The sequence below is a fragment of the Eublepharis macularius genome, chromosome 12, assembly GCF_028583425.1.
Source record: "Eublepharis macularius isolate TG4126 chromosome 12, MPM_Emac_v1.0, whole genome shotgun sequence".
NCBI classification, from domain to species: Eukaryota; Metazoa; Chordata; class Lepidosauria; order Squamata; family Eublepharidae; genus Eublepharis; species Eublepharis macularius.
Genome location: NC_072801.1, coordinates 25,600,001 through 25,838,938, shown reverse-complemented (window position 1 = coordinate 25,838,938; position 238,938 = coordinate 25,600,001). Strand labels below are relative to the sequence as shown.

Here is a 238,938-nt window from a genome sequence, read left to right as displayed (position 1 = left end):
ATCAAGATGCTTGTTTCCAAAAGCTTTGCTTCATCAGGGGTCAATAGACCTTGCCACCGTGCATCTGTAATGAGATTTTGGTACTAATGCCAATTGTGCCTCTCTCTTGTAGAATCTTACATTCTAAAAGTGCTCACTGAAACTGATGCTTAACTCTGTCCTGTAGGAGGGTATTTATTGCCATATGGAAGTAACTATAGGAAGTTTAATCCTGACAAATTAGAGGAGGTGCTGGTCAAGCAGAGGTTGTGAGGCTCCCAGTTTTTGACGGAGGCAAATTTATCACTGTTAGAATCATTTGAGGAGCTTGGAAGTCATGTTGGAGAAGCCAGTCGACAAAGTAGCCAAGAGTAGATTTTTGTACTTGGAGTTCATAATTAAAATATTTGGGCTTAGTTAATTCAGTCATGCTGATCTATGCCACAGTAACATCAAGACTAGATTACTGTAACACGCTGTACATAGAGCTACCCTTGAAGATGATGTGGGAAATTCAGCTGGTGCAAAGTGCTGCAGGACAGCTGCTGGATCGACCCAGTAAAAATAGGTGTATGTTGTGAATATTGCAGTGGCTACAAATCTGTTTCCAAGCACAATACAAAGAGTTGGATCTTACCACTAAAGCTTTTCCTGGCCTGGGGCTTTCATATTTGCAAGAGTGCCTATCCCTGTATACTTTCCAATGACAGTTATTCTCTGCTGGTCAAGGATTACTACTGGTTCTGACCTGCAAGAAAATGCAAATCTTGGGTGTCAAGATATGGACATGTAAAAAGGGGTCATGTTGGTATTGTGGAGCGGCAGACCTGATAATGTAAGGAAGGCCCCTGTCATTGATAATTTTCTGGTGCCACTGCATGGCTGAATTATTTAAAATATAACTAGACTAGCAACAAAGCCTATTGTGGGGGAAAAATACAACGGGCTCTAGAAGGAGCAGGGCGGGCGGGCAGGCAAAGCATTGCCCCCTCTTGTTGCCAAGTAGACCCCCTCTCCTGCTTTAAGGCCTGCCATGAACTGTGTTAAAGTTTCCTGCATTGCTGTTTCACTGCTGCTACACAAAGACTGCTTTGCACGTGTGTGCTCTAATGCACATGTCAGTTTCCTGCCTGCGTGTCAATTACCTTGCTGCTGCAATAGACTGTGTAGTTTACTGACTCCATGTTTGGTTAACTGCACAAAGGACTCTCTTCCTGGGCAGCCCTGCCCAGACCTGTATCTGGACTTCCCAGTGTGTGTTTGGACTGTGTTACAAGTGTGCCCCGTGCCTGCATTGCCATCTGCCACGGACCGTGCCTGTTCCCTGCTTTGGACTGTGTTTTAAGTGCTGTTTCCCCCTGCCTCCATGGAAGCCTGCCTCATATGGGCCCAAGCCGCTGCTAGCAGCCGGGCGCCAGCCGGGGAAACCTCCAGCGAGCCTGGCTAGGCGCTCCCTGGTCAGTTCCCGCCTGGAGCCTCCCGCGAGCCGGTCGCTGAGCTTGCCCTCGCTACCGGGCAGCCTGCTATCCAGCCCCAGCTATGCCCAGCCGGCATCCATGTTCCCAGACAGCCAGAAGGCCCAGGGAAGAAGACTGCTTTGAGAAGCCATTTCGGCGAAGCGGGCACACCACGTCCGCAGCGAGAGTACCTCGCCCCGCTCTGCATATCTTAGGAGCCGCCCAGGAGAAGGAACTAAGTGCCGACCATCCCAAGCACTTAGAGAATGCATCTCAAAGAAACCTCCGCATTCCAGAGCCGATGACATCAGGACAAGCCCTGTCCGCTGGAACATCCTTTCAGCCCACTTGGATTTCCCCCTCCCTCTTTTGTCCCCTCTTCCTGAGGTGTCACTTATCACAATCAGATTACCAAAGTGGCCCATCCAAGCCATTTAGTAACCCATTAGACCCTTTGTTTTAATCTGTGAGAACCACCAAGTACAGCACCTGCCCCAGGGTACGTTTGGGGGTATTTAAGTTGGTCTCCCAGACCACTCGGTGCTTAGGCCATTCCCATCCAGAACCCCTCGCTGTCTGTGGCTTAGGCCATTCCTATCCCGACTTCCTTGCTGTCCGTCTGTGGTTCCAGTGCTGGCATTGGGCCACCCTCGCTGCTGTGTCTCTGCTTCGCTCCAGGATAAGTGAGTATTCCCCCTATCATCGTTGGGAACCAGCTAATGCGAACGTCTCTGTATTTCCTACTCTGTATTTCTTAGATCTTGTATGTTCTCTTGTATGCTTGTGCAAGTTTAGGCTTACGCCACACTAAATACACGTGTTTGGAACTTATTTGTAGTCTGCCTCTTTGTCACTAGAGTGTCTGGGATCGGGACCTCCGTATACATAGGTTATGATCCGCGCTTAATTTTAAGTTACAGACTGCTACAGCTAATTCCCCATTATAATAAAGAGCAGTTCTGGTAACAGTTTACTGGTAGAGAATATGCGGGCATAACCCAGTTCGTGTGAATGCACGTGAGTCGACACGCGTGTCTTCAGCGAACTGACTTAGAGGAAAATTTTCCAGACCTCAGTGTAAGGACCGCAATTTAGCTTAGGGAATTAAAAGTGTGAGTGTGTGTGGCTCTAGCGAGCATTTCTATCTTGTGGGTTGGCTTTTCCCCATTTCCTCCTTCAGCCAGCTTTGGACTACTTGCCTTTTGTGGTGCACCGCGAGGCCCTCCAGCCGTTATAACCGGTGTACTGTGGGTGAGGACCTCTGAACTGGTGAAGTTCCTGGCCACCTTCCGGGCCGCCTAAACGCGTCTATGTGGGTGGGATCCCAGAAGTAGGCTATAGATATATTTATACATCCTGAAGCAGCACATATAAAACTCTTTTCCGCCCTCCCCCGTCTCTCCTAAGTCCGTCCAAACCCCGTTCCTGCCAGCACTTAGGCTTCAATCCCCGCTCCGGAGGAAACGTGAAGGGATCGATAGTCCGTTAGTTTAGTTTAGCTTTGGGAATCTAAAGCCAGGTTCCTGAAGACCCGCGGCAGCCGGCCGCACTGTGCTTAAGAGTTTTAAGTTAGACTCTTGGGCGCCTTTTGCTTGGGAGTTTGAAGGCAGACTCTTGGGCGCACCTCGCTTGAGAGTTAGTAGGACTCTTGGGCACATTTTTGCTTGGGAGTTGTTTGAACTCGTGAGCGCACCTTGCTTGAGAGTACCGTAGTTTTACTCCTGGGCACTTTTGCTTGGGGACTTGCAGAGGCAGTCCTTGAGCGCTTTCAGTCTTTTGGTCTTGGCTTGGAGACAGTTTAACCGTTTGTTTCTGAGCACGAGGCCTGGGGACACTTTTGAGTACAGTTCTTGGGCAGAGAGCTTGAGAGCATTTGCAGCTTCTGAGCAGAGGCTTGGGAGCATTTCTGGTTGCCTGAGCAGAGGCTTAGGAGACCCCTTAGTAGCAGTTCCTGAGCAGAGGCTTGGGGACACTTTTTGGTTTTCCGAGTATAGGCTTGGGAGACCCCTGAGCTTTGGCTTCTAGGCAGAGGCTTGGAAGCATTGAGCGTTTTGTTCTTGGGCTTAGAGAGCTTGAGAGCACCTTCTGAGCCAGTAAACTTTTCCTGGTCCCGTGGCTTGTAGGCAAGCTTGAAACGGGAATAGGAATTTTTCCTTCTCCCCCGGTGGAGAAGAACCGAGTGTAGGACCCTTAGAATACCCTGTGAACCTAAAAGTAGGACCTTAAAACCCCCTGGTAAAAACCCTTGAGGACCTGAGGGAAGGATAAACCTCCCAAAAGGAACATAGAGAGGAAGAAGTTGTTAAAACCCCTGAGCAGCTTTAATCGCCCCACCCCTGGTGTCGCTGATCCACTCTTTAACCTCCCCCGAGATCAGCCCTAAACGAAAAGGAAAAATGTACCGGGCAGCCCCCACCGTGCCCCGCCTGGAGAAGTGGCTAGTCAAGAAGGGAGATTGCCCTTGGGAAGCCGGTTCCTTCAAGGGACCCGACCCACTCCAGATAGTTAGAAGCACCTTCCAGGATTTTTGTGAGAAGGAGAAACCTAGGTCCAGTAAGAAAGATAGATACGGAGCTTGGGCACTTTTCACCGCCCTACAGGACAGTGTGTCCCTAATTAATAAGCTACAGGCAGCTCAAAAAGAACAGGAACAGGAGATAGAAAAGCTAAGGAAAGAAAAGAAGGAACACGAGGAAAAGGCAGCCGAGTGGCGTTCAGAACGTGTTAACTTCATGCTGGAGAAGCAGGGACTTACCACTGCCCTCCAAGACGCCCAGCACAAGGCTGAAGTAGTCACCGCTCGTGCCGATATGGCTGAGCACGCAGTAATTGAAGGCCAGGAGAAAATTGCCAAATTAACCCATGCTGCCCAGTTCATGGCAGAGCAGAAAGTTGCAAAGATAGCCGCAGCAGACCACTCCGCTTGTAAGAGGGAGCTAGAGGCCCTAAAGCAGCACCTGGGAATGCAGCAGGCCGTAATTTCCGCCGTGCATCCCGCAGCCCTCTTGGCCCTCCCCGAAGGTAGTACCGACAGCTGGCCATCCCCTCCGTCTCAGCCCGAGGAAGCCCCACAGCCCCTCCATCCGATAGCTACCAAGGAGATCGTTTCCACAGACGAGGATGGCAGAAAGACAGACCGGATAGTTAAAGAGACCCGTAATTGGAGGCCCGATGAACTCCAAGCCATAGCGGACCGCATGGGACCCCTGAACCGGGACTCAGCTATACAATGGTTCGCCCACGTGACCATGTCCCAGCCCTCCGCCAGTGGCTCCGATGTAGCTCAGCTGGCGCGCCACTGCGCCAGCCCCGAAATAGTCACCTCCCTTAACGCATATATTTCTAACCGGAGACTAGCCACTCGCAGTCAGTATGGTGCCATGAAGGAATTGTGCGCCTTCCTCTGGCCTACCAAGAGCTTGAAAGCCTTATACATAGCAGAGTCTCAAAAACCCGGAGAGGACCCAGAGGCATATTTGGCCAGAAAGCAGCTCCTAGCCGAACTAGCAGACGAGGTAGATTTAGACTTGAGCGACATGCCTGACTTCGATGACTTAGAATTTAGGAGAGCAGTCATAGATGGGCTCAACAGCACCACTCGCCTGGCCCTGGCAGGAGTCGAACCCGGGAGCATTACATGGGGAGACCTGGAAGCTCGCATCAGGAGCATTGCTGGCCTGTTGCGGGAAACCGGCGCCATCCGCCATGTGAAATCCCCGGCCTCCCATAGGAAAGAGAGTGAGCCCATCAACACAGTCATGTATGCCAACCATGGTCCCCACTCCCAATATCGGCCCCAAGGGCATAGCTCGTACTCGGAGCCTAGAGGTGGCATCTTGCGTGGGAGAAGCGGTAGCTTCACTCGGGGCCGCAGCCAAAGGGACTCTCATCCAGGAGTAACCTTTGCGCCCACCCCCAGTCGCTACCCTTCCTCCCCACAGGGACCCTCTGAGCCCTGGAGACCTGCGCTGCCCTCAGCGCCCCCGTCCCCTCGGGCACCTCACCCCTACAATCACCAGGTCTACCCTCCCCCAAGTCAGGCTGACCCCTGGAGACCGCAGCCAAAGGACCATGAGGAGCCCTCTGACCTAGGCGGCCCGCCGCCAGCCAGGGACTCACTCCGCTGGGAACTCTGGAAGCGGCTCAAGGATCATGGGGCAGACATGGAGCTCTTCCACCAGCAGCCCACTTCAGTTCTTCTCTCTGCCCTTCTAGACATCTTTGGGAAAGGCCCTCCCCAACATACACAGCCAGTGGCTACAGTAAGAGAAGAGCCGCCACCAGCTGGGAACCCCTTTTTCCAATAGGGATGCCCGGGGGTCACACATTATTCTCCCCACTTAACTGCCCATGGAAGAAAACCAAAGGTTGAGGCTAGCCTTCGACCTCCGGGAACTAAAAATAGCTTGGAACTTAAAAGAGAGAAAGAAAGATTCCAAAGGGTGATTCGAATCCAGAACCCAGCACCAACTTTGCCAGACACCTCTGAAAGAAATCTGGCAGAGCTGCAAAATAAAATTCAGGAGCTCATAAGTGTAAACAGGGAGCAGAACTTAAAAATAAATGATCTTAATAAAGAGAATGAGGAATTAAAAGAAAAATTAAAAGCCTGCACAATAGAGAAAGAGCAGCTCCACAATAAATTCCTTAACATACAGACTTTGCTGGAGGACCAGAATAATGAAACTGCCACTTTAAAAACCCTGATGCAAAATCTCCTAGAATCCCAGAGACTCACTGAGGCCAGATTAAAGACTTTAGAGGAACAATCAGTGATTGAATCAGCTCCAGCCCCCACCCAAGGCAGTGAAATGAGTAGTCAGTCACCTTTGCCTCCAATTTCTGCCTCAGCCCCCATGCCCAAGAAGCCAGAATTCACTCTAGCCTCTGAGCATGTGCAGAGTTTAAAAGTAATTCCCCAAGAAATTGTCTTGGCTCCCATAGACTGCCCCCAGCCAAGCTATACACAGCCCACCGTGACTGTGCCCTCTTCCAATGACCCTGAAAACCAAACAGACGAGAGTAAAAATGCAATTCCTTTAAAAGATTTAAATTGCTTTGAGAATCCAGTGCTTGCAACTACGCACCAAATAGCTTTCTCTCAGCCTTCCCTGACTAACACCCCTGAAGAAAACCTTATGTTGTGCCTGTGTGGTTTAGTAGTGCTTGAGCTAATTCAGAGACATTTGTGTATCTGTTTCCACGTTTTAAAAGGCTCAAGCCCAAAACTTAATGAGAAGGTAGAGCCTCCAGCAGTAAGTGCAGTCAGGAATGTAATAAGGCAAGTGAGCAGACTCCAGAAAGACTCCCAGTTGCTAGCAGCATCTAAAACAGACTGTTTCCACTCAGCGCTACACCCCCACCCCTCACTGAAATGGAAAAACTGGCCAGACCAGGATTCTGACCTCCTCCCAGTTCGTCCTTTTGTCCTCTCCCAGGCTGAAGTAAGCCCAAATAAATGTAATCACTGGTTCCCTGTCAGAATTTGGAAGGGATTGGAACCAGGAGTGGAAAAGCCACCTTAAGGAGACTTGAGTTCAAGTCCCCGCAGCCCCCGTCCCTTTTCGTTGTGCTGTCTTAACCTTATGGGTGTGTGAACCTGAAGCCCAATTCCCTTTTGAAATTAGATGTAAAAAGCCAACTTGGCTTCATATAATCATTTAGTGTTTTTGTTATTTCTTGTCAGTCCTATTCTTTAACTTCATTAGGCGGGCCCCACAGTTGGGACCCTTGGGGGGAACATGGCAACCAAAGCCAAATAGGACCACCACCGAAAGTGATTCTTAATTGGATTTTAAGCCGCGTGTTCGGAAAAAAATTGCACAGGCAAAAGAGATTTGCTGTGTGTGAAGGTGTTTGGAGAGGCTTTAGCCCAGAAGTGAATGCAGTCTTCCAACGGTGAAACCACCAAATAAGGTGATTTCTTTGTTTGAAAACATTTCACAGCCGTGCTGGTGAAGATCCCGCATCTACGTAGATTCGGGGTCTCACCTGCCAGACCCACGCTTTCGCATGATGGTCGGCTTTGGCTTTGAGGGCCGTGCCTCCCCTGAAGGGAACCCCCGTCAAGCCCGTCAACCCCCTCTTTTACTAATGCTCATACTCGTCATGGTGAGTTGCTGTACGGCGCCACCACTTAGTACGCTTTAGTGCAAAGGTAAAAGACCCGCCAGTATTTTGTAAATATGTACCCTCTGGAATATGTTATTGAGGTGCGTTCGCTACGCACAAGGGGCAGCGTGCCACATTTACATAGCCGGGATCCCCCGCGCCAAGATGACCCCCGAACAACCCAGACCCAGTGGCGCCGGCAGATCTCGGCCGCCTCCGCCGCTTTTCGATAAACGCTGCCGAGCACCTTCGGCTGCACTCGGCCCTTTCCGCCAGTAGTCGCCAACCCCGCCTAATGTTATCTTTTCCCTTGCCCGTCCCGTATAAGGGAAAAGAAGGGGGGGAGAGATATTGAAGTTATAATGAAGCCCTGCCAGGCACCCTAAGTAAGGGCAACCTAAAAGTACCCCAGACCCGTATGCTTCTTGCTCCGTGTGTTTTTCTTTTTGCTCAGTGCATTTTTCTTTTGCTCAGTATATTTTTCTTTTTGCCCGGTGTACCTTTTTTTAAACCAGAAAATGGGGCCTCCCGAGGGAGTCCCTCCAAAAATTGCTAGTCCTGCAAACATATGACGAAAGCCCATTTTTAGGAAGTTAAGCGAAGGTCCCCGTTTGCAGCAACCCTTATAGTTGCTGGATACCGCTCTCTAGTTTTTTCCTTTTAAAGCGGCAAGGCCAGGCCGAGCCGGACCGATAGCTCTCAGCCCGCAAAATAAAAGTAGCCCGCCGCCAAGCAAGGGGCACCTGAAGGCCACATAGTCTAGGCACCCAGGGACCCCTGGGGCAAGTTTGCATAATCCCGCCTAACGTACAGCCGACCCTTGCTCGACGCAAAGACGTCCCCCCTGAAATATACATGCTTTAGAAAGAAGCCCCCGCACAGGAGTTCCCCAGAGCAACAAGCTGGAAGGCTCGCTTAGTGCCCCTGGGACTCCTCGTTCGAACCCCGCCTAATAGACAGTGCTGGCAGAAAAACACCCTCCCTTCCCCCCCCCCCCGCTTCACTTCATTTATTTTGCTGCAACAAACTCAGGGAACCTGTACTTATATCCGCAGGTCTCCCCAGGATATTTTCATTACAGAAAAGAAAAGAAGGCCAGGAGATGAGGCACCTGGCTACTCTGTGTTTGCTCGTGCTGGCAGGCACCCTAATAGAGTGACCCCCTTCCAAATTAATGCCCTACCCCCACTGGAGATGTATCAATACACTGGCAGGAAATGAAATGATGGTCTGCAAAGTTGTGCAGCAGATTAATATGACCACCCCTACGGATCGCACAAACTTCCGCAGTTGCGAAGAGCAGTGGATCCGGCCCCCAGAGCTTGTTATTTTATGTGTGGGAGTCAAAACTATGTCCCAGGAGCTAGTATGCTATTCACCTACTGACACAGTGTCACCACTTGCTCCAATTCCATGTATGTTTCTTCCCCGTATCAGGCCAGCCCCCACCGCAGTCCCGGTGGTAGACAGATATACCACCCCTGCCAACTTCGAAACCTCGCCATTTGTCACTGAGGCTTTCGGACCATACTGTGAAGTTATCCTAGTGTCGGCCGCAGTATGGAAGGCAGGAGACCCCTTTAGAATGACCATCCTACTAGGCACTACTGCCACTGAATCGGCAGCAGTCACTATCACGCCCCCTTCAGGCGCAGTTCTCTCCTTTGATATAGAGCGCTGGGAGAACCTGACCTGGATTGTAAAGGAGGAAGACCTAGCCAAACACGGCCCACCCGATTGGATACTGGTTCAACAGACGCCCGAATGCCAAACCAAGCCCCTAGTAGAGAAATTTCACCGGCTCGGGCTGCTCTTTGTAAACTTGACTCACGAACCAGGCAATTATTCCCTGCTGATCCGGACCCAGGAGACCCACACCATCCAAATTGACCCTTTGATTGCTAGCAATGAACAATTGAGCCAAGGCGGCACGCATATAGTGGGCTCCCATGTTTTGAAAACTGACATTCGAGAGAGAGTTCTAGTCTGCCCGCAAATGTCTTTAAAAGAGATCCGCATAGACTTAGCTGAGCTAAATATAACCCAGAGGCTGCCGCAGTGCGCTCCCTATCTGGAGGCCGGTAGCAAGGGTTGGAATGCATGGCTACAACTGTGGATCGATCCCTCTCCCTCTCTCTCGCGTGCCAGACGAAGCATCGCCGACTGGACTGCTCCTGCAGCCGGAGGCTTAGCAATCATGGATTCGGTCAACATTGAGACTCTCGCTAATAAGTTTGCCCATGTCACGACTAGCATCTCCGACTTAGGTAAACCGGTGGTGCAGTCCCTAAATTCCATTTCAAATGGGCAACACGAGATCAGCTCCATTTTAGTTAACTGGGAGAGTCAAATTGAAAGAGATTTTTCTCTGCTGCTCAAAGGAACACAGTCTTTTGAACGCAACATGTCAATAGCCATGGCATGTATGCAAGCCCAACAATTAAACCAGGCTGTGGCCATGGGGCTAATTCGGCAAGCCACGGACGGGCACTTGCCCCTGGAAATTAAAAGATTGATTATGCCCAAATTGTCACCCATTGAACTGGAGCTTGAATCCTGGTGGTCTCTTGTAAATTCCTCATTCTCACCGACCACCCAGGAGCTTAAATTATTTTTATTAACGGCCAGTGCGCACGAGTCATTCCACGTGTATCCAGTCGTGCCTCTGGGACTCCAAGTCAGCGACACCGAAGTCCTCTACGCCAGACACCCCGACCATTGGGCCCGCTTCACCCCGACCGGATGGCAGCTCGTCAGCCTCCAAGGGTGCCAGCATCGAGACCAGACCGGCTTCATTTGCCAAGACCAAGCCTTTGCACCGCATCATCCCTGTGTAGCCCCGCAAGTCGACGCCCTCAACGAGTGCTCTTTTGAGGTCGTCCAGGAAAACAGCTCTGCTGTTGTCTACCTTGGGAAAGGATGTGCCTGCGTGCGAACGGCCTGCGACTTTGTGATCCTGAACTCGTTCCAGCTTAAGCCCGTGATCCCGGGAGTCAACCGCTGCTTCTGCAACCTGTCTTCAGTGGCAGCCTGCGACTTCACCTACACGGTACCGGTCTGGACCCAAGAAGAGATCCTGGTGGCGCCCTCCATCTATCGTTATGTGAAGCCAGTCTCCCTCGGCATCGGTCTGGAACTAATACACGAGCTCCTGACCCACCCGCAGCTCCACCGCACCCTCCAGAGCATCCAGAGGGACGGGGATACTACTGCTTTGGTTGTGTCCCACAACGGAAGGGAGATCCTGGACCTGGTCCAACGAATCAAGACCACCGGTGAGCACTCGTGGTGGGAAACCCTCTTTGGCTGGAGCCCCACTGCCACTGGAATTTACAATTTGGCTTTGCACCCGATCGTCGTCATTTTGGCCTTTCAAGCTTTGTTGTGTGCCTCACTGCTTTATTTGGGCTGTTGGAGCCGCCGACAGCTCCAGCAACTCCAACTGTCCTACCGTTTGGATCATTACAATCCCGACCTCCTCTTGCCTTAATGGTTGTTCTTGGCGCCCCGTTTTTAGCCCTTGTTTATTTTGTTGCTTGTGTGATTATGAACTATGCTTGTGCCTTTATGTGTACGGATCCTGAGCCAGCCCCATGGACGCTTTGCTGCTGGACACCGCTCCGAGGCCCTCTTGTGGACTAGGGGGGGACCTGTTTCTCTGCCTCCCAGCCAACGGCCCACCTACGAACGCCTGCCAGCGGAACTACCTCCATGAGGACTAGAACCTGTGTGCCTGAAGCCCTTCTTGCCGCCAGCCGACCCTGCTCTGCGGATTGACGCAGACAGCAAGGGGGGGGGTGGAAGTGTGTTTTGGAACACATGGACTAAGCTTACTTGTTCTTGTAAATATGCAACCCAGTCTAGCAGACTGAGCCGTCTGTGATCTGTGCCACCCTGTTGTTTTAAGTCTCTATGAATTTCTTGCTATTGCTTTCATGGATTTCCCCCTATGAATTTAGCCCCGAATTAACCCCTCACTCTATCTATTGCAAGTGCGCCCATGATGTTCCCATGAACTGGGATCTTTTAATCACCCCCTATCAACTTTTGCTCCTATGAATTTTCTTTTAAGCTCTATGAATTGCCTTTTAACCTGACTCCCTCCGCCGAAGTGATTTTAGCCTATTTATCATCTTATGAATTTGGTTTTAACCGAGGCCCCTCCTGAATGGTCTCTTTTAAAGGTTATTTTATTCCTGATTTTAAACTCTATGAATTTGGTTTTAATCTGACTGTATGAGTTGGTCTTTTAATTGCGAAATTTATTTTTCTGCCCCCATGAGCCCTTCCGCCGCTTACCCTCATGAATTGTTTCTCCGCACTTGCTTTTATTGCTGCTCTTATCTATGAATTGGTTTCAACTTCCTGGTTTATTGCTTTTATCATATATATATGTATTTATGATTTTAACCATTTATGAATTGCTCTACCCTCTATGAATTGATCTATGCCTGACTTGCACTTTCTTATATGAATTATTCCCTCACCTATGAGCTTTGTTTTAACTTCCTATGAAATAGCCTGCTTTTATTCTTACATTCATGAATTGTATCCATGAATTGCCTTTGCTTTTAATCCTATGCCTATGAATTAATCCATGTATATGAATTGCTCCTGGTTTTTAGTGCTTTTTAATCCACCATGAATTACGTATGAATTACCTCCATCCATGAATTGATCAATGTACACGAATATGAATTATTGCTATTTATATGCATGAATTGCTCATTGCTGCCTATGAATTGCTGTTTATGTTGACTGTAGCACTTAGCACACCCCCTGGTGTGAACCCAGAGACCTGCAGCCCATTGGCTGATCTAAATTGCACTTATTCGGTTAGGTGGTTCTCCAAACTAAATTTTTGAGTGACGCCTCCCACTCCTTCCCTTCCCACTCCTTCTTCGCTCGAAGCTCGACCGCCGGACATTGCCGACCACCCCGCCTTTGAAGTCAAGTCCGGAGACCCACGCGCCTGACGTCACGTGGTCTCCGAGGGGGGGAATTGTTGCCAAGTAGACCCCCTCTCCTGCTTTAAGGCCTGCCATGAACTGTGTTAAAGTTTCCTGCATTGCTGTTTCACTGCTGCTACACAAAGACTGCTTTGCACGTGTGTGCTCTAATGCACATGTCAGATTCCTGCCTGCATGTCAATTACCTTGCTGCTGCAATAGACTGTGTAGTTTACTGACTCCATGTTTGGTTAACCGCACAAAGGACTCTCTTCCTGGGCAGCCCTGCCCAGACCTGTATCTGGACTTCCCAGTGTGTGTTTGGACTGTGTTACAAGTGTGCCCCATGCCTGCATTGCCATCTGCCACGGACCGTGCCTGTTCCCTGCTTTGGACTGTGTTTTAAGTGCTGTTTCCCCCTGCCTCCATGGAAGCCTGCCTCATATGGGCCCAAGCCGCTGCTAGCAGCCGGGCGCCAGCCGGGGAAACCTCCAGCGAGCCTGGCTAGGCGCTCCCTGGTCAGTTCCCGCCTGGAGCCTCCCGCGAGCCGGTCGCCGAGCTTGCCCTCGCTACCGGGCAGCCTGCTATTCAGCCCCAGCTATGCCCAGCCGGCATCCATGTTCCCAGACAGCCAGAAGGCCCAGGGAAGAAGACTGCTTTGAGAAGCCATTTCGGCGAAGCGGGCACACCACGTCCGCAGCGAGAGTACCTCGCCCCGCTCTGCATATCTTAGGAGCCGCCCAGGAGAAGGAACTAAGTGCCGACCATCCCAAGCACTTAGAGAATGCATCTCAAAGAAACCTCCGCATTCCAGAGCCGATGACATCAGGACAAGCCCTGTCCGCTGGAACATCCTTTCAGCCCACTTGGATTTCCCCCTCCCTCTTTTGTCCCCTCTTCCTGAGGTGTCACTTATCACAATCAGATTACCAAAGTGGCCCATCCAAGCCATTCAGTAACCCATTAGACCCTTTGTTTTAATCTGTGAGAACCACCAAGTACAGCACCTGCCCCAGGGTACGTTTGGGGGTATTTAAGCTGGTCTCCCAGACCACTCGGTGCTTAGGCCATTCCCATCCAGAACCCCTCGCTGTCTGTGGCTTAGGCCATTCCTATCCCGACTTCCTTGCTGTCCGTCTGTGGTTCCAGTGCTGGCATTGGGCCACCCTCGCTGCTGTGTCTCTGCTTCGCTCCAGGATAAGTGAGTATTCCCCCTATCATCGTTGGGAACCAGCTAATGCGAACGTCTCTGTATTTCCTACTCTGTATTTCTTAGATCTTGTATGTTCTCTTGTATGCTTGTGCAAGTTTAGGCTTACGCCACACTAAATACACGTGTTTGGAACTTATTTGTAGTCTGCCTCTTTGTCACTAGAGTGTCTGGGATCGGGACCTCCGTATACATAGGTTATGATCCGCGCTTAATTTTAAGTTACAGACTGCTACAGCTAATTCCCCATTATAATAAAGAGCAGTTCTGGTAACACTCTGCTGCACCCCGATCTGGTCTGGGAGTGGTTAGGGCGGCCGGGCCTGTCATTCCCCCTCCCCAGTGCCCCGATCTGGGCCAGGGAAGGGCAGCAGAACCAGCTGATCACGTTGAGGAAGGGCTGGGAGACAAGCCCATCCCTCCTGCTGCCTCCTCACCCAAATCAGGCTGCGGAGGACTTGACAGGCAGGTGGGCCATCCCCTCCACTAGCCGATCCCAGGCCTGATTCTGGCCGCTTTGGAGCCCAGGAACGCTACTGGGGGGCGGAGAGCACTGGAGCACTCCTGCACCCCATAATCACCTGATTTGGCCCCAATTTGGGCTGCTGCAGAGCCCGGGCGCACTGCTGGATGGTGGCAAAAAGGGCCCTGGAGTGCTCCTGCACCCAGCAGCTGCCTGATTCGGCCCCCATTCAGGCTGAATCAGGCAGCTGTGGAGGCTAGGAAAGCTCCCAGGAGTGCTCCTGCACTTGGCAGTGGGTTGAATTGGGCCAGCTTTGGACTGAAATAATCCCACTGTAGTGTGCAGGAGTGTGCTGTGCCATCGGGGAGTGTGCCCCCAGCAAGTGCATCCCCCACCTCTCATCAACCTGGCATCTGAGAGGATGGAGGCTAGGTCTACCTGCCCTGCAAATCTATGCCAGGTAGACTTGCTATGGCAGCCAGGTCTGGCAGCCAGGTCTACCCACCTTGCAAAACTATGGGTGGTAGATCTGGTCTCCAAGAGGATGGAGGCCAGGCCTACCCACATTGCAAATCTCTGGCAAGTAGACCTGGCTTCTGTGGGTCTGGAGGCCAAGTCTACTCATCTTGCAAAGCCATGGTGAGTAGACTTGATCTCTGGAGGCTAAGTCTACCTGCCTTGCAAAGCTATAGGTAGTAGACCTGGGCTCCAAGACAAGGGACTGGTCTACCCACCCTGCAAGTCCATGGCAGGTAGGCCTGGGCCCCACAGGTCTAGAGGCCAGGTCTACTCACCTTGCAAAACTGTAGGCCATAGACCTGGCCTCTGAGGGGACAGATGCCAGGACTACCCACTATGCCCCCTCTGCCACAAATCAAGGCTGGGGGGGGGGCAAGGCTTGGGAAGGGGAAGCACAGGCAAGCTGTACTGCCCCCTGCGCACCCCCCTCTGCAAATGGAGGCTTGGGGAAGACTTGGGGACAGGAAGTGCAGCCAAGACATGCTGCCCCCCCTGCACTTCCCCCCACCACAAATGGAGGCTTGGGGGGAAGTCTTGGGGAGAGAAAGTGCAGCCAAGCTGCACTCCCCCTCCTCCCCACCAGCAGAGCAAGGCTTTGGGGGCAGAGCACACACCAGCCAGGGATGCCCCATGCCAGCCTGGCCCAATTGGGGCTGGGGAGGGTGGAGCCGACCTGCAGGCCCTTCTGAGGCAGCAGAGGCTTGCTGGGACTGCGTCTGCGCCAGGATAAACCTGTGAATCTTCTCGAACACGCTTAGAGGTTTATATAGTAAGATTAATATTGTAGTCTGCATTGTAACCCAACTTTAGGAGAAAGGTAAAATAGAAAAGTTTTAAATGAATCAAGTTTTTTTCCCAGGTTGCTTACTATTTGGCTAAACCAATCCATGCCTCAGTAACCTTGAGGTTAGATTACTGTAACTCAGCCTACTTGGGGCTGCCCTTGAAGGCTATCTGGAAACTATAATGTGGCAACCCATTTGTTATTAGAGGTTAGGTGGTAGTACCATGTTACTTGTATTCTTAGGTCCCTTCACTGGCTGCTGATTAATTCCCAGGTTAAATTCAAAGTGCTAGTGCTTACATTTGATTCCAGCAAGGTCTAGTATCTGTGCCTTCCTTTGTCTAGGGCACATTTTGCAATGGCCCAGGTTCGAGATTTTTCAGCTGCTGTCCCATGCTTGAGGAACTGCCTCCTGGAAGAGACCCAGAGGGCTTCTAATCACGTGGATTTCTGTGGCAGTTGTAAAACAGAATTCTTCCAAAGAGCTTTTTGGGTCATTCTGTGTATGGGCAAAGGAAAATTTCTATTTGGGAATAAGGTATTTTTAGATTGGTGTGTTTTAATATATTTTATCTGTATCATGTCAATGTTTAATTATTGTTAACATTTGCTCACAGTTATATTCTATTTTATGTTGTTGTCAGCTGTCTTAGGTCCTGAGCTGTTCAAGAGAAAATCAGGAACATACAACTTTTAAGTAAATAAATAAAATGGTTTCAAACCATACCATGATTCAGTATTTGAAATGGCCAAATACTTTTCCTTCCAAGACAGTAACATTGGGCATCTAAGGTTGCCAGCTCCAGGTTGGGAAATTCCTGGAGATTTGGAGGTGATGCTAGGAGAGAGAAAAGTTTGGGGAGGGAAGGGATTTGGCAGGATATATTGCAACAGAAGCCTCCATTCTTAGCAGCCAGTTTCTCCAGGGGAACTGATTTCTGTAGTCTGGAGATTTCTAATTCCAGGTCTCATCTGGAGTTTCGCAGCACCAATTTGTCACCCAAGGATCAGGAAAAATATGAGAACTTCTGGATTGCTCTGCTGTCCATTTATTGGGCCTATGGACTGTATAATCTTTCCTGCATTACAGGTTTAATCATCATATAGACATATTTTCTCCTCCTTTCCCCCCAAATAGCTGGCTGGTCATCTAATTTAAATCAAATTGTTGACAGCGGGATTAATATACAACACATTTTTCAAATTATCTTACAAGATACAGCTCACACTTCTCAGATTCTAACACAACACTACTGTGCTGCAATGGTTATAGTCTCAGACTAGAACCTGGGAGACCCAGGTTTGAATTCCCACTCTGCCGTGGGATATGAAGCCTCCGGAACTTCAAGAAAGGGGAGGGAGAAAATGCATTGCAATGGAAAAGGTTTTAAAAAAACTGTACAGCATGCAATACTGTACATCAAAACTCGAAGCAAATAATCTTGCTGGGCATCTCATCACCATTCAGGAACCTGTTAAGATGTATCACAGGGGTCCCCTACCTTTTTGAGCCTGCGGGCACCTTTGGAATTCCGTCACAGTGTGGTAGGCACAGCCACAAAACGACTGCTACAAAATGGCTGCTGCAGTTGACCTTCAGTCACACAGTAAAGATCCTTATGCTGTGGTGCCAGTTGCTGGCAAAGAAGCATTTCAAAAAAATCTGCACAGCCAATCAAATCTCCAGGGTCCAATCAAAAGTCTTGCTGGGCAAAAGGCCCACCTGGCCCTGCCTACTTTCTAAAAACCCTTGGCAAGCATCAGGAAAAGGACTGGCGGGTGCCACGGTGCCCATGGGTACCACATTGGGGATTTCAGATGTATCACACAGTTAGCCCTAAGTTCCAAGAAATGCACAGGTACCTGTTCAGGAGTCCAGTGACTCCCATTGGCTTACAGACATGGCATTTTGTTCAGATGTGCAGAATTACTCTCAATTAATCTCTATAAAGAGTTGGCTTAAAGTGCTGATTCTTTCCAGTGGCACGGAGGGTTGCCAGGTGTCCTGTTTCCCCCCGGGCAGTCCATTTTTTTTACTGGACTGTCCAGTTAAAATACCACAGTTAAAATACCAGACATATAAACGCCTGGTATTTTTGTGGGTGGCGAGAGGAGTGGCTGGCTGGCTGCGGGCTTGCAGGAGGTGGCTGCAGCGCCAGCTAGCCTTCCTGCCCCACCTCCGCCTCCCCCCTGCTTTCAGCCTGCCCAGTTGCCTGCACTCCAGGAAAGCAGCTGGCTGGCCTGCCTGGCTGCCTGCACGCCAGTGCTGATGTCACTTGTGGAAGTGACATAATCGTGCTGAAGTTGGGAGTGCGCGTGAGTAAAGGAGAACAGATAGGTGAGTGCCAGTGGCCCTGTCTGTTTTTTGAGGGGGGGCCATTTGGCAACCCTAGTGGTGCGTAGCCTGATGCTCAAAAGGAGGCTTGCAGGGATGAAAGAGTCCTGGGCGGAGACTCATGGAATGTACATGAGCTAAGAAGTGAAGTTGCCAGTATGAAGGGGCAGCCAGAAAGACGGGATCCTTACATGGGCCTCGCACCATCTTTGCATCAGCTCCAACACACTGAGAAACGCAAATACAAAACACATTCGAACAACAAACAACAACACCCACGTCTCAATGGAACAAAAGCCACCAATCACCAGGCAAGGAGGAAAGCGATGTACATGCATGTGTGAACCAGCAGTTAGGTGCACAATACTTTGGGATTCAGGATTGGATTTTAGGTCATTTGAAACCACTAAACCAAATATTCTCTCTAGAGCATAGGTTGCCTCTAGCAGCAGTTAAGAATTGTTAATAAAAAGTGAATCAATAACAGACCTCCGTGATGACGAGGCAGGTTGAGATCAAGAACAGCTGTTGTTCTGGGTCTGCCCACCTGCTTCCCCCACCCTGCTTCTAAGCTTGATTTACCGGGGGCAGGGGAGAACCATTCAGTCCTTTTAGGTTATGAAAATAGTTCATGGAAGCAGCAGCTCCTCCAAGTTAAAAATTAAAACAAGGTAAAGTAACATTTTACCTCAAAGCCAATGACCCTTGCAAAAAATTAACCACTGACAACGGGTGGCAGAAGTGAGCTACTGCCTGAGGACAGCGCCGGATCCAGGCGAGCGGGTGCCCGGGGCAAACCTTGCCTGGGTGCTCCGCGTGCGCACAGCGTGTGCACTCCCGGCGCTGTGTGATGACATCACTTTTGTGACATCATCACGCAGGGCGGGAGCCATGCCCGCCTGCGCGGCAGCTGACCGCTCCAGCGCCCGGTGAGCCATGGAACTGGCAGCGGTGCGGGCGTGCGCTGGGGCGGCTGGCTGGCTTGCCGTGCACGCAGGACCTCCCAGCCCTGTGCTCAGCCACCCGCGTGGCAAGCCTGCTGCCCCATCGCACGCTCTCGCTGCCAACAGCTCTGCAGCTCACCAGGTGCTGGGGTGGCCGGCTTGCCGCGCGGCCAGCCGAGTGCAGGACTAGGAGGCCCTCTGTGCAGTTAGTGTGCCCCACTGCCCTGTGCCGCCTGCGCGGCAAGCCGGCCGCCCCAGCCCACGGTGAGCTGCAGAGCTGGCAGCGGCGAGGGCATGCGCTGGGGCAGCTGGCTTGCTGTGCTGGTGGCTGAGTGCAGGGCTGGGAGGTCCTGCACGCACGGCAAGCCAGCCAGCCGCCCCATCGGCGGGGCTGGTGAGGGTCTCCCAACCCTGCGCTCAGCCTCCCGGGCAGCTGGCAGCCATGCCCGGCGCCCCCTCTTTGGCGGTGCCGGGGACAGGCTACCCCCTGCCCCCCCTCGATCCGGCCCTGCCTGAGGAGCGGAAGGGGTGGCACAGCGGGCAGAGTGGGTTTGGTGTGGGGAGGGGGTTATTGCCCTGAGCAAGTTACATTGCCCGTGTCAGTCCTTGGCAGGTAGAACCCCCAAGTTCTCCACAGCAAACACACAGGTGTATTGGTTGAAGTAACTTTATTAGAGACCCATCAAGTTCAAGGTGCTCAGACAGCTGAATTGGCAGAAGTGATGTAAACGGGGTTGGTGATGTTAGTTATAGAGAAAGTTCCCACCATCAGGATAAGGACCGTTAAAGTTTTGGGTGCGAAAGAGCCGGTGTGTGTGTGTGTGTAAAAGGGAGAAGCTAGGTTTAGGCTAGACAGAACAAAGGATGAAATCATCTCAGTTCCCAAGATCTCCACCTAGCCGCAGCCAGCCTTCAAGGACACTTGCTGGAGGTACCGGGAAAGAGAAAGTAAATACTTGTGAGATAACCTACTGTCTTAACATCAGTAAGAAACTTCTCATGCCCTCAGAGGGCCAGTACATAACACAGAATACATTCATGGCAGATATGCAGACAGGCATATATGACAGCCAGTTGGGTCTAAGCAACTCCCCTGAAACGTTGTAGCAGCAGCTCGGCTCAGAACCAGCATTCAGCAGCATGGACCCAAGAAGAGATGGCAGGCGCAGCCACTTTTCTGTGCTGCTTGTGGGGAGAGAACAGGTCAGGGTTTAGATGCACAAGACGGATGCCCTCCTCTCCAGTTTCATTTGGACCATAAATCTCTCCACCTCCAACCCAGCCCCCTGAAAGGCAGTTGAGCATATCAGAATGAATGGCACGCCTTAGAAGTTGAAAGAATCAGGAAGATTTGAGCATTAAGGGGGAAAAACTCTACATAAATATTTAAGCTTTGAGAACTAAGGAAACACACTTGATAAATTATTATGAATAAGGATGAAGGTAATATTTAGCCTTGCTGAATTCCAGACAGCAAGGATAGCTCACTGGTAAAGGTTGAGTTTGCCATGATGTCTCTTTTTGTGGGGAGTACCCTCCTGCCCCCTGTGCACAGGTACAGTTTCTCAAGGCATCTCATCTTTGATCTTTTGGTTGGGCACCACTTCTCCAAATCAGGCAACAGAACCTACAGCTACCTTAAGGGGTTTGTTGCCTAAATTCATTTATCATCTTTTTGGTACTGTTTGCCAAACCATTGGCTCCCAAAGCGACTCACAACTGTTGAGAGCAACAAGTCCTGCCCCCAGGCTTGCACCCAAAAAAGATACAACAGACAAAGGGAAGGCATGGGAATGGGAAAAGGTAGAGGAATTCAATCCATTTAAGAATTTATATCCAGTTGGGAAGGCTGAGCTCTTGCCTGGCTGGAACTGAGACCTTCAAAACACCCCAACTGTCCGAGGACCCTCGGCTAAGTAAATGACCACAGAAACAACTCTGGCTTTCAAAACTGGCTGGCAGAACAGATCTGGCTTGACTTCAAGTTCATACTTGTCTTAGTTGGCAGTAGGTCAAACTGAACTAAACTCTCAATGAAATTCAATTTGGCAAGTTTAGCCTAAGAAAACAAAATGAATTAAGCAATGTGTACTGAGAAGAGGGGGGGACACCTTATTTCACTGTAACCAGGTGTTGGAATCTATGTTTAGAAAGGCTGCAGTTTCACGGCAATAGGCAAGTCTTGAGGAGGCTTGGTAGTCAGATGTTCGTTTGTGCCAAGAACTATTTTGCCTGCCTGCCTGCCTGCCTCTCAATTGATTGATCGATCGTCTGCCGTTCTCATTGAGTATCAAAGACAGATTACAGATCAGAAAACAATGTGATCCTACAGCATAAGCCATTCTGTAATTAATACCTCCAGTCACCACAGCAAGATAGCATGGTCCAGAGTACCAAAAGCTGTTCATCATTCCAGTAACAGCAACAAAGAGACACAAGCCTTTTTCTACTTTCAGATGGAGTTAGTCAACCCGGGCCACCAGTGCCATCTCTGTCCCATAGCCTGGGCTGAAACCAGATTGAAAGAGCCATGCCACGTGATCAGAAGTCCCATCTATTGCTGACCTATACTGTTTCAGTCTAGAGTTGGAGGGGGTCCCCTTTTTTAACCTTGCTCCCCACACAACTCCTTGCACACACAGAAAACTGGCCTATGACAGCTCTGGTTCATAGGCAGCAGAGAGAAACTCGAGTTCCCGCAAAATCGGAGCCTGGTGTTGCCGGGGCAGGTTCCAGATCCAAGCATGATGCAAAAAGGCCCACTCAAAACTGAGCTGCTCAGGAGGCTGAAGCTGAGGTTGCCATCCAAAGGAAGCGGGATGCAGGAAAGCTTCCCAAAGCTACAAAACATACACAGTGTAACTGTAGAGCAGGCTTACGGATGGCGTTGGCTGTCTGGGTACACCTGGTGTCCAATCCATAGTGATGGCATCACAGCTCATATCCCATGCATTTCTTACCCTGACCATCAGTCCTATCCTTACAGGGAGTAGCGAATTTATTCCTGGCTTCCCAAAGCTGGCTATAACTTTGCAACGCAAAATACAAACAATCCATGAATGATTTGCAAACCCAAGAAAAGTTGGAAGGATATGTTGTTGTTTTTGGTCAACATTTTGAAATGCACTTCAAATTCACTGGGTCTGGGAATCAAAAAATAATCTGACCCTCATTTGAAACAAGAGTTGCCAAAACAAAAGATTTCATTTTCCAAATATTCACTGGGGACATTTCTTACATCTGTGTAGCAGTAATGGGCTAATTCTCCTCTGCTCGGTTTGGAACGGGCTCTGTAACAGGCAGCTTTCTCGGCAAAAGTTCTGAAAAGATCCTGTCTGTCAACAAAAGATCAATCCTGGCTTCATATACAGGTACCAGAGGCTGTGCTGTCCTTTGTGGTGAGCCACTTGGGACTGCCGCAAAGCAGTTCTCATTGTAGACATTAATGTTAAATTTGAACCCAAAGAATCAGACTATGAGTTTAATTTAGAAATGTTGTTAATTAATTTAAAAATATTATCTGCTGCTTTTCTAGTGACCTGCTTGAGGCAGTCACAAAGAAAAAGTAATACAAAGGCAAGGTGCCAGCACTGAAAAAGCCCCGACTCTGGTTGCCACCTACCTCATCTTGGTAGGCAGAAGGGCATGGGGAAGAGGGCTTGGGAAGAAGAACTATAGTTTTCCCTGAACTGGTCCGGCATGGTCAGCTGTAAGCACTGGCTTTGGCGGTTTGCTTGCTGGATTCTCTTCAGGTTCTATTCACAGAGACACCTGCCTCCTGCACCCCCAGCCCTGCTCTCTAAACTATCAACAGCCAATATCGCAACCGGTTATGATCCTCACAATCCCTGCATTCTCAGAACCTTGTGAGAACAGAGAGAAGGTCCAACTGGTCCAGTGGTTTGTTTCCAACAGAAGCCAACTGGGTCTAACACACACCCCTGTGTCCTTTTTTCTTATGTGTTATCGTCTGCATATATAAGAACAGAAACATGCATATATGATGCTTCTCCAGCAAGACACACAGTGGCTTCTGAAAACTGTAGTTTAGAAAACTGTGTGAACCTTTGCAAAGTTACTCCAGCATAAGCCCACTGAAACTGGTTCATCTACTAGACATTAATAAACAATTCCTGGTTTGTGTCTTAACCCTGGTTAAGTTTGTCTGCTCCAGGCCTGTCTTGCACCTCCCTGCAGGGTGGACATCTTCCGAATGCTGCCATCTCCATGGTCGTGGCTGCAAGGTCACCAACTGCAGTTAATAAATCAGCTCAAAACCTGAGACTGAAATCCAGGTTTGGTTCCAGTTGACAAATCCTAGCCTGACAGGCCATATGCATTCAAGACATTCCAAGTAACTAGGGTTTGACTAAACCGTGGTACATTTAGCCCTGGTTTATTGTGAAGTCTGAATGCTGCAAACAAGGCATCATCATATTTTCCAAGATAAAGCAAACATAAATTACTGTCAGTTTAAAACATAACCGATATAGCTATGATGTTAGCCTAAGAGCTATGCCGGATTTCTATTTACAATATTTATATCCTGCTTCCCTCCCCCTCCACCCCCAATGGACAGGAGTCAAAGTTGCTTATGTCAAATTTAAAAACAAACACTATCTCAAACATCAGAAATACAGGAACAAAGGAAAGACCACAACCTCAGCTCATGGGCCATCAAAAAAAATCCTGAATATTATGAATATGTCTTATACCTAAAATTTGTATTTTAAATGTCATATGTTTATCATATTTTGATACTCCTTATAATGTATATTTTAAGGTAGAGTTTAAATTTTTCTTTTTCAATTTTTGTCCCCTTTGCCTTTTTATCTCTGTATTTCAATTTTGACTAATTAAAAAAAAATAAAAAGAAAAATTCCACTTTACTAATGGGTAGAGGTCATTCCAAAGTGGTCGTGCTACATTAAAAGAAGCTGTATTTTTTGCTTTGCTAGGTAACAGAGAATTTACTTCATTTATGCTCCGTCTTTTTCCACAGTAGGGGACAGCTTACAGCATTACAGCACCTTACAGCATTCTCTCCTCCATTTCATCCTCACAACACTGTATGGTAGGTTACGCTGAAAGCGTGTGATTGGCCCAAAGTCACCCAGTGAGCTTCCACAGCAAAACGGGAATTTGAACCTGGGTCTTTTAGATTCCAGTCCACCACTTTAACCACTACACTTTGTATGTGGACTGTTATTTTGCCCATGGATTCTTATTTTGCACTTACTATAAAGAAGTTAGAGATTTTAAAATTTGTATTTACATTTTTTAATAGTTTGCCTTTCTCAGTGAGACTCAAGGCACATTGTATACTGTAAGTCAATAAGAACTACAGCTTGAACATCCCATAAGCAATACAATAGGTTACAACAACAGTCAGTACGTAGTAGTATAGTCTATAACCTCTACGCTTTTCCAACGTACCTCTCTGACCCATTTTGATATAATACAATTCTCCTAGCAGTTTAGCAGAGGAAAAAGTTAACTTTTTCTTCTTGAGGAAAAAAGTATGTACTACTGAAAGAGAGAGTTACCTTTTTAAATATATATATATATATAGCTACTGGGTCCAGTTCCTGGTGGGGGAAAGAATTTTGTCCAAATGCTGTCATTTCTTTAAACAACTGTATTGTGTATAATAAAGCCAGGCTTACAACAGAATTTTAAACAGGACAGAATAAATCATATTTGGTAACAGGTGGCAAAAGAACAGAGTGTTCAAACTCAAATAATTTAAAGAAATGGTTGCAATTTCTCCCCCAAGTCAGTAGGTGTCACTGCCACATTGCTACTTAAAACAGTCCAGAAGTTTATTCAGGAAGAACAGCCTAAATACTGAGGTTTCTGAGCTGCAGAAAATAATGAGGCAGTAAGCAACCTATTTGTTCCATCATGCTCAGACCTCACATATTCTTGAAAGCCACCATACCGGGGTGGATGCAGCCATCCTACTAAGTAACCTTCCTCCAGCCTCCGATGTAAATAAATGGCTGTTCCACCAATGGAAGAACTGCTTACTTTGGAAATGCATCTTAAAGATGCTTTGTCAGATGCATCCAACGAAGAGATGCATCTGATGAAGAGAGCTGTGGTTCTCGAAAGCTTATGCTACAATAAAGTTGGTTAGTCTTAAAGGTGTTTCTGAACTCTTTACTTTGTGGCTGAGAGTGTGTGAGAGTGGCTCAGAGTGTGTGGCTGGCCCAAGGTCACCCAGCAAACTTCCATTGCAGAGTGGGGATTTGAACCTGGGTTTCCTGGATCCTAGTCTGGCACTCTAACCACTACAGTTTGGAGTAGTGGTTAAAAGCGCAGGACTCTAATCTGGAGAATCGGGTTTGATTCCTCCACTTGAAGCCAGCTGGGTGACCTTGGGTCAGTCACAGCTTCTAGGAGCATTCCCAGCCCCACTCACTTTGTTGTGGGAATAATAACAACATACTTTGTAAACTGCTCTGAGTGGGTGTTAAGTCACCCTGAAGGGCGGTATATAAATCAAATGTTATTATTACTATTATTATATATACACCAAGCTGACCTCATCTTTCACCCACAGAAAGTCCATTCCAAGGAGGTTGGGGGCAGGCGAGATCTTCTGAATGTGTTGCAGATCAGCTGGGAAGCAACTCATCTCAAGGAATCCATGTTATGTGGGCCAATGTGGTTGCTGCATGCACAGCTATGTCACATTTATGTCCCAAGCAGAAGTACAAACAACTTGGGCGTTTGTCCATGTGCCAAACCTCCAGGAACCGCAGCTGGTGGTGTCCACAGAGCAATCATGTTTGCTGTATAACATATACAGCAGCTTCCCCACCTAGCAGCAGTTCAGCCAGCAAGAGGAACTGAAAGAAAATTGGCTAGCATCTGAGGCTATAAGGTTTCCTTTCCCACATGGTATTTTGGGAAGTTTGGGAACATTAATTGTGTTGGAATCAAAACAATGCTGCGGAGTTGTAGGTAGTCCAGACTGAATATAGTTTGGTCAAAATACTGACGAATCTCTAATTTCTGAGCGATGGGAACTGAACGCAAAAGGATATGTTCTCGTCTCACAAATACAGGATTGCAAAAGGATTCTTATTTTTTAAAAAAACATGGTGATCACAACGTGTTTTGAAAAGGGGGCTGCTGCATAACTGCTGCATAAATGTATCTGTCTCACAGCTACCTCCCACCACGGTCTTTGGGGCGTTCTTCTGGCTTTTACTCTTCTTGTATCTCAATAGCACAACCCGAAAGAATTCCAAGTTTTTGATCCATGTGCCAGCCCACCAGAATATTCTCGGGAAAGAGGAGGAAAAAACAAAAAACACATGGAAAGCATAACCCCTTAAGGCCACCCGTGCTGCCAACTAGTTTTGCTCAAGAATTGTTATATGTCAAAGAGCTGCCCCTTGTCTCTGAACTTCAGAGGCTCATATAAAACAGCCTGGGTACATTGTAGCAGTTAGGGTGTTTCACTAGGGCAGGTTTTCAAATCCCTGCTCATCACAAAAAAACCACACAGTGTCCTTGAGTCAGTCATTCAGTCTACCTCACAAGGTTTGTATAAAGATAAAATGGAGGAGAGGAGAAAAGTGTACAGCACAAATAAATGAAAAAAATTAACACCTCAGTAGTTCCTCGCATGGAATAAATACATACCTCCCATAAGCTGTGTGTTCCTTGTAATTATTTATGGGACAAACTGTGTAATCCTAAGAAGAGTCACTCCAGTCTAAGCCCCCTGAAATCAACTGGGGTAACTCTTCTTGGGATTGCACTGAAAATCTCCCGTTGGTCCATATTCACCCCAAGCCCTGGCTCTCCTCACCCCCATAACCTTCCCCCTAACATTTCCCAATACAATTTTCTCTTCAAATGCTTATCTGAAGAAGTGAGCTGCGACTCATGAAATCTTATACTGAAATAAATGTTGCTAATCGTCAAAGTGCTGCTGGACCTCCTTTTAAATCTATTTATTTTATTTATTTATTGTTGAAATTTATATTCCGCCCTCCCCGCACCAGCAGGCTCAGGGCGGATCACATTGATATACATTAAAATTAAAATCCACAGTTTAAAACACAGTAAGTACAGTATGACTATTTCAAAACTAATACAAGCAGCACAAAACAGTTCATTTGATCCATTTCCAACCGTCACTGAAAAATAATTTAAAAAGGAAGAAAAAAACTTCCTTTTTGGAGGTGGATGTTCTGATAGGGAGGGCCCCGTTCTACCCTATTCTGCCGGTGGTGGCCCAACCCAGCATCAACCGAATGCTTGACAGAACAGCTCTGTCTTACAGGCCTGGCGGAATGAGAACAAATCCTGCCAGTCCCTGGTCTCCTTAGACAGAGCATTCCACCAGGTTGGAGCCAGGACTGAAAAGGCCCTGGCTCTGGTTGACACTAGGCAGGCCTCCCTAGGGCCAGGGACCATTAATAGCTGTTTATCACTAGATCGAAGCATAAATCTAGCCTCAAAAATCATTTCCTAACTTTCTTAGCCCTCGCTCTCTACTGAGACAAAGCTCAAATATGCATAGTTGCTCTTTTCTGGCATACTTTGGAGCATTTTAAATTTTCAGTTTAAACAATGAGCATCATTTATGTAAAATCAAAAAGAGTCCAGTAGCACCTTTAAGACTAACCAATTTTATTGTAGCATAAGCTTTCGAGAATCAAGTTCTCTTCGTCAGATGCCTGATACAGATACTGGCCAAATACAGAAGAGCAGGAGAGAGAAGAGAGGCGGCAATTAGGGGGGGAGGGGGAGGGAGCAATCAAAACATTCCTTTGCTAGTATATGTAAACATCTCCTTTTGGTGTGTGTATCAGTTCGCTTCAAAGGAGTTTGCCCTGTTAGTTTGTAGCAGCCAAACAGCTAGACCATCCAATTCCAATGTAGTATGGGCCTTCGACAACCACAGCTCTCCCTGCCAGATGCATCTGACAAAGAGATCTGTGGTTCCCGAAAGCCCACACCAGGTGCCACTGAGCTCCCCCAGACCCCACCTCTGTAAAGGAAATCTGTTACCTGTGGTAATGTGATAACCATTCATAGTCCCTATTCAGTCCCAGCTTGACAGAGTCAAATTTGCTTATGAATTCCAGTTCAGCAGCCTCCCGTTGGATTTTGTTTAACTAACACGGCTAACTCCTCTGCATCATTTATGTAATTCATTTCAATAGGACCAGACAAAGTACTGTTCTCAGTGACAAAAACAAAAGACAGATCTCTGCCCTGAGAAGCTTACAATTTATATCTAGACAGCAGGGAAGACAAAAATAGGAAGAGGAAAAGGGGAGGTGAATCCCTGAAAGCCTACTGTACTCCCTAATCTGGCCTAGCTATAAATATTTCCAGGTTAGGCCCGACTCAGATCTTTGTCTGGCCCATAGTCTCTGTTAACCCTGTCTTAACTGGCTTGCTACCCCTTCACACCCTCCCTACAGGTTAGTCCCTTAGGACACATAACTCGGTTTCCACCCCAGCCAGCGAACAATTCTTTAGCAGGTAGGGCCTTTTCTGTCAAATGTTTTCCCTGGCAACACCAGCCGCCAGTCCTATTGTGACTCAAGTTTTGCTCTGCCTTGGCTTCCTATGGTCCTGTTCATGTTTTATAACCCAGCCAATTTCTGGAAACAAAAGCCAAAATTACAGCAGTTTCCATGGCATGTATAATTTTCTGCACCCTATTTTTTTTTAAAGTCATGCCATTATAATGTAATGCAGAGTACGATTTCATTCCAAATTACTGCACAGATGGTCAGTTTTAGCCTCAGTTTTTATTTAAACACCACAAAGACTGGAAATCTAAAGCCAAAGCCAGCGTTTCTCTTTTAATGCCTAAGGATTATTTCATAACCTTGACTAAATAATATTCTTCCTGGTCTAGCATGCTAATTCACTTACCTAACATTCCCCTCCCCCCATGTATTAATTAGGCTTAGTTTTTAATTTGTTCAGGAAACTCTCCTACCGGAAAGGAGACTGGAAATTTTTAAAAAATGCAATCACCCACTTGTTAAAGGGTTCTCTATTGTTTATAATATAAAGAACACGTTGCCTGTGATAAAACACAGAGATCTAACATGCAGATTTTTCCTCCTTTTGTGCAGAATTCTCACCTACTTTTAAAACAATAACATCACAGACCAAAATCAACAAGGCAGGTATTTCTGGAAAATCGCCAATTGGCGTTTCTACAAAATATACACAGACATAAAAAGTCTAATTCCTGAACCCTGACTATGGGGTAAGGATAGGGCTGGGAGGAGGGGGGGAGCGCTTTCCCCACTTTTGCTTGCATCCCAACAGAATTGGTAGGGGAGGGGGTTCTACAACATCTTAGTCTTTATTCTCCCATGGAGGGTAGCCAGGAGTCAACTTCACTGACCTTCCTCCCAGCTGCATTTAAAGGAGGCTTGGCAGGTCACAAGTGCCACCTCCTTATCCTCTTGCAAGCTCTCCTTGCAAGAAGCAGGGAACCAGTTTGTCCACAGAAGTAGGGACCCACTTCACTTTGAGCTGTTTTATGATGTACCCATCAGCTGCTATGGGGGTAGTGGTTTATAAGGGGGCTGATCTTCACGGTGAATGACTCTTCACCCCTTGGCACCTTCCCGTTGGTGTCTTGAGCATCCCAGCCCCTGGTCAAGGGCTAAAAACCATGCCATCCTTTTCCTAGCCCTTTGTCTCCCATAGATGAAGTTTTCCAATCCTCTTCAACCACAGTCAAAGGATATATCAGCACATCATCAACCATGATTAATCCTAGCCCAAATTCACTTTAGCCCTGGCTTGAAGCTGGCTCATAATTGTTGGTTGAGAGTGGCTGTTGATGCTAACCGAGGTTAACAATGCTGCTGTTAATCTTGGTTAAGGAAGGGAGTGGGGGGATTCATGTGAAAGTAAGCAAGTTCTAGGGCGAGAGCATAGTGTATGGTCCTATCATTGTCTCCTGATCCGCTATCTGTAGTTAAGAGATCAAAAATGTTGTATCTGCATAAAATTCAGATAAAGTAGACACAATTCACATGGAGGGAAGAGATCAATTTGAGATAGCAAAATTCATGAATACTTGGTGGGGGGAGGATTCTGCTCCTTCCCAAATTCCTGCAAAATGTAATGTTTGTGATGATGGTGAGGTGGGAGTAAAAACAAGTTGGAGACCAAATCACGCGAATGGACACGAACCATAAATAAGCAAAATTGTAAGTAACAAATCCGCAGATGCTCGGGGTTGACTGTAGGTTTGCCATGTGAGAACCAGTTTGGTGTAGTGGCAATCTGAAGAACTGGGTTTGATTCCTTACTCCTCCACTTGAAGCCAGCTGGGTGACCTTGGGTCAGTCACAGCTCTCTCTGAGCTCTCTCAGCCCCACCCACCTCACAGGGTGATATGAGGATAATAACAACACACTTTGTAAACCACTCTGAGTAGGCATTAAGTGGTCCTGAAGGGTGATATATAAATCAAATGTTGTTATTATTGCTGCTATTATTGTTAGTCTGTTGTGGCAAAAAATCACTTAAGTTTTAAACACATTTATTGGATCATAAACTCTTATCAACCAGAGCCCACTGATGTCTGCAGAAGTCGTGTAACAGCCAGGAGGACCACTAGATCAGAGGTTCTCAACGTGGTGCCTCTGTGCCCCATGGCACCTGCCGACACCTTTCCTGGTGACGGCAGGCACTTTTCAGGAAGTGTGCAGGGCTAGAGGGGCAACAATTTTGACCAGCACGGCTTATGACTTGTTGAGCAGATTAAAAAGCACCCTGTTCAATAGAGCTTCTGCCTGAAATGTTAAAAGAGTTACTATTATAGTTCTATATAACCTTTCTCCCTGACATTTTGTGGTTGACTGTGCCTCCTGCAGCAGCCATTTTACGACTGTGTCCACCACCCTGTGTCAGAATTTCAACAGTGCCAACAGGATCAAAAAAGTCAGGGACCCCTGCGGTAGATAATTAAGTGTAAATAAAATGACACTTTTTGAAGTAGTATGTCAACTTTTCCCACTAGTTTGCAAAACACGCCCCATTACGGAAAACAGAAGAATCACCCCAGATTTTTGCTATGCAGCCCACACTAGTTTCTTGGCGATGAAGCAGCAATAATAGGTGATGATGATGTCATTTTCCACAACATCTTTTTGAACATATGCATTTTCTACTGCTGCAAAAATCCTTAGGACAACAGAGCTGTTTAGACCATAGCTACAGGGACAGAATCTCCAAACGAATCCAACACTGTTGAATGGGATGGAATGACAATGAAAAGTCAGGGGTGGTAGCCTTCAGGGAGCGTACACCGCTTGTTTGGCTTTTTCCAAAAGGACTTTCTCATTTTACATGAGACTGTGGTATAAATGTGGTTTGTGGAGGAGGATCAAAAGCAGCTGAGTGACTTTTTGCCGATCGCAGAGCCCAGCTCAGATAAGAGAAAGGCCACTTCCCTATTTTTAGAAGTCAGGGCAGTCAAGAGGATTGCCCACAAGCATGGCATTTGGAGGTGGGGGTTACATTCCTTACTGTCGTTCTAGACTTCAGGCATATGGCTGATGCCCATACATAGCATCTTGGGCTATCTCCAGTACATTTCTCATTGCTGGTAGAGAATTGCATCCTTTTTCTGACCGGTCCTTTAAAAAAAAACACACACAAGGAAAATCCCCAAGCTACTAGGACTCCAAGGGGAAGCAGTACATTTCACCAGGCAAGAGCTGCTTCATCTACAATGACCTTTGTGTTCTGACAGTCAGAAGACGCTATTTACATCGCTACCAGCCTACCCCCCAATTGAGAATACACCCCACAGCTTTTGTTACTTGTTGCGGTAAACAGAAATAGATCGAAACAACTGGTGGCAACTTTTTCTGCAGCTCTGCTCTGTGAAGAGACAGCTGAAACATGCCTTGCTTCAAGATGGCCAAGGGTGTGGTGGCCTAGTCTTGCATCTCAAAAGTGGTGAAAAGGGCTATCAAGTCGAAGCCAACTTAAGACAACAATGTAGGATTTTTAAGGCAAGAGATGAGCTGAAGTGGTTTGCCATTGCCTGCCTCTGTGTAGCATCTCTGGACTTCCCTGGTGGTCTCCCATCCAAGTACTAATCAGGGCCAACCCTGCTTAGCTTCTGAGAGCTGATGAGATCGGGCCAGCCTGGGCCATCCAGGTCATGCTGCATCTTAAGAGATCCTTCAAAATAACATAATTGCTTACCTGTTCTTCGTAGTCCTTTTCAGATGTTAACATTTGCACAAACCAGGAACTTGCTGACCACACGGAACAGTAGCGTGTGCTACTGCAAATCCTCCCAATACACACAGTTGTCATGTTGTATGAACAGGGACAATGCACATATTTACCATGCCCATGTTGCTTTGGTCTGTAAAAGACTATCACTGGATTTTTCAGGGTTTGCATTCATGCGTACTGAGTGTGTCTGGTCTATGTGCTCACTGCCCTTGTTCACAGAACACATTGACCATGCGGTTGGTAGGCTCCTGTTGTGCGGTGACTGTCATGTCTGAAAAGGAAGGGCCATGGCTCAGCGGCAGAGTATCTGCTTGACATGCAGAAGCTCCCGGGTTCAGTCCTGGGCATCTCTAGTTAAACATATCAGTAGGAGGTGATGTGAAAGACCTCTCCTTGAGATCCTGGAGAACTGCTGCCAGCCAGAGTGGACAATACAGACCTTGACTGACACAGGTCCAACTTGGTATAAGGCAGCTTCATGTGTCTACGTGTGACTAAAAAGTGGGTGTCACCATCTTAAGTCTCCAGGATTTGAACAAGGAACCGTTGTGATCAAAAGCTGAGGCTCTAGCTGAGCAGGCACAGAAGGGGGCAGGGGTGTCGAATGTCATCCCCTGCAATTGGCAAGCAGTATGAGATCTTTGGACTGGCCAGGCCTGGCATTGATACTAGGCTCTTTAACACAGGACACTACCTTCTGCCGAGTCGGACCATTTGTCTACTGAAATCAGAATTTCCTACTCTGGTTGGCAGTAGATCTCCAGAGTCTCAGGTAGAGAGGTCTTTTACATCTCCCCCTCCTGGATCCTGGAGGTCCTCTCCAAGAGATTGAATCTGGGACCTTCTGAGTGCTAAGCAGATGCTGTACCACTGAGCCCCTCCTCTTACCTGACCTTCTGCGAAGCAAACGCAAGGTAAAAGAGGCAATTGGACCACTGTTGGAAGTAGATGGATAAACTCTGATGCAGGACAGAGAAAAAGCAGACAGGCTTAATGACTTTTTTGCCTCTGTTTTCCCCCTGAAGAACTCAGGCACATCTAGAGATAGTAGAAAATGTGACAGGACACCTGTGTGGCTAGTTGACATTGACAGAGAGGTTGTAGAGAGGCATCTGGCTGCACTGGATGAATACAAATCCCCTGGGCTGGATGGGATGCACCCAAGAACTTTCTAGAGAACTTGCAGAACCCCTGTCCATCATCTTCAAGGCCTCCTGGAGAACTGGGGATGTACCACAAGATTGGAGAAGAGCGAATGTTATCCCAATCTTTAAGAAAGGGAGGAAAGATGACCCGGGAAACTACAGGCCAGTCAGTCTGACTTCTGTTGCTGGGAAGATATTAGAACAGATTTTAAAGGGATCAATCTGTAAGCATCTGAAGGACTGCTCAGTGATCCGGGGAAGTCAGCATGGTTTTGTCCCTAACAGATCTTGCCAGACCAACCTGGTTTCCTTCTTTGATCGAGTGACAAGCTTACTGGATTGGGGGAACTCTGTTGACGTGATTTATCTGGATTTCAGTAAAGCTTTTGATAAGGTCCCCCATGACATTCTGATGGGCAAACTGGAAGACTGTGGACTGGACTATAGGACAGTTTGGTGGATAGGGAACTGGTTAGAGGACCGCACCCAAAGAGTGGTGGTCAATGGCGTTTCATCAGATTGGAGTGGGGTGTCCAGTGGGGTGCCGCAGAGCTTGGTTTTGGGCCTGGTACTTTTCAATATTTTTATCAATGATCTGGATGAAGGAGTGGAAGGGCTACTCATTAAATTTGCTGATGATACCAAATTGGGAGGAGTAGCAAACACCCAAGAAGATAGAATTAAAATTCAACAAGACCTGAATACTCTGGAGAAGTGGGCAGCTGTGAATAGGATGCAATTCAACAAAGACAAGTGCACAGTATTACATCTGGGCCACAAAAATGGGAAGCACAAATATTGGATGGGGGATACACTTCTGGGCAGTAGTATATGTGAAAGAGATCTTGGGGTAAGCGTGAACTGTAAACTAAATATGAGCAGTCAGTGTGATGTGGTGGCAAAAAAGGCAAATTCAATCCTAGGTTGTATCAAAGGGGCTATAGTGTCGAAATCGCAGGAGGTCATAGCCCCTCTCTATACTGCCTTGGTCAGACCGCACCTGGAGTATTGTGTGCAATTCTGGAGGCCTCACTTCAAAAAGGATGTGGACAAAATCGAGAGGGTGCAGAGGAGAGCGACGAGGATGATCAGGGGTCTGGAGACTGAGCCCTATGAGGAAAGGCTGAGGGCCTTGGGAATGTTTAGTTTGGAGAAGAGGAGATTGAGGGGGGACATGATTGCTCTCTTTAAGTATTTGAAAGGCTGTCATTTGGAGGAGGGCAGGGAGCTGTTCCAGTTGGCAGCAGAGGGTAGGACCCGAAGCAATGGGCTTAAATTACATGCACAAAGGTACCGGCTGGATATTAGGAAGAACTTTTTCATGGTCAGAGTAGTTCAAAAGTGGAATCAGCTGCCTAGGGATGCGGTGAGCTCCCCTGCACTGACAGTTTTCAAGAAGAGGCTGGATGAATATTTGTCAGAGATGCTTTAGGCTGATACTGCACTGGGCAGGGGGTTGGACTAGATGGTCTGTATGGCCCTTTCCAACTCTATGATTCTGTGATTCTGCCCTTGCCATTTCAGCAAGGCAGGACATTCCACCTTGTGTGCTTCCAGATAAGTCTTCAGCTCCAGCAACTGAACTCAAGAGCCCTGGATTGGCCCAAGGCCAGAACCTGATACCAACAGTAGTTCGTGCATGCACAGGAGAGCATACTAAATAAAACAAACAGTAAATATCACCAAATGATATCCATCATTTTAATATTTTAAAAAATACAAATATGACATTTAAAAAAGAGTCCCATTTTCAACGCATATTTCCAACATTTTTAACTATCCTGCAAAAAACCACTTTATAACTCAAATGACAGCTCAGGCTCAGAGGATGTTAACAGGATGAAGAAGGTCTGTGTTTCTTAGAACAGCATCTACAAGAAGGAGATTGGGTTTATTTCGTTGTTGCTTCAGAATGTGCCTGTTAAACTTATGAAACAGTAAGGCGGCTGATAAAACGCTTCATCACCTTTCTTTACACTTAAGCAAGCTGCAATGGACTGGGCTCTTTTTAAGTGCACACACACAATCCGACACTTTCCCCTCTAAGTTGAAATGACAAATTCATTTCTCCTGTAATCTTACAAAATTACAGTTACAAATCTAAAAAGAAAAATGAGGACAGACAACACAAAACTCTAAAGATTTGCAATGTGTAGTAAAGACCACTCCAATTAAAGGGAAGATTGCTAGAACATCAGACTTTAAAAAAGCAATTAGCGCTGTCATCAGAGGCAGCTCTCCCGCTCTGAACAATCTTGAGCAATTAATTCCCCCCCCCTTTGCGTTCTCTGCGAGAAAGCCCTGACTCCAGCATTCTCGTAGGATATGAATTGTCCCAGACAGACACACACAATGCAGATTAACTCAGCTGGAAGACAATTAGACTGGCAAACAAAGATTTAATGTGTCAGCCTGTGCAAACTGTTACTCTTCGCCTTGGAGTGAGATTTACTAATGCGATGGGCTGGTTTGAAAGACACACATCCGTTTAGTTGCATCTGCAAGGCCAGACATTCAGAAAAGCATCAGAAAGATTAAGATGATTGATCTCCAGCGTGGTGCTCAAGGGTGCCATGGTGCCCGTTAACGTATTTCTTGGAGGCCATCCCCTTCTTCCACCTAAATCAAAAAGCCAATCCAGGCTCTCATTGGACAAAGAAGGACTTCAGAAGACCCCAGATGGGAGTCTGCAGGGAGGACCCATTTGGAAACAGCTACTCCATCACAAGAGGAACTTAACGTGGAACCTCCCATCATTCTGTGACTGGCTGCATGGCAGACATTTTGTGATCAGCTGCGCCACATCGATGGCAGCTATATTGTGGTGGTGCTCACTGCCTGTTTTCAAAATTCAAATGTGCCCAGAGACTCTACAAAGATGTAGCTGCATAAACAAGCAAAGCAGGAGACTGCAAGATTCCCCACATCTCCCCTCACGACTGATTTGAGGGTTTCAATACTGAAGTGTAGCTTCAAAACTGTTTTATTGAAGAGACTGACCCATCAGATTTCAGAGTACATGACGGTACAGTCCTAGGATGGCAAGCCAACTTTTGCCCGGGAGCAGCTAAAGCCACCCTCGAGTGGTGGTGCACCATGGTCAGTTGAGTCACCCCATAGGATCCTTCTGTGCCTGTCATGGATGGGGGCTGGATACTGTAGATCCGTTCTGCTTTCCTCTAGAGTGGAAGGCTTCTTGTCTCAGAAGATAGCATTGCTGTTAGTGGAGCAGATCCACTGGATCCAACCCACAACTTACTATTCTAGTGGAAAATGCGTAGGTTGGAATGTTTTTGCTCTTTGGAATCAATCCCCTAAGAACCAAGTGCAATGTAGGCTTAAGAGAAAGTAAGCCAACATTTGGGTGATGTAGACACCACACAACTTTTTCAGCGTTGCCTGAAGGTGTTTGTTTAAGCAACTGAAATACTGAGGTGTAGGTGATATAAGACATGGGGGACGGAAAGACTCAGGTAGTTCAGAAGGTGTCTCAGAGGGATTTCACATGCTCAGCTTTGCTTATTTTGTACATTGGCTTTTGCCAGCATATTAAATTCCATTGGCGTTACTATGTTAGCAAAGCACATACTGGATCACTTAAGCATTTGGCTCCCTAACCAAGTTGTCTTAAAGGGAATGCAATATGTTAGCAACTTTCAGAATTACTAATATCTTCCATGCTTTTTCCAAGGCTCCTAAAGCAAGACAGTCCAGTGATGGTTGCCGAAACCCCAGAAGGCTACAATTTAAACAACAATAAAATGTTCGGAGAATCTGGTAATTAGAGATGGTCGAAGACAACCATTCAAATTAGCACCCCCAACTTTGGAGTAATTAGCACTCTCATTTTCTGCCCCCAAATCCTGCAGAGATTCAATTCCTCAACGAGAGAAATGTTCTTTCCGACAAAGCTACAGAAAATAAGATTTACTTAACAGGAAAATAAGCATGAGGTCGATAGAACTCTTAGGATCCACCAAAGCATAAGCAGAACTTCCTTTTATTGATCGTATTAGGTGGAAGAGTCCCTGATTTTGCCCATTCATATTTGCATGACAAAGCTAATTATAATAAAACGGCACTTTCCAGAAAACAAAGGCAGGCCAGCACAAACCCATAGCCTGTAGATCTTCAAGGCAAACAGACAATATAAAAGGAGTGATGAAACCAGTGGTGAACGGATTGAAGGAGACATGTGCAATGAAGACAGATTGAATCACAGTGTGGTTTAAAAGCATCCTTGAATGCAAAAAAAAGAGGCCTCCTCATGAACAGATGCAAAATTCTTAATAATAATTACACGGGCAGTGTTAAAATAACAGTTCCAAAAAGAAGAGCAGTTGGATACTTGTTGGGAGTCCACAGGGTGCTGTTAACACTGACCAACCCATTATATTTTGCTCAAATTATTTCCCTACTTTTGAAACATTAACTAATACTGCTTCTGACAGTTCCATTTTGTAGAACCACTTACAAGCTAAGAATTCTATTTGGCTCTGCTCTCGTGAGATGCAGGGAAAAACAATAGACCCAGAAAGGATTGTAGGGATGCCACATTTTCATGATAACAACTGGAGAACATTTCGGATGCGCTCCTGTTTCTCTGCAAAGCTGGAATCCTCGGTTTCGGAAACATCGTATTCCTTCATGAGAGCTTCTGCTTTCTGCACAGTTACACTCCGTGCACTGCCCTGGAGCCCCTCCAGGTACCGCAGCAAAACGGAAAAATATTTGTCAGGCACCTTTAAGACAAAAGCGGGAGAAAGTGAAAGATCTTGGCGGACAGCGCATCAGAATTGCTGGGGGACGAGACAGCCGCAGTGCTGATAAGTAGATATTTTACAGTCCCCCTTTCCCCCGGCTGAACAAGAAATTCTGTGGAGTCTTCTGTACCCTTCTGGAAAGAAAAAGATTTAGGTACCCATGGTATGTTTCAGACTTTCTATGTTCTCAATGAAGGCCATTGTAAGGAGGTTGAGGAGAAACAGCTATCAGCTTGTTGTTTTGCATATATACATAAAACAGCTACATACATATGAGTGCACTGCACACACACACACACACGCACAGATGCACACACTGTGTCTGGTGGTATCTTGAAATCTTCAGCATCCTGTTTCAGGCAATTATTCCTCCAACAGTAGCTGAAGTCCTCAGGAATTATGCTGCCATTACATTGGAGGGGCCATAGCTCAGTGGCAGAGCCTCTGCTTTGCACGCAGAAAGTCCCAGGTTCAATCCCCAGCATCTCCATGGGAAAGGAAGAGATATTAGACAATGAGGAATACCTCTATCTGAAAGTTGCTGCCAGTAGGAGCAGGCAAGGCTGACCTTGACAGATGAAGAGTTTGACTCAGTAGAAAGCAACTTTGTGTGTTTCTGGGTGATACAACTGAGTTTTGGTGAAACTGAGTGGAATTTAGGGGTCATCCCTGGCCCCAAGAGAGAAAGCAAAGCCAGGCCTTTGATTGTGCTACTAAATAAATGCCATTTAATATCACACATAGAGGAAAGGAAAAGCCCGCTGCTTTAACCAACACTTTTAAACTTTTTCCTCTGATCCTCTTAGCAAAGCTCGGGAGGGACCTCTTTTCTCCAGTTTAATGTCTCTGCATTTTTCACCCTTTCTGGCCCGACATTTAATACAGAGCTGCTTCATACATTTTGACAGCTGCATGTAGGCAATGGAGAAATGTTTTTTGCTCATATATAATTGTTTGGAGGTCTTTCATTCATAAGGTCACCATAGGTCGGAGGCATTTTGATGGCACCTCTCTCTCTCTCTCTCTCCCCCCCCTCCCCCCGTACTTTCTCCAGAATGGGATACATAGGTTCCCCTGGACTATGGTTGTTGGGGGTTTTCCGGTCTGTATTGCCGTGGTCCAAGACCACGGCAATACAGCCCGGAAAACCCCCAACAACCATCGTTCTCCGGCCGTGAAAGCCTTCGACAATACATCTTCCCCTGGACTCTGGTACAAATCTCCACTGCACCATGAAGATCACTGGGTGACGATGCCAGTCCCCAGCAGGGTTGAGATACAATAGAGTGGCCTGCATTTACAATCCTGTGATCCTTTTGGAGGACGGATGAGACACCAATATAATAAATACCCACAATACAGATTCTACAAAAACTCACATTGGACTCCAAAGCCCTTTCTTGTGAAGCCTTTGGGCAAGTTGGCATTTGGCTGCTCACTTTCTTTTGCTTCCTATGCTTGGGGCTCCTGAAGAAAGCCCAGCTGAGCCAGCTTTCCCTCAGTGGCAATCTTTCCTGGTAAACCCAATTATCAATCTGTTATCTACTGCTATGGTGACAGGAAGCCCCTTGGAGGCAGGTGTAATGTTTTGACTTTGCACCAGGCACAAAACCACTAACAAAAGGTGGCTTCCATTTCAGCAGAAGGAAATGAAGAATAAACTCACTCCATGTTGGTAAAATAATGGGTTCTGTTTTGTAACATATGAAAAAGAGGACAGTAAGAAGGCTGTACCTCCTTGGCTTCTGCTCCAAGGGAAAAGAAAAAGGAAAAAGAAAACATCTGGACGTACCTTATCTTTATTGTACATGTGCAAAAGTAGCCACGTTTGCCTTGTCTTCTGAAACTTCCAGGCTTTGGGGTTTTCAGACCAGCTGCAGTGAAAAGTTTAAATGAAAATTACAAGTCAACCACATTTGGCAGGATAAAGCAAACAACCTAAACTTTGAGTATAACTTTTTAAAAGGACCTTGCTAAGGTATCATTAGTTTCGGTTCCAAAACTCCTTAGAATATTCCACCCTGATCCCACTATGTCAGATTCAAAGGGTCCCAAATCCCAACACAGCGGGCTCAGCGCTCCCTGGTTCGAAATGAATGCAGCCCTTGAAGGAAGCAACCAATAGCAGGCAAAACCATCATTTGTCTCATATAGAGGCAGGAGCTGGGAGAATTCATTCCAAACGGCACGATAGTTTGTTCATCAAATGGTAGTGCTCAAATTGGACCTGGAACAGAGCACAGCAGGATGCTCTTAAGCTCACCCGACTACTGCAGGATTACGAGTCACCCACACGTTGGGAACATGCAAAGGGAGGGTCTGCATGTGCATTCCCTCCCCAGGTTTATGAGTTAATGCCAGTTGCTAGAAATGTACCAAACAGAAAATGATATTTTTCTTCTTATATGGCTGAATACTCAGAGCAACGAGATCCATTACTGACCATTTGAGATCTTTATTAACAGTAACCCCCCCTCCCCAAGTTAAACTTTACAGTGGAACAGTCACATAGGGGGTGGGAGGATGGACCCCAAACACCCAATGAGAACAACAGAAGCTTTTGGTGTCAACAGAATCTCTTCTTTAGACTAGATGTTGAGCAAAAAAAAAAAAGCCACAAAGAGATTTGGGGTGGGGGGAGATGCAGGTGGAGAGGATGTAACAGCACCTCAAGTCTGCACTCAGTAAGACTCATCGGGAGAACATACAGTGCAGATGACTGTTAGGAGCAAAAATTTGCAGGTGGCACTAGAGGTGGTTGAGATGCAAGAGCTGATCAAGCCATGGTTCTTTTAGGATTACTATTAACTGCTGCTGGCATTGATTGGCTGAGAGTTATGGACAATATTCATCCCTTTGATGGAACCTGAGATTTCTTTTCTGCATCCAGCATGGCTATCTCCTTCCATCTTTGTCTGCTAAGGCTATTACAATCTATAGGCTGGGGATCTTCCACAACACCTACCAACATCTGTCCCTTCCCTGGTTTATTCCCCCTGCCTTAAAATCCAGCCTTTAAAAAGAGTTCTGGCAAACTTGATTGCTTGATCAGTACTGTATGACGCTTTTGATGATAACAATAAAAGTATTGTCCTATTGCTTTTGGATTTTTGGGCAATGGATCAACCTGCAATTTATTGTCTGCTTTATTGGAAAATATTGGAAAAAGCCCTCTGCATATTGCATTAGAAATTTAAATATATTTTAATATATTAATTAACATTTCAAGGTAGATTTGTAATATTTTGTGGAGCTTTCGGCACCAGGCAGATCTAACTATACAATTTTTTTTCCTTGGCAAGGAAATAAGAAATCCAAGGGAGGTCTACAAGAATGATAATATATAGTGCAAACACTGTCAAGTCTGACACATCGGAAGAGACCTTAGATTAAATCTATATTGCCCTAGCAGATAAATTGCTCAGTGCAGTCAGAAATTCTAGCCAGGAGGGCTTTATGGGAATAGCTTCACTACCTTCTCTATGTATTTTAAAAATCAGTTTCCTTTTCTAGTGTCAAAGGTCCCTAAAACCATCAGAAAATTGGTTAACAGGGCTGTATTTCCCTCCAGAGCATTGCAGAATAAAACTAGGGAAGATCCATCTTCAATATTAACGATACTGCCACAGAGAAAAGAAAGCAAGCACACATAATACAATACAAAAAAATAAGCTTCAGCATTCTAAGGCCGCTACAATACCAACTGAGTTCACATATCAAGTGTGTTGGTAGCTCAGCTGTGGAATATAGTGAGAAAATAATCCTGTTGCAAAAATGAAACAAAGTTCCCCCACTGGGCCCGTGAAAGCCCTTATGTGCGTTGCCCTAAAATACATGTTTGGATCTTTGCAGACCCCATCCTGGGTCATGTCATTGCTAACCTTGATTTTATTTATTTTCTTCATTTACACCTCACCTTTGTCCCCAATGGGAACCCAAAGCAGTGTATATCAGTCTCCTCCGTTTTAGCCTCACTACAACCCTGAGAGTTAAGTTAAACTGAGTGTGTGTTAGTGGCGTGGGTCACCAAGCAAGCTTATGTGTCAGAGCAGGGATTTGAACCTGGGCCTCCCAGATCATACACTGATGCTCTAACCACCACATCATGCAAACTCATTCATTTCATTTCAGTGCAGATGCTCAGAACGAAGGTGAACATCATACTGGCTAAAATTTTGAACTCCTGTAGCGTTCTCATGGGTTGATAAAGGGGGTGAAATGAAACATTCTAGGTTCCACTCCCACCCCCTCCCTCCCAGCACAAGACTCCAGTCATTGCTGGGTTTAAAGCCACAGAGTGTTCTTACTCACCAGCTTTACTATTCTACAAAAACCATGGCATAGATTTAAAAAGCAAAGGGGAGGATACTGGGATTGGACCAGCAGCCCCTACCTGCCCCATGCATCAGAACCTAAGAAGTGTCCTGCTGGATCAGACCAGTGGTCCATTGACTTCAGTATCTTGTTTCACACAGTGGCCGACCAGTTGCCCTTCAGTACCAATGAATGGGGTGTAGGTGTAAAGGCCTAGGCCTTCCCCTGAGGTTGCCTCCTAGCATTGGGATTCCACGGTTGACTGCCTTTGTATATGGAAGTTCTCTTTAGTTACCACAAGTAGCTGGACATTATGGTCAAAGAACACTTCCCCAGGATAAACCCTTCTTGACCTGGATGGCCCAGGCTAGCCCAATGTTCTCAGATCTTGGAAGCTAAGCAGCGTTTGCCCTAGTTAGAACTTGGATGGGAGACCACAAAGGAAGTCCAGGTTGCTATGAAGAGGCAGGCAATGGCAAACCATCTCTGTTCACCCATTGCCTTGAAAACTAGGGTTGCCTTAAGTTAGCTGCAACTTCATGGCACTTTAAACACACAGCATGAACCAAAGAACTGTATGGCCAGTCTACACACTCAGAAAGTGGACACACACAGATGAGATCTACACCCCTTTTGAAATGATCAGTCCTATGTCCACTGGTTTTTGATACCCAGAGCAAATGGCACAGTTTCCCCCATCACACACAAGCTCTATGCAGTTAGGCACATATCTGAACAGAGCTAGACTTTTAAAATCAGAACGGTTGCTATTTTGCCCTGTAGTGAACATGCTGTACCCCAGATGTGCTTATCGGTATATCCAGATGTTCACATTATCTTACACTTCATTCTGGTCAGCATGAGGGAGCTGAGGTTGGCCCTGACTGTGTCACACCACAACATGCAAGAGGGAAGCCACCAGTTTCTCCTTGCCTCCCACGAAGTGCATCGTGGGGGCAGCAGCAGAAGGGGAAAGGGCCCCCAACTGCTGGCACGAGTATCATTCAGGCATGCGGGATCGTTTACAAAATGGGCAGCTAATCCCTTCTCATGTATACATTTTTTTAAAAAATGGTCACGAGATGGGTATGTTACCAGCCTTGCGGGGTGGGGGAGGCAGAGTAACATCTCATTTTCTTCTTCCCCCACAATACCACAACGACACGAACTGTCTGATACTTGCATTAAAATATTCTCAGTTGGGAGCAGATCTGAGCTTGGCTAAAGCTGACAGCTTATTTTGGATGTTTCTAATGGATTGGACGGTTTCTGGTTGGTTTAACTCTTTTGCGGTGCAGGCTTTCCTCCCCACCCCTCCTTTCTTTCTGGCCTCATTTGAGCTTGGAGAGGAGAATGAATCTTAGAAAAGAAGAATCTCCTCATTAATACAACCCCCAAACAAAAACAATCTGCTGATTCCACGCATTTTGCATCTGAGAGGGGCTCTTTCAGTCCTATATCGTTCCTCATACGCTCATTTCTAAAGGAAAGCATTTTTTCAAAGGCAAGAAATTTACAATGAGTTGGATCCAACAATTGATCTGCAAAAGGTGCCTGGCAGATTCAGATTTTGGCCAGCCGTCTCTTCCGATCCTGGGAAAGGAGATGTGCCGAAATTCACCAGCAGACAAGTTAATGTGGAATGGTGCCCGTGGAGCTCCAATGTGTGAATTGCTCTTCCATTTTGGTCTCAACCAGCTGCACCTCTCTATATTGGCCAGCAGTTTGTTGGAAGAACTTGGCTTAAAAGATTGTTCAGCTGAACAAAGTTTGGCTACTGAGTCTACTGCGTGCATGTGTGGTTCATGAAAGCTAGAGTACCCTCTCTCTTGGGATATCTCTAGCGGTTCCACGTCTCTCTCACCTCTCTTCGTTCAAATGAAAAAAATGTGGGTTTGAGGAGGATTTGAGGAAAGAGAGAGATGCAGCACTACCAGAGATGTTCTGGAAGATTATACTCTAGAGCTCCTACAAATATGCTGTCTCTGTGTGTGTTTGTGTGTGGAGTAAAGACAGCCTAACCCTGCCAAATATGGGACCTTAAATCAACTCTGAGGGGGGCTGATTAAAGTAGGTTACTTGGACATATATGATTTCTATATGATTTCTTTTTCAAGACTACTTATATTTCAAGGTGAATTACACTGCAACGGTCTTACAATCCACAGCAAGGATATCCAATACAACAGGCAAATGCAGACACCACTGGCAGAAGATATAATTTACAAATGTCATTTTTGACAACACATGACCTGAGGAGTTCAGAAGGCAGAGCAGAACCAAATTATTATAAGCTTCTGAAGCGCATTTGTTGTGAAAGAAATGCACCGTACAAGCAGGAGCGTAGCGAGAAGAACAGAAGAGCGAACCAACTGGAGGCCTGAATCTCAGAGAAGAAGTTTGTTTTGATGTGTCGCTAGGATGCTGGAGGCCTTGGCACATTTCACTGGAAATGTATATATTGTTTGCTCAATGTGCATGATCTATTTTAAGAGATTTGCAACTAGGCGGGGCATGTGGCTGGCACCAAACTCCACACTTAATCAGAAGCACTGTCCAATATGTACGAACAGATGTTTCTCATATAATTCTAGGTTGCATGTTCTTCCTGTAGGCCCCCTTCTATCCTAATGGATAGAATGACAAGTTTAATTTACAAAAGTAAGATAAAGCATTTCAGTTTCTATGAATCTGGAAGGTTCAGAATTGATTTGACAGAACTGTTTTTCAAAAGAAATAAATTAAAATTTCACAATTTGTGTCACTGCTGACGCCTACTTGATGCTGAAGATGATAAACATGTTGTTTATCACCTGAGTCTGAGAGTATATTCATGAATTAAAACATGGAAATACTTCCTTTTTATAAGTAGGTCTTTTATGTACCAACCCAAGCATTGGTTCAGAAATAATCTTGCAAGATGAGGTGTGCTTAGGACTACAGACTTAGAGTGCAATCCTAAACAGAATTACATGCTTCTAAGCTGACAAAGACAGTGGAGTTAGAAGCGTGTAACTCTGCTAAGGACTCTGCTCCTGCTTTGTATCCACACTTAAGGAATGCAATATAGGTACAGTAGCATATTTTTACTGGACCAACTACTGCTGGTGGAGGAATTCATGTAAGCTTCCAATTACCCAGAAGAGTTTTATCAGGCTCCAACAACTGGTGTCAAATTCTGTGCCTCTCAAAAAAATCTGTGCAGTCCTACACTGAAATAAAATAAAAATAAAATAACATAAAATAGACAAACCCATCTTTGCACAATGAAGAAAATCACCATACCCACATTGCATTTTTTTCATTTGTCAAGCAAAATGCCCCAAACATAGAACTTGACCCAAATTCTGTATGGTGTTGCTGCTACAATATGCACCTGGTCATTCAATTTCAAGGTACAAAGCAAGCAATACACCAGGAATCCAAAGGAAATTCTCCAAGAAGGGCCCAATACGAATCTGAGAATCGTATCAATGAACTAAAATATGGAAATATTTTTTAAACTGGGAAGGAAAATCCTATTTGTTCTAACTCTCATTTTTCTTTTGAGGTAGACCAACACAACCCCAAAATCACAACAATATCTATGTTTCTGACAGTGTAATCCTCAGTAGAGCGGCCAAAAGTGTTCAGGGAGCCGACTAGCCTGTACAGAGTTCAGCCGCCATAAGCTCAAGTTACGCTGATGGAACTCCCTGGTGCTGTTCCACCAGGCCGTTGCACTACCAGCAGGCCTTGGGTGTAAATCCCTGAGCCAGCATAGGAGTGAGAGGAGTCAGATCCTTAAGCTGCTCCAGGCTGAGTCATGCCCCCAAACAGTGGTGGAAATTTAAGCCATGAAAAAGGATGGCATAGCTTTTAGGCATGCCCCCCCCCAATGCAGAGCCTCATCCAAATGGCCTGGAGGGGCATAGGATGCCAACTAAAGCCATAACCAATCAGCTCATGCTCCAGTGGCCCGATCACGGCTCCCCACCCTACATAAACCCTGGCTAGGATGTCCATGAACTCAGAAAGGAGGGGGCGTGGCATGGGGTTCTGTTTGAGAGCTCTCTGCTGTGCTCACTTAGAGCGTGAGGCACCTTGGGGGCTGGAAAAGCACAGCGTGGGCACTTTGCAAAAATGGGCGAGCGCTTTGCACTTACACCCCTAGGGACAGCTAAGTCCAGAATGTTTTACTAATGTTTCTCATTGCAGACCACTAACAGGTACTCCTAAAGGCTCAGCTTGAAGGGTCAAGGATGCACAGAGAGATAAGAGGAAGCTAGAGAGCCAGGTGCCCCAGCTCGCTCATCCACATCCACATCCACCTCCCCATCCCCCCACATGAGGTCAGGCATCATCCCCCAAATAATGCTCTCCACAACAGAGGCTGGCAGCACGTGGGGGGGGGGGAGATGGCCTGACCCTGGACCTCTAGCTCCCACTGCCCATGTCTAACAAAGGGGGAAGCTCTGAGGAAGTGCACTTGACAGAGCTGCTTCTGATGGGGAGGGGCAGAGGTGGTTGCAGCTTAGAATGGAAGATTTGTATTCACCTACTGTGAAGCTTCCTTTCTCAGTGGTCCAGGAGTGGGGCAGTCCTTACTTCTGGGATATAGCTCCCCCTCTCCGAAGGCAGGGTCAGTCAGCTGATTTTGATCCCGGAGGTTGTGGGCGTGGAACCTAGGAGCAACCTAGGGCCGTCAGCTCTAATGCTTGCAGTCACTCTGAGCGAAACAGGGGTGGGGTAGGTGGTACGGCCTTTCTTTTCCCCTGCGAGCTCTGCACTTCCTGTGGCCTCGGCCTCCCCAAGTACTGGGATTACAGGCATTTGCTGCCATGCCCGGCTCATCTCTGGCAGTTTCTTCTTTACTGGGATCGCTGCACTCTGCAGAGCATTGCTGAAGACATCCTGCTTGGATGGCAGGGCCAGAAAGATTGGTGATTCCAGGGACAAGCCTCTCCCCTCCGGGATCAAAATCAGCTGACTGACCCTGCCTTCGGAGAGGAGGAGCTATATCCCAAAAGTCAGGACTGCCCCACTCCTAGGATGACCGGAGAATGGGGCTATGTGCAGACTTCCTTGACTGGATTTCCACCCTCCTCTCTGGGCATAGGACAGGGCACAGCTGTGTGTCAGGTGGGCCTAGAAGCTGGCTTTCCATATGTCCCCATTAAAGTGGCTAAGCAACTCCTGGATTCATTCCATCGTAGGATCAGAGCGCCATGTAGCAGCAGGAGCAAACCAAGCTGACATGGTCACCAAGCTCTTCCTCGCTAGATGGCTGTCATATGGATGCTGGAGAGCCTCCTGCCTCCCCCCATGGAGCTATGGACCCTCCCTAAAGTGCAGAGCAGCAGACCAGGCCTTACCATTGCTGCACATTTCTGTTTTCCTTCAGGCAGTTGGTGATCCAACAGGGAGACCTGGGAGCATGGCTGTCACAGCCCCCGGCATTCCTCCCAGACTGTATTTCCAGCCTGGCTCTAGGAGTGTTCTTCCTCAGGCAGCTCCGATCTGTGAGTTTGCCTTGCTTCCAAGAAAGCAGCACAAGGGATGGCTCAACCTGCATCCAAAAGGCTCCTGGGAGCAACACACAGTGGATGCTGCTGGAATTTCTATGGAGTCTGGAGACTCTGCTGCCTGCATCTGGCCAGGTTCACCTGTTGGTATATCTCCCTCCTGAAAATCCTTAGGGAGTGGACGAACACAGCTAAAGTTATGTGGACATCTGTATGCTCTCACTGCAGTACCCGTTAGGATTGCACACACACACCCTCTTTCTGGCACGGTCTTACTAATGACAAATAGAAGAAGTAGTAATTGTATTAAAATTCCTCCTGTATTTTATAGACATGGTTTTAGCTCTGGGGTTGGAAAGCCACAATGACTCCCTGGAGCTAACTGATTAACAATCATGTTCAGCTATTTTAAATTTTAATTTTATCTTTGGTTGACAAGCGTCAATGCTTCCCTAGAGCAAGGAACTGCTGGTATATTTCACTTGGTTGGGCTGTAACCGAAGCTTTTGTATTTCCCAAGAGTCAGTTAGAATGGTTAATTCTTTACAAAGATACAATATGAATTTGTTTAACAAGGAAATGTTAGTAAATCTCACCAGGTCAGCAAATTCTATTTTGGGGGGAAATTCTATCCTTACTGAATGCATTTAATGTACAGGGGGTTTGTGCCCACCCGCACACAGACCTAGTGCATGCTGAAAACACTGTTCTATGGAGACAGTCTAAGAAAAGGAGAGTATCTTGGAACGTTCCACCTCATTTGTCTCTACATTTGAGCTAGAATTCTAATGAATTCATTCCATATCGTCTTAAATTTCATCTCAGCATTTATTGTGAGATGTTTTATGTATGTTTTATGTAATATATTAATGGGGTGCTCTTTTTGATATTTTCATATCACTTTGGGCTGAAACATGTCTTTTTAAAAATTATTCTGTACACATGGCAAAGGAATGTACTGTTATACCTGTATGTTCGTGATTTTATTATGCATATATACAAGGTTTTGGTACTTGTACTGAAGATGTTTTTAATCTGACTTTTGCATTGCTAACTGATTTATTAAATTTTATATCAGTGTTTCTAATTTGTATTTTAGTTATATTCTATAATTTTAAATATTATCTTTTTTTATTCCAACCTCCTTGGTTACCCATGGTTTGCAGGTTTGTCCCCCTGCTTTGCCTTTTTGTTGTCCTCCTGACATATTGGTGGTATCATGGCCCAATGGTTCAGCACAACATCTAAAGTGACCAATGATAGTTTGCAATTGACCTCCAAGCCAAAACGAGAAACCACACCCTGAAGCGGGTTTGCAAACAGTGGTTTGTTCTACCTACCCATGAACCAGCAGGAAGAATGAATCAACAAACTACAGTTAGGCCCACCACTTCACCTCTAGAAGCTCCTGAGCTGATGGAGTAGGTGAATAATGAAACCAAACCAATCAGCTCTTTACTAGAGATGGGCATGAACAGAAAAAACCCGAACATGATGTTCGTTGTTCATTGCCATCCACAAACAGGGACTTACGAACAACCATGAACATGGCCCTGTTCACGAACATGTTCGTGGCTGGCTGTTTGTGGGGGCCAGCAGGCTCTCCTCCAACCATCATCCAAGTCAAGATCCCTACTGCACCACTTCCAGAAACCTGACCTGAGCAGGCACCAGGAAAGGTGCCAAGAACAAATAATAGCATGGCCCCAGAGCATGGCAGCAGCCCTGGAAGTTGAAGGGGTAGATCCCTATCCCACCACACACAAAGAAAATTCAAGCTCCAATGCACTTTCTCTATCAAAATGCCAACAGCAACTCTCTCCCTCTCCACTGTCTGCGAACTAAGCCAGAGCTGGGAGCCCCCCTCCCCGCTGTTCTTTGCTCCCTTGTAACAAATTTGGAGCTCCACACTTGAAAGGAAGACCTGCCTATTAAACTAAACTGGGCTTAGATTGGGGTTTCCAGGGCAACAGCAGGAGTTCAGACAGAGTTCAGACAATCCCTGCCTAAATTGCGAAGGGAATTGATTGCAGGTGCCAGACTGTCTGGCTTGACGAACAGCAACGAATGAGGCTTGCAACAACCACCTGTTCATTGAGAATGGGGCCTCACGAACAGCTTGTTCGCAAACAGCAGATTGGGCTGTTTGTGGCTTTTTTTTTTGTTCATATTGCTGTTCCTGCCCATCTCTACTCTTGACATGATTTGCTTGACAAAGTCAAATCAGGATTTTGCTTCTACATTGCAGTTAGTGCATACCATGTGCAATGTTTGGATTGATACTTTGTATGTACTGCCAACGAGTATACTGAGAGAATGTAGGTAGAGTCAGTGTGGCTCCATCAAAAGACCATTTGCTTTGCATGCAGAAGATACTAGATTCAATCCCTGACATCTCCAGTTAAAAGGGTCAGGTGATGTGAAAGTTCTCAGAGTAGGCAATATCAACCTAGATAGGCCAAGAATCTAGTTCAACAGGAGGTAGCTCAGTAGAGTATTTGCTTTGTATGCAGAAGGTCCCAGATTCAATCCTCAAACATCTCCAGTTTAAAGGAGAAGGTAGAAAATAATATGAAAGACCTCCACCTGAGATCCTCGAGGCCCAGTGCCAGTCAGAGAAGATGATACTGACCTTGATAGACAGAGGGTTTGACTGGCTATAAGGCAAATTTATGTTAATGCTTGTCCCTACCAGCATCGATAAAAGATCATGGGCACAGCTTAAGAATATGCTGCTTGTTTGGTCAAATAAGTATTTATAGCAATGAACTATTTCAGATTGTAACACAAAAATGTACATATTATTTGCACACTCTGCTAGGATTCAAAAGCTGTGCGGCCCAAGAATATTTTTGTCCGCGTAAATGGCAACGCATTACACACACAGAAATCCACTACTCAAAATGATAGGTGTCTCAAGAGCTATTGATGATATATGCTTTATTCAAAATGTTGGTGTGCGTTTTTCTCCCACAAGCCCAAACCAGGTAAACAGTTAAACGATGTCTATAAAATTAGAAAAATAAATAACAACAACAACAACACAAGTAGAAAATAAACTACGAAACACAGCCAGAATACAGGACAACCCAGATCAGCAATATAATCATTCATAAGCCCTTTGGGAAAAAAACATTTTGCATCTTTTCTGGAATGTGAGAAGACTTTCTGTAGAATGTCCCATGGCTGCCTGGTGCAGTGACAGCACAGAAAATATTTATTTATGTTACAACCTGCCCCTCTCTCCAATGGATTCTGCCCCTTGGTCTGCTATATCAAAATACCCAGGTGCTGAGGCTTAACAAGGTAGGGCTACCAGCTCCAGGTTAGGAAATTCCTGAAGATTTGGAGGGATGGAGACTAGGGAGGGCGGAGTTTGGGGAGACAAGGGACCTCAAGGGGGACACAATGCCATAAAGTCCACTTTCCAAAACAGCCATTTTCTACAAGGGAACTGATCCCTGTCACTTGGAGATCATTTGTGATCTCTACCCACCACCTGGAAGTTGGCAATCCTGTAACAAGAAGGTCTTCCCCTTCTTATGTTTCTTGATCTGTAAAGCTACAAATATCCGCAAACTGTATATCAGTAATTAAACTTAGTCAGATACTAGTTAATTCTCCTTTTTCCAATGCCTAAGGCACCTTTGAAGTTTAAAAGGGGACTGACTCTTCTTACACATGGGAACATCATGTCAAGTTTTCCGGATCGTTTCAGAGTTCCTTGCATTGTGCAACCATCAGTTCAACGTAATTACTACATATCCTGAAGCGTAATGAATTTACTAGGAAAATTTGCTAATGTAAGGGTTTATTTTGTTGAAAACGAGAACTATTACGAAGGGAAGTATTTAATACCTTTTTTTAAAAAAAATACTGCTTGGAAATTAAACAGCTATTTCACAGGGAAGAATCAGGCAGAGAAACATGAGCTTTGTGCTAAAATATTTAACACCTGTTACGTACTTTCACGCTCTACTGGAAGTGCTCGCAGCAGGATTGTAAGTTTCAATATTAAATCAGCTTTACAGCTGCTGCGTTTTATCTGAGGGCATTTAGGATTAGGGAGAACCATGGACTAGATAGAAGAAGAAATGAAAAAAGAGTGCTTGTTAACTGCATTGTTTTTGTTTTTAATACTGTGAGTCTCTAGACATTATGAAGGACTTCAAAAGGTTCAGCTCAAGGACGCTGGAGAGTTTCAGCTTACAGGCATCCTTCATACAAAGGCAGTAAGCTTGGAACAAGCTTGGAATGATAGTACGGTCAGGCTTTCTGCTGCTGCTTTTTCGTTAAATCAAACCTATTGAGCCCAGTCCGCCTGTGCCCCAAAGGCCTGACCTCACAGATGTATTTTCCTTCTCTGCACAAAACTGAGACCTGCTCTTAATCTGTCCCAAGCAGGTTCTCTGCTCTGTTTCTTTCCACTCACACCTGTGGCAAACTTAAATCCTGCTAATAATCTGCAAACTCACGCACCGACTCTTGGGGGGGGGGGAAGGTGGTGACACTGGGAAGATCTGTAATATGTCCTTACCACCAAGGGGCTGTTAATGCATGAAAAGGTCTCCTCTCCCCCACCCTCACAGTTCTTTGCTGGTGCAGAAGGTGCTGGGCACGAACACTAGCAGGGCTTTTTTCCAGCTGGAACACAGTGGAACAGAGTTCTGGCACCTCTTGAAAATGGTCACATGGCCGGTGGCCCCGGCCCCTGATCTCCAGACAGAGGGGAGTTTAGATTACCCTGCACACCATGTGGTGCGGAGGGCGATCTACACTCCCCTCTGTCTGGAGATCAGGGGGTGGGACCACCGGCCATGTGACCATTTTCGCTGAGGACGATCTAAACTTTAAAAAACTCCCCCCTTGTTCCAGCTGACCCAAAGTGATGTCATTGTGCGGTCCTGAGTTCCACCACCTCTTTTTCCAGGAAAAAAGCCCTGGACACTAGCACCAAGAGAAGTCAGGATTGGAACATTTCTTGGCAGAAGAAGATAGCTAATTCTTCTCCATGACCTCAAAGGCAGAGGGGACAAGAGCTCACCATATTCTGCAGGGCCAAACTGGGTCACTTCAGTCTTCAAAAGTATTGAATGGGGATGCTTCAATCACCTAATTCGGCTGCCAATACATTTCTTTATTCCTCTCTGTGCTGCTGGGAACAAGCCCTGCTGCAGGGCTTTGCCAAAAGACCACATGCTCGTGTATAAAAAAATGATATATTTTAAAAGCTTGTTTTAATGGTTTGGATTGTTTACCACCTATGACTATTAATTACTGACACCAAAGCCCAGCTAACTCTGAGACCACAGCAGGTGTTTTAACAGAGGATCAGAAACCTTTTTATTGTTATTATTATTGACTCTATTCAGTATTGCATTCTCTCTCTTCCTCCCCTCCTCAAAGACTGCTTTTGAACCAAAAGACTGGATAAATATTGTGACAGCCTAGCTTCACACAGACATTATGGCAGGGGAGCAGGGGCGCCAAACATCAATCACTCAGCATCTCTGGCATATTGTAAAATATGTGTCCAGATTTAAGCCCGCCAGAAAAGTGAGCTGGAGGCTTGGGGGTGGCCAGCGGGAAGGGGAGAGCACGTTGCAAATGTAAAGCAAAAATGTGCACTTCTGTTATTATAAAAATGGAACTGCTAATGAGGGTTAAGATGCAAAGTTTACTGCCTCACCATTGTGCATTTACCATTCATTTCAATGGAGTTTGGACAGGAAAATTTCTCAGTAGACGGTAACCTTTTGAGTTTTTCTCTTGAACACAACGCATACAAACATCCTGGTGGTTTCCATACAGGGATGGACTTGTCTGGTTTCCCTGTTACTGGTGCAGCAGCAGATAAAGTGCTGCAGCAATGGGCTTTCCACATGGCAGTTTCCCCCACACCCTACCCCAGTCTCCCTACTGTGGCCATCCCTTCTAACCCAGACCACTGGGGCTTTATCGGTTTTTAAAAAATAAATCGGCAATTGAATATTGATATAATGTTGTAACATTATGTGCCGTGGATTTTCTGAATTTGCAGCTTTTTTAAAAAAGCTGAGTCGGCCTTGGTTAATAATTGGATGGGAGACCTCCAACGAAAACCAGGGTTGCAGAGGCAGGCAATGGCAAATCACCTCTGTTAGTCTCTTGCCATGAAAACCCCACCAGGGGTCGCCATAAATCAGCTATGATGAGGGCAGGGTTTCATTTTTCCCAAGTATGTCTCTAGCTCCTTCTGTTGTGGAGATACGCCTTCACAGAAGGGACTAGAGACTTAATTTTCATTTAGTGAACATTGGGAATTAACAGCACTTGTTGCACATATTGTTATAACGAACAGCCACTATGGGGATGGAGCCAGGGAAAATGGCTGCTATGGGGACAGGAAAATCTGAACTTTCCTACCCACATGGCAGCCGTCTAGGGTTCATTGTTATCTTTCCCAAAAACCTCACAACAAAGGAGGGTTGTGAAAGACTGGAGAAAAGCTGGGGAAATCTCAGGAGGCACTCAAATTTACCTAGATGCTATAGGCAAGTAGGAAAAAAACCTGCATTCCCAACAGCATTGAACCTGGGGCAGAGAACCTGTGTGGAAATGGCCACTCACCAGACTCCGTATCACAAACATCTGCTTTTGAAACACACAGCAGTTTGCTGCACGATTCATGTTTTTTATTCTATTTATATCATTCATAGTCCGCCTTTCTCATTGAGACTCAAGGTGGATTACATAGAGTGAAATTAGCACAGTCAATATCAAGGACATTTCAATAAACAATGCCGTAGGATAAATAGATCCAAGTTTACAAAGACATAACATTAGCAAAAATCCAATACAAAGCTGAAGAAGTGCTGAAAGAGAGCACAAACAATTCTAGGACTGACATTAGACAAAACAGAACTACCCGGTAGGGTTATACTTAAAGCAACAGGTAGTACATAGGAGCACACACTTAAAGCAATAGACAGTACATACAGCAACATAGTGGTGAAGTCTATGGTCCCTAACTCGTTAGTGAAGCATCCCTTTGAGATCACGTCCCTATAATACAGCCCTCCTATATGTGTAAGAGGCCCTTTTGAATAATTCAGTTTTGCATTTGTTGCAGAAGACCAGGAGAGTGGGGGCTCTCCTGACTTCCTCAGCAGGTCGTTCCATCGGATAGGGGCCATCACAGAGAATGCACAGGTATGGGCAACTGTGGATTTCGCCCATGTACCGGGTAACACCTGCAGGAGACCCTGTTCAGATGAGTGAAGCTGCTGTAAAGGGACATAGGGAGAGAGTTGGTCCCACAGGTACGCTGAACCAAGCCTGTGAAGAGCCTTGTATATGATAGCTAGTACTCTGAACTGAGCATAATAACTGATAGGTAGCCAGTGGAGTGACTGCAGGATGGGAGTGAATGATATTCATGCTCCTGCTCACTCCTGAGAACAGCTGAGCCACAGCATCTTGTACCAACTGGAGGCTCCTAGTTAACTTAGATGGGAGATGTATGTATAGTGCATTACAACAGTCAAGTCTCGATGTTATCATAGCATGGGTCCAGGTGGCCAGGTAGGCCATGTTGGGGACTGTTACCCAGGAAACAAGCATCTTTGAGATGGGCAGAACTAGTTATCCAGTTCTTTTGGATCCTGGGCTGCTGAAAATTTTTTCAGGTAGTATCCCACTGATCTGTTCCACTGGTGGGGGTGCTTTTCTCCAGTGGGGGACGACTCTTTCTTCTGGAGGAAGGTGTTTTTGCTAGTAGAGTGGATCTGTTGGACCCAATCATTTCAACAACTTGAAAAAAACCCACTGGGATATGGGTCCATTTTGCAAATAGTAGGATGGATCCAACCATCCTTGAAGGAAATGTCCTACAAACGAAGGCGTCTTCTACAAACTTAAGCAGCCTTTCCACCCACAGAACAGCCATGTAAGTTAGAAGAAGGCACCAAACTTTTCTCAGTGGAGTGAGAGGATAGAGGTAGAATCCACTCCAGCATATTTAATCTCAGGCAGAAAATACCCTGAACTACTGCAATATCATTTAAAGCAGAAGATTTAATAGACATACTTACTTCAAGAACAAAATTCTGATGAGATCAGTAATAAAGTAAACTTTGCTAGATTCCAAAGTGTAGTAATAATAATAATAACAATAATAAGGCCAGTTTACAAGAAGCTCCCCAGTGTGAATCTTGAATTAAGAAAGGTCAGCAAAACCAGGAAAGCTTATGTTCTCAGAGGCAGAGAAAACAGACCGCAGGGGTTCTGAAATTTTGATAGAAGTGGATTGTTGGATACACCTGCTGAGACTCGGTTAGCTTTACATAATTAAGTCCAGATTTGTCTCCGCATGCATCTTTTGGAGTCTGCTGTATAAAACCATGGCCAGTTTTTTAAAAAAAATGTATTATATAAATGTAACAAAACAATTATTAGATTATTTTCCATGAGGCAAGCAACCAACTAACCAAACAAACAACAAAAGTCACCTGAGACGACACAGCCACTGGGATGGAACCCCATGCCAAAAGCAAGCCCATTCCAGACTTCAACACGCATTCCTCAAAATACAAACCCCAATACCCTTTATAGCAGTGACCTTCAATCCTTCCAGACCTGAGATTCACTTTTAATTACCAGGTGACAACATGGGACCTACTCAGCCTCAAGCACATTACCCTTGGCAGCAGGGGAGGGGGGTTGATCCTGTTAAAAAGATCCACCTGTACGGGGTGTGTGTGTACAATTCTTCTTCCTGTAGCAGCCCTACAATTCCCCTTCTTGTGTTGCACCTGGGGGTCGCCATCCCCAAGAGCAGCATTTCAGGGGGCATTTGGGGCTGCTTTGGGAGAGGGGAGGTGAACAATTTGTGCTTCTGTGCAAGCAATTTAGACCCCAAAGGAGGAAGAACAGGAGTGACTTCACTGGCGGGGATGGAGGCTCTCTACTGCAAGCCTGCACAAATAATTGGATGAGCTACTAGGGAGAGGGGGAAGATCAGGCCAGAGGGAAAGGAAGAAGGCCGGGGAGATCTTCCGCTGGTGTTAACAAAACTATCTCTGCCATTAGTCCTGCTAGTCATTTCTCAATGTATGTGCAAGAAGAGAGAGGAGACACAGTCAGAGGCAGAGAAAACAGTCCGCAGTGCCCTTGCTGTCTACGCATCAGCACTAACAATAAGGCCTTCCAAAACCCAGCCCCCAAATGGCAGCTCCATGGGATATCTTGACCCAACAGGTGGAGTTCTTCGATTGATCAAAGACCACACTGGCTGTAGGACTACTGTAAAACATGTATATATTCCTGTTTGCCAAATGACACAGGAAGCTAAGGAGGGGCAGTGGCTCAGTGGCAGAGCATCTGCTTGGCATGCAGAAGGTCCCAGGTTCAATTCCCGGCATCTTCAGCTAAAAGGATCACATAGTAGATGACATGAAAGACCTCTGCCTGAGACCCTGAAGAGATGCTGCCAGTCTGAGTAGACAATGCTGACTTTGATGGACCAGTGGTCAGATTCAGTATAAGGCAGGTTCATGTGTGCATCAGTGACAGATTCCCCAATCGGTCATTAGGATACTAAGCTACCACAGCTTTTTGTGCTGGGCTGTCCAAAGGGGTGGAGTCAATTTCCTGCCCCACTGGACTGCCCCTCTGGCATCAAGTGGCAGGGCTAGACACTGGAAGAGAAGAAGCAGCCACCCACCAGAAGCAGTGTGAGTCAGTTAAAGGGTCAAAGGGAGGGAAGAGAGCATGCATGTATGAAGGCATGAGTGGGTTTAAGTTCTCTCTGCACTACGGATTCGCTGCCTATCTTTTGAACTAGAGACTCTTGGCCTTAGTGTTTTCCACCTATAAAACGTTTTCTAAGCATGATTTTTATGCTATGAGTGAATTACTAGGAGGTATCAACACTAAGCCAGCAAACACTATGCCAGCAATAAATAAAAAAACAACCCAAGGGCATCTTGGGTGGGGGGACATAATTGTTTCTCATTTCAATGGCAAGGTGGTGGTAGAGGTTGGCATGCTGCCCTCTCCTGGTTCCCTCTAATCTCAGGGAGTCATTTAGAGGGCTAGACCCACAACTGGCACTGCAGGCTAAGGTACATCCTGTTGACTTCATTTGATTGATGTTTTTGCTCTTCTCCATCTTCTTAGTCACTGAAGCAAAAAACCCCAAACCAACACCCAAGCATATGCTTTGTCACATGGATGCCTCTGGATTGAACCAAACAAAACTAGCAAGCAAAACTTTGGGAGGCAATAGGTGGGCATTAAGCATCTTGTTTGCTTTTTGCCAGAAATTTCTCTGTGCATTTCCGTGTGCTCTCTTCTCGCAGATGAAGGCAATTTACAATTCAAAAACAATGGCCTGTGTTCAATTTAATAAACCGCAAAAGGAAAATGGGGATGAAGAAGGAAGAGGAAAACAAAGCAAGAATTTTCTTATCGCTACACTTCCTGGCTTCTTCCAGACTAGGGCCAGATTTAAATGCGATTGGTGACAAGGCAAAAGATTGTGTGATTCACACATTACAAAGGATATGGGTTGAGTCCAGGGCCCCCACCCTGGGTACCTGTGTAAGTCACACTCTACTTGCAGGCTCTCCTCAATTCATCCACATGCAGGGTTCAATTCATAGGATGTTGTGCATGGAGAAGAGGCTCCAGTTTCCCCACCAATACTGTTTTCTTGTCCCAAAATAGGCCATGGAGGGCAAAAGAATACACAGGGTTTTCTCCAATAGGCCATATAGCACTCCCCCAGGACCATGTATGGGTGGAAAAATGGACTGGTGGGAGCCTTAAACCCCTTCATTCACTCTACAGTCACAATCTGGATTGGGACCTGAGCATGCAGGAATTGAGAAGAACCCACAACTCATGAGTGACAGTTATAAGGGATGCTGGGTGAGTGCAGAGTCATACAGGCACCTGAGCATCAGATGAGCTAGATCCTCAATCTGTCTACAATCACAAGAACAAACTCTCTCAATGATAAGGAATCCTATCATATCGACCTTCTAATACTGCTTAATGGCAAAATATCCAAATGTGCCTTATCAAAAACTGTTCTAAGATCAAAATTCATTAGGGCGATAAAATAAGCTCAAAAGCAATTCTTTCAATAAGATTGGCAAGTTAGCAGAATATCTGTTCTTAGACTTCCAATTTATGTTCTTGAGCAGAAATCTATGAGAAACTCATTGGCTCTCTGGGTTCTGTTTTCATCAGGTCCTCCCATCCCAGTCCACCTAAACACCCACCTGATTTCCACATGTATTGAGGATTATGACACCAACAGAATCCCACAGGAAATATTTCCATGGGGAAAATACACAGGAAAATCAAACCGAAAACGCAAATAACAGCTAGTATAGAGAGACAAGGCACCATGCAACTGAGCATACCCAATTACTTCACCATTGTTACTTTTATCAAGGTTTTGTTTTATTCGGAGCTGCTGTGCAACATAGTTAAAGTAATTTTCTGAAAAACGAGATGGTTTCCTTTTTGACACAACCATACTGTGATTAATACATCTCTTTTACTGCAGGTATTCACACCCTTTCAATTACAAGGCGTTTTCACCATTGGAAGTCACTCCAAAGTGTTTCCTTCAACCGTGGAAACGTGTACAGAGCATCCTATTAAAGTTATGACTGATTTCCTGTTTAATGCTAGCTGAAAAGGATACTCCCTGCAAGTTGGCTTTTTGTCCCTGATGGCTCATTGCTTAAATGACTAAAGGCAAACTTGCATTAAAACAGGATTAGCAGTTATCCTGCCCCTTAAGAAAACCTTTGGAATGACAGAGATCCCTAGACTCCTTTAGAGTCCTCCGAAGACTTGTCAAACTACAGTTCCCAGGACCGTCTGGGGGAATACCATGAAATCTGAAGCGCTATAAAACTGACCTCAATTTATAGCATAGATACACCTTCCACGGTAATATTTTCTGAAAACCAGCCAAATGAAGGTTCAAATCTGCATGATTTCCTTTTTCTTCCATTTGTGTTTGAATTTTTGCCCACTCAAATGTTTGAGAATTATGGCCACTTCTCTGGGTCTGAATGCATTGCAGTTTGCGTGTGCTTTACGATCCAAGAGTTTTCAAGCTTACAACACAGATTCTCCCCTATCCCTCAACTTTTGGGACTGTGCAATCGTGTTCAATACAGCAGCATACCACCACCACCACCACATTAAATGAAAGCCCAAAGTTTTGTTTTTTGAGCAGAAACTGTTTTCTGCCCATTTTTCATCTGTAGCAAAGCAAACTGTATGTCTAGAAGCCTAGAATTCCAGTTAATCAATACAGATCTTTCCAAGGAGAGAGAGACAGACAGACAGACAGACAACTTTTTAAAAGGTAGAAATGCATGTATGCTGCCAAATATAAATGAAAAGTTGCAGAAATAATGAAGTCTCCCCAAATTACATAAAGATACAAGAATGCTGCCTCTGGACATGGAGGCTCCATTTAGTCTGTCCCTACTAACAGATGTGGATAGGTCTCCCATCCATGAACTCGTCCCATCCAAGTCACCAGAGATGTTGGCTATCATCACATGCTGTGGCAATGAATTCTATCTGTCAACTGTACATCATGTCTGAATGTGGCGCCACATGAAGAGCTGACTTCATACTGACTGAAGTTCAGCTTTGCCCACGGTCAAATTTATGGGACTTAAGCCCATGGTTTGTGCTGGTTCCCTTTGGTGAGCCTGCTGTTGTGCTTCTCAGCTGGACTACATTGCCTATGAATGGCACACCACCAGATTCAAAGGCAACTAGATGCTAGGTTGCAACAAACTCTTTTATGGGACCATCCTATGTACCTACCCAAGTCACATGGAGGTCTTTTTCTCCATGGCTTCCAAAGTGCAGTGGATTTATTGTGTGTGTATTAAGCATCCACATGACGAATCAGGCCTTTTCATCTGTTAAGGCCAGTCTTGTCTACTCTGACTGGCAGTGAATTGCTTTGATCTTTCCAGAAATAACTCAGCCTAAGCAAATTAACAAGCCATCTGGGTGGGACAGTATGGATTTTAGAAGGCTGCACCCATGGCTATCATCCCCCGTGGCTATCATCCCCCCCCGAATCTATAAACTGTTATAAAGTGCCATTGCAGCTGACTTACAGTGACCCCAAAGGGTTTTCAAAACAAGAGACAGACTGCCTGCCACTGTGTAGTGACCCTTGATTTCCTGGTGGTCTCCTATTCAAAAACTAACCAAGGCCGACCCTACTTAGCTTTTGAGATCTGATGAGATTGGGCTAGCTTGGGCTATAACAGTATAACACAACAGCAACTACAGTTTTTAAGGCCCCCAAAAGTCCTCCAGAAGCACTTCATGGGAAAAACTGCACAGAAAAAACTGACTGAAGGAGGAAAGTTCTCTCTGGGTGTCCCAATGTGAATGCATGTGCATTCACAGCAGTGATGATGGAAACGTAGAATCCTTGCCAGGGATACAGCCTCAGTCCCATTTGCTTGTTTAGTATTCTGATAGTTCATATTTACTACAACTGCCTCATTTTAATGTCTGGCACTAGAATACTGACCACAAGAGCATGCAATTCATTCCTTTTCTCTTCCAACTTATAGGGCATGGTTTGCCCTTATCCCCCAACAGACATCCTAGAACACATTTTGAGCAGATGGCAGATAACTGCCCATCCAAGCGCAGTTCAAAACAATGGGAAAAGAATCCCAGCTGCTCTCCGTATTGAGAACACTCCGTTATGAAAGTTACGCAACAAAAGACACGCACGTGTCCCCCCAGCATGGAATGCAATCCATTCCCTCCCTCCACCCTGAAAAGTTATAAGTAAACCATTCAGACTGTCTGGGTATTTTGGTCTTAAGTGCTGCCGGAGAGAGGAAATTGGAACTCTTCCAAATGCTAACCTATAGTTTGTAACATGCTTGTCTGCTGGCTTTTAAAGTGGAGACTGGGTCTCTCTTTGGAAAAAGATAAACACTGCCTTCATGTTTATCTGGGTCCTGTAGTTTTCTTTTTCTTGCTATGGAAGCTTTCTTCTTTTAAACATGGTCTTTTAGTGGTTGTTCTACACTGGAATTTTAAGCCTTATCCTAATTACAGTAAATAACTTTTTGATGCCTGGACTCACTCACTTAGCCTGGCATATAATTGTAAAACCCGGGCGTGCAAATGTAAGGCTTTGTTCTTCACAAACTTTTTTCTAAAAAGCCCTTTTGTAGAGAGCTCTTTTACATCATCCAAATGTCATGGTAACACTGTGCCTCAGAAAATTTAAAGCAGTGTGTCTCCAAGTCTCTTAGTAGAATTTTATGGCACTAGGAAGAACAAGGATCAGTCTCCACTAAATCAGTGTATAAGCAAAGGAACTAGCTGCTCAACCGTTCCAGGGAAATTTAAAGGTGCAAAGGAAACTTGATGACTCTTTTTGGTATTTGCGCTTTACTCAAAGGAATTCAAGAACCAAATTTCTGATCTTTCTTTTCTATTCTTCCTAAATTTCTCCTCTGGAATGTACAGTGCAATCCTAAACACTCTTTGCAGTGTTAAGGTTTCCACTCTCTTGGAATTTGAGTCCAGTGGCACCTTAGAGACCAACAAGATTGTGGGGGTATAAGCTTTTGAGTCAGAGCTCCTGAAGGGACACAAATCCTAATGTTCTACAGCAGACCAACATGGCTATCTACTTAAAATCACTCTCTCAGGAAAATTATCTTGCTCTGCATATCTTCTTCCTCTCTCTCTCTGGTATCGCCCATTGTTGCTGCCCATTGTACCCCTTCGTCGGCTGACACAAGCTTCCCAAATTGACTCATGAAAGTTTTTTGCTTATTTTGGTCGTAGACCAGAGTTCACGGGGTGTGTGTGTGTGTGTGTGTGACTTTCATTCATTGTGCAGGGGTTGGACTAGATGACCTTTGGGATCACTTCCAGCTCTATGTTCCTTTGTTTCTAACTCCAATTGGGTTTTGGCAACAGCAGCCTCATGTAAGTTGCTGGGATTCCAGATCCAAATAAGTTTTACCTGGAAAATGTGACACTTCCCAGCTTTAACACTCAGTGGACTTTTATCAAACGAGCAAGGGAAGGCTCACCAGGGAAAAATAGTCTGAAACTTTGACAGAATCCCAAACTAGCAAAAGGTATTTACTGAAGACATCTTTTCTGCATACAAATACCACGTCAAGAACACTGTACTGGAAGACAGTTTTTTAAAGTGTCTATAATGCGGCGGTATCACGGCAGATATTTTAAAAATATTTTTTAAAACCACACGACATTCACCAAGCGTTTTTAGAAAGTGGATGGGGCCGGGCTGGGCTCTTGCCCAGCAGGGCTTCTGATTGGCCACTGAAGATCTGATTGGCTATGCAGATTAAAGTAACATTGTTTCAGTAGCAGCTGCCACAAGTGTTTGTTTTAGTCTCTCTCACCCATCTTTTCCAACGTATTTGTTAATTACCGCTCTTCTTCATTGCACTTGGGATTCTTCTATGTCTGGCTCCGCCTCCTATGGTAGCCATTTTGTGGTTGCATCTACTACACTGCATCAGAATTCTAAAGATGCTTTTTAAAAGGTGGTACCCCCTGCTCTAACCAAATAAGTGCATTTCCATAGCTTCTTGTGCTCTTCAGAATTGATCAGGACCCAAATGTAAATTGGGAAACACGCCTGTCTGGTTAAAGCCGTTGTCCATTAATGGCCTTCGAGGGAGAGCTTTGCAAGGCCACGAAACTTACCTTGTCAAATACTCCAGCGCCAGTTCTGAGCCCGACGGTTTTTTAATTTCTTCTTTCTTAGCAACGATTCCTGCCTCTCGCATTAATTTCTTTTGCTCCTTCTTGCGCTCTTTCTTCAGCTTCCTTTCCAATGTCCTCTTCTCCTCAGGAGTAAGCTCCTGGTTCTTTTCCTCTGCCTCATCCTCTTCTCCCTGAAAAACAAAACAATATATAATGCAAACTGTTATCCCAGAACACCCGATATTCTGATGGCTGGGGGGTACATATGGAGAGAGAACCGCCATGTTGCAGAAACTTCAGGGTCGGCTCTTTGCATTTGTTCCCACGGGTCCACATCTCCAAAGACTGGATATGGGGAGGCATGTATTCTTCAATATGCAATAAATCCATATATTTATTTAAAATACTTATATCCCACCTTACCACAGCACCAAATAAAAACACAATTAAACACACGCATTAAAATGTATCAAGTTAAAACTGCAAATCTGTCAACTGCCAGCCACTAGAGACATTCATTAGTTATTTCAGCTTAAAGATGAGTTGAAATGATTCCACTTTGCTCCTTTTATGGAAGGACAAGAGTGTCGAAGTTTTCTGCAACACATCTGGCAGTCTGTTCCGAAATATAGAAGCAGCCACTGAAAAGAAGCACACCTGGGCTGCAGCTGAGCTGATCTATCAAGCAGAGGGATCATCGGGAGTGGAGCACCTTACTTGATACATGGGATCATGTATGCGGAAAGATGGTTCATTAGACATGCAGGTCTTTTCCACAGGAGTGAATGTCAGCCATACAGAACAAGGAAGTTAAAGGTCCACTGAGGGGTAGCAGTGGAATAGGGCTGCCAACTCCAGATTGGGAAATTTCTGGAGATTTGAGAGTTGAGCCTGGGCAGAGAGGGAAGCATCTCAGTGGAGTATAATGCCATACAGTCCACCCTTCAAAGCAGCTGCTTTCTCCAAGGGAACTGATTTCTGTAGGCTCGAGATCAGCTGTCATTCCAGGAAACCTGCAGGCCCCACCTGGAGATTGGCATCCCTACAGTGGAATGAGGGAAACCTGGCCCTTTCTTCTGCAGAATCCAGTGTCATGAATGAGGGGCAGTTTTTTCTCCTCTCTCAGCTGAGTCCCAGATTACAAGCCCATTAACGTCCCATAGAAATGAATGGCAGACACTGCAAACTGAAGCAGCCCCCAAAGGAATAGCCTCTCTGTGTTATCACCTTTTTTTAAAAAAAAGTGTGACAGAATCTTGGGCCTTTAAAAAAGTGGAACAAAGAGCATGTTGAGATTTGCACAAACAGCTCTTCTCTGATGATGGATCTGCAGAAGCTTGGGCAGTCTGTTGTTCGATACGGTCATTCAGAAGTTGAACTAAGTCTCACTGGTCGAGTGTTAAATAGTACTACTAACTGCTTAATGTCTGCTCAAGAGTGCAAGTTATAAGGTTATGCAGAGGAAACAAAACACTTCAAATGAGAAATGAATATGCGACAATTGTCTACTGCCACAAAGTATACTGGAAGAACTGTTATTCCAGATGAAAAAGTCAAATGTTGAAGGGTAGGATGGGTAAATCTTGGTGCTTAAAGAAAAAAGTAAAGTTCCAAGGTGGCCTTAAATGTTGGAACAAGTCCTTGCAGAGGCTTTGGTGGACTTTAACTCACAGCGGCGCTGCATTCCCTAGGCACACTCTCTCCTTATCGCAGCTGGAAGCCCTGGAAACAAACAGGAATAACAAGAAGGCCCGCATTCCACACATACAACTGAACAAGTATCTCAGATAAGACAACAGGTAACTTGCTCTTGAACTCGCGGAGATGTTAACCTCTTCTTTCACAGTTAATTGGTCCCTCTGTCTTCACTTGCACTTAGGCCAGACTTTAAAATGGGGAGTGGGGGCAGGGAAAAGATTGAAGCATGAAACTAAAAATTTGGGAGAGGCCAACAGCATTAAAAACAATTCCCATTAACAGAAAGAGCTTGAACTTGATAAATTAGAGCTTCAGATTAGGATGTGGGAGAGTCAGGGTTGAATCTCTGCCATGGAAGCTCGCTGGGAGGCCCTTGGGTCTCCCACTCTTTCTCAGAATGACTGACCTCACAAGGTTGTCGATGTGAGGGTGAAATGGAGGAAGGAAGAATGAGGCTGCAAACTAGTTCATGTCCTCAATTGCGGGGTGGGGGGAGCAGGGCATACATAGCAAACGAAATAAAACAACAACATACACAGCACAGAGATCAAGTATCAGGTCAACACTCTATTTGCACTTAAACCTTAACGGCATTGCTGGCTTTCTGGCAAACAAGCCGGGTTTCATAAGCCTCAAAAGCGGGGCCTGTGTTTTTAGAAAGGATATTTTATACGTGAAGCCAAAAACAACCGGAATCTTGGATAAAGATAGGAAAGCAACCGTCTTTATGTGATAAGCCACTGTTTAGAGATAGCTATTTATTGAAACCACAATGTGTTGTGAGGAGTGAGAGGTGAGGAGAGAGTACAAAAAATGGTTGTCGCTGAACTGTTTGTTAAAGATTATTGTAACAGCTAGATACGTTTGACTTAATCTTCTTTGCAGAAGAATCTAACAAACTTGTTTATTTTTGCCTGGATCGGCCAAGCGTTTGAATTCAGAAGACTGTGTTCCATCATGAGAACGTTTCCGATAACAGCGGCCTTCCTCCCAGCCTCAGAAGTAACAATGAATGCTTATCTCTCGAACTCTCACTCCCCTTCTTCACATTCTTCACATTATCAAAAACAAATCTCTTTATTTCCTCCCAGTGTTCCTTTCTCTCTCTCCAGAATACATCCCTGCAGCCAGGCCCCAGTGGAAGATGCCAAGGCAGGCAAACATAGGTTTGGAAGATTATCACTTCCGCACATCTAAACAAGCAAAATGTTTCCCTTTAAAAAACAGAGGTCATTCTGTGTTAGAAGAAGAAACTGCAACTAATTCCTGGGGCTTCCAGATAGGGTTGCCAGCTCCAAGTTGGGAAATTCCTGGAAATCTGAGGGATGAAACCTGGAGAAAGTGGGGTTTGGGGAGGGAAAGGACCTTAGCATGGCATAAATCCATAGAGTATGCCCCTCAAAGTAGCCATTTTCTCCAGGTGAACTGATCTCCATGGTGGTTGTTGGGGGTTTTCCGGGCTGATCTCCATGGCCTTGAGATCAGTTGTAATTCCAGGAGATCTCCAGCTACTACCTTGTTATGCCAATATAGATTAAAATCATATGCCAATAATCAATACTGAACAATACTAGGCCTAGCTTCTGTATTCTCTAGATGAACTTTTAAACTTTGCATGAACTTTCAGTGTATTTTTTCTGTGTGTAAGGTAATTCAGCAGGTGTGCTTTCATCCTTTGACAATTAATTAAAATAGTGGACTCTACCGAGATTGATGTTCCTCTATCAGAGATTCAACCAATGGTGATCGCCCAACTTAACTTTTCTTGACACTTGTTAGAGATTAATAGTTTTCTCTTGCAGATCAGACTATGACATAATTTTTTAACTAATTGGAAGGCTGTACTATGAAATTATGAATATTCAGTGAAGTGTCAAACCAATCATTATTTGTTTGTGCTATCATGTGAATAGACCTTAAATATTTGCATATGATTAGGTATATAATTGCAAACACAGATAGAATAAGCAGGGTACTGATGGAAGAGATCTCTTGGGAGAATCTAGGTGAGAACTTATTCTACCTATTATTTCATAGAAACTTTGAGCAATGTTTAACTTAGGATTTATTAAGAAATGTTAGTGAACTTATTTCTTATTGCCTTTCTGAGTTCTGTTGTTATAGGATTCATATTAATAGCCATTTATATTTTGATTACTTGCTTCATTAAAAAACTAGGGTGTAATTTCAATAAAGTGAAATAAACTCTAGATTGGTGTCTGTGTGTTTGATAAGGAGTTGCAAAGCAATATTGAACCCTATATAAATAAATGTACTGATAAACACCTGGTTCAAAGAACTTATCTGTTTGACAGGTCTAAAGACTAACTGCTTTCAGCCTCCCGGGAGAGAGATTCATCTTTCTCCTGGCTAGTTGAAGCTTAGTTTTAGACACGGGCAACAGCCCGTTACAACCTGGAGGCTGGCAACCCTACTTCCAGGGGTGGTTTACCATTGCCTTCCTCCAGATAGCAACCCAGTCTTCCCTGGTGGTTTCCCATCCAAGGACTAACCACGGCCTACCCTGCTTAGCTTTCCCAAGCTCTGATGAGCTTGGGTTAAGCCAGGCTATCTAGGCCGTTAGGAGTCAAAAAGGTTCATCATCAAGGTAAACCCTCCAAGAGAAGATTCAGAATGATAAACACAGGGCCCACCAAGACTTTCAGACCCAACTTCCCAATGTAACTACTCAAACCTCTGAAATACCACTCAACACAACATGCCTTCTCCCATTCACAATACACTTCCCTGCTTTTCTTTAGCACTGCGGCACATTGTTCTGGTTGTTCAATTAGTTGTGTACATTTCTAGGTTTGTTTAAGGGAATGTTTGCCCACAGCTTTGGTCTAGAGTGATCACAAGAAGATCTACTAAGTCTGAAGTTCCAAAGCTCAATAAACGGCAGGGCTGAGTCAGTCTTTGCTGAAAGTCTTCTGCAACAATTTTAAAGACAACTGTGTTTATTCACATGGCTTGGGGAGGGGCAACATCCAAAAAAGTGCATCAGAAAAACATACTCCATTTTCACAGGTTTACCACAGGGATGGATGAGGCCAGAATTAATGGGCACTCTGTTTCCTTGTCCACTGAACCTAGGGCTGCCAGTTCCTCACTGGGGGCAGGGGATTCCCCCCTCCCACCCTCCACCCCACTTACCTGGCCAGCGGGGGGGGCACACCTCCTGGGGTGCACCCCCAGGTGGCATGGCACATTCCCATGTGCTGCAGCAGCACAATTCAGGCTGAATTTGGCCCGAATTTGGCCCGATTCATCTGGATTTGGGCCTAATTTGGCCCAAATCAGGCCACTGTGGAACGTGGGAGAACTCCTGCACTCCATAGCAGCTGAATTCGGGCAGATTTGGGCCCGAATCGGGCTGCTGTGCAGTGTGGCTGTGCTCCTGCACACTGCAGCAGCTGTATTTGGGATGATTCGGGCCTGAATTGGGTCAGATTCGGCCCCCTGGGGAGAACGGAAATGCTCGCAGGGTGGCCTGTGACCCGGAAGTGATGTCCTCGCGCAAGCCAGGAGTGCGAGTGTGCAACAGGGGACAGTATAAGGTAAGTGCCAGGCCTCCAATCTCCTGCCGAGGTAGTCAGGGGACCTGGCAACCCTAACTAAACCTGGAGCCTGAAGCCAAATGACATCAACATTCAGAGGAGGTTATCAACAAGGATTCAGTACAAGAAAGCCCATTTGCATTAATGAAACTATACAACATGACTGGGAAAGTTCACACACAAGTCTGACAACAAAGCACATCGGTGCTCATTTAACAATCATTATGTTTGCAGTCTGAATGCAGCAGTAAAAAGCAGATTCGGCAGAAAGCTAGCATTTTATCAGAGTTATGCTTCCTCATTCTATGATGCATGTATAGCAAGTAACTCCTCTATTAAGGGGCTTCATTTCACCAAGGCAAATAACGCGAACATAATTTCTAATTCAAATATATTAGGGGAAATAAGGGGGATACTTTTAGATGGCACATATTAGCAACCTGGAATTTACAGCTAATGGGATTTGGAAAAAACTGAATCTTTTGCATATGTACACTTTCCAAAACATAAATGGTCACCATTTAACAAGCAAAGCAAACCAATCCCTATTTTAACAAAGGATCTTTATTAAGGTGGTTGTGAAAGGTTCAATTCAGCAAGGCTGTTTCAATCCGTTATTTTAGTATCTTTTGCTAAAGGGCAAAGAAAAGCAAGACTTTCATTCGATAGAGATCATCCATTTAATTAGGCATTTACAAAATATTGTGGAGAATTCTGTTAACAGGTCTTAGATGTAGGAAAGGTAAAAGTCATATATTCTCACTTGCCAATGCAATAAATCAAAAATCAGGAGCTCAGGAAAGTGTACATTGTCTCATTTGCAAAACTGGCTGCCAGCTGCCGTACCTGAGGCTATGTTACCTCATTTGATCTTTACTTCAAGGTCAGACCAGTTCAGTACAAGAACAGAGGGCAGAGAAAACCATTCCAGGCTTCAAGAGTGCACTCTGTATCCTCTGGAGCCCTTCTTTGAATCAAAGCCCAGAAGGACCAATATCACCATCTGAGACTGCCACCACTCTGAAATGGGTAAAAAGCCAAAATCAGGGTTATTCTTTTTTGTTTGTAAATGCTTAGATGGCCAGCTCATGAGATGAACTAAAATGGAACTGCGTAGGTAAACTAAAGAAACTGAGAAAAGGTACAAAAGGGGTGAAAAATACTCAACCGAGTTTAAAACTGAGGAAGTAATCCTAGATGCATGCCCCAGTTACATACAGATTAGATTACTGCAAGGTGTTCTACATAAGGCTGCTCTTGAGGAGCGTTCAGAAACTTCAACTGCTGACATGATGTTGACTGGGGTGGATCGTAGGGACCATATCACTCCAGTCTTGACCCATCTACACTGGCTTCCAATTTGCTTCCAGGCCAATACAAGGTGCTGGCGCTGACCTTTAAAGCCCCACATGGTTTGGGACCAACATACCCGAAGGACCGCCTAATGAACTTACCTCACTACTGCCTGAAGCAACCCAGGGCCTTCTCAGTACTGGCACCAAAACTCTGGAGCTCTCTCCCCAGAGAGATTTGCCTGTCCCTTTCTGTTGCCGTCTTCCACCAGTGGTTGAAGACTTCTTTTCTTTCACCTGCCTTCCTTTCAACGATCCCTCCCTCCACTATGTTTTAGTTGTTTTTATCTTTTGTATTTATTTTGAGCTGCTGTAACACAGTGGTTTTGAGTCAGCACTCTGATGGTTCGAATCTCACTACTGCCATGAGCTCAGTAGATGGCCTTGCGTAAGCCATTCCTCTCAGCCCCAGCTCCTCAGCTGTATTGTGGGGATAATAATATCACTAACTTGTTTTATTATTATGTTTTTATTTTAAATACTTCAGCAAAATTAAACCACCCAGAAGTCCAGGAGCACCATAGAGACTAATCAGATCTTTTTTTCCCCAACAGAAACTCTTGTGAGTCAAAGCTCACATTATGAGATGCACGAAGTGTACATCTATGGCAGTTATTGATACTCGTACATATTTTTTCCCAATGAGGCCGATGGAGTTCCACTGCTCACAGCTCAATATGGTGCCTTCCATGATAAGAAGTCCACAGGGGTAGCTGTGTTAGTCTGCTCCAGAAAAATTAAACAGAAGTCTAGTGATATTGTGCTTATCAGGAGCATGTTTTCTACAATCATTTCAAATTAAGCTGCGCACAATGCTGCCAGTCTTGTTCACCAGGTTTTAATCACCCTCGACTCATGTACACCGTGTCCCTGTCGACTCAGAGCCAAACACACATGCAAACACAGAATCAAATGGTGACCCTGGAGCCAAGTATGCAAGAATTTTTATAGCTATGTGGAGCACTGTGTCGCAGCTTGATAAGGAATGCAAATGGCTTGGGATTCAAAATCTGCTGCAGAGATGCCCTCAGCTAAAGGACATCATAGCTCTTCTTGTAGCTTTGCCTCAAAACAACAGCTAAGTTAGAAAAGTAGATTCGTGGCACAGGATGGGCAGGAGCCGAGGGATGGGATGATGCATCACGGAAAGACACCACACGCTGTTCAAATGGTAGTCAAAGAGCAGACGATAAAAACCATTAAGTGAAAGAACAACATTCTCCACAAGGAAGTGAAGCTAGAGAGTTGCAGTGGGATACTGAAGGCTTTTTATTCATAAACAGGCCAATGGAATAACTCTTAGGTACCTGGAACTGCAGTCTAACAGTGCAATCCAAAGCAGAGCTAACCCCATTGTCTTCAGTGGACTCTGAAAGGTGTAACTTTGCTTAGGATTGCATTGCAAGATACTGGTCAGCTCAAATCAATGGGACTTTTAGCATGATGAGATGAATGGAGTGCTGGTCATAGACTTGGGAGACCCAGGTTCAAATCCCACGTGGCAATGAGCTTTGCTGGGTGGCCTTAAGCAAGTTATACTCTCCTAACCCAACCAGCTTTTTATCCTTCTGTTCTGTGAGAATAAAATGGGGAGGGGGGGATAATAATATAATAATAACATTCAATTTATATACCACCCTTCAGGATAACTTAACACCCACTCAGAACAGTTTACAAAGTATGTTATCATTATCCCCACAACAAATCACCCTGTGAGGTGGTTGGGGCTGAGAGCTCCTAGAAGCTGTGACTGACCCAAGGTCACCCAGATGGCTTCAAGTGGAGGAGTGGGGAATCAAACCCGGTTCTCCAGATTAGAGTCCTGGGCTCTTAACCACTGCGCCAAACTGGCTCTTGATATAAGCAATCCTAGTTGCCTTGGAGACATTTATTTAGAAAATTTATATGTTGGCTACTGTTTAGAGATCTGCACAAGGAGACCTGAGGTACAAGGGAAAGACAAAACTGCACATTTCAAACAAATAGGGTGGGCAATCACATTTTCTGTTAATCAACCGAAATTACATTTTTATTCCTGCCCTTCCTCCAAAGAACTCTAAGCCTAAACTATTTGATTTTTTAAAGTACTATTTCATTCATTAAAATTAATGGTACTGCTTTTCATCCACCATGATTCTCAATAGGGTCTTACAAGAATACAGGGAGATAGTATTGCTCTGATACCAATCAAGCCCTCTGAAATGTTTCCAAACAGAGGTGAAACATGTTCAGTGGCTGGAAGCAGCAAAAGGTGAGGTTCAAATGCCAGGCAGAAAGAGGGGGGGAGGGGCAGATGACAGGAGCCAACCGTCACCACTGCTGTTGCCCTGGGCATCCTTCGTCGTTTCAGTTTGTGGATAAGATGTGGTACGAATTTTCCTTGCCACTTGCAGAATATATACAGAGAACTGTTAGGAAAAGATCATCAAAATCCAACTGGCAATCTTTTAATGGGTGTGAGGATTTCAGATAGCTTTCAAAACAGTGCTCCTCTGCTACTTTTCCTGTTTAAAAAAATGGGACACGCAGCGTATGTTAAATAGTGGAAATGTCAAAATTGATAATGGTTGGAAGGAAGAAAGGGCAGCCCTCTCCTTGTTGATTATCTTCTGCTAATTCCTGCAAAAAGCAGATCAAACTGGTTCCTGTTCTCCTTGATCCAAATTATTCTAAGCTGGTTTTGATCTCTGTCTTTATATTGATTGTTTTAAACTATTGGCTGGCAGATCATTGTCCAGATAACATGCAAACCAGCCGAATGAAAATGCCCTCCTTCAAGTGCTGAATTATACAGATTTCAGAAAAGGAAGGTTAATGATAAAGAAATTCTGGAAGATGATTTTCTAATCAAGACTTGGTCAAACAACTGCCCTGTAGCCAACTCTGTGAAAACTATGTAATTGACATCACAGCCTTGGCTAGACCTTGGCCGTTTCCACATGTCCCAGCATAGTGCTATCCTCACAGAATGAGGGCGTCTTCTATGCCAGGACATGTAGAAATGGCCATTCACTTCTATTTTCTTTATGATCCTGTTTTCCTTAACGCCGAAAGAATCTCAACATTTCACTAAATTGAAAAGCAGAAAAGAAGGCAGAGTAGAGTACTAACAGTTTCCCCCCGCAACAATCCAGTTATTTCACCTAACAGATATTTTCAGATCGCTGAATACATTTTTTTAAAAAATTAAATTTAAAATTTAAATATTGCTTGTTCAAACATAATAAGGTCAAATGCTGCAGCCAACCGGTTTTGCTAGGAACAGAGCTTTCCGGGTCATCATGGCCCCAATTCCCTGGAAACGCCTTCAAAAAAGATTCTCATCAGAACAGCTCACTGGAATTACAACTGCTCTCCAGACAACAGAGATCAGTTCCCCTGGGTGAAATGGCAGCTTTGGAAGGTGGGAATCCATGGCATTATACCCACCTGAGGTCCCTCTCCTCCTCAAATCCCGCCCTCCTGAGGCTCCACACCCAAACCTCTTGGAATTTCTCAACCCTGAGTTGATATCAATGCAACTGTGGAATTCATTTTGCAGTATCTCAGATTTTCAATTAGGCTTTAAATAAGGAACTGTATTCTATTTATCCCATGAGTAGCCTTTTTTTAAAACCAGCAAACATAAGACACATTCAGACTAACAAAAGAAAATATTTCGAAAGGCATCATTTGCAAAGTACTTCAAACAACCTTCTTGAAAGCTAGCTAGCATTTGCTGTTTTACAGCTTTCTTGGCAACAGGAAAACACTAGGAAGAAATTACATTAACTAAAGTTAAGGAAGGTTGCTTTAGATGGAACTCAAGCAGAAAAACTCGAAACAAGTGCTCCAGGAAGCCAGATTTAAATGAGAACAAGCCTTTGTACCTTTTGGATCCAGGAAAAAGATCTTTTCAAGTATTGAAAAGGGGTGAGTGGGAGAACGGGAGAGGGATACATCTCTCCACACAAACCAAGGAACAATGTGCATTTGTTAGTTGCAACTCTGCACCCAGAAGAAGCAATTATCATTTTGCAATTAAAGCTAAAATTAGAGAGAGCATGTGTTCAATTAGAGCTTGATTTAGCCCCAATGCTCCTACATACTGAACCAACATAATTCTGAGCAGTACAAAATCACCTAAAGAACAACAAAAAAAGGAAGAAACATTACTCAGAGGGAAATGTTTAAAGGCACAGTCAGAAAAAGTGCTTTTTAACCCTGTATTTTTCCTTGTTGTGTGTTCACTTACAACCAACTAACAGTGCCATCCTAAGAACAGTTTCCTGGGAGTAAGTCCCACTGAGCAGACCTAAATAGGATTCTGAGTAGACCTGGTTAGGATTGCTGTGTAAAGTACTTTTCCATTTCTCAAGTTACAGATAAGCCCACAGGGGTTTTAGTTCGAACACTTCTAAATATACTGTGGTTGCTACCTATGTCCCACTTCTCTTCTGGGTAAGAAAGGAAGACGAACTGCTCCATAATGGGGGGAAATGAGCTTTCTATAAACAAGGTAACATGAACAACTACAACTCTTTAACCAACAGCCACACTCCAGAATTTCACTGTGTAAAAACAAGTGGTACATGAGAATCCCCACTCCTAGAACAAATCACATGACACACAAAAGGGAAAAGGGATAGTTACAAAAGTCATAATCAGCATCACCCCAGAATGTTTTTCCAGCCCTCTGAAGCAAGAAAGAGAAACAAGGGGCCTGTATTGTACCATTGCGTTCAGCAAAGTCTGAAGCCCTCCTCCAGCCTAAGGAACCTTCCGCTAACTTCTGCTAACCAGTGGAAGAGCCACTTTTGTTGGAGGACGTTTTTAGACTTTGCTGCATGTTGTGGTAGGACAGAGGGCCAAGACCTCAAGTTTGAAGGTAATGGAGTAGCCCTTTCTGCTCCCACAACTCCCAAGTACACCCACCCACACACATGTGCAATGCCCCCAGACCTGCGACGGCAAAGCCTCCATTAATTTCAAGTCATGTGAGAGCACCACACGCGTTCATGTGAATGTATGAAGCTGCCTTCTACCTAGTTAACTGAGTCCCATCTAAACTCAGAGCCAAGCTACAAGTGATGCCTGACACAGGTTGGACACTTGTCAGCTTCCCTCAAGTTTTGATGGGAAATGTAGGCGTCCTGGTTTTACAGCTTGGCTCTCCATTACAGCTGCAAGACCAGGATGCCTACATTTCCCATCAAAACTTGATGGAAGCTGACAAGTGTCCAACCTGTGTCAGGCGTCACTTGTAGCTTGGCTCTCAGTCTACCAGTTCTCCATGAAAACTCTTTCCCATCCCGATTCGGTTTCGTTTTCCCGGCCATGTCGGACGCTCCTCTCCGCAGGTCCGGGAGGAAGCGCCTGAGCAGCCTGACCGGGTGGTTGACCTGTGAGGGTTAACCCCCAGGACTCCCAGTGAGGGGGTCAGGGTCCGGAGTGCTGTGGGAAGAGCCCCCTGAAGTCGATGCAGGGGGTAAATTGCCCGTCTGCTCCTACGGAGGCTGGCAGACTTGCGCAGCACATCGCGTGCTGCCGGGCCATGGAGAACGGCAACAAGCAGATTTAAGGTGAAAACCTGTAAGTAAGCGAATCTCTTCTGTCATTCCAAGCGTATGCGAAGGATTGGTGGGAGTTGAAGCTAAGAAGGTTCGGATATCTTCCCCTTCATTGAGTTTTGGAACTTAGTTGGCGGACTCCCCCCCGCCTAAGATGGCGCCTAAAAAGCAGAGCCCTGCTGTGGGCAAATCTGTTTCGGCTGCTTTGCAGGGGAAAGGAGAGTCTCTTGAAGAGGTGGTTAAACGGTCGGTCGTTGAAGCTAAGAAGCCCTTTGTTGATAAGCTAAATGAAATCGGTCAAAGGGTTGGCTCAGATGAGAACAAAGTGAAAACCATTAAAGACGTAGCGTCTGGGGCAGAGCAGTCTGCTCGGGAAAACGCAGTACTCATGAAAGCAACAAACAAAGAAGTAAAGCTTTTGGAGAATCAATTGATAGGGTTACAAGTGGATCATGCTCAGACTGTATTGCGTCTTCAGAATGTGAAGGATGAGGAAAGTGAAAACTTAAAGGATTTGGTGTCGGAACTTTTGGCGTCATCCGCAAAGGCAACTAAAGAAGAGTTAAAAAGCAATATTCTGAAAGTCCGCCGGACATCTTCAAAATATGCAACGAAGCGTCAGCTGCCTCGCGAGATCATTATCGATTTTTCATCTAAGAAGACTCGGGACACCATCTTATATAATTCGTACAATGTGGACTTGGACTTTCTGGGTAACAAGGTTAAGATATTGAAGGACGTTCCATTTTTAGCTCGGAAAAGAAGATTCAAATATAAAAGGTTTGCAGCTCTTCTGAGGAAGCGTGAAATAAAATACAAATGGTTATTTCCGGAAGGCATCTGGTTCAGTTATAAAGACCAAGCCTACAAGATAACATCGGAAGTACAGCTGAGGGACTTTGTGTTTAATCATCAAGAGTTCCAGCAAGGAGAGGATTTAGAATCTGAAGGGGGGAATGGGGAGGCGGGAGTGAGCGCAGCTACTGTAGCTGTTCAGAGAGAGCTGCGACCGAGACGCGGGGGGGGGGGGAGAAGACCTGATCCTGACCGTAGTTCGTAGTTTATAAGATCTACCAATCTAATAGCATATTAGAAAGTTTAACTTTAAATAATTGTATTATGAAGGGAATGCAATACTTGTAGATGTAGTGTGTGTTTTTTATATGTTGTTTCTTCCCTTTCCCCCTGTTCCCTTTTTTGTAGTTTTTGAGGTTAGTAATTAAAAATAAAAAAAATTATAAAAAAAGAAAGAAAGAAAGAAAACTCTTTCCCATTCCTGCTCCTTGAATTCCTTTAAATGGAAATGCAAGCGATGAAACATGGAGCGCAAATCTTTTGCTTTGTCGTTGATTCCCCTTCTACTTTTTAAATAGCTGTACTTTTGTTACTCCCCAGTTTCCTAAGGGGGACACAGAGCGGCTGAACAACAAGTGGGCATCTTCTGACATATCTTTCGATACAGGTACCTGACAGCCTTGACTGGGTTATGACTTCCTGGCACATGTATGAAGGTGCCTACTGCATGAACACATACGAACGTATGAAGCTCCCTTAGATTGAAACAGACATTGCTCTATCATGGTCAGTATTGTCCACTCTGATTGGCAGGGCCTAATGCAGATATCTTTCACATCACCTGCTAACTGAGCCTTTGATTTGGAGATGCCAGGGATTGAATCTGGGACCTTCTGCATGTCAAATGGATGTTCTACCACTGAGCTAAGGACCCTGCACAACAATACAGAATACATAAAGCTGCTTTATACTAAGTCTCATCGCCGGTCTACCAAGGTCAGAGTTGTCTACTATGACTGGCAGCAGCTCTACAGGGTTTCAGGATGAGGATTTTCCAATCACCTGCTCTTTCTAACTGGACATGTTGGGGACTGAACCTGGGATGTTGTGCATGCAAAGCAGGGGATCTATCACTGATCCACAGGTCCTTTCCTCAGTTGTTTGGCCTATTCATAGGTAGAGCTGCTGCACAAAGTATAGTGGGAAGGAAGAAAGGCTTTCATTTTTCTATTCTTTTATATATCCTCTCCAAGCCTGTGTTGACACCTGCTCATAAAAGGAAAGAAAGAATGAAAGAAAAATCCCCCCCCAAATCCTCCAGAATTGATTCTTCATACAGCACAACATGAATCGAGAAGTACCAACCAATAAGGTATGGGATACATATAAAGCAGTAATTAGAGGCATACTAATGGACTTAAATGGAAGAGCTCGAAAGAAAAGAGAGGAGAAGAGACAGGAGATTATGGAAAAAATAAAAGTAAAAGAAATACAATTAAAGAAAAGACCAGGGAAAAAGAAAATTTATCAAGATATTAAAATCCTTCAAGAGCAGTTGACGGCAATGAATAATAAAGAATTGGAATGGAATCTTAAAAGAATGAATCAAAAGTCGTTTGAAGGTGCAAATAAACCTGGGAAATATTTGGCATGGCAATTGAAGAAGAGAAAGGAGAAAAAGATAATTAATAAAATATGTGAGGACAATAAAGTGCACCTGGAACAGACTGCTATTAGTAGAGTTTTCTATAAATTTTATGCTAAATTGTATGATAAAAAAGAAGTGAATAAAGACTCAATAGCGACATATTTGGGGAAAATTAAGCTTCCAGTAATCTCTGACGATTGGAGAACTAAATTGAATTGTGAAGTAACAGAGGAAGAGATAAGGAAAGCAATACAGTCAACAAATTTGGGGAAGGCGCCGGGACCTGACGGACTTACAGCTAAATTTTACAAGGTAATGGTTAATGAGCTGGCATCATTTTTAAAAGAAGTGATCAATGGTGTTTTGAGAGATCAGAGAATTCCAGATACCTGGAGTGAAGCTAATATATCATTGATCCCTAAAGAAGGACAGGACTTAACCAATGTCAAAAACTATAGACCTATCTCTTTACTTAACAATGACTACAAGATCTTTGTGAAGGTCTTGGCAGAGAGACTAAAGGGATGGTTATCAGAAGTTATTGAGGAAGAACAAGCAGGCTTTTTACCAAACAGACAAATCAGAGACAATCTAAGGACAGTTATAAATGCTATTGAATACTATGATAGGCGTTGTGACAAGGAGGTTGGCTTCTTCTTTGTAGATGCTGAAAAAGCATTTGACAATTTGAACTGGGACTTTATGTTCGCCACTATGGAACAGCTACAAATGGGAGAAAGGTTCATAAGAGCAGTGAAAGAAATATACAGAGACCAGAGTGCAGCAATTGTGGTGAATGACGAGTTGACCAAAAAACTGACTATTGGTAAAGGTACTAGACAAGGTTGCCCGCTGTCTCCACTGTTGTTTATTTTGGTCTTGGAAATTTTAATGATACAGATTCGACAAGACAATGCAATCCATGGAATAAAGATAAAAGACTTTTCCTATAAGGTCAGAGCATTTGCAGATGATATAATGTTAATTGTGGAAGATCCAATTGAAAACATGCCTAAGGTAATAGAAAGAATTAAAGAATTTGGAGATTTGGCAGGTTTTTATGTAAACAAAAAGAAATCAAAGATACTATGTAAAAATATGACTAAGTTAAAACAGCAGCAATTGATGGAAGTAACAGACTGTGAAGTAACAAATAAGGTGAAATATTTGGGAATTGAACTGACTGCAAAAAATATAGATCTATTCAAGAACAATTATGAGAAATTATTGACTCAAATAGAGCATGATTTGATTAAATGGAATAGACTGAACTTGTCATGGTTGGGAAGAATTGCAGTAGTTAAGATGAATGTGTTGCCAAGAGTGATGTTTCTGTTACAGACAATACCAATCATTAGGGACTCTAAGCAGCTTGATAAATGGCAGAGGAAAATATCGGAATTTGTGTGGGCAGGCAGGAAGCCTCGAGTGAAAATGAAAGTATTACAGGATGCAAAAGAAAGAGGTGGAATGCAACTGCCCAACTTGAGACTTTATTATGATGCAATCTGCTTGGTTTGGCTGAAAGATTGGATGAAGCTAAAAAATCGCAAATTGCTGGCCTTAGAGGGATACAAAAAATTATTCGGATGGCATGCATACTTATGGTATGACAAAGTAAAAGCAGATTCCATGTTTTTGCACCACTACATTCGGAGAAGCCTCTTCACAATTTGGAAGAAGTACAAAGACTACCTACAAGAAGGAATCCCCTCCTGGGTGGTTCCATATGAAGTAATAGATCCGAGAACGGTCGATAATGAACAACAGTGCTTAACATATAAGGAGATAACGCGAACAGAATCTTCTAAAATAAGAATAAAGACGCAACAAGAGTTGTCTCCAAATTATGACTGGTTTCAATACAGACAAGTTAGAGATCTTTACTACTCGGACTGTGTGAAGGGAGGGATAAGAATGGAGAACTCAGATTTAGAGAAAGTAATTTTACAAGAAGAAAAAAAGGAAATCTCTAAGATTTACAAAGTGTTGTTAAAATGGTACACGGAAGACGAAGTAGTTAAAGTGCAAATGGTGAAGTGGGCTATAAACTTTAATAAAGAAATAACATTGGAGGCGTGGGAATATTTGTGGAAAAATACATTGAAGACTACGACATGTACCAGTATCAAAGAGAATCTCTATAAAATGATTTATCGTTGGTATTTGACACGAAAGAAAATTGCACTAGGGAATTTGAATATGTCTAACAAATGCTGGAAATGTAAAAAGCATGAGGGGTCTTTGTATCACATGTGGTGGACTTGTGAGGTAGCTAGGCAGTACTGGGGGGAAATAATAAGAGTAATGAGTGAGATTTTACAATTTCAAGTCAATAAGAACCCAGAACTCCTGATACTGAACTTGGGAATGGAAGACATTTCAGCACAACACAGGACATTGTTATTTTACATGACAGCAGCAGCTAGACTTTTATATGCGCAGAAATGGAAAGTACAAGAAGTGCCAACTATTGAGGACTGGATTTATAAATTGCTGTACATGGCGGAGATGGATAAAATGACGAGAAAATTGAGAGACCTTGACCCAGGACAGTTTAACATGGACTGGGAGAGGCTGAAACGATATCTGGTGAAAAAATGGGAGGTGGGAGGAGAACTGTGGCAGTTTGAAAATTACTGAAATATAACTAAAGGAGAGGGGAGTGACTATACCGGGGGGAGAGAGTTAAACGAAAAAATTCTAAGCAATTATTTTATTTGATTAGTATGAATAGATGGGTATTAATAATGTTATTATTATAAGGATTATAAGGATAGAATTTAATTAATTTTTTATGTCAGTAGATAACTGTGTCAGGGCTTGCCGTCGCTGCCGCTGGGCGTGGCACTGGGCGGTCTGCTCCTGACGTCACAGGGGGGCCAGGGAATCTGCAGGACCCTGCTCTGTGGAAGGAGGGGCGGTATACCTCACCCAGACTCCCTCTCAGTCCACTCGCTGGCCTGCTCAACCTGGCCTGCTTACCCTCTGCGCCCTCCTTCATCTTCTCCTTCCAGGACTCTCCTCCAAGCCTCCACCCTTGCATCTTACTGCTCTCACTCCACATCATCACTCCTCACTCACACCCACCACCACAGGGCTCTTCCCAGCCAGCTTTTATAGGGCTTCCTTCTACTGTCCCACCCCTCTTCCAGCCTGGTCTTGGGCTGCACCAAGCAGTTGCAGCTGGGGTAGCTGATCTGGCCCCACTGACCAGCACCAGCTGTGCCTTGTTCCCTGGCTGCCCAGCCTCCCTGCCTTGGCTGATTGCTGCAGGCCTGTCCAGCTGCAGTCCCCTGGCTAGCAGCCCGGCCTGCCTGGCTGAGCTGATGGCTGAAGGTGGGTCCAGCTGTGGCTCCTTGGCTGGTTGCCCAGGGCTTCCTGCAGAGTGCCTCCAATAGCCCCACCTGGAGTGGCTTGGCTTTTGGCAACTCCTGGGCCAGGCTACTATTTTCTAGCTGGGGCGTGGCTTTGGGTTGTTGGGGCTGCTGCTGCTTCTCCTCCTCAGGTAAGGTTTTTGGGTGGGTGACTGCTGGGCCCCCAATCCCTCTGCCCTTGCCCCCTTCTGCCTTGCTTAGTCCCCTTTCCTTCCCCAGGGGAGTGGGACTCGCTGGCCTCCTTCTGTCTCCCCCTGCCTCCTGAGGCCCTGGGCCTTTGCCCCTTGCCCCTGGCACAGTCGGGTTCTGGCTCCATTTGCCCATGGGAGGGGTTGACCTGCTGTCCCCCGGCTGCCCCCTCTGCTTGCCAGTCAGACCGGTTGACCTACTGTCTGCTGGCTGACCAGTTGACCTGCTGGCTGCTGGCTGCCCCCTCTGTTTGCCCGTCGGCCCGGCTGACCTGCTATTCCCTCTTGTCAAGTCTGGGGGCTGGGGCTCAGACCCCGGACACACCCCCCACTTGGCTTTGAGTTGTGGGGGTCCGGTTCAGCCTCGAACATGCGGGACATGAAGTCCGCGTCCACATGCCGTGCCCCCTGGCGGTATTTGATGGTGAATTGGAAGGGTAGGAGGGAGAGGTACCACCGCAGCACCCTGGGGTTGTGCGCCTTCATGCGATGGAGCCACTGCAGGGGTGCATGGTCTGTCAGCAGTACAAAGGGGTTGTTGGCCAGGTAGTACTGCAGGGCCCCCACCGCCCACTTGACCGCTAGGGCCTCCCGCTCCACCGTGGCATAGCGCTTCTCGGCGGGCTGGAGCTTCCGGCTTAGGAACAGAATTGGGACATCCACGCCATCCCGCTCCTGGGTCAGCACAGCCCCAAGGCCGGTGTCCGAGGCGTCTGTGGCCAGTGTGAAGGGCTGGTCAAAGTCCGGGTTCCATAGGGCCGTGGCATTGGAGAGGGCTAACCGCAGGTCCTTAAAAGCTGCCTCTAGTTCTGGGGTCCACCGGACTTGGTTGGGCAGCTCCTTCCTTAAGCTGTCCGTCAGGGGCGCCGCTCGGGAGGCAAAGTGGGGGATGAACCGCCCGTAATACCCCAGCAGTCCTAGGAATCGCCGAACCTGCTTCTTGGTCTTGGGCTGTGGGGCGTCGGCTATTGAGGCCACCTTGTCCGGTGGTGGCCTGACTCGTCCTCCCCCGACCACAAAGCCCAGGTATTGGAGTTCCTGGAACCCCAGGTGGCTCTTTTTTGGGTTCGCCCTTAGTCCAGCTCGTTGGAGGGCCCTTAAGACGGCTTCCAGGTGTTGGAGGTGGGTGGGCCAGTCGGGGCTGAAGATAATAATATCATCAATGTACGCCATGGCGTACGCCCGGCACTCTCCCAGCACCTGGTCCACCAGCCGCTGAAAGGTGGCTGCTGCCCCATGCAGGCCAAACGGCATCTTCTTGAATTGGAAGAGGCCTTGGGGGGTGGCAAAGGCCGTCTTCTCCCGGTCCTCCAGCCGTACGGGCACCTGCCAGTAGCCCTTTGTTAAGTCCAGGGCCGACAGGTAGCGGGCGGACCCCAGGTGGTCCACCAGCACGTCTGCTCGGGGCATGGGGTAGGCGTCGAACTGGGCCACCTTATTCAGTTCACGATAGTCAATGCAAAACCGGGTGGTCCCATCTGGCTTGGGCACCAGGACTATCGGGCTCCTCCAGGCACTTCGTGAGGGTTCGATTACACCCAGCCGGAGCATCTCGTTTGTCTCCTTCTCCACTGCCTCCCACCGCTTCCTGGGGATGGGGCGCCAGGTAGCCCGGGCTGTCTGCCCCGGGCTGGTCGGGATGGCATGTTGAATCAGGCTGGTGCTGCCCGGCCTGCGGGAGAAGACCCCGGTAACCCGTGCACAGAGGTCTCGTAGCTGGGCCCGTTGAGCTGGATCGAGCTGGGGGTCTACCTTGGGCTCCTCGAACTCCGGGGCATCAGTGGTCCAAGGCAGCACACTGTCAGGGAGCTCTAGCGGGTCCTCAGCCACGCCACACTCCTCTTTTGGGCGCTCGTGCCACTGCTTTAGGAGGTTCACATGCAGGGTCTTCCGCCGACGCCGGCCGACCCCACACTGGACTTCGTAGGTGGTGGGGCCCAGCACCCTTCGAATCTGGTAGGGACCCCTCCAAGGGTCCCCTTCCTCTCTTGGGAACACCGAGTGGTGCACGAGGACCTTCTCTCCGGCCTGGAAAGTCCTCATCCGCGCACCCCGGTCATAGGCGGCCTTTTGCTTTGACTGGGTGCGAGTCAGTCTGCGATTTGCCTCCGCTTGGGACTGTTGCACCCGGTCACGGAGCCGGCTCACGTACTCCTGTATGGGGGGCGCGGGGCTGCTGGCCCGGGGCCCCCAGCGTTCCGTCAGCCGGGAGAGCATCCCCCTTGGCTTGCGCCCATATAGCAGCTCGAATGGGCTGAAGCCGGTGGAGGCCTGCGTGGTCTCCCGGAGGGCAAACATGAGCGGGTCGATGTACAAGTCCCACTGGTGAGGCTTGTCCCGCGTCATCTTCTTCAAGGCCTCCTTGACGGTCTGGTTCAGCCGCTCTGCCAACCCATCTGTTTGAGGGTGGTAAGCCGAGGTGAACACCTGCCGGATCCCCAAATTCTGGCAGAGCTGGCGCATGGCTGTGGCACGGAACGGGCCCCCCCGATCCGTCAAAATTTCGTCTGGCAGCCCCACCATTGCGAAAAACTTGGACAGGGCCCGTACCATCCCCGGGGTCTGCATGGTCTTCAGCGGGATGACCTCGGGGAACCGCGTGGCATAGTCCACAATCACCAGGGCAAAGCGATGGCCTCGGGGTGTGCGTGGCAGCGGTCCGATGAAGTCCATTGCGATGCGTTGGAAGGGCGTCTCCATGACGGGCAGCGGGGAGAGGGGGGCCTTCGGCGGGCGGCGGGCTGCCACCCGCTGGCAGGTGGGACATGAGCGGCAGTGGGCCTTCACGTCTGCATTCACGGAGGGCCAGAAGAATTGCTCAAGAACCTTCCTCAGGGTCTTGTGGTGCCCCAGGTGCCCAGCCCAAGCGTGCTCATGAGCCGTGCGGAGGACTTCCGCCCGATAGGCTGCTGGCACAAGTAGTTGGCGGACCTCCCCCTGGCCATTTGGGGCACGAGCTATGCGAACCCAAACCCCTCCTTGCTTCTCGATGCGAGGGAGTCGTTGGGACCTCCGTTCATCCCGCACTTGCTCCTCCTCACGAGCGGCTGTCTCTCGCAAGCGCTGCAAGGACTCATCCGCCCCTTGGGCATCATGGAATGGGCGGTCTGCCAGGGTTCCAGCTGGGCCTCCAGTCCATGGTTCTGCCCCTGGTCTGGTGGAGGGACCCTCTCCCGGGTCGTTGGCTTCCTCCACTTGCAGAGCGGTGGCAACTTGTGGGTCTGTCAATTCCCCTGCCGCCTTCAGCCGAGACCCGGCGATCCCTGGGGTGTCTCTTCCCAATTTCTCCGCTGCCTGCTGGAGGAGCCTGAAGAACCCCGGGGCATCTCTTCCCAGCAGTATTGGTACAGGTAGGTGAGCTAACTGGGCAACTTCCATTTGGTGGCGGACCCCTAGGTACTCTATCGTGATTAGGGCCGTAGGGTACGGCTGGGTGCGGCCCATCACATCCGTCACCGGGATCCAGCGGTACACTGGGGTCGCAGCTGGGAGGAGCTGGGGCCGAATTGCTGAGACTGCACTCCCAGAGTCCAACAGGGCTTGTAGGATCAGCCGGCCTATCTTCACGGTGGCGCATAGACTCTGCACCTGCTTGCCAGGCGGTGGGTTATTTTCCCAAACGAGGGCGCAAACCCTTGGCAAGGCCTCAGTGAGTGTGCCGGCTTGCATCTGCAGCTCCGCTGTCTGTGCTAGTTCCACTGGAGCGGCTGGGTAGGCTGCCTCCAGCTTTCCCCACATCCTATCCTGGCGTTCCTCCAGCCACGGTCCGAGCTCCGCTGGGGCGGCGGCCTTGGGAGGCCGCCCCTTGACTGGCGCCTGCGTCGGAACGTCTCTCCCCGTACGGGCCACCAACTTGTCAGGGCTTGCCGTCGCTGCCGCTGGGCGTGGCACTGGGCGGTCTGCTCCTGACGTCACAGGGGGGCCAGGGAATCTGCAGGACCCTGCTCTGTGGAAGGAGGGGCGGTATACCTCACCCAGACTCCCTCTCAGTCCACTCGCTGGCCTGCTCAACCTGGCCTGCTTACCCTCTGCGCCCTCCTTCATCTTCTCCTTCCAGGACTCTCCTCCAAGCCTCCACCCTTGCATCTTACTGCTCTCACTCCACATCATCACTCCTCACTCACACCCACCACCACAGGGCTCTTCCCAGCCAGCTTTTATAGGGCTTCCTTCTACTGTCCCACCCCTCTTCCAGCCTGGTCTTGGGCTGCACCAAGCAGTTGCAGCTGGGGTAGCTGATCTGGCCCCACTGACCAGCACCAGCTGTGCCTTGTTCCCTGGCTGCCCAGCCTCCCTGCCTTGGCTGATTGCTGCAGGCCTGTCCAGCTGCAGTCCCCTGGCTAGCAGCCCGGCCTGCCTGGCTGAGCTGATGGCTGAAGGTGGGTCCAGCTGTGGCTCCTTGGCTGGTTGCCCAGGGCTTCCTGCAGAGTGCCTCCAATAGCCCCACCTGGAGTGGCTTGGCTTTTGGCAACTCCTGGGCCAGGCTACTATTTTCTAGCTGGGGCGTGGCTTTGGGTTGTTGGGGCTGCTGCTGCTTCTCCTCCTCAGGTAAGGTTTTTGGGTGGGTGACTGCTGGGCCCCCAATCCCTCTGCCCTTGCCCCCTTCTGCCTTGCTTAGTCCCCTTTCCTTCCCCAGGGGAGTGGGACTCGCTGGCCTCCTTCTGTCTCCCCCTGCCTCCTGAGGCCCTGGGCCTTTGCCCCTTGCCCCTGGCACAGTCGGGTTCTGGCTCCATTTGCCCATGGGAGGGGTTGACCTGCTGTCCCCCGGCTGCCCCCTCTGCTTGCCAGTCAGACCGGTTGACCTACTGTCTGCTGGCTGACCAGTTGACCTGCTGGCTGCTGGCTGCCCCCTCTGTTTGCCCGTCGGCCCGGCTGACCTGCTATTCCCTCTTGTCAAGTCTGGGGGCTGGGGCTCAGACCCCGGACAAACTGTACAATGGAGAATGAACATACATTAGCATACAGAATGTGGGTCTAATTGGTAGACTTATGCTGAACGTGTACATAAATTGTTTGTTGGATAGTTTTATAATGGAGGAATTAGTTAATTAAAAAGGACAAGACGTAAAATAAAGTAAAGAGTAACATATAGAGTATAAGTCAAATTGATCGATAATGAATGTATGCAATGGTTATAGAAGTATTTGAAGTTATGTATAAAGAGGGACAAACTGTTTGTCTCATTTTGAAGTAATTAGAAAGAGTAAGATAGAGTATAGATTATCAAAATGATTATTATTATTATTATTGAAAAAGATAAGTTAAGATTGTTATACTTTTACCCATTTGGGAAGGGATTTAGAGATAGCACTATGTTATAGATAAGCTTAGAAGAGTCTGAAAGTATATTATAATAAGCATAATAAGTTTGAAATGAGTAGACGGAGAATAGACAAGGGGTTGGAAAACTGTTGGAAGTCAACAAAAGGGGGGGGAAAGGGAGGGGGTTAGAATTGGAAATTTAAGAGAATGTGATTGTATTAAATTTTATAAGTGTCTAATCCAATAAAAATTTTTTATAACAAAATCCTCCAGAATTGTGACTGGTCTACCTGCCTGAACAGGCTCTGTTAGTCATTTAATAACATAAAGATGGCAACTGATTAAGGGACTTTTGACGAAATTGATTAAATCTGCAGACATCTGCACATGAATAAACAGTGTCATGAAAAATTCCCTCTCTTTTTGGCATACTATGAAGCAAGCATCTTCTTAGAAGAGGCATTCCGTCCTGTGTGAAAGGAAGAGAAAGAATGCCTCTTCTAAGATGGTTCCTGCCCTCTGTGATTTTTTAAAACCTTTTATTTTAGAAGAAAAATTGATGCCAAATTCACTGCAAATGCCTAACAGGTTTTTAGCTGGTTAATCTAACAAGTCACTTGCATAATCATGGCAGTTCTAGTGGGATAAGGCTGGCCTGGGGATAGTGGGAAAAAGTTACCTGGTTGCCTGGATTTAATTCTAACTCTTTACAGGTGACTTTTGACCCTAGTTTATAATGTTACCCTAAACAGACTGAGATGCTTCAAAGTGCATTGACTTCAATGGGCTTAGAAGGGTGTAAAGACACTGCTTGGAGGGGAGGCACTATAGTATCTTGGAAGCTAAGCGTGGTTGGTACTTGAATGGGGGACCCACCAAGGAAGACTCTACAGAGGAAGGTAAGGGTAAAGCATCTCTGCTTCTTACTAGCCTTGAAAGCCCCTTGCTGGGGTTGCCGTAAGTCAGTTGCAACCTGGTGGCACATACATACATAAAGAAGCTTGTTTAGTATGGAGCTGTTAGACTAGTAAGGACTTGGATTTCTTCCGGTGCTTCTAAACATGCACCAGATAATTCTAATTTGGAGTGTGTGTGTTTGCGTGTGCACGTGTGCGCAGAAAAAACATTATTATCCATCCCTATAGCCACTTACAGTCTGTTGTAGCAAAATAAAAGTCCAGCAGCGCCTTAAAGACAAAAAACATTTATTTTTCACATGAGCTATGAGAGCTCCTATTGAAATAAAATGTTGTTAGTCTTTAAGGTGCTGCTGGACTTTTGTATCATTTTTCTGAAGTTTCCCCTGAAATTTCAGCCCAGTTCTCCAGCTGGACAGGAACACAAACATGAAAGGAAAATTTTATTTTGATGTTGCATATTAAATCAGTGTATCTTCTGTGACTGTGTGTTGGCCCAGGCCAGATCACTTTTTCAGGATCTGAAGTCCTTTAGTAGCAGAACGGGCAGCAGCAGAGAGGAGGCAATTTCTTTCTTTCTTTTTTTTTAAGGTCCTTTCACCAGAGAAGGAAACAAGAACACAGCCGCCTCCGCGGGGGAAAAGAAGAAGGTACCACAGAGAGTCGGCAGGTTGCCAAGCGAGCTCGGCAGCGTGACCGCCGCTGCTGCATTGAGTTTCTTTAATGAAAGCCAGGAAAGAGCACATTGCAGTGTTTCTTCAGAGAGCTAAGCTGGCCCTCCAGTGATTGAAATCAATAAAAACAGTCGGCAAGGGGCCCAGTGGGGGGAGAGCTCAACCTCCACTCCAGCATTCCCAGTTGGCTTTCCACTTTCTCTCTCCCCTGCGAAGTTAAACTTTGATCAACTACTCGACTTCTAAGCACTCTTTTCTCTCCCCTTCCATTTTTTTCAGGGGGAGTTGGCAAGCAGACAGTGCGTGTTTTTCACTTCCAGCTTCCCCCATTCTCTCTTTGCAAGCTTGGAAAAAGAAATGAACGGATGGTGTGTTTGGGGTGTTTTTCTGACATGAAACCTTCCTAAAAGAACATCTTACAGACAAGTGCATTTGCTTCTTGGACTCTGGGGAAAGGGAGAAGGATGTGTTTTGCAGCTAGAGAAAAACGTTGCGAAGAGATGGCAGGAAGAAGTCAAACATGGAAATTTACCCAAGAGAAAGCTCTCAGTTTGGACAGCAATGTCAGCTGCGGCTGGGGTGGATTCTGAAACTGCCTCGGAGGAGGTTAGACCAAGCAACAGCACTTGAGAACACATGTTAAGAAAAGCAAGATCAGACGCTCGGTCTTGGGTAAGTCTCTCTGTTGTTTTTGATGCCCGAGCATCTATTTAGGCTCCAAAATCAAAAGACACACAACCCATCCCATTTTCCTAGTTCCTTAAGAAATGTTTCCAACATGCTGGCTTGTTCCTTCTTTGCAACATTCTGGAGGATTTTAGCACAATCAGAAGTATGAGGGTTTTAAAAATTCTGCCAGGACACTTTATCACACACAGCAGAGGTCCTGGAACTGTGCGTATGTGCTTTTTTTGTGTTTAACTTAATTTATTGACAAGAGTTTGGTCATTACGTAACTCCACCTGCCCCCGAAGGACTCTGTGTTCTGTGCACTGGGGACGCCTGGATTCCTCTTTTCATTGTGAAATATTACAGGGGCCATACAACTGAACACAAAACTGCATTTCTGAAGGTTTGGGTAATGGATCTGTTTTACGGAGTGCTCTGTCGTCATGGCAGCAACACCGAAACAGTCCAACAGAGCGCTTTTCAAACTAGAAATACTAGTGCCTTGATTATTCTCAAAATGATTTTAAAAAGTAGCTATGTTGTGCATGTTATTTTTAAAAAGTGGTTAATTGTGTGGCTGGTTTGTTATTTAATACCAACAGCCATTTAAAGACACAAAATTAATGTGTATATAAGTTATATTAGACAGTTAATAATGAAACCCCCCCCTTCAAGATGCCAAACATATGACAATAAACAATTCCAAAGTTTATTTTGATACTAATGAAGCATTGTGGTTAATCTGTGCTTTAGATACTGCAGAAAATAAACATAGCTCAGCAATGGCGCTAACCCCATGTTGGTGGGGTTTTTTAGTGGAATATGTATAGATTGGGAAGGATTGCTAAGCTAACCAGAACATAGGAATGCACAGGGGCAGGGCAGGAGGCATGCTAGTTTGCCAACGCTTAAAAGTATTTATTACTCTGAATTATATTGTTCATCATACTTGCTGGTCTGGGGGAGGAGTTGACATGAAGAAATTATATCCTAGAATGAAAATTAAGATAGCAAGTTGCAGGGAGAGGGGGGACCAAACTCTGCAGCATTTCTTTTATTATCTCAGAAGCTGAATGACAATTTCTATCAGAGATTTCCAAGCTAGGCCTGGAAGTGCTGGTATCTATGCTTTTGAGGTCCGAAAGGCAGAAGATAGAAAAAGGAACTTCCCCTCTATGCCCCTGTATGTATGAACAGGCTAACCAAAATCCAGAGTGCACTCATCCATGGCAAAAAGGACAGGAGAATATCTTCAGGGTCATTATCAGGCACAAAAAACATGCACATCCCCGCCATCAGTAGCTCATTTGAATAGTTTCCTCTACTTTTGTTGTTGCTGCTGTGAACAAGATAGCAAAATACAGCTTCTTCTCTTACTTCCAATACCATACAGAACACACTGTTCAAATCTAGGGCAATGCTGGTGGCTGGACGTGGGGATGGCCCGGAACATAGCTTGCTTTGAAAGACAGGAGAGGTCTATCAGTGGTGACTAAAGGGAACTTCCGTGTCCAGAGGCAGTCAACCTCTGAATCTCAGAGCTAGGAGAAATGTCAGGGGCAGGCGTGACCTGTCTGTTCTGTCTGTTTGGCTTCTCTTGGCAACTGGTTGGCCACTGAGTGAAACAGGATGCTGGAATAGATGGACCACTGGTGTGATCTGGCAGGGCTCTTCTCATGTTTTATGCATGGAATGGATGGGTCCCTAGGCTGGGGAGGCGTGATGGTTTCAGCTAGATGTCATTTGCTCTCCAGCTAGGCTTCTTGCCTAGCTTATATATGAGATAAACTCTCCCTTGGCCTGTACAACCAATGGCCTGTACAAATGGGGCCCACCAGAAGTAAAAGATTGACAGTTTTCCTATCATCTCATAGGACTTTGCAATGAGGCTGGGTTTTGTAGTTCTTCTCCCACTCATCCATTGCACAGTAATCAAGGATACAAGGTTGCCTGTGAGCATATGTGAATCAGCCCTAGCATTCTTTGATAAGGACAATTTGTCTTAAAAATAAAGCTTATGCCAAGAAAGGCCCAGACTTCCCCTCAGTACTGTGGTCTGCTTTCTTTCCATCCTTCAGTTTAAGTTTAGGATTGGGGATTTGTTTATCTCAATTACACCTCACCTTTCTCCCCAGTAGGGACCCGAAGTAGCTTACCCCATTCACTTCTCCTCCATTTTATCCTCACAACAATCTTGTGAGGTTGCAAGCAGAGAACCTGCCCAAGATCCCCCAGCAAGCTTCCATGGCAGAGCAGAGATTCAAACCTGGGTCTCCCAGATCCCAGTCTGACACTCTAACCACTACTCCAAGCTGAGTTTTGATGTAAGCAGATCTGAAAATCTCATAAAAGCAATCATATCATAAGGATACAGTCGACTGCCTTTTTAACAATAAACCTCGTGGCATGTGTGGGGTATGGGGAAACTGCAGTGCATGGGGACCAGCAGGTGGCATTTATCTGAATGGATGCTATGTGCCTGCTTCCCCTGAAATTGCCAGCCACACAGACAAAAGTGGCAGGGATAATTAAGCATCAGTGGGGCGTTTAGAGATCTGGCTGTCATTTTTTCCTTTTAGGGGAAGGAGGTAGACATCTACAAATTCTTTGAAACCAGAGGCAGATGAGGCATTGTTCAAAGTGGATATGTCATTAACTTGGTACCAAAAGGAAGCCACAATTAAGGCTAACCATGGTTCCCACTTGCCAATATTAAAACTGGCTTCAAACCTGATTAAGGGGCAACCCTGCTTAGTTTTACTGTGGTGAACACAATGGCAACACCTAACTCTGGTCAAGGATTGCAAGTAGGGGTTGCCCGTTTTCAGCTTCAAAAATTCTGGCAACTGGGTGGGACCAGAGGACCCCACCCAGCCAACGACAGCCCCAAGACTGACTCTGAAGGATGACAGAACGGGTACAGTATCCTTGCTTACTCCTGTGGTTAAGCAGGGCTTATTTGAAGGCACAAATCGCCTTATTGGCATGACTATTTGTGCCTTCGAAAAAGCATGATTTTTAAAAAACAGGGTTCTGTTTAAAATGGTAATTTATATGGTCGACAGTAAATGTGAAGTTTAGCCAACAAAAAGCAGCAGGCCTCTAGCTGCCCCATGCTTGCCCTCCTAGCTATCCTTTCTTTTTTTATTATCCCTTTTTTTTTGGTCCAGTCATACATCTTGACTCGCTGCCAGAGCCTCAATGTTCTCTGGCTGCACAAAGTCCCCCTTGGGGTTTGGGTTGGCAGCAGCCTCCTGCGGTTCAGGTGATATGGCTGTAGAATTCATAGCAACATCGGAATATTTGCCAGTCTCCACTCGCGTTACATTATCTAACCCATCTTGGAATTAAATTTACTCCTGTGGTGACCACACGGCCGATGAATCATATGTTTGGAGACCAAATTAATTCAGCAAAGGCATTTAAGATAGTAAACAATCCTTCAGATGGACATAAATTTCCACAGCTCCCTTTGCTACTCCATTTTCACTCAAAACAGCTTTAATTTTTTTCAAGTGCTTTAAGAACTAGCCATCTCTCATAGACTATAGACTGTGCCAGCCCTCTCTCAAAGACTATACATTTATTTAAGTGTACTTATTTGGAGGCAGATTATACTGAAACCAAATGGGTGTCTCTTCCAAGTAAATATGGTTAGGAATGGGCTACAAGACAGAGAAAGCATTCAGCCCACAACGAGATCACTTGCAAGCACGGTTGTATTTCTTAGGCATACAAAAATAGCACTGGATACTTTCTAATTTAGAAGGCAGGACCTGGTAGATAAGAAATGCAGACGAGTAGCTGGGTATTTGAAAGGTTACATGGACCTCTCTGACACAGAGCTAGTTTTAAGCTCAATGGTTAAAATGGTTATACCTGTGAACCAAAAGCAATCAGAACACCGTTTAATAAAACCTGACAAACCGCCTTATTGACACGACAAACATCTTATCAGAGAACCTGAAGGAGTAATTTCAATAAGGATGATAAATTTAATAAACATTGAATACTGGCTATTATCTTCTGAAATGAAAAAGAGAGGAAAATTTTCTGTTTGCTTTTCCATGACTGTCTTTCCTTTTCTCTATAGAATCAGATTTCTTTTTTTGATGTGTAATTATTAAAAATTAATTTTTTAAAGCAACATGAAAAAGAAACACATACAGGGCCAAAGTAGGCCAGATGATGGGAGATTCAGGAACGGATCTGCACAGCTTTTTAAGGATAAAGTATAGCCATAGTGGGCCCCAATTCAGATTCCAGAGGTGCAGTGCAGGAAGAGAAGGACACCCCCCCCCTTCTACACACACACACCTTTAAATAACGGGCAAAAAAAGAAAGGCCTGTCTTTCCCCCCTTTCTGGGGAGGGAATCAGCTTTAGCTGTCAAAATGGCATGGGCAGGGAAGGATTACCCCCCCACACACACACCAAATATATGAATCAGGGCTCCTTTCTGACCTTTTAGCATCTCACCTAATTTGGCCCTCATGAACACAACAAATTCCAACCTGTGACAATTACTTCAAAGATGTACGTTCATGTACTCTTCCTTCTGCCTCTCCCAGTATTTAATACTGACAGATGCAATCGAGTTTTAAGTACTTGTAATAAGTTTTGGCAACGGGGTACTTCCACATACTTTAAAAAGGTTTCAGAAAAGTTATTGAACAGCATTTCTCAAAAACGATGTTCAAAAAGTACTTAATTCCAGGAAAATAAGGCACTCAGGGACTCAGGGTCTGTAATAAAAGTGCTGGAAGGAAGCTCTGTTCCTTCATTCTAAAGCTCTAGGAACAGGCTACAGGCAGAGAAGGAAAGGCGCTCTCCCGTGATCACAGGCACTTTTGTCTCTTTAAAGAAGGAACATGGCCAAAGATGGGAAGGGTGGTACAAAAAAGGCATGCATAAAGATGGAGGGGTGGAACAAAAAATGCAAAGATTTACAAATCGTTATTATCCTCTTAAAACTCTATCGAATTATTATGGCCTGGATCCAAAGAGCTATTTTAGATGCACCAGTGAGAAGAGTTTTGACTTGTTTCTTCGCTGACTGGATCCACCCCCACCCCCCCCGACACACACACACACACACACACCAGGATAAACTACTTTTGAAAGCCCCCCTTCCCCATTTGAAAAGTGGCCTGCTACATGCATGGGCTGCCTGAGAAATGTGAGCCCTAAGCCTCCTTATCATAAAAACATTAGGAATAGTCCTGCTGGATCCAACCAGTGGTCAATCTAGTCCAGCATCCTGTTTCAAACAGTGACCCACCAGCTGCCCCAGAGGGCCAACAAACACTGTTTGTTGCCCCCTAGCACTGAGTGGGGTGGACTGCCTCTGGATGTGGGGGTTCTCTTTCATCATCATGGCCAGTAGTCATTAATGGACCTCCTCTCCCCATCCTCCTGGGGTATGTAGAACTACTTGTCCAGATTTTTAACATCTTTTTATGGATGAGGAGATGAACAGAGTGAAGGAGGGTCTCAATCCAGTCCCACAGGTTTCTTGTTTGAACAAAAAAACTTGATTTAAAAAATCTGGATCATGCCTATTTTGAGGAAATGATGGGAACTCTAAAACTTGGGAGGTTCTGAAATGAATTATCTTTGTTCCCCAGAAAACAGATGATTTTATCAAGATCCACTCACGCATATGCAGACCTCTACCAATGCAATCCTAAACAGATTTATTGACTTCAATAGATTTAAAAGAGTGTAACACTGCTCAGGATTGCATAGTAAGCATATAATACAGTAGTGCTAAAACAGCATCTGTATTAATAGCATCAGGTGTTCCTTTATTACATTGCTGATTTTTCAAAAAAAGCAATTATGATTTTAAGACTCCAAATTAAAACCAGTCAGTTGCTTATCAAAAAATGCTCCATAAAACTCAGCTGACTGCTGAAATGAAGGCAATTTAAAACACAACATGCATTACACTGTAAGGATTTGCTACAAGTAATAGAAAAGTGCTAAATCGCTTCAATAGTAAATGCACTGTAAGAAGTTCCACATGTAAATAAACAGTAAGTTTTAATTTGCAGGAACAGTTGCTAGTATCATATATCTAATTCTGAACCTGAGACCCTTGTGGATATAATGAGGCCAGGTATACAGATGAGACATTTTTCTACAAACCCAGGAGAACTCCCAAGTGTGCAGAAAAATCAAAAAAGAAAGGAAGGGGATTAACATTTTGAGGAAAAGACTGAGATCTTGTGATGCTACACCACAAGATCTCAGCCATTTCAGAGGAGGGAAGAATGGCTACCCCCTGCCCAGTAAGCCAAGTGGGCAGGAGAAGGTGAGAAGCAGGTAGGGGGTACCACCATGGCCCCCAGGCAGGTGAACCAGGCAGGCAGGTGTGCATAGAGGAGAAACACGTCTCTGCCACTGACATGTTACCAGGTAGGCTGGCTGGCAGGTGGCCAGTCTAGCAAGCAAGTCCCCTGCTTGTCTTCTGTAAGTTTGCAATATCCAACGTCTGTAAAGGAACCTTCCAAAGGGAGGCATCATAAGCATTTCCATCTCATGAGACTGTTGCCTTGATGGAGTGACCGTTTAACAATTAAAATCACTTGAGAGAAAAACAGTTAAATAACTAGATGTCCTTTATCTCTACATGAGTTTTAAAAGTGGCGTTCTTTTTTTCTAGTAAAATTCATGCATTGAAAAAACTAGTGTGGCACACAGACTACAATAACCTGAGAATGGGATGGAAAATCCCCAAGTACAACCTTCCCTCAGCGATAAACGCCCTGGGGATAAGACCCCATTCTTGTAAATTCCTGCTCACAATATGGGAAAAATACCAACATACCTTAGAATTATTGCTGAAAGCACTACTCTGTGTGTGAAATAAACATAGAGCAAGTCAGTTGACTGGTCCTTCTAGGACAGTAGCTCTCTGTGGTCTTGGGGGAAAAGAGCGCAGGAGAAAGAATTTTTCCTCATCACTTACTGCCGGGCAGCCTTTAACTTAGTAAGTGCTACACCCACACCCACTCTGGTAAATATTACTACCAAAACATAGACTGAAAACACCAACTCTCACCCCCTAGTATTTTCTACAATACAGATTGGCTGTAAGTTTTGGTTCTGTCCCTGTTTTTCATTCGAAAGTAACAGCCAGCTTTTATATACAACTGCTTGAGGGAAGGCAAATGATTATATCTGAGGTGGAAGATTCCAGTCCAATAGCACCTTAAAGAATAACAAGATTTCCAGGGTATAAGCTTTTGAAAGTCAAAGCTCCCTCTGTCAGATACAAGTAGGAATGGAGATTCCTGAGCCTTTATATCCCAGTCGGAAGATGGGAGGGGTGCTGCAAAGAAGGGTATCAGGATGTAAAGGTACAATATAGAAGGAGGTTCCAGTGGTTTCGCTTTTAGCTTATAAAAACTCATTATACTAATCGCTGACCTAAAGAATTTCTTGCTTTTGGTAATCAGCTTACAGCCATTGTGGCACACATTGGGGAAGAGCAGTGTAAAATGCAAACAGGGATGCGATTTTTGCATAAATGACCCTCTCTCTAGTCAAGCGTATATAATATCCTGAAACTGATAGTTTTATAGCTCTCGATGGTTTTTTGTAAAATGAGATCCAAACACCAGAGCAGACACATCCTCCAAATCTTTGAACAATTATTGAGCAGAAAACCACTAACCCTAGAAACACAAAACGTGGCGCCTTGAATTAGTTTGCTGAATGGTTTTAGCGCACCCACAGACAAGCATGCTTTCTGCCTCTGCTTTCCACATCACTAAACGACAGCATCCAGCGATGGTTCATGATGAGAAGCGTTTCCACTCCACTAACGTCTTCCTGAATCCAAAGAAGTCGGATATCAAGTGTTGAATGATAAAATGAGTTCAACCAGAGGGTGCATGTTAAGCAGCTGTGAATTCGTAGTCTTGGAGCTTGAACATAATGTCAATGCACAAGTCTGCTCTGGACATCTGCCTTCCCTCCACCTAGGCACGTGCCCATAGGAGGAGGAGGAGGAGGAGGAGGAGGAGGAGGAGGAGGAATCACATTGAATTATTCTGTATAGACAAGCAGATTATATGCTAAGACTTATACATCGGTTTGATTTATTATGGTTTTGTTCATTTCAGACACCGAATAGCACCCCCCCCATACACACACTAGAAAGGAACTCTGCTTCCCAATCTAAGCATCTTCTTCAGAAAATGTTTTCTAACAAAAACAAGAAAATGCAGGGATCAAATGAGAAACAGTGTGAGAAAAGAGACAGTCAGTAATTTATTTATTTATGTCATTTATAGTCCCCCCCTTTTCACTGAGACTCAAGGCAGATTACACAGCGTGAATTTAGTACGCTGGGACTAAACTCAAGGACATCTCCATAAACAATGCCATAGCGTAAATAAACACAATTTTACAAAGACATAGCATTAGTAAGGATCCAATACAGAGTTGAAGAAATGATGATCAGAACATAAGCAATTCTAGGGCTGACATTAGACCATATGAAGCACAAATAGCTCATAGGAGCACATATTTAAGACAACAGGCAGTATGTAAGGCAACACAGTGGTGAAGTCTATGGTCCTTAACTTATTAGGGAAGCATCTGAGCCCCTCCCTATAATACAAAAGTCTTTTTAGATAATTCGGTTTTGCATCGTTTGCGGAAAGCTAGAAGAGTGGGGGCTCTCCTGATCTCAACAAGCTCTCCTGACCGCCACAGGCAGGCTGATCCACAGGTTAGGGGCCACCACAGAGAAAGCCCATGTATGGACTGCTGTTGATTTCACCCTTGTGCAGGGTGGCACCTGCAGGAGACCCTGTTCAGATGAGTGAAGCTGTCGTGGAGGAACATAGGGAGGTGGGCGGTCCCGTAGGTATGCCTGGCCAAGGCCATGAACAGCTTTGTAAATGATAACCAATACCTTGAACTGAGCATGGTAACTAACAGGTAACCAATGGAGTGACTGCAGAATGGTTGAAGGTTGTAAGTACAACAATGGAAGAATGAAGTGTCGGGGGTGGGGGGAAGAGGAGGAGCAGTGGGAAAATTAGCCTCTATGATAATATCTGTGGAGGGTAACAAGGAGAGAAAGAAGCAGTCGGTCCGTTCTGTCACAGTGAGAAATAAAGTTATAATAAAGTTATAAGTTTCCACCCCAGAGAAAGATTACATAATTTTGTCTATGAAGCAATTGCAGAAACCAACATCTGTTAAAAAGATAGCTAAGACTTAAACCTGAACTAAATCCCACCTCCAAGATGGAATGAAAGGTGAAGAGCCAACCAACCATTGTTCAGTCAGGGCAAGCCAGGAGACTGTCATGTGCATTCCCCCGGTTGTCTAAACTCACTTCCTGATCTAGGCCAAGATGCCTTGCATAGCTACCTTGACCCATTTCCACAATTCAACAGAATAAGCAAGCCTACGCAAATTGCTTCATTTTGCACAAATCATACAAATCACAGAATCTAGATTTTCTTAGAAAAATCTAGAGTGCAGACTCTTTTCTTTCTTTTTAAAAAAATACACATGGACCCTCACATGACTCGTGTGATGTAGTGGTTAGAGTTTTAGACTACGATCTGGGAGACAGGTTCAAATCCTGCTGAGTGACCTTGGGACAGTCACCTGCACCCAGCCTAACCTACCTAACAGGGTTGGTATCCTAAGAATAAAATGGAGGAGAGAAGAACAGTGGAGTATAAACATCTAAATAATGGCTGCCCTCTGTCACATCTAATTTGGCTTTGAGTCCTAACAAACAACATGAGACTGTGAAAGGCTTAGATGATTTTCCTCGACATGGTCAGCCCAGTTCCCTGGCAAATGTGCCTTTATATTTCACACCCTTGCAAATATATGCCTGTTATTCTCAAATGGTGCATTTCTACCTGCACACAGAAAACAATGTTGGGTACACCTTAAAAACAGCGTATTAAGCAGCCACGGGGAAGCCACTGTGACCAAATCTGAGAATCCTGCTTTATATGATATGCTCAGGCTGCTGAGGTATTATTTCCAAGATCCTAGGCGTCTTAAAGTATTCTTCAAATGCTTCTGACTTCCCGTCTACAGAGAACGTACAAAACAAATCCAGGAAACACGAAGCAGCACCCACCAAAACATCGTAAGAGATCTAAAATTTCTAGAAGTATTTTTGTTGTTGATCTCCTGTGCTTTAGGATGTGGTTATAATCAATAGAAGCTTCATTCCACTGCTTTTTGTTCTTAATTTTCTCAAGAACAAGGAAAACGAAAGTATTGTCAGGGAATGCAACAACATGCTTCAGATGTAACTCGAAATAATGGCTTGTCATTTCTTGGATGAGCTCAGAAAGGGATAGGGGCTCACTTCCATCCCTCTTCCTTTCGCCTTCCCTTGCATATGATAAACCAATCGGTTACTTCTGCTTTTGTGGTGTAGTGGTTATGGTGATAAACTAGGATCTGGGAGATCCAGGTTTGAATCCCCTCTCTGCCATGGAAGCTTGCTGAGTGACCTGAGGCCACTTACGTGCTCTCAGCCTAACTTGAATCACTACATTGTCATTGGAAGGTATGACGTTCTCTCATGCTTAAACAGCAGAAATGGCACCAGAGGTGCTTTTTAAAATTCAGAAACATCTAAATTAATTTATTTTAGAGGGGAGAGATTAGGTGAAACCAGGGGCTGATAATTTCTGAGGCAATTCAACACACACACCCCTCTCTGAGGTAAAATCAGTACATGCACAGACTTTCGTTCTTATGCTCCTCACAGATATTTAAATACTTATGATTTTAGGCTTTTGTTCCCTTGGTTTCCTGCAAACACTCTAGAATACTTTCTTTTAATAATAATAATATGTTTATTGCTTTTCCGGCTGAAGCCATAAGCCATACAAACACCAACAAAATATGAACTGTACACTTGAACATACCCAATTCACACAGACATAACTCGTCATTATCACTTTAAACTATCTAAACTCATGAAAATCTTGTTTCTTTATCACCGTGGCTAAAAAGGAAGCTACTATAGCAGAGGTTTGATTGTCAGGAAAGTTATCAGACAATAATACTGAGATTGCCCAAGGAAGGAAGGGAAGCTTTTCTTTTAACATAATAGGAATAATAAATCTCTCTCTTTCCTTACTCCACTTAGGGCAAAAAACTATTATATGATTCAAGGTCTCTAACTTTCCTTGTCCACAGTCACAAACTCGTTCAGAATAAGGGAGTCCAGAGAAACGACCAGAAAGCACTTTAGAGGGGAAGGAGTTAAGTCTAGCAATACTTTCTTTTAATATTCTCTTTCCCTTTTGGAGTTAGGAATGCTGGTACCCACTTTCTAGAACTGCAATCCCCTTTTCTCCAAACACCAGTGTTTCCCTTGAATCATTAACTGAATCTGAAGGTCTCCACAGGCAGTTTTCAACTAAACCTGACCAGGGATCTCTTCACTCTCTTGAGCTACCTCCCTGTTTGACTGAGTAGGGCAAGTCTCCTCTCCTTAGAAGATCTATCCCGTTTTCTGGTCCGTTTGGGAATCTGCACCTACTTCCCTAACCTCCTTGCCAACTTTCCCCAGTTTTCCTGCAGGTGTTAAAACTGCTCTCCTCTCCCAACCCTTCACGCTCCATCTCTCTCAGCTAGAACTGAAAATAGACCCTCCTCTTTCCAGTTCATGCTATCCAATCAGATCCCTTGGAGCAGCCTGTCTGCACTCAAAGCTGTCTGATTCTGTGAGGGATTAACCCTTAACAGTCCTATAGTTGTGTAATTAGAGCCCTCCCAGGGTTTTTAAAAAATGCAGACCATCACAGAAGGATAAAATGAAAGAGTGGAGAATGATGCCCCTGAACTCCCTGGGAGAACAGCAGGATATAAAGAAATTACTTTTAAAAAATGGCAGAACAAACCACGACTGGGTTTGACCTGCAAACCAAGATTGCAATCTGAAAGCCAAAATGGGGTAGTGGTCAGAGTGCTGGACCAGGATCTTGGACACCCCAGTTTGAATCCCCCCACTCTGCCCTGGAAGCTCACTGGATAATCTTGAGCTGCTCACACATTCTCAGCCTAACCTACCTTGAGAGGCTAAAACTAAGGGGGAAACGATGTAAGCAGCTTTGGGTACCCAGTGGGGAGAAGGGGAGGGCATAAATGAAGTAAATCAATCAATCAATCAATCAATCAATCAATCAAAATAAATCTGGGAACAAAACATAGCTTGCCAGTCTGATGCAATGGTTGGCTGTAAAAAAGGAAGTAATTAATAAGCTTGCTGGAAGAGGGGAAGGTTTCACACAAGTGAGCCCAAAGCTGCTTCATGATTCATTCTGTAGCATCACATGAAAACGTAAAACTGCCTTCTTCTCAGGTAGAGGTCTTTCTTATCGCCTGCTACCTGATCCTTCCAACTGGAGATGGTGGGGGTTGAACATACAAAACAGGTGCTCTGCCGCTGAGCCATTGCCCCTCCTTTCTGCTACAAAGGAACTGGAAGCAGCATACAGATTTCCCAGGCAGTGCCTCACTGGCCAAGATCCAGAGCAGCTTACTTGGGCAAGAGTACGACATCATGTGCTTTCATTTCCTTGGCAAACTGTCCATGAACTCCCAGTGCAGCCATTTGGCACTCAGCATCTGGCCTGGCTACCAGTTATCCATCCCTAGTAAATTCACAAGATTCAGAAGAGAAGTTTCTTTCCACTTTGACTGGACTGTTTGTATTTTAGTATGACCAGTGGTAGAAGTCATGGGATTCTGCACAGGAACTAATCCTCTCTGGTTCATGCTCCCCCATATGGAAATCCATTTGCCAAAACCTGAAGGAGGAATGCAGCTGTCAAGGTCTTGTTTGGATGATGGGGAAATACAAGACGTTACTAGGGGGCAGCATCAATGGAAGGCCGGGCCTGTATGCCCTGGTTGTTGGCAACTGACTGGCCATTGCGCAAAACAGGATGCTGTCACTGGTCCGATCAAGCACGGTTTTCTTGCATTTGCACACCCATCGACCCACAGCATGTTTACCGTTCAGCAATGAATTTAATACCATACATTTATCTTAAAGAGAGCAGAGAGGAACCTTAAAAGGGAACAAATGCCCTTGAAATGTTGTTAGGACTTTAATTTGTGTAGGGGAGGGGGAAAGGCACTATTTTCAAAACAAAGACAGGCTACTTAATTAAATTTTGCTTCATTCACTTTTCTCTAAAATAGCTCTGAAGTCACATGGCTCTCTCAATGCATTTTTAGCATGAAAATGTTACATTAGACACATGAAACTGATTTCGATGAGGACTGGCAAATGAACACTACTTAATTGTAACCACATTTCCAAGGCATTTTAAAACAATTACTGCGCTTTGGCTAGCAAACTGCTCTTGTAATGTCAGGAGACTGTGCTCACAGGAACCAGCAAAAGTGTACAGAACATGGTCTACAATGTCTTGCAACATCATTGTCAGAGCATGCCATTGATGGAAAAGTTAAGAGGATTCCGTTCTTTCTTGCAATGGAGTCCTAGCATGCAAAAAGTCTTACAGAAATGAAACAGCCTTAACCTCCACCTGTAAGCTAATGCAGAAAATCAAAGCCCTACCAAACTCATAAACAGAGGAGGGAGAGACTGTAGTGAAAGAGCTCTTTTCTGGGCATCACCATTGCCAGATGAAAGATTTTATGCAGCTGGGTCAGGGCGGTCTCAAAATATCTGAACCAGGGATTTGGAAGCTTGTGACTCTTGGCTCCCAGGTTCCATAGGCTTGCTTGCTGGTACTGGTGCAGAGGAAGGGAGTGTTGAATCCAGTTCAACCCAGGACTTTTGTGGACAGAGGCCAATTTGGATAGGAATGAAAAAAATCAAAGAGTGAGAAAGCATCAAGCAGCCAGGCCCAAACTGAAAACACTGCCTAGCACCCCCAGAGCTTTGGGTCAGGACAGGATTGCACATGAGGTTGTGCTACAAGCCAACGTCATAGCTGGGCAAAAAACCGAGACATGACATCCGAGGTCAGCTGACACTCTAGAAACTCTATGGCACTATCAAAGAATTTCTAGAGTGCAAGACGATGTCTGATGTCACGTCTGCATTCTTGCTCAGATGAGATGCTGGCATGTAGTGCAATGTCATTTCAGCCCCCTGCTGTTTCTCCTTCCAGCTCCAGAGGCAAGTAGAGGGGAATCCATCAGTGGGAGAATGCCTGCCCAAAGCAGGCACATGGCATCCCTAATGCCTGATTCTGGTCTGTGCATGATAAGCAGGGGTCTATCAACCTGTCTGTCAGGCTGCCAGAGGCAATTACTCCACACTCCCCCAGCTATCACCTTGCCCCAGAACACAGCACAAAGAGTTCCCTCCTCAACTTTTCAGCAAACTGTGGAGAAGTTGGAAGGGCAGGAAATTCTCTCAATCCTGGGTGAAGGAGACCATTGGGTTAGCTTCCCTTATGTTGTCTGAAATATGCAAAGAACTCAACCTTGCCTCCTGCAAAATCCAGTCCTGTGGTGCCTCTCTCAAATGCTATGCCGAACTTGAATCCAGAACTTGGGGGTGGAGTAAGTTGGTGGTGACTGCAAATTACAGAAGGCTACTTAAGCAAGCCCGAACTCATCAGATCTCAGAAGCTAAACAGGGTCAGCCTTCGGTAGTAATGGGATGGGAGGCCTCCAAAGAAGATCAGGGTTGCTATGCAGAGGCAGGCAATGGCAAAACACCCCTGTTAGTCTCTTGCTTTGAAAACCCCAGCAAGGGCACCATAAGTCGGTTATGACTTGACAGCACGTTCTACCACCAAACTAAAGCAAGACAGGGGGTGCCCCCCCCACATGGATTGTGTGCCCATACCAACTGAACAGGAGGAGCCAAATGGGACTGTGATCCTTGCATCATAAGACAACATTGTTCTACATGCCAACAGACCAGCATTGGGGGCCAATGGTGCTTCCAGTGCACCTCCACCACTGCCTGGCAGAAACTGTGGCAGCTTCTCACAATGGCACAGATCCCCTCATCCATACTCTTCTTCTAAGTAGATTGCTCTTATCCAACAGAATATTTAACTAGCAGAAAGAAAGGGTTTTTCTTAAACAGGCTGAAAACATTGCAGTGTGCACAAGTAATCAAGCTCTTTTAATGTGCCACTCCATTCATTCCAAGGTGCTGGGGATTCTCCAAAATAGTTCCCTCAGCATTAAAAAAAATGCAAACAACATTGGTATCATTCAATAACATGTCTTATATTCTTTTTGGAGGACAGGCAACTCAAGCATTTCTTAAGGACAAATCCTCAAACAGCTATTACTGCTAGAAAGGAACTTCAAACCTTGTTGCGATTATTATAGAGACATGAAGTTAGAATGTTCAGGTAAATTTGCATGACAGTAACAAAGAATACATAGTTTAATGGAAATTACTTTAAAGTTACAGAGAAAAATGTTATAGCCAGGATCACGATGCCACGAGCAAGAAACGTTTGTTTGTGACAAGAAGAGTGAAACTCAGAAGCCCTTGGGCTCTTCTCATTATGCACTGCTACTAGACAAATTATGGTTTGTTGCGATGACAAATAAACTTGTGGTTTCTTCTCTTGCCCACAAACCAGGGTTGTGACCCATGGTTTAATCCTGCTCTGCAGGAAAGAGAACAAAACTTCCGTTTTGAGCATCGCATTAAACCGAGGTTTGTTTGGAACTAAAAATACTTCAATTTCCCAGCCATGGATGAGGGGAAGAGGGAGGGGAAGGAACATGCATAACTGAGGGCATACAAGGCCTGTTTTCTCTCCTCGCCCCAACACACATACAGCTACTTTCCTTTATGGTGCTGTGATATCTTCAGTAATTGGTATACACTTAATGATGTCATAGAACATTCAAAGTTTCGTTCAGCCCACAAGTTTGCTAGCTGACATTGGACAACTCTCTCAACACCACTTTAAACACATGCTGAGAGAAAAGATGACCCTCAGTTAAGAGGGTCAAACTCAATGTGTGCCTTTTTATAGAGTTGGAGCCAGCTTCCAAAGACCCAGCTTGGGTTCCCCACAGCCACATAGCAGCTGAAACAGCACCAGCCGGGGTGGTGGGGGTGTTATTTTCCTATTTTTGCTGATCTTTGTGGAGTATTTAGTACAGACAATGGCTGGGGAAGGAGGCAGGAGCCCCTCCTTGTGGCGGTGTTCTGAGTCCAAAGGGCTTTGCTTTATTTTTAACAGCTGTTCCCCACAGGTACTGTGGGGCTGCGATGAAGCTAAGTTGGGACCCAACTCTTTAAAAAATCAAATGTCTAGTTTGACCCTCATAAATATCTCCAGCATACTAAACAAATGTATTTATTTAGAAAGTTTCTATACTGCCTCTCCAGAGAATGGGCTTGAGGCAACTTACGAAGAAAAAATAAAAATAATAAATCATTTTATTTGAATGTCAAATAGTAATGTCAATAGTTGACGGCAGTTTGGAATTCAGCTTTAGTTCCATTAACAGCTATATCCAGTAAATCCCGCAATTCATGTTTTCACGGTTTCCAAAAACACTTCTCATTGATTAGAGTGTGCATAAGGCAAAGAAGCAGCAAACAAAGCCATCTGCATGTTCAAGATGGGAAAAGCCACATAAATTGACTGATCTATGGCTAGTTGTAAATCTGGTTAAAATGCATGCTATTCCACTGTATCTAGAAAAGTGAGTCATTTGAAATAACAACGTACAAAGATCAGCTTATCAAGAAGTGATTCTGACTGCCAGCAAAAAGGGAAACATTAGTGATTTTTCTACTGTTAGAAACTGAAAAGGGGGGGGGGGACTCTGTGAATGCTGCTCTGTTTGCAACAAAGGATTCATTCTGTCATCTAAAACTACTGGCCCTTGATCAGCTTATTCAGGCATTTTACTTGGATATGAAAAACAAAATCTACCAAGACAGTGAGACACTAAGAGTACTATGATCCAGGCTGGGAGAAGAGGGGCAATCCGTTTTGCTTCTAAAGCAAACCTAAATTATACAGTTGCTTACGGCATGAAATGTTGTTTTGTAAGTCTCGCACAAAAAAATCTGTCAGAAAGCAGTTTTAGATTTTGTTTTTAAAAGAACCTGTGTGTTTTGATCCATACATTTCAGTTCACCAAAGATTATCTTTGATATGAGACGTTAGAAGCACCAGTGAAAATATCGCTCATTATTTCAGAGAATGTCTGAACGGGAAAGAGGGAAAAGAGTCTTTTAAGAATCACTGCAATCTTAAACAGGTTTTTCCCTTTGTGAGCCCACTGAAGTCAATGGGCATAGAACCTGTTCTATGCCCATTGTTCTTAGGACCTGTTCTATGTACCCGTTCTTAGGACTTAGGCTGTAAATATCGTGTTGGCACCAGGTAATTTTTAGAAAGTGACCCAAACAAGCCATTAAGGACAATCCTGACATAGATGCCAAATGGTTTCATACAGAGACTTGGGCAGAACATCCTTTTTTTTCTCCTTAATTTCCTTCCTTTTTATTTTTATCTTAACGTATCTTATTGTATCTATTTCATTTATACACTTACCTTCTTTCTCAATGGAGACCCAAAGTGGCTTACATCATGCTTCTTGCCTCTATATTATCCTCACAACAACCCTGCAAAGTAGGTTAGGCTGAAAGTGTGTGATTGGTTCCAAGGTCCTCCAGTGCGTTTCCAGGGCAGGGTGGGGGGAATTCAAAACTAGGTCTCCCAGGTCAATGACTGAGACTCTAACAGCTACACCAAGCTGGCTCACCACACACATCATCATCATGAAGCATGGGCAGAAACATGTTTCCCATAGATAATTAATTACTCTGTATTGTAGATGTGATTTCTGGTAAAGTTTCTCAATCTGGATTAAATATGTTTTGTAATAGTTTACAGATAAATAAATATCTGTTGAAGGGCCATACTCAAATCAGTCGGACTCACCATCTAATGTTCAGGTATACATGGGGGCAGTTTGAGTCCAGGAATGTACTTTGAGCAAGGCAGAATATTAAAAATATCAGCAGCAAAAAGAGTCCAAATGGCACTTAAGTCAGCATGATAATATTACTTTGGACTCATAGATGCCGACTAGAGTGAAAGCAAGAAGTAAGCTTCTTTATGCCACAACAAAAAAGGAACAGATTTTTGGGGAGGAGGGGGATTATATAATTTGTTTGTGGGGAGAAACAGGGGAATATTAAGTTAAAAAGACTGTGACTAACCTTAGCCCTCCAGATTTAGCAATATATTTCTATTATAAATGAATAAGCAAGAATTATGGAGACAGTACTATCAGTGAGCAATAATAGGCAAAAAGTAAAACCAATTTTTAACATTTGAAGAACTGCTGAACTACTGTGACTATTGATTTTTTTTTTTGCTGTTCATTGCAACAACTGTGATAAGTTTCCTAAGAAATTGCCGCCTACTTGCGGTGATGAAATGTCCGCTGACAAAATATTATTTGCTAACAGCATCTCTTGCCCTCTGAACACATTTCATACCCCTGTCCTAAACTGTACCATCCCATGAGATTAATTTTTGAACCAAAGGTAGAATGAACGAAAAGGAAGCAATAATAAGCTCACAGCTTTGATTTACAAAGTCTCTTGGGCTGAATTTAACTTGAAAAGGCAAGGTTTTGTTTTAATTTTTGCATCTTTGCCTCACTTTTTAGTTGACAAAAAAGGTTCCAAAACTGTTTAAAATCTGATACAAATATGTATTTTATTTATATATTTACTTAGGAAATATTCATGCCACTTCCTCAGAGTCCTTGATTGAGTAGGTTTACAACTCAAATAATAAATTAGTAACAGAAAAACAGCCAGGGGAATAAAAACTGCATAAAGCTATCCATAAAACAGACTTCAGTCTACAAGCAGACATCAAAACAGCTGGAAAGACAAAACCTCCTAAAAGTCTGGGTAAAAAGAAACGTTTTGGCCAGGCAAGCCTCAATAAAGAGGGCACTTCAAAGGCAACATGCCACCACAGAAAATGCCCTGCCTGTAGTCACCACCAGCATCACCTCTGAAGGTAATGGCACAGACAGCAGGGCTTGAGAAGCAGATCTTAACTGTCAGGCTGGCCTTCATATAATTCTTAAATATGAGATACATACCACTCCCATCTTAAGCAGGCATTCAAAAGTGTTTCTCCCACCCCAAAAGTCACTCTTTTTATTAAGCTCCCCGCTGCCTCCGCAACTTTCTAGGAACTGTAAAGGACCAGGGATTTATGATCACTGCACACTTGCAGTTAATGAACAAACTGCTAAACAAACAGGGTGCATAGGTGGTAATCAAGCATCCATAGATAAAACTATCCAAAAATTAGGCAGATTAAAAATCATTAAAGCAACACAAAATATCTAACAACTATCTTGAAAGCAGGGGGCTCTTTAAAATAAAACAAGAACCAATAAATTTAAAATTAGCAGAGAAACTGATAAAAGATTTGAATTTCTGCAAATGATGCAAAATTGAATGATTCAAAAAGGCTTTTTCGTCAGATAGGAGGGCTGTATTGTAAAGAAGGGGCCTCAGATGCTTCAACTAATGAATTAGGGACCATAGACTTCACCGCTATGTTACCTTACAACCTATCTGTTGCTTTGAGTATGTGTTCCTATGTGCTACCTGTGCTTCGGCTGTGATCCCTGCTAGGTAGTTATATGTTGTCAAATGTCAGCCCTAGAATTGCCTATGTTCTGTTTCAACATTTCTTCAACTCTGTATTAGTTTTTTGCTCATGCTATGATTTTGTAAACTTGCATTTATTTACCTACGGCATTGTTTATAGAAATGTCCTTGATATTGATTAGTCTCACACTATGTAATTTACCTTGAGCCTCAGCAAGAATGGCAGGCTATGAATGACATACATACATACATACATACATACATACATACATACATACATACATGGGCCCAGCCAGCACTCCAATTTGTGCCCTAATACTGTCTCTGATATGCAATGGTTGCATTGTAGAAATTCAGGAGTTTTTTTCAATCAGACAGTATGAAGTTTCCCCAATGGTAGGGAAAGACACTGGCAAAAATCATAAACCAGCTACGTTCGCCAATGCTGAAAACATGCCACCTATAAATCAGTTTTACAGATTCACTGGCAAGTAATTTGTACTTAAGACATTGCTATAAGCTATAAGCAGAATTTCTTGTATACTGCCAAATATTCTAAACGAAATGAGCCTGGTTATTTCAAGACTGAGATGATAATGAGAGCAGAAGGCAAAGTTCAAGAACACAGTAACGCACTTGTGTACAGGCGAAGAACTTTGCTCTGCAGGTCATTCACCAGAGCTACTTCCTTCCATTAACATTAAAATTCAAATAAACTTTCATGTGATCTGCAAAAATGTACAACATCCTGAATATAGGTCTTGTTTAGTTCAGCTAATGGAATATCAGACTCTGCTGGGTGATGTACCGCGAGAGAGAGAGAGAGAGAGAGAGAGAGAGAGAGAGAGAGAGAGAGAGAGAGAGAGAGAGAAAATCTAATTAAACTAACTGATACAAGCACAGAACTTTTGAAAAAAAGTATGACATATTCATATTATATAGAGAGAACAGTTATAATTGTCTTCTGCTAGCTGTAATAATCAACATAATGCCTGGTTTCTCTAAACCATGACTACAAGATTGGAAGCCAAAGGTAGGGTCACACACTGCCTCCCCACACCCCTCCAACTTCATCCTCACTTTAACTATAGCTGCTTTCAGGCATTAGGACAAACAGAGGTTTGTCCAGAATGAGCACAAACACAGCTTCCTTTCATGTTCACAAGTTCAACTTGCTTTTCCTCCATCATGTAATGAGCATAAATGGAGGTTGTTTTCATGTTCACAAATGCATGTTGCTACTTCTCCCTCATCAAATCATGTATAATCAAAGGCTGCGGGATTTGGGAAGGCTTGAGGCAGCCTTCAGTTTTGGGAGCTCTAGGAGCTTGCCCCCTTCCACCAACTGGGAGCAAATCCCCAGGAGGTTGCTCGCCACCAGCGGGCACCTGGGAACCCTAGTGCCAGGGAAGACGTCAGCGGGTGCCTGATCTAAATTGACCAATGGTCAGCTACAGCTTGGGGCAGTTCTTTATCTCGCGGTTTGACAGATCATGATAAAGAGCTGATGGAAATGGGGCAACTTTGTGCGAGAGAAATCAGTGCTTGTGTCAAAATGTGAATGCTGGCACTCTCAGTTCAACTCCAGCATGCGGTCTGGTTGGTATCAAAATATTTTGTTTCAAAAATGGAAGGGCTGCGTCACAAGGAAAAGGCATTTGCTTTATAACACGTTAGGAGACCAAATTCAACAAATTTTAGACTTCAGAAGTCCCAAAACCAAAATATTCTCTCTCATCTCCAACTACAAATCTCAGCCACAGCATTGTTTGTTCCATTTTGTTTGCCTTTTAGTGAAAAAACGATATGCCACAAAATGTGGGCTAACCGAAAACAGTGTTCCTTCAGAGAATGACACTTGACTCACAGATAATTACAGTATTTATTGAAAAGGGCAGGGGAGGAGAGGAATGGACAGCACACAGCGAGCAAGACATTTGGGGTTCAACTGAACAAAAAACAAGGGGTGTGGGTAAGAAGCAAACCTCTTCAGCTTTTTAAACAACTTCCCATCAAGCTGGTCTGCTTTCCCAATTTCATGGCCAAACCAGCTTTGGTTACTTAGGAGCCAGCACTCAGAACGGACAATGGTATTTTTTCAGATGAAATGTGCCAACTTATCAAGGAGGACAGCCCAGTAGCCCAGATGAACCATCCAACTCCCCAACCCTTTCTGAAAGCAAGTAAGGCTGGGCCACATCAGCCAAGAGAAAGGTCACTCAACCACTGTGGCGTTAAACCCTATGGCTTTCCAAGTTCATTCAGATTGCTACCAGAGTCTGCTTGTACAGAAAATTAAATGGTAGGTCCCAGCTCATTTCACAGGGAAACAGAATGAGCAAGTGTGCTGCAGTGGTGTAGTCTATATCAGACAAAGCCAGGAAGAGGGATGAATCGCAGCTCCCCCCTGCAGGTACACGCAATGAAAAAAGTGTGCATTCATGCTACGTGCTAAGGGGGTAAATGTGCCCATGGTGTGCCTCCTGAATAACACAAGGGACAGCCCCAGGATGTTGCAGAATGCCTGATGGTGCTTTATATACCAAGTCAGACTTCTGATGCACCTAGATGCCTGGTTTATTGGATCTACAGCATACTGTTATTTAGTAACTCCTCAGGGACTCAAGTTGAGATTATTCTTTGCTAGTACCTACCATCTGAGAAGCCCTTTAAGCTAGAGGTGCCAGAGACTGAACAGAGGACCTACCACGGAACTGTCATTACCACGGACTTACCACGGGATTGTCAGCAATCTTCACTTTTCAGTTGGTAAGATTTTTTTGCTTACCGCAGCTTCATGGATTACAGTAAATCCACAAAAATACACTTACCTTGCGGAGTATTGGGGATGTCCCATTTTCTTGCTCTTCCAATGAACATAAGAACCAGGCTAACCGAAACTCAGAGAAGCCCAGGAATGCAAGCCGTTAAACAAAAAGAACCCGAGTGGAAGATTGCAAACGTCACAAAACTCCATTAAGGCTTAAGTAAAATTAAAATGTGACAGGCAACATTATAAAGCGGTTAGCAACATCATTCACTTGAGAACTAATAAGATATAAAGTGAAAAGACGTTATCCAGGGCTCATTTCGAGGGGGAACGCACAGGAACGCAGTTCTGGCAGTTGCCCAAAGAGGTCACATGTCAGGTGGCCCCACCCACCTGACTCTTGGCCATTTTGGGCCCGTTTCGGTCTGGGTTGGGGCCAAAATGGCCCAGATCGGGCCTCTGATGGGTGGTGGATCACTCTCCCGCTCATCAGTGGCCTGATCCTGACCATTTTGGGCTCCTTTTCAGCCATTTTCAGCCCCTTTTTGTCATTTTGGGCCAAATTTCAGCCCTAAATGGCCAGGATTGGGTCCAAAACAGCCAGAATAGGTGATGTCAGGAGGTGTGGCATATGCAAATCAGTTATACTAATAACACACTTCCGGTGATGGCAACAGGTGTGCCATATGCTAATGAGTTATGCTAATGAGTTCTTGCAGCTCTTTTTCTACTAAATGACCCCTGACGTTATCAATGTTCATTTATAGAAGGCAGTTGAGCAATCTTACTCAAACTCATTGTAAAGAACAAAATCCAGAAAACTGGGCTTAGAAGGTTGTATTCAAACCTGTTACCGTAACCTAATATAAGTAAGCATTTTGGAGAAATCTCGTTGGGTAGGTATAAATTCTTATGGATAGATGCATGTTGCTACTCACATCAGTGCTATTTAAAGGTCATCCACAAAATTCCTTAAGCCAGCATAGCATAGTGCTAACAGTGTGAGACTAGGATCTGGGCAACCACAGTTCAAATCCCCACTCTGCCATGGAAGCATGTTGGGCCAGTCACACATACTCAGCCTGACATACCTTACAGGGTTGTTGTGAGGATGAAATGAAGGAGAGCAGAATGATGTAAGCCACTTTGGGTCCCTACTAGGGAGAAAGGCAGGTAAAAATGAATTTGCATGCTCCCGTGTCCATTTCTGAAATGCTGGGGCAATCTGTTCATTTTAGCTTGACTCTCAGCCACAAACCAATCTCCTAAAAACTCCGAGGCAGTTCCGAGAACAGAAACTTGCAGAAATTTTAACACATTGCTCCATAACACAAATTTGTTCTCATGAACCTGTATGGTGCTGCAATAAAAGAGGAAGAGAAAATGCAGCTTATGACGTTCCACAGTTTCACTGTGAACGCAATGTGGAAATCCATTTTAGAGGACAAAATGTTTAAAAGAAGAAACAAATTGAAATCTGAACAAAGACTGAATAATTCAGCTTTTTACTCTTCGCCAATTCGATACAGCAGGCACAGAAGCACGACTATGTTTGTCCTTTAAGCAGAACGCTCTAGTTGGAGAGTAGGACGGAAACCACACTCCAGTATCTATTCTGGACACATCCAAATGGCCACGCAGGAAAAGCCATGCTTCGAGAAACTGCGCGACTACAGAGCATTTGGTTCTTCAGGCTGCAAGACTTGCAATATTGTCCCCAGACTAAGAAAGTAAGAAAGTCTCCTTAAAGACAAGCATTTAATTCGGGCCGTCATGACAACTTGGCATCAAACAATAACAAATAACCAAAAATGACAGAACGGGGAATAGTAATTACGTATTTCATGTCAAATTACTCTCCTTACAGCTAGAAATCTTGGTTCCTTGTGTGGATGCACACAGCAGGTTAGAATGCAAAATTACAACTTACTCAGACACTGAGAGAGCCCTGTGGGCTGAACTAAGATAAGAACTTAAGTTGTACACATCCAGTCCAGATATTATCCCCTGTGTTACACTGCCCCCAAATGTTAGAATTCAGCTTCAGACAACGGGACTTGCAAGGAAAAGAGCAAGTGAACCTGTGCGATGTAGTGCTTAAAGTGTCGAATTAAATCTGGAAGACCCAGGTTCAAATTCCCACTCTGCCATGGGACCTTGAGCCTGTCACACACTCAGCCTAACCAACCTCACAGGGAGTAGGTAGGTTAGATCAGTCTGAGGTGAAGTAGGTGAGGCTGAGAGAAGATGACTAGCCCAATGTCACCAAGCACACTTCCTTGAGAGTGCAGGGACTCCAACTTGGGTTCCAGGCACTAATCTGACACTCTAACCACTACAACCACATTTGTCTCACTGTTCTTTTAAAGGAACTTATAACAGGTTACATTGTTCTCCCCTCCTTATTTTATCTTCACAACAACCCTATGAGGTAGGTTAGGGAAAGAACCATGTGACTGCATGGGAAGAAAGAGGATTTGAACCCAGGTCTCTCTAACCCTTAGGCCCAAACACAAACCTCTACACTATATTGACACCAACTACATAATCTGAAATGGTTTGGGAAAGACAGGCTGTTTTAAAAATAAGGTATGTCAACAAGAGAAGAGGATGATACCAAAAATGTCACGGCACCCTGCCACTCCTCATTAATGTACACATCTCAATTTTTAACTAAGTTAATTCAAAATAAATTTTATAGACTGTTTATAGTTTTGTACAGAGAGATTGCTAGAGAAGATTAAATTTTAATTAAAAGTCTTTAGTAGGTGTCACTTAATGATACCCTTTGATGTTGGCTCTATGACAAGGACGTTTAATATGTATTAGAAGACTAATTAAACAAACTCTTGCTAAAGAATGCAGTGCAGTGTTGACTTTTTCTGAAGGCTGAAGTGCAACGTTATTGAATCTGTGCTGGCCCTCTTATTTAGGACAGGAGTATCTGAGTATCTCCCCAACCCTGTTCTGTTATCAATCCCTCACCTTGCACTTGATTCTGACAGAAATGCCTGTTTGAGTCATGCACTGTTAAACAGAATGAGACATCCTAGCCCCCTCTGGGGATGCCTTGAAGGCACATTTAGTTCCATGCTAATGATAAGCTGCCTGCAACATATAAAGGCAGCATCACAAAATACCCCCACCTGTTACGATCTGTGTTTTAGGAAACAGATGCTTTAAATGGGAGAACCCTTTTTATTTATATTTTTTGGAACATGTCAGTTAAGAAAACGTGCTATTAAAAAATAAACTACATTCACAGACCCTCCATAGTTTGTGCATCTGGATGCTATGATGATAAGCAAAGCTATTTATTACATCTTCACATTCTGCCGTTAGAGGAATGGCAGAGCCCAGAGCAGTTTAGATATTTTATCCTCACAACAACCTTGTGAAATAGGTTTTGGCCAAGAGGTAGTGAACAACCCACGGTTACCCCGTGAGATTTGTGAATGAATGGGGAGTGGAACACGGGTTTCTGTGACCAGTCAGACAATTTCTAGCATTAAAGTGTTTCATAAACGTAACTCCAGCAAACCCTTACAACTGCTCTGTAAGACAGTGGCTGAATCCACATTACCTCTGCGTGTCCTGGTGTTGCACTAAATGTTCGCTAAACACCCGGAAGTATAGCGTCTTTCTAGCGCAATTCAGAAATCGCGCTTGAAAGACGCTATACTTCCGGGTGTTTAGCGAGCATTTAGTGCAACATCGGGACGTGCGGAGGTAATGTGGATTCAGCCAGTATCATTACCACCATACGACCTTTTATTGCATGTGGACTGGGGACAGGGCTTGGCCCTTAAATGTCAAAAGTACACAAAAAGGTGCATTGAGAAATTCCTCATCTATGGACAAGAGAGCTTCCCAACAAAAAAGATGTTGCAGCCATGCATTGTCTCATAATAGACTGGCACTATATGGAGAGGATAGAGGGAGATTGATCTTTCTACTTTTGAATAGTTTTGTCTATCAGAACTGGTCCCTTCATGGTATTATTAGCCCTGCAAAGGAAAAAAAGACAGGCCTTTCTTATTTGCCTGTCTTTTTTCCTTCCTACACTAAAGTCAGAAAAACTGTAAGGATAACTTTGAAGGCTGAATCCATGGGAGCGGAAGGATTAAACTCTCTCCCACCTCTCCTTTCAAGCCCAATGGGAATCAGGTTCACGAACTACTATGATTTACTTTAAAAAAATAACACTAGGAATATTTGATAACAGATCTCCTAGCCTGACAGACTCACATTCCAGACTCTCACAAGGGTAAATGATGGCGGCATCTGTTGATCAATCTTTCTCTCTCAGCAGAACGTTGCTAAGCATAAAAGATTTTATTTCTAGCTGCCAAAAAGAATTGAAGAAGAAAGCCATTAAAAAAAATAGCTGACTGCAAAGGGAGAAATGTACCAAGATAGGGTTGCACCACAGAGTTTTAAAGAACGCTATGTGCAGTTTTCTCTAACCTGAGTTGGAATGCCTCTTAAGGTTCTACCAGGGATTGTGAAAGTAAATGGATTAGAGAGCTAAGACGGTTCTTTCTGCCTGCTATGGGATGGATCACTTTCAGGTATCCTACTTTAACCCTCTGTAAGGATGTTTAAAAATTAAGCTAAGGAAATAAGTGAACAGAAATTTTTTTTAAAAAAAGCCTGAAAAATCCCTCAGGGACAGGATGGCAGTCACAGGAGACAGAAGCAAAGAAAATGGTACTGATCTGGCAGGACCTGAAGAAATGCACACCTTCCCATTCACACAGCATACAGAGCCAGTGTGGTATAGTAATTAGAGTGTCAGACTAGGATCTTGGAGACCCAGGTTTGAATCTGCACTCTGCGATGGAAACTTAATGGATGACTTTGGGCCATCAGTCTCTCTTGCCCTAACCTCCCTCACAGGGTTGTTGTGAGGATAAAACAGAAGACAAGAGACCCATGTAAAGCCTGTTTGGATCACCACTGGGGAGATAAGAGGGATATAAATACCTAAATAAGTACATAAATCTTTCCCTAAAGATTGTACCAAACTAGGTTTGGAAAAGATTGAAGCAAAATGGGGGGCACAGAAAGTGGCCAACATGGTCCAGACATGAAACCAGGGCAAAGCCTCCATGTTCAAACAGCCTAGACTCGCCCATTTAGGGTTGCCAACTCCAGGTTGGGAAATTGTAAGAGACTTAGGGGGTGAAGCCTTGAGAAAGCAGGGTTTGGTGGGGAGGTGCCTCAGTGGGGGTAAAATGTCATAGAGTGCACTCTTCAAAGCTGCCATTTTTTCCTAGGAGAACTGACTGCTGTGGCCTGGAGATCAGTTCTAATTCTGGGAGATCTCCCACCACCATCTGGAGGCTGGCAACCCTATACCCACCACACCAGCACTGATCCAAGAGTGACCTTTCACACACAGCCTACTCAGATGAGAAATCCACCCAAGCTCCCTGCACAGAGATGTTCTGCCAGACATATGGCTGAAGCCAGTCTCACATCTATCTAGTAAGCCTCCCTACTAATCTCCTGTTAAGGGGTGGGGGGCAGTACACAATTATCTCACACACACACCCCGAGGGGTCACTGTGTAACCGGAACAACTGAGGTCCCTTCCTTGTGTGGTTCTGGCAGGGGTGAACAGAATGAGCCGTAATCTTGGGAAACTGTAGTTTATGTAGTATGATGATGTGGTTTTTATTTGTTTTTACTGTTTTAAATTCACTATATCTATTGTTTTATGTCTGTTGTGACCTGCCCTGAGCCCGCTTGTGGTGAAGGCAGGTTACAAATCAAATCAAATCAATCAATCAATCAACAGATTCCCTAAACTCAAATGTCCAGTCTACTCCACCGGAATGCCAAAAACAAAATCCCCAAAGGATCTTACTAGCCCAAATGCTTTAATAAATCCTTAAACTCTTAAGGCTATCAAAACACATGGAAAAGGAAAATCCTGTGCTTTTAAGAGCTGCGGAGAAACATGCCATCCCTTAACACGCTGAGCAATCTAACACTCTTACTCAAATGCCCCGAAGAGGGGATGTTTTCCTTTCCATGTGCACCTGCAGCTGATATTGACATGAACTCAAAATCATGCCCACTGAACTAGACAGGAATATAGACCACAAAGAAAGATATGCGAGATCCATTTATAAAATCATATAAGCTGCTCCAAGGTACTTTTTATCTCAAGCAGACGGATTCATGCCTGGGGCAGGGGGCTCTATCAAACTGTAATATGGATCTTATTACTCCAATCATTTGCATAGATGTCATAGAATTTATGTCTCACTAGCATTGCTAAACCGCAAATGTAATACTGAACCACACTGACGTGAAAATTTTGCATACCTAGGAGCTTTAGGGCTATAAATCCTCAGCAACAAGGCAATGAGTTTGCTGTAAAAGTTACGGGTGCAAACGCTGCAAGGTTTTCTTTTTTGCATACTCTCAGCATATGAAGAAAAATAAGCATTAGTTGCTAAAAAAGTGTTTGATGCAACTTAATGTGCACTTGAGAAATATTAGACCTACTGCTCTATTTATTGGATGCCTCATGCTATTAGGTGTGATCTGTCTTGAGCCTCAGTAAGAAAGGTGGGCTATAAAGAAAGCAAATAAATAAAATAGACAAAAAACTCATGTGGAGCTGCCTTGGGTTGCGCTTGAAAGTTATGCCAATGTGGAGAGAGGATATGGATTTGCTCCAGCAAAGAGTTCTGTGGTACAGTAAAGACTAACAGATTTATTGTGGCAATAAACTTCATCAGAAGCATGAAGATCCTGTGTAGGTAGACACAGTCATGCAAGCAAAATGGAGAAAAATGGTGTTATTATTATCTCCACAATCCATCTGGGGAGCTGGGGCTGAGTGGAGTGGCTTACCTAAGGCCACCTGCAGAGTTCATGGTAGTATTGGCAGTCAAACTAGCAGAGTGCTGGCTTGGAGACCAGCCACTTAACCACTATGCTACAGCAGCCCGCAGAGGTCCCTCCCCTGCCCAAACTCCACCCTCCCAGGCATCATCCCCAAATCCCCACGAATCTCCCCTGAGCTGGCAACTAGAGATGGGCATGAACCAGAAAAACCCCGAACTGTGCGATTTGTGGTTTGTCGCATTTCACAAACCACGAACTTTCACGAACCTGCCTCAGTTCGTGAACCGGGTTGTTTGGTTCATGAAAACATCACATCCAGGTCAGCAAATCATCACATCTGGGTCAGCAGACTGTCACTTCCAGGCCAGCAGAAGGTCTACAGAAAGTCCATCTCCTGTTCCCTAAGAAACTGATTGATTGGTGCCAGGCTGTCTGCAGTGATGAGCCAAAAAAGAAACCAAACGAACCAGCCTAAAGTTTGTGGCAGTTTGTCAGAAATGGGCTCTGACAAATGGCCAGTTTGCGAACCACGAACCAGCCCGGTTCGTGCTGAATTTTGGTTTGTATTTTGGTTCATGCCCATCTCTACTGGCAACTCTAGTCTCCACAGGATTGTACTGCAAGTCTTTATGATGCTGCAAAACACTGCTCATTTTGCACTTGCCAACTAACAAGCTGTCCCTTTTACAGAAGCTGGGTTCATCTAACCATGCAATACTTACAAAATATGGAATTCAAGAGATAATTTGTAGATTGATCTACAAAAACCGCACAAAAATCATTATAAAGATTTTAATGGGGAAAACACCTTCAAAAAGCAAAGTTTGTTCTTGAGAACCAGTGTGGTGTAGGGGCTAGAGTGATGCACTAGGATCTGGGTGATCCGGGTTTGATTCTCTGTTCTGCCATGGAAGCTAGCTGGGTGAACTTGGGCCAGTCATACACGCTCAGCCTCATCTACCTCACAGGCCTCTTAGGATGATGAAATGGGGAAGAGGCAAATGATATAAAGCTGCTCTGGGTCCCCATTGGGGGCAAAGGCATATAAATGAAGTAAAAAAGAAGAACACGGTAACATTCCTTACTAGCTTACCCCGCCCAAATTGCCCGTGTATAAAATCTTCAGAGCATCCTTCATTGGAATACATCTCCTTCCAAAGACATAACCCACTCGTTTGGGCAATTTTTAACACTCAGCAGTAATTTTGAAGTAATGACATGCATATATTATTGAAATCTCTCAAAGTCTGTATGTAGTAATTAATGTTTGCATGAACATATTGAGGTGGTTCTCAGTTTTACTAAGAGTTGCAGTGGAAATAAGTGGGGATAACGTACAGCCAGCAACACAGTTCAAATAAGCCTTGCTGCTTTAAATCCCATTATGGTAAAGATGCTGTTCTAGAATATTGCTCTTCCTAAGGCTATCTTATTATCAAAATAAACTGTTGCCACATTGGAAAGATTTCAAAAGATCTTCCCAGAATATTCCACGGAGCAATATGATATGCCCCAATGCTCCTCGCTTTAAACGCAATTGCTCAGTCAAAACAATTCTGGCACTCATGATTAATATTGGGGTTCTGTGGTTAGCATGTACCTGGTTTACATCATGTTATATAACTGTACGAAAGATGTAAGGGTTCTGGATCAAAATGTCTTTTTGATGTGGTGCTCCCCCCTTCAAATACATGACTCTCTCTCTCTCTCTCTCTCTCTCTCTCTCTCTCTCTCTCTCTCTCTCTCTCTCTGTTGCCATAGAGGCAAATTGGCCCAGAGCATTAATCGGACCTCATGATTAATGCCCCCTTGCGCTCCTGACTTAATAACTCAGAGATATCACTGCGGAGGTCTTGGTTTTGTAATAGAGCTCTCAGCCAATCCCAGAGCCCAGCCCAAGCTTAAAGGATTAGGTTGTGTATGTATGTGTGTTGGGGGTGGGGGGGAACAGGTCACGTGAATATATGAAGTTCAGTACCACTAACCACAGCGATGCCATGGAGTCAGCGTTCTTCTCCTAAGCTCTGCTTATTGTATTCTCTTCATAGAAATGAAACATCAGAGTTTGCTGAACTCAATCTGAGAAAAAGTTCTGATTTGAGGAGCAAGATGTTTCTGACTGCTCTCAAGGAACCCAAATATCTAGCTGTCGGGCAGGGTAGCAATAACCAGGTGAGTGTTTGGCAAATTGATCTTTTTAAAGAGGATGTGTAATAGTTACAGCATAGAAGGCATGCAAGCAACTAATGGGCACAGTCCATTACGTTTCTGCCAAAGGAAGTAAGAAAGTATGCAGTTGTTATACAATGCATCATTTGAAAGCAAAAGGTAATTTTTAAAAATGGTTATGTTGCTATCTTATTGTGGTTTCCAAAAATGTATGTTTGTATATATGTGCGCGCGCGCACAGTATAGCTGCTACATATATGTAGACCTCACCTTACCTTAAATCAGCCTTCTTAACCCCTCCCCCCCAGAAATATTGACTGTATTGCATCACACTTTTTAATTGAGTAATGACTCCTTTGCCATTCATAAAACACAAAGTTATACCGACAGAACGGGTTGGAGGAGGCACTGGTACACAACACAGGTAAGGAATTATTTGCAAAGGAATTATTTTATGTTGCAATACATTAAAGTCAGCAACTAAGCCATTCGCCTAGATGCATTTTTATTAAGCCATCAGAATAAAAGGCTAGTAAAACATTGAAACTTCATTAGACTGGAAAAGAGATGGCTTGGTACTTTAGTGCAAACACATATTTAGAACATCCAGCAATCCCATCTTGCAACAGATATATTTATATTAATAAGACTCACAGTACTTCTCAGTAGTCTGGTATCTATGGTGTCTGCTACAGTATTGAGCAAGAAAGAAAGAAAATCCAGTCTACACTAGGTAACTATGAGAACTGAATTACTATGTTATGCCACTATCCTACCCTATAGATGCTGAAAATAGGGTTTATTTCATACCCCAGTAATAATCAGTGGCTCTTCTGAGCACTATTCCCCAACATGGCGTCTGCCCCTTGTTTCAGAAAAGTGGACAAGGCTCTTGTTTGATGGGGCTTGTAGCTGGTAGGTGGTTCCTACCTGGAAACAGCCACATCAGGAGAACAGGTAAGCTGCGAGCCATTGTAGATGCAGGCCTCATTCCAGGGACAGCAGCAAATGTGGATCTTTGGGTTGATGGTAGTAACAAATGTGGCTTTCTGCAAGTTGGACATTTCGTCTTTAGAGAAGATATATATAACAGGAAACAAGGCTGTGTGCAGGCACATACCTGTGAAGGTATGCACAAAGTACAAGTGTGTGATTAGAGTTAATCTGTATATAGAAGTGAAGGCAAAGAGTGGAGATTCCTCTCCCTCAATCAATTTGGTAGTAGAAAATAAGCCATTCAGCAAATATATACTGTGTTTAAAGAGGCGAAAACACTGAATATTAATCAAAGGGATGCTTGTGCCCCCCCCACAAAAGAAGCCCTCTGAGGATACTGCTAGCATAGAAACGAGGTGCTCAGACAGAGAGGTACTTGAATAGTTAGCAGTGAATGACAAACAGCACCTTTCTAACAGTCCCCACTTCATAGTTATGCCTCTTCCAAAGCGTGCAGTGAAATCTCTATCAGTTTTCCAAGACATGTCACATTTTATTTACTCAGAAACAGCGTTTGCAAACAACAAAATGTAGTACAGTCACTAGCGAGAAGGGCCCTCTAATTAAACTGTGAAAAGTAATCAAAGCTGCAAAATCCGAAACATATTCAACTAAGGTCCAGTAAATCCAACATTTTATGCCTAAGTAAAAAAAAAAAAGTTTTGTGCACTTCGTGTTGGAAAAAGAAAGAGGCCACAAATTCCAACGGGAATTAAGTCAAGAGGGTAGCGTTTGCGTGGGAATTAGCACTGTTTTAGAGCTGTGAAGTAATGACTGTGAAGATACCAGTGAATTTTATATTCACATACCGTGAATGCAAATCAAACCAGTTATCTTTCTTATGAACAGGGCTGGCGTTAGCGTGGTGGGTAGTCTACTGGGGCCCAGGGCTTCTGGCAGGGCCCACTGCTGCCAATTCCTCATCTGTGCACCTGGCCTGCAAACACACCCTTCTCCTGGCCTGCTTACTTATGAGCACTCTGCCATTAGTGTTTCCGGCCACAAGTGCTGCCCAGTGCCACTGGGGAAAGGGTGTGCAGGTGGTTGTTAGCACAGGTGGTAGGAAGGCTTGCGATGCACAGGCAGGTGAGGGGTAGGTGGGCAGGAAGGAAGGTGTGAGCAGGGGGTCTGGTGGTGGGCAGGGGTGAGGCCTCTGGATGTTCTCTGTCTAAGACTCTGCAAAACCTGGAAATGGCTCTGCCTACAAGCATCCAGGAAAGGGAGAGGAATGCTCCCTTTTCCTGGAAACCTTTATCCATTAGCAGCTCCGGTGTTTTGGGCCCGAACTGGAGTTTGTTTCTCAACAGGGATCTCCCAGGCAGTCAGCTTAATGCACTGCTAAGTCACCAGGTACAGCTTTCACTTGTTTTATTGACAGGAAGTAGCACTATGTAATGGTTTCCAGGAGAAGCGCCATCTGTGCTTCTCCAACTGGCAAAAGAATTAGCGGCAGAGAAGGCTTCAGCCATGCCAAGTTTTTCTCTGCTCTCCCCCACTCAACAAAAGTCTAAGCTCTGGTGATTTCAACAAACGGGAGCTTGGGTCAGAGTATGAACAGGTCTCCTTTGTGTGGTGCCAAATCCACGAGAAGGATTCCAGTTCTGAAGAAACAACCTAGCAGAAGCAAAATCAACAGTGCCACAGATTGTCACACGGGAACTAACTCTGGCTCTGCTATAACCATGTTTGGGGAGGGGTGGCTGGAGAAAGAATCCTCTCTCAGATTATTACTGTTTATTTAGAAAATTTATATGCCAACATTCCAGTGACCTGCTGGAGACAGATTACTGATAACAGAATTAAAACATGCCTATTAAAAACAAAGCCATTCAAACTCGCCTATAAAAAACAAAGCCATTCAAACAAGATTACCTGAACACTGTTAAAGTGAGGAGGCTTCTTTTAAAATGAATACAGCTCCCCCTTCGCCCAAGCAATTTCTGCCCTTCATTAACCAGAGGCTTACATTATATGGATGGAACCCATGATTAAAGACAACCAGGTTCTCACACAACCTTGGTGAATGTATATCAAACCACTAATCCTCAGTGGTGGTCACCAGATCTCCTGTATACATTTATGAGGTTAAATTAAAGTGAAAGTCGAAAAGGAATACAGCTAGAGAACAAATAATCACTCAACACATCTATTCATTATTTAGTGTCAGGCTTATCAAAATTATCTCAGATATCTTTCTGCAACCACATTTCCGATCTATCACAGAAATAAACATAGCGCCCCCCGACCCCAGTAAACTATTAATCAGTTTTCTCTCTGGGTGTCCATTCAGTTCTCCTTTTCCTGTAACATTCTCTCATTTTAATACTGTTTCAACAAAGGATCCTCATGAAAAGAGGCAAATGGCACAAAGGCGGCGAAGCACCTGCTCTGAGGTATTTCCCAATTCCAAGGACCAAAAGCACTCCTTGCATATTGAGCAACGCAAGGACAGTTTCAGTGAATGTCTGCATGTGTTCAGACAAGACACCCTTGTACCTGCCGACAGAAAACTGCAGAAAAGTGCTGGTGCAGAAAACCAATGTCTCTTTCATTATGAATGACTGCTGAAACAGATCCTGTACATGGGATACAGACTGGCTGGAGCCCAGAAGGCTCCCTAATGTCTTGTACATGCCCGATAAGTGGTCATGGCTCAATGGCAGAGCACCTGCTTGGCATACCAAAGGTCCCAGAGCCAGATTCAATCTCTGATATCTCCAGTTAAAAGAGTCAGGTAGCAGGTGATGAGAAAGATCCTGAGACCTTGGGGAGCCACAGCCGGTCGGAGAAACAATACCAGCCTTGATGAACTAAGGGGCTGATTCAGAATAAGCCAGTTTTATGTGTCCATGAGATCTTCCCTCTCTTTGAACAGCACCTCCCTTACAAAATTTTGTCGCGTTTGTCACATTTTCAAAAGCGGTTTTTCCACAGAGCATAGGGGCAACTCTTTAAATACACACACACAAAAATAAAAATCCACTAAAAGGTGAGCACGTGGTCAAAATCAGAGAAAGTGCACTTAACCCTGTCCCCACCCACTGCTTCTCCACTCCCAGTTCCCTCCCCTAAGCAACTTTCCCTGTGAAGTTCTAAAAGTGTATCTGCCAGGTGTAAACATGCTTTCGGAAACGTGCAAAGGGAAAAAGATCTGCTGGGAGAAGGATGGCAATTTGAGGCAAAGAAACACCAGGAGGGAAACATTTTGCCCTTATTCTAAAACACCCAGATTCCAATCATCCCACGCCCCTTACCTCCACGCTGGTAGCCATACAAAATGTATTCAAAGCTGGAAACTTTACACTGGTTCTTCTGGTCAGAGAAGCCGCCACGCTATCATAAATGGTAGGTTTCGAAAAAGGGTTCCTCGGTTATTCATGCCAACACCCTCAACAGAGCAGGATTTTCCTCTATACTCATTCAAGAAAAATTTTATCTCCGCTCTATCAAATACCTGCATTGAATATAATGGTGACTCAGCCAACTGCTAGAAGAAGATTATCTTCTTGCTCAACCTGCTCTTGCTGTTACTTCAAGAGCGTTCTCTCAATCTGATTGGAATGTAAAATGTTTAAAATGAATCTTAGCTATTGGGACAAAACACTTAGATCTTTCTCTCTCGTGTATCAGACGTTCCTTGGCTGCACCAGGTTGGAATCTTTCTTCAGGGTGAATACTCCTCACTTTGAATAAGCAAGTGGCAGTAATTTATTCCTGGAGCATTAAGTCTTGCATCTTTAACGTATTAGTCAAATAATGAACATTTATAAGTTGATATGCAGCGAATAACCAGTGTAAGACTACAGGCTGCATCCAGACTACACTGGGAATTTCTGCTGATTCCCCTTTCCTGCTTGTTCTTCAGGGTCCTCAGTCCCTACCCCCGGGCCCCGACCCCACAAGCAGCATTTCTTTGAGATCTGTAGGGAGGGATCTGTAAGAGGGAGAGAGACAGGAAAGTTCCTGCCCATTCATGGAATGTTTAGACTGGATCCACCCCTATATATTCAGTGACGTGTTTTGTTTTGCTGGTCCTTAATTTAAGAGCCCATTTTAATTGACTAATACCAGTGGCTCTCAGACTGTGGATCTGGACCCAAAAGTGGGTCCCATCTTTCTCACAGATAGGTCGGGATGGAGGAGGTGAAACAGGGTGATCTGGGAGTGGAGGCATTTGGAAAGCTTAATGGCTATAGAATACAGTTTATACTAAAAAATTATACACAACGTGAACCAATGTGAGATTCTTGCTTTTTACAATGGGAAAAAGGGGGAATAGTGTGAAGTTACTCCACAAGTGGGTCCCCAAAAGTAAAATTTACAAAAAGGTTCCACTTCAAAAACCACAATACTATCTGCTGCCTAATATCCAGAAGAAAATAACGAAGATCTCGCAAAGTTCTACCCCTTCATTCATTAGCACAATTTACTATGAACAAGGCCCGGTTAATTAAATGGTGGTTGCAATGGGAAAGTGCTTTAAGGACTGATATTATAGTGTTTGTATGAAGCATTTCCACACTAAGTGGGACCGTTGGTCGCGCAAGTCTCACTGCCTACTCTGACTGGCAGTGACCCTCAAGGCCTCGGCCAGAATTCTCTCCAACCCCTAATTCCAGATATCCTTTCAGTAGAGGTGCTCAGGGTTGAATCAGAGACACAAATTATGTGCTCTCTCACTCAGCAGAATACAGAAAAATCAGTGATTAAAAAAAAATAAAGATCAAACTAAAAAAATACAATTTTGAAAAAGTTTTAGCTATAATAAATTTCCCCCTTTAAAACATTCTAGTCTGAAATAAAAACTGAACTTAATTCCAACATATAATCTCTTTGATGACTCAGTAAAGGAAGCCACAGCATCCAGTTTGCAAGATCTATGCAAGGCTGTAAATGATAGGATTTTTTGCAGGTTGTTAATTCATAGGGCTGCCGTCAAACAGGAGCAACTTGACAGCACATTAACACACATGAATCCATGATGACCCAGTGGGGAAAATATTTGTCATATATCAGACAACACGACAGTTTATATTGTGCCTTGAAACTGAGGGCTGGGGATTAGTAAATTGCCACTGCTGTCCATCTTGGTGACCTTTTTTCATATTTTATGCCTAGCAACTACCAAATCTCTACAACTGGCTCAGCATTCTCTCTCTGTCTCTGTGTGTGTGTGTGTGCGCGCGCGCGCAAATTTAACATTTCCTTTCTATTTCTTGGTGAACACTGATCTCTCATGAACTATTACCAGACTTTATTTCTGGCTGAAACTGTTTTTTACGGGTTGGAAGCACAAGCACAGCAGGAGTGAAAGCACAACGTAGTGGCATTAGTTATTCATTTCATTTATACACCATTTTTCTCCCCAATGGGCTTACATTATTCTCTTCTATTTTATCCTCACAACCGCCCTATGAGGTAGGTCAAGCTGAGTGTGTGCGAATGGCCCAAGGACATTCAATGAACTACATGACAGAGTGGGGATTCGAACCTGAGTCTTCCGGATCCAAGTCTAACCAGTACACCATAGATGCTGGTGTACTGGTTAGAGTGCTTAGATTGGTTCGACTGTTATACAAAGAATTGGTTAGAGTGCTTAGATTGGTTAGATAAGATTGTTATGCAAAGAACTGATTGTTATACAAAGACCCAGGTTCAAATTCCCACTCTTCCATGAAGCTTGTGGAGTGACTTGAACAGGAAAATCTCTCTCAACCGACCTCACAAAGTTGTTGTGAGGATAAAATGGCGGAGGAGAAAAGAATGAAGGATATTGCCCTGAGCTCCTTAGCGGAAGGGCAGGATAGAAAGTTACTAAATAAATGAAATGGCAAAGAAGAAGGGGCAGACTACAGTAGAAGGATATACTGAGAAAAGCAGCATCTTCTAGTATCACTTCTAGTCAACAACACCAACATAGCAAAACTTATCATGGTTGTAGGTTATAAGAGAGAACCACTGCCCATGTGCGTTAAGTACTTTTAAAAGTGTGAAACATATTATATACCATTTGCTAAAATAGTAAAAATATTAATCTATATGCGTAAGAAACATGCATTGCCCTCTTCGGATTCAAGAACAGTTTATTCCTTTTTCCATCAATATGGTTTCATACTTATAGAAATCAATGAATATGCACTTTCATTCAGGAAGTATCTCGGTAATACATGGCACGTTTTGGTGTAGATCTATGCTTTAAATTGGCTTTCCCCCCCCTTGGCAATTGCCTTGATTTAAACAAATCCACATGCCCCAGAACTGTCCCTTTCTTTAAAGCATCTGAGCTATAGTGGAAGCTATATGAAGGATAAGACAATTTACCGCCCTTATCTAAATACCCCAATCTCAGAAGCTAAGCAGGGTCAGGCCTGTTTAGTACATGGGTGGGAGACCACCAAGGAAGTCCAGGATCTCTATGCAGCGGCAAACCATCTCTGCTGATCTCATGCCTTGAAAACCTTACAGGGTTGCCCTAAGTCAGCTGTGACTGGACGGCACTTTCCACTACCATCTAACCTAAATGGTGAGGAAATCAGGCAGGCTCAGTTGCAAAGTTTCCATCTACATATTTCACAAAACTGTTGTTTTGCTACACATGAAATGTCTATATGCTAGCCACAGATTAAACTGGAAGTCAAGAACATAAAGATCATGCAGGGTTTACCTTTTTAGGGGCAGGGAACCTTCTAAAATTATTTATAGGACATCTACTAGGTCTCAAATAGTGGGTCTTTTCTTTAGTCTGCTATAAAAAGCACAGAGCAAATTATCATTCAGCGCTGCACAATTATAACCTAAAGTAAAGAATGAAATGTTTCCCCCATGGCTGTTTATTTCATTTTTAACAGTAAGAATTATCGCCTATCCTTTTAATCAGTCTAAGTAATTATAATGAAGAAGGTTTACAAATTATAAACTTTTGCACCAATACAACCACTTGAGGGTTTTTTTTTTCATGCCACATTACTTCATTTTATGACCCTGAACTGGTATTTCCCCCTTTTAACCACTTTGGCAGTATCAGAACACGCCTGTTCATTGATGACTGGATAACACAGTAATTGCTGTGCACAAATACATGGTTTTAAGGGTATTGATCAACGAACTGTCAAATCACTTCTGCGGACAGGCAGGAGACTTTGGACCTGCTCTCAAAGAGTAGCGTCCTTCCCACCGAGGGGAACTGCAAAAACAAATTGCAGCAAATTCTGCTGGGCTAATGCAAGAGCCTGGTGTGAGCTCACATACCCCAAATATTTTTTTAAAAATTCAAAACTGACATTAAGATCAGCTGGGCATTTTGCAACATCTGGTTCTTGATAACCCGTATTGTTCAGAATGTCTTGCCCCTTACAAAATCAAACACATCATACTGCACTTCCCAGCAACTGCTTCCAGTAAGACGTTTCATATCTTCAGCGGAATCTGCCAATTGATAATAAATCTGCTTTCTAATGAAAAAAAAAGAAGACCCCAATGGAATTTTTAAAAAAATGCAACCGTAACCGAACATCAGTTCCAGGAACATCTCTTTTCTACCAATCAATCAGGAAGCAGCCAAGACTCAGCCGAGTTTAATGTCAGGAACCACTCCCCTCTGATCTCAGCCTCCCATTTCTTGAAACTGGCTGTAAACACAGAAAGGGAGGAGCCAGCGGCAGCTGGCCCAGAAACTTTGTGAGTAATTTACTAGAGGAAAAAACAAGTGCAGCACAGAGGCAGAGGGAAAAAAATACCACGCTTGTGTATTGGCCGGCTACCTGGGTCAGAGAGGAGCACTATGTTTTCCAAGAGAGACAGCCCAGCATTTCCCTGTGTGCTTTCTTCACCCAAAATGTTATGTACCAGCCATGTTTGGATTTCAAAGTACAAAGGATCGTACTATGTGAAGTGAAGGTAGGAATTGGTAAGCAGCAGCGATGACGGGTTTGGGGCCATGCTGGGGGAACTGGGAGCTAAAATTAAACGAAGGCTGAAATTATAGTATGTTAAAAAGAGAGAGAAATATTTGGAGTAGTGCGTGCACACACACACACACAACACGGACAAACTGCTTAAAGACACCGTTCTGTGCTACGCTAAACTGGGCATGACAGATCGCTTCAGGGAACTGTTCGGAAAGCACCACAGAAGGCACGTTTTTATTTGAAGGAGGCATGTAGCAGGAATTTAAGCGCTTCACAGTGCAATCCTGAGAACTTTTTCCTGAGAGTAAGCATCTCTGAATACACTTGAATAGGGTTCTTCTGATTAGCTCCCAAAATACCGTTTTTTGTCACAGACTTTTTAATTAATTATAATGTTAACACAATGCACACATTTTGGCAAGGAAACATCCAGTGGACCACCAAAAGGTTATGGTTTTTCTATAAAAGCTGTATTTTGAGGGGGTTAACTATATTTAGGTTTGGCTATTTGACTGGTCAGTTGGTTAAATATTGATCTAAAGTCGTTTTAAAGCACTAACTTTATTCAAACAAGTATTTTAATCATCAACTGGTTTGATAACTAATTATTACTGAGAAATGATGATAGCTTAAAAAATCTGGAATGATTGCAATGCTTAAACAGTAACAGGCAAGGATTCTATGCAAACTTTTTTTTTAAAATCCTGGAAAAACTAGAACAAGCCTGGTATTATAACTAAAACAAAATTACAATTAAAAAACCCTGCAAAGTAACAGCAACTATTACGCATTAATGCATTTAAAGGTAGCAGTGTAAAACAGGTAATTGTTGGATCCTTCTTGCCTAGAGACGGACAGTGGTATCGCAGATAGCCTCCTTAGGAGAAACGCTGCTTCGTTGCTAGGTTTGCCCCAAACCCCACCCTGAAGGGTACAGCACAACAGCCTTCTTTCCTGCATTTACTAACAAATGACACCAGAATGATTTTTTTTAAAGGTGCTTCATGGTGACACTAATCAAAACTTGACTGTCAATCATTTGACATGCCAAAAGCTGGTGGTTCTCAATTTCTTTTGAAGGACTCACTTCTAAACTTAAGTTTCAGGTGGGCAGCCATGTTGTTCTGCAGTAGAAGAGCAAGATTCAAGTCCACTGGCAGCTGACTAACCAACAAGGTTTCCAGGGTATGAGCTTTATTGCAAGTCAAGCTCCCTTTGGCAGATATCAAGGGAGCTTGACTCCCGAAAGCTTATATCCTGGGAATCTAGTTGATCTTTATGGTGCTATGGGACTCAAATCTTGCTCTTCTAAACTGAACAACTCACTTCTAAAGGGCTCACTTCAAAACTGAAGCTACCCTTTGGGACCCACCACTGCAGCGCTATTGGCTGTCCTCAGTACAACAGGCTACTCACATCGCTGCCTTCCTGCACTGTTCATGGAAGAGGGCAAGCCAAACCCCTGGGAATTAATGGGGTGTGGGGGTGGGAAGGGGGAGATAAGGAGGGGATGCTGCCACTCTCCCCTCTCTTCTCCTTTTCCCCCTATTGGGGAGGGGAGGGGCACCTACAAGTCAAGACCTACCTGCACGATGACCTCACTTTTGGGTCATGGTCCACATTTTAAACAACACTGACAAAAGATTTTAGGGGGGCTTAGCCTGGCATTCTTCACAAATTCCCCAACGTATTGGTAGTGCAAGGTCTCTGCATGAATATAAAACTTACAAAAGCCAGCAATCTTTGAAATAAGAATTACGTGAGGGACACCTCTGTACGAACTGACATCCTGCCCTTGGCCTGTGCAAGGCAAACAACACAGTCGGGGACGAATGCAGGCTTGCGCTTGGTCAAATGCAGCTCTGGTTAAATCGGAAACATGCAGCCCACCCTCTCGTGTTGTGGCCTAACGTTCTCACTTCCCCAGGAACTTGCAAAAGCCAATGATCAGTGGTTACAGTCCCATCTTTGCCCGCAGAAGGCCCTCGGGCTCAATCCTTCTCCCCATTTCCGGGTTTTTCTTCCAAGTTAAGTGATAGAAAGTCCCTTTAATAATAGGAATGGCGTTCATAATATATACACATTAAATATTTTAACATCCTTTTAAACGTATGAAGTTTGATGCGCTCCACTGCAGATTTTCAAGATAAACAGGGCTGCTTGAGAATCAGAACGAAGTATGCTAATCCTGCTTTTTAATAAAAGAGGGAAAATCAGTCTAAGAAGAAATAACATGCCATTAAATTAAGCTACGATCAAAGCAATTATAAAAACATTTACTTGGTGCTCGAGCGGGAGGGATGCCTTATATGAAAGAAGACCGTTCTTAGAAACTACTCAGCCACATCTATACTTAATAAAAACAAAAATGGAGTTGATTTGCTCCTTCATGTGGAAGAGTGGCCCATAATTAGAAACACAAACAAAACACATGGGCTTGGTGGGGTTTTTTTTTCAAAAAGCACTCCACTGATGGACAGATTCTCCAGCTTCACAGTTTACATTCACCAGCAACTGATGTCTCAGCTGAACTATTCCTGCATAGCTGAAAGGTAACTAAGCACTCTGCGCATACAAACGTCTATCACATAAGGGTCCCCTGGTTCAATTCAAGTCTTAAAAACATTCCATTCCAACTGTTAAACCTTTACTGCCAGGGTTTTGCTTTCTTGTAAAAAGAAACATGGTTGGGGATTTTCAGTGGCATGCTTCATATGCAGCTCAATACTTACTTCGATGTAGATCTGACGAAGAGAGCTGTGGTTCTCGAAAGCTTATGCTAAAGTTGGTTAGTCTTAAAGGTGCTACTGGACTCTACTATTTTACTTCGATGTATACTCCCAAGAAGGGAGCTTTGAACCTCAAAAGCTCAAATCCTGGAAATCTAGTTGGACTTTAGAGTGCTACTGGACCCAAATCTTGTTTTTCTATTGCTATATATTTATTTAATTTATTCAGAACCTTTTTATGCTGCCTGAGGCAGCTTACGAAATAAACATAAAAACAACAAAACATTAAATGATATCAATTAAAATCGAGCGTTAAAAAACTCCAGCTAAGCATAAAAACAGTAGATAAAAACACACCACAGACAGCTTAAAATGACAGCTAGTGGACTAAAAAGGTGTTTCAAAAACTCCACCTCTTTAACAAAAAGCCTGAATGGACAGAAATGTTTTGGCCTAATGTCTAAAATAAAGCAACATAGGCGCCACGTGAACCTCAAGGGGGAGGGCATTCCACAGGCAAGGTGCCACCGCTGAAAAAAACCTGTCTCTGGTTGCCACCCACCTCACCTCTGAAGGTGGGGAAACAGAGAACGGGGCTTTTGAGGCAGATCTTAACTGGTGGACTGGACAATATGGGAGGAGACAGTCCTGAGCCTACCCTGGCCCCAAACCATTTAGGGCTTTAAAGGTAAGAACCAGCACTTTGAACTGTGCCTGGAAACCAAGAGGCTCTTATATATTTATAATACACTGTCAGCATATAAGGAGTTTTAAGAGCTTACCATCTACATGGGGACAGTGGAAGGGGAGACAGAGGTAACAGAGAGAATGTGCATGAATGCAATTAAGCTACTAAGGTTCTGTTTAGTTGAGTATGAGGACTGATTGTAAGTCAATAGTGAGTTGCAAAGTAGGGTCTGAGAAAAGAGAAAGATGGTACCGTGGAGGTCCCCTGGGTGGAAGCTCCATGAACCCAGACAGCAAAGGAGTACAGATGGAAATATTAAAGGGAGCAGAAATACAAAATGCACAGGAAGTTTACAATATAAAGACTGCAAAGCACATGGGACATTAAAGGGCTATGCAAGTGATAAAAAAGACTATTTTGAATTCATACACAGTTAAGCAGTGGCTAAATCTAAGCTGTATGTGAAATGGTATGGCATAGCCCAATCTTGTCAGATCTCAGAAGCTTCCAGGTTTGGTACTTGAATGGGGAAAGTCAAGGAAGGCTCTGCAGAGAAAGACGATGCCAAACCACCTCTGCTTCTTACTTGCCTTGTAAGTCCTTTGCTGGGGTCACCATAAATCAGTTACAACTTGACAGCACATACATACATATAAATGTAAGTGAAGCCTCAATTCCCATCCCAGATCTTCTTCTGTGGGGGCTGTTCCTGCTAGCCCAGTAGAATGCACTCCCCACCAGCTTGGTGTCACACACAAAAGGGACTGTGGTCAGCTGGGCTGGTTCCTGCACCTGAGGTTGCCATTGTTGGTACCTAGGGCAATCCCTCTGGCGAGGCATTGCCATTTAAGAGCTTGGGGTAGGGATGTCGGATGGCCAGCAAGCTACTCATGGAGGGGAGGGGAGCTGAGTGAATAGGAAAAGGTAGAAAGATCCAAAGAATACCAGAGCTGGACAGAAAGTGAAAAGGAGGAGGGTAAAACAGGAGGAGAAAGCAGATGGGTCCTGGATAGGTCCTAGCCTGGTGCTCTTGAGCCTGTAAGCTGGTCTCGACGAGGCAACTTGAACCTGCAAGGATAGCCATCAGTCCTAGTGTGGTAACTAAAGGCGTGCAAGTAGATGTGGTGGTAGAGAATGTCATAAAGTCATAGCTGACATATGGTAACCCCTGGTGCAGTTTTCATGGCAAGAGACTAACAGAGGTGGTTTGCCACTGCCTGCCTCTGCAACCCTGTTGTTGGAGGTCTCCCATCCAATTACTAACCAAGGGTGACCCCATTTAGCTTCTGAGATCTGACAAGATCAGGCTTGCCTGGGCTATCCACATCAGGGCTCATGCAGATATACTATGAGAATAAAAGAGAACTGAGAGGATCAAGCATGGCTCTACATGATTGACCATGATGGAGACACAAACATACGATGTCCCCCCTGGAGATGTCACACTAAAGCTATATTATATTGAGTGGGAAGAGCAGTGAGAAAATTCTTAACTGCGGGGTGGGGGTGGGGGGACTGGTGTAGCTCAGGTTATGTACCCTAGGAAGAAGTACAACAGAAAAGGAAAAATGCTTCAAGGTAACCAGCCACACACCCATTTTTCATTTCACTTTGCAAGGATGTAGGAGACACACCTACCTGTTTTGGCACCCCATTTAAAGAGGATGTCAAGGCACTGGAAAGAGTTTCACAGCCACCAGGCAAGTTTGGAATGCCTGGCAAATAAAATCAACAAGCACCTTACCTAAAGATTCCTAAAATGCTTTCATGTAGCCGTAACAGTGTTTCCCAACCTTTTTGTCCATGGAGGAACCCCTAAATTAATTTTCAAATCCCAAGGAAACCTATGAAAACTTTTACAGGCCAGAAAAAGTTCATGGCAGGGAGAGCAATTCTATCACAGCTAAACTATTGTCATTTGTATTAGCAGTGCTTTGTAACAATACAAAGTGAACAAAGGTACAATGCAATTGAATACAGCCTTAATAACCATGATTTTTTCAAAGGTATTTGGAATTTTTTGCAGTATTTCAATTTTTAATTGTTTGTGGTGTATGTGGTTGCAAGAGACAGAGAAGCTAAGCAGCACATTCACTTTTTTCTTCTTCTGTTCATTTAGAAACGCTGGTAACCAGCAGAGAAGACACGAGCGTCCAAGTCACTATGTGGAGCTGTGAAGCTGTGAATGGAACCAAAAGCGTAGAGGGCCAGCATCTCTGCCATGACTTCCATCTCGTGCTTTCCATTTTCTCCCTGCTCTACCTCATTGTTTGTCTCCCGATAGGCCTCTGCTACAATGCCCTCCTGGTCCTCGTCAACCTATACAACAAAGCAACAATGACCATGCCAGATGTTTACTTCGTCAACATTGCAATCGCAGGCCTCATCATCAATGTCATTGCGCCAATGTACCTTCTTGGGCCTGCCAGTGCAAAATGGGCAATCTTGAGCTTCAACAATGAAGTTTATATCACATTGTTGATCTTATTCAATGTGTCATCCCTGGTGATTATGTACTCTACCACCCTGCTCAGCTTGGACTACTACATAGAACGTGCTTTGCCCAGAACGTACATGTCCAGCGTGTACAACACAAAGCACGTGTGTGGATTTATCTGGGGTGGAGCCATGCTGACCAGTTTTTCATCTCTCCTGTTCTATGTTTGCAATCATGTCTCCACTAAAATCATAGAGTGCTCCAAAATGCAGAATAAGGAAGCGGCAGATGCCATCATGGTTTTTATTGGCTACGTCGTGCCTGCCATTGCTGTACTGTATGCGCTTGTGTTGATTTCGCGGATACGGAAGGAGGCAACACCACTGGATCAAGACACTGGACGACTAGATCCATCTGTGCATAGGCTTTTGATTGCTACGGTCTGTACACAGTTCACCCTGTGGACACCTTATTATGTAACTCTTCTCGTAAGCACATTAACTAGCATGCAAGGAAAGGCTCCAGATGAAAATTACATCCGAATACTACATTTTACCAAGGGGCTGTCCAAATTCTTGGCTTTCTCAAGCAGCTTTGTGATGCCTCTGCTTTACCGATATGTCAACAAAAACTTCCCAAACAAACTGCGAAGGCTGCTTAAAAAACTGCACTGCGGAAATCAAGGGTGCTCCCACGAACGCACAGTGGTTCAGCAAGTTATAACGTAGGTATAAATGAACACTAGTGGGCCCGTCCCAAGTCTGTGAAGCATCATGTCTCCAAGATGGTCTTATAAGAAGGTCATCTCGCAAAGAAACTGAAAAGGGGATTAACACTGTAAAGTCTGCATGATTTAACCTACACAGAGAGAAAAGACGTCTGGAGAACTTTATTGACATATTATGACCCTTCGGGTATCTAAAGATTTCCAGTGCACTGATTCAGTTACACAGTCTGAACTTTGTTGTAGTTATCCTACCTGGAGAAAAAGAAAATCACTAGAGGGCCAACTGGAGCTTTGACTGAACACCCAGCACTTTGTAATCTTGCAGAGTTAAAAAGAGGTATTTTTTAGGTTCCATGTAAATTTTACAAAGTAGTATTATTTCAATATGAGGAAGACAGACACTTTTTAACTAATAATCTCCATTCATGATTACAGTGTTCAAATGGTATAACTCTCTAAACAACAAAGAATAGAAGATGAAATTATTTTAGGATCTAATGTTTATTCTTTCCTGAATTCTCCTGACTCCTGAACTAACAGAAATCTTTATTTGCCATTCTAAAACAAATTGATTGATTACTCATGATTACCTAGCTATGGCAAAGAACCAAAAAAACCCCATCTACCTTTTTTTTCTTATTTTGCACCACAACAATATTTCAGAGAGCCCGAAGCAGCCTCTTTAAAAATAAGAAAAATTCAAATATTGGCTTTGCCTAGTGAAATGAAGGACAGAGGTGTCAACAAATTTAAGGGGAATGTTTAGCACATGAAGTGCCACATTATTTTAATGAATATGTATGCCTGTGATTAGCATTCTTGAAATACTGCCTCTACCCTGGAAATGGGGCAACTGTAAAGGTTTACAAACAGTGCAAGTTCATGATCTAGTTATTGATTGGCAGGAGACATGGAGTCTAGGCAAATAAGGTTGGAAAAGTCACTAGTTTGTGGGAAACAAAAACCCACATTGGACCTTGTCAAGGAACAACAACGAATGATGTGTTTTGAATTCTGGGGCAGGTTTCTGTTTGTTTCTGGAAGGGGTAGCCAGGCTAGTCTGTGGCAGGCAAAACAACAAAGAGTACCAGGGAACTTTAAAGACTGATCATGGCCTCAGCTTTCATAAGCCAGATGCATCTGACAAAGTGAGCTCTGGCACATGCCCCAGGATTCCTTTTGTACTGCTTTGACCCAGGCATTGTGCCCCTTTGATCATCATTTGTTTAGCTAGAAGAGCTAGCCAGAACAAAGAGTAGGCATAGGGTGCTCTGCACACACACAGGAAGAGCCGTGGTCCAGTGGTAGAGCATCTCCTTGGCAGGCAGAAGGTCCAAGGTTCAATCCCAGTTAAAATCGACCAGATAGCAGGGAATGTGGAAGACCCACAGAGACTCTGGAGAGTCACTGCCAATCAGAGTGGACAAGACTGCCCTTGACGGACCAAGGTTCTGATTCAGTATCGGGTAGCTTTGTCTGTTCGTTGTTTTATGTGGCGGAGCCTCTGCTTGGCATGCAGAAGGTCCCAGGTTCAATCCACGGCATTTTCATTTAAGAAGATCAGGTAGGAGGTGATATGAAAGATCTCCACCTGAGAGCCGCAGCCACTCTAAATAGCCAAGACTGACCTTGGCAGACAAGTGGTCTAAGTCAATAAAATATTGCTTGATGTATCCACGTGCCCTTTTTGGCAGACCACAACAAAACCCTGTCTTGAAGGTTGGAAGACCCTCTGGAGCGCCTATGAAATACAACTCAATTAGTTGCAGGTCAAAGGGGCAAAATGGCAACCCACTGGGTTTGCGTGAATGCCCTGTTGGCATGTGCGAGGGCTTTCTGAATCACAGCTGCTGCTGGCAAACTCTGTCTTTGCTATCCACGCACACATGAAGTATTCAGGAACTAGAGAGTCTGGTTAGTAACGTACTTCCTGTGCCTTCAGTATTTTATACAGTTGCACTGTTTCCTGTGAGACTCCCATTTCCAGATTTGTAACTTTCTGAATGCCATTCTAAAGAGAGCCTTCCTAAGCCTACTAACTTCAGTGGAACTCAGAAGGATGTGTCTTTACGCAGGATGGCGCCACTGGGTTTCTCAGCAGCATCCTGAGTAGCCTTTTTGATTGTTACAGTAATTTATTGAATGCATAATTTAATTGTAAGTATTTTTTCTTTCAGCCCTTTGATTTACATAATTTAATTGCTATGTTGAAGTTTTTTCTTCCTTATGAAGGATCATCCAGCTAGATCCAATCCACCTGATAAACTGCTCTATGGTTTCAAGACATACGTCTTTTTCAGAAATCAGAAATATTTTCCCCCTACTGCATCCCAAATCTCAGTGTTACTTTACATCTCTTGACAGTTTTCTTCATGCTCCGCAAAGTTCTCTGCTCAAAACAGATTTCCCAAAAAAGAGTTTCCCGCAGCATGAGTGTAACCGACTGTACAATGTCATTTCCCCTTTAAAATGTGCTTCCCGCTTGATTTGCAATGCTGAAGTTGATTTAATTCATTTGCTGAGTATGAGATTTTTGTTATGCTTAGAATAACTCCATCCCTGGCTGGAGCATTGTCTGCAAAAAGGGCAGCAGGGGCCCTCCATCAGGGACTCTAGGCCTTGAACCCCCCTCAGAAACTGAAGCTGGGATTTCTAATTAGTAATAACTAAGCGCTGTCAAATTGCAGCCAACTTACTGACCCCTCAAGTGGTTTTCAAAGGCAAGAGGTAAGCAGAGGTTATTTGCCACTGCCTCCCTTCCTTTTGCATACCATACCCCCATCCCCCAATTTGTAACCTAAAGTATCATCCTAAACAAGATGGCAGTGTAAGCCTATCGCATAGGCTTCCTTGGTGGTCTCTCATCCAAGTACCAACCCTGCTTCGCTTCCCAGCTCCGACACATTCAGGCTAGTCTGGACTATTTGGGCTGCCAGGGATTTATAGTGCCATCCTCAACGGAGTTACACCTTTCTACGTCCATTGTAGTCAACAGGCTCAGAAGGGTGCAACTCTGCTGTGGATTGCATTTTACCACCTGGGAAACTGCAGGCACTCGGGCCTCTCTTGAGGTGCAGAATGGAACAGCGTGTGCAACGTTAACCCCCCACAACTGACAAACAAGACTGGCCAAGTTTGGTATGAATGCCAACAGCCTGGCCTTCGACCCTCAGCTGGTCACCAGAGCAGGGATTTTCAGCCCATCGCAATTCAGAATCCAGCTCAGACCCCAGTAATGAAAAGCAGAACTGCAGAACCCCTTTGTATCCAGGCTTGATTTGCCTTCACTGGCTTGTAGCCTCCATCTGGCCATGATACACATTTCTCTGAGCAGAGGAGCATGGTAGCTTTGTAAACTTCACACCTTACTTTGCTAGCATATATGAGCATGCAGGAAGTCCAAGGTTCGTTGTTCTTTTCTCCTGCTCCTGATACACGGTGCCATTTGCCAAAGCAACACTGGAAAAATTTTGAACAGTTCTTAGGGCTGAAAGGCTCACTGAAATAATGGGCTAACAGAGCACCATGGACTCAGAAATATCGTCAGATCTACTCAGGTGATGTTTATCCACTTTCCTTTGCAAGCTGATATCACTGAAATTATATACTCAAGGTGGCGAAGGTGTGATACCTGAGTGGCGCTTCAAGCCCTGAAAAAATGAAGCCCTGAATGCCGCCCAGTAATGCAGTAATTCTCATGTTGCCTTACCCTTTCTTACCAAATAGAAACTTGGACTCTTGGCAGGGAAAAATTTAGCTCAATGTTTCCGTTTTTGGTTAATGCGTCAAGTGTTTCTTTTTTTAAAAAAAACTTTATGCAGTGAAAACAAACTAGAACTAGAATAATTCCCTTTTTAATTCTACAGATCTTTGGAAGGCAGAATCTTACTAATTTTCTTTTTGCCACTCACCGAATTATTTCCTGCTTCTGAAAGCCTAATTTATCCATAATTATGTGCCATCTTAGATTCATTACACTGTTTTGATGTTCTCATGTAATTTTTTAAAAAATCTGTCAGACCAATTTGATATGGATTAACATCCAGCATCAGCCAGTACTATGGCCAGTACTATGAAGACTTTGGATTGGCCTGGTGGGACATCAGTGCCAAGAACCTGGCCTCTGCCCCTGCCACCTGTCTTGGCCTCTTGAACTTCTGAGTAAGCGCGGCTGAAAAAAATTCAGGGGGATTAGTAACAAATGTTTGCATCTGGGATTACAGCTGTGGTTTAATTTTCATACCATTGTGCTACAAGGGTAGTTCAGTGTTCTAATAAAATGGAAAGGACAGAATTTTAGATACGTAAAGATTCGATTGTCTCTTTTGGCAACTGTGCAAATCACTCAATTACTCAAAATTTCTTCAGGAATCACTTGTCTCTGATAAATGATAATTTCTTAGTTTTGACCTGTTTTGACTTGAGAGAGTGAATGTGTGTGTGCCAAACGTGTGTGTATCAAATTCTGCAACAGGCGTGATTTTGCGTATCAGCATTCAAATAAATACTGAAAGAGACAATTTTGCAGGCTTTTTATTAACAAAATGAGTCTGAAGGAAAATCTGAAGCAGAGAAAATAAAGAATTTTAAGGAATCAGAACTGAATTCTCAACTATGGGGCCTTTTCATTTCAATGCCTGAAGTTTTCAGATTTCTTTGTAAATAGAGTTACAATGAATATTACTGTATATATGCTGAGGAAAGAAGTCTACTGATGTAAAAAGAACATTTTAAAGATTTTTATTAAATTATTTCCTAAGATACAGATTTATCATCATTTAAAAATAAACTCTTCTAGATTATTACAGAATACTGTATGCCGTTTTATGTGTACATAAGAAGTCAGCACCAGAGTGCAGTTATTAACAGTATTACTTTCTCAAAAGATTAGTATTTTTGTTTGAAAACAATGTATGATTTGTAGATCTCCTTTTGAATGAGGGAAATATGTCAAATCAATAAACTAAAACACCTGACCCTCTTGCGTCTGCCTACGTCATTGATACAGTAACTGTTTTCAAGGGTCGCGAAACTGTCTTGGGCCTGAATGCAGAGCAGCTAGCCATTTTGGCTGATCCTGCTGTGCTGTGAAATACTGGATGTTGACAGCTGATGCAACATTTTCAATAGACTGGCTGGAGGGGGTTAAGTACCCCAAATCGATGCAAATAAACATGGTCTTCATATAAATCTCTTTGCTGTGTTGAGCCCCAGTGTGATGCAAGACCGGATCGATGGGGGGGGGGAGGAATAGCCTGCCCTTGGTGCCGCCAAAGGGGGGCACCGGGCACGGCTGCCAGCCGCCGGGAGCACACTGGAGCTGGTGGTGGCAGCGCGGGCAGCTAAGCGGAGGGCTGGGAGGCCACCCGCGCCGTTCGCCTGCCCCACCAACGGGGTGGTTGGCTGGCCACGCACGCAGGACAGGGATCGCACGGTAAGCCAGCCACCCCGTCAGCGGGGCAGGTGAACAGCGCGGGCGACCTCCCAGCGCTCTGCTCAGCCACCCGCGCTGCTGCCACCAGCTCTGCGGAGCACCGTGCACCAGGGCGGCCGGCTTGCCACATGGGCGGCACGCCTACGGGCCCTGCATGATGTCGTCACAGAAGTGATATCATCACACAGTGATGGGGGCAAAAGCCAGACTGGGGTTGCCCTGGGCGCTGGCACCCCTAGATCCAGCCCTGGTGTGATGGAAAGATTTGGGCAGAAACATGCAGTGCTATACAGAGGCCTATCACAATGCAAACGTCCCCTATTCTATCCTTCAAGTCCAGTGTGGGCACATGGTGAAGGTGGAAAGGGGATCAGATTGCAAAAAAAGAGCTGCAGAGAAGGAAAAGGGGTCCAAAAAACCTGCCTCTCTGTACCCTGAACAAGTAGGTGTATCACTGATTGCTAGCACAGGCTAGAGAGAGGATAGCTAAATTCCAGTTCCCCAAATTGCTGCTTAATTTTGCAAACCAAAACACTTTAATTATTTCATCAACTAATCGCAGGGGGTAGCAAGCTATTTTAATTAAAGAGCCACACGATGTCAAAATTTAGAGGAAGGGGCCAACAAAGGACCAGTCAAAGGCAGCCAATACACATTTCAACATTCCTGATAACTGACGTGTTGATTAACAGTTACCGCAGCCCAAACGCTGGTGGTTGAAAGTCCTTTCCTAGGACTTGGCTCACATGAGCTCTCACAATTAGCCATAAAGATACACTGGAGCACACTGCATGATTGTCTTAGTGACCAGCATATACCTGTGCATGGTTCTATTGTTCTGCTTTTTTCTGCCAGTGTGCAAGTTTCTGCATGTGCATGTCTGGAGTGGAAGGAGGGTGGCCCACTGGAGGACATCTGGGAAGTCCCCAAAAACATGCTGCCAGCCCTGTGGCTTTGACCCACAAGAAGCAAACTACAGTTGTGGTGAGGATCTGATGCTTACACTGAGCACTCAAAATGGAACACCAAGATTTTCCACAATTCATAGACTCAGCTGCAAGGAAGTATTCGGTCCCAGATGAATGGCAGCATTCCCCTAGGGAGGTTTTAAAAATTCCAAAAAGCCACATGCAAATCCGAACTGTTTCCTTAGCATTCCACCCAAATGCCTCTTGGCCAAACCCCGCACTTAAGTTTCAAGCATTCAAACTCCACCCTCCTCTAAGAACTGCGGGAGCCAGCCAGCCCGACCAAGTTCTGGGCATTTTGTTTAAAGGATATGCATATAAGCCAAGAGTGACCCCAAAAGGACATATTTATATCCTGGGATGAGAAATTAATTATAATTAGGCAGAAGACATTTAAAAGATGACTGCTTATCAAAACTGAAAACATCTGACAGAACTTTAACTAAAGTACCCTGAATGTAATATATCAGCATGCTGTAGCAGTTAGAGAGGTGGGCTAGGATAGCACCTGAAAGACCAACTAGATTTTCAAGGTATGAGTTTTTGAGAGTCAAAAGGAGCTTTGGCTCTAGAAAGCTCATGGCCTGGAAATCTTTAAGATGCTACTGGATCCAGATCTTGCTCTTTGATAGGAGACCAAGCCACCTGAAACACTCTGTCACAGAATTTCACTGGGTGACATTTGGGCCACACTCTCCCTCAGCCTCATCTACAGTGAAGATGAATTGGGGAAGGGGAGAATGGGTCCCCACTGGAGAGAACACTGAGGTATAAAAGAAGTAAGCAAGCAAGCAAGTAAAGAAATAAATGGAGGTTTTAATAGTATAGTTAGTACACTACAGAGGATCCAATGCTTTCCCTCATGAGTTCAAGATGGCGGACACCCAGTGGCTCCCAAATGATTCAAGTGAACACAAAAATATAATGTAAATATACTTTTAATTAACAAAGTAACATGCTATTTAAAAACAAAATGGGGGAGGCAAAATCCTAAAAAAAACCAACGCTGCAAAATCTCAAAAGCTAAGAAACGACCAGAATGGCACACTGTCCTCTTCTCTATTCCTCTTTAGGTGGCAAAAGGCCACACACAAACAGAAAGGCAAGTCTCATTTCCTGGCACTGGCCAGCACTGAAATTGCCTGAGGGAGTTGGAAAGCAGAGGTCACACACGCAAAAAGAGGATTTCTTTTCTTCTTGCTGGAGTTCCAGTGTCAGCTGTGATGTTCACAGGGGAGGGACAAATCCTGAAAGATACCCTCCTCTTGCTGATTCCTCCAGCCTCAATTCTCCCATTTTGGCACAAAGGTTGGGGTACTTACAACTTAAGAACAAAACAAACGAAATGCAAGTCTGCTCGGAACTCCCCCTGGTGGTCCATTGCAGAAGGCAGGGTAATTTACTCCATCAACTGGCCTTCATTATGAACACTATATTGCACTGAATACTGTGAGGAGTTTTAAAGTACAGACTGACAGCTGAGGCATTTTATTTGCGCCATGATACACAAGACAGGGTTCACTAGAAGGGTGAGGAGAAGATGTAAGCTGCTTTGGGTCTCCACTGGCGAAAAGGGCAGAATATAAATTATGAAATTTTTAAAAAAATCCTACAGTAAATATGCAGCAGCACGCACACATCTCACTGCACACTGCTTGGATTCTGCTTCTCCAGTTAATTATTTATTTGGGAATTTGTAGGCCTCTCCAGATCTGCTCACAACTAAAACAATAAAACAAAACCAATCAAGGACAATCAAAACAAGCAGAAAAAAATTGTGTAACAAACAAGCCAATTAAACTAGTTGATAAAGCAAGCCAAGCCAACCTAAATCAAACAAGAAAGCAGGCTTGACTCCCAATAAGAACTCAGGCCTGTGGTAGGGTTGCCAAATCTGGGTTGGGAAATTCCTAGAGATTTAGAGGGTACAGCCCTAGGAGGTAGGGGTGTGCGCTTCAGGTTTCCAATTCGGATAAAATACCCCAATCGGACCCGATTTGTAAAGATTCGGGATTCCCAAATCAGGGACAGAATAATGGCCCCGATGCAAAAATTCCGAATCAAAGCTTCCCCGAAGCATTCAGGTTGCTTCACGAAGCTTCAGGCTGAGTTTAAAGGGCCCTTTCCCTGCCTCTTGCAAGCAGCAGGTCCCTTTAAACTATCTGCTGGCAGGGGGCCGGGGGGGATCCCCTTCACTTCAGTATGCTCCAAATCTTTATGGAGCATAGTGAAGTGAGCTGAATACAAGCAGCTTCGAGATTCTGGTAATTCCAGATTCCCCCCAGCCCACCCCGCTTCGAGTAAACCTGAAGCTGGAAACCCAATTTTTTTGGTGGTGCACACCCCTACTAGGAGGGAGATGTTTGAGGAGGGGAGGGACATCAGCAGGGCATAATGCCAAACAGTCCACCTCCCAAGCAGCCATTTTCTCCAGGGGACTTGACCTCTGTAAGCTGGAGATCAGTTGTCATTCAAGGAGATTTCCAGGACCCACCTGAAGGGTGGTAACTGTAGCCTGTGGGCATCTTTGCTAGAGTGCAAGAAACCATAGGTGTCCACATAGGGTTTCCAGGTGCCTGCTGGTAACGGGCAAACTTCCGGGGATTTGCCCAGCGATCGGCAGGAGGGGGCAAGCTCCCAGAGGTTGCCTGCCACTGGCAGGCACCTCAGTAGTGTGCACCATGCACGCGTTCCCAATCGGCATGGCAATGTTGCTTCCAGAAGTGACATTGTTGTGCCGCCCATGGGAGCATTTCCGCACTTTGTTTGGGGCTGATTTGGGCCCCAAACAGGACAAATCAGCCCCGTGTGAAGTGTAGGACTGCTCATGCAGCCAGCATGGTGATGTCTCTTCTGGAAGTGATGTCATCACGCCAGCTCCAGGGTGCACGTGCTCACGAAACAGGACCTCATGCAGCACAGAAGGTAAGTTACAGGGACTCCACCCTCCCAACAGGAGGTGAGGAGGATGTGGCAACCCTACGTCCATGCCATTCTGGGCATGTGGATCATCCAGATGCTAAATAAACTAATTACAGCCATGTGAGCCTTCTGCATGTGCAGAAGAAACACAAACAATGCCTTCCATATTCTTTCAGTAACAGCCAGGCCAAGTTCCTTCAGTTGTACCACCGCTGTGCCTCAGCAGAGCTCGGATGTCCGTCCTTTTGTACATAGACAGCTTGTGCCATGTAGCGGATAAAGAGTTACATTAGGATCTGGGAGACGAAGGTTCAAATCCCCACTCAGGTACAGAAGCTCACTGAGTAGCCTTGGGCCAGTCACACACACTCAGCCTACTGCATAGGGTTGTCGCGAGGATAAATTGGAAAAGGGGAGAATGTCATAAGCCACAGTGAGTCTTCATTGGACAGAAAAGCTGGGCATTAATGAAGTAAACGAAATGAGGCTACAATTCACTCTTAAAGGGAAGAGGGTTGCAGACCCAACTAACTTATTTACAGTCCGCCTTTCTCACTGAGACTCAAGGCAGATTACACAGTGTCAGTACAGTCAGTTTCAAAGATATTTCAATAAACAGTGTAATTAGCTATATAAACGCAAATTTGCAAAGCTTTAAAACTAGCAAGAATCTAATACAGAGTTGAAGAAATGCTAAACAGAGCAAAGCAATTCTAAGACTAACATATTAAACAACATATAAATTATCCAGAAGGAAAGTACAGTTTTAAAAGCAAAATGGGAGAGATTTGACAACTGAGGTTTCACAGGTGGCTATATTGCCTTTGAATTACAGAAATTCATAACTGACTGCCAGAGCTATGCATCAGAAATCCCAGCCTAGAGAGGCAGCAACCCAGGTGGCCAAAAAATAAGATCCCAACTAGAGGAAACGCTCCTAAACCCTAAAGAATTTCCAGAGAGGGTTGAGTCCACTGAAGAAAGGAAGCAGCAGAATACACGAACAGGTACAAGAACCCTCCTCTCACTGGCACTCTTAGGTCCTCCATCCAAAGTAGCTCTAAGAAAAATCTTCCGGGCTCCTACATTTTGCAAATTGGGAAAAAAAACTGCACTCCTGTCCTAGTCCTATGACAAAATCTAAAAACAAGCTGTTTCTAGTGCAAATGGTGAATCTAAAAACTGCTCATACATAGCTGATATAAGAGCTCATCAGTGGCTGGACTTTAGATGGCACACACAGTGGACAGACTTTAGATGGCTGCTTCCTATGTTAATGTCTTTTGGTGTAGTAATTAAGAGCGGCAGGACTCTAATCTGGAAAACTGGGTTTGATTCCCCACACCTCCGCTTGAAGCCAGCTGGGTGACCCTGGGTCAGTCACAACTCTTCCAGAGCTCTCTCAGCCCCACCCACCTCACAGGGTGATTGTCATGAGGATAATAACACACTTTATAAACCGCTCTGAATGTGGCATTAAGTTGTCCTGAAGGGCAGTATATAAATCGAATGTTCTTGTTATTAAAACGCCAGCACATTATTGCAATAACTCCTCTCCACAGCACTTTATAATACAGGAGGGTCAGATATAATCTTTATGAACAAGGTGGTTCTGGGTAAAGCCAGTCCACTGCAGAATGCTAATCTTGTGAATCTCTCCAAGAAAAGAGGTTGGCATTTAGGAGTTATGCTTCTTAAGGTCAAAATAACTTGAGCGGAAGGGGGGGGGGATTCCCATGACTTAAAAAAATGCACAAGCCATGGTCTGAAAAAGCAACATAAGCCTGTGTCACAGACCAAAGGGGACTTTTTGTTTGTTCCACTTTTGCAATTCGGAAGAGCAACGAAAACTATTTCCAAGACAGCACAGAATTCTGCTGCTGCATAAAAAACTTTTAAAAAGTCTGACTGGGTGCACATAAACCTTTAAAGTCGTTCTTTTGATCCTGAAAAGCAGATTTTCAGTTGTCAGATTGGTAACCTGGAGATGCGAATGATCATCTCCAACTTTGCTGAATGCTTGCTTTAAGTAAGAGTTAGCATGTTTCCTTCTCATGATTGCAACAAAATCCCAAAATACTTCCGTCAACATACATAGAATACTCATTGATTTAAAAATAACACATACAGAAACTAAAACAGCCCAGATGTGTGAACTACATAAAGTTTGCTTTCTTGGAACAGGAGGACTAATGCTGTACCTTACTCGGGTTTTAGAGGGGGACAAACCAGAAAGTTAGAATTACAGAGAGGCCAGGGATCTGTTTACTTTCTATTTACTGCCCTGAACCTTGTTCTGATGTGTACATTGTTAATCTCAGTCCTTGTGACATCTTCTTCTTCCTCTCTTTGTCACAGTCTCCATCTTCTATCCTCCACTCCTCACCATCTTGCACCATGGATGCAGGACTTGTCCTGCAATCCAGTGCCATTCTTAGACTAGACAGTTAGGAATCTCTCCTCTTTACTAGCAGAGTATGGAGTTCCTGCAACAGAGAACTCTCATTTATTTTCTAAACCTAAACCAAGGCTCTGAGTGTAAGTTTATTATTTTCTTTCTTGCATACACACACACACACACTAGCCAGCAAAGCTCCTGCACCCCCAAGTTTATCTCCAAATGATGGAATTCTAGCAATAGTGTGGTCATGTGACTGCATCTTATGATCATCCAACTAGATCAACCCCAGATGATATAAGTGTTCAAGGGAAGCCACATTTCACAAGACAGTTCATTTGGGTTTTTCTTCCTCTTTCAGTTCCCACTGGCGCTACACCAATCGGAAGGAACCGTGACAAACATGAAAACTGTTTAGAAACTATTTTTACTGTTGATCACATCTGCATGCCACCCTTTTGATAGCAGATACGAAGCTACTTCATAGGGAGCATCCTTAAGTGGAAGCCTAAAAAATGGGAAGTGTGAACACATTGAACATGTGTTTGCTAAGATGTATAACACAGAGGTATGCTCATCAGGAAACTATGGTTATCAGCAACTCCTTGCTGAGTGTAAATCCAAAGGCAAAACTCAAATCTGCAACTGCCCTGTGTGTTAGGGCAAAAGTTAATTGTAGGTAGATTAAACATGGTAACAGATTTAACAGAACCGCATTTGGGATGGGAGCGGCAATTTGGACTTCAGGGGAGGGGAATGGGGAAAACACTGTGCTCCGTGGACAAAAATCCATCCATCTATGGAAATTTTAGGCAAGATCCAAGCCTAAACTGGTGGAAATATCTGGTTTTTTGGACAACAAACTTTCAAAGGTATATACTAATTATCCTTTCAGAAGCTAGCATTGGATGGATTAGAATGCAGGAGTCTGGTAATGAAGATCCTTAATTCCAAACAGAGCATTCAAAGCCAGGCATACAGGGAGGGGAGAGACAAAAGGTTGCATTTAGCATAATGTTTCTTCTTTGACCATTTGCTTGTGCAGTATTTTCCAACACAAACCATTTGGCATTTGGAAGCAGATTTTCAGCTATTTATGAATATGGATAGGATGGTTGCTTTGGGAAGTAAAATATAAACTGAATTCTTAAGTGAGAAACCACTGGATGGCCTCCTATGCTCAGAAATATATGGACGAACACGAATTTTCTGCTCTGAAATACTGAAACTATCACCCTGCGTAGGTCAATTTGAACTTTTCAGGTCACATGATGGAGCCATATGCCTTCTCAAAGATGCAACGTGTAAGGTTTGAATTACGTGGAAACCAAGTTCCTGTTTCCCTACAGAACTGTAGGTTTTTGTAGTCCTGAGTTTTCTGACTGAAGACGTCACCACAGGCAGGAAGCAGAGTTTGCGTTAAAACAGTTATTTTCCTCTGAGCTGCAATTATTTTTCCTCAATCTGGCCATAAAGAGAGCGCCAGCCTGTGGCATCTGCTGAACATTTTCTAGCCCGGGTAAGTAACCTTCTTTGTTTTAAATCTGAAAATGTTTTCATCCTGCAGATAGAAAAGATCCTGAAGTGATGAAAAGTGCTCTAGAATTCCTGCCCCTCCTTTCTCTAAATTCATTTCAAACTGCCTGAAGTGCAGTAAAACACCACATCTGGGAATCATTGTTGTAAAAAAAAATGCGTTTAGATGGAATCCTTTCACCGAGTGTGGATAATTAAAAGTGTTAATGAATTTTTTTAAAGGCCAAATGCATCACCTATTTAAAGTGAACAGGGGGGGGGATTGATTTCTGCAGCAATTACTTGTTGCCTTTCCACTTCTTTAGAATGAGACTGAAGTAGGAATCACACACACATCTCAAACACAATATTGTTGTGACGCTCTTCCTGTATGCAGATTTACTCTCAATTTTCCAAGCAGTTTCAGTCAACATTGATCCCCACCCACACAATTAAATACTTTTTGTAACCAGCTTTCGATTTCATTCTACTACCTATACGAATGTTGTTCCTAAGTTTTGCAACGTCGTCCCCAAGTTTTACCAGGATAATTTAGTAATTGTTCAGATAAACTTTTGCTCAGAATTAGATAATGCTTTTGGCACTGAATGGTTGCATAGGCACAGGGCCACTGGCAGCTGTTGGCAACAAGACTCCTGTTTGCAAAGAGCTCCCTGTTTGGGTGAAAAGAACATTTTTCATCCTGCAGCAAAAAAAAAAAAAATGTGAAGAGAGTGACTATGTCATATGCTAAACTTGCATACAAAAATAGTTTTGGTTTCTAAAGTAACAATTCCTAAACATAGTAACGTGGCTTGGAAGCTTTCAAATAAGTGTCCATGTAAGCTGTTAAACCCGAGTCCCGAGACTTGGGTGTTTTAAGCAAATGCACACGAAGGGAAAATCATTTCAAGTCCTGCCTCTCCCCTGAGACATTTCCTCTGTAGGACTCGCCTGTCCCACACTGCATTTGTGTGGAACCTCTCGGCTCCATCTGTTGGCGGCAAAGTGTTATTTATTAGCTATGTGTCTGGAGAAGGAGGACAAGATTCCAGAACATTTTTGCTCTCGGTGCCAAAATAAATACAGCCTAGTATATAAGCAGCCTCAGAGTGCCTGAGAAGAACTCCCCCCGCCCCCTGCCGAATTGCAGTTATGTGAAGTGAGAGACTAATAACGTCTGTTTCGCTGTGTATTTTGTGCACAGGCTCACATAACAGAAGAAAAATGAGGCACAGGAGCAAAAGACTCTGCATAGAGAGATAAAAAAGAAGTGTCAAAATGGGCTTTAGTTTCTGTTTATTAGTTTTTGAGATTCCTCTCTCTATATATCAAAAAGAGTCCAGTAGCACCTTTAAGACTAACCAATTTTATTGTAGCATAAGCTTTCGAGAATCAAGTTCTCTTCGTCAGATGCATGGTACAGAAACTGGTCAAATATAGAAGAGGAGGGGGGGAGGGGAGGAGAGAGAAGATGCAGTTAGGGGGGGGAGGGAGGGAGCAACCAAAACATTCCTTTGCTAGTAAATGTAAACATCTCCTTTTGGTGTGGGGGTCAGTTGGCTTGGGTGAAGCTTCAAAGGAGTTTGCCGTATTAGTTTGCAGCAGTAAAACAGCTAGACCATCCAATTCCTATGTAGTATAAGCCTTTGATAACCACAGCTCTCCCCGTCAGATGCATCTGACAAAGAGAACTGTGGTCCCTGAAAACCCACGCCAGGCGCCACTGGACTCCCCTAGACCCCGCCTCTGTAAAGGAAATCTGTTACCTGTGATAATGTGATAACCATTCATAGTCCCTATTCAGTCCCAGCTTGACAGAGTCAAATTTGCATATGAATTCCAATTCAGCAGCCTCCCGCTGGATTTTGTTTTTGAAAGGTTTCTGTTGAACTACAGCGACCTTTAAGTCTTTGGTGGAATGTCCTGGTAGATTGAAGTGTTCTCCCACTGGTTTCTAGACGTTTCCATTTCTAATGTCAGATTTGTGTCCATTTATTCTTTTGTGTAGAGGTTGGCTGGTTTGTCCAATGTACAGAGCAGAAGGACATTGTTGGCACATGAGGGCATATATCAGATTGGAGGATGAGCAGCTGTAAGAGCCAGAGACAGTGTAGTTGATGCCATTAGGTCCTGTAATTGTATTCCCTGGGTAGATATAGGGGCAGAGCTGGCATCTGGGTCTGTTGCAGGGCCTGGTACCTGTGCTGGTGACTCTGCTGGCCGATTCATGGTTGTGAGTGAGAAGTCATTTAAGGTTGGGGGGCTGTCTGTAGGCAAGGAAAGGTCTTCCACCCAGGGCTTCTGAGAGAGAGGTATCATTTTCCAGGATGGGTTGTAGCTCACTGATGATACGTTGGATGGGTTTGAGCTGGGAGCTATAGGTGACAACCAGTGGTGTTCTGTTGTTAGTTCCTTTAGGTTTGTCCTGGAGCAGACTGTTTCTGGGTACTAGTCTGGCCCTGTTGATTTGTTTCTTCACTTCATTTGGTGGGTACTGTAGTCTCAAAAATGCTTGTTGTAAATCTCTTAAATGTGAGTCTCGGTCAAGAGCATTGGAGAGATACGGTTGTAACGTAAGGCTTGGCTGTAGACAATAGACCGAGTGGTATGTTTAGGGTGGTAGCTGGAGGCATGTAGATATGAGTATCGGTCTGTTGGTTTCCGGTATAAGGTGGTATTTATTCGTCCATTATGTAGTTGTACAGTGGTGTCCAGGAAGTGTACCTGTTGTGTAGAGTGGTCCAGGCTTAGGTTGATAGTAGAGTGAAAGTTATTGAAGTCCTGATGAAATCTCTCAAGGGCTTCCTTCCCATGGGTCCAAATGATGAAGATGTCATCCAGGAATCTTAAGTATAGTAGTGGTTCCAGTGAATATATGTAATCTCTCTATATATATATGTAACTGTACAACGGGCATAAATGCTTTTTCCTTATGCCAGTGGTTTTCAAATGACGGATCCAGCCAGAAGAGGTATTGGGAAATCTGGGATAGGATCTTTTAAAGCAGAAATAACAGCTGGATGGAGCCCTAATTTGCTCCCCCAATTTGAATGTAGGCTTAATGCTTCCATCCCTGCATGGTTTCATCCACTGAAACCAACTCCAACCAACCATGCCTGCTATTACCCATCTGCCTCTGCAAGACACATCAAAGAGTGCTGGAGGTGTCCTAGGATGCGTATGCAGTTCCTAGAGGGTAACGGTAAGGTCCAGCAGGCATGTATGTCCCATGGAAATCCCTCCCAGCATTTCATTCATATCAGACATACATAGGTTCCTTGCAGGGCTTTTTTTCTGGGAAAAGAGGTGGTGGAACTCAGGACTGCACAATGACGTCACTCTGAGTCAGCTGGAACAAGGGGGAGTTTTTTTAAAGTTTAAATCGCCCTCGGCAAAAATGGTCACATGGCCAGTGGCCCCGCCCCCTGATCTCCAGACAGAGGGGAGTTTAGATTGCCCTACACGCGGAGAGCAATCTAAACTCCCCTCTGTCTGGAGATCAGGGGTGGGTCCACCAGCCATGTGACCATTTTCAAGCAGTGCCGGAACTCCGTTCCACCACGTTCCTGCTGAAAAAAAGCCCTGGGTTCCTTGGAAGATAAGTCAGTGTGGAAAGGAAGGTAAAATGGATGAAAAATGCTACCTTGCCAACAAATTCTGGAGAGCAAATTTAGCTACTTTCAAGTGTTGACTTTCTAAAGCAATAAATTCTGCATTAACCACTAAATAAAGCAAAGAGAAGAACTTGCCATGCAGCGTTATGAAATTACACAGCATTGGGCTTCAGTAAATTCACTTTTATACAATGGAGTTTGAGGGAAAAGGTAAATATCATTTTGCTGTGGTGCAGTGTTAATTAAACAGTCTTACAACCTATTCACATACACTTAATTTATATTTGGACTTGTATGTAATTTATAATTTGGACTTGTATGGCATAAAAGATAGTGGCTCCATTTACAAAAAGCAAACAAAAGATTATCTATTTTATTTTCTCAAAATGGCTTTTGTCATTCTCAATAGCGGTTTAAATTTTTGACAAGTGCATTCTATTTGGTGATGTATCCTCATTACAATTACCTTGCCTAATTAATTTTTAGACAACTGCACGCTGCTAACCTAAAAATGCACTGGATGTAGAAGGTCTCTGCAGAGGAAATTTCACCAGATGCATTTAAAATCATGATCAGCAGCTGTATCTGAAAATATTCCACTTATTGTGAAAACCTGAAGTACTTTTAGATCCTTTAAACAAGATATTCCTCCCCATCACTGCCACTGAATATAGCCTCAAATAGCACTTGTAAATTCTGTTTGGTATCAGGACTGACTGTCTGGGGGTGTACATATCGTGGCTGCACGGCTGGACCAGCCAGCCCCACAGAGCCCACGCAGCATCTCTGCACTCCGAGTGGCCTAGCCTGAAGTAAACACGGCTGGGGCTGTGGAGGAAACTGCTAAGAGGGCAGGGCCCATTCAGGCAAGCCATGCCATCAAAAATCGGCCGAAGAGGGGCAAGGAGAGGATGCAGTGGGAACGGAGCTGGAGGCACTCTCAACACGGAGAGAGAGGCTGAGTATAGCCAGTATTGGAGATGCCTGACAAAGCCCTGAGGAGGCAGCTGAGGGCAAGAGAGCGCCACCGCTGCAGAAGCCGGTGTTGGGGACAGGAGGTTCTGGGGGATCATCTGTTCTGGGAACGAGCACACTCCCAAGGAGAGGGGCTGAAGAGGAGGCTAGCCCAGCAGCAGATGTGGAAGCAGGCCAGCCCATGGCAGGATCTCCAAACCCTCCCATAGGGGAAGGGAGCATCAGAAAATGGGTGTGGGCATTGTGGTCTCATGAGGGACCTGTGCCATAGGGAGCACCAGTCACGAAAAGGGCAAGCAGAGCATGTGGAGCATTTGGAGGCTGAGGAGGATACTGGCGGAGGCAGCCTTCTGTACACAGGCTTGGAGGCCGTCTGAGACTGCAGTGATAGTCACTCCCAGGGCTCATTTTGAGGGGGAACGCGCAGGAATGCAGTTCTGGCAGTTCCCCAAAGAGGTCACATGACAGGTGGCTCTGCCCACCTGACTCTCAGCCGTTTGGGGCCCGTTTCGGCCTGGACTGGGGCTGAAACGGCCCAGATTGGACCTCTGACAGGTGGTGGATCACTCTCCCACTCTGCACTCTGACCATTTTGGGCCCCTTTTCAGCCATTTTCAGCCCCTTTTTGCCATTTTGGGCCCAATTTCGGCCCTGAATGGGCAGGATTGGGTCCAAAACAGCCAGGATAGGTGATGTCAGGGGGTGTGGCATTTGCAAATCAGTTATGCTGATGACACACTTCCGGTGATGGCAAGGGGTGTGGCATATGCTAATGAGTTATGCTAATGAGTTCCTCCAGCTCTTTTTCTACAAAATGACCCCTGGTCACTCCTATGTACATATGAAGCTGCCTTACACTGGATCAGACCATTGGTCCATCAAGGTCAATACTGTCTACTCAGACTGGCAGCAGCTCTCCAGAGTCACAGGCAGAGGTCTTTCAGATCACTTACTAGCATATCCACTTAACTAGAGATGCTGGGACCTTCTGTTTGCAAGACAGACGATCTCCCAATGAACCACAGCCCATCCTTGAATGAAGCTTCATTCAATTGAGTTGGCTGATCAAGTTCAGCATTGTCTACTCTGCAGCTCTCAAAGTCACAAGGACAGGTTTTTCACATCAGCTACTGTTTGGTGCCTTTTAACTGGGGATGCTAGGGACTGAACCTGGCACCTTCTGCATGCCAAGCAGATGCTCTGCCACTGAGCCAGGAAGCAGACAGTCAGATTAGCAGGTATGCACAGATAAGCGGTGTAGAAAGCCCAGTGTCACACTTGAGCAACAAGTTGCTTAGGCCCTTCATATTGCCCACCGCAGACTTGAGTTTGCAGCTACAACAATGCCCTCTGGCCATCATCAGAGGTGGCACTTAAGTGCTGAAAGAACAGGCCTAAAGCTCCATAGGTGCACAGGGAGGAAGACCGCTGGGTTCCCCCCATTGCCAGAATCCTCAGTTACACTTGACACTAAGTTTCAAACATAATTCCCTGACTGTTTTAACACAGACCTGCTGCTTGAGTAATGCAAGCTTACCTGCTCCAGGTGCACAGAACTAGATGAACAGTTCTTTGATTCAGGGCCACAACCTCTTTTTAGGGAAACTTTGACTTAAGTACTCAAAGTGCCAAAAAAGGGCCATGATGACTACTATTTTTCTAATAGGTAATCTAAATGACCCCTCTCTCCCTGAAGCATGAAACATCTAAAGGGTCTCCAAGCTGGCTACTTAGAAGCTCCTGTGGGCGTCTTTTAATTGGCTCTTCAGATTGCCAACGATGGTTGTAGCTGCTATCATAGCATGTAACACAAGGAGTAAAGGATTTCACTTGAAATTAAAAAAAAATTGCGCCTACTAATGTTTACAATTTATCCTACCACACTTTGTGTGATGTAGTGTGATAAGAGAGTCAGACTGGGATCTGAGCGGCCCAGGTTCAAATCCCTACTCTGCCATGGAGGCTCACTGGGTGACTTTTGGCCAGTTACATACTCTCAGTCTAGCCTACCACACAGGGTTGTTGTGAGAATAAAATAAAGGAAAGGAGAATGCTTTGGGTCCCCCACTGGGAAGAAAGACAGGGTATAAATGAAGTAAAAATAAATTTAGAAAAATAATACAGCAGAAGAGAAAGGTCAGGGTCCAAACAGCAGTGGATCTGGTTCTGTGTATCAGAAGGAACTTTGGGTTTCCATTTCGTGAATGGCAGCCCTCTGTGCCAACATGTTTTTGAAGCTGAGAAAAGTTTCAAAAACAGTTTGAGATGAGGCATGGGGGTCTGTAGTTCAAAGAACTCCTACTGCGCATAGCAAACCCTGCTGCAGACCTCCTATAGCTTTCTGAAATCCACGCCAAGGTTTGTAAATGCCATTCCAAATACAAATTTTTGTCGACCGTTCAAGACAGTTGCATTGTTTACAGATGGTATTACACTGGAGGTTCATTTAAATGCTAGCATACAACTCTCCCCACACAAATTTCTCAAGATTTTATTGTAGAACAATTGACTCCTTTTTCCCTAGCCTTTAGGATCTGATAAATTTAAAGAGCTTATTATTCACCACTGGATCCTCAAAACAGATGCCAGCACAAACTCTAGCTCAACAAGGCCAGGGCCAAAGAGGCCTATCCTGACTGCAGATTTTAACACACATCTTTAAAAATTAAAACACATGCAAACATTAAATACAACAGCATCACCACTGCACCTGGGATCTGATATACTTTAGTGGGGAAGAGGGCAGAGGTGACGGATCCCAGTTCAACTCTCACCTAAGTTATGATAAATATTATTCTCTCGGTCTAAGACCCAGCTACGTACCACCACCTTCAGGGTTGCTGTAAGGATTACTGAGGCAGTGGCTTGGATACAAACAATTGTGTCTGCAGCAAAGAATCATGCAAGAGTGTGCAGGGAGACTGATTTCCACCAATTTACCCTTCCACTGCAGCCCCTGAACCACATTCAGTAATATTCTCAAGGGTACTAATCATAATAACTGTGCTTATATACCACTCTTCTAGACAGATGCCTCACTCAGAGCAGTGAACAAAGTCAGTGTCATTATTATCCTTACAGAACAGCTGGGGCTGAGAGGAGTGGCTTACCTGCTGAGCTTGTGACAGTGGTGGGATTTGAGCTAGCAGAGTGCTAGCCGGCAGCCCAATCACTTAACCAACCCCATGCTACATGCAAATGCTTCCTATGCTTGCAGTGAAGTGCAAACCAGAAAGATGGGAGGCATCTTTGCACACGTACTCAGCATGCATGCTGGGAGGCAGAGTTATATATTTCCTAGAAATGGTTGCCACCTTTCTCTTTTCTTGTTGGATTCTAATTGTGGCACAACTGTCAAATATAATTAACGAGTGAAATTTCCCAGTATAAAGATTCAGTGCTAGGAAATTTTTCCCACTTGCATAGAGACACAAAAAGCCTGATAGGAAAAAAAAATAGTGACGAATATGAACAGGAGAATTCTTTCCTGCCCGACTTGAGAAAAATTCTGTGCAGTGCAAAAGCTTCTTAACCCTGCCAAACATTTTGGATCCAATTTCTGTGTCAGGTTGCTGTTACGATGTTGTACACACAACAACAACAAAAAACCCCTTCCTGCTCCTCTTCCCAAGTTTTCAGCATGTAGCACTACAGGCAGGGGTGTGTGCCTTCAAACCTCTGAGTCATCCCTACAATTTGAGTAAAAGGAAAAGAATTATACCTGAACTTCTGTCCTCTAGGCACAGTGATTTTATTGAATTTGTCCATTGATCCTCAGGAGTGGCTTTTTAGGGGGACCGAGGAGATGGCATGGGAAGGGCTAATCAGCAAAGATCCTTTCTGTGAACTATGAGGTTGTTTAAATCCATGCCTTTATGGCATGAAAAGCTTTGCACACTCACAAATGTTTTGCAAGTATCCTTACTACAGCCATCTGATGGCACAAACTTTTAGAAATTAGCTGCTTTCATTCAACGCTTTTCTCAGCACACCACCTCTGTATTATTCCCCACAATTAACTCCAATCATGATCCCCCCCACCAACCTACTTATAAAGTTGAATTCATATTGGATGCTGAAAGGAAAAGGAGCTAATCCCCTTTACATCAAAATCATTATTCAATGCCAAGTGTTGGCAAGTGCTTGCAAGTGGAATGGACAAATCCCCTTGTTTCTCTCCAGTGCCCAGTATGTGCATGCCATCCTTGTTCTCTAAGCCTCAGTTCCCCCAGGTGGTGGTAAAGTACTCCCACATTTCTGTTTTTAGCCATGGTTGTCACAACAGTGGTGCCAAATTACTCAAAAGCTCCCCTTCCCCAAACATACTTCAGAAGTCTCAATACTTACTCCAACCTGAAGAAAGCCTCATTCAATCAATGCCTCAACAACATGGCATGGCCTAGAAAGGAAGAACTCCTGAAAATAACAGGAAGAGATGCTACTACAGAAACAAGCGATAAATAATAGCTAAAACATACATTTCCTACCCTTCCCTCTATGGAGTTCATGGAACCCCATAGACATTTCTCATTTCTTTCTTGCAGAGCATGTAACTAGTAGTGAGTGACTGGCCCAAAGCTATCCAATACATTCTGATGGCTGAACTGGCATTTGAAACTTGGTCTCCCCAAACCATGACCAACTTTATCCATTACGACGCTCTTCACATAAGTTGTCAGAGTTCAGATGACTGTAAACATATTTTATGCTTTTATCATTGAACGTTATTCAGCCAGACGGCACATTTTAGAACAACGTATTTTAAACTCATTGTAACAAACATGCCCAATTCTGTGGCATATTTACTGCAAGCAAAACACGCCCAAGACTGAAGCCTTGAAGTAAAAAATTAGAAGTGTATTATTGTATCTTCTCTGACATTGTCAAAATTCTACTAAAGAGACATAAGCTATGGAAGAAAGCCTTATGGAGGGACATTATTCCATTAAGAGATGAGGCTCTATGGAAGCTTCTGATAAGGAAAAGTCCCAAGGCACTGTCTTGTCCATGAGTGTGTGTGTGTGTGTGTGTGCGTGCGCACGCGCGCATATGAACACATTCTGCCTGAGCAGATCGGCTTTGCATTCTATTGAACGACTGGAAGAAACCCTAGTTTTAAATCTGGGGATTAATGAAAAACTTGAAATGCTTTTGTTACAAAGGAAACAGAAGCTGAAATGGCAAATGGATACATATACATAGAAATTGCAAATATGCAAAAACATCTTTTAATGCTACTGCAAAGCTTGGGTAGCAGAAGCTAGCTCTTAAAATGTGTTAATAATTACAAAACCAAGGATCCATACAGTTTTTGACACAATGAAGGTATTTTAAAAGCGGAGGATTTATCCTGTTGCAACACAAGGCATACATCTAAAACCTAAAAGAGCTCCAAACTTTTGAATTATGTGGGCATCAGATATGAAAATTACCTTTTTCAATAACAAACACATCATGCTTTTTAGGTAGCCAACAGGATTGCGTGCACCATGTTTATTGCAGTCATTTCCTGCAGTGCAAACATCAAGCGTGTTTTTTTAAACGTCGTCTATCATTTGCTTAAAAGGAAAAAGATGCCTTTTCATAGTAACAAAATCATGACAGCTGCACATGATAAAGTCATTACAATTAAGTATCCATAAGCTTCACCTTAAGAAACCCCAATCTTAAGGAATTTATAACACTGCTATAAAACACACAAACATCCATGGCAGATGAGGATATAATCAGACAAGGAGGGTTTTTTAAAAAAACAACAACTCTATTTTGCCACTTTCTGCTAGTTCCACGATGAGATTTAGGGCTGTGTGGTATATAAAAACTTGCATTATTCATGCATGGGATTTAATCGCTACAGAAGGGTAGCTTTCACAGCTATTTGGGAATTTCTGTTGTTAACAGAGGAACACTATTTGCTACTTACACCCACTAAGCGGGATAGTGGAATACAGTCGCAGTGGCATGATGAAGTTATGCTAGGCACAAAAGCAGATAGAATAGAGGCGGAAAAGAGTTTGTGTCGCCTGTAATAATACCCCTTCCCTCCACCATCCTCACATTCCCAGCCCTTCCTTCTGAGAATCCTTAGCCAGGTTTTGAATTTAGGCAACTGGGGGACTGCAAATGTCCCATCAAAAGACTGTCTTTGTTTGCCTGTAACGAAGCATGGAAGTTAATGCTAGAATAAATGTTTTATGTTTCTCTGAGGTTTTGTTTTATGTGATATTATCAAGGCTGTCAGCAAGACCAGAATCATAGAATCTTCCTTTCCATCAGGGGACACATCTCCAGCACTTTCAGTCAAAGTGCATGTTATTTTTCACCTAAGGATTTTCTGAGGGTATTTTTCTACTGTCTAGATTTCACTGCTAAATACTCTTTCTTTTCAGCTTGCAGAATCACAAAGGAGCCGATATTCTTCCCCCAGAATGATTCTGCACAACATGACATGGATTAAGTACCCAAGCCATTCCTCCACCAGCTTCGAGGACATCATCTCTTCTCAAAACATAATATCCAGATTTATGCATGGCTACTTCGCTATTTTCATGCCCCCTGGATTACTAGCTGGGATCATTATCTTGGTCATGTTCATCAAGACCCACAGGCAGCACTCCTCGGAGAAGCCCGATGTCCTGATTTTGGCTCACACTATCAGCAATATCTTAATGATCTTCTTCTCATTCACAGTCATGGCAAGGCCAAACTATCTCCAAGTCACCTACTTAGAGTGCGGAACTCTGTCGTTTTTTTTCAACTTGGTTTACTTTGGCTCTCAGTACCTTCTCGTGTTAATGATGCTTAGTTTTTACCTCAACAGATACCCACCCCAGAATGCTTTAATCATCAGGGCACATCAGAATCCCTTGGTATGCATTGGGTTTGTACTAATGTGGGCCTTTTGTACGGCATTGATCGTCGTGGCACTGCTGGGCATTGAGAATTACCATGAAAGAACACCCTGCCAGTTAGATCCTTTATTTGCATGGCCAGAATATGAGATTATTAAATTTACCTTTGGCTTCGGTGTTCCATCTTTGTTCCAGTTTCTCTGCTTTATTCTATTGCTCATTAAAGGGACTCAGCCAGAAACCCACTCCCCAAGACAGAACGTTTGCTCTCATCAACCTGTTTTGGTTATTGCCATCACAATGTTCACATGCCGCCTATTTTACAACATCATACTTCTCTCTAGGACCATCCTGAAGATACAGAGAATCATAGGGACACCCAAAAATGAGCTCATAATGAATATAGCAGAGATAATATTATTTGCCGAGAGCTGCATTAGTTTAGTCATTATACTTTGCCTTCATAAACCATACAGGAGAGACTTCTTGAATTTTATACGGACCGGCACCAAAGTTTGCAGAAGACAACGTGCTAGCAACAGATCTCTTGAAATGCCAGAGGCTCAGTCTGGAGTCTTACATGTATCTTCTGAAAATGGCTCTCATTGACTTTCGGACAAACTGGAAGGGGAAAAAAAAGGCTGCCGAGTTTTTTTTTATTCTTACAACCAGGCTAGTGAAGAAACAATCTCCAGCACAGATGGAATTGTACAACTACAAGAATGGCAAGGTTTGCCAGAGCTGCCGTTACACACTTGTTCCAGGGCAGCTGTGTCTTTGTGCACTGACTGATGTGAGGACAGTGAACAACAATCTAGAAAAACAAACTGGTTGAGAGCGTTTCTGAAAAGAGACTTTGCCTGCATTTTATTTCCATGTAATTAATTCTCTTGCATTTAAGGAGGTTTACAGTAAACCTGGCTCCTTTGGGGATCAATAAGAGGGAAAGGGACACCACATGGGGGAGAGAAGGGAGCTCTTGAAATAGAAACATACTGACCTAAAAAATAACACAAACTGGCAAGCAATGCTGTTAAATTGACAAAGCGGGCTATGTTGTCCTACAACGTAGCCCTTAAAGCTTTAAAAATTCTGACCAACGCAGGTTTGCACAGATCTACACAGTCAGTTACAGACAGGCTCCTATTCACCACACACTCCAGGGCCAACAAAGCAAGCAGCTACAAAGTTATTTTTCCCGAAGAAGCCTTGCTTTCAAATTCCATCCTCTTAGGACAGGGGTCTTCAATGTAGTGCCTATCAGCACCATGACGCCTGTCAACACCTTTCCTAGCACCCACAAAGTGTTTTTCTGAAGTGGGTGTGACCAGATGAGCTTTTGCCCAGCAGGGCTTCTAGTTGGCTACTGGAAATCTGATTGGCTGTGCAGATTTTTAAAAAGTTGCTTCAGCAACAGCTACCACCTTAGCACAGCACTGCATTACTGTATGTTCATTTTAAAAGCATCCCATTATATAAGGGCTTCTGCCTGAAATGCTAGAAGTGTTACTGTTAGAGTTATGTATAACCTCACTCCTTGACATTTAGTGGTTGGCTCCACCTCCTGCAGCAGCCATTTTAGAGTTAATTCCACCTCCTGAGACAGCCATTTTATGGTTCGCTCCACCTCCTGTAGCAGTCATTTTGTAGTTGCGCCCACCACCCTATATCAGAATTACAAAAGTACACACAGCTTGAAAAGTATGGGACTCCTTAGGTTAGGAAATTGGAGATGTTTTCAAAGGCCAGTTTATGGAACCAGAAACGCTGTGTGTGACTAAAAAGAATGCACAGCCCCTTGGATTAGGATTTTTCCGCCTTACCAAAAGAACTAAATACAGTAGAAACTGAAACCAGACATTGCTACTGGGTGGAAGGGTACATTACCATGTTCAGACAGCTTGTCTACAATGAGAAATACATTCTGCAGTGTAGTCAGGAAAGGAAAATGCCTGGTTTTCAGTGAGGCAGGGCAAGTATTTTACACTTAATCCAACTATCATACTGGGCATAAATTAATGGGTGAGATGTATGCCTTAAACAATATATCAGGAGGCTTACATGCATTTGGGCAAACTCCTGGGAAAAAACCTAACCAGTATAAGAGCTACCTGGTAGAAAATGAGGTTTTGAAGGCAGCAAAACATATCATGTATTCTTGTGACTTCAATTTTTGTTTAAATCATTGTCAAGAGAAAACAAAAATTACACCAGTCATGACAAAGCAAGAAACCCCAAACCCATAAAGATGGAGCACTTTTATTAAACAAAGTAATAAACTGGATTGCAAAGGATTAGAAAACTGAGGTGAATGGCAGATGAAGAAAGAATGTTCTAAAAGGACAACATATTGCACTTTCTCCCTACTCGCATACTCATCTGCTGGTCCAAAGGTTTTATTAAAAGGTAAGATATAAATTAAGGAAGGTTAAGTCTAGAACAGAGGTCCCCAATGTGGTGCCCAGGGATGCCATGGTATGTGCCAACACCTTTCTTAGTGCTCACCAAGTATTTTTAGGTGGGGCCAGGTGTGGCTCTTGCCTAGCAGGGCTTCTGATCAGCTATCAGATTAAAATAATGCTGCTTCAGTGGCAGTTACCACCACAGCATCTGCTTTATTCTCTTTCACTCCTCTTGCTCAGTATATTTTTAAATTACCCTTCTTCTCCCCTGCACTTGAGTTTCCTTTGTGTCTGGCTCCACCGCCTGCAGCAGCTGTTTTAAGGTTGTGCCTACCACCCTGTGAAAGAATTCCAAAGGTTCCCAAAAAGCTCAAAAAGGTTGAAAACCCTGGTCTAGACTCTACAAGTTCACTCAATACGAACTAAATGCCCAGTCCTTTGCTTGCTAAGACTAATAGTTCCACCCTAAGATTGACTTCAGTGGACTTAGAAGGGTGTAATTCAGCTCAGGATGGCACTGCAAGACATTGACCTCCTCTGTGTTACAAACAATGGCTCTTTTCCACATCTTCGGTTGGGTCTGATCTAACCATTTTTTCTACTGATCAAAAAGGTAGAGAGAGCTCCAGTTGGACCACTGAAAAGGCTATTCTGAGGAGCATAGGGCCAGCACAGACAAAAGCCACGTGGAACCAGGGCTGCAGTAAGAAAGGAAATTGAGCAAGATTCAGTGAAAAGGTTAGCTTGATCTAACCCCAGTTTCCTCTCCTCCATCACATCCCACAACAACCCTGGGAGGTAGGTTAGGCTGGAGAGGGGCGTGACTGGCCCAAGGTCACCGAGACTGCTTCCCTGGCAGAGTGGGGTTTTAAACCTCCGTCCCCCAGATTCTAGTCCCACACTCTAACCACTACAGCACACTGACTCACTGCCTTCCCCTGGAAAAAATCTGGCAGTTGCAAAAGTTGTGTGGTAGCAAGTTGCTCAGGTGACTTGTGTAGTGGTCACTGCTGGGCCTAGCCAAATCAACACAAGTTGTGTGGACAATGCCCTCTGGGCCCAGGGGAATTGTGGGGCATCAAGTCATAGTCACCACCCGCACCTGGGTGAATTGCACAACTTGCATAGAAGTTGCCCAGTGATGGCTGCTGGGCCTGCCTCCAACGAGTCCTCCCTCCGAATAGGAGGGAGAGGAGCAGTCATGGACTGGGAGGCCACAACGGACCTGGAAACAGCCCTCTCCCACCTTTCACTGACAGAAACCAAGGTCTGAAGTCTGCCAATATTGCTGTGGTTGCTTAGAAACTTCCACAATGGCCACTGAGATCTCCTTGCTTAAAAATAGAGGCACTGCTCCTATTATTTGGGGGGTTTAAATCCCCAATGATTCGTGATTTTTTAAAATTTCAGCTTTTTCTGAAAATCTGGAGCTTTTCTCAGGCTTGTAGAAAGACCTGTCTTGTCTGTTCATGGCTCCAATCTCTGGATTTAGGCTATGTTGAGAAATAGATATATTGATACTTAATGTACCTAAGGACACCTACATACATACAGCAGAGGAAAAGCCCTGTTGTCACAATGGTATTTGCCACTGCAACAATAGTGCCCAGAGCCAGGGGTGGATCTAGGGTTGCCAGCTCCCAGGGCAACCCTAGTCTGACCCCTTGCACGCGTGCTGTGCGTGCGCGTGCTCCCGGCGCTGCGTGATGTCACTTCTGTGTCGTCATCACGCAGGGCGGAGCATGCCGCCCGCGCAGTGTGCTGGTGGAGGCAGTGTGCGGGGCTGGGAAGTTGCCCGCGCCATTCGCCTCCCCGCAGGACAGGGGGTGGCCGACCGTGCCCTGTCCTGCAGGGCAGGTGAATGGCACAGGCGGCCTCGCAGCCCCCCGCACTGCCTTTTGCCTGCCCTGCAGGACAGGGGGCGCACGGCAAGCTGGCTGCCCCCTGTGCTGCGGGGCAGGCAAAAGTCAGTGTGGGGGGCTGGGAGGCTGCCCATGCTGCTGCCCGCGCGCTCCCAGCAGCTGGCAGCTGCTCCCAGCGCCCCCTCTCTGGCGGCGCCGGGGGCAGACTACCCCCCTGCCCCCCCTCAATCCGGCCCTGCCCAGAGCTGACCTTGCTCTTGCTAATGGTGTTGGATTTTGTGGTGGCATGAATATAAGACTCACCAAGAGCTTGAAGGCCTCAGTGGGGCAGATCTTGCCCCATCCTACCACTCCACTGAGCAAAGTGTGAAGCCTTCCAGCTTAAGGACCCTTCCTCCCAACCTAAGTGCCTCTTATAAAGGAAGTGCTGTGGTCCAGTATTATTCTACCAGAAAATCAGCCATTGTTAAATGGACTTGTGGATGGGTATGAGAGTGCGAGTGGAGGGAGTAGCTTATATGTGATGAGGACTTTGGGAATGTAAGTGTGTCAAGGAGGTATAGACGGAGTTACCCTTCGTTGGGTGGAAAGCCAAGGGTAGTGTTTTTCACTAATATGGGAAGAATTAAAAGGGGTGCCCTCACAGCCAGCCTTGCAGAAGGGGCTAAGTCAGCTCCTGGCCCCTAGATATGCCATCCACCAGAAATCAAGCCCACCCCTTCCTCTGTTTTATGCCAGCCTATGTTCTGTTTCTCACTCATGCAAAAGTACAATACAAGGGTCCCCAACGTGGTGCCCATCAATAGTTTCTAGAAAGTTGGTGGGGCCTTTGTGCGGCAGAGCTTCTGATTGGCCACTGAAGATTTGATTGGCGGTGCAGATTAAAAGGCATCCTGTTAAACAAGGCTTCTGCCTGACATGTTTAAGAGTTACTATTAGAGTTACGTATATCCTCATTCCTTGCCATTTTGTGGCTGGCTCCACCTCCTGTGGCAGCCATTTTGTGGTAGGCTCTGCCTCCTGCAGCAGATTATATTTCATATTTGTGTTCGCCTTGTGTCAGAATTCCAAAAGTCCTTGCAGATTGAGGACCCCAGGTGTAATGGAATGTTGAGAGAGCAAGACGGAATTATAGGAAATGATTTTTACGTATACACAGATTGCTTATGATAATATGACAGGGAGGAACTTTTTTATTCCAATTATCTAAACCAAAATCAAATTCCATTGTTTTTCTTCCACATATAAAGTTAATAAAGTTTCTAAAAATATTTCCGTCATCTCCATGATGTTCCAATTATTACTAAATTCATTTTCATAGTACGTGCAAGCCAGGATGTTAGAAGCTTTCTAAGCATTTGAATGTTTGTTTTGGTCATGGAGAAAAAGCTGTCCACTTCTGTTCAGAAGCCATGGTCTTTTATGGGGGGAGGTGGAGAGGGGGAGCAATTTATAGAAATGTTATTACAGTATGCCACAAGCTAAATCAGAAAGAATGCCACCCACATCTGAACAAAGCTGAGCAAAAATTACTGGGATGACTATATTTAGAGCGTGCATCAGCTGCGTTACCAGGAGCCTGTGAAGATTGGATGTGTTTTTTGCAACCCTTGTTTCTTAGCTGTTGCAGTACATAAAATATCTTGGAAAATATAGGTTAAATTTCACTGGCTTGAAGAGAGGTAATGACTGTGGCTTGCGGCAGAACCCAGGGTGCTAGTTTATTTCTGCCCCACCCCTTAGCTGCAGAACGCATTGAGGGCCAGGCTTGAATGATTCCACTCACTCCATTTCATCCTCGTGTGCCATCATTATGAGAGATTAAAAACTAGGCTGGTGTCATTCTGTTGAACTGATTTAAAAACTGCCGCCAATTCACTGGGAAGCAGATTTTCTTTAAATTATCAGAAGCATAAAACCCACAAATGTCAGCTGCTATCTTAGAACAGGCATTCCCCCTCCCCTTCCCTCTCTGACAAGAAGGGAATGCCTCTGCTAAGGCTGCAGTATCTACACAAATAAAACCCAAACAAAATTGGTAATTTATGCCAATTCCCCCTCCCCACTGCAGACCCATCTCATGTCATTCCTTGGGTCCCCCTCAGGAGTGTGATGCTGAGATGCTCTCCGTGATCCAGGTGCATACCTGGAAAATGCTCAGGAAATACAAGCACCAAAGCCTGGGATGTGAAGATGTAAACAGCACTCTTCGAAAATGCAAAGAAACATATGGCCAAGTGAAATTGAGATAGCTGTTACCTAGCCACAAATGGAGCTCTGATAAATGGCAGCTGTTGACCTATTTCCATGCTGTCTTACTACACAGAGTACTACACACAAGCCAGCGGATTCTCAGCAACGGTGAAGATCTCGAGGTATGCTGGGGTGCTGCCAATGCCAACAGTGGCATGATTACTATAGTCCATCTCAATTGCTTGAGCTATAAACTACAGAAATGCAATAAAATAATTCATATGAGCTAACATAAATGCAGAACAATATAATACCAGTAGATAACTGATCAGCTTTGTAACAAGAAAAGTACAAACAGAAGGAACATTAGATGAGGCCAGAGCTGTTGGGGTATATCGGTCAGAGTGTCTGACTCAGATGTGGAACAACCCCAACTCTGCCACTGAAGTCTCCTGGGTGACCTTGGGCCTGTCTCTTAGCCTAATCTACCTCACAGGATGGCTGTTGTGAGAACAAGTTAAAGAAGGGGGAGAATAATGTGATCAGCTACTTTAGATCCGCACAAGGCAGAAAAGTGGAATATAATTTGTTTAAAAAATATAAAATATTTTATAAAATATGTCCCGTTAAATTTCTTATGCTTTGTTTCAGCATTGTCTTCAGCTCTGCATCAGCTTCTGTTTGTATTCAAATTTTTGTAACCCATAACCTATTGCAGCATTTTTTGAATGTTTGGGCATATTTACCTATGCTGTGTAATCCACCTTGACTCTCAATCAGAAAGGCAGACTATAAATAACATACATACATACAGGGCTCATTTCAAGGGGGAACGTGCCGGAACGCAGTTCCGGCAGTTCCCCAAAGAGGTCACATGTCAGGTGGCCCTGCCCACCTCTCGGCCATTTTGGGCCCGTTTCAGCCTGGATTGGGGCCAAAACGGCCTGGATCGGGCCTCTGACAGGTGGTAGATCACTCTCCCACTCAGCAGCGGCCCAATCCTGACCATTTTGGGCCCCTTTTCGGCCATGTTCAGCCCCTTTTTACCATTTTGGGCCCAATTTCGGCCCTGAATGGCCAGGATTGGGTCCAAAACAGCCAGGATAAGTGATGTCGGGGGTGTGGCATATACAAATCAGTTATGCTAATGACACACTTCTAGTGATGTCAAGGGCATGGCATATGCTAATAAGTTGTACTAATGAATTATGCTAATGAGTTCCTCCAGCTCTTTTTCTACAAAATGACCCCTGCATACATACATACAATTTTATTTTATAAAATTGAAAAATGTAGTAAATCAGTATGAAATAATTGACTCACTAAAGGAAGCCATGGCATTCAGTCTACAAGATCTGAGCAAGGATGTTAATGACAGAATGTTTTGGAGACCATTCATTCTTAGTCGAAAGCAACTTGATAGCGACTTAACACACACAATAAATCAGTAGGTGTTAATCGCACGTTCAGTTTCTGACCAAAAACAGTTTCTGTAGAAGTCATTTGGTTATTTTCTTTAAACAAAATTTCTTTTTTCTTTTTTAAACATGTAATTTACTTTTCTTTTGCATACACAAAAAGGTCTCTTTTTTGTTTAATCGTGTAATAGTTTAGCTGCAAAGTTGCATAATTTAGAATAAAAGCTACCAGTGTTCAGAAACAAAAACCAAAAACATCCTAAAAGGAATTATCTGGAAGTTCCAGAGCAGCAACTTTCAAACTGGAGCCCTGAAGTTCCTTGAATGCTTGTTAGGAGTTCTTCGATACAAAAGCCAATGGAAGAAGTAGCAGGCCTTGCTAAAAAGCCTCCCTACGCTACTAACTTTTCCCAAGCAACTTTCAGTTCCAGGAAAGTTTACAAGGGTCTTGGCAAGCTAAACTTGCACTCTGGGTGAACTGACAGCACACTCTAGCACATGCTTAGAAACTTTCTGCCATGCACAGCATGGTTCCCTAGCAGACAAGTCACTATAGAAAGGTTTTTCTGAAAATAAGAAACTCAACCACTATAGTTCTAGAGCAGTGGCCCCCAATATGGTGCCCATGGGTACAATGGTGCCTGGTACCCATTTGCTTCTTATCCAAAGTATCTCTTCCCTTAAACCCAAGAGGCAATCCTGACCTTTCTCTACGTTACTGGTGTGCGAGGTGCTTCAGAAGGGTCCATGAGGCATTCCCTCTGCATCTGCGGGGAGCAGGAGTTTGGAAACAAGCGCCTCCAGTCTGGAATCTCCTAACATTTTGTGACTGCCCCCCCCACACACACAGCCGCCATTTAGTTGTGACATCCAGAATCTTTTTCTCAACATTCCCCAAATACCCTACAGTTCAACAAGGTTGGGGACCCCCTGTTCTAGAGGGACAGAAAAATGCAGTTAGAATTAACTACGTTTGCCACAAATAGTCTCAATACCATAAACTGCTCAGCACATTTATAAAGGTTATATACTATGGCCATGTGAACAATAGTATAATTGGGAAAGATGCAGAGGATCTTTAGCTTGATGGAGACCTCTCCAGCCAGAGCATATGTTTAAAAAAAAAAAACCCTAAAAAATTCTGTGTGCAGGCAGCCCAAGCTCTGAGCCAAGGAAAGCTGGATTTTGTGAGCTAATATAAACTAAATGTGATTAGAGTGTAGGACTAGGATCTGGGAGAGACCCAGGTTCGAATCCCCACTCTGATGTGGAAGCTCGCTGAGTGACCTTGAGCCAGTTGCTCTCTCTCTGCTTAACTTACCTCACGGTGATTATTGTGGGGATAAGACACGAGGGGGGAGAATGATATTGTAAGTCACTTTAGGTTCCCACTGGGCAAAAAAGCGGGGCGTAAGTATCAGCATAAATAAATAAACCCCAATCACCACCGCCATATGCAGAATTAATTGCTTCAGTTTCTGGTTCCCTTTCTACAGGATCTATTTGAGAATCATATGCTGAACCATCATTTATGAGATAATCATTTGTCCTTAAAATGCTGCCTGCCTGTGCAAATGAGCAAGGAAGCTTTGTGCAAAAGAGACAGACAGGACTTAATTCCAAAAGGGCACATACTTGAGGAATGCAGGTAACTTGCTTGCTCTTTCACCCGCAGATTAAAACTTTTTCAGCTGACCACACAAATTGCAACCTCGCTACTTCCCTCCAGAAAGCAGGATTCGACTGAGAGTCATCCAAGACTTCAGTTCCCACAGCCAGCACAGAAATTCCGGCAGCCACCAGGTGGTGTCTGTGGAGCTGTCAAACCACTTTCTTCCACGGCAGATGAAGTTCAAGCCTCCACCTGCTGCATCAGGGCTTGGAAATACTGCTGATACCTGCTAGCTGCCCCCCCCCCCCCGGGGCCAGGATATTGAGCTTAACTGCAGTTCAATTCATCAAGCCAGGGGACCCTTTTGGTGCTTGCTGAAAGGTACACACAATTCAGAGGAAAACAGGACTCGCCAAAAAGGGTAGGGCAAATTATTCATTCAAAATCTTTTTGTTAAGCAACAATTTTGACTTGTAGCTACAATATTCTTGTACAAACAAGCTAGCAATCTCTGTGGACGTTTCTGCTTTTAGCAGAAGATGTGGAATGTGGCTTGCTCTAATGACATCTGAGTTTGCTTCTTTTTGCATTTGAAATAGAATTTCAAAAGCAAAAAAGGGGGGATGGGGGGGATGAAAGACGCAGATTTTCCAAGATGATTGAAAGGTTCTGAAAACTGAAAACTAGCCAGCAGAAACAGGGTTAACTTTAGCCTTTAAAAGCTGACCGCAGATCTAAATTGTGGAAACCCTGAGAATTTATAATGTGGTCCTTAAAGGTAGGACTTGCAGCGTGCTCCAATTTTGCTGCTATGAACAATGCTGTATTTTCAAGAATGTTTTGACTTCAGTGACTGTCATCTCAGCAGAACTATTTTGGATGGCTTTTGCGAGCAGCAAGGATGTACTTGAAAATAAATCAGCCTACCGGTGGCTTGAAGGAAACCAGCCAGGGACCTGCTAATGTCTGTGGATCTACAGGATTTAAGGTAAAATAAATTCCAAAAATATATGAAGAGGGGAAAAAACAACGCAACTGATGACTATTGCTGAAATGGACTGGTTTCTCAGACCCTAATCCATAATTAGGATACCATGAGCACAGTACTATTTGAAGTATCCATTTTCCCCCTTAAAACATTTTTGAGTCCTAATTTTCAGGAGCTTATAAAAGTTATTTGTGGCACTGTTCAGGAATAAGAATGAATTTAAAAGCCAAGTTAAAAATATAGCTGAGTTAATCTGAAATCCTGGATTGGCAGAAATCAAACTTCTACAAGATAAGTTATATTTTGGAAGAATGCCTCCATCTAAAAATGTGTTGCTGCAAGCTTCATAATACATGTAGGCAGGAAGATAGACCTTATTTTGGTTAAATGAAAATAAAATTTCTTTCTAAAAGTAAGCATGACAAACCCCCATGAAACTACTTTATGCATATGTCTCTCAGTAAAATCCAAGTGTAAGAACTTGGATCAGACTAAAGGTCTTCTTTATTTCAACTTTCTAGCCAGATAAATGCCCTTGGGAAACAGTTAGGTCAGAGGGACAGAGTCATCTTTGTCCCCAGCAGCTGGTCCTCAGAGGTAGACTGCTTCTGGCCACGGAGGCTCCATTACAAACTATTATATGTATCCCCTAGCTATAAGACTGGCTCAAGGTAGCTTGTAGTAATTATCCCTAATTGCTTGTGATAGATTTATTCTTTGTTAATCTGTCTAACCCTTTGTTTTAAAAAAAGTTATACATGCTAGAAGGCAACTGTACAACCTTGTGGTAGCAAATTTCTTATGTAAAGTAACACAAACTTGAATCGTACACACACTTTCCTGGGAATAAACTCCACTGAATAAAACCGGACTTACTACTGAGTAGACCATATTAGGCTTGCTCCTGCAGCGTATGACAAACACACTTATTGTTTGATTCAAACTTACTGCAAATCAGTGGAACTCACAGCCGTGAGTTCTAACGTTTTGATAAAGAATTTTAATTGATGCTTTCGCCTCTGTTTAGTTTTATAAAATGCACACTATGCTGTTTCACCAGCCCTTACTTGTCTTCTATACTAAAATTAGCTGAGTTTTAGCCCAAGGAAATGTTTCTAATACCGTATTTTAGTGGCCTTTTCAGCACCTTTTCCAAATGGGGCCACCAGAACTATACCCAATAATTCAACCTCAATTTACCTGACAGAGACGTGAAGACTTGCAGGTCTGCGTTGTGAACTACTAGCAATAGCCAGATGAAATTTAGATGGAAAGTTAGGTCAGAGATCTTCTAGACCAAGCAAAGGTTACCCACACCTTTCCTAGATATTTTTTCTTAAGCATCTGAGCTGCTCACAGCTTACTGCACAACACTTTCACATGATCCAATTCAAAGTTTTAATCATCTGTATTATTTTTTTCTGTTTTATTTCTTATAGCTTTGTTGAAATGGCAAATCATTTCACAAAACAGATTTGACAAGAAATGTCCTCCAAAGACTCTAGTTTTCCTTTTTTAAAAAACCAAAAGATTTCTTTTATGCAGTTTATTTGTGGACAATCCCTGAAAAGCCATTTAAGAGAATCAGATTAATATGTTTCACTTTGAAAGAAAACTCTAAAAGGGCCTCTGTGAGGAAAAAAAATTAAGTAAAAAGCAAGCAGATCCCTTATTTTTCCTCTGGCTTACAGAAGCATTCTAGAAGTTTTGCAGCCAAAGCCTATGATGCTTTTATTTTCTATTAGATTCTATAATTATCTATGAAAACAAAGAATATGATACTGCAGAAAGCTGAGCTCTCATTTCTTCCACTGCTGGCTTTCTTCCTCACTTTTATCTTTTTCTCATAGCAGCAATGCCAAGAGGATGTTTTGTACTTGGTTGCTGAATAGATCTCAGAGAATCACTCAAGTTTACAAAGTAAACTAAGGGGGGAAAGCATTAACACCTTTAAACATTCACTTTCACATGCTCATGCATCACCTTCCTAACTACACAAAGGTAAAATTGTGGGTTTGCCATGGATGCATGCCAAGCCCATTCACAAATGCTGGCCCTGTTTCAATCTTCCAGACGTGACATTAATAGCTTTCCTATTTTCCAATTGCAGATTCAACAACCTTCACCCAACTGAAGTTAAATGGAGCTACCGTACAGTGTCTTTCAACCTGCCAGGAAGTCTGTGCACGAAGAAAACCCATCTATATTGGTACCTTTACTATAAGAAAGCTTCTGGTTACAGAACACATGAATTCCATCTTATTCACCGTGTTGAGGACTAGCATACATATCCCAAAACATCCTCCAAAGTCAAAAAGCTTTGTCTTTAATTGGTTCCACTTTGGGGGATTACAAATATGACTTCTCCAGACCTTTTTGGATCCAACAATTTAAGCACTTTGGCACTGAAGTCCAAGGCAATTTATTTAGCAGAGAACCATACCATGGAAATTTACGTGGGAGCCACAGCACCAATGCTTTGCAACAGCACCTATTCTTATTTGTGCAATGAAAGCAAACCTCTAAGCCTGCCAGATAAATCAGAACACCAGCAGTACATCATAGGTCTTTTCTTGTCTTGTCTTTATACAATATTCCTTTTTCCTATTGGTTTTGTGGGGAACATTCTCATTTTAGTGGTGAACATCAGCTTTCGTGAAAAGATGACTATTCCAGACTTATACTTCATCAACCTGGCAGTGGCTGATCTCATTTTGGTTGCCGACTCCCTCATCGAGGTTTTTAACCTGGATGAAAAGTATTATGACATCACAATCATCTGTACTTTCATGTCTTTGTTCCTTCAGATCAACATGTATAGCAGCATTTTCTTCCTAACATGGATGAGCTTTGACCGATACATAGCAGTGGCGAAAGTAATGAGGTCCAACATATTCCGCACTATGGAGCACGCCAGGCTAAGCTGCGGACTCATCTGGCTAGCGTCCATCTCTGCAGCGCTAGTGCCCTTCACAGCAGTGCATCTGCAACACACAGGAGAGATTTACTTTTGCTTTGCAGATGTCAAAGAAATCCAGTGGCTAGAAATCACCTTGGGGTTCATCATCCCTTTTGCCATCATAGGCCTTTGCTACTCATTAATCGTCCGAGTCCTTGTCAGGGCTCACAAGCACAGGAGTTTGCGGATACGACGGCAGAAAGCTTTGCGGATGATCGTTGTGGTCGTCCTTGTCTTCTTCATCTGCTGGCTTCCCGAAAATGTCTTCATCAGTGTGCAGCTTCTCCAGAAGACAGAACCGGTTCCATCACGGAGCCAGTCTTTCAGGCACAGTCACCCCTTAATGGGACATATCGTAAACCTTGCTGCGTTTTCCAACAGCTGCCTGAATCCCCTTATCTACAGTTTCCTAGGTGAAACTTTCAGAGACAAGCTGAGGTTGTATATTGAGCAGAAGGCCAAAGTATCAGCTCTACATCGTTTTTGTCAAGCGACCCTGAAATCGGTCATTCCCGATAGCACAGAGCAATCAGAAGTTTAATTTAGGGGACCGTACTGAAGATACCATAATGGGAACAGGATCACAATACCGGTTACTCACAGGAAAATATATATCCTATGCACCAAGATTTGTACTCTTGTTTTTATGACAACATGTACAAGGTACCCATTATTCATGTAATTAGGGAAAGGGTTAATAAAGGCTCGTGGAATGTGGCTTGGGTGTATCTGCCAACAAAAAAGTGAACAGAAAACTGTACATGGAAAATTAAACAATTGGGGAGGGAGGCGTGGGTCAGTGGTAGAACATCTGCTAGGCATGCAGAAGGTCCCAGGATCAATCCTTGGAATCACCAGTTAGAGGACCTGACAGTAGGTGATATGAAAGACCTCAGCCTGAGAACCTGGAGAGCTCCCCAGTCTGCTGCCAGTCTAAGAAGACAATACTGACTTTGATGGATTAACGGGCTGATACAGGATCAGGCAGCTTTATATGTTCATGGGAAAACTCTAATATGATAGATGCTCAGGCACCCTGAACAAAATAATAAAGCTGAACTAAGAATGAAAAAATTCAATAAATATACTGAAATAGGGAAACCAGAGAAGTCATTGATTTTCTATCCAAGTATATCAGCATGCAAACTTTGTTAAGAACTACAGTGTTTCTCGCACGCTACTATATATAGATGCATTCACGTTACATACATTGAATTAAGAACAACAGAAAATCAATCTAGAATTACAGTGGAGACCTTTCTCTTTTTTTAATACTATAAATGGGAAAACATGGGATTCTTTTTCATTTTTTCCATATCCCAGTTTTGAAGAATCTAGCTAATTTCTACCAGTGTTTCTTCCAGAACCTCAAGACACATGGTACCCCACTCACAGGATTCTCTTACCACATTCACAATTATGGGTCCAACTTGCCTCCTCCCCCAGCAAGCACAGAATGCTATTCACCTTTAATTTCCCTTCCTGCTGAGTCATTTCCACTTCCCAACCTTTCTTTTTGAGCAATTCTAACAGAGTTAAAACCTTCTAAGTACACTGAAGCCAATGGGCTTAGAAGGACACAAATCTGTTTAGGATTGCACTGCACTCTGTGTAAATCTGCAAACAGGCCCTCCTATAATTTTGTTTAGTGTGCCGCATTTGAAAATGTTTTTGAGAAACTATACTAAAACGTAACTCCTAAACTGGGACTTATGGTGGGACCTCCTTGTCCCTGCAATTCAAACTCTTCTTTCAGTGATCTACATCCTGGGACCGGGAGATCTAACATTCCAGTAATTGTAGTTTCTCTCCATTGAAGCATCACAAATATGATGGGGGGCGGGGGGAGAAGACAAGGTACATGTACAGAAACATCTCTCAATTTTACCCTAAGTTGGAATTCTGGAGGATAAACTAGGAGTCCAGGATCAGATCTGTCTCCTTGTTGGGATACCGATGTTTACTAGGAAATCATTCTTTTAGATCTCTCTTATAAGGCAGTGGCATTACATCTCAAGAAGGACTATGGTGTTGTTATAATCTCAACATTTCCTTCCACGAGGGAGAACATAGCTTGCTTCTCATTGGATTTGACCAGCTTCCCCTTGACCACTCTGCCGAAAAATTTTAGCTTGAAAAAAAGCAGAACTTGGCTGACCCTTGCATTAAAATCATGCTGTCTCCCTTTGGGCTTAGACCCCTGGACTTCAGCCTCTTCATAGTTGTCACCAATGGGCTGTAAGGTCCTGAGAGTCTCACAGAGCAGCTTGGGGAGGGGCTTGGGAGGAAAAAAAACATGACTCTGTCCAGGTTCAACATGGTCAAGCGCCTTTGCAAACAGCAGCAAAACACATCAGGGATGCTTGGAAGTAAACTAATGAATCCTCCAGTAGACCACGGGCAAAGCAAAAAGCTGATTTTCATTCACACTCCAGAGAGTAAAAAGCTGATTAGTTGCATTACAATTGTCTCCTCTTCCTGGGTGCAGGTTGCAGATCCTCAAGGATCAGACTCTTTGGAGTCTTGTCCACTGCTCTGGTAGAAGAATGGTCTGTCTACTTGAGGCTGCGATCCTTTACTCTGCCACCGTAAGCACAGTTACCTCCTTCTGAGCCCTGCTGGCTTAGAAGGCTGTAACTTTGCTTAAGATGGCATTGTTTGTACTCTGATTAGGACAAAAGTCTATAGAAAGAAAGGTTCGCTACAGAATTCCAAGAATGTGTTCAATTTTTACAATTTATATTTATAAAGCTTTCTGATTCAGATCAGACTTCAAACTAAGGCCATGTTTAACACTAAAGGCCTGGTGAGAATTTTTTGTGTGTGGTTTCCGAACCATCTGGTGCCAAACTTAGAGGCTTTTTCTTATGCTAACTGTTGCAAGCAGGGACCAATTCTCAGCTACAGACAGACAGACAGACAGACGAAATTTATAGGCTGCCTTTTTGCCCTCACAAGGGCCAGCAAGACGGCTAACAAATTAAAATAGACACAGTAAAATCACTTTTTAAACCATTAAAACCAACCAAGGAAACTATCATTAATTTTTTTTTTTAAAAGAGCTAAAATACATAAAGAACAAAACAACCATTAAAAACATAGGACAGGAAGGAGGGATCATTGACCGAACGCCAAACGAAACAAAAAAGTCTTCACCTGTGGGCGAAAGATGGCAGCAGGGAGGAACAGACTAAATCTCTCTGAGGAGAAAGTTCCAGAGTTTTGGTGCCACTACTGAGAAGGCTCTCTCCCAGGCTGCCATCCTCAGAAGGTGGGGGCACATAAAGCGGTTAGTGGTTGGGTAACTCCACCTGAGGGCTCTTTCACCTCAATGCCACCTTGTTCCTTCGCGTGTGTGAACCAGTCCACAGCCTTAACACTATCAAATCATCCTGTCAGTCTTTTTTTCCAGTGCAAAGCAGTTTAATAAGCTCTGATGTGCCAAAGAATACTGCATATTCTTCTTGTTGTGATGACTGCATTTTGTGGAAAAAATCAGCAGTATCTGTGCAGTGCTGGTGGTGTGAGGGAGAGGATGCCTTTAGCTAGCTTTGCCCCAGTCCCCTCCCAAGATCACAAGGAGCAAATGTTGAAACAACAGAGTGCTCTCTTCTTCTCCCCCCTACCCCCCCTCCGCACCACAGCTGTCTGCTGAGCAAGGCTGTTTGTGGAACAGTTGGGAGTGGTCAGAACACAGTTTGCTGCTCACACGGTGAGCCAGTCCCTAGAGGATCACAGGGATACAATTGTTTTCATGATGAAAACCACGATAAGTTCCAACAATATTAAAACTTACCTAACTTTTTGTTTGCTGATAAGCGGGGAGGGAACTGCTGCAGTTGGCCTGAAAATATTACAGGGAACTAAAGAAAAAGGGGCCAAGGGGGTCTCTGTCTGCGGCTGAAGAAGAACAGCCCAAAAGACATCTGGAGATGTGGAACACAATTCAAAATCAGCCACTGGGCAGTTAAACAACAAAACCAGCCAGCCCAGACATGTGATTCCACTTCAAAGTAATGCTTGCAAAAGGAGGGTGCGTGTGGACTGTCCGTCAAGAGAGTTACTCCTAAGGACAGTCAAACCAGTATGCACAGCTTTTAACTTGAGAGCAAAGCCAACCCAGCACAACTTCCCCCCTCCGCAATAAAAACAAGCGAGTCACCAGGTAGGCTGTAGTCACATCCTCCTAAACCTGTTGACTTCAACGGACTCTGAAGGGTGCAATTCTGCTTAGGAAGGCGCTTGCAACATTCTATATAGCAGCCGGATCAATGGAACCTGCATGAATGCATGACGGACATTACCAGGAGAGAGAACCCCCATACCCCAGAGAGTAACACGAATACAGCAGTTTTGCAAACAAAACCAACGAGTTTTGCAAGACATCCCCTACACGGTTTTACTTTTAGCATTCGTACCAGCCTGTAACTACTACAGCAAGCGAGGGCTGTGAGCAGGCACTTCTCAGAGCAATGCTGGTAATATAACGCCTCAATTTGTTTTCAGTGCAGCACAGACAACTACTGAAACCAACATCTCTTTGTTTTCATTGGGTATATAAAACAGGCATAAGACGTGTCCCAGGGCTTCAGTTACCACTTAGGACTTCCGACGCATTTTAAGAAATGACAGCCAGAGTGGAGCAGTGCTTAGACTGCTGGACTAGGATCTGAGAGACCCAGGTTCAAACCCCCACTCTGCAACAGAAGTTTGCTGTGAGGTCTTGGGGCAGTCACACACACTCTCTGCCTGACCTACCTCACAGGGTTGCTGTGAGGACAAAATGGAGGAGATGGAAATAAATGTAAGCTTGTTTGGGTCCTTATTGGGGAGACAGGCAAGTTATAAAGGAAGCACAAAGTAAATAAATATATTAAGACAAGATACTGCAGTTTAGGACCATATGAACATGTCAGGCTGTTGGGCCATGTAGTCCAGAACTGTCCATTACCCCAAGATTAACTGGAAATGTCAGGGATTGAATGTAGGGGCCTTGTGCATACCAGCAGTTTGCTTCTCTAACAAAGTAACGCACTCCCAATTTCAATTTGGACTGGCTGCATAAACTGCAGGAATAAAGCTTCGGAGTTACAGGTGCTACTCAAACAACGGAACCCTTTCGTTTTACGCTCCAGTGCTGTCTCCCCTCTCCTCACCAAGGGACGCAGCGATGCCCGGGGCTAAGAATAGACAGGACCATGCTGAGCCAGCTATCCTGGCTGGCAACAGAGGAAAGCTGCCAATTCGACTTTGTTCCAAGTAACTGAGACAGTACAGTTGCATCTTATTATCTCTCACAAGCTGCTTGGCCAACGGGAACAAGCAGCTTCGGTGAATTTTGTGAGGAAATTAAGAGATAATACTGAGGGGTAAATTCAGCTCTAGTGTGTCAACAGCCACCACAGAATTCCAGAGCCTAACTTTAGATACGCAACATAATTTCTTCCTCAAAATTGTTTTCTTAAGACATTTTCTCATTTATTCGTGATGTTATTTTATTGGGACTGTAACAGAAGTTAAGATTTTCACATTCTAGACACCCTTTCCTTCCCTACCCCAATATATGAGTTTTGGTTGACTCACCTTAAAAAATGAGTGCGGACAAACACACATAAACTTGAAAGCACTGGATGGAAAAACTGTCACACACTCACACAATCTCTGTAGCGAGGTCCAGAGAAATCCATCTGAATGTCTAGACACCTCCTACGGAAAGCTCTGAAGCAGAACTGAAGTTGTATGTCATTTTAGATGGGATGCAAAACATTTCCATTCTGCTATTAATGTGTATTTGCCCTTTATTTTATTGATCAATTTACTTCATTTATAACCCTGCCTTTCTTCCCAATGGAGAGCCAAAGCAGCTTACGCGATTCTCCTTCCCTCTGTTTTATTCTCACAAGAACGTGAGGTAGATGTGGCTGTGAGTGTGTCACTGGCCAAAGGTCACCCAAGAAGCTTCCATGTCAGAGCGGGGACTCCAACCTGGGTCTCCCACACACCCTAGCCAGACACTCTAACCACTACACCACACTGGCTCTCAGCTTTCCCATCTTCACTCTCCTTGGCAGCCAGCGCATAGGAAAAACCTGGCACAATCATGCGAAGTGTTTCTTTATTTACTGCATTCATACCCAGCCTGCCTCCTCAATGCAGACTCAAAGCTGCTGACATCATTCTCCTCCGTTTTATCCTCATAACAGCCCTGTGAGGTAGGTGGAGGCTGAGTGACGGACCTAAGGTCACCCAGCGAGCATGTGTGGCACAGTGAGGATTTTAACCCGAGTCTCCCAGATTCTAGTCTGGCCTTCTAATCTAAACCATTCCCAGCTGGTTCCCTCTTTCTGATTGGAGTGAACGTCCTTTAATGATGCAAAAAGCAGGCTCTTTGTTTTCATTCCAGGAATCGGCATGCAGCATCTTAAACAGACAGTGCTGGTCCTACCTCCCCCTTCCCCACTCTTATTGAACTGAGAGCTTCATACAAGGCACACCAGCCACGACTGAAGCAGTCGGCCTGCCAGCTTCCTAGACCTACTTGTTGATTAAGGCTCCACTTTTTATCTACTTTTATTTCTGTTTTCTTTTACCTCTTTTAACACTCAGCTTTCTCGCTCAAAGGGGACCCAAGTGGCTTACATCATTCTCCTCTCTATTTTATCCTGACAACAACCAGGTGAGGAAGGTTAGGCTGAGAGCGTGTGACTGGCCCAAGGTCACCCAACAAACATGGGCCTCCCAGATCTTCATCTGATGCTCTAACCACTACACACCACTAGTTCTTTGAGTTCCTCTATGCACAGGTCTCTGGAACACCTGCCTTAAAATGAAATCTCAGAATTGGCTTCCTGACATCCTCGCTTGTGAGGCACAAGGGATTCCAAATTGATCTGAGAAGGCACCCCTTCTCCTGTCTGATTTCCCACCACACAAAGGGCCAACGTTCCTTGGTCTGAGACTGACTTTGGGCGTGCCCGTGAAGACTGAATGCTACTTCCTGCCTCTTTGTCCTCTAATGTTCCCATGTCCTTTTGGCTCTTGTAAAATCCAAGAGGCCTTCTGGCTTCCTGGCTCCAAAAGGCCAAGAACTCTGAAGATTTTTTTTTAATGGACCTTTGGGCGGCTAGGATCTGTTAAGATAAGAGCACTTTCTGACCTACTCCTGCCACTAAACTGCAGAAGACAAGAAAAAACTTACCAGAACAGAAGCTGCTCTGTAAGGACTATCTGACGACTGATTCTCACTTCTTGGAAACTTAAAAGAGTTATATGATTTCTTAGAGGCTAAAACTACCCCCCGCTGGATTGTTGCTTTATTTCATTACAGTATACTAACATCGCCCCTGCAAATCCGATGGATCTCTGGGAGATTTGTAAATGAATCTATACAGCATTTTTAAAAAGGGAAACTGCAGTCACTCCACAACCTTCCCTATTTGAATACAAGATGCAGGAGAAAGGGTTTACTCTTGTGTAGCTTTGCCAGTTGAAACTGCCACAAATGCCCCCACCTCCAGGATGTTATAGGCTACAAGGGGGAAAAAAAGAAAGGGTCTTTTCAATGCTAACAAAGTGTATGGGGGGTCAATCTGCAAAACTGCATGAGTGAAGCCCCTCCCTCAATGTCATGGCTCCAATTTGGACTAGAAGACAACAGAGACTGTAATGCATCTTTTTAAAATGCTAAGTAGGCCCTCCCAGTATCTTTTGTGTAGTGGTTAGTGTCATACTAGGATCTGGGAGACCCGGGTATGAATCCCTGCTCTGCTGTGTGGGACTTTGGGCCAGTCACACATTCTCAGCCTAACCTACCTCACAGGGTTATTGTTATGAGGTCAAAATGGAATACAGGAGAATGATGTAAATCACTTTGGGTACCCACTGGGAAGAAAGGTGGGGTATAAATGGAGTAAATCAATAAACCTAAACTTCACAAAAGCCAGAAGGAAGCCAGCAGAGCCTTCAGGGCTTCCCCCCCCCCCACAACTGGTTAGTTGGCATTCTGAATAACCCTGCATATCAGTAGTCTGATGGTGACATTTAAAATTTCATCCATGTCACCAGGTTTAGATGCAGCACTAGTTTGGAGGAGCAAGTTGACGCACAAGCAGGATTTGGTCACATTTCTCAAGTATTCTAATTCAGAAACCCAGCAACATTCCTTGTTCTGTACTCTCTCTCATTCAGAGGCAAGAGCAAAAGAGGCAATGGAACAGATAAAGATCTGCGGGTGAAGATATCTCACTGCAGTTACACAAATCTGTGTCATCTGAAGAATGTGGATCTACTCTAATCTACAACCGGGCCACAGTTTTCCCCAGCTGATGAACACAAATACTTCTATAACCATGGGGGACATTCCCTCTGCAAGCACCCCAGGTAGCTATACATCTGGCTTTTAATTCTCGCTGAATGCAGTTCCTTAACACCCAACTCCACTTTCGCCAACTAAAATCCTGATTAGCACAATGTGATTGTGTTGGGATGCCGTAGGCTGGTGGGTCAGATGGCGGATTGGATGGCCTTTCACTACCTACCCACTCTACTGTTCCTTCTACGTTAACCCCTGCTGTGAAAGGATCAGCCCAAAACACCTATCAGAATCCTGAATGCGTTCCATGAAGCCAAGCACTTCTTCACAAACTGTGTATGCTTTCAGGTTTACATGGGGAAAATGTGTGAAAGTGGCAAGAGTGTATTTATGCAGGCACACATGTCTGAGAGCAAGGGTTCCTACTGAGCGTACACATAATAAATCTGCATTTGGTCTTGTGTGACTCATGATATGGTGAAAGATACACATCAGATTTATGTGAAGAAAAAACATCAAGAGAGCTTAGTTTAAAAGATCTAATATGGCACATTACTGATTTATCTTTTAAATGTACAATTATACTGACCAGCATTACAAACAAACAACACAAAAATCAGTATGCCATGGTAGAAGGCAAGTACAGACTCAAATGTAACTTTATTGTGGCATGTGCCCATCACTACAGCCAAGAGAAACAGTCTGTTGACTTTCAGTTTGCAAGACAGGCTTAGCTTTAAAGCTGACACTACACATTTCTGCAATTTTAAAAAAAAATGTTTAACAACTAAACTCATCTACGAATATAAAAGAATCATGTGTACTAGGGTTTGCCGGGTTTTATGAATACACAACAAGATACTTCCTTATACTGATTGACTATAGGTCTATGAAGATCAGTCTTGTCTACTCTGACTGGCAGCAGCGCTCCAAGTGTTGCACCAATATAGATAAAAGCACATGACAATAATCAATACTGAGCGATACTAGGCCATGTACTTGTATTCTACATGAACTTTCAAACTTTGCATGAACTGCCTGTGTGTTTTTTTCTATGTGTTAGGTAATTCTAACAGGTGTGCTTTAATCTTTTGACAGTTAATTAAAATAGTGGACTCTATAGAGATTAATGTTCCTCTATCAGAGATTCAACCAATAGTGATCTCTCAACTTAACTTTTTCTGACACTTCTCAGAGATTTATAGTTTTGTTTTGCAAGTTTGAGTATAACGTCATTTTTTACTAATTGGAAGGTTATACAATAGAAACTATGAATATTCAATGAAGGATCAAACCAATTATCGTTTGTTTGTGCTATAACGTGAAAAGATCTTAGATATTTGCATATGATGATGTATAAAATTGCAAACTCAGATAGAATGGCAGAGCTCTGATGGAAGAAATCTCTTGAGAGAATTTAGGTGAGAACTTATTTTTACCTATGCATTTCACAGAAACTTTGATTATGTTAAACTTGGAATTTATTAGGAAATGTTAGCAAACTTATTTCTTATTGCCTTTCTGTGTTCTGTTTTTATAGGATTTATATTAATAACCATTTATATTTTAATTACTTGCTTCATTAAAAAACTAGGGTGTATTTTCAAAAATGTGAAATAAACTCTAGACAGGTGTCTGTGTGCTTGATAAGGAGCTGCAAAGCAATATCGAACCCTATATAAAATAAATGTACTGATAAACAGGTGGTTCAAAGAACTTAGCCGCTTGACAGGTCTGAAAACTAACTGCTGAAAGCTTTCCAAGAGAAAGATACAGACAAGCTTAGTTCAGACACAGGCAAAAGCTCATTACACAAGGTCTTTGGTGGAGGTTTTCATGTCACCTACTAATTGTAGGAGCCAGGGACTGAACTTGGAACCTTCTGCATGCAGATGTTCTACCACCGTGCTATGTCCTTCCCACTTGAGTTTCTCCTCGAAGAACAGAGATACCCTTCAAATCGCATGGTGCAGTGTCAGACGGGAGGGCAGCTGCTTCTCCCTCCATGACTGTCATTAGTGGGGAGGGGGTACAGCTCCTGTTTTGAATGCAACAGGCCCCAGGTACAATCCCCTAAAAAAACTCTCAAGCGGCAGACACCAAGACATGACCCTTTCTCTGCATTAGCCCCTCAAGAGCCTCTGCCAGCCAAAGGAGACAATACAGACCGATATGGAACAATGGTCTTGACTTGGTATACAGCGGCATTCAAATGATGGCCACTTTCATGCCCACACCTGAAGTTCTGTTCCTTATGGGGGTGGGGGGTGAGACAGCATGACAAGAAAAGCACATTGTTATTATTAAAAGGGAGAAAGTAAGGGCAAAAGAAGAAGGGAAAAAAGAAGCAGAAGAAACGAGGAAGAAACAAAAAAAGCAGACGATGAAGCTGAAGCAGCACATGCCTCATCTTCTAGTCCATCAGTGAGTTACGCACGTTCTCTAGGATGCAACTTGGAAATCCTTTTAAAGTTGTGAATATGGATTCTCATGGATTTGCCAAAATCCACATTGAAACACAAGAAAAGAAAACCTTCACTATACAGTAGGCATGCTTCCTAGAATCAAAACTCAACTCAAATGAGAACTGGAACTGTATCTGCCAGAAAACTTAAATAAAGCTGTTAATTGTTAATTGACTGGTTTTAAGGGTTTTTTAATGTGTGCATGATGTAACAGCACAAACAGTACTAAGAACAGAAAAGGAACCCACATTTTTTATCCAAGCTCCCCACACTTTAGCCTAAAAACAATATGGATGTCTATGAACAAAGAAACCTGAACTACGCCACAAGATTTATATAGATGATGAAGTGTCCTGTCAGTTAATGCCCAATGAAGAATTCCTAACCTTTTGAAACACAGCTAAACAGTACACAAAATATTGTGTTTATACCAAAAACAGTTGGAGATGCAAGCTTTTTGCCTGGGAAAACCATTTTCAAAGTAGGAACTGTTTTCCCAGCTGCGAATATGCTTTCCTGGGAAATTTGTTCAGGCCACTACACAAATATTCAAAGGAATGCAAAAATTATTCGGCCTAATCTTTGCATGTAAGTATTTCAGATTCCTTGCACACTTTCTGGAAACTGCCGGCCTTGTGGAAGGTTATATTAACAAGGACGTTGTGCAACAATAGATACATGAAACCACATTGCCAATCGATACGACAAATGAATGCGGATTTCCTTCCATGATCAGTTTAATCCTTGCTCATAAGAAGTAGGTCCCTTCAGTGAAGGTTCACATGGCCCTAGTGTCTTAAGAGAGCTGTATCTTCTGCTACAATCAACAGATTTGCTTTTCTTTGAAAAAGGAACTTGCCACGGGAAGTTCCTGGAGAGAAAAGTATGGATACAGTATGGCATCTGAAAGGTTTGCTCTGTATAATTAAGTACCAATGAAGCAGGAGAAGGATTGACGGCAACTTCCCCAACCTCTTCTTGTCCCCGGTCATTTTGCAACCACCACCCCTCTTTGTTTTGCAAGCAAGGCTAGAGTACATTCTTAGAACTGCTGAGAAGGTGAGCTTTGGAGAATTTCGATAACGACAAGAGAACCCAGAATCTAAGAGTATGCAGAGCCCACGTTTTTTAGAGTTTTGAGATTATAACTGAGTGTTTGAAACCATTCAGACACTGAAAGCTACACAATTTATTGGGAGGGGGGCAATCTTACAAGGAGACGAGCAACTTTCTAGAAGACAAGATGGAACTTATGGCACTAGAGAGTGTCTCATAGAGGTGAGGAGCAATTACCCAGCTCCACTCTAGGAAACTGCCTTGGCGAACACCAGCAATCCCACAGATACAGCAAAATCCCACATCTGCACCTCATGATCAATAGTATTAAATCCCATAGGATGGTCTAATAGTATCAGCAGAGGACAATTTCCCCTAGTTATGGTGATTTTCCAGCCCAAATCCTCAAAGTGCTGATATATGGATGAGGGGAGGGTCCCATTATTTAGACCTAGAGAGAGTAATCAAAGCAACAGCAAATGACTGCATGGATGGTCAGACAGAGAGCTGCCACAGGGCGGGACTGAAGGCTGAGACACCCCAAGTTATGTAAGACAAATATTTTTTGTTGGATCAACTCCTGTTTGTGAAAAGGAATGCCCAGCTAAAAGCTTTTCAGGCACTTTTGGCCAAATAAAGAACACTTAAAGGTGATGCGGTGATTTCCCCACCCCCCACCCCCTCTGCTCTCCTACACTTTTATTTAGATAGTTTGCCCTGCTTTCATGTACCAGCAGTTTCAGACAAAGAGTGCCTTAACAAACCCTTTGCATGTTCAGAGGTTGATGACCGCAATTTCATCCAGAAGAAATCTCACAGGCTCAAGAAAATAGAGTCTCTATATACAGCCACATCACACTGTCTATGATTTTGTATCCTAGAAGGTACAGGAGGACAGATACAAAGCAGCTGTATCAGGAAGCACTTCAGCGGTCCACAGGAAAATATTTATGGGACCCAAAGTGGCTTATATCATTCTCCTCTTCTCCATGTCATCCTCACAAGAACTCTGTGAGGTAGGACAAGGCTGAGACTGTGGGACTGGCCCACAATCTCTCAGCGAGCTTCCATAGCTGTGTGTGGATCTGAACCTTGGTTTCCCAGATCCTAGTCCAACGTGCTAACCACTACATTACGCTGGGTCTCAGGACTGAGGAAAGATGGAAAACAAGTTGACATTCTTGGTAACATTAGAGAGATGCTTAGAGGGCAGAACAAAGCCCAGGAGACCACCCAAAAAAGCCACAAATAATGGTTTGTTAACTAAAAAGATAATTTTGGAACCTGATATACAAAGGTCAGAAGTTCCATCGACTGTAACCCCTGAAAATGTCTGGATGGTCCATAATACACTTCCACAATTCCCTTTTGTTGTGTTTTTTAAAAACAAGGAAGACACAATCTACATTTCTTGATAAAAATAGCCCTGCGGTATGGGAAGAAAGGTGGCTCAAACCACCCACCTGCGACTACACAATTTACAAGAGAGGCTCATGTGAAGATATACTGGAATACTCCCGTCACCTCCAGCCCTCACTCAAAACGTTATAATCACAGCTGCAACTTAACTGCAGTCATTGCTAGCCTGCAGTCTTAAATCAAGAGTCTGAAGCTAGGTTAATCAGAATTTTACACCAAGGCCTGAAGTGGACAGAACTTTAATTCAAAAGGAAGGTAACTAATAGATGAAAAATAAAACCAGGTCATTTGGAAAGGTCTAAAGAAAACGCTAAGAAAAGCGTTATGATAAATTTCATTAACTGTTTGGTCAATAAAGTGCGGAAATCCATCACTCAGGAAGTATTTCAGGTTGCTCTCCTGTAGCAAAATCAATCAGGAAATGATGTACATTTTACACACCAGAGTTTGGAAATACGGTGCCAGCTGAAGGCAGCAATGTAATGATTTGGGGAAACATCTCTGCTCCTGTCAAACCCATGTTGCATCTGCCAGCTTTAAAATTTAGACAATATTCTTTATACTAGAAACCAAAAGAATAAACTTTGCCTACTTGAGAGAGACAAACATGTCATTGATAAGACCACTGTTACCTCTCAGGGCTTATGCGCTCTGGTCGCATACACCAGAAGTTCTCACATTCTAGGCATTACGCTCCTTGGTAGCATGTGAACTTGAAGTAAATTATATTACAAAAACCTCCAGTTGAGCTGTTTGCCCTTCTGTGTTTGGCAAAGGCCACAGCTTCACCCCTACAGGGCCGAGGTGGTAGGGGGCATAAGAGGAATTTCCTCTCCTCCCAGCATGATCGGTCGGCCGGGTCCTGGTAACAAGAGCCAGATTGTGGGACTCAAGAACAGCACCAAGAGGTTGCTTCACATGTGACGTCCCTTTTTAAGAGAGGGAAAAAAGGCACATATATATCATAACATCTGAAATGTGGTACAAGTGTTTTCCCACTGGGAGTCTTTCAGCATGCACAGTGGAAAGGAACTCAAAGTAATATACAGGTTTTCAGTATCTTTAACATTTATATCTCAGCAGTGGGATACGGAGAATTTTATGTAGTCCAAGAGAACACGGGGGGAGTACGCTTCCATCCATTTTATGGATATGTGAGCTGTTCCCAATAGGGAACAGCCACCAAGTCTCAGTCTAATAGAATTTCAACTTCCTGCTCTGATTTCACAAGCCGCATACAGTTTTATCGACACGCGTATAAGAGAAATGTTTACGCCTGCCTGCCATGTAAAGCAATAAGACCGCTCTCCTATAAATGCAACTGTTATGTGCACTAGTCAGGCTGCATGTTCCTAAACAGCACACCAGTTGCCAAACAAGCACATGGGCATCACGGCACCACTGAATTTGTTATTTTTAACCCACACACATGTACAAACATCACAACAGGAAGGTTTTTCAGTTCAAAAGCTTCTACCAATCTACAGAGTCATATGCGTGCATTCTCTTGACAGCTAAGAGACATGAACAATTGGGCTGGATTCCTGAGCACATGCTAAAGATCAAGATTTCAGATAAGCTCCACAAGATAAGAAGGTACCTTGTTCAGCCCAGTGGCTCTTTCAGTTTGTTTTCCGCTTAGTAAAACAAAGGACTTTATCATGGGTTAATAACACATTTAGCATGCCACTTACCCTCCTATCGCTTTCCCTTTGGGAATATATCCATGCCTACCTTTTTCTAAGTCTTAGTATTTACACTTATCTGCAGACACAAAAGATGCTCAGCAAAGGGAACAACTTCAGTCCCATCTACTCACCTCGGCTTTCTGTTTTTTCAAATCGGGTTCATTTGTCGGTTGCTCCTTTTCCGATGCAAGCGCCTTCAATTTTCTCTTTTTCTTCATGACGGCACTTTTCCTGTTATTTACCATTCTGAAATTAAAAGAAGTTTGCATTTGGTAGATTGTGTTTTTTTAAAAGATGTTAATTACCAACTGCACATGGGAAAAACAACTAGCAATTTTCTCTTTTTTCCTGAAAATTTACTAAGTCAAACAGAAACAACGGCACTCCCAACCTGTCTTAGGAAAACTGGCACGACATCACTGATCTTACTGGGGGACCCTACTGATAAACATCCAATGAACACTGGTGTTCATGGCTTGAAAACCACTATTATAAGCAACCGTTTGTGCCATCCTAAGCAGAATTACATACTTCTAAGATCAGTGACTCCAATGGACTTTGACAGCTGTAATTGTGCTTAGGATTACACTGTAAAAGTAGGATCATGGGATCATAAAATCATAGATTTTGAAGGAGTCTTACAGACCATCTGCCCAATGCAGGACTAGCCTAAAGCATTCCTGTAAGTATTCGTCCAGCCACTCCATGAAGACTGTCAATTAGGGGAAACCCACCTTGGCCCTGTCTCCTGCTCTAACAGAATGCTTTTAAAGCCAAGTTTTTAAAAACATGGCATCTATAGGAATGATGCAGACACATTTCAAGTTAGTTGTTTCAGACTTAAGACGTTTAGGGTTTGTTTCCACAATTACCTCAGGGCATCATGATTCATAATTTACATTTATTTATTTAAAATATTTCACCCACCCCAAAAAAGCTCAGGGCAGCTAGTAGCCAAGCTGGCTAAATGTAATCTCCATAATCAGGAGCAGTGGGGGTGGAAAGTGAAGTCAAGTCACAGCTGACTTATAGCGACCTCAGGTTTCCAAGGGAAGAGACGAGCAGAGGTGGTTGGCCATTGCCTGCCTCTGTGTACAGACCCTAGACTTCCTTGGTGGTCTCCCATGCAAGTGAACACATGAGGCTGCCTTATACTGAATCAGACCATTGGTCCGTCAACATCTGTTTACTCAGACTGGCAGCGATTCTAGAGGGTCTCAACTGCCTGCTCTTTTTAACTGGAGATGCCGGGGATTGAACTTCTGCATGTCAGGAAGATGTTCCATCACTCAGCTATGGCTGCTAACCAGGGCTGACCCTTCTTAGCTTCCAAGGTATGATGAGACTGGTCTGCCCTGGGCCATCCAGACCAGACTGCAGTGTACCTATCTGAAAACCTGATTCCGAAGAGCAATTGGAAGGGGAGGGGGGGGGGCTTTGGGTCCTTTCTTGCACACTTTTCCAAGGCTGAGGCCAGGATGCTAGAGCAAACGAAGCGTTGGTCTGATCCAGCAGGGCTTTTTGTTTGTACAGAGATAGCCCAGTTTAACATCCATAAATAACAGAAGGAAATTTTCAGCCTACATCACGTAAGGAAGTATATAGAATGGAGATGAATGAATCCTTGAAGGTATGGTTAGTGCTGCTGTGCCTTGTGAGAACGTTGCTTAAAAAAATGTGGAGGCAAAGGTGGTTCTGTGGTAACTGCTTCTGTATCACCACTGGGCAGCCGATTGTTTAAGATTACTTACAGAAACCTGAGAAGCAGCTCTCCAACAGTATCCAGCACATGAGAGCCAGGATTGTATAGTGGTTAGAGTGATAGACTAGGTTCCTCCACTCTGCCACTGAAGGTCACTGGTTGACCCTGGGTCTGTCAATCACTCTTAGCCTAACCTATCTCAAAGGGTTGTTGTGAAAATAAAATGGATGGAAACAATGTAAGCTATGCTGGGCCCCAGTAGGGAGAAAGACAGGGCATAAAAAAGCCAAGCGTATTCAAGACAACTCACTTCCTACCCTGGTGCGCCTCCAGAGGGCGCTGCTGTGGAGGGAAGCCCACATAAGGCAGCCAAACCTCCAGAGAGCATGCTATGGCGGGAAGCCTAGGCCAAAATCACTCTCAATGACCCTTTACCGTTCTGAACAGATCTTTTTTTCCCTTTTCTACTCAACCTGTTGATTGCTGGGCCTTCTAACTTTGCTTTGTAATAGTATCCCCTCCCCCCAGACACACAAGCCTCCTCCTGCATGTACAGAGAGTAGGAGCAGTGGAAACATGTATATAAAATCATAATCCTCGCTTGTTCGGACCAGGGGTTCATCTAGTCCAGCATCCTGTTTCACAAAGCAGGCAAACGGTTGCCCCAGAGGGCCAACCAACAGGGCAGAGGCACCAAGGCCTTCCCCTGATGTTGCCTCCCAGTCACTAGTAGTCAGAAGTTGATTGCCTCTGTATATGGAGGTTCACACATACAGACAGCATTGATTTGCCCCAGATAAATTCCCTGCCCAGCCAAAATAGCTTTTTAAAAAAGAGAAGTAGCATTTTTATTTAAACAAGGCAGACTTCTTTTCAGAGCAGGAACATTTCTTGTTAAAGAAATCAGTAGCAGTGGGGTGCTCTACAAAAGCAGAATCCCCCAAAGTCTACCTTTAAGTGATTCACAGTATTTTCTCCTTTAGCTCCTAGGAATGAAAGCCCAGAAGGATCTTTAAAGGGTGCAAGAGATTAATTTAGGGAACTTATTTAATTAAGCAGAGCAGTTATTATAAGCAGATAAAAATGTTCTTATTGACAGCTTTAAGTTATATGTTTCAGGTGGTAACTGATCATACATAAAAAACAAGGAAAAATTATAATTGGAAAATTAACTGATGCCCTAAAGAGAGGCTGAGCTGATACAGCATGTTTATTTTGACTCATGTTGTCTAAATACACTTTCAAAGTATCTCATGTTACTCATTTCTTGCAAGACACTTGAACGAAAATATTTGAATAGGAAAAAATAAATGAAGTGTGGTTTCATTGATGCATTCAAATAAATGCAAAGCTTTACAGATATTTTATTGGGATAATCTTGGAAAAATTTAAGGTGAATGCCACATGTGCTTACCTTGCAGCACTTAATTTTTTAAAAAATTAAAGATCACATAACATGTTTCTTTCCTGTGTGATATTTACATTTAAGGCACTTCAAACTGTTTAGCACATCCAAAAGGAGGAGTCGTGGCTGTCCACTCACTTCTTCCAACTGAATTTTAACTCTTTTTCACAGAGGTCATTACGGAAACCTCTTTCCTTATATTACTCACTAGATCCCTATCAGTTTGGGGTCATAATATCCCTACCACCCTGTGGGAGGAAACAAAAAAATAAGAAAAAGCTATGCAGCCACACTGATCCATAGAGAAACCAAGAATCTGTGCAACACCTTTTATTAGGACCAACTAAACTTGACTCAAAGCAGTGTGCAAAAGTTTGTGCAGTGTTGATTTGCTGGTCCTAATAAAAGGGATTTTGTTCCTGTTGATAGAAATAAGGGCCTAGCAAGGTGTAAACCAGTCCAGACTCTGCATCCTTTCCCCCACATTGGTCATTTCCAAGAAGCCCACCCTCCCTCTTTGTCAGCCATGGGGCTTCTGCCTCTCGGGTAGGGTTACCAACCTCCAGATGGAGCCTAGAGGTCTCCTAGTATTACAGTTGATCTCCAGGCTACAGAGATCAGATTTCTCAGAAGAAACAGCAGCTCTAGAGGGCAGACTCCATGATATTCCATAGACTCTAGGAGCAACTGAAGCCCATCCCTGGGAACTGGCCCCAAATCTGCAGGAACGTTCCAAACAGGAGTTGGCAAGCCTACTTCTCAGGAGAGAAGGTTTCCCTTTCAGCCAGCCGCCCATGGACCATTCAATTCCAAACCAAAAATAAATTATCCAGTGGCAGGGAGTTCCACAACGTTGAACGGGAAAATTTTCTTCTTTGGGGATGATTTGCTTCCCCCATCCCTAGGAGGAAAGCCAAAATGGAGGAGGCCCTTTTCGCCCGCACAACCCACCTCAGGCACAAACCCGCCTTTCCTGTCGAGGCGTCTTCCTCTTCCTCCTCGTCCACATTTCAACTCAGCCCCTCGCTTGGCGCCGCAGGCCCCCCTCGCTCCGCCATTGGCTACCCGATACCCGCGCGCAAGCTGCCACCGGGTTCTTCCCTTGTCAATCATACTAACCGAGCCAATAGGAGCTTTTTGCCGCTTTTTGCCCTGCCCTCTTTCGCTGCAGGTCCGCTTCCCACAGACCTTCTGCACCTCCATCGTGGAGTTCTGAGGCCCTCTGAGGACGCGTAATGATGACGACACCAACCGCGACAGGGGAAGAAGGGAGGAGTTACTCAGAATGGCTTTCGTTTCTCATTGGCCGCCAAGCCTGAGTCTTCCGTCGTCTTAGTGACTGCATCCCCGCCCTCCAGACTAATTGTGATTGCCAACCTCCAGGTGGTTGCTGGCGATCTCCTGGAATTACGACCCCGGACCACAAAAACAACCCCCCTGGAGAAAATGGCTGCTTTAGAAGGTAGTGGACTCTACGGCATTATATACCCTGCCGAGGCCCCTTCCTTCCCAAACCACACCCTCTCCAGAATCCACCCCCAAATCCTCAGGAATTTTCCAACCTGGACCTGGCAACTTGGGGATGCGCAGAGCTGGGGCAGGCTCTCTCCGGGCACAAAGCGAAAAGGATCGGGTTGGACAGTCGCATGGTTGAAAATGGAATGCAGGAAAGGATTAGTAATATGTTGTATTCGGCTCTGAGCCCATTCGTGGGGAGTGCGGATTAGTAGTAGTAGTAGTAGTAGTAATAGGTCACCTCCACCCATAAGCAATGGCGTGACCTCTGGCTTCGTCAACCTCACAGAGTTGTTGTGAAGATAAAATAGAGGAAGGGAACAGGCCTGGGGCTGGCCTGCCGGATAGGGTTGTGGTGCGATGAAATGAAGGAGTTAAGCTACCCCAACTCCTTGGAGGAAGGAAAGGTAAAAATAGCCAAAATAAACTTGGTTTCAGATTTCTAACAATCCTAAACAATTGGATGCCCCATTCTGTTGATTGTAATAATTTACACTGTGCACTGTGTTTTGAGTCTCAGTAGGGTTGCCAGGTCCAGGTTGGGAAATTCCTGGAGATTTTGAGGGTGGAGCCTGGAAAGGGTGAAGTTTGGGGAGGGGAGAGGCCTCAGTGGGGTGTAATGCCATAGACCCCACCTTCCAAAGCAAACATTTTCTCCAGGGGAACTGATCTTTGTCACCTGGAGATCACTAGTAATTCTGGGAGATCTCCAGGCACTGCCTGGAGGCTGGCAACCCTAAGTCTCAGTGAGAAAGGTAGACTGCAAATAAAATAAACAAGTAAAGACAAACGGAAGTGCTGCTTCATTCAAGGAGTAAATTGTGGAACTCACTGCCACCAGATGTAGTGACAGGCTTTCAGAGGGGGATTAGATAGATTCTTGGAGGAAAGGTCCATCAATGGCTGTCACCCAAGAGGACTAAAAGGAGCCTCCATGTTCAGACAGGCAACCTCTGAACCCCAATGGTAGGAGGCAACAGCAGGAGGTGGTTTTGGCTTCTACACCTTGTTTGTTAGCCCTTCAGGGCAACCAGTTGGCTGCTGTGTGACAACGCCCGGTCTGATCCAGCAGAGGCACCTTTAAGACATTTAAAGGGAACCTTTCCTATTCAAAGAAGGGCTCAGTCCAGCCCACCACAAACAGATCACACCCACTCTGGCTGCCTCTTTCTGCACAGAATTCCCTCTCTGAACCACCAAAGCCTTCCACTCCAATGAATATATTTATGGTGACCGAGTCCTGTTGTGTTTCCCTTATGAAAGCCCTGCCTTTCCCTTTGGACATATGCCCATTTCACCCTCCCCCCACCTTCCTTCTAAGAGCTCAAGGCAGCATAGACAGCCTTCCCTTCTGCATTTAGTCTTCACAACAACCCTCTGAGGTAGGCTTAGGGTTGCCAAGTCCAGGTTGGAAAATGCCTGGATATTTTGGGGGTGGAGCCTAGAGAGAAGGCGGGGTTTGGGGAGGAGAGGAGACTTGGAATAGTATAATGCCATAGAGTCCACCCTCCAAAGCAGCCATTTTCTCCAGGGGAACTGATCTCTGTCACCGGGAGATCAGTTGTAATTCCGGGAGATCTCCAGCCACCACCTGGAGGCTGGCAACCCTACTGTAGGCTAGGCATAAGAGAGTAAGAAAGCACCTGGCCAAAGGTCACTATGCAGTGTGGCAAGTTGGCAACTCCTTCCTCCTTTGAACCCCCTTTTTACAAAGGAGGCCTTTAGCTTAACCCTCCCCTCCACCTCTGGCCAAGTCTAAAAGTACATTTTCTGCACGTTTTCTTCCTCCATCCTTTACTAACAGTGGTGTTTCCTGTTGACTTTCAAACTGTAGATTCCTTGTCAGGAAAGCTCCCGCTCTTCTTGCTTTCCAGAAAGGATGCAAAACTGAATTATTCAAGAGGGCTTTTTTTACTCAGATAGGAGAGCTGTACTATAGGGAAGTAGTCTCAGAAGAATGTATCAGTAAACAGATAGAGAGACCACAGACTGTACTACTATGTGCTATCTGTTGCTTTGGATATGATCCTACCTGGTAGTTCTATGTTGTTCAATGTATCAGTCTTAGAACTACTTATGTTCTGTTTCAGCATTTTTTCAACTCTGTGTTGGATTTCTGTTGGTTTTAAATCTTTGCATTTATAGACCCTGCCTATTGAAAAATGTCTCTGAAATTGACTGTACTCACACTGTGTAATCTGCCTTGAGCATCAATGAGAAATAACGTAAATAAATAAAATTAACAGTAACCAGTTGTTTCATGTACAAGCCATCATAAAGAACCCTGCACTGTAGAAAGCATGTCTGGGGTGAGCATCAAGGACATCCAATGAAAATGACCATCCATTGAACTTAATGGGCAGTTGCAATAGAAAAGAGCAAGAGTCCAGTAGCACCTATAAGACTAACAAAATTCAGGTATCTGAAGTAGTAAATGGGGGGCTCATGAAAGCTCATACCCTGCTACAAATTTTGTTCGTCTTACAGGTGCTACTGGACTCTTGCTCTTTTCTACTGCTACAGACAGGCTAACGTGGCTACTCATCTTGATCTATCTCTAATGGGTAATAGACTCAGGAAGGACAAAAGGAACTGCTTCTTTCCTGAATGAGTGACTAAAGTACGGAATTAGCTGCCTGAGGATATACAGGCTTTAAAGGGGGATTAAACAGATTCCTGCAGGATCTATTAGGGGCTACTATAGCCATGGTGACTAAAGGCAGCCTCCACATTCAGAGGCAGTTAACCTCTGAAAACCAGTGCCAGGAGAGAACGGGCGGGGCGGGGGGGCTCAGCCTCTATGCTTAGGAAAATCACAAGTTATTCAAACAATTTGGTTTATTTACTCTTTTTATCCTCTTACTCTAGTGAAACAATGTTTTCTCTTTCCAGTGTTTGTACTGAAGGGTAGTAAAAATTTTCCAGCATGTACAGCCTGCCAGGCTTTTTTATAGCTGTCTTTAGCCAAGAGGGAAGATAAGGACATAAATGTTGTAATAAATCACTTTTAAAATTGAAGTCTTGTCTCTTTGACAAGTCTCAAGTTCCATCAGGCACAGGTTGTTCCAAAAACTGCAGACATAATGGACTCCAAAAAGACACACATGTAGCAGAAGTGATCCTATAGTAGCTGATCCCACTTAAATTCTGGAGAAACCTCTTGTGGCAAATACTTACTTACGACATCGGCCATTCTGTGTAGTAAGAACCCCTGTTTTGATGGCTCCACCGGTCCAGTACTGTGACCTAGGGTTACCAGCCTATAGGGGGAGGCTGGAGTGTTTCCCCACAATTACAGCTGCTCTCCAGCCTGTAGAAAACAGTGCCCCTGGGGGAAACAGAAGCTTTGGAGGTCAGGCTGGGCAGCGTCACATCCCTGCGGAGGTCCCCTCCCTAAACTCCACCCCTGAATCTCCAGGAATTTTCCCCCAAGTTGGAATTGGGAACTCTACCCAAATCAGTCCTGGGCTTGTGTTTCTAAAAAAGTGAATTATTTTGTACTTTACATTCAGTATCATCCATATTACTGAACAGCAAGCTCCACCGCTATATAAATGTATTCTTGTTTCAAATAACTATGCTCGGTATCACTGCTCTCAGTTCGTCCCTAGGCTAAATTTAGGTGTAAGGATGCCAACAGGGGGCATTCTATCAATGCTCTATAATCACTTTCTTCCTCCTCTGGTTCTTAATTTGGCCTCCATTTTTAGCAGCAACAACTATTGCGATGTTTTCCAACAGTCTGTCGGTTCAACACTTAACAGGCGGGTTTAAAAAAAAAAATCGAAGAGCGGAGCTTATTTTATCAACTCAAGTTGAAGCCGATATGTGCCCTCATGTGGCCATTTCCAGCATTGCATCTCAGTACAGCCATGGCTGATGCCAGTTCACTTGACCATCGCTTTCCCTGCTCATGGGACAGTCACTCCAAACATTAAAGTTTTCCTACAACATTATCAAGGTTCACAGCTAGTATTTATGGCTCGATTTGACTTTGGTCTGGCCAGGAGGGAAGGGTGAAAAGATAGAGAAAGAAGGAAAAAAGAAATACTTGGCTCCCTTGCTTGAGCCTGCTGAGTTTATTCTTTAGTGTGTCCCCGCCCCCTGGCAATGTGGCAAGGAACTGCTTCCTGTATGCTAGTCTGGATCATACAGGGTTAAACTCAGTGGCCTTCTGGTCCCTCAGCAGGGAGTTCCAAAGGAAAAGCTGGTTTCATTAGAGCTTAAAATCCAAAATATTTAGTACAGAAGCAGAAAGATTTCACAAGTTTTAAGACCAAAGTATTTACAAGAGATTGAAGTGGCTCTGGCTTCGGTTTGTACATCAGCTCTTTGGTCTGCACCTGCAAATGAAGAATTTGGGCAGTCAGATGCAAGGAAAAGCCAAGTGAGAAAAATAAATGTGTGTGATTAAGTAGTAGCGGTCATCAATGGGGTGGGGGGGGGGGGTTTATGGTTTTATAAGCATTTCTCTTCTATACTTTTAAGGCTATGTTTTTCATATGTATTGTTTAATGTGTCATACTTAAATGCTTGTGCTTTGTTTCAGATTTCTCCAGTCCAGACTATTACATTGTTTATTGGCTGTCCCATCATTGATCATATTTAACTTAACACTATGTAATCAGCTTTGCATCTCAGTGAGAAAGGCAGACCATAAATAGTCCAAATTTAGGGACATGCAATTCACTCAAGGAACATTTTTTCTTCTCAAGGCTAAGTGGATCAGAGATTTCAGTTCCTTAGAGGATATGTATACAATTGGAACAACTTTCTAAAACAAGCTCTTGTACTCTAAACAAAACTTTGTTAGTTTTGCTTCCTAGACCTAGAAGACTACTACATTTGAATGACACACCAGCTCCAGAAGAGATGTGTACACTTAGGATGCATTAAATATTTGGGAGACATACCATTTACCTGTTGTGCGGAAGTTGACAGTTCAAGGACTTCTGGCTGGATTCCAGCAGCCTAAACTGAGCTGCACATCTACAAGGAGAACAGTCAAAACTTAGCTTCCTATGACCATCAGCCAGCTGTGCAGTTTCTAGGCTTGTGTACGGATGCCGTTTCCAGCAAATCTGGAATCTCACTGCACTATGCAAAGGGGGCTTCGCCTGAGGGGGAAACGTTACCATGTAAGACAGATCATTTACTTTCCTTGTTCATAAGTCAGTTAACACTCCCCAAAGTTACCTGGAATTTGCAGTTAATGCAAGTTAGAAATTTCTCTATATTATTGGTCCCAAATGATTATGCAATTCCTCATTCTTTTCTTCTCACATCATGCTTGCAGTGAGATTTCCATTTTATTACAGAAAGGCAAATTTCTCAACTATAGTATCAAGCCCATGGGCCTGGATAAGGGACTGAACCTGTATCTCAGCAATGGAAGATGCCATTTTTGTCCACTGCCAAGGGTTGCTAACCTCCAAGTGAGGCCTGGGGTTCTCCTAGAATTACAACTGATCTCCAGCCTAGAGAGATCAGTTCCCTTGGAGGAAATGGCTGCTTTGGAGGGCAGACACTAAGGCATCACATCCCCGCTGAGCCCTCCCCCCAAAATTCACCCTCCTTAGGCCCTGTCCTCAAACCTCCATGTGTTTCCTAATATTGCCTTACCAGGCCATAGAATACCAAACCCATCTTTTAAAGAGTGAATTGAATGAGAGTGAAACAGTACAGTGGAAACAAGTCAGGCTCCATCCTCAACAGGCAGAAATATTGCTGGTTGCCGGCAAGATTCTGGGGTCAGACTGCTCTAAAACTCACCGAAGCAACTCAAGATACCCTCTGGAGGCAGTTGTTCGAGCCATCTGAGATGCCAAGCTGTTAGCCCAGTAGCCTTACCCTGCTTTTGAGATGCTCCGGCCTTGCCATTGGCATTTGTGATCCAGCGGGTGCCGGTGTTGGAGGCAAAAGTTCTGGAGACATTGGCCGCAAACAAGCTTTATCATCTCTTTCTTTTTACAGCCAGATCTGGAACACTTGTTTGTGAAGATCTAAATGCAAAATTATATAAAGACACAGAATATATGAATAAATGATAGGAACAAGAGCAGGGCTATTCTGGACTCATGGATACAGCTGTATGCTATAGTATTCAGCACTGCTGGGAGTCCCAGGTATAAAGAGCTACCCACTTCCTTGCATGGAAGCTTCAATCAAGCACGCTGTAGTGCACACGCTATTTTTTTTTTTACACTGTTCAAACAAGGTATTCTCTTGCACCATTGCTGGTCCCAGAAGGGACTCTTCCCTGGAGCTACAGAGAGGTTTGTTTACAACATTTGTTAAACAAATCATAATAAACCCAACGAGAAGTAATTTGTTCTACAGGGGTTAGAGAGCCAGGCCCAATGACATACTCTAGTTATTCCAGAAATTAAAACTTCTTGTGAAACTTCGAAATAAATTTTTCCCAAGCCCCTTTCTGACTGCAGGAAAGCATGGGTCCCTTCCCCCCCACCCCCGGTCATTTTATGGGCCCATTATAGGTTTATAGCACCCCTTCTTTCCTCCAAGGCCATCCTAAACATACAATCCAAGGTTTTGCAAAGTCTGATGTCTATTGTAAGGTACACCTCAACACAAACAAAGTATTTTCCTCTGATGCGCCTTACTCAGCATGTGTAACAATACCAAGCGAAGCCTCACTAAAAAGAAACCTATAGAAGGGCACATAAAATTGCTTTCCAGCTGTAAACATATCCCGTACAAGAATTTTTGAAGATTTTCTTTACCTTTTCCTTCTGTGGGGCAGAATCCCGTTGGCAGCCTTTGTCCATGTGGGCCCCGACTACAACATCAGCCATCTCTCCCTTCTTTATCGGGATGGGAGTGCTGCAGAGAGGACACACTGGAACCTGCACATCCTAGGAAAACAATCACACCAGAAGTCCACATCAAAAACTTTTCAATTAAAACAAACACTTCCACTCTGGAAGCCACTGGCTGAAAAGCCAAGTATGGTTTTTTTAAAAAACAGGAATGCAATTACTAATTTAAGTAAAGTTGCCCAGAGCAATTGGGGGAAGGATTAGATCCATTTTGAAAAAGAGGGACTTTACTTGGATTCCACTCCCTGCCCACACAACTCTTATCACTGCAAAACCCACCAAAATCAACTTCAGAACTTGGACTTTGCACGAGCCCATTTAAACTGGTTTGCTACCTGTGCAAAGCAGTTTTGTATGTTTTAATTCATACCCTGTCTGCAAAGCTCTGGCAGGCTAGCCAGTGTTGCTTGGTGAAGGTAGTGGGCCAGTTGAAACCAGATTCAGCTTGTGTGAAGCCCTCTGGGGAAGGTTCTCTTATCCATCAGCATCATGTTTAAAGTCAAGTCAAAGTTGGGACAGGCTGGAATTATTGATCTTTCTCCATTATCAAAGGAGCTGGATATCGTAGATGGTGTTAGAAGGAAATCCCCTGGCACATTAAGATAAAACCATTTCTCATATCACTTTGAGCAACATGCCGCTCTGCTCCTGAATCCTGGAAGCAGATCCTGGCATGTATTCTGTCCTGCCGCTCAGCACAGCTTTCCTGCACATTCAGTGGCTCTTCTGCTGGTGCAAGACTCATTTAAGTTGGTGGGATAGCTTCTGGTTTTGCTGAGCAGAGGGGCAGGAGAATACCTGCCAGAAATCTGGGCCATTTCATGACTGCACAACAGAGGCATGACCTGGCCACCACAGCTAATGCTCTGCCACACTACTATCCCACCTGCGCACCAGGCTCAACAGTATTTTGGACAGGGATTTGGGTTACAGAGACCACAGGGGCAGTCTTCCAGAGGCAAGACTGCTGGGCTCTCCCTTCCTTCTAGACCACATATATAGCAACTCCCTCTGGCATTTTCTTAGACATCTTCCAAGCCTCCCATTTCTTCCAGCTTCCTTTTCCCTTGCCCCAGGAGGGTTCAGGCGCTTCCCACTTGGATCCTATACAATGCACAGAAATGATGCTATATGTACAACTCTCTCTTAAAAGTGTTATCTAGTTATGCAGCAGCTTCTCTTATCCAAAGGAAGATCTGGTCCCTTTCCTGGGATGTACTACCTTCTTGTACGCAGAAGAACACCTGTGCCGGCTATACGCGATGTGGTCTTTACAAAAGACCTCCTCACAGGCATCGCATTTCAGCGGTAAGAAGTCTGCAGGAAGAGAACGCATTGCAAAGGCTTAACAGAAAAGTCAACTGGATCTGCTGCAGCAAATATCCTTCAGGATATTTCAAGTGAGACAGCTATTCCCATAAGGCCAGTATGGTGTAGAGGTATGAGCGTCCGACTAGGATATGGGAGACCCAAGTTCACATCCCCACTCTACTAGGGAAGTTTGCCAGGTGACCTTGGGCTGGTCACACACTCTCCACCTAACCTATCTTGCAGGGTTGTTGTAAGGGTAAAATGGAGAATGATGTAAGCTGCTTTGGGTCCCTTTTGGCAAGAAAGGCGGGGTTACTAATTAAGTAAATAACCAGGGAACTGTTAGGCATTGAGCTGTTTCAAAAGTGAGTATATTTTGATTTAAAGTTCTATCAACATACTATTTTAAGCATTAAAAATCAGTCCTGCACACTCCTTGCGTGCAGAGAAAGAGCAGCCAGTCTGCAGAAGGGGCCACCACCCAAAGCACAGTCTACTTTCAGGCAATATCCAGTATCACTCTGCTGAGCTTTCTGATGCCCGCTGCTGCCACGTCGTAGCAGACGGCGCTTCTGTCTCCGCTGTATAAGAGAGACAGTAGTTGCAGGTTGCAGGCAGAACCCAGCCCCCTAAGAATACATGATAAATGGCAATTTCAGTTGTATTAATTTTAAACTCTCTCCCCCACAAAGTTGATATATTTTGCTCTAGACTGAGCCCTATAATTCCTCCAAGGAGGACAGAGCAGCCTACAGAGGCTATTTAGTTTGAACTCACAACCCCTTTGCAAGGTAGGCTAGATGGTGGCTTTGGGACACTCACTAAGCAGGTTTCCTGCCTGAGCAGAGACCTGAATCCAGATCAACCCCACATCCAGCACGCTGGCTCCAGCCACACACACGTCTGCCTTGGGAAGTCCCCGGCTTTTGTTCACACTCCAAGTCACTTCCACAGAACTAGTCACTGCTTGCCACCACCACTAGGCTCTGCAGCCAAGCATTATAAATCCTATTCTCTCCTAGAGCTTCAGGATATCCTTCAGCAGACAGGAGTAGAGGTGGAGGAAAAAAATCTGAACACTATCCTACTGATCCACTGCATTTCTATGCATCCTCACCCAGTTGCTTGCAAGTCTTCTCACAGCAATGTTTACCCAAGTCTGGGAATTCCATTATCCAAAAAGCAGATCCTGCTGTTTGAGAGTTGTCTGTTACCCGGAGCAAGTTCTTTTGCCAGTCGACTCTCCCCTGGTTTCCAGCTGAAGGACAAAGCAGGTGGTGTCACTCCTTTAAAAAAAAAAAAACAGAATTCCAGCACCTGAAGATACAGAACAAAGGTGTCATGCTTGCAGGGAGCAAATCTTGCCTGCTATATGGAGACCAAAGAATCGCCTCCAGGCAACAAGATTTTAAAAGAGTTTATTATCTTTTTTTTTAAGCTATGACCAAATCGGGTTGCGCAGGCTTTGACTTTGAACACCCTTGCCAGACCAAGCAGTCTTAAGTAAAAAGAAAAGGAAAAGTGTATGTCCAGTGTCATCTTAAAGACAAACAAAATTGAAAGACGAATAAAGTTTATTCTTGCAGAAGCTTTCAAAAGTCAGCACATACTTCATTAGCTAGGCTGAGATGCATGTGGTGAATAACCTGCCTGGAAAAAAAAGGTGGTGGGTTAATCAATCATTTATCAAACTTGTGGCATCTCCAAAAATTTGAGGTTTACACTTCCCCTTGCGGCTAACAGTTTGGAAGGATCACCTCTCTTATAAAAATATAGAATCGACTGGCAGTTTGAGAGGTGCCACAACTTTTCTGAAAATTAACAGCTAAACCACCTACTCCTTATGAAGAAAGTTGCATCCACATGAGACTGGGCAGGGGTGAAGCAGGGAGAGAGAAGAGAAAGAGTATAATGTGCTAGCTTCAGTAGAAAAGAGCAAGAGTCTTGTAGCACCTATAAGACTATCAAAATTTGTAGTAGGGTATGAGCTTTCGTGAGTATCTGAATAAATGAGCTGGGACTCATGAAGGCTCATACCCTACTACAAATTTTGTTAGTCTTATAGGTGCTATGGGACTCTTGCTCTTTTCTACTACTACAGACAAACATGGCTACCCCTCTTGCTAGTTTCAGAATTATGTTTCAGCTTGTTGACAACAAGGAATCCAGCATTGGCAATTTTTAATTCAGGAAGAAGAATACAGCCCTACTCTAGCAAGCATTCAACAGCAGACCTAAACAGTCACAGTCATATGATCATGTTGCATCTCAACATAAAACTGGGGGGAGGGAGCAGGAGAAGGAAAAACTATCCTTTGCCACATGAGAGGTAACTATCAAAAGGAAGAGAGCAAGAGTATTTTTTATTTTTATACAGCTTTGGGAAACAGACAGAAGAACAGATATACAAATCTGGGGTGATGGAGAGAACAAGGGGAGATGCATTTAAAAAGAGAAGAGATTTCTCAGTGGGGAAAATGTATAGCCCCAATCGCAGATGCGGGTCACCCTTACTTAATAGCATTATTAGCATACATAACAGGAGCTGCAGCAATACTAGCAGAAATGTCAATCAGCATCTCAGGGGAGACGGAGAGAAGGGTGGCATGCAACAGAATGGGGGCGGGGGAGGATCCATCCCAGAAGAAAAAAAAATTACTTACAAACCCAAGAAAAAATTAGCTCGTAAGCTAAGCCATCCAACCCAGTAACCGTCCCATCACAACAAAGAGCTCTCAGAAGCGGGGATGGGGATGAAAGGGAGTACTTTCTCCCTGCAGGCCTGTCCTGTACTCCAGGGAACACCAAATATTCAAAAACAGGGGGGCTCGTAGGAACGGTTAATTCAACAGGGATTTCGTGCAGCCAGGCAGCCTCCTGGCAATACCAGCTCCAACGGGGGAGAGGGAGCAGTCGAAGAGTGAACTACGGATGCTACAATGTGCATCTCATAAGTACCCATGTCCTTAACCCTATACTGCACCCCACTTCCAGGAGAAACCGTTCATCACAAAAGAAAACGTCTCGCCCCACTACATATTAAGCAACCAGGAAAAGATACTTTAAAAACTGGCATTTCACCCCCACCATTTACTAGAGATCAATATGCTATGTTTTTAACTCTACACTCCCAAAAATTAAGAAAGGCAAACCATACCGTTGGATCAACAAGAAGAGCAGGGAAACCAGAAGATTCCTTCCCAATATATTAACCCGCTTCGTTCCACGAACAGCCGCTACTAGTCTGCGTTAGCCGAACTCCGGGAGAAGCTTTAAATACTCGGAGCTCAACTGCTGAGTCATTTTCCACGGCCTCTTCCCGATTCTCCGTTCTGAATGTACCGGCGGTGACGTCACATAGGCACCCGGCCAATCCTCATCGCCTCTGTCCCTCTTTCAATCTTCTGAATGGGTCGTGCTTTGTCATGTGACTGCCCCGATTGTGCTGAGTCAGGGCACTGGGGAGGGGGCCTTTTTCTCAGTCAGAAGTTGTTTACAGCTGTGTCAGTCCCAACTTAAAATGATGAAATTTCTTTTATCAGGACCAACAATGAACAACGCACTTTGAGAACCAGCACATGTGGGATTAGCAGTTAGAGAGAAAAGTGGGGTACAAATGAAGTAAAATAAATCTTGATAAAAGATATCAGATGTTCTTGTTTCTTTCTCGAGTCTATTTAGGTGTGAGTAGGAGTGGGGGGTATTCATGCATACCCTTGCCAGGACACCTCCCTTACTGGGGAGTCAGATCAGCACCCACATCCAAATGGCTTATATCTGCATAAGATAATCCTTATCTCCACACAATAACATTTCTTTAGATATATTTATATCCCACTTTCCTCCACCAAAGCAGCTTCCAGTCTGTTATCCTCCCAATGATAACCCTGCGAGGTAGGTGAGGCTGAGAGTGAGTGGCTGGCCCAAGGTCACTCACCTCCCAGCAAGCTTCCATGTTAGAGTGGGGATTCAAACTTGAGTCTCCCAGGTCCTGGTCTGTCACTCAGATAAATACAACACTCTAACCACTACACCATACATAAAAGTGGGTCTGTGTGGGTGTTTTTTCTTCCTGCTAAGTCAACAACTCTAACTTGAAAATAACACCTTCTATAAAAGTTGTGGCTCTCTTCCTCACCCCTCCACCGCCATTTTCTGTCTTTGATATAACAGAAATGGGTAATAATTCCAGAGGAAGAGCTATGTTAATCTTTTGCAAGAAAAGAAATAAACTGGAGTCTTGTGGCACTTTAAAGACTAACAAGATTTTATTCCAGCACAAGCTTTTGTGGACTAGAGCTCACTTCTTCATGTGCTATTGGTGGATCCTAACTTGTCCCATGGGAGGGAAGGCAGCATGGTACAGCCTGATCTCGTCAGATCTCTCGCGCTAAGCAGAGTTGGTACTTGGATGAGAGACCACAAAGGAAGACTCTGCAGAGGAAGGTGATGGCAAACCATCTCTGCTTCTCACTTGCCCTGAAAGCCCCTTTTCTGAGGGGCCCATAAGTAGGGCATGACTTGAGGGCACTTTACACACACACAATGAATTTGCCCATGAATTTGCGAAGAAAAAAAAGTTATAAAATGGAGTTAAATGAACATGAAATGCAGGTACAGAAGGAGACATAATTGTGTAAAATTAAAATTTAATCAAGAAAAGTACAGACACCTTTCCTAACAGCAGAAACTGGGGATAATGTTATTTCCCTAAGTTCTGCTAAATCACTATGGTTTCAAAGCCCCAGGTCCTTGTCCAAGGTCCTTAGGTAATGGTAGTAACCTACTTAATGAATTATAATTCAGCAATGCTCCCTCTGAAGCTGGAGAATGGTGACTTTTAGAATGTTGCCATTTTAATATTCAGATTTCTGTCCATTTACTGTTTCTTGTTGGGATCCTGTTTATCCTATGAAAGACACTTAGTAAGATTATATATTCAGAGAATCACAGCTATGGAAATAAGGCCAAGGAGGTGGCTTGGTGTTTGTGGTGACTCAACTGGATGCCTGCTGTTTACACAAAGAAAACAGCACATGGTAACCATGCAACTTCCTCTTGCACCATCCTCCTGCTGACTCATGCCTGTGCTCACATTGGCCAAAGAGGCATGGATCATTGGGTCCAGAAATGGTTATGAGCCTGGAACCAGTTCTGTATCGGGAGAATCTTTACCCATGATGCCAGCAAGGTGCAAACTGACCCTTGCAATTTTCCACTTGCCCATTTAAACTGGACTTCCACCCATGTGGAAGAGCTACCCCTGCTTAGTTTTCAACTCTTGGGTGTATGCTAACTTAGCATGCATAGCTGCATTGCTTGGGTAGAAGTCTAGTTTAAATAAGACATTAAAGCAAGTGTAAATTGGCTTGGGGAGTGTGTAGGGTTTCCAGCTCCAACTTGGGAAATTCCTGGAGATCTGAGGGTGAAACCTGGAGAAACCTGGAGAAAGTGGGGTTTGGGGAGGGAAAGGACCTGGGCACAGCATAATTCCATAGAGTCCACCCCCCAAAGTAGCCATTTTCTCCGGGTGAACTGATCTCTGTGGCCTGGAGTTGTAATTCCAGAAGATCTCCAGCCACTACCTGGAGGCTGGCAACCCTAGGAGTGTGTGTCTTGCCAGTTGCATGGTTAAATCGGACATTAGTTCTGACTTTAATTCAGCCTGATGACAGTAGACATCTGAACAGGTGGGCACCCCCAAAATAAAGTTTGGGCAATCCCAAATTATTTGCAAGTGTAGTATAGTGGTTAGAGTGTTGGACGAGGATCTGGTAGACCCAGGTGTGAATCCCCATCTTGCCAATGAAGAGTTTGGCAGCCTTGGGACAGTAACTCTCTCTCAACCTACCCTACCTCACAGGGTTGTTGTGAGGATAAAAGGAGAAGAGAACAATGCGAGCCTCTTTGGGTCCCTATTGGGGAGAAAGGCAGAGTATAATTGAAGTAAACAACAACATTTTTAAAATATGCTTATATCAGTGGGACATTGTCCCTGAAAATAGAAATTAACAATACCTGGTTTTTAAATCACATTAGCATGCCAGTTTGGTCGAGGGGAGTTAAGTTGGGAGCATTATTTGGATGTTATTTTAACCAGCAAGTTCCCCCTATTTTTTAAAAAAAGTCTCCTTCCTGAAAAGGCAGACCATAAAACTCCTTAGTTAAAAAAAGTCTTGGTTAAAAAAAATACTTTGCTTGGTACCTAAATAATGATAAGGAAGGTGTCAGATGAAACTCAAGAAGGAGGGCATTCCATAGGCAAGGTGCCACCATTGAAAAGGCCTTGTCTCTCATCCCCTCAAAGGTATGGGCACTGAGACTGGGGCTTGGGAGGTGTATCTTAACTGGTGGGCTGGACAGGGCTATTTCAATCATTGGCAACTGGACTTTCCCGTGTGGACAAGGCAAGAAGGCCAGAAGGCAAATAACTGCTACTGCACAAAGTGCGGCACAATATCCAATAATATGCCCAGCTGACTGTTCAAATTGCCAGGGGATGAGCGTTCTTTTCTCCTTCTCAGGAGTTCCCAGTTAACAAAGAAGCGCTGCTCTCTGCCTGGGGGACAGATTGTCTGAAACAAACGGCAAACGGCACCAAATAGGTAGGGTCAGTTCTCTGGCCAAGCTGCCCAAGCAACAACTTGGGGAAGTGATGGGGAGGGCGCTGAGGCACAGCAAGTATTTGGCTCACAGTGACTGCCAGCATTCTCCACCAGACCTGGGTGGTGGTGATGATATGGGCCCAGGACAGCATGGCTGTACCATGCTCAGGGGTGGCAAAGCACCTTGGAAGCAGAGGTGGAGAAGGAACAAAGGTGAACAATTCGAGAGTGTTTTGATATTGTGAAGGCCAATGGCCATATACAATAAAATGAATCTGAACGAAGGTGAACATGGCATGGTTATTTGGCTTAAGTTGTTACCAAGTTTAAGGCCAGGATCATGGTCTGCCTGGTCTGATAGAGGATGAGCTGGTACGCAGATAACAATGGGAACGGTTATGCTAAGGATATGCCATTCTTAAAGGTCTAAGCAGAGAAGGCGCCTGCCTGGCAGAGGCGGGCATCTTAACAGAAAAGGCAAGGATTACAAATTAGCTAAGGTCTTAAGTGGTATTTTTAGACTCTCTTCTCCTGGCAGGGCTGGACTCCCTGAGATCTTGAGGAAAGCTCCAGGCGGAGATCATTCAGGAATGGATCACCTGATGAATTGAGGGATTGAGCTAGAAATGATTTGCAGGGAGTCAGCAGGGGCGGGGAGGGGGAATTGCTAGGAAAAGTAGAATTTAATTAGGAGCTGCCAGCTTCCATTTAGGAGTGGTGGCACTGGATGACAGGCAGCCAGAAAACAGAAGGGAGGCTGAAGCCATAAGCCTAAAGATATTTCCCTGGGAGTAAGTCTCGTTGAATAACTTAACGTGAGTAGTATGGCTTCCTGATGGCAGGCCTTTAGTTCTCTCCTCTCTCTTTTTTATTCTGTCTTGCCCACCCAAGAAGCCCCTAAGACAATTTAGAGACAATAATAAAAATAACTCCAAGCATCCAAAGTTGCCAATCTAAACAACACGTGTCAGATTTATTGAAATAATAAACCACAGGGAGCAGAGAAATCAGCAGGCAAACTTTCCCTGCACCTCCCATAATCTTAGAACTTGGGTTGACTAATGAAATTGATGCGTTTTTGACACAGGACCCAAAAAAGGAAGGATGTCTTTACAAGTTGTATACTTGACTTGTTGAACTCCCTGCCAAAAAGTCTCTTGATAGCCACTAACACATTGCTTTACAAGGGGATTTTAAAAAATGGAATATAAATGCATTAGATTAATACAAGGAACCTTTTTCCAGCCTGAGGAGCCTTCCTCCTGTTTACGTGGCTCTTCTTCCGATGGTGGAAGGAAAGCTTCAGACTTTTCTCAATGGAGTGGTGGAATACACTCCTTTATCTCCACCTAAAGTGCAATCTGAAGCAGAGTTATACTCTTCTAAGTCTGCTGAAGTCAGTGGCTTTAGAATGGTGTAACTCTGCTTAGGATGGCTCTGCTGACCAACAAACAGGGTCAGCATTTAAATCATCTGCAGAAGGTTATATAAACCAGTCTCAGGTCCTACTAAAGGCTTGAGTGAATCCAGCACTTGATGCTCAAGCAATGTTAAGTGACAGGAAAACTTGCTTGGAGAGGAGAATCCATAGGCCAAGTGTCATAACAGTAAACACCCCATCTCTGTTAGCCACCCAACTCCCAGCTGAAGTAAGGGGGACACAGAAGGTCCTTTAGGTACCCAGTCCCAGATCTTTCAGGAATTGTTCCGGCAATGAATCGATAGTCCCTAGTGCACTTTAAGCTCCAGTGAGATGTTTTCCCTCCAGTTTTCCCTCCAGTCAATAGCCTTACCATTGCATTCTGGATCAATCAGAGTACCCAAACAGTCTTCAAAGGCAGCCCCACAAAGAATACATTGTAGTAGTCTAGCAGTGCCATCCGAAGCAGTTACAGCCTTTTAAGTTCTTTAACATCAATGTGTATAATATCACAAAACATTAGTCCATCAAATAATGGCCAGTAGATAAACACTCATGAAGCCAAACTGTCAATATTAAACGTGCAGAGAACTTGACAAAAACAAGAACATTTTACTGCCTTCCTAAAAGTAGGCACTAGTCTGGCTTCACAGGGGAGGACTTTCCACTAACGAGGAAAACTGCTGAGAAGGCCCTTCCATCTGCTGAAGGGTTAGGTCTCGGTAGAGGGCGTGGGGGCGACCTCCACTTCTGAATAGGTTCACACCAGATAAGTCCCACCCACCTCATTGCCCCTGCCCCTGTCCTCAGCAGTTACTATTTCTCCCACGACGGGTTGGCTTTTGCTTTTTAGTTTGAATCCCAAAAACTAACTAGGGAAAACCCTTATTGGAGGTACTGTAATTAATTACAGTGGGTTCCATGCTGAGATCAAGCCTTTGAAAAAGTTTAATACGAAACAAGAATAAATATTCTGGCAAAGCCCATCAGGCTCATTCCAGCTATTCAAGCATATTGACATGATCTTCTAATTCACTTTGGAGAATTGCTAATTCCAAGGAGATCTCACACCTAGAGAAAAGAGTTCAGACAAACAGTGAGGAATTATTGGAGGATCAAGTTACTTACCTGCTGGATATTTCCTCACCAGTTGGTCATTCCTGAAGGCAACTATATCTGGATTGTATTGATTGTTGGGAAAGACTTCGGATGTTATTTATATTGCATTTATTGTAAGTATTTGTTGGCTATATATGCAGAGGAGTTAGCCGTGTTAGTCTGTAGTAGCAAAATCAAAAAGAGTCCAGTAGCACCTTTATATATGCAATTATATATGTAATTGTATTTATTATAGTTATTGAGCATCTCTACCACTTTTCACTTTCAATATATAGAAAAATTCATTGTTTAAGTATTTGTTCTTTCATGTACCTCCAATAAGGGGTTTTCCTAGTTGGTTTTTGGCATTGTGTAATTCGGAAGAGCCCTTTTGGTAAGCAGTTTTTTCTTTGAATCAGCAAATGACCTATCAATATTATAACATAAAACTCTGTCTGTCAGGTTCTCTGAATTTGCAGCATTCATTTTATTTCATTGTGGAGATCTACCTTTCCCCTGAAGCATACCCCTCATTCGCACACAGAGGAACCTCCAAACAGGGCCTGTTTTTAAGAGGTTTATTGCCAAGAAGGGGAAGTAACACAGCCACATCTCCCCTTAGGATTGTCCTTTAACAGGAGCAGGAAAAGAGCAGAGCAAGATGCTTGGCTTTCTAAGAACATTAGCTACCACTCTTCGAAAATTAGAGTCGAGGGAGGACAGGCAGGTTGACATAATCGAAAGATCTGCCTTCTAGGATGACATAATTAAATGAGACAGTGATCAGCTATGGAATAGCAGTTTGGCAGCTTCCAGTACTCCCGGATGGATTTTTGAGTCTCAAATCAAGTTACAAGTACGGCTAACCTTATCCTTGTCAGACCGTGGTGTCAGCCTTCACCTAGACCACGCTTGCAAATAGCCAGTTGCCTACTCCCTGTGGCAAGTTGGGATTGTTTTCAGGCCAGCAAACTGGGATGTTTATTTGTAACCTGGATAGGAATGGCTTCTCTTTTTCACTGATAATTTTTTTAAAAATGGAGAGAGTATCTACCTCATACAGCTACTTTGGCAAGGCTGACATAAACGGTTTCCCAAGAGATCTTTGTCTTGGTTTTTCTGGCTGTATGGATGAGCTAAGGCTGTTAATTCCTTTATTGTTTTGGAAAGTCGTTTTGTGCTGGGCTCTCCTGAACTCTTGTGGAATTTGGATTGTTTCTGCACAGTGAAAATTCTCTCTGTAGACGTCATCACTGCATGTCCACCTAGGGTTGCTATGTCCTCTTACCAGGAGACCTGGCATTTACCTTGCTGGTCTCCTCATGTGCACACTTTGCACATGCACACTCCTGGCAGGCGCAATGATGTCACTTCTGGAAGTGACGTCATCGTGTTCATGGGGAGCGTGCCCACTGGGTGCTGAGTCCCGACAGGTTTTTTGCCTCCTGGGCCAGTTTCCTGGGGCCTTTCCCCTCTGCTGACCAGGTGAGTGCCCGCGGGAGGCAGAGAGCAGGCGATCCCCACAGCTCTATGTCCTCCCTACCCCACTACTGCACTTTCCTCTGCTTTGCTGTGGTCTTTCCAAAGCTTGATTTGGTATGCTCTGTTTGGAAAGAACACTGCCAAAGAAATCTTTCCAAGCAGGAAAGGAAAGTGCTGTCGCATGCATTGACAACTTGCCTCAGCCCCTGTAGCCCTCATTTCACCCTGGACATCCACAAGGTTCCCCCCCGCCCCAGTTTTCATGGGGCCCTGGGCAGAGAGAGCTTAGTGCCCCCCATGCCCACTACAAGTCTCCCCTTCTTGCCCTCCCATCCACGTACCCCCACCTGTCTGTACGTCCTTCCTTTGCCCACTTGCAAGTTCTCCTACCACTTGCAGTCTTAGCTGCCCACACTGCCTGCATGCCCTTTCCCTGATAGTGCTGGGTGGTGGGTGCAGTTAGGGGTGTCATTGCCATGGCTCCTAGGACTGCTGATGCTTAGGGTTGCCAGGTCCCTCTAGCCTCCCGCCAGGAGGGTTGGGACGTGGGACTTACCTTTGTCTGCCCTGGTTCTAATCTTTGCTCATGCGCTCCGACGGTGGCATGATGACATCACTTCCAGGAGTGACATCACCATGACGTGCATGTAGCAGCAGTACTTCTGTAAGTGATGCACTCTGAGCAGCTTGGATTCAGCCGATTTGGGGCCAAAATCGGCCCCAAACAGAGTGCGGGGATGCACCCGTGGCTGGTGTGACAACATCATTTATGGAAGTAATGTTGCCTGAGGGGACAAATCCCCGGGAGTTTGCCCTCCACTGGCAGGCACCTGGAAACCCCACTGAAGCTTTATGCACCATCCACACTCCCTTCTTCAGCATCACCGGGCAGCATATGTGGCTGGGAGTAGAGGTGACAAAGCCCTCAGAAGCAGGCAGGAGGGAGTGAGTGCAGGCATCAGAGGAGATACATGAGAAGGGAGTCAGCCGTAGTGGGCACCACCTGCAGCCACAGGCCCTAGGAGCTGCCCCACCTTGCTGACACTTGCCCTGTACCCCGCCTTTCTCCTCTATGGGAACCCAAAATGCCTGACATGGTTCTCCGCTCTACCATTCTATCCTTAAAATCACCACCTTGTGACGTAGTTGAGGCTGAGCATGTGCAATGGACCCAAGATCACCCAGTGAGCTTCCATGGCAGAGTGGGATTCCTACTAGAGTCTCCCAGATTCTAGTTGGACACTGTAACCACTACACTATGCTGGCTCTTAACAGTTATATTGCTATTGTTCACCTAGTTAATACCTGTTTGTCTGTCACGTTATATATTTGTGATTATCCAAGTGGCACCCAGGGGCAGCTTGGTTCCCTCCAGTGTGCTTCCTAGTATCCACTTCCTTCTTCCCCTAAGCAAAGAGCCAAGTCCAGCTTTCCTCCATCTCATTAGAGCAGGAAGTACTTCACAAGAACCTCGGAGGCATTGCGTTTGAGACTGCAGGGAGCATGCACTCAGAAACACCAGAGAAGGATGTTTGCTTGGCCTGGCACTTCCCAACATTCTGTGAGGAGCCCCAGAACCCCTCTGGCAGCCATTTTTTTAGAGGTTCCTTCCCAGCTCCTGTGGCAACCATTTTGTGGTGGCACCCACTGCACTTTCTCAAAATTCCCGAAGTGTCCATTAATCAAATAAGTTTGGGGCAGGATTGTCAGCTTGGGTTGGGAAAATCCTGGAGATTTGGGAGTAGAGCTTGGGGAGGACAAGATTTGGGAAGTGGGGGGGAGCTTAACGAGGATATGATGCCAAAGAGTCTGTCTCATAAAGTTGCCATTTTCTCCAGAGGAACTGTTCTCAGTAGTCTGGACATAGTTGCCAGGCTCAGCCTGTCAATGAGTGGGAAAGTTGGGGGGCAGAGAAATGTGTGTGTGTGTGTGACACTGGCTACATCAGGACAAAACTTTCAGGTAAAGCCATTTTATTATAAGTTTACCATATAGTTTCTGGCGATTCCTATAGCTACCCCATGTAAAGGCGGGCATGAACCAAAATATGAATGGAAGTTTGTCACAAATAGGACTAGTTCATGGTTTGCGAACAGGCGGTTCATGGGAGCTCATTTCTCATGAATCGTGACGAATTTTAGCCCGGTTCGTTTGGTTCATGTTTCGGTTCATCACTGCAGGCAGCCTGGCACCAATTGATCAGTTTCCCAGGCAATGGTGGAGATGGGCTGTCTGCAGACCTTCTGCTGACCTGGAAGTGACGCTTTCACAAACCAAACAAACCGGTTTGCTAACTAGGGTAAGTTCGTGAACATTCGTGGTTCGTGAAATGTGATGAACCATGAACCACACGGTTTGGAATGTTTCCGGTTCCTGCCCATCTCTAATCCCATGTCATTCCAGGAGAACACCAGGCCCCACCTGGAGGCTGGCAGCCTTAACTGGGGAAATCCTCTACCCAATGAGATGGTATAACCTTGAGCTAGCACAGTGGGCTGCGCCACTTCAACCTGCAGGTGGGGATGCCCATTTTGATTACTTCACTGTATGAAAAGTCTGTATATATTTTTTAAAAACTAGCACCCGAGACAGCATTTCTAGCCCAATCTGTTCTCTGAGCTATTTTCTTTTTAGAGGGAGGTCTTTAAAAACAAAAACTTAGGACAGCCTTCTTCCCAAAAGAGTCCATTCTATCACCTCAGCGCCACCTCTCCAAAAGTGGGCCTGTGAACATTGCTGGATTGAGCCCCCCCAACACAAAATGGCTGCTGTGGCCTTACTGCTGCTCTGATCTTAATTTAGCCCTGCGTTGTGGATTAAACTAGAATTTATATGGCATTTTCGACAGCCTATGTAAACAAAGGCACCTCGTTCTTCTCAGGATCCAGCTCTGGGAATAATTAATTGTTTCTTTTGAGGCAGGTTTTCCTTCTGAAGTTAAGCATGGCCCAAAATATTACATCGCTCTGCTTGATCATGGGTCACTGAAAGATAAGAAGGTCCAATCCTGGCTGGCTTGCTGGGGAGGGGGGCAGCAGGGGGATAAGCCTTCCTGTGGCTGCCCATTTTATTTACCATAATTTAATATACAATGCCAACTAATAAAATTAAGGGCAGTATATAACTCCAGGAACACTATAAAAAGAATGCTAACCTGAAAGATAAATATCTAACACTTTAGCCCAGGGGAGATTGCAAATAAAAGAGAAATATGAGACCAGCAATTCTGGGTTAATAAATAACCTTAAAGAGAAATAATGAAGAGGAGTTCTACAACTTTAATGGCCTTCTTAAGATTCATTATTTGGGAAATAGCTTTTCTTCCCTCTCTCCTTGCGGATGCTCTACAAATCTGCAGACAGGGCCGCTTGGACAGCATCTGGACAAGGAATGTCATTTATCACTTCACAGCAGGAAGGGGTGGGATACATGAGAGATGTTCAAAGAAGTTCAGTGCGCCTCCTTGGATACTTGGCAACTCTCAGTGAAGTGGGTCAACAGACAACACTAGAAAAAGCTCTGTGCCAGCTACAATATCCATCTTTCTCTTTATCGATTTACTTTATTTACTTTCTTGCTGAAACTCAAAGCAGATTACAAAATCAGAAAGCAACACCATCGAAACAGCATGTCAGAGACAAGGAAAAACCAAACAACAAAAATTAGAAAACAAATGTAGTAAAAACAAGACAAGAAACAGAGCAATAAACTACAACCCCATTTCCCTTCCCATAACCAGGGCTTTTTTTCAGCTGGAAAGCGGTGGAACGGAGTTCCGGAACCTCTTGAAAATGGTCACATGGGCTGGTGGCCCCACCCCCCTGATCTCCAGACAGAGGGGAGTTGAGATTGCCCTCTGCACCATTTTCTCCGAGGGCAACCCACTGAGTTCCACCATCTCTTTTCCTAGAAAAAAAGCCCTGCCCATAGCGATCATCTCTCTGTTGCATTCTTATCCTTTGAGGAGGTCAGGGTGGTGTGCATCGTTTTCTCTGCTCCATTTTATATCCATAACAACTCTGTAAGGTAGGCAAAGATAGAGTGACTGGCCCACAGTTACCCAGGGAGCTTAACGTGTGAGCGGGGCTTGAAGCCCACGTGTGTCCTCTATTCTAAGCATCACACCACAGTGGCGTTCTGTGACAATCAGAGGAGGTGTATTTGCTCACACAGGCCCTTTCTTTGCTGCTCCAGTGAATAAGAAAGCATATGTGAATCAGTCCAATGGCTTTTTTGAAAATGAAAGATTTGAATTTAGGGATAGAGCTACCTTGCTCTTGTTGTTCTGTGTCCCAGGGGTGGCCTGACAAACTGACCTGGGCAACTGCCTAGAGTGCTAGACGTGGAGGAGGCACCAGGAGCACCAGAAGATTCTTACCAGGGTTATCCCCACTGCTGCAACCCATGACTCCCAGATCACCCTGTGAAGGAGGGAGGGAGGAAGAGCAGGCAGCCACCAGCTCCGCCATGCTTCCTCCCTTCAGCTTGGTAGCATCTTTGGGGCTTGGAGTGCTCCCAGACCTGGGGGGGAGAGCATTGCTTGCAGCTGGCCTCTGGTGCCAAAAGCCCTGAGGTGGGCTTTTCTTTCTCCCAATCCTGCACACAAGCCCATGGTGTATCATAAAGCCAGGTAATTTAAAGAGGGTGAAGAGACACCTAGGGGGGCACCAGAAACCTTGGGTCAAACTGGTCCCAGAATACATTGCAAAGCTTATGATTTTTGTTCTTTTGTGGTTCACCTTTCTCAAAATATATGCCAAGTGGAACCACCTAGATAGAGACAATCCAACTAAAATATTCAAAACTATTAAATAACAACAAAACAAATATATAATAATTAGATTGTCTATAAAACTAGGTTCATTTCATTCAAGTACCTTTAATGGCATACAATAAAACTAGGTTAAAAACAGCAAGTCAATGAACAAAAAGGCCCCTCTCCTAAAAAAAGTGGTCTGCGGAAGGGCCAAAGCATGAAGAAGGTGGAAGGGTTACACCTCTCCTCCTCCTCTTCCTCCTTTCCCATCCCCTTGCCCTGTGGCTCTGATTCAAATCCAAATCCTGACTAGCCACTATCAATCTTTTCAAAACATCAGGAGGATCCAGTCTTGGATCTGACTGGCATCTTATCTGTGCCAGCCCTCAACGTGGCTTATATTGGGCTACACAGTCCGCTTCCAAACCCTTACCAAAGTTAGACCTATTTTGTCTTAGCAACCTCGGCCCTTGTACATTTAACATCCAGCTCAGGTGTAACTTTGACTGACCTCCCCCAGATGGTGCTGCCTCATCTAGTCATAATAAAATCCCGCCGGCCACTGGAAATTTTTTACAGGATGGATTCGCTAGAAGAACCATCCCTGAGAACCTAGGCTGCACTTGTACCCCTCTGCCACTAGGTGTCACCTCTTCATTGCAGGTTGCTGTGCGGCGCCTTCAATTCTTTGCTTCGGATTTAAGATTTAAGAAATCGCGAGTGAGATTTCATTTTGAAATTGTTGCAGGTGCTCATGTATTTTTTCAGTAGTCTGTTATTGATTATTAAAGTATCACAGCATTACCTTGGCACCCCTTCTTTACCAGGGCTAAATGTTTTTATTCTTTTTTATTACAAGTTTATAGCTGCACATATAGCAAGATTTGAGTCCTGTGGTACCTTAAAGACCAACAAGATTTTCAGGGTATAAGTTTACAAGAGTTGTGCTGTTTTACTGCAGGCCAACATGGCTACCCACTTGAAACTAATGGCACATACACAAAGTCTATTTAAGTAGATGAATTAGACATATGTTCATCTATTGACAGTGTGACACTGAGAGATCTCTGTCTTTTGGTGCTACACCTGTGAAGATGCCAGCCACAGCTGCTGGCGAAACGTCAGGAACTACAATGCCAAGACCACGGCAATACAGCCCGGAAAACCCACAACAACCATCGTTCTCCGGCCGTGAAAGCCTTCGACAATATATTGAAACCTCTATTGCTGACTTATGGGAGTGAAGGTATGAGGGGATGAGGGTAGAAAAGGGAGTGCTTTACCCTCTCCTAACACATCAATTATCCTTTTAAAATATCTCCTCCTTAGATCATTTGTTCCTGGCAGATAAGCAAGGCTGGAAGTGGGTATGTATAAAAAAAATATGGGGTCTTGGAGATTTGTACCCCTCCCACCAGCTCTCCTCAGAAAATGCTTCCCTGTGATTGCTGGAAGCAGACATGGTGGGAACTCCTTTCTTCCCTCCTAAAATATATTTCCACCCTGGTGCATGGAATTCGAAGGCAAGGAGGCCAGTTTCCCCTTAAAATGAGGGGGGTGGGGTGTCAGTGAATTTCCCCCAGCAAGTTAAAAGTGGTTTGTGGCATTTCACCAATATTTGGAATAGGATTGAGTCTATAGTATGGGGGGAGCATTTCCAGAATGAAAATGGGGGAGGGGGGAAGCTCACGCAGAATCAAGAAGAGAAATATTTTCATGTTTTTAAAAAAATGTATTTGTTGGTCATGTGAAGGAATATGTATGTATGTATTTATTTATGTCATTTATAGTCTGCCTTTCTTGCTGAGACTCAAGGCGGATTACATAGTGTGTGATTAGTATAATCCATATCAAGGACATTTCCATACAGTGTGAAGGACATTTCCATAAACAATGTCATAAGATTTTACAAAGACATGGCATTAGCAAGGATCCAATATGGGGTTGAACAATTGCTGGAACAGAACGTAATCAGTTCTAGGACTGACATTAGACAACATGAAGCACAGGTAGTATATAGGAGAACATATTTAAAGCAACAGGTAATATGTAAGGCAACATAATGGTGAAGTCTGTGGTCCCTAACTCATTAGCGAAGCATCTGAGACACCCCCCTCCCTACAATACTTCCATCCTGAGTAAAAAGCCTTTTTGAATAATTCAATTTTGCATTGTTTTTGGAAAGCCAGGAGCGTGGGGGGCTCTCCTGGCCTCCTCTGGCAGGCCATTCCATAGGGTAGGGGCCTCCACAGAGAAAGCCCGTGTATGGGCTGCTGCTGATCTCACCCATGTGCAGGCTGGAACCTGCAAGAGACCCTGTTCAGATGAGCAAAGCTGCCACGGATGGATATAGGGAGGGAGGTGGTCCCATAGGTATGTTGGGCCAAGGCCATGAAGAGCTGTATTTCACATCTAGATCCTGCCAATCTGTTATATCTTTCACCAACATACTGTACTGAGCTGACACCCCTTTTGAATCTGGCTTGTCTGCGGTAAGAACAGGGTTGCACCAATAGATGGCAGCACTCCCTTGCCTATTGATTTGGCATGGTCCTCGCTGCCTCTCTGAACGGCTCCCCTCTCTAATCATAAAATGTGAGTTTGTAAAAAATTACAGCTCTGGATTGGAAATGCATTTGCCAGCCCTTGCCAAATTGGTATTTTAGCAACAACGGCAAACTTTTGCTGATGGACAATAATTTCAAGAGCTCGCAACCAGATAAAATTCATAATGGTTTAGGTCTATTTGGAATAAGGAACAAATTATATTTAATGCTCAGAGTTTTAAAGCAGCTTGCTCTGGGCCACTGCTATAATCAATATGAGCACGTGGCAAATGGAATTGGGTTGGCCAGGTGCCCTAGAAACACACACACATCTCTTGCTATATCTAATAATGAAGCAGCTGGCCCCTGTGCCGAGCACCATTGCAACAATGGGCCATTCACAGACAAGGGAAGGGACTCTACCCATTGAGCAGGACTCCCTAGACATGTAGAGAAATATGACTTTGTGAAATGACACACACACCCCCAATACTTGCTGTGGGGGAAAGGGTTGGCCAGTTGTTTAGCCTAGAAACTCCCACTTTTCAGGGCTCCAAGTGTGTTTTTGGTGCTGCAGTCCCTCACCCCTTCTCCTTCTCTGTGTTTACATTTGGCTAATCTGATGCTGCCTGGTACCTTCTAGTGGCTTGCCATAAAGTAGCCGAGAGACAGTGTGGTGACAGCAATTAAGAGTATTGGGCTAGGTTCTGGGAGACCCAGATTCAAATCCCTGTTCTGCCACAGAAGCTGGGTGACCCTGGGCCAGTCATACACTCCCCGCTTCATCTACCTCACAGTCAGGGCTTTTTTTCAGGGGGAATGCAGGGGAATGGAGTTCCAGAACCTCTTGAAAATGGTCACATGGCTGGTGCCCCCACCCCCTGATCTCCAGACAGAGGGAAGTTGAGATTGCCCTCCGCGCCGCGCTGCAGCACAAAGGGCAATCTAAACTCCCCTCTGTCTGGAGATCAGGGGGCGGGGGCACCAGCCATGTGACCATTTTCTCTGAGGGCAACCCACTGAGTTCCACCACCTCTTTTCCCCGAAAAAAAGCCCTGCTCACAGTATTGTTGTGATGATAAAATGGAGACATGGAGAATGATCTAAACAGCTTTTGGTTCCCAACTGAGAAGAAAGGCAGGGCATAAGCCAAAGGAAATTAAAAAAATAAATAAAAGGTGCCACTCTTCTCTCGTGCCATGGATGATACTTGGCCCTCAGACTGCTTAATGGCTTTTCAGACCCATCAGCCCACCCACAGAAGCTCCCAATCCATTGTTAACATCCAGAGGACTAGGTGAAAAAGGCTCTGTTGGTGGGATGGGGGCTTGGGGCTGTAATTCCACAGCTCTAAACCTGGAGACAAAGAAAGTGGAGAACAGCTGAGTTGGTTAAAGGGAAAAAGGACAAAATTAATCAAATCAAGATAGTTTAGAAAATTCAGAGAGGAAGGGGGGGTTTCATGGTGGGTTTTCAAACAGTCTCCTCTCCTGCATTTCCTCTCTGGTCCCCCGTCAAAGCTGTTTGCATTTCTGAGATTCAAAGTCCAAGGAACACTGATCCATGCTGGAGGGAGAGGCTTGGAGAGGGATTTTCATTCCGGTTCTCAGGATCCTGTGGCCAGGCAGACATGACTGTTAAGCAAAAAGCATCCCAGTACTTAACATTTGAGAAATGGTGATTTGGAAACGATGCAATGAAGCAACTCCTAGCGTGACATGAGAAATAAATTCAAAAGCTGAATGCTCCCAGGATCCCGAAGTACCCATCCACAGAGGAGGGCTGACTTCTGTGGCCCTGCATGATTTACTGATCTAGTCTTGTGTCCTTCTGTTCAACCTCTACTGGGGCTAAATAATTCAGCCCTGGGTGTGATCAGATTGTTCAGTCATTCCCAGGGCACAGAAAGATCCACAGTCATTATCTGTCCTCAAAGGAAGGTTGCTTCTTGCATGTCTGCATGAGCTGCCACTCAGGGTTTGACACCTTCCAGAGAGGAGGAAGTCTCAGATCACCGACTCATGTAGATGCAACAGGAAGGCTCCTCTGAGAGCCTTTCATACAATTTAATTGTGAAGTGGGCCTCCACTCTTAATTCAGAATAGAAGTATTTTGTAGCACAATCATCTTCATATTAGCTTGGAAGAAATTTGCACAGAATTCAATGAAATTTACTCCAAAGTGAGTGTGTCTAGCGGGCTTATATTTGTCCTGCATGCCTCCCCTCCAGCAATGTTGTTGTTGCATAGAAAAAGTAAGCCAGTGCAGAGGAGAGGTTAGGAAGTTAGTTAAAATGGAGGCAGGTTAAGATGGAGAAGCAGAGAATGATGTGTGATGCTCCAAGCTCCTTGGAGGAAAGGCAAGAGAAATTTGAAACCAACAAACAAAGTTCTTGAAAAGATTACATTCCTCTTGTGGTGAAATTTCATTCTTCTCCTTTCAGTAGTCTTGTACACAACAACAATTTTCAGATTTTTTCCTACTGCTGCTGATGATTTAGCATAGAGCTTCCACATGGTCAGTTTTCTCACAATTTCCCTCTGGTGACCGTTTTCCCCTTGCCTCCCCTAGTGGTGGTGGTGGGGCATGGCTGCCATGGGGAAAAAGGTGGGGAAATGGTGCCAGGAAAGATCTGTGCTTTTCCATCCACAAAGCAGCTGGTCTAGTATTCCTGCAGTCTTTCAAGGGGGAACAATCATAGTAAAGCAGGTTTTGGAAGATTACAGGAAACCTGTGGAGGTGTATAAAAACTCTATGAAGCTGTGGGGAAATGGGGTGGGGACTTGCTTGTCAATAGCATCCAAACCAGGCCAAAAACCCAATATGGAAGTCTCTTCTCAAACCATTATATTTTGTCACTGGAAAAATACAGTTCCCTTCCTCTAAGCTTGTGCAAGTGAGCACTCTACCGCATATGCTTTCATGACCATCACAGGGAACCTACTGGATAGTCTCTGTGATGTCACTGGAGACTCATGACATCACCATCAGCAATTTCCTGTGCCACTTGGTGTATTCTCTCCCCACCCCCCAACTTATTTCTAAAAGTCTTTGGAAGATCAAACTTATGATTATTTGTGAGCATCAGCAAGGTCTTCCGTTGGTGCTTGTGAATGTTTTTGGAATGTGTCTTTTGGGGGGAAAAGAGCTGCTTAGAAATTCAAAAGCCATTATGCAATTATGTATTTAAAAATGCACGTGGTTCCGCAGGCGTATATGGATGTGGCTGCCACAATGTTTGCTTGAAGCACACGGCAAACCTAGAAATCCTCAGTGGGATCTTTGAAAAGGGGATGCCTTGGTGTTGACAACTTTAATTGATCCGTGGCTCCAGGACAGAATTGAAACCATGCCTCTCTTCTGCTGAGGCACTGGCAATAGGAATCCTTTGCACAAGAATCTTCAGGAGGCTTCTGTGTCTTGTAGAATTGCAGTAAGAATAAACAAAGGTCCCCTCTTTGGTTTCTTTCCCCTTAGGTTTGTATTGTCAGTCAACAGTTTTGGATCTCTGCTCTTTGTAGATTCTTTGTACTGTGCATTCACACCGCATGGGTCCTTTATACAATTCGTATGATACTTATACACACAGCATAGGTTATTCCTACATATTTAATCAGAGCAGAAATTATGTTAAAATGCATTTATTTTGCTGGGGGGAAATTCAGTATAAGAAGATGGTGTGAAACTGGAAGCTCGTGAGTCCACATTTGCACTAACGGTGATTACAGAGTTAAGAGGAGAAATTCAAAACCATCCCTGATTTGTGGCCAGGGCTCTTAAGAGACACATGGGATTATTTGAAAAACATTATTCTCCTCCTCCCAAGCCCTCCTCTCTGGGCTTCTATCCACAGAGGTGGAACAGTTGGCAACCAGAGAAAGGTTTTTTTTGGGGGGGGGGGGGTAGTAGCTCTTTGCTGTTTGAATGCCCTCCCCCTTAAAGCTTGTGAGGCCCCTACTTTACTACCCTTTAGGTGCCAGGTTGCAACATTTCTTTCCATGCTTTGAACTGAGGGGTTCCATCTTTTAAAGATGTTTTTACGTAGCCTGAGGACTCTTTTACAAATATCATTTGAGGCTGCTGAATGTTGTTCTGTATTTTTTTAATGGCTTGTTTTATTATTGATCATTCTTGTTTAATTGTTTTAGTGGTATTGTTATTACCTCGTGAGTCACTTTGAGCAGATCTTGGGGAAAGAGCAGCATATACATTTTCTCAGTAAGTTAAAAAATATCCAGGGGCTACCCCATTCTTCTACAATCTGGTATATACATGTAGCAGAGTGAGGTGGTAGAATTCTGAACTGGCAGAATGGACACTTAAGACTGCAAATAGAAAAGTTAAAAAAAGGATGCGTTGCCATGATTAGAGTGTTGTCTTAGGACCTGGGAGACCCAGGTTCAAATCCTCACTCTGCCATGGAGCTCACAGAGTGACCTAGAGCCAATCACTGCCTCTCAGCCTGGCCTACCTTACAGGGTTGCTATTAGGAGGATAAAATGGAGGAGGGGAGAGAACCATGCATGCCACCTTGGAAGAAGGGAGGATAAAATGGTATCCATTAAATAAAAAAACAAATATTTCCTCCCTCCTTCTCTCCCTCCCTTCAGTTCAGCGGCTCAAGGGTGCGCTCCAAAAGCAGAATGTATCTGAGTCTCTGTTTCTCCAAGTCAAACCTAGCGTCTGTTTTTCCTCTTAGGACACCTACTACAGTTACACAGAGATAATCACAGGGGTGCCTTAAAGCACAGATCCGCAGGGAAATGGCAGTGCTGCCAGTTTAGTCACCCAAAAAAACTGATAACGTTTAACAAAAGAAAGAGGATCTGAGATAAATGCAAAGCCTGTGTCTTCAAAAGAAGTCCTTGTCTATAAGACTGAGCTCCAGCTTCAGAATATTGACAGGAGAGATGTCTTGCTAATGGGGCAGCTTGCCCAGGTCCCTTTCCCTCTGCTCAACAAGGAAAGGGCCTCCAGTGGAAGAAAGGGGGTTGACTAACATCCCTTCCTTCGTAAGCAGCTCTCTGGTTGCCTTGGGAATCCTTTGGCCCAGGGGTCTGCAACTCGCTGGCTCTAGAGCCAAATGTGGCTCAGTGCGGAACTAAATACAGCTCTTTAAAAAAGAAGATGAGATCTTTAAGTTAAGTCTATTGGAGAAGTAGGTGCGATGCTCAAATAACCAGTCTGTGAAGGGAATGATTTTTACGGGACTAAAGGGCTTCGTAGAGATGTTTTGCAGAAAGGCTAATGAGAGAGGTGAGCAGTTGCCAGGAATCCAAGTACAAACCATGCACAGATTCATGCCAGTGCGCTAGAACAACCACACAGGGTGCTCCTGTGTGTATTTATGACTTATTATGAGACCTCGTGGGTGCCACTTCCTAACAAAGGAGTTGCAACAGCTGCGAAAACTTTATGGATTATTAATCAACCTGTCAATTATCAGTAATGTGTCAAGTTGTACATTTTCAGTTATGCAGATGAGCTTCCTTATACGCACTCTTTGTTGATCTGATGCACAGAATTCTGGCTGATTCGCTCATTATAGAAGGCTGCTGTCACCTGCTTTGGCCTATTGTTTCTGGGGGATTTAGCCATTAGCCATTCTGTAGGAAAATAGCAGAGTTGATGCAAAGATTGCGCATTGGAATTAATGAGAATAGACACACACTCCAGTGTAGCTCTGTAAGACTACTTAACTAAAGGATAAAAATAGGGTTACATTGGAGAAAAATAATAAATGGCTAAGCTGGCTACATCTTGCTTGAAAAGTAACTGAGAGAGAGTAAGAAAGCAAGTGAGAAAACAAGTAACTGACTGAGATAAAGAGCAATAAAATTTCAGTATATAGCATCACTTAATTGCCCCCCCCCCATAAATAGGTTGCCCAATAGAAAATCCTAATTCTACTTCATTATGCTTAGAGACTCCCATTTCTATGGCAAGAATCTAATTTTGAGGCCTAAGTGGCTACATGCAAATAAGTTTACTAATTAAGTAACACAAAACAGTTTAACTCTTTCATGACTGAAATGGAAACACTTGCTAAAATCCCAATGCATTCGTCCTTTTTTTTTTTTTTTTGCCTTCCATCCTCCATCAGAGTAAAAAGGGGTCTAAGTCAGGATGGTGGGCTTTGTCACTTCCGCTAAATATGATAGAAACAAGATTTATGCAGCATTTCCCTCTCGAAGCCATCTCAAAGGAAAACAAAATCCCACAGAGGGACAATTTTTAAAAATCAGTTTTAAAAGTAGAAACTATAGCATGGTCAGGCAGGAAAACCGTGATCAACAAAGATTACAGAGTAGTAATCTGTGATACCCAGCAAATGTCTTAGCGGAGGGGTTGCCAACTGGCTGTCCCGCACCTGAAACATAACGATCAGATTCATTACTGGCTCCGTTGCATTTTGGAACAGTGTTACAAGTCTCCGACTCTGAGACTGGGCAACCCTATCCTGGAAAGAGCTCCAGACCAATCTTTATCATAAGGCAGAGGTTTTTTTTTCATTTTGTAAACAAGAAAGACATTCCACTTTAAGGTAGGTGCTCACCTACTGGTTCCCCTCATTTCACGTCCACCAGTCACAAACAATGAGCCTATCTTTCCACAGACCATTCATTGGTTAGTTGACCTGTTTGTGGCTTTGCTGAATTCCCTCCTAACAGTGCCGGTGAACACAACCAACTTTTCATGCATGCGTATCCTTGCATGACCTGACAGAGTTCTCCCTTGTTTGCTGAGTCACTGCTCTGCTTGGCAGGCAATATCGGATCTTGACCACAGATCGGTGGTAGTTGTTTAGCAAAATACCCTGTTGGCTGGACCATTGTCTGGAGAACAGAGTGGGTCCTGGAAATAGAGAGAATGGCTGCCTGTCTCTTATGGGTATTCCTTAAGAAGGGCCTGCAAACAAAAAGGGCCCTGCTCTGTGCTATTGTAGATGCATGCATATGTGCCATCAAGTCACAACCCACTTACAGCAACCCCAGCAAGAAGGTTTCATGGCAAGTGAGATGCAAAGGTGGTTTGCCATTGCCTTCCTCTGCAGAGTCTTCCTTGGTAGTTGCCTATCAAAGTACTGACCCTGCTTACTTTCTGAGATCTGATGTCTTTGGGCTATACCATGCTGCCTCTTCCCTCCATGCTACTGTAAATATTGTGGCAAAATACAAGGGAATATGGAGCAAGAAGATCTTCAAGTCTTTCTGTGTGTGTGCGCATGCGTGTGTGTGTGTGGGGGGGGTTATGGGGGAAGCACTCCTACAAATATGCTGGGATTGTTGGAGCCTCACATGATAGAGGCTACATCCACATACAATACTTAAAAATTTATTTTGCTTATTGAAATGTGTATACCCCACCTTTTGCATGTTGTTCACAACAGCTTACAGTTCCAAATAAAAACAATAATGAAGTGCAATAAAAGCTCAAGTTATCCCCCTCCCTTCTAAAATGCCTGCAGCTACACCCCACTAAATCCCCAAATAATAAGATGGCCTCACAGCAGTTAAAGATGGCACCTTCCCATTCCATAAGCCTGGGTTTGCTATGGAAAAAGCACAGACTCTGGTTGATTCCAGGCAGGCTATCTTAAGTGGGGAAACAAACAGCAGGTGGTAACCTGAAGACCGTAGCTGGTACACGGGGACTTATGCAGAGAGAAGCCATCCTTTTGATAGGTAGGCCTCAGGCCACGAAGGTTTTTCAAGGTCATAATAACCAGCAGCTTGAATTGAACTCAGAAACACACCGGCAGCCAACGCAGCTGTTCCAAAACAGGCAACATCTGTTTCCTGACAAAAATCAGGCTGCTGGAGTCTGAATCAGCTGCCGTTTCTGGGTCGTCTTCAAGGGCAGCCCAACATAACACACTTTACAGTAGTCCAACTGGGAGCTTACAGAAGCATGTTGGGGAACAGAGCACTCTCATTCTGCTGTAGTAATAATTCATAGCTGGATTGTCCTGTGTGGAAAAGACAACCCGTGATCTTACAGTACCACAGTGTTACAATATCCAGCAATGTGCGGCTAGCTGCATCTTTGTGAGTCAGAGTCTACAACGATTTGGAGCAGCGTGGGCTGACTAGTTGCCAATAGACTTAACAGCCCTTTCCCCACAAGACTTTAATTACCACAGAATTTTTTTTTATCAATAAAACGCAGGTTTGGGTGGAAGGCCAACCTCCGGTGTGCCTGACCGAGCTCATTTACCACGAGGCGTGCAGGATGTTGGGCTCAAGAACAATAATAACACTTTGCCCTCTTGTAGTATCTCAAAGCGCTACACAAATATGAATGAATTAAGCTGCCCAGCACCCCCAGAGAGGGAGTTTAAAGGGGAAAGGTCAAAGGAGGGCAGGAAAACTTCCTGGCTTTAATTCGCAAAGACCTTCTGCAATAGCCCGCATTTAATATCCAGAAATTACGAGTCGGAGGGACCTAGGTGAGAAGGAGGCAAAGGTATGATCTGAGAGGCCAATTAAGATGAGCCTGCACTGCAGCACGGTCGAAACCTCCGGGGGAAGCTTGGGGCTACGGGAAGAAGAATGTTTAACAACAGTTCCGGCTGGGGAGAGTTTTGCCCGCTGACGGTGCCCCTTCTTCACCTTGGAAAATTAAATATAAATAATTAATGCCCGCCCGCCAAGCAAAAGAAACACAACCGTTAGTCTAATGAAAATCGAACTGTTGTCCGGGAAGTCCTGGCGATGCAGACAGGGCCGTTGGCTTCTTGAATAAAGAGACGGATGTGGGGGGCTCAGGCTTGCTTGGAAGCTCCAGCTGCTTTCTGTCTTACAATAAAGACTGGTCTAGACCCCTTTCCAGGTGTGGACAGGATTCCTTGGTCTCTCAGGTTTGAAAATTGAGTCTCCAATCCATAGGAGGAAGGAGCTGAACTTCAAGGTGAGAAACCAGCAGCCGGAACACAAATTACTTTATTTACTTCATTTATACCCCGTCTTTCTCCCTCAAGCAGCTCACATCGTTCTTCTCTCCTCCATTTTATGCTCACAACAACCCTGTGAGGTAGCTTGGGTGGAGAGTCTGAAAATGGCCTGCGGTCACCCAGCGAGTTTCTGTGGCAGAGTGGGGATTTGAACCGAGGCCTCCCAGATCCTTATACCATACTCTAACAAATACACCCTTAGCTTTTCCAACCATTTCCCCTTCTCGGGTTCACACCACTCTTTTTCCAAGTCTGTCTTTTCAGAAGAGAGTTACAGATGAATGGATACCAATAAAGACCGAAACGTATTTTGACAATGATTTGAGCAAGTGGACAATAATCACGGGAAATGGTTAGAAGAACATACAAAGCTGTATTATTCAGAATCAAGACACTCTTTTCTTGCTGCCTGGCACCCTTTTAACAGCAGAAGCTGAGGTTCAAACACAGGACTTTCTATGTACCAAGCATGGGTTCTTCCACTGAGCCATGACCCCACCCCAAACTAGGGGCTGGCCTTTCCAATCTAGAGGATCCTCCTCTAGAAGGAGAGCTGTGACATCAGAAAAAATCACTGGTCTCCAGGCTTTTGCAAATGCTGCCTTTGAGACTCTGACCTCTAAATCTCCAGACCTGAAGTGGTCATGAGATCCAGCAGCTTCAGGGATAGATGACAAAGGGGATGTTTAGGGAACATGATCGCACATTGAACTGCATTGGAGACAGTAGATGGAGACAACTTTTGATTCTTCTGCCCTTATACAAGACCTTATGGTCAGCCAGTGAAGTTGCTTGGAAGTAGGTCTATGTTCTTCTTCATAGATTATGGCTTGAATTCTACCAGCTTTTCTGCTGACGAAGAGGGGGGCCAAGCTTGTCCATCCGAGAGGCTATGGCAAGGATCATGGGACACATGTGGACAAAACCCAACTGGAGCAGGGGCTGGTATGAAAAAAAATGGGTGAGATTGAGTAGGAAAGGTGGTAGAATCCAACTGGATCTAACTGATAGATGAAGTAAAGAAGGCAGTGGAGCATTAGGACTGTAGGGGGGGGACCATATTTGAACTGAAGTCCTGCAGCCAGTCCTCCAGGAAGGCTCTGGCAGGGTGGAACAAACACAGCACAGAAGAGACCCCCAGAAGAAGAGCTGACCACACATGAGGATGGAAAGAGGAAGGACAGGCGGGCAGGAAAACCAAGTGGAAAAGCAAGCAGAACCCTCTAAAGTGGATATTACACAGGCAAGACCAGAGTCTAGCGATTGTGCACGTAAAACTGAGAGCTATCTTGGTGTTGTGGTTAAGAGCAACAGGACTCTAATCTGGAGAGATGGGTTTGATTCCCCACTCCTCTGCTTGAAGCCAGCTGGGTGACCCTGGGCTAGTCACAGCTCTATTAGAGCTCTCTCAGCCCTCACAAGGTGATTGTTGTGGGGATAATAATAACATACTGAGTGGGTGTTAAGTTGTCCTGAAGGGTGGTATATAAATCAAATGTTGTTATGATTATTAAAAATTCAAGCCTGACCTAAAAGGAGTTCTAGATCCCTCTGGTAAGAAGGACCCAATGCGCAGCTTAGAAGGAGTCAGGGCAATATGGCCTCTTCTTTTCCCACTCTGTGGTCTCTAGAGGAGCCAAAGTTCTGGCTGAACATTGAAATCAATGGGGTTGGAAAAGGCGTAACTCTGGCTGGTTCTGGCCCATGCATCCATTTACACTCCAGTGGACAATTCATTGGCTCTCCAAGTCAGGGAATGTCAGACAAGATTGATGCATGTGCGATCCCCACCCCTTTTTTTCATGTATGCACAGCACTTTCCATGTATGGAGCTAAAAACATGGCTGTTTTCACACTGCTTACCGGCCATGGAACATCACGCCGAGCTCCCGGAATGACAGCGTCTTCTTGGTGTGATTTTGTGTGAGAACAGCCGTTCTCGCGTGAAATCGTGCCAGGAAGATGCTTTCCTTCCGGGAGCTTGGTGCGATTTTCCGTGGCCAGTAAGCAGTGTGAAAATGGCCCATATTTCACAAAAATACAAGACAACTCATAAGAGACCAAGCCATTTACCCTACCATAATGACAGACCTCCACTCGCAAGCATGTTGGAAAAGCTCTGCTTGATAAAGCCTCTGAAATCTCTGCAGCGTTAGGCCTTCCTTACATCCTCTTTGGGAAGCCCATTCCATAAAATGGGAGCAGCCACCGAGAAAGCCTTAGCTGAATCATTTTTCTCTAACCTGAGTGAAGAAACTGCTAATAGTCTCTGGTCTGATGATCAGAGTTGCCTTGGGGGCCACACAGGTGGTCCTACATGTATGAAGGTCCTAAGAGAGGCAATGGAGTAATGTAGGAAATTCCATGCAGGAATCAAACAGCTCTCCGTAATTAAACAGAAGCCCAGGGGCAATAATCAAATTTCCCCCAGCATAAGCCTTCAGGAGTCAGAAGTCACTTCATCAGATGCACGGAGTGTACATGTATATATCAAGATAGTTTGTACTTTTTGCTATACGTGTATCTGCCTAATGGACAAACACTCCATGCATCTGATGAAGTGAGCTCTGACTCCTGAAAAGTTCCACTGGAATACATTTTGCTGGTCTTTATGGTGCTTCTGGATCCCCGTTTTATTTTTCTGCAACAGACTAACACGGCTACCTCTCTAGAATCATTAAAATGGCTCTCCTTTTCCCATCCTTGAGAGAAGCAGAAAAGAGATCTGCAGAATACCATACTTAAGAAGAAAGGGTCCCCCCCACACACCCCCGCTGAATTTCTCTCTTTGACTTTGTTACCTGATGCCTTACAAAAAAAAAAAGCGCTTCCCGCCCCCTCCGCCCCCCATTAAATGTTTTATCCATGTTGCCACTTCCATCTCAGGCGTTAGCATCTTTAATGGGAGAATATTACCATATTAATTGCTATTGTGAACCAGAAGATACTTATATCACCCAAGCTTTCATTACTGTCAGGGAAAGATTTTTTCCCACTGAGTCAAAAGTGACCACTTTCCCTAATCCCCGCTTTAAAAGCTCTATGATTTCTCCTTGACGGGGCTTTGGAACCAAGCTTGGCTTGGCTTCTGTCTCCCCAGAATTCCACCATTTCCTCCATTTTTCCTGCACCCCAATTTGGGATTCAGGAAACTGCTCCCCGTTTGTCGTCCGCTGTACTAAATCTGATTCTCTGTTCTTACTTACTTCCTAGACAGAGGAACAGAGTTTCAGATTTTGGTAAACAGCAGGGGAAAGACAAAAAGATTTTACTACTGGCTGGAAGAGCGGGCAATTCAGCAAGAACCAGGGTGGCAAAAAAGAAATGTGCCTCAAGAGCCTTGGGTACTTCTTTCCTTTTGTTTGTACCACTCAACACCCTTTTGGAATTTTATTTATACCCTGCTCTACTTCCTAATGGGGACAAAACAGGGCTTACAACATCATTCTCCCCTCCTCTGTTTTATCTTCACAACAACAACCTTATGAGGTAGGTTAGACTGAGGGTACATGAGTGTGCATGAGACTAGCCCAAGGTCACCTAAGAAGCCTCTAGGGAGAGTGGGAATTCAAACCTGCACACCCCCAAATCCTAGTCCAACCCTCTCACCACTGCACCATGCTGGCTCCTTTTTATAAACAAAAGGGGCGTGCTCTTGATATGCATCTCTAGCACACAGGCCCATATCATTGCTTGGACAACAATGCTTATTGCTTACATGCGGCCTGAAATTTAGCACACAGTTTAAGCGTGGTTTAGCATCCAGCTGTGTCCTAAATGTCACTCCTGCTTCAATCCTGTTTTTAAAAATCTCCCTCTTCCTGCAAATTAAAGAAGGGAAGCCATTAGTGCAAACCCAGTGAAGAATTCTGTGTCACCTTAAGGCTTAAAAGCAGCCTCTGCTTCCAAGAGTGAGGGTGGCCAGCCAGGAAATTCATTGTTGTGGTCCTAATGAATCAGAATTGACAAGGACTGAGCCCTACAGCTGCAACCCGGTACATTTACCTAGGAGTAAGGCCCACTTGGCACTGCGAAACCTGTTTGCTGTGAAATCTGCACCGATTTGGGTTGTGAGGCTGCGATCCTGCCCTCTGCACTCTTACTTGGAAGCCAGTTCCATGGAAGGAGATGGGTAAGCAAGATCCCCTGCAAACACGGGCCTCCGCTTCAGCTCCAAGCGACCGGCCCCGTTGCTTTCAAAAGGACCCACCTCACAGTAAAGGGAGCGCAGGATCGCAGCCTTTACCTTGAAAGGCCCCGCACGATTCCTGGATTGCAATCAATTCGTACATTGAAAAGGTCAGCCCCGCTGAATCCGGGCGGGACTACCTCTTGGGCAGACGCACAGAGCATCGGGTCGTCAGCCTGCCTCCTTCTGCACGCTTAGTTGGGAGTCTGCCCCACGGAGCCCTACTTCTGAGTAAGCCAGAGGGAGGCTTGCCTTTCCTCGCGTGCCAATGTTGGCGCCAGGCTCTTGGCGTGCCTCGGTTCGAGGCGAGGGGCTGGCCTGGAGGAGGGGAGGGCCGGGGCTGGCGCGGCCGACCTCCCCTCCCCTCGCGGAAGGCTGATGCGGCGGTGCACCCCCCCCCCCCGATCTCCCCCGAAGCACGAGGCTTGGGGAAGAACAATCGGGATTCAGTCCAGGGCGCCTTATCAGCTCGCCGGGCCTTTTGTTCCCGGCGACTCGTGCCGATGGGCGAACGGGCCAGAAGGCGGCTGAAGGCACCGGGGAGGGGAGGCGAAGTGTCAAGGAGGGCGCGGGGGGGAGACGGCAGGACAAAGGCAGAAGCGCAGCCCGGGAGGGAGACAGATGGAGCACAAAACCGAGGGGCTGGAGGAAAACAATTAGCAGGCGATCGAGAGCCAGGCAGCTTCATAATGTTTCAGTTAATCAGGCGAGGGGCGGACAGCAGCCCCTTCCCCAACAGGCGCCCTGGAAGGGAAGGGGAGGGAGGCAAAGGCTCGCCCGGGCCGCCGCTGCAAAGGGAAGGAACGTCGAGGTTCCTTGCTGTGGTTTATTTGGCTTCCCTGTACAGAAGAACAAACCTCGGTCAGGACTGTACCACTTCCCTAGTCGCAGGACTGAATGCACCTCCCTGCCTGGATTTCTCCCCTGCATCTAGAAATCCAGCAAGGCAGGGTTTAAGCTTTCTACTTGACTGCTAGTTTTCTATGCTCACTTTTGGGGGAAAAAATCAGCTATGAGAGTTACCACTTGCAGACTGAAATGGAGACGGGTCGGCGGTCATGAGGAAGAGGTCAGGAAAAGGTCAGAATGAAATCTGGTAGGCATCTTCAAGACGGCATTCTATGCCCAGGGTGGCATAGGAGGTTTGCCTATTTTCAGGGGAGGGGGGAGAAAATTGCAGAGTGCGATATCTGAACTGGATTTCTCAAAGGCTTGTGGTTCATTAGTCTGCCCTCAGCTGCTTTGGGATGCAGACCCAGTCCTAGGAATGCCTTGGCTTTAGCTACTCTGCAAAAGTAATTACATAATTCCGCGAATGTCAAGAGTGATATTTCAGTGGCAGAGAACATGGTTTGCATCCCTCAGTCCTTGGCATCTCCAATTAAAGGCTCTCAGATCCCCAGCCGAGGAAAGGCCAGCTCCTGAGACCACAGAGAAGAATAGACAGCACTGACACTGGCCAATATGACGCTGTCTTACATTGGATCCCAAAATGATCTAATGTCGTCAGTAAAATAGTCTTGCGCAGATGAGAACACAAGTGTGTAAGTGGAAACAAGATAGCTTTATTAATTTACACCCAGTGGGTACTCGAAGGGGTTCCTCTCCTCAATTTTATCCCCACGACAACCCTGCAAGGTAAGTTGTGCTGAGAGTGAGCAAGTGGCCCAAGGTCACTCAGTAAGCTTCCATGGCGGAATGGGCGCCTGAATCCTGTTCTCCCAGATCCTACTATGACACTCTAAACACAACTTTTAAAAATTCCAAAATGTCAAGCTATGCAAGAAATGACATGTGTTCTTTTCAACATTAAAATGACTCCAAAGATCCGTTAATAAATTAACCCTTCAGTCCCCCCCCCCACCAGTACGTATTAGTCTCTGGATCATGTTCTGTAAGGGAAAGTGTATCATCCTAAAACGGTTTCGAAGACCCCTTAACACCCACGCATTTAGACCACATGCAGTTGTTCATCGGTACCAACGAAATGATCTGAACTGATTTTTGCAATTTAATATAGATTGTATCCAAGACCTATCCTTCTTCACCTTGCTATTAATCCCTCCCGGTTCCTGTGCGGGGTGGAGGCGGCAAACTTTTCGGAGTGTTTTGGTGAGCCTTGGCGATTGAAGCTGCATGGCGAGCAGCGGCCTCTAGAAGGCGCTGTACCCCCTTCCCAGCGTTCAGCTCCCTGTCTCCATTCCAACTCGGTGCTGTTTAATTAACGTGAAAATTGAGTAGATTAAATGACTCTAAATAATTAGCCACAGATCCTATAAACAGGATAACATATTTAATTAAGCAGCGATATAGATTTTGGAAACTGTTAATGCCTTTCCAGAATGGTTCCCTTAGATCTTTTCTTTTCTACTTCTCACTTCAAAACAATTTTTTAAAAAAGCAATGCTCTTTTTAAAAAAAAGGATAAATACACTTTTTTTTTTAAGAGAAGGAGGAACACTTCTGGGCAATTACTAGAAATGTCGGTTATGGAGAAGATGGGTTAGTAACTTTCTATCCTGCCATATGAATGGCGTGGGTTTTTTCTTTCTTTCTGAGGCCAAGGAGGAGACCCAGGGTAGGGGCGAGAACAGAAAGACCGTGCAAGGGAGAACTTAAGTGAAAATAAAATCCAATTTCATTATATCAATCAAATTTAATTGGCAATTTGTATAAGCAATGACCAGTCTGGCTTTAAGGTAAAAAAAAAAACTATTACGGGGGGGAAACGCGGCTTGCTGCTAAAAAATCTTGGTTACTTAATTAGTGTCTGAACTGCAAAGGAAAAAGATCCTGAGATTTACTCTCTACAAAGAGGGAGCCGCGCAGACAATTCATTAAGCGGGCGGCTTGTAAATTAGAGCTAAGTTAACCTGATTTCCCTTAATTAAAACATCTTTTCTCGTTTACGATGTGGATATAAGTAGATCTCCAGGGTTTTGAATTTTCTACAACAGCAGATGGTCAAGCTAGAAGAAGATAATAGTTAACGCTTTCTCTTTGGCAGATCCGAACAACGTGAGTTGGCGACCCAGCCGCGGATTAAAATTAAGGCGAACAAAGAGCTGTTAACCCTTTAGAGTGCAGGTTACAGACACCAAACAAGGGGGGGGGGAGAAGGAGGGGAGAGAGGACAGCCCTGCAGAACTGGCGGCAGCTCGGCACTGAGCGCCTCCCTCCTCCCCCCGGAGGCGAGAACAGAAGGTCGCCTGAAGAGCAGGCGGCCTGGACGGAGCGCTCGTCATAATAAACTATTAGGAATAATAGCAGATCCGAGAATCCAAGCAGAGCCGTGCAGGAACAGAGGGGACAGGAACAGAAAGGGATGGCGGGCCTCTGCCCCGAGGTGGCTACAATGGGGGGGAGGGGCTGCAATCGGCAGCCAGAAAGGGTAGGCGATTCTGGGCCTCTGCGGTCCGTTTCTGGCAGGGCCATCCTAAATATACTGACTTCAATGGATTTAAGAGCGGCTTAACTCTGATTTAGGATGTACCGTCGGACTTCTTTCCCACCAGTGTAAATGTTACTTAAGTAGGTTGGGCAGGCCAGGCCCCAGTGTCTTGGTCCCAAACAGTATGCAATGGGAAGAAAATATTGACTTGCAAGGTTGTTTATTCGGATTACTGTGGTGGGCGTGAAAGGGCTCCGACAGTTCACAGCTATAAACAAGCCAAGTACCTTCCTCCTATTCTTAGGGCCGCCGTTCAGTCCTACAGCCGATCTATTCAGAATTAAGCCCCGCTGCGTCTTCCATGGGGCTTACTCCTAGGTAAAGAGGGCTTGGCCTCTGTTTCTCTCCCCGGCCCCAAGGACTTTTTTTTTTTAAAAAATCCTGTTTCTAGGAAATGAAGAACAGACATTTTGTAGGGGGGGGGGGGAGGAAGAAAGAGGAGAGAGACGAACTGTCGTTTCCGCGAATGATCCTAAATAGGTCTACTCTGGCCTATCGAGTAAGACTTACTCCCAGGAAAGTATTCTGGGGGACTTCGAGGAAGGTGGCGCTTCGACAGATCTCGAGCAGTAGAACCGAGGCTAGGCCTTCTTGGAATTATACCGTATAAATAACTTTTCAAAACGCACCCCTTTTAATCTTGCCAGTTCCCCCTGATGCACCCGATTCTCCAGCAGGCCTATACCACACGGAGAGGGCTATCCTTCAAGATGCTGAGCCACCAGAGGCCACATGGAAATGGATGTTGTTTGTCTTTAAGGGCCCCTGGAATCTTGCTTTATTTTGCTAGGACAGGCTAACAGGGGTAGCCCTTTGAAACGTTTTTGCTTTGAAAGGGTCTGCCTGTCTTGGGAAAAAGTTACCAGAGGAAAGAGACCAAAATAAAGAAGGATTTAAAAAAAAAAAAAAGCTCTTACCCATCCCCGAATGCAAAGACAGCTCGAGAACTCCCCTCTTTTCCTGCCGACTCCGGCAGGACCCGGGAAGGACGCAAACTATAAGCCCAGAAAAGGAGGGTGGGGCATGTTAAGACCTCAAGCTTAAGCCACTTGGCTGCCATAGGAGCTAGTGCGGAAAGGGGCCCTTTAAAATAGTGGCCAGAGATCGGTCTGGGGAGGCCAGGCAGTCTAAGGCAAACCCCAGCACAGAAACCTAGACGAAGTGTCTGGAGCCTCCGCCCCCTACCCGAATTCTTTCCACCCGGCCTTGCCGGTTTGTGCCCGACATTGAACCCGGTTCACACGTAACATAGCAACAAAACTGGTTTTGCTAATCCCGTCTCTCTGCCGAGTGCTCTAGTTCTGCACACGTGTTTCACACAGTACCGGTTTACCCGGTTCCCGTGAACTGTTCAAAGTGGTGGAGGTGACGTGTGAATATGGTTTTTCCTGCAGTGTCGACAAGTTCTTCCTGATTTCAGATGGTTTTTTTTACATCTTGAACCAGTTATACTAAGGGGGGGGAGCGAATGCACAGCCTTAGGAGGGCCCGATGTGTGTTCGAATCCCTGCTGTGCGCAATAGCAAACTCCGGGTTGCCTGGGGTTGCCTGGGGCAACCCGCCCCTCTCAAGTTGAAGTGGGAACAATCCCCCTCCGTTGCAAAATATACCCATATAAGGGACAGAAGCATTCTGGGCGAATTATTTCATAATAATGAAGGTGAGGAGAAAGACAGTCACTAATCTCACAAAATCAAAAAGAGTCCAGTAGCACCTTTAAGACTAACCAATTTTATTATAGCATAAGCTTTCGAGAATCAAGTTCTCTTCATCAGATGCCTGATCAAAACAGGCATCTGATGATGATCAGGCATCTGATGAAGAGAACTTGATTCTCGAAAGCTTATGCTATAATAAAATTGGTTAGTCTTAAAGGTGCTACTGGACTCTTTTTGATTTTGCTACTACAGACTAACACGGCTAACTCCTCTGGAACTAATCTCACACTGTGTAATCCGCCTTGAGTCTCAGTGAGAAAGGCTGACTATAAATGATATAAATAAATTTTAAAAATAAAGCACCGGACAGCCCCTGGAAATGCCCGCAGCCTGCGTGTGCTGATAATACGAGCACGTGTGAATGTTGCTAATATGGGCTAGATCCCGGAAAACTGTTCCGTCCAATCCGAGGCAAGGAGCTCTCAAGCAGAAGTTGTTTGCTTTTTTTTGATTTGCCTTGCAAACTCTTTATATGCTATGCACCCATGTTAGGCCTCTAGAGAAATCCATCGAAAATGGATTTTACTTGGAAGCAAATTCGATAGCAATGAATGCGGTCGATTATCTTACGTGCTGGGAAGGAGATAGCCTATTTAAGTACTGGTATGATTACTTTGGGGTAAGCGGTTTGGGAAGGAACAACACATTCACTGGATATCCTATGCACACGTCCTGCCGAGTACACAGAGAGAGTTCCAAAGAAGTTTGTGATCCAGGCGTAGGCACGCACCCATAAAACCAGTTGCAATAATTGGGCTTGAAATGCCGTACATTTCCACAAAGGGTTGCGATTCTGA

The 238,938-nt window shown here is 44.6% G+C and overlaps 4 protein-coding genes across 12 annotated transcripts; 2 read left to right on the top strand and 2 right to left on the bottom strand.

Moving 5' to 3' along the window:
- Window positions 1-34,843: 34,843 nt before the first annotated feature.
- Window positions 34,844-193,547, bottom strand: C12H7orf50 (chromosome 12 C7orf50 homolog). 3 transcript variants are annotated; one of them, XM_054992585.1, is made up of 5 exons: window positions 193,378-193,547; window positions 189,283-189,397; window positions 63,491-63,681; window positions 39,712-39,793; window positions 34,844-37,898 (listed from the first exon to the last, which is right to left on the bottom strand). In XM_054992585.1, exons 2-5 carry the CDS (start codon window positions 189,394-189,396, stop codon window positions 37,716-37,718), a joined length of 570 nt encoding a protein of 189 aa, XP_054848560.1. In that variant the 5' UTR covers window position 189,397; window positions 193,378-193,547; the 3' UTR covers window positions 34,844-37,715. The 3 variants fall into 3 exon arrangements, with proteins under 3 accessions (XP_054848560.1, XP_054848559.1, XP_054848561.1); XM_054992584.1 differs by lacking the exon at window positions 193,378-193,547 and adding an exon at window positions 193,210-193,353; XM_054992586.1 differs by lacking the exons at window positions 189,283-189,397; window positions 193,378-193,547 and adding an exon at window positions 124,865-125,007.
- Window positions 88,713-141,062, top strand: GPR146 (G protein-coupled receptor 146). 3 transcript variants are annotated; one of them, XM_054992582.1, is made up of 3 exons: window positions 88,713-89,182; window positions 120,494-120,617; window positions 135,054-141,062. In XM_054992582.1, exon 3 carries the CDS (start codon window positions 135,098-135,100, stop codon window positions 136,097-136,099), a length of 1,002 nt encoding a protein of 333 aa, XP_054848557.1. In that variant the 5' UTR covers window positions 88,713-89,182; window positions 120,494-120,617; window positions 135,054-135,097; the 3' UTR covers window positions 136,100-141,062. The 3 variants fall into 3 exon arrangements, with proteins under 3 accessions (XP_054848557.1, XP_054848556.1, XP_054848558.1); XM_054992581.1 differs by lacking the exons at window positions 88,713-89,182; window positions 120,494-120,617 and adding an exon at window positions 129,342-129,516; XM_054992583.1 differs by lacking the exons at window positions 88,713-89,182; window positions 120,494-120,617 and adding an exon at window positions 129,446-129,506.
- On the top strand, window positions 173,611-174,962 carry GPER1 (G protein-coupled estrogen receptor 1). The gene has a single exon (XM_054992580.1). The coding sequence runs from the start codon at window positions 173,611-173,613 to the stop codon at window positions 174,751-174,753; it is 1,143 nt and encodes a 380-aa protein (XP_054848555.1). The 3' UTR covers window positions 174,754-174,962.
- Window positions 193,548-196,578: 3,031 nt separating the features above from the next.
- On the bottom strand, window positions 196,579-205,241 carry ZFAND2A (zinc finger AN1-type containing 2A). Of its 5 annotated transcripts, none has more exons than XM_054995646.1 (7): window positions 205,081-205,241; window positions 203,041-203,209; window positions 201,835-201,929; window positions 200,517-200,648; window positions 199,624-199,775; window positions 198,687-198,762; window positions 196,579-198,116 (listed from the first exon to the last, which is right to left on the bottom strand). In XM_054995646.1, the coding sequence occupies exons 2-6, from the start codon at window positions 203,093-203,095 to the stop codon at window positions 198,690-198,692; spliced, it is 507 nt and encodes a 168-aa protein (XP_054851621.1). In that variant the 5' UTR covers window positions 203,096-203,209; window positions 205,081-205,241; the 3' UTR covers window positions 196,579-198,116; window positions 198,687-198,689. The 5 variants fall into 5 exon arrangements, 4 of the variants coding, with proteins under 4 accessions (XP_054851621.1, XP_054851620.1, XP_054851622.1 ...); XM_054995645.1 differs by having other exon boundaries at window positions 198,694-198,762; XM_054995647.1 differs by having other exon boundaries at window positions 198,694-198,762; window positions 203,077-203,209.
- Window positions 205,242-238,938: the final 33,697 nt, after the last annotated feature.

What these genes read in the sequence shown, in the direction of transcription:
- GPR146 (XM_054992581.1), top strand. Translation starts at nt 129,450, where the DNA reads ATGTACCAGCCATGTTTGGATTTCAAAGTACAAAGGATCGTACTATGT. An exon ending in TGAAGTGAAGGTAGGAATTG is followed by an intron (nt 129,517 to 135,053) that starts GTAAGCAGCAGC and finishes CTGTTCATTTAG; the next exon opens with AAACGCTGGTAACCAGCAGA.
- GPER1 (XM_054992580.1), top strand. Translation starts at nt 173,611, where the DNA reads ATGACTTCTCCAGACCTTTTTGGATCCAACAATTTAAGCACTTTGGCA.
- C12H7orf50 (XM_054992585.1), bottom strand. Translation starts at nt 189,396, where the DNA reads ATGGTAAATAACAGGAAAAGTGCCGTCATGAAGAAAAAGAGAAAATTG. An exon ending in GCGCTGGAGTATTTGACAAG is followed by an intron (nt 39,794 to 63,490) that starts GTAAGTTTCGTG and finishes TTTTCACTGCAG; the next exon opens with CTGGTCTGAAAACCCCAAAG. An exon ending in ACATGTACAATAAAGATAAG is followed by an intron (nt 37,899 to 39,711) that starts GTACGTCCAGAT and finishes TTTGTCTTAAAG; the next exon opens with GTGCCTGACAAATATTTTTC.
- ZFAND2A (XM_054995645.1), bottom strand. Translation starts at nt 203,095, where the DNA reads ATGGAATTCCCAGACTTGGGTAAACATTGCTGTGAGAAGACTTGCAAG. An exon ending in CTGCCCCACAGAAGGAAAAG is followed by an intron (nt 199,776 to 200,516) that starts GTAAAGAAAATC and finishes TTTTGCATTTAG; the next exon opens with ATCTTCACAAACAAGTGTTC. An exon ending in CGGAGCATCTCAAAAGCAGG is followed by an intron (nt 198,763 to 199,623) that starts GTAAGGCTACTG and finishes TTCTCCTTGTAG; the next exon opens with ATGTGCAGCTCAGTTTAGGC.